At 41.4% G+C, this 287870-nt stretch overlaps 4 protein-coding genes across 11 annotated transcripts; 2 read left to right on the plus strand and 2 right to left on the minus strand.

Annotated features, from left to right (window-relative positions):
* Positions 1-46617: 46617 nt before the first annotated feature.
* On the minus strand, positions 46618-72043 carry BRMS1L (BRMS1 like transcriptional repressor). Its single transcript, XM_049825536.1, has 10 exons — positions 71848-72043; positions 64549-64639; positions 61385-61512; positions 57993-58072; positions 55241-55337; positions 54735-54818; positions 52477-52541; positions 50977-51016; positions 49976-50102; positions 46618-48231 (listed from the first exon to the last, which is right to left on the minus strand). The coding sequence occupies exons 1-10, from the start codon at positions 71981-71983 to the stop codon at positions 48108-48110; spliced, it is 972 nt and encodes a 323-aa protein (XP_049681493.1). The 5' UTR covers positions 71984-72043; the 3' UTR covers positions 46618-48107.
* Positions 72044-80764: 8721 nt separating this feature from the next.
* RALGAPA1 (Ral GTPase activating protein catalytic subunit alpha 1) lies at positions 80765-215094 on the plus strand. Of its 8 annotated transcripts, none has more exons than XM_049825464.1 (42): positions 80765-81123; positions 93529-93639; positions 94168-94217; positions 95719-95776; positions 96440-96483; positions 97425-97602; positions 99324-99439; positions 101702-101840; positions 107168-107376; positions 107754-107993; positions 110257-110448; positions 110938-111075; positions 113144-113292; positions 114649-114778; positions 115388-115625; positions 118618-118779; positions 123168-123308; positions 129576-131144; positions 133060-133184; positions 135376-135592; positions 136738-136914; positions 140360-140512; positions 142044-142237; positions 142363-142461; positions 142574-142729; positions 144213-144341; positions 145272-145397; positions 146633-146691; positions 150215-150323; positions 157479-157589; positions 158595-158663; positions 160480-160614; positions 161343-161526; positions 168535-169399; positions 170909-170980; positions 171941-172064; positions 173697-173852; positions 182281-182439; positions 184319-184446; positions 206062-206186; positions 213025-213139; positions 214716-215094. In XM_049825464.1, the coding sequence occupies exons 1-42, from the start codon at positions 81018-81020 to the stop codon at positions 214810-214812; spliced, it is 7854 nt and encodes a 2617-aa protein (XP_049681421.1). In that variant the 5' UTR covers positions 80765-81017; the 3' UTR covers positions 214813-215094. The 8 variants fall into 8 exon arrangements, with proteins under 8 accessions (XP_049681421.1, XP_049681424.1, XP_049681422.1 ...); XM_049825467.1 differs by having other exon boundaries at positions 129576-129743; XM_049825465.1 differs by lacking the exon at positions 213025-213139 and having other exon boundaries at positions 133042-133184.
* Positions 215095-218329: 3235 nt separating this feature from the next.
* INSM2 (INSM transcriptional repressor 2) lies at positions 218330-219917 on the minus strand. The gene is made up of 2 exons (XM_049825478.1): positions 219765-219917; positions 218330-219725 (listed from the first exon to the last, which is right to left on the minus strand). The coding sequence occupies exons 1-2, from the start codon at positions 219915-219917 to the stop codon at positions 218406-218408; spliced, it is 1473 nt and encodes a 490-aa protein (XP_049681435.1). The 3' UTR covers positions 218330-218405.
* Positions 219918-262606: 42689 nt separating this feature from the next.
* NFKBIA (NFKB inhibitor alpha) lies at positions 262607-266426 on the plus strand. Its single transcript, XM_049825484.1, has 6 exons — positions 262607-262975; positions 263364-263472; positions 263988-264198; positions 264692-264780; positions 264898-265158; positions 265688-266426. Exons 1-6 carry the CDS (start codon positions 262752-262754, stop codon positions 265733-265735), a joined length of 942 nt encoding a protein of 313 aa, XP_049681441.1. The 5' UTR covers positions 262607-262751; the 3' UTR covers positions 265736-266426.
* Positions 266427-287870: the final 21444 nt, after the last annotated feature.

Raw genomic sequence — 287870 nt, forward strand, 5'->3', positions numbered from 1 at the left:
ACCAACTCCATTTCTGGAGTCCAAAGCAAACTTGCAGAGATAACAGTCACCAAGAAGACAGGTTTCTTTTACAGCATTCTCAAATTTTTCTGAGGAAACTTTTTCTCCACAACATTATATTCATACCCATTTTCTTTGTTAAAATAATTTCCAAATTGTATTATCAACCTTAAATACAAACGCATTTACAAATACGGCCAAGGTTTACTACCTGCATTTTAACAGCAAGAAGAAACAAAGCCTGTGGCTCTCTGATTTTTTATTCAAAATTCAGAATAACAGCAGGAACTGAATCCTGCTCTTTTCACCCAATATTTTCTCGCCACTAGCCCACAGAAATCAAACCTACACTGATACTGGGTCATCCAGACCACAGGCTAGGAATTTTCTGTTTTGAGTATTTCTACTTCAGCATAAATGCAAATCCCTTTTCTATTCTGATTTCATCAAACTGTCATTCCAGGAGTTCAAGAAGTGAGTTCAGAACATTTCTGCAAATAACTACTTGGTTCCAGCAGCTGCAAATATACATCAAATGTAATCAGAAAGCAATTGCCAGTGACCACAATGTATCAAGCATGCCAGAGCAGATGAGAACTTAAATACGAAAGTTCAAGAGGGTAATTTGGAAATCTAATCCTTACTGATACCTGCATTCAATTTGCATCTCAATTTTTGACACAAACTCCTCAAAGCACCTAACTGTGGACACCGAAGCACATGCAACAGTACCTGAGCCCTGCTCAGGGACAAAGCGAAAGGGTTCTTAAAGTCTGCCAAGTCCCAAAGGTTGGGATGTTGATACTGTGCTCAAGACAGTGCTTCTCTTACACCACAGGCTTACAACCCAACAGGACCGTTCAGCCCATTGCCATTGTGCAATATATCCAGCACTGTATATATCCACCTCCACACAGTATTTCCAGCCGGCCCGACTTGACACACCAGACACGCTACTCTTGCAGCTGGAGCCTGCCCGGACACCTCTCAGAGCCAAGCACAGCACATGCATCATCACATGAAGCCAGTGCCAAGTTTAACATCGCCAGACCTTTTGTGCTGGAAACAAGTGGCAGCACAAGTCCCAGCTCCATTAGGAAGCTGCCAGAGTAGCAGGGTGCCCGTTTAAACAGGCTCGTTCATTCTTCAGCTTTCAGAAGTAAATATTCCAGGTAATACAATAGTACCTGTCTATAAATTTTAAATAAATAGGAGAACACTTGATTCTTGACAGTTCATCTCAACATTTCAGTTGCTGATGGCAACATTAAGAGCCACCCTTTCCATTTTCTGTCATTACTCCCATCTCACAAGCTCTAAGGGTTTGATTCTGCCTCAAATATTTAGGGCTTTTTTTGCACAATACTCTCAACTAGCAGAGCAAATTTAAACTATAACTTGCTCATCTTTGCAATCAGGACAATCTCATTTACTCTCCTCAGAAAAGGGGGGAGGAAAACTCCACTAACATTTTGCAGACCTTACATCTGCCAATCCCAGAGTTGCAGTTTTGTTCACGTTGAGCCTTGACAGAGAACAAATCACTGTGTGGTGGTGTGCTCCCCCCCGCCCCCCCCAAATCTGACCTGTATTTCTCATAACCCTGCTCAAGTGATGACCACCAGTGGTGGTCATAATGGATGCATCTGGTTGTGATGGCTGCACCCAGCTCAAAGTGGATTCGGGGGAAGACAGATAACAACACAATAGACTAGGGCTAATTTGAGCAATGTGCCCACCTAACAACAGTGCCAGTCAACGTCTGACTCAAGCCAAATTTGAAAGAAGCTAACATCTGTAGTCAGTATGCAATTATGGTTACGAGGCAATTCTCTTACTCCATAAATAGTGGACAGCCCAGGGCCCATTGAGGTCTCTGCACAGCAGCTGCCTGCACACCAGGATCTCCCCTTGAGTAGGGACACCTCCCAAGGTTACTCGTCGAGGCTGAGATTCCTTGACACATGCTAAAGTGATTAATAGCATGCTAAACTCTGAAATCTTAGCTAAGTGATATAAAGGACTGATTGCACATATGTAATCCTTTAGCTATAAACCGTTGACCAAGTCTGGGACTAGGAGCAGATCCAGCTGCACCTAGACTCCTCTCTGAGAAGGAGTTCAGAGAGCAAGGGGGTCCTTTCTGAACCTCGTGACTCAACGGGAGGGTCTCCCTGACAGTTTTGTCTGACCCTGTCCTCTATGCAGTAAATATCAAGTGAACCTTGCCATCGAATCTTGTTAAACCACTGTCGCATTTACCATGAAACTTTGTTAAATCGCTGTTTTATATCAATAAACATATTGCTACTTCTCTCTTACAAGTGAAGTGCGTCACTCCATCTGCGACAGTCATTGTCATATTAGCTTTGCAGACCTATGAAGACACCCACATTCTCCGACCAGGCTGTTTTCTGTTCCCACAGAAACCACATATTTAGTGGGGGCAGCCCTTGAAATGAATGGAAAGACTGTCTCCGCATTCATACAGTAATAAAGGACGACAACCACCTGCATTACTGTTCTTCTGGTACTATTTTATAAACACAAAGATATTGAAAACACTGAACCATTCCTTCCTTCCCTATTTTTGCTTCACTAAAGCAAGACGGTAGAGAAACTGGATTAGCATCCCTCGCTAGATTGTGGAGATCTCTCTCTCTCATTTGTCCTTAACCCACACTGTACTTATTGGTTTGAGTCTCAAGCTGTATGTTCTCTTTTATTCCTTAATCTTAGCAACATTGAAAATATTTGTGTACTATTAGATATATGATAAATGTCTAAAAAGAATCATTTGATGGAAGGTTTTGATTGGATTATTACTGAAAGATTAGTGATTCTGAAGTGCTGAGTTACATGACGTTTAATCATGCAGCCCCAATGAACCTGGTTCACTTTTATACTGAGAATAGACTGGCAGAAAGGATAGCAGAATCAGAGCTTACATATTTAGTACTGAATAAACCATATTTTCTATGCTGTTTTCCATAAAAACAGACATGCTAGATCAAACTAAAAGATTTTTCTCAGCCAGTGGCCTGCAGCTGATGTTTAGAAAAAAGAACATATGAAAGAGGAAAAGTAGAGCAGTAGTTTCCAGTTACTCCTGTTTAAAATCATCCATCTCATGTTTAATAGCTCTTCACAGTCTTTCCTTTATAAAATTGTTTAATCACTTTTGGAACTTTTTTGTAATTTTGGCATCCCATGAAAATGAATCTCAAAATGTAATATTGTTACGCAGGAAAGGGCTTTCTTTTGTTTGTTTTATACCTACTGCCTAATAGTTTCCTTGGGTACCCTGCAGTGAGTAATCATTCCCTATTCAGTTTCTTCATGTCATTCATAATTTTATATTCCTCTATCACACCCGCCTTTTGTTGTCTCTTTGCCAAGCTGAAGAGTGCTGGTACAGTTATATCTCACACAGAAGCTGTTCCATACCTCTGACTTTCCCCTCTGCTCTTCTCCCTGCCCTTTCTAGGTCTATATCCTTCCATAGTTCCATGAAGCATTCACTGTGTGCCCATCTCATCAATACATGCATAATCAAGCTTTCTGTTTCTTTTTTTAATTCTTTTTCCAATACTTCCTTATATTCTGTTTGTCTTTTGATGGCTGCTGAGAAGTGGACTGATGTCTTTAAGGAATTAATCAGAAAAGCTTCAAGATCTTCTTTGCTAATTTAGACTCCACCACTGTAAGCTTCATCATTAAAACTGGTTTTTCCTCAGGAGGATTACTTTGCATTAATTTGGTCTTTTCTCACCCAGCCACTCAACACACGGTAAAATCCTTCCACAACCCTTTACAGTAAGCTTTGGCTATCTTAAGTAATTTCATATCAGCCAAAAATTGTTTCTTCATTCACTCCCTTTTCTAGATCTGTGAGCAATATGTTGAATAGCAGACAGTTACATTTATTCCCCTGCTAAATCTTTTGGAAAAAGGTTATCTATCCTATTCTTCACCCCCACCCCCACCCCCACCCCTTTTCTTTAATGCATTGCTAAGTCAGGAATAAGCTTATTCCATATCCTGTATCCATTAATTTTTGTTAGCCTTTGGTGAGACACCTATTAAATATCTAAGTTATGCCGATCCTTCTCCATTAAAACGCACTAAAACACCATGGCATAGTAATTCTGGTCTTTATGATGATTTCAGCCAATCCGCTCACTATAGAGTCCAGACACACTAATGAACTTCAGCCTCACAACCTACAGGTTCTTTAAAAATCTTGGCTTCACAACTATCACTTTCCGCTCCTCAGGTACCAGGGCTGATGAAAGTCATAGTTACCCATCACAGGGAGTAGTTCAGCACTTTCGTTTTGATTTCTGCTACAGTTGTTAGATGAACCAATTTATTTCTGTTGGTTTGTTACTATACACATATCAATTTGTTCTAAACCTTTTTCATGACAGCTAAGTCAAAGGTCGTTAGTTAGTTCTCCATACAGAAAGGCTCCAGTATGAAAAAACCCCACCTCTCTTTTTGCTCTCTCTTAGTAAACAACAATTGAAATAACTCATTTAAGGGTGGTTTTTTTGCTAAAATCGTATCTTTCTTGAATGTTTCTTTTACACTTTATCAGAACTAGAGAGTCAGGCTTTCTACTTTTGCATTTTAAATGCTGTTATTACTTGTGCTAATGCTTTTAGCAAGTCAAGGCTCAACAACATTTTGGCCTGTTTCATAACAGTTTTACATTATCTTGCCAAGGTTTTCTTTTTTCTCATTTGGATAGAAGTTCCACAATGGAAGATGTCTCTGGTAGCTTTAAACAGTTTCTTGCAAGGATTTTACCCTTTGGGCTGCCTCTCTTAATTTCTTTTAAGAAAGGTTCTTCACTTGTATGTACTTTCTTGTTGTAACTTATGTTAAGGTGGGGAGATGGGCAAGAAGTTGTGTTTTTTCTGCCTTCAGTGATATTGAATTTGAGGAGGCTGTGGCCAGTATTACTGGGAAGATCATCATTATGAGTTTAGAAAAGGATTGCAAGGATAAAATGAATTTTATTAATTTTATTTTCATTATGAGTTTCTAAGAATCTGTTGCTGGATTAAAATAACAGACTTAAGAATTGTAACAACTGATGGATATATGTACTGTATGGCATGTAGTTAACATAAAAATCTAATTTAAAAAGCTGCCAGTAAATAAGAAGGTGGAATAAAACATATGTTGTCTTGGATTATTTGTGAAATAGTATATTGTGATCATCTTAATCTATTACGCCAGGCTTTTCGTTGCTGTTGTTTTAAAAAATGATTAGTTCGTGAATATGACTAAGCCTGCCTTTTTCATGAAATTTTAGAACATTTCACCTGGGCTAAAGATTAGACATTGCATTTTATCATTCAACATGAATATACAAAATCTTGCAAGGAAAAGAGATCCTTGTTATCATTTCAGCAATCTCTGTTTTCCAGATTATTGAAATGAAAAAAAAAGAGCAAAGAGTTCATTGTTATTTGCACCACTAAAGAGGAAAAAGCAAAAAAAAAAAAAAAAAAAAGGCAGTTTTCTAGTTAAGAGCTTAAAAGAAATTCTCTCTAAACCAGCAAAAATTTCTGTATGTTACCATTGATGTGAGTGACCTCACAGAAATTATTTCAATCTGTCAGCAATTTGTTTTCATTTTTTGCACATAGTGTGAAAAATTCAATACTTTCTTGTCAGAAATACCTTTGCATTCTCATTTTTAAGTGTATCAAAGGGCAAAATAACCAAAAATGAATTACCAAACTAATGTTTCTTCTCTGCGACAGTAATTGCCACATTGTACTGGCCATAATGATATTCAATGGAAGTTTATTTTTGGTTGATCATACCAAATTTTTATTCATATAAAGTGCTAAACAATATCAATCTTCTCTGTTCACGTTTTACCACTGACTGTGGCAGACGCCAAGTTATTTGAAAACACCACCCCATGCATGAGCACAATAAAAGTTGGGTTTGGTAGATTTGGAGCAAAACAAAGGCTATAGACAAAAAGTAATTCAAAATCAGTGTTTTAACAAGACGTGTTTCAATTCAGTGTGATTTTTTAGAAGAGGGTCAAATGTTTAAAAAATCTCAATTTTATATAAATATTGACTTGTGGTTTTTGACATTTCAAGTTACTGAAAGTTGCTGCAACAAAAGTCAATGTCAGCAAATGACTTAGCTCGGGATAAACAGAGTCTTCACGTTGCCTGGATCACAATTAAATTGTTTCAGGATATGGCTAGTGCTTTACAATTTTTTCTCTATTTCTTTTGTCACCCACAACCTTTTTTACCCCCAGCTCAGTGGCCTCCCCCCAAAATAAGAACAGAATGAAGACAAGCATTGTTCATTTTACGCAGAGATAAATTCACTAAGGCCACCCCAGCACAGTGAGAAATAGTGGTGGGAAAAGAGGTTCATGTAAGTAAACGTGTACCGAGTAGTCTAAAAAAACTGTGCCATGAAGCAAATTTTGAACAAAATTCAAGGATGAACAAAGGTAACTAAAGACTTTGTTCGGGGCTCTTACTTTCTTAAGTGAGTATGAAACTAGGAACAATTTCCAGGACCGCATAAAATTTAAATGATAGGAAATGAAGAATGGCAGCACTGCTGCCAAGAGGAATTTTCTATACTGTAATTACATGGATTGCAACCAAAGCCCCCTTCTATGCACTTCACACTGGAAAAGCAATATTTTTCTTTCAAATACACTTAAAAAATAATAAAATATTGCACACAACCACCTCATGCAAGAACTCTAGAGAAATGAAATTTAGACAACCTAAGGTATAGGCAAGCATCCACAAATCTATGCACAGACAACACTGAAAATAATTTCAACTACACATAAATAGATTTTTGCAACAAACTTTTAATAAAAGAAAACAAAACTATTTTCTCTTTTTTCCTCTGCCCTTTTCAAAATTAATACATTTTTTTCTCCTTTCCTCTACACCTTGCCCTGTTGATTTTTTTTCCTGCCATTTTTAGATTCTTTTTCTTCTTCCTCTATTTCCATGCGTGTTCTTTTATTTATCTACCTGACTTCCCTCCTCTCTCTATCCCCTCTTGATTTATTTCTTTGCATTCAAGTAGCTGCGCTGCCTGGGACATAGCCTCTGTCTAAACCAATCTCGGCTAGTTTACACCCATTGCTTTCCTAAGGGGGTACTCAGGGCATAAATGCTTTTTTCCCTGCCATCTCAGTGTCCATTATGTCCAAGCACAGTCTTGTCACAGTGTGATCCAAAGAAGAATAGAAAGCTTATTGGTTTAGGGATCTTTACACCTGTTTGCAGTTTGGAGAAAACAGTAGGAATTTTACTGTGCTAGCTTTTTTCTTCCCTGGTTTTGCATTTGTTTTGTTCAGTAGCATGTTGTTAAACAATAAAATAAAACTGAGTGTCTTTTTTCTCCAAGTGATGCTTCTTATCTCCTCCTCCCACCTCTGCCATGCTGGACCACTCATCCATAACAGAGGTACTTGTCATGCACAGCAACCAGGGAGATGGGGGGCTGTGAAGGAAGAGTGGAAACCCTATTTATCTTGCAAACCCTTTTTTACAATTTCACCACTGAACTTTGTTTGTGATTTCATGGAATTAATGGAGAGATTTATAAAAAGATGTCCTCTGGTGAATATTAAGCCACAATAACATCAGTGAAGTGCTTGAAAACACAGTCCTCCGAGTACTTGGCACAAATACAGACCCAGGTCCCGGTTGAGACAGAAGCCAGATAAGTTCTCCAGGTATCACACAATCGCCTGCACATCTTTTCTTGCCAACATCATGAGGTTTTCAAGGACAACATGCTGCCCTAGTACTCTTGCATGTAATTAACTCACAGTGTAATCAATGGGATGTGTAGCTGAGGAGCTCTGAAGAGATTTTGTCTGGCTATGAAACATTAGAATGAAAGTTTCTGTTGCTGAATATACATCTATTCACAGAACCTAACAGGTGTTTGCTGCATTTTCTGCCATTTAAATATGTTTAATCTTCAATTATATTAAAACCTATTGATGAGGAGACAAAGTTCTTTTAACAGACTGCTAGCAAGGCATTCATGAAGCCTTCTCAATCATATTCTGCCAATTCTTTTACCAAGAGGTTTTTTGCAAAAAAAAAATAAAATCTGCCTTAGCTTGTGACAAGTCCTGTATCCCAGAAATACTTGGGAAATTCTGGATTTGCCTACATTTAGGCAAAAATGTTTCTCTTGGCCAAAAAGGAGAAAAAAAATCCCTGGATCAAGAAACACATTAAAATGTACTCTTTTAGGAGGCTAAAATTACTAGAATAGTACAGTTGCCAGTTTATATAGTTTTTAATTAAAATTTTTAAGAAGAATGAATGAAATTCCTGAAAGAAAAAATTGAATGAAATTCCTGTAAGCAAGAGATTTCTTTTTCAGAAATGTTTTAATGAATAACAATGAATTCTGCTGGGAATCATTTCCTTATTGTCATTTAATACTAAATTGAGCCATCCAATGCATCCATAAAAATAGAATAATTGGCCCATTTATTTGTTAATAGAATTGTAACCTTCATAAGCATCAAAGTCATACCTGAATCCTAAACAGAAAATGCCATAACAAGATTGGTTGTTAGACACTTGGGGGATAAGTGTGGATACCCTCCTTGAACAGATTTCTTCCTTTTTTATGCCTGTTTCTTGGTTGAAGTGTTAGATTGCCACTGATTCCCTTTTTGATGGCTTTTTGTGGCCAGGCAGGTTCTCTCTTCGTTCTTCTCTGCACATTTGACCAGCCTGTTTAGACTGTAATCTCCTTGCCATTAGGAGTTAAGGCAATGCTATGCCCTGCGTGGCCTTTTTAACCTGTTATTTATAGAGCAGCAAATAAGGTGCTTTACTAATTGATTAAGTAATCACAGTAAGTTTCTTTTTAGAGCTCTTGTTATGTTGTCAAAGCAGTTTTATTTTTCTGTATGTTGATATAATGGGGTTTTGCAGTTATTTTGGAATGCTTTTGGTAAAGACATTGCAGAAAACAACCCCACCACATTTACCTTTGCAATACACATCCATACACATTCGCCACATTTCATGTTATGCCTCATTGTTCCACCTAGCCTTAATGTCAAATATGGTCTATTTGCAGATTTGAGTTTCAGTATTTTTGGCTACTCTGCTACTTGCTACGGCATGTTTTCTGTGTAGGGATTTTCAAGTGGAGCCATGTGCCGTGACAAAGAAGCAGTAACCATCCTCTGTTCAGATGCAGTCTGGCACAAAAAAAAGATAAGCATTTCATGCTTCCTACAGAGACCTTAATTCTGGATTTATTTTGTGTTTCATGTTTAAAATGAAAATTATTAGGCCTTGAAAGCAGAAGCTACCCATGGAAAGTGGCAACACAACTTCCAATACACTAATAAAATGCTTATGAAAAAAATCTTCAATTTCTTTAGAGTATTATTACCTGTATGCCAGCAGATTTATATGGCTATGTGTTTACTGTGTCCAACCGGACAAGAAAGCAATGGTGTACCTCAAAGTCCAGCTGGAGGGAGGAAGAAAGTTGCCCCGACCATGAGTGCCAGGGTACACACAGCCCTGCTACGCCGGGGAGGAGGCAGCTGCTCCGCGCGCTGCTTGAAGAGGGGGCTCAGTACTAAATGAGGGAGCATGAGGAATAAGACAAAGGTAAACCGTATAGCATCCTATAAGGGCCTTCGACAGCAGGCTACTAAAAAACAGGAGAGGGATCCACAGGCTAAGAAGCACTGTTGGAACATGCAAAACTGGCTCGCTCAGTAGCAGCAAGGAATGGTTTGATGAACGTTAACCACTTTTCCCACAAAGAGAGTCGCAAAAGCAATTTGTGCAGCAATTGCCAATACAAGAGAGGATCAATTAGACCACGTCAATGATTACAGGTAGTTTGTTTTGTCTTTTCCTAGTGTTCAGGCACACAGACAGTGGGACCAGAGCAGTGACCATTCTCAGTGTTAAAAAGACCTTGTGTTGACAGGCAGGCCAGAAAAAAAGGAGACAGCAAGTGAAAAAGATGTATCTCCTCTACAAGCAGACACAAAAAAAGCATGGGCAACTTCAGTTACAGTTACAATGGAACGATAGAAGGTCAACACAAAAACATTCTCGTTATCCCCAGAGAAAAATCAAAATAACAGATCATTGTTAATGTGCGCTAGACAGACATCTGCCCGAAACAAAATTGAATTTTGACAGCATAGCCAAAACAGGCTAATTTTGACATTTATAGCAAGGAATTATTCTTTGGGGGGAACTTAAATTTGCTGTCCAAAAACCAAACGGCCCTAACGTGGCATGGTGGGATTAAATAACTACAGGTTTGCTCAAAGTGGCAAAGAGAACGTGAAATGGTTGCTCTTTGTCTGAGCATGCTCATCACCTCAAGGACTGGAAAAAAGAATCGTTATGAAATTGCATTAGAAAGGGTATTAAAATACCCTTAACAATTGGCATGGGATCATGTTGCTAACTATTTGTGGCAGTAGTACTGTACAATTTCACTGATCAGAATAATATCATCCTAAGAACTGCAGATTTTAATTTCCCCCCCAACCCTGTCAGTGTTATTTTGCCTTTCCTCTTTCCCTCATCTTGCAGGGTAATGCTGTCACATAACAGTATTGCTGAATAGGGTTGGATAGGAGGTACCTCTCTTCATTTACAAAAACTTCAATAGCGTAGATGAAGGGCATCTGTGATAGAAAATGGTGAGATATTTCTTTGGAAAAACACATCTTTCAGAAATTTTATGACGGCCTGAGATGTCCATACTGAAACAAATTTGTTGGCTGAATATTTCCAAAATTATTAAATGTGGATATATCCTTTTTCCATTCCAGTTTGCCTTATAGCAGGTCTCTTACACCAGCCAGAGTTCTGCAGGGAGACAGAGAACTGAATTTTGCTCATGTTATCTTTTTCCTGTGGATACTCATAAATGAACCAAAAACCCAGTCAGTGACCAGAGTCAGTAAACGTCAAAACTGTAGGAAACAAAAGTCAATGAGATTTCAGACGAGGCGCCTGTTCTGGAGAAGAGGGCTGTTTAGCAGCAGTTGACTAATGCATGATCTAAGCAGCACCACTCATTGTTCTGATGACTACATTGCTAGTGTAACAACTGAAGCCAGTAAGGAGAACCTTGCCTTTCGAAACCTCACCTGAAAAGCTTAACACGATTGCTCATCACACTAAGCTACAAGTCTTCAAGAATAACTTCAGCCCACCTGTGTCCAAGGCTGTGAACGAGCCATGAGTCTTCCCAAGCGCAGGCTTTCAGTGCCAACGTGTGACACACTGCAGAACTACCAGGCAGAATAAAGAGGATTTTGAGCAATGGCCATGACCAGCAGCTCTGCAGTGGCACAGATGTGAAAGGGGACTTATCTCGCCAAAGTAACAAGCTCTCCCCCAAAGCGTTACTTTTATGGCAAGCCCAAGGGCAATACACACCACATTTAAAGGTTATAAAATGGCTCAAGGCATTTCTCAGGATTCTCTGGGATGAGATCTCATCCTCTTGCTGTACCTCAAAATGCAGGAAATTGACTGGATTGGAATGAGAAGAATAACAATTCATTGGTTTTCTAATGGTGTGGAGCAATGTTGTTCTACAGTCTTGCTTCATACTTGTACAGCTCAGTAGAGACAAAGATGTAACTATAAGCAAAGTGTATCCCCAAAGCAAATGAAACTTATGATCTGAAGGAAGTGTATTTCCCAGCTTTGAAGCCAAGCTAAAGGACTGACACACGAGGGGGGTTTAACACCACTACCTATTCACATTGCTTCCTACATCACATTTACAGTTACCCGGTGAAGATTTGCCAGTATAACTGACAGTCATCTATCATGATGTTATCATTTCAAATAGAATAAATCCAAGTGCAGAGATACACAGCAAATTATTCCAAAGAGTACATTAAATAAGATTATCATAGATACATGTTTCTCTACTTTTCAAATGCAGTGCTTTATGAGTAATAAATTTTTTTTTCTAAAGCAAAGGTATTTTTTAAAACAGTTTTTTAGTAAACAAGACCACAGCCAGGAAATGGACTTGTAGTCCTCTCTGGATTTAATCTGAATTCAAATACAGTAACAAATAACATGCATTTTTAAAAAGAACCATACTGCTGTTCTTATGCCTCACAGTTAATTCATTAATTAAGACATTTTCACAAAAAAATACCAAGTACCAGGAAGTGGAGTAGGGCACAGAAGAAAATGAGATTGAGCTTTATTTTCATTATAATCTCTATACAGCTAAAGGAATATACGAATTTGTTGAGGCTGAGAATCTTTCCTTTTCTGAAGAACAATTTCCATCTCAATTTTTTTTAAATTCAAGTATAGTCTAGAAAATGGGTGGGTTTCCAACATTATATTTTCATTATTTTAATTCAGATAGCAAGCATCTACTGTTTTTTCAGGTCAGATAGTTATTTAAGATGACTATTTCTTTTATATATATATACACATTTTAAGAAATTGCATGCTGTCGACTTCTGCTGTTGATTTCTATTCCCCTTTCTGTAAGCTGATAAATGCAAAAAGTGTATATCTGCTTGGTGACATTCCCAATATATAAATGCATACTTTCAGCAAAGGCATGACCTTTCCCAACATTTTTTTTTTTTTTTTGGTTTGCATTTAACAAAATAACTGCAAATGTCAGGTATTAGAAGGGTTGAAACAACCTTTTCTATTTTGTTGTCTTTAGAACCCCATCTTTTATTCATGACTTCTCTCTTGGTGCTGGAAGGGAGGCTGTGTTGCTATAGCAATGCCCTGCATATCCTTCTGGATAGCTTACAGTTTCACTTTTTTTAAACAACAAAGAGCCATTGATACTACATGTTGCCAAAGGTTACAAAAGTTGAATTCTAAAATGGAAATATTTCTTCTATAAGACTGCATAGGATATATGCCAAAGCTTCAAGTAAACATACGGCCCTTTTGTGAATACAGATGAACCTAGTGTAATACTGTTTGGCTTCAATATATTATTCAGAAGAAAAGTATTTAAGATATACTCATTATCTACTGTTTTCAAGATATAAATATTCAAATATGTACAACCTACTCTTACACCTTTCTGACCTGCGGTAGAAATAAAACCTTTCTACAATTTAACAGTTCTGGATAATAAAATGCAATCTCGTATTCCAATTGTGATTTAATGGTAAATACACTCCCAATGTCAGGGAACAGTCATCTTATAGAAGCTTCCCTGTCCACAATGGATATTAAATATAGTTGAGTGTCCTTCAAGACTTCTCAAGTATGGTTTTTGTTCCTACCCTAATTGATTTCTCTTCTGTCAGATTTGAGTCCCACAGATAGATGTTTACATAGCACAAATTCAATAACAGTTCAACAAGTTAAATCAAATAAAGAGTTAGATGGAAAAATTTAGGGTTAGAGTCATAAAAAAGAAATTGATACTGGTGATTCAGCAGGCAGCATCAAATGACTCAGAACAGATCAAAGAGGATAACATGGGCAGAACATCTCCCATCACTACTACAGAGCAGTCAATCAGAGAGGAAATCCAGACTTTTCCACCCTCAAAGTGCAACACAAGTGGAAGAACTATCTCTTGTGCTGGATTTACGGGAGATACTCGCTCCCTCGCTCCCACTGTGCTGACAGGAGGACCAAAGCCCTTTCAGGAGGTGTTTCAGTGGGGTAATTCAGTTTCCTGTGTAATCCTTCTGGCACCACTGCCTGGCAGCCACAAGGGCCAGGTTCAATCCCTAAATCCCTAAAACACTTAAAACAAGCCCGCCTCGCTCTCCTTTCCGCAGAAACTTGGCACACGAAGGTCACCGCTCGACAGATAGCAGCGGTGCCACGTGGAGCCCTTCCTGTGCCTTGCAGGCTCACCCCAGCCCGCTCCTCCCTCCTGGCTGTACTGACGCAAGTCTGCTGGAGCCGGGCAGGAGGTGAGCTCCAGAAAATAGCTGTTCTTCCGCTCAGAAACTCTTCTTCAGTTTCCAGATCCCACTAGATTTACAAACCCATGAGCAGTTGCTAAAACGACTGCAGTGGCAGAGTGCAACTGAGGAAACAAGGGAATATTCATCAAACACCATCCTGACCTGGACCATTTGGGTTCTGGACGATCCATCTCCACTGTCAAGCAGAGAGTGGGACATGCTGGCTTAAACAGACTTTGTTTAACTGGAAAAGAAGGAAAAGAAAAGCCATACACCAACCATTCACAACAGGCAACACCACCACCCCGGCAGAGTACTTAGCAATTTTCCCGACCCTGTTCTCCTCCAGGTGCTCCTGAGCCCGTGCTCCTCCTGAGGACCTGGTCTGCTGGACCTGGTCCTTCTGCCGAGGATGTGGTCTGCTGGTGCTGGTGCTGCTCTGCCACCCCATCTTTCACGGCAGTCCTGCGCAGCACAGTGAGGCAGAGATGTGCCAAATCCACCCAGGGTCTTTGTCCCAAAGGAGCTTTGGCACCTCACTTCTTTTTTTTCTTCCCCAAACCCTGAACTGCAGAATTTGAGTATGGTGGCTCCCTTGTCCCAGGAAACAGCTAGGCTGCTTGAGCTTTTCCCAACTTAATTACAACAGTTCTGTTCTCCCCAGTTTTACAGCTTTATTTTAAAGCTCGGAAACTCTCCTTGGAAACTTAAGAAGCTGTTGAGAGGCACAGGTTGTATTGGCCCAGCCTACCAGCCCATTTCAGCCATCACTTTCCAAAGGAGGCTCACAAAGAGACAGGAGAGCTCTGAACGTGAGAAGCACTCATCTTTGTCCTTCTTTACACCCCCAGTCAGGCACATGAGGAAATATTACCACAAACAAAAGACTAGAGTGAAGATAAATCTTGCCACAACATCAACTCACATTCTCCAAACAACCACGGAACATTTTGTGAAAAAAAATACACTAACTTTCTTTTCTCGCGTGATAACAGTGCCACAAAGCTTGCTAGAAGTTCCTTGCTGGACATCTGCAAGGATGCTGTGTGTGAGCCTGTCGCCTGCACCGCCCCCCCCCCCAGCCTAAAATGGTCCATAGAAAGAGTCTGTAGGCTACAACTTCATTGTCTATAAGAAACGAGGAGAGACAAGAGGGCAAACCCTGTTGCTCTCCCCCAGCCAGCTCCGTGCCACTGCTCGCACCCGTGCAGCACTAGTGAGTGTGGCAGGAACTGTCAGCATGGAGATGGCAGAAGCCAGAATCCAGGCTGTCTGTAAATCCTGTTTACCTTTACAGCATTTAATGTCACGGCCCTATTCTGAAGGATTCTGTCTCGCTGCAGGGGGAGATGACGTATGCGATACTGCTGGGCCAGCAGTGCTGTACTCAGCCATGCTGCACGTAGGTGTGCTGTTGCGGTAGGACCAAGGACACCCAAGCAAAATTCTCCTTATGCCTCCTTTTGGAAGCTCATCTTGAGTCCGTGGCGGAGCCCAGATTTTGGCTGTATGTTCGTTGTGACTGATTAGTAACTTTGAATTCAGACCTGATGCAAAGGCACTCTTACCTCTCCACTGAAACATGAAGCACCAGTTCTTTCTATACCCCTCTAACTGGTTTAGCACGCCTTTCCTAGAGCTCAAAGCTGTGGGCACCCTGGGCTTACATTTTGCTGATGGTTTCCTCTATCAGATGCCCCTTGCAGGAGTCCTATTGGGTACCAGGGCTTCCAGCAGGATCCATTGCATTGGCTTCTCAGCAGGAGACATGGCAGCATGGCAGGAAAGGCAACCAACCCCCTGTTTAAAATAAAGCTCTCAGTCTGATACAAGGCATGCAGTATTAAATACGTACCAAGGCAGCTGCCCCAAACTATCTTATGCAGCTTTTAATGACTTGCACCTCCCAAGCCTGGGCCAAGCTGTGACCATGAGCCGGAGACAAGCTGGAACCCAAACTAGCCAGGTTAGCAAAGTCTTAGGTTTGAAAAATCTTGCAACTATCACACTTACGTGACTGAATCTTTTATGCTCATTTTCTGGGGCTCTCCCTGCTGGCAGGCTGCCTATTAAAACCAGCATTCGTGGATTACACAAAACAGCAGTTTGAGGTGATCAGGAAATTTTGGTTATTGCATTTGTTTGCAAAAATAATTACCTTTAATGGCTGGGGTTTTTTAGGTTTGGTGGTTTGGGGGGGGGGGGTTAGGTTTGGGGTTTTTTTTTAGTTTTTCCACATGTGGAAAACCTGTGTCATGCTTTGGTCAAAGACCAGAAGGAATGACTCATTGCCTTTTCTTTGCCTTTTCCTTTCTATTGTATTTTCTGTAGCATAAGAATATAACAGGTGCAGTGCCCAGGTCTGAACGAATCTTGTGGTTTTGCTCTCATGGTTTTAGTTTCTACTAAGGATATATGAAAAAGAAAAAGAAAAGGAAAAAGAAAAAGAAAAGGAAAAAGAAAAAGAAAAAGAAAAAGAAAAAGAGGGTTATTGTTCTTTGCTTTCTCTTTGTTTCATTTCAAGAGGTACGCTGCAAAAGCAAGTGAAAATAGAGATCACTTTTGTTCTGGCATTTCCTTTCTACTTTAACCAAGATTACTAATTTTGGTTTACCCTGCTTGCTCTCATTTCCACTGTGACTGAACCTGGCATCATAAACTCTTTCCCAGAAGAGATATCTACCTACCCGCCATGAATTACCTGCAATACTGATTGCTGCCTGTCGCTCCCAGGTTCTCATCTGCCTGTTCCTCTTCCCAGACCCTCTCTAGCCCTATTTTCATGCTTCCCTCACACTGCTAGTCTAGCTTTTGACCCCTTGAACATCCTTCTTCTCTTCTCTGACATGTTCTACAAACATCTTCTTCACCATATGTCTGCTCTCACAATGCTAAGTCCCCTTTCAACATGCTCTTAAAGATGAAGTCCTGGTTTATAACCATAGACCATAGGTGTTAAAATTACTCCTGGATAAAACCAGTTCTATACTCAAGATTGGTTCTGAGCAACAAAGAGATGCCGTGGTCTAGATTTAGAAAAGCCTTGTTTCTATCGTGTTTGTCCCCATTTCATGATTATATTTAAACATAGGATTTCATGTTGCAAATTCTAAGTAAACCTATAGGCAGGCATTGGACCTCCCTCTGAAACAAAGATCAGTGCTTATTGTAAGACAAAAACTGCAGGATGATGGAGCTGAAGTTAAGATGTAAGCAGCGATGACTTGGGGAAAAACCATTACAGGGCTGAATTGTAACCATTCTAAAAATCAGTCTTTATAAACCCCTGGAAAATCAGGGTAAGTCACACTTGAAATAAATCCAAATATATGAAGATATCTAGGGGATCGTTATATGCTTGTTTGGTTTGGTGGGGGGGGGGGGTTTCCATGTTCAAGGTCCTTACATACTGGCCTGGAATAACACGAGCTAATAATCATGAGATTCTGATTAGGCAAATATGGTTGTTGAGGCCAAGTTAAGAGACCTGCAGCTGTTCCATGGAGCTATATTGAAGCTTATAGTTTTAGCATAGCCTTTAGAGAATTTGTTCTTAAAAGTATAATAATAGGTCCTATAGCAGATCATGAGAAAGTGAAAATTTCCACAGCTGAAAAAGCGCTCTTAGATCATGGGGGCTTCTAGCGCTTGTACTCCCAGATAAAATCCTCTTTTAAGCACACTTCATTTTTTATGTTTTCTTGACCTCACAACAGAAGGGATATTCTTACAGTCATTCACAGCAAAAGAAAAGATACAAAAGCTTTTTACATGACCCAATTTTTAATTATTTTCAAATTAATTTTCATATTGAAATGCAATTTTTTTTAAAAGAAAAGAATAATTCTGAGCCATCACATCTTCTGAAGAAAATCTCTGTAGGTTTCATATAGTAGAGGAACTTTTCCTCTTGCACAACACAGAACTCCATGTGCAGTATAGTACAGCACAGCATATTAAATGGTTATGCCAAAGACACATATTCTAGACAATTTCTTCTGTGCTTCATACAAAAATCATAGGATAGGCATAATTCTAGGCAGCAATATTCAACAGCTGAGATGTATGTGCAAATATTTAAATACATTGGTATTGGGCAATTTCCAACATCCAAGTGATAAAACTTGGAAAGAGTTTCACAACTGATGTGAAAGATTACTTAGAAGAACTTATTATGGACTAGTGGGATGCGATGATGTGTCCAGGAAGCCAGGGAGGAGGATGGTGCAGATGTTTAAAGAGAAAGATTTCTCTACTGAAAATAACACATTTGAAGAATAAGTATGGGGATTTGGGCATTTCTGAGACATGCGGTACTGACTAGCAGAAGGGCTAAGTATTACACAGATGCTATTTTAGCTAGTGGCACTAATAGTCTCTCCGTCTATTTTCCCATTATGCATTGTAAATTAACCCCTTTAATGTTGTTTGAGCTTGCAGAAATGATGGACATGAAAATTAAGGCCTCAATCATGTCACAGTGTTCTCCTAAATTAGATGCTGTTCCCAAAGTTTAATAAAATGCTCTGGAAAGAATTATTGTCTTCCATTTGTTCACAATGATGGTGTCTTACACCTCTCTCTTGTCTTTCTCACTTTCTGACAACAGCAGTTAATAAGCTGTGTGCCCTTTGCAAACTTATGAAAGCCATCAAGGCTTTCCAACATCCCAAGGGCTTTCACAGCATCTCTCTGGGTCTAGAAATGATGAATCAAGTTTCAGCATTTTCTCTTCCATTTTCTTTGGATTATTTTTTTTTAATATAGTTTAGACCACACCACAGTTGCTAGTAAGACTAAGCAAACAGTTGGTTCAGTATCAGTTTGAAAAATTAAGCCTCTATTTGTATACCTATCACTTGGTACTTTGTATGTAAGCTTTGGATTAAAGCCAACACTTCAGAACGTTCCAAAAACCTGAGAAGGAGACCATGGTAGTGCTGCAGCACTAACGAGGACAGTCGCACTCAGGGGTCAGCTTCTCCCTATGTGATTTAGAGCACAACTTTAGACCTAAGATTGATCTGTTTCACAAAAGCAGTCCCTTAAAGAAGTCCCCAATGCACTCATGTGATGCTCTGGTCATTCCAGCTGGAGCCACCTTGCTTCATATTAAAAAATGTAAAATAAAAAATTCAATATCCAAGATCAGGGACTGAAACACAGGTCTCTCAGAACTGTGATTGAACTGCTAATCTCTCTCTTCTGTGCCCACTAAGTATTTAAAATAGTTTGTAACACGCACAAAATATCAAGATCAAGCAGGGCACAGATTTCTACTCTAAAACGCATATTTTTGACCTGCTTGTTAAGTATTCTACGGGGATGCAGGAGACCTGGGTTGCAACCTCTTTCCTGACTCAAACAACATGAAGATCTGAATGTTGGTTTATACATTTCTGGTGGGAGTCTTGGTTACTGACTGCAAATAGATTCAGGATTTTTCTCCTTGTTCTTCCTGTAAATGTTCCCCAACACCTTAAAATTTGTATTCAACCAAAACCAATTCATCAAATTCCACTGGAATTTGAGAAGTTTTTCCTTTCTCTTGAAACTTTCTCCTGAAAAAACTATCCTATTGGGCATATGAATTCTCAATCAAATTAAAGAGGGCACTCACGGGTGTTCATTTCCAGCTTTGAGAGCCACAACTAATAACTGAAGAAACATCTGCTAGCTACAAAGAGAGTGCTGTTTACTACTTTATAGCAGGATGTTTTACCATAGAACCTATTGAAGGATGAAGGGAATTTCTCTTCTTTACTCTCCTGTCTTTTTCAGTTATAGCACACATGTTTGAAGACAGTTAACCCCCAAAAAATCTTACTTAAATTAACCCCTGGATTCTTCCTTATTCATTGCACAGTTGTAGATTACTCATAACACCATAGGAACAAATATATGCTGGGAATCCCATAGACCTATTTGATTCTAACTAGGTTTATGGAGTGTCAAGCAGATAAGCTGCCTCTCTGGGATTCCAGCAATGTGTGCAGAAGAGATCCCATAACACCCAATACAGAAACCACTTGGCAAGAAGCAAAAAAAGAGCATCCATTCTAAACGACTGATTTTCCATGTGTCAGGACGCTTTACAGGATGAAAACAATCTGGCAGGAATCTGGCAGGGGGAAAATGACCAGAACCATTTTTGATCAAGGTATTTTTATCAAATTTTATACCAGAGGGTAACCACAGGAGACAAGAGCATAACAGAAGAATTAAACTGCTATCGCTGAGCATGCATAAAACTGGTAATGTTTGCAAAGTCACAAGATTTTAGGTAACATAGTCCTATAATCAGTGTATAAAAATAAATGCAAGGTACTTATTGTAGGAAGCCTGATGAAATCAAACCCAAGTTTTCTGAAGACTTAGCAGTAGAAGTAATTATTCTTCTAAGGTGATGTGTGAAGTTGAAGTGGCTGTTACATCCAGGCACAGGAGGTGGTAGTGTGCTGCCCCCCAGAGACTGCATTGATTGCTTCTCTTAGCACTCTCTTTTTTTAATATTAGCAGCAAAATCTTGTGTCCTTGCTTTGCCCTAGGCCCAAGCAGCTCTGATCTAGTTAGCTCTGAGCTGTTGTAGGCTTCAGTAGCCATGTGAGGGAAACTAATCATTTTCTTAACTCCTGCAGCTGAAATCAGATTCTAAAGGCAATAGGTAGGTGCCGTGCCTTATGATTTTTGTCATTGTGTATCTGAAGTTTCAAAGTTATCTGCAGTCATAAAAATAAATTTGGATATTTACTGTTTGCTCATACAGAATCACATGTCCCCATGTACTGCTGCTTTGTGTTTGCATTTAAGAAAATCACATGGTAGATCTGACCACATCTTATCTTACCTGCTTAGTGGCCATCAAAACGTACCAAGGTGAGGAAGGCTTCCCACTCATTCTTCCAAAGCCTCTCCAGCTGCCTGAGTTCTTGTTTGGCCTGGAAAAAGCAGTAAAATATCACAACCGAAATGGCACCAAAAGGTATACAAAGTCATGGATGATTGTATGATATAGGAAACAGTTTTGTCATTAAAAAAATAGGCCTAGGAAGTAAGACCTCTGGGCTCACACACTTACAGCTGACTCGCTGGCTCAGGCGTGCCTGCCGTTCTACATATATTTGGTTTTTCATTAGAGCTCTCGAACCTTCCCTGAGCAAATCAGTCTCAAGTATCTCCTCCTTCCTGGTCCTCTCTTTTACCTGTCTCCCTCTCTTTCTTTATTTTGGTCCCCTTTTTCACCTCATCTTTTTAACAAACCTGAGCATTCCCAAAGGACTTGTTTCTCCTTCATGTCTTTTCTTCATAGAATTCTCTCCTCATATTGTTGATTTCAACTGTATGTTTCATAATCCTGAAGCCACAGTCTATTCAAAATTAATAAAGTGTGGAGCTGAGATACCCACAGTATTTTTCAACTAATTCCTGCTGCTTTAGCGTCCTCTCCCCACCTCTACATCCACATACGTCCTGTTTTCTCGCTGAGGTCTCGGTCCACTTTGTCTTTATTGATTTTTTGGTAAAAACACAAAACTAAACAAAAAAACTTGGTAGAGAATATGTGCTGTAAGGTATTATAATGTCAAGGAAAGAAAATTACTCATTTCTCTTCTGTTCTTCATCTTCAATCAAAACGGAAATTTGTTATTTACAAGAAGCTGAGAGCTTGTCATATTGTCTTCTGCTGCAAAAAACTCACACACATCTTGAAGACAGGAGAAGTGATCTAGAAAAAGCAGGGTTAAATCTGTGGGAGATTGATTACAAAGCAAGTACACATCTGGTTAACAGATAGCTCACGCCCAAGGGTTTTTCCTGAAGCAAGTGGGGAATGAGGTGCGGGCAATGTACCAAAAATTCACACCTGCACGGTTTCCCCTAGCTGCAGGGACATTTAGCACCCATAGAAATTTTTGAGGGATATTTTCATGAGGTTGAAAGCAAAGACGCACACAGATAAAGAGCAGAGGTGTATCCCTATCAGTTCATCAAATGAGCAAATTTGACAACGGAGCTCACAACACCTACTTGGTACTTGGGGTTCAGGTTGTTTCTCACAGCTCTTCTGTTAATCTTCATGGAAACCCATAATCTCTTCCCCAAAGGACTTCACAGGGAGAGCACACAAAGATGCAAGGACAGGGGTAGTCTTGCATACTAACCCTCTTCAAAGCTAACCAACCACTTTCAAGCCACTGATCCAATTCGGACCATATTAGCTGTAGCTGAGTAAAGAGCTCGGAGCTAACGACTCCCCCTGGCCTTTCTTCCTTAACTGGGAGAAGGAAAGCTCTCACTACCTGCCATCCAACTGACTTAGCGGAGTGGTGTTGATGATTGCAGATGGCAGCTGTTAGCTCCAGCAGCCGGGAGTTAGAAGCAAAACAAAAAAAATGAAAGAAATATTTTGTGATCGCTGGCAAAACGCAATGAAAATCCTCTTTCGACAGAGAGAGCGAAGCGACACAGCATCTGCCACTTCCCATCTTCAATTCACCAGATCTTTGGTCAATGTTTGAAAGAGATTGTTACCTTCATCAAAATAATAGGCACAAATAGTCAGATGAGAGAAGTTTAGCTCGGCACTTAACTCACTCGGCTGCCGCTGACGTTTCACGTGCACAGAGGTGTGTCTGCGCTATTTAGGCCGACGATATACAGGAGGGTTATACGCATGTTTATAAGCAATCTGCAGCGACAATTATGGCGCTTGCAGGCTTAAGGGGAGCGCACGTCCCGCCGTGAGCAGAGCAAGAGCTCAGCCACGTCGCCAGAGCCGCAGCGCCGACGCGCTCCCGACGCCCAGGTGATGGGCGCGGGGCAGCCCCGGCAGGGCCGGAGCAGGGCTCCCATGGCGGTAGGCGTCCCCTTTTCAGCGGAGTAATCAACCAGGCCTGACTGGTCACTGTCTGCCTTTGTCCGGCGGTGACCTACACGTTGCGCTGAGGGACATCTTTGTCTCGCTTGTCTTTGGTCACCGAGTTCATGGAGCTCAATGGGCCGCGGCTGGCAGTCCATTAACGGGGCTTCTCAGCTCAGCCCCGGGCCACCCAGGAGCCCTGCTGCATGTTCTCACTGAATGGCTTCACTGGTGGCCCATTCAAATGCGGTAATGTCAGAAAAAAGAGTTGAATGGAGGAGCCTATGTACACCATTGCTCAGGCGAAGTGACTGCAGCCTCCGACAAAGCCTCCCCTGTGGTGATGTTAAGCAGAGTTATCAATAGTGCTGAGGCAGAGCAAGAACTAATGCTCCAATCATGTCATCAACAGGTGGCACAGATGCAGCCACTTCAATACAGAAATCACGGGGCAACATTTCCTGGTAATTCTATCCTCTTTCCAGCGCTAACGTACAGAAAAATGTGCAGATGTCATGTGGCTCTCTTGTAGTGTGTCAGACCCCTTGAGCTGAGCTCCAAAGGACTTTTTTGTTTCCTGTTTCTTTTACTATTCACGCCAACTGTAGGCAATGTTAAAGTCTCGTTTTTGCGTGAAGCAGGAAACTTAGTTTTTAAGGTACACATAAATAATTTCCTTTACTTTTTTCTGAGCTGCTGAATGGGCCCTGCAAGCAAGAAAGGGAACTGTTTCAGTATTCACAACAGTACAGGACCCATCATTACGCCATTTCCTTAATTCTTAGAGGGCACATTAAGTTATTTTGATTTAGTTCAAAAAATGAAATTAAATCAAAATATCGTTGAGCTCACAACCACTATGAACACAAACGTCTTTTCTGCTCTCTTGAGTACAATGTTCACCTCTAACGTTTTGCAGAAAAAACAGGGCACAATGAAAACAGGGCTCCTAACAATCCTGAATGCAACATCTATACAAAGTGAGTTTGCAAAGAACTGCCACAGTTTCTGCTCTAATTAACAACTCATAACTTTGGCAATGGATTTCTATTGCTGTGCTCATAGTAGGTGGTAAATGTGCAGCAGAAGGGAAGTAACCATCTCCACAAAGCCCGTTACTTCTCAACGAGACAGACACCTTCCTCTGTTAGGCCTGAGGACTTGCATTCATTTTCAAATCGTTCATGTGAGACAGAAGGGCAGAAAACAAAAACCACTAAAGAAAATTCCCCTGCCGGGGGAAATTCCAGCACTTAAGGAGGCTGAGCTAGGACTCCTTCCGAAAGTGATTCCCACAGTTACAGGCAATCAGTCAGGACAGACCACTGGTCATGGACACAGGCTACTCACCAGAAAGCTTTTCCTCAGCTCTACAACTAACCTGAAACCAAAAAACATGACTGCTGAGTCACACAAAGAGACAGAAGAAACCACACCAATGTTCTAGGTCTTTATGCTACAGGGAATTGGTTAAATACACTTCCCAGATGAGTTTAGGAAGAGAATTGAGCACTGCACTACAAAGGCAAGAGGAAAAATTTCCTGGCAGTCCAAACTGGGGGAAAAAATTCCTCTCATTTGGACTTCGGCTCTTGTTTGAATCCCCCGCTTCCCAGCAGGGGACACCTTCCGCTTAATATAGGCAGGAGAGAAACTGGGCCAGAAACATGAACTAGGCAATAGCCAGTCCTGCACAAGCAACAGAATGAACATTCCTCCACTTCAATGCAAAGAAAATCCACTGTAATGGCAGAACTGATAAAGAGAGCTAAGATTAATGAGATACAGGTGGTTTTTTCCCATTGGCATCACGTGGACTTGTACATGGATTTACTGTCAGAAGGCATTGGGGTTTTTTCCAAGCTGCTGTAACTTTTTAAAAAAACCATTACTGTGAATACAGAATTCATGATGTCAAAACAAACACTGAACTAAGATTTTAGTTCACTTGTTTGTTTAATGGTCTGCATATGATTTGCTTTATTTATTGATGGGTTCTTCACTCATACATAATTAACCTATTCCAAATTCAGACTGATAATATAAAAAATTATGATACAGAGTGATAACATTTTCAAATAATCATTAAATCAACCTGGCTGTGGGATATGTGATTACTTCTTAAAAGCAATAGGACAGCTCCATTGAAAAAAGAGGTTTTGCTTTAAATCCTATAAAAATACAGAGAAATTACTGTAAGATACAAATGAGTCCTTTATTGCCATCTATCCACTTACATCAGGATTTCCATGACCCTTTCCATGAAATCTTATGCATGTTTGTCTTTCTCTGAGCTTTTGAAAGACGGAACAAAATGCAACCAATATCCTGATAAAATAAATGTTTTCTCCAGTACCTAATCGTTTACTAATTATTACTACTTGTTTTCCACTTCACAATCAGCATACAAAAGTCCCAGAAAATTTAACAGCAATTTTGTCTAAGAAGAGGTCTAACCTGCAGACCTGAGGAACCCTTTAAGCTGTGTTCATCTTCCTTATGCATTTTGTAGTAATTTTCATTACAGTTGGGATATGTCAGAGATTTGCTGTTCAGAAATAAAATATGGGGGTTTTTTCATGTTTTCACTTTAAATGCTGCTATACAATTTCAAAAGGATATCCTAAGAGATTCTACCAGAATAACACCAGGAGAAACTTTTTCAAACTAGTTTGCCCCAAGGAAAACTGCTTTTACTTAGTGTAGAATCACCTGCTCTTCATTATTTCCCCCTTCTTTTACTCTGTATGCCTATGACCATAAAGGCTCAGCAGATCTCTGTGGACCTTTAAATCGTGAAGCGGGAAAGAAACTCCTGCTGCTTTGTACGACTTAGTCTTCAATACCTTTATAAATGTGCACAAACCCACAAACTGCAATAATTTCACAGCTGGCCTTCACCTTCCACCTCTCCAGTTCTCCACTTCTAAAAGCTGCTCTTTCGCATTGCTGCCCCACACGGCCGGCAGACCGAGGAACGTGCTGCCTCTCCCAGAGGAATGAGCCATAGGCTTCAGTACCCAGCTGGCACAGATGGCTCGTTTTACACAACTTTTGGTCTTAAAGTACCTGCTAAAGTGTTTTATAGGATAACATTTATATTCAGATTTTTTTTTTTTCAATCTTCCTAAAAATCACAACTAATAGCTCTTACTTGCTTTTCAAAACATTAGGATTTACAATGCTAATTGCTTCTGTTTCACCCAGGTCTTCTCACAATGTTGTCTAGAAACAGAACATAGAGTGACTGAAAGGTCATATGTGTAAGGCCTCACCTCTACAAACATGCTTAACATACCTGCCTGTTTACACTCAGAGGACTAATTCATTTAACTAAAGCAGGCTTTCGCTAAAACGATTTTTTTCTTACACATTTTAATATATTCAAATATAGAAGAGGATTGTTTTCTGAAATACTGGTCGGTACAGTGAAGAGATGGGGAAAAAAAGATCAAGATTTCTTTCTCTCTATTCTAATTGAAAAGCAAAGGATAGCTGTATTTAAAGTATTACAGCTGGCTTAAAAATGACTCCATTTCAAACGGGAAGTAGCAGCTTCAGTTCTCCATAGTGTGATATTTATCACCGTGTAATAAAAAGTTCTGTGCTTTACAAATTCTATAATAGGTAGGTCAACCACTTAATATCATGTCATTCCTATAATCATACACAGCACTTGAGCTTTACATAGATCTCAGACGTTGTCACTTCAAAGGAGATTAGAACAAAAGCACTAAGAGAAAGGTTCTCTAATGCAAATGGGCTTCTTTTTAAAGAGGTGTTTTTAAAAGCCTGCATATCACATTAAGAAAGTTGCATTATGGCTACCTGAATTAGACGCCTCTACAATTGTCTGATAATTTAAAAATTAAACTCAAAGAGGTTGCTCATATGTTGAAAATGACAACTACTATCCCCACTAAAACAACCTATATTAGAACATTTGCAGTGACAGATATAATTTCCATTTGGCTGTATTTGCAGGCGGTCAGCATGCCGTAAGGATTCACGGCTAGCCCACATGTTACAGGTGCTGAACGAGACAATAACCCCTGTCCCAGCATTTGATAACGCAACAATCCTGTTTTACTACAATGTCTGCATTCGATGGAAAAAAAAACCCAAACCCCAAACCACCAAACAAACAAACAAACAAACCCAAACCCAACTGTAAAACAATTGTATCCCACTTCACAGTGTCTCGAACATGGAAGTTTTTGGCATTGCGGGATACGGCCCTGCTGCAGACTGAGAGGGAGTTGCAGTTGTCCCATCAGCGCAGGCCAGGGCAGCTTTCCACTCAAATCAGGGCTGAGCACATTCTTGACCATTCCGTAATGCAAAGTCAAGAACAACAACAAAAAAAAAAACTGTTGCAAAAGAACGCCTATGGATAACTTGTAGGAAAAACATATCTGGATTTCTGTCATTCACAAAAAATACTTAAGAAAATGTGCACACCTTTAAATGGTCACAAACCTCTGTGGGAAAGATGTGATGACCAGAGGGGTGTGGTGTTAGCTTTTCCACCTTGCTTGGCAAGGATGTCCTTTTTTGCCACCTCACTCTCCATCCGCACCAAGCGGGAGCACAGATGTGTTCCCATCTCCTCTCTTCTTGCAGAGTGCAGCAGTAGCCTCTCTGCTTTTAAGGGCAAGGAATTTGAATCAAACCTCCCTTTTGCCCTAGCCACTTGACAATATAGGACAGAAAAAGCAGAGAGAACAGGATTTTGAGTACTAGCCAAAATACTGAGATATTCTCATGAAACCTGTCCTGGTTTCAGCTGGGATAGAGTTAACTGTCTACCTAGTAGCTGGTACGGTGCTATGTTTTGAGTTCAGTATGTGAAGAATGTTGATAACACACTGATGTTTTCAGTTGTTGCTCAGTAGTGTTTAGACTAAAGTCAAGGATTTTTCAGCTTCTCATGCCCAGCCAGGGCACAAGAAGTTGGCACAGGACACAGCCAGGGCACCTGACCCAAACTGGCCAACAGGGTATTCCATACCATGGGAAGTCCCATCCAGTATAGGAACTGGGGAGTGGGGGGGCAGGGAATCGCCGCTCGGGGACTGGCGGGGTGTTGGTCGGTGGGTGGTGAGCAATTGCCCTGCGCATCATTTGTACATTCCAATCCTTTTATTACTGCTGTTGTCATTTTATTAGTGTTATCATTATCATTATTAGTTTCTTCTTTTCTGTTCTATTAAACCGTTCTTATCTCAACCCAGGAGTTTTACTTCTTTTTTCCTGATTTTCTCCCCCATCCCACTGGATGGGGGCAGTGAGTGAGCGGCTGCGTGGTGCTTAGTTGCTGGCTGGGGTTAAACCACGACAAACCATAAAAATACTGGACTGAAATAGATTTCAAGAGATCATCTAGGTCAGCAGGGTGCATTAAGGAAGAAATCTCTCTGCTGAAAATACTAATGGTGGGCAGTTAATGCTACTACCATTCCAGCTCTGCAACTTCTCATCAGAGTATTTGGCTGTCATTCACTCTTTCCACCTCCCTGTCCACCCTTTAAATCACACATGGTTTCTGTCTGTCACTCAGCAAAAAAACAGACTAACTCATGTCTTGGGACGTGGCACCGGCTTCAAATACACTTTCCCCCTGTGATGTGTTCTGATGGGTTTTGGAGATGCCATTGCTCAAGGAATTTCTTTTTCCTGTGAGTCCCTCACAGAAGAGGAAGGTTAATTTAAAGAGTAGTTGTTCTTGCTATGCCCATTGAAATTGCATTTGTGATATCCAAATGGATTTTTTTCAAGCAGTGCACTGGATTGACAGGAAAGCAGCTGCTCTGCAGCAAACAAGAGTGAAAATTAATAGGAGACCAAGGCAAAAGAAAGACTGTTGGTTTTGCTCACCCCCATCAAATTGTTGGGATTTAGAAGCTCACCCTTTGATCTCTCCCAGACTAATTACTGCTCTGGGTTTGACTGTTCAGTACATTAGTTGCCCTTCATAGAAAAATGCAGCTACTGTAATACAAATCAGTAATGAAAATTTAAATGAAAACACAGCATCCAATAAAAAAACATAGCAAAAGTCATCCAGCAGAATACCTGTGTCACACAACTTTTTCAAGTGTTTTGTAGCTGAGCAACAGCACGTGCACTGGCTGTTAAAATGAAACGGGTATAAAAAGGAAAAGCATGTGTCTAAGAGCAAGAGATCAACACATACAGAGCTTTATGATGCATATGTTGTAGGATTAGTTGATTTAAATATGTTTCTTAAATCTTACCATATTATAGTAAGCACAGTATATTGCAAGAGCTCTAAGAACTGCACTGGTTTTAATTTCATAAGCTCATAGCAGTTTAAGATGAAAGACATGTTAACTGTAAACAAGTGCATCAGCTCACATAACAATCAAAGATGATTTTTCTGTAAGTACATAATACTGCTCAAAGCTTTAGAGCATACAGCTATAATGAGACCAATGAAGTATCTCTTTGTAAAGAGAAAGCAAATAGAAAATATTCCCATGACACAAAAGGCAGATAAAAACATTCCTTCCTGAAAAAGTCTCATTTCCAGCCCTGGCAGATTTTATGGTTTCCAGCATTGGCTCCAAGAGTCAACTGGGCATTGGGGCTCCACATCGTCCCACTTCTCAGCACTCAGTCCCTGGGCAAGGGTGAAGCCCAGAGTTAATTTCTTGTCTGCTGGAAAACAAGCGGAATTTTCAGACATTGTCACCTTCAGGGCCCACCTTCCTGCAAAGACAACAGATGTCTTCAAAATTGGATGTTAATAAGGAGGATCAGACAGACAAGCCATTCTATTGCTCAGTCTGACAGTCCAAGTTTACTTCAAAAAAATATATACATACATAGGCACATTTGCAACATTTGACTCCTTTTTTCAGTAAGGATAATTCTTATCCAACAAAAAGGAAACACTGCTGCTACTCAGTAGCTCATTAAATTTGTCATCATTCCATCTGTTTACAGATCTTATTTGGGGAAAGAACACTCTTTTCTAAACACGCATCTGTTAATATTCTATGAAGTATCTGTTAATATTATCACACTGTTTAAAAAACTAATGGGTTTTTAAAAATGTGCATTGCATCTATTTTAGCATAGGGATGACGTGATATTTTCTTTCTTCATATTTTCCAGTAGGAAATTGCCACAGACTGCTGTTCTAAGCTATAAATTACCAATATAACTGTTATGTATGTGGATTTGTTCTACGATACGTTGGTCTACTGCACCCAGGAGTGGTATATGCTACTCATAGAACACGTGGCCTTTGCTGAGAACAGATGATGAGCAAATTTCCGATATGGCTGCATATAAACTATATATTGAGCTTGAATAGGTAGGGCAAGGCGGGGAGTAGGGGCTATGTTAAAACTGCTTTAAGGCAAGAAAGAAAAAAAAAAAAAGTTGAGACCAACAGGACGTACCTCAACATCCCTCACCACGTCGCGTTGCAGTGTGTCGTTCAGCACGTGTTGGGAGCAGCCCCTCTCGTAGCCTGTGAGTCTAGAGCCAGGCAAGGACTGCCACGACCAGCGGGGGGTCTGGCTCAGCGTTACCTCCTTCACCCAGACCTGCGATGTGCGAGCGGGTGGCGTCCTGTGTCCCAAGCAGCCTGGTACAACCGTGGCACGTTTAGCCGGGATTCAGCCGAGAGCGGCCTGCCACCAGCAGGCTCCCGCGCTCCTGCCGCAGGCAATAGCCAGGGCAGAGCTCCGCCGCCCCGCTGGAGCTGGGCACCATGCCCTTCCACCTCTGTCACGGCACCCACGAGCACGCCCGCGCCAAATTCAGACGGCGGCATAAAGCTCGTCCTTCGCGGGGCCTGTAACTCAAGGCGGGGTCACGTCCCTGAGCAAAGGCTCATCTGACCGACCAGGAGACTGCCACGCACGTGAGGTAGGGATGCCGAGGGGAACAGAAACACCCGACTGCAGGGCGACACGTGCTCAGGCTACAGGCGGATGCGCGCCCGTGGCACCATGCAGCCAAAGCAGCATGAGGTACCTGTGGGAAGACACCTCAGCTTTTGCTACGGGGTCACCAAGAAACATCCAAACTTGCGTTCCTACAGACGAGTACATCCTGCATCAAGCGAGGCTGCTTATAAAATAGGTTCAAAAATAATACACTAAACTGTTATGCAGTCACGGACAAAACACTGCGTTTCTTGAAATAAGATTATTTCTGAGCTGTCATAAATCTGAGCAGATAAGGAGTTTAGGGGGGTCAGTTACATGCACTGGATTATAGCGCAGTAGGTTTGCAGTCTCCCTTTGGAGAGACCAGTGTCTATTTGTACATACTTGTGCGGTTACATGTGTGTATAAATACACATATGTGTGGGCGTGTTGTAATCTTAGTGCAAATTATGCTGGAACGTTAGACTCGTGCTTCCCTAATATAGTTTTGCCATAATATTATTTTTGGCCTGTCTTCAACAGGGAGATGTGAACCTGAGTTTATAAAGTATTTTGAAGCAGAAAATGCCTACTTGGCTAACAACACTTGAGGCTTTTATTTTTGTAGCAGTTGGATATAACGGATTATATGCGTTCTACGTTAGGCCCACAGTTTTCCTAATGAATACAAAAAGTGTTCCCTCTGTCTTGCAAAGAGCAACCCTGCAAGATTTTTTATTTTTATCAGCATGGAGCAAAACTCAAACTTTCCACACTGCAGCCGAGAGCAGGGGCGGGGGGAAGAACCTTTGGAAACAGAAACTAGATTTTTATTTGGTGATTGATGCTGTTTCCCATAAAACTGTCTTAACAACCATATAAAATAGTTCAGAATGCTTTTCTGTGGGATACAATCAATTACACAGACTAGAAGATTTTGGTTAATGCTTGTGCTTGTACTTTTTAATCTTTATTGTATCAGTAAGACTTGTTTTACATTTCAAATCTAATCAGAGGGAAGCATTCATAAATGACAGTGCAGCACATAAATCAGAATGGGACAATGAGAGTACTCAATATTTTTGCACCTTTTTTTCTGTAAGGCTTCTGCAGCCCTTTCTTCTCAGAATAATAGAAATCCTTGGATTTAATAGTTAACTTATATAATTAGCATATATTCCTTTTCTGTGCAAGTTGTATGGAGAAAACTAGAGGCCAACATGACCCTGAAAACACAGAAATATATCTGGTGAGGATGTCTGACAAAGGGACTTAAGCAAGAAAAAAATATTTAATTTTATTTTACCTTTTAGCAGCTTTACTGTTAATTTAAGCATATCAAAGACTTAAAAACCAACCAACCAAAAACCACTTTCTAGCAAGATACCTTGTTCCATTCTCAGAAGAGACAGACAGAAAGAGGAGAAACTGCTGTAGGGTGAAATTTTAGGTCTTTCAGGAAATGTCATAAGATGAGCAACAACATGTAATACTGCATCTTTATCCTCTGAAGACTCGATTTTGAAAAGCATTTTAACTGATATAACGTTACAAGCCCATTGCATGACTATTAAAGGCACAAATAAAAAGATCACTGGATGAGATAGTTTCAACTAGACTGCAGTTTTAGTTCACAAGAGTTGGAACAGATATTTTAGGACGAGATAAGTAGTTGCCAGTTCTAGTATTATCTACAGCTACTCTGAGGCAGGACTATGAACGATTGCGTCTCCAGATTTAACACACATAATGTTTGGTTTTCTGGAACAACAGAAGCATAACTGCAAAGGCATTAATGCCTTTGTGTGTGCATGCCTGAGCATCCGTCCTTTCTCTTTATTAATATTTTATTTTTAGAACTTCAAACCATTATTTTTAAAGTTAATTATTACCAAGCTACCTGTGAATACCTTTTTTTTTTTAATAATTGTGCACTTTTTATTAATAATTGAAAGAAGACCTGAACCAACTGACCAAGAGAGGAATAAAGGAGATATCAACAATAGCATAATGCAAACTGGCATAGAACTACAAACATCTTTTGTTCTTTAACAGCTTGGTTCTCATGAATATCCAGTGATTTCTGGGCAGATTTTCAAAAATACCTCAGTGCCTAGAACTCATTTTTCCAAACCTATGGTACTTAGCGCTAAATCTTAAGAAAAACCTACTTATTGAAATTTCAGCTAAAGCCAGGGTCTCATGCAATGAGAACCCAAGTGGAAAAAAACCCCAAACAAAACAAACCAACAAGCCAAAACAAACCCACAGGGAGAAGTTAGAAAGTGCCACTTAAGCTGGCTTTAACTGGCAACATCACTATCTTGTGTTAGGACACACATAATTCAAGGAAGAGGAGTAGCAGAGGGAAATGGAGATATACATCAAAGAACACTACAATTATTTATTTCTCTGCTTTACCTTCATGCACTGCATTGATACACACGTTCTTTAAGTGTACTTGAGATGACACCTACAGCCACACTGGGTATCAGATCTCAGTAGCCAGGCTGAAATCGGCAATTGGCAACTGTGGAGGGCCAAGACCAAAAGATGAAGAAGCTTGAACAGCATTCCAAAAAGGTGTTGCTTGCTTTTTTAAAATTTAGTACTCAAAAACATTTGTTAAGAATAAACAAGTGTATTTCTCCAGTGTTAGGAAAAAGAAAAGCCTGCTATACCATAAAACAATTTGTGTAGACAAGAATCATTACACCTCAAAAGTAATCTTTTCAACTTTTACTAAAACGCAAAGGTAACTTCTTTTTGGTGTGTCTTTTTCAGCTGTGGTTCTCAAAATATAACGTGCTTTTTATACTTAAGACAAAAATACAGAGGATTAGTTCACAGTTTCTTTTTATAAAGATCCAGGAAAATGTGATGACATTGTAGTGGAGCAAATCTTACACACCAATGCCTTTATTATCATTCCCTCCCATTCACATTTGAAGCTGCCTTTAAAACAGGGCTGTTACACTATGCTGAGCATCTGAGGATTTACAAACAAATGCTAGTAAACATTTATCTCTTATATATAGCAACAATACAGTAAAGAGATTGCACACTCTTTCGCTGGTCAAGTATTTTTTGGCATCGTCTGCAGCTGCAAGGGAATTGCACAATGAGAATATCAGATTTTCTTACATTAACCAAATAACCAAGTATCCATTTATGCTCAAAATACCAGAAGTCCACATACACATTTATTCCAAAACTCACAAAATTTGCATTTCTGGGTCAGAGGACATGAATATTAACAAATTAATGGCAGATAAAAGCTACTAGAAGTGAGTATTCACTGCACACAAATTAAGATTGAAAAATAAATAGTTTTAAAAGGAAAATATGCAAATGCTAATGTACCAATTGCACTTGTATTTTCACTTTTAATTCAATAATTTTGTTTATTCAAGGGAATCTGCTGTGAAACTTCCATCGTTCCACAAAATCAAGAACCTTGCAGAGGAATTCAACCCAACTTACTACGCAGCTCTTAAAAGCGCGCACTCGTGGCTGCCTCCGAAGTCCTTAGCCAAGGACCACAAAGCTTGGATGCCTCAGGCTATCCTTTGAGGCACATTTAAGCAGGCACTGAGCACAAAAGAGTTCACTTCCCATTTCTTTCACTGTACCAGCCCCAGCATTCACAAGCCCCAGTGGCCAACTGCGAGGAGGATTTGATTTAACTGAGTAATAAATCAGAGAAGGACATGCGGTCCTTCAGTCACTGCGCTGCAGAAGAACTCTGCAGTCCTCTACGTGCTGATACCCAAACCTGAATTCACATGTTCACATTGTGCACATTTTACAGCTAGCCACATCACTCCTCATTTTCTGTTCGCATATGTAAAACTAGCAAATATTTTTGTTTTAAATCACAGACCACTAAGAAAAAAACTCCCATAGCTTTCCCAAACAGATCTTATGAAAAACATTAAAAGACAAATTATATATTACACGAAGTCAACAGCAATTTCAAATGATGCTATAGCTCACACCTGTACCTACCAGTATGGAGGGAATATTATCAATCACACAACAAAGAGTAGCTTTAGCACTACAGCAGTACAGAAGTTCTAAATATAAGATCGGACAGATGGCAGGTAATTCTCTGTCTTCTCCAAACACCAAAAGCCAGATTCTCCAGCACCTGCACACCCACACAAGCAGATTTTAAACCTCTGCAGTCCTACTTCCAGGTCAGGAAGGCCTTCCAGGAATGCAAAAGTTCATCCACAGGTTTCTCAGGTACAGAACCAGGCCTCCTATTTTGAGAGTACCTAAAGTGTACAGAGATAAAACATCAATAAACTTTCTGACAGCATAAAAAAATAGAAGCTAATGATCTGGAATTTAATAGCAGGCATACAGAGCAACTAGAGTAGTACTCTTCTTTTCTCTGTACATTTACCCTCTGCAAGTCATACCAGCAACACAGACCGGTATCATTGGGTTTTATGTTTCTCCCTCAAAATTAGCGTGTCATTGCTCTGCACCAAGAGGTCCTGGTTTGTTATGATCCCAGTAAGAAAGGCATTCAGACTCTCTGAAGTATCACTTAAAATGTCATTTAGTGGAGTTAATACTATAAAAAAGCAGAGGGTAGTAGAAATGATTTTACATCTCTTCAGATGCTGGGAGTCCTGAGCTGCACAGCATCAGATGGGTCTCTAATCAGTGCACAGCATGCTGCGTGGATCCCTACCCCATTTGGGACTTTAAAGCTTTTATGGGATTTTCTTAAAACAATTCTTTTCATTTCTACTGTCAACCAAAAAGGACGTTCACAGGAAACTTGTCATATTTTCAGATAAAGACAAGGATGCGGGAGTGGTGTAACCACTGGTACTGAACGGGAGCTGCCTGCAGGCTCCATCATTACATTTCACTGGCAACATTTATCCTGTGGCCAAGGCATAGGTGCAGCTCAGCACATGCCTGAAAGCAAAGCTGTAAAGGCAATATATAAGCTGCTAAATAAGTGCAGTGCAGGCCTCCAGCTTCTCAGGTTAATGGTGATGTGGCTCGCCACCTCCTCAGTGCAAAGCTGTCTGTCTCCTGGCTGGGATCACCGGAGCCACGGAGCACGCCTGCTAGCGTTCCTGATGTACACGGTAACTCCCTGTCACTTGGCCGAGCTGCAAATCCTTATATCCTGTTTATTTTTCTGCTTTACTGAAGAATTTCTATTACATATATTTAAACTTGTTGCACCAACCATAAAAATTAAGTTCCTGAAGATGTCATTATACATAGAAAACTCTCAAATATGTCCATAACACTGTTCATGCAACTATGTTAGATTACTTCCTAGCAGTTTAAAAAAGAAATTACATATTCTATGGTAACCCAAGAAAACAAATATGAACAGCCGGCAGCAGTATGAGTATTTGGGATTAAATTTACAATTAACACATAAAGCATTATAATACTTATGGCTGAAGATGCAAAAGAAACAAAACCCTATTCCTGGCGTTGGTTTACTTGCTCGCTATTTTGATATTAGATACATGTACCCAGCTTATTTTTCTAAAGAAATGAGACTTATTCAACCATACCACCTGTTTGTCGATCAGTCCTTTCACTCTAACAGCTTCTGAACTTCATCAGCTTTAATTACTTCTGACAAGGCAGTGAGAGGTTTCAGAGAAAGCACTTCGCTACACAGTGTGTGAGAACGACTTACATTGCTGTTCCCTATGGAGGGAGGCAGAGGAGACCTGAAGGCTGACGTTTAAGGTCATTCTTCCTCCTCTTCCACCAGCTACGACGCCTTCTGCCTCTTGTCTTTAAAGCATCAGGAGTGCTTCTGCTGCCCAGTCCTGGCTGGGGAGTTGTAACCTCGGAACCAGGAAAGCGGCTGCCCACCCAGGCTGGAATCACTCATTCCAAGGGAGGGACACCAAATCCCAAAAGCTGGTGATGCTGAAAATCTTTCCAAATTATTATCACCAAATGTGATTGCTAACAACAGCCTGGTTAGGTATGTTTCCAAAGTTAAAACTGGAGATAATGAGATTAGCCTAATATTAGGTATCAGGAGATAACCTTTGCTGTGATGGCCTCCTTCATAAAATAAAATACGGGTGGGATATGGTTAGTCTCCTGTAAGAAAAATCTTACTTGTATTATAAAATACAATAATAAAGCAACCCACATCCTGAATCCTACATGGCCAGGAAAACATTTTTATTCTATATTATTCCAAACAATACTGGGCTATTTATACCCCAGGAAGAGAAAAAACACCACCAAAAAAAACCAGCAACAACAAAACAAACAAACAAAAACCCACAAAGAGCAAGCATTACTTAAAATGAGAAATGGCTTTCTCCAAGTTGCGCATGAAATTTTTATGATAGAGCCCAATTCAGATGAAGCCTGATTAAAAATGGTTCATTTGTAGGCAAGTTGGAATTGGCTGACTACTGCCTAATCATTAGGAATATTTATATGCATCTCAAACTATTTAAAAGGGAAACACTGGAAGAAAGAATGAAAAAAAAAAACCAACAACAAAAAACAAACAAACAACCCCCCACACACGTTTCAGCCCAAAAATCTTTCCTTTGCTTTCTATTTAGAGATTTAATGAATACTCCAGTCATACAAGCAGCAAGACCACACTATCAGAGAGTGAAAGAACCTGGACAACTACACGAATTCAAGTAACCATGTTTTGCAATGAATAGTACATTTTATCACAGCATCTCACAACTTTTTCCACAGGTGCTGAGTTTTAGGCTGCTCAGGACAAGTGCATTCTTGAAACAGAAATGATATACTTACAAAACTGATTTGTGATTTGATTCCTGCTGTTAAAATGGTAAAATATTAAAATGGTCAGCTGTTACATACCATGCACAGACTTTGCCTCACTCAAGTTACTCATGCAGTTCAATCCAATAACCATTCCAGCAAAATCGTCCTTGTATGATTAAAAACTGGATCCCACTTCAGTCTTACATGCAAAATAACTTGTTTATTGTGTTGGGCTCAAAATCCATTCTGTGTAATATAACTGGCTATTTTTGTTAGTTCTAGGGTTCCCACAACCAAATCATCCAATAAACCGTTGTTGAACACGGTAAACCTCACGGCTTCCACCGAGGAAGTGCTATTTTACAAGTGGGGACAGACACGCACAGAGATTAAGAACCAAACTCTCAGTGGTATTTAGGAGCCAAGTGGCAAAGCCTTGCAGGATTTTGAGGAGAGAGCAAGCACACGGATAGAATCATCACCTGCAGGTGGCTACAACATCCCCGATTCAAACACGCATCCACGGCTGGACAAGTACTGAAGGCATGAAGCTGCATATCCCAGACCTGCAGGCAATGTTATCAGCACCAAATCTCAGGGACTGGCACTTTGACAGCTTGTTGAAGTTGTTGCATATGTCATCATTAATGCTTACTGGACACGTGTTAGTACGCAGTTACCACTACCATGTAGGTCTTTTGCATACTGAACAATTGCTTTTGCCACTAGACAGCACCCTATGCTTTCTGCAGCCTGCCTCCAGCTTCCAGAAAGGCTGGTAGCAGAGGTAAGAAACAAGCAGTATGGGGTAAGGAAGAAAACAAACAAACACACAAACACACACACACACACACCCCAACCCCCACACCATTTCAGGGGTTGGGCTTGCACTAAATTTCTCATTTCTAGGGCACCATCAGTCTTCAGGCAACTTAGCGAGGCAGCGGCTCTGCTGTAATTACCCAGCGAGCCTGAGAACAGATTCAGCTGCGTAACTGCTGCTCTGGGTCCTGCCCACAAGAGGCTCGAAATAAGCTGTGACAGCACAGGACCTTCAACTCTGGTCGCCCAAGGTTTTGGGCATGCGTCTCGGGCACTTTGGTATCTTTCACATCCAGCCACTATCTCACTTCGATTAATACTTAGCACTGTATTTCCTGGTACAAACCCCTCCTTGCCTCATGATGGAGTCAGTGTGAGCATTCAGGTGAAGAAATGGGGTGTGCTATAATATCCTATGGTCTTCCTTAATATTTAAGAATACATATAAGTAGCACTATATAGCTTCTTTTAAAAGATTAAACTTTTATACTCTTTGCCACATCTTTTACTCTCTCAATGAAATCTGAAAACATATACCTTTCCAGCCCCTACCTTCTTGAAGACTGTCCTTTATTTTTTCTCCAAATGATGGTTATGACAAGATTTTCTTCTTTTTAATGTATTTGAAGGTTGTGTACTGGACATTTAGAATTAAAATACTCAACCACCATTAGATCTTGTCTTGAGGCTCAGTAAAACTAAGTAAAGGCAAGTTGACATGTTATCTCAGTATTTACTCTAACAAAGCTTGGGGAAAAGAAAGACATCAAAGTTATGGCTGCCCTCCATGCTTTCATCTCACAGCAAGGTAGGTTCAAATAATAAAGCACAAATGGTTTACCATAACCTTATTTCTTATAGTCAAGGACCTGATAGCAGAAGAATGATTCTGTAGGCATATCTCTTAAATAAAGAACAAACTATGTATTTTACCAGTGGCAACTGAAGTTCAGTTATTTTGGAGACAGCCCACCAGATAATTCGTCCACACTAGAAGGAAACCTGTAATTCCTTATCAGCAAGAGGTAAACTATTCTTAACTTTTGTGTGTCTAAGATTTTCTCCATGATACATTCTTCTCCGTTGTCACAAAGATGCGATGGTTTGCATTTCTGCTATTTGGGAGTTGCAAAGGCTGAAAACACCAGCCCTGAAGATTACCTTATTTGCTAATTACATCACACCCAAGGCATCCACCTCAGTTCACATCGGTCCCTCCAAGCCCAGCATTCTTCTACTTCTGGCACATTTCCCTCATCTACAACATACACACACAAACAAGACCAGACAGTGGAGGAGACCTGCAGCAGCTGCCCAGCAGTACTGCTGCTCAGGACACAGCAAGACTAGCTGGAGGACACAGCTACACCCTGTGGCCTTTCCCAGTTTCTTTTTTCCCCTCTCAGCCACCACGGCACAGCTCTGCTGGTCATCACACAGTTTTGCGGCCGTCATAGGAGCTACACCAACTGCTCTGGAGTGACACGTTGGCCACCAAATAAATGCCCTGACTGCAACACTCTAGCTGTCACCTCGCACCGAAACGATCAAGACCTGAGTTGCAAACTGAAGAACAATTTTTATGAGCATTTTACCAAGGTAAGCAAGGTTGGAAATGATTTGGCCGGTCAAAAGAAAGTCGGGAAGCAAGAGAAGAGTGAATTGTCTCAGCCTTTTGGAAGCTGTAGATGGTTTAAGGGTCAAGTAATTTGTAATAACATTAGTAGGTATAAGAACAATGGTGTAGTGCTAGCCACAGAAAATTGGGAATTTGGTATTTCACAGACCCTGAACACACAGTGTTGGAGCATAGCATAGGAGCATGATGTTAATCGTTTAAAAGGAGAGGTAAATTGCGACAGTTTTGCATCATTGTGAGATAACACGAAATTCCTAGTGATGATACTGAAATACATTGCTTGTGGTGAAGTATTTCTCCTTACCTGTGAGCAGGGTGTTGTATTAGCCCAGGGCACTGCAGTCTTACAACAAAGAGAGAAAGCAGTGGCCACCAGATGATGCATTATAGGCATTTGAACTAATTCAGTTGGAAGAGGTGGGGTACTGAAAGCAAGAATCAAGGAATTTGCAGGAATGTCTTAGGAAGCCTTAAAACAAATATCCCAAAGCAGCCAAGCAAGGAGACAGGACAAGCAATCCATTACTGGAATCCACAGCAGACCAGAGGACTCAGACATCCAATAAGATCTTTTTTTCTGAGTGTTTTAGTGAGTTTTACAACTCCAGTTGTCTTGTTTCTCTATTCTCACTGGACCTACTATCTTTAGCTGGAATATATTCTCCACAATGCTGTCATTTCACCTCTTGATGAATGACAAAGATCTCTTAACATACATGCACCATTGGAGATGCAATTCTCTCAGCTCTATAATCTAAGCAAAGACTTCATATACCTTGGTGATGGTCTCATTTCAGTATTTTTTGTTTTGCAGGTGTTATTTCTCAGGAAAATGTCACTGTCTTCCATAAAAGACAAGCATGGACACCACACAAAAGAGCCGAGTTGAAAATCCCATTTAGGTTCAGGAAAAAAAAAAACAGTGCAAAATGTTTTATTAGACATAGAGGTAAGTTTTATAGGCAGTATTAATTAAACATATTTTCACTTCAGAGTCTTCAAATGCCTATAAAGAAGCTTCTATAATATTGCAAACCAGAAACTTGTTTCTTAATAATTAACCAAAGTTTTTACTAAAACACACATAAATTATACCTGTCCAAGTGGTTTTCTGGATCATCTCCACTCCACTTTTGGGTGACTCTCCCCTCACTTTTAAACATTTTTGCTAAATTCATGGGGGTTTATTACATTTTAGTTTGCAGTGATATTACCGATCTTTCCAGTTCAGTGAAATTTTGGGTCTTGACTGTAAAATGTATGTTTATTTCATGTATTTATTACTATCTAAAAAAAACTGAAAACATTTTTTTAAAAAACAAAAGCCAGTGTAGCAGTTACAGTAGGCTTACTTCGTAGCTATGAAAGACTCCAGGCAACTGTGCCTGATGAAAAAAAGTAAGATTTTGCCTTCAGAAGTCTTACCAGTGGCAGATATCATAAAATATGGAGGACTTAAATGTGTTTAAACACCCTCACCTCCTCCCTGAAAAAAAGAAAAGGGGGAAATCAATACACTTTTTCAGTTTTTTTCTTTGTTTGTTTAAAGATACTTATACTGATAGGGTTGGTTACTGGGACTATTGCTTAATATGCTTTAGAAATCAGTTTAAATATAGCCAAACACAACAGGACCTGAGGTCAAACACACCTGCAGTTGAAGCAACTGGTTGCTGGAAGAACAAAAGGCAGGCAGGCAGATCTGAAATTAATTCCTATCCCAGAAAATTCCAAGAAGTCAGTATTTTTCTCCTCCTCCCTCCTTTTTTTCCTCTATTTCCCTTTTGGTCTTGAGTGAGCAGATACACTGGACACACTTTGCCTTTGCAGCAGAGCTGGCTCTCTGTGTCCCCTTTTGATGGTTCCTACTGTTTATTTCCACCGAGAGGTGCAGAGCCCTGGGAATAGGTGTGCTAAATCAAGGCAGGCAATGAGGTCATCAGGATGGTAAGAAAGGATAAGACAGATTCATTCCACATAGAAGCCTGGCAAGCAAGTGCAGATGTACCACATAAAGTACTTTCAACGTAAACGTTGTCTGCATAGGGTAGATTCTAATATTTTAGCCATGTTTTGTCATAATCACCTGAACTTGAAATCATACATTGAACTGAGTGCAGGATTTCTTTTAACCTTCCTTCCTTCCCTTCACTCTGACCAATAAAGATAAGAATCACATATCATCATTCTCTACTTTTTTTTTTTTTTTTTTTTTTTCGGGGGGGGGGGGGGGGCGTGGGAGTCGTGGTGGTGTAAAATACAAAGCCAACCAGTTTCCATCCACCTCCCATGACCACACATTGACACGTGCTAAATAAGAGATCCTTCCATGGAAATGTGCCTCCTCGATTTACAAACAGCAGAATGTGGTCACCTTCAGAGTTAAGCTAACAAAGAGAAGTAACAATCACTGCTACATTTCTGAACTTTAAACTGGGAATTTTTATCATACAAGGAAGCAAGAGAAAAGGCTGAGAATTCGAGTTAAACTTTAAAAGTAACCAGCATTTCATGAGAAACCTCAAAGTGCCCTCTTCTGGCAGCTGGCACTAACTGCTAGCTCGTCTGAAATGCATCCTAAACCCGCCGCACTTTCTCTCCAATTAAAGGAAAGTTCTTTTGGTACACAGTTTGTGTTATGAATTGTCTTTATTGGCTATAAAGCAAGGGTATGAAACTGTTAATATACTTTTATAGAATAAGAAACATTGAAGTGATCTGTTAAAAGTTAAAGCAAGTGTAATTACACAGTTCAAACTCATAAAAAGATGGGTTTATCCCCAAAAAGTGTGTACTTAAGATTTGTACTAATGTCATCACAGTATTACTATCACATAATATTAACATTATTAATTTGCAACAGTATTGATGCAAATCCTCACTGCATTATTTATTGCTTATTATTGTTGACATTCCTTTTTATAGATTCACAGTTGGAAACAAAACGTTTTTGGTTTTAGTTAACCAAGCACAAAAAATGCAGGAGGTGAAAATTACATTAGAAAAATAAACCTGAACCCTGAACCCTCTGTTTATTTTTCGGTTTGGTGCTGCAATATAAAACACTCATTCATTGTCCAACCTTTCCTAAGTACTTTCATCAGTGTAAGAGTTGTAATATATTTCATTTTGTTTAATTACATATTTTGTTTCTATAGCAACTAGAAAGCACCTAATCCATTTCTATTCCTTCCTAAGCCTTTACATAGCAATTTTCTTTCACGATATAGTAGCAAAAGATAATCCCTCTTTAGAACTCCGGGTGCTATCTGTTCTTTCCAAATATCCCTTAATTAGTATGCATTAGGATTAAAATCAGTTGTAGTAGTGCTCCAACTAAAAGAAACCGAGTAAAAAAACCTAACAGGATCTAGACAGAAAATTCTAAAACTACCATTAAGTAACTACAGCATAAATTGACTGCCACCTGCAGGCTTTCAGCAACATGGGTCTCCAGAGCACAGAAGCCAGGGTACCCGCACCACGAACCCCATGGCCCTGGAGGGAAGGCAAATTTTATATTCCTGCGTGTGCCAACAGATTCAGATTGGTTTTGCTTATAGGAAAAGGACGCGCCACTAACGTTGCCCAGTTCAAAGAAATAATGCGGCTTATTTTCATTTGTGTTGCCCTATTCCAGCTTGCTTCTATTAGTGGAGACAGTGGTAATGTCTGAAGATGTTCCTGCTGAAATGACATGCTAAAAAAGGGTACAAGTTCTACTGCTGCTAATGACCTCTGAAACACTGGGTGCTTTCTGTTATTGTTCAAAGAAATTACTATCATAAAAAACATAACCCAGCTCTTTAAAAAAAATCTAGCAAGTCAGATCTTACAACAAAGACAATGTCTGTAGTTAAAACATCTGAAAACGCTGTTACAGAGTTTACTAAAATTTACTGCTTTAATAAATGGCCTGAGTCCTAAACATCTATATTCTTTCATACACAAAAACCATACCGAAAGAGTAACATTGACACTTTTAAAGCTTGGGAATGCCAAATACGAAGTTCACCTACAAAGCTTTTGTTTTTTTGAACCCGTTGCCATGTGAAACAATCCTTCCTTACAAAATCATGGAGTATTTTTTCCTGTCAGAAATTGGCTCTGTCAGGGCCTAGGGTAACTAGGGCTAAGTTACTCATCTGACTTTTTTTTTTTAAAATGCTGGTGTTTAACACACACTTCATGTGCTCCATTTATACCTCCAATCTTTATTCCAGAGTAGGAATTTCTTCAACACTGCATTCAGCACCGCACCTAACGTCAGGTCCTCTGCCTGCTAGCCAATCTCTCAGCTCAGTTTCAGCACTCAAACTCCATATACAATGTCTGGGAAAGTTAGATTTCTAAAAAATGAGGTCTACAGGAGCCAGCACAGCACATCACTTTCCGGCTTTCCAGTCTGACAGTTCCAGAAAAACCAGAAATGAGTCTTAAACATCGGAAGTCATATTTGTTCCATCAAGACCAGATTTTCCATATAGAGAAATAAAAGCATACACAATGCCATGCAAGTACAGCTAGGCTGGCATTTCCAGGAAATATCAGGCTTACCGAATACATGCTGTGCTTTTGATTAAATCGTAGACTGCAAATCCCATGCTGATTTACTGCAGATGTACCGTGCAGCTGACCTACACATATGCTGCCGAGACACTGAAGTATTTCCAGACACCGGGCAGTTGCCGTGCTGCCTGGAAGTACGCATCACCCAGAGCGTCCCGACTGTCACACCTCTCCGGTACCTTAGGTACCAGAGGTAAAATATTGGCCACTTGGTCTTAATTCCAATGGTAACCAGGCCCCCGATCTAGAAGGGCCTTGTAAAAAACTTCCTCAGGAACAATCAAGCGCCCTTAGAACAGAGCTTACTTGGCCGCTTGTAAAAGGGTGCTCGGACAGGGCTGTCATATGCAGAGACAGAAGAAAGCATGTCCCATTTAGCTACCACAAGGAACAGCAAAAGGCTCCAACAAACCTGGTATGGATAAAAGCACTGAAGATTCTAGCTATTTAAATGCAAGGTCTATTGAACACATTTTGTCCCTACCGCTTTACCTTATCCTCAAAAAAAGCATCTCTGCCCACAGTAATAATTGAAGAATTTCTCCAGGACACTAGGAGCAGTATTAGTACTTCTCTCTTTTGGTAAAAGCCCAAACCTATTTTTTTCTTTCCACTTCAAAGAAAAAAAAAAACAGCAAAACTAAACAAAAACCCCCACCCAGAACAAATTGAACCTCTTGGTGGAAGAGTGTAGGTTTTCAAAATAAGTGAAAATTTTAGTACTTGGTAGTCACTTGCCACTTGATGGGGGTGGTGAGCTAGTTATGCAGGCCTCAGCCTACAAATCTAAAACAAGACGTTCCATAAATAGCCAATTTTTATAGTTTTAAAGCAAACACAGTGCAAGAAAGTGCCAAAACCCAAGTGTATTTAGAAATTTTAAGAGCTGCTTGTTACAAGGTACCTAAGCTAAATTCCACATGATACTTACGCATTAAGCGTTGTCAGGTTAAATCAATTGCATTTCAACTAAATATACCAGATACTTCATTATGAGAAAGATGAACAGATCAGCTTGCTCTGTGTGACTGGCAAAAAACAAACTGCATCTCCTCTGAAACATAACTATTGATATAGAAGCCTTTTCTACATATGTACAGAAAGTTATTTTTGTCACTCAATGCCTGTTCTTCATTTACTTCCCTTTTCACATATTGTATCTCAGGGAATAAATGGTATGCTCAACATCTTTTTCCTTTCAGCACTTTACAGATCTTAATCCTATTTGTAGGTTAAAACAATCCTACCGAGGCTTGAAAAGCTTTACTGTAGCAGTGTAAAAGATAAAACAGATGGACAACAGGCTAAAAACTTCTGTACTTCAAAGGACTGAAATCTGTTGAAGACACCTCTTACATTTTATGATGGAACAAGCAATGCATTAACTGTTCAAATATTAAAAAGTTATATAGCATGTACCAAACATAATTTGTCTAGGCATGAAACAACTAACCAATTATAAAAAAAGACCAACCTCATACCTTTCCAATCATATACACAGAAGTAATTACATGTAAAATGGAAAGCCATAGCTCGGTTTCTTGGACTTCTAGTAATGGAACAGGTAGATCCCAGCTGTTCGATCATTAACACATATTGCTGTGCTTATTACCTGTCACGTTGATTTGAATGATGTTTATTCTGAATAAAGAAGCCACACTCACCAAGTATCAGTCCAAACTGCAGGGCCGTAGAAAGCAAAGTTCTGCACCCAAGGAGATCAGATCAGAAACAGCTTTAGAAATAATCAATTGCAGCTAGAGGGGTTCAGAACAGGGGAGAGGAAAGAGGAAATGGGTGAATTATGGAAACAGTTTAGGGTCCCCAGCATGCCCTAAATACAAATGATTTCAAGCACGTCAATAGCTAAGAGGTTCTTAACAGTGCTTACATTGGATTTATAAACAGCACAGAATAGTGCTTCCATGAAATATTAAAGAAAAAAATTGTAAAACAAACAAAATATATACATACAAACTCTCAAAATTCAGAAGAAAGTGCAAGTCAAAGGTCTTCAAGAAGATTTAGGCCTTCTGAATACTTAGATAGATTTCCCTTTAGCATTTGGTATATCAGCAATTCCAACAAGACCAGAAATCCAAAGAGCAAAACAATATAAAAGATGTCCACTACCACAGATCGTTTATTTATATACCAAGTTAAAAAATACAAATATTTTCTTACAAAAAGTTTATCAAACAACTGTATACATACAGTTCATATTGTTAAAAGCCAACATGTCAATTGATACTTTTATGTACATTTGATTAATAATGTCATACAATTGTAGAAAAGCATCACTCAGAAGAAACTGATTTGGCATTTGGAAAGTAGTTACCACCCTGCACTAGAAGAGACAATTAATACAGGAATAAAACATTTATATGTTACAATAAAAATACTTATTTGCTGTGATCTTTTAAAGCAAATGGATGCTTTCTTTCTCCAAGAAGTATCATTGTAAGTGGAGATTAAAGTGCACATAACCAACGCATTAACAATTCTTCAGCAATCCCATCTATCATTCTAGATGTTCCAAGCACATCACAGTAACATCAAGGATTTAGGACTTTTCTCCGTGGCTTAAACAGTAAGATTTAAGAGAAATTCAGCTTTCTAAGCTGGATGAAATAATTCTGGTGTACAAGAAGTAGGGTACAGAAATTTGGAAAACAGCGTTTGATGAAAAAGTCAGTGTAAATTTTCCCAGATATATGATTCCTGGGAAAATATTTTCTCTTTGAAAAAAAAGATTCATAGTATTTCATACAACTGTGGACCAAACAAGCGGAGCATGCAACAGTATTTACATAACCATCCCCGCAGTCATTCTTTTTGGGCTACATATAACACAGTTTGGAGCAACACTGTCTACTTGCTGGCAATCTGGGGGAAGAAGGAAAATCTACTTTATGCATAAATTTTGCTGGCAATCTGGGGAACAAGAAAAAAAAAATCACCAACAATTTGTTTACTATAGAATAGGGTCCTAAACTAGAAAAGTGCTCCTCAAAATATTGGCTTTGTCTCATTACAAGCAATATAATAAACCATACAAAATATAACACAGTCAGTACTAGCAGAGCTGTCAAGGGCAATAATTTTAATAAATCGGTCCACTTTGGATAAAAGAATGCTTATGCATGTTACAATCTATTCAAAAGCAACAGCTGAACAGCCTAAATTTACATCCACAAAAGAAGCATGACATGCTCACTGAAAATGAAGTGAGTTGCTGGTAACTATGGTTATCATTTTTATCACACCAACTTGTCACCAATGGAAAAAAATATCATCCCCCCCTCTCATTTTACAAATACCAGAAGTTCTGAGCCATTATACTTGAAGAGCATACTTCATATCTTAGGCACTGGACCCAATTTAGAGGTAAAATGTCTGTCAACTTGATTTAACATCCTCAGGTTTCTGAAGGCCATCCATATGACATTTACATACAGCACTACAAATACACATCAGATACTGCTGTAAATTTATAAGGAATACAAAACACTATTAAATACAACTTTCACTCCATGGCACATCAAGCATGGCAATACCACTTCTTTCATATCTGGTTAGCAACAGTCAGTTGTGGTTATGCTTTATTGAATATTTTCCTTTCTGTAGCTGAGAAATATACAGCTTGGACTTGCTTCCATCCGGTCTTTTAAACCAAACTTCATCATGGTTGATTGTTGTAATTATGGCACTACAGAAAATGAGGGAAGAAAGGTCAGGGGAAGAAAAACAACAAGAATTTAGAAACCTCATAAGCTAATAAATAACCTCAAAACTGCAGCTGTATTTCCATACAGTAAATGAAAATATGCATTAGTTGTAAATGCTAGGCCCAAAAGATACTGGCTCCATTGTAAGGATAGTTTTAACAGAATTCTTTGGTAACTCCATGTGTGCCTAGTGAAGGTATTGAATTTTTCAGCCATCTATCTATTTTCTTCTCCTATGAGAAAACCCTCAACATGTACAAATATTTTAATTGTTTAAAAGAACAACAGTCACCCATAGGAAACACAACAACAGACTACCCATGGTAAAAACCAGATCTGTTAGAAAACATACCCAGAAATTACTTTGAATACAATGTATTTAGAAAAAAGTTAAACAGTTTCAAGCCCAAGATTTAAAGCAGAAAAAGTATTCAACTGTTAGTCATTATACCAAGACCATAGGAAATAAAGTCAAAGACTGATTTACTGAATCACTCTTACATGAACCCTGCTTTTATGCTCCTTGTGGTAAACCTTAACACAAATAGTGAAAACAACCCCCTCCCCATACCCCCTAGGAAAAAAAAAAAAAAATCAAGTAGAACTGATGACAAAAAAAGGCTCAAACCCAGAGATTAAAACAGTTAATGGAAGAAAGATCTATCACATACTGACTGTGACAAAACTCCCTCCAGGGAACTCTTCAGCCTTAAAAGTCGCTGAAATATTGAAAAGCTGGGAAGTTCCACTGTATGCTTGCGCTGTTAAGCATCAGCTTTTGGCTTTTGTCAGACACTGGATACCAAGATCTTTTTTTGGCCCGGTATAATTGCTCTGTTCCGTTAAACTAATTCAGATTTTTTTAAATTCCAGAAAGAATATATAGTTTACTAAAATACGTTCCTGTGTCAGCCCTGAATAAACACCAAAATCACCAAAATCTGTTCCCCTTCACCATACACAGGGAAGAAAAGAAATAGCCAGTTTTCCGGTAAACTACTACTATATCAAGTTAAAGTTATTTTTCCTGGGTAGCTGTGCATATTCAATCAACACTGCACTTAGACTGATTTGCCCCATTCGGTAAGAGTAAGATATAAATTTGATTTTAAATATTGTTTTAAATATACCCATCTTTTAGAATTTACAAATATTATCCATACAGAGAAAATACATTTAGATAGCTTAAACATTCAACCAAATTTGCACTGTAATATTTAGACCATTCTCAGGTAGAACCTTTGTTACGAAAAGGAAATACTGTAAAGAAAGTTCCAACTCTTTTCTTTCAGAGCATTAATCAACTGAAAACAAAGCTCATCTTTAATGGTATAAAGCGTTTTTCCATAATAAAGTATTTTTGGATGGGCCAACAGATCAAAATCTCAAAGCAAAAAAAAATCCCAAGATACTACAAAAAAAAACAAACAAAAAACCCCCAAAAACCAACTTACTCGAAGGCTATTCAGAAACTAGTAAGAGCTTAAATTGTTAGTGAGATCCTAACTTGACAAACACCTCATTACCTTCAGTGAAGTCCAACCTTTACTAGCCTCTCTCAGAACTCCAGCACTCAACCTTCTTTGATAATGCCTGTCTCCCAAGGTGAACTACCCATGTTCCTGAAGTGGCAGTATTTCTAAATAAGCCTTATTCTTCAATGCCATCATCCCATCTAATGCTTAACATGAATGTACAGAGCTGCATAAACTGAGTTATCTTTACCTTGTAGGACATTCATCTTTCTTATCAATGCATATCGTCTGTCCACGTCCATACCACTCTCCATCATAATAGAGTCTTCCTTCTTCAGATCTAGCACTATGTAGATGCTTTTCTATTTTGACAGGTGCTAAAATGATCAATAAAATCATTTAACATTGACTCGGCAGAAGTCAGATGTTTAAATACATTTTCATCAAGTTATTTACATAGAATACACTTTTTTTTCCATTATCAAAAGTAACCTCTCTCTTAATAATTTCAAGAATGCAAGAAAATTGGAAGCAAGATACCTTTTTATTTCCAGTCAGATAAATTAAAAGTTATATTTCCATTTGTTGATAGAAGCTATCTTCCCCACAACCTTCATATCTGTGGTATGAGTTTTCACAAATCAACTAATGCAATATAGGGAAGACTTCAAATGGCAGAACCTGAAACCTCTTCATCAGCTCATTACCACAACATACAGGTAGTAATACACTGCTAAAGAAATACACCACCTGCTTGCCTCCACTCCCTTTTCCTCCTTGCTCACCACCTCCAAGTATTTGATTTTACCTAGCATTAATATGCTTCTCACCTCGGTGCCAAGTATCAATTACCATTCCTTTCCCATAGCTCTACTTTTCGAGGGTTGTTGCTTGCAGTGAATGTGAGCATTGTTTAGAATGCACACCTAAGGTCCAGATGGTCTCAGCTTCCTGCCTCATCTTGTGTAAACACCGGCATAGCTTGCTAATATTAATTGATGTAACCACTTTTAGAAGTTTAAGGTTTTGTTGATAATTTTCTAGATTTCATGTGTCAACACAATCATCAGCAATCAAGCTACAAGTATCAGCACCTGAGAGAGGGTAAAGATAAAAGCCACATCTTCCAGCTACCTCACCCCACCTTCCATCACTATACCAGGGATAAAATAAATATGATCTGCCTAGATAGAGTTTGCATCGTTGCACACAGCAAGTTCTGTCTTGTGAAGCCAAACAATGTTTACTTACGTTCTGGCTTTACTCTGTGTGGCCCCAGTGTAGCCATTGCCTTGAAACACAAAAGAAAATGAAGTTAGTCAGCAAGCATAGTCTTTTTTCCTTAACTGCTGGATTTAATGGTGAAGTTATGTGCCCTGTAGCTCAGGATACTTGTTTTCACATGCAAAAATCACAATCAGAACAAATCTAAAATAAAAGTCTATTCAACAGTGACTTGGTAACCAAATAAAACAGCATTTTGAGGGTGGAAAAATCACCTTCTTTAGTAAGTTTTGACTTCAAATAACTCAGGAGGTTTTCTAAATTAAATCCTCAAATTTGCCATTACGTAATTCCATCAAGAAAATACAAAATTACATTAATTCATTCTGAAAAACAAAATGCTATATGAACAACCTACTCTTTTGATTTATATGTTATAAGCTCACAAATTTTATCTCAAGCAAACTCTAGATTACACATAGTATTAAGGTAGGTTTAAAAAAACTCTAAGAGTTTTTTGGGGTTGGTTGGTTGCTTGCTTGCTTTTTGGTTTTTTAAATTATTTCCAGAAAAGGCAAAATCCCCAGTAGATTCTAGGTTTGTTGCTATTGCTTAAAATCATGTTACACTACAGGAAAGAAATTGAGGGAAAGCTATTTTGTGTCTGTTCCTCTGACCTGATAGGAAGAGAAAAGTCAGACAAGTTTTCACACAGACATCACATTTTACTCCTTGTTTAGGAAATACGTACAAGTATAAAAGCAGGATGGAAACTGACTCAAAGCCATTTCCCACCCAGTTTCTGAATTCACCTCAGTAGTTTGCTATTCCATAAGCTAGGAAGCAGTAGGGTACTAGCAGAAATTTTCTGACTGCAGGTGGAAGGCAAGGGTAGCGTTTCATTACAGCAAGTTACTTCAATGATATGACAAAAGGCACTCTGCACTTAAAAGCTGGATTTATTTTTTCAAATACTTCAACTGGTCAAACAAATTTTTCTTCCTGAAAACCCTGATTGTCTTATAACCGGGGAAAACCACAGCATTTGACTTTATACCAAAAAAAAAAAAAGTATAAGAGAGGTCAAAGCATAGAAATCTTCATAAAATAAACTATTTACTATGTGAAAACATACCATATGATATATATTTAAAAAAGTCTTAATTTAAAACAAAATCCTATCAAAATATTCTATCATAGTTTCTACCCAATTATGCTAGACTCTGAGAAAGCAGACCCTCTTGACACAGGCTTTAGGCTCACTTTATCATGGAAAATGATGGACTACCCATTTTAGAGATAACCTCTTTCACCACTTTATTGGATTCCTCTGCATGATTTGGGTAGAATCAGAAAAAGTATAAATAACATAGCTTGAACTGGAATGATTAGCTGACTACTAAAGAAATAAAAATCTATTTAGAGTTTTGATCATGTAAGAAACACATTTACATATTTTTAAGATGCAGAAGGATTAGACAAGAACCCAAACCCCACAGCCACTGGCATTCAATCCTTTCATCTTACCTTCCTTATTGTTGTCCAGTCTTCAAGTATATCAAGGTCTTGTAACATATAAACTATATAGGGGCGTGAAAAGTTAGGGAAAACTCTTTTAAACAGCAATAATAAAAATACTTTAATGTCTGTAGCAAGATATTAATAGCTCTGTTCTGCCCATCTTTCACAGAAAGAACACCTACATGAAGTGAAAGCTCAGCAAAGATAAATGCATCTTTGAATTATGCAACCTAGAAGTACACTTTAAAAATTATTAAAGGGAGGTAAGTAATAGTATGTAGATATTCAGACTACTGGAGCTCAAGAGGAGGATAAGATAAACAATTGTGATACAACCATTCTATCCCATTCTATTTGAAATACTACAAATTACAATTAAAGTTCACTGCAATTTCAATATACCACTGCAAATCAGCATCTACACTAGTATCAGCTTTAATAAAATCATTATTTTTACAGTATTCTGCATGATATTTCTTTGACAGAAGAGTGTAGACAGCACCACATCTCTGAATATCAAATATCCAAAGACCAGGAAGTAGAAAGGCAAAGCCTCTTCCTTGAACTATCAACTGTAAAGTAAAAATTGTGTATTAGAACAATACGTGAACTTCAAAACAAAACTCCACATAGCACAGCTATTCCATTTCAACAGCCTTCAGTTTTTACTTTGTTTCTCCCCATTTCAACTCTGAAAAACAAGTTTAGAAAAAGGTGCTATGAATGTTTAAAAACTAAATGTCCTAAAATGGGATATGAGAGCTTTAAATTACATTCCATTTGAAATTTTAAGAATCTTTAGCCATTTTCAAATTTGTTTTCCTCTAAATAGCAAAGAATTACAAATCAAAAGCCATGTAAAATTTCTACATATTTGCTTTACACAGATGTGTACAAACTGACAAATTCACAACTATTTTAAAATCGTAAGCAAAAAGAGCAAATTAATTTACTTCACAACTGAAAGTATTTTCAGCCTTATGAATTGCCTGAAATTGCTGGGGTTTTAGACCTAATACTATATTAGTATTTTCTGTTTGGAATGTATTTTAAAATGTCAAGGTAGCTCATAATTCACAGAATCTGATGCTATTTATATGGACAACCTGAAGACAGGGATGACTGAGAGCTATAGAAAATACACTTTCACACAACCTGGCACTGAAATTACTAAAAGGAGTTAAGAAAACTAATGAAGCCAGTTGTACCTGCATTGTTAATACCACTTGGCTTTTAAGCACTAGTTAAAAAACTTCTCTACTAAACGGAATTTATGACACATCCTAATGGAAAAAGAGTCATTATTAGGACAAATCAGCCATCTGGAGTGTGTTCCAGTAAAAAGCATCCTGAAGAAGGGTGTCCCAATGATGACAGTTTTTTCCAGAAACTTCTTCCTTCCCACCTTCTCCTAACGTTATAAAACCTTGTGGAAGTAGCTGAATTTTTTGCAGCAGCTTACCAATAAAAAATGGCCTTTATAACGTATCACGTCAATACTTAGAAGTTGGTCTCTTTTAGGTAGTCTGCATGATTCTGGCAACTTCTAAGCCGTCACATCTCTATCCTATAAAAATCTTAGACTGGGGGTAGGAGTAGAGAGAACACTCAGTTTGCAAAGGCATCTCCTTCTTACTCTGGAGAAAGAGGATACCGTCTCTTAGGTGTTATACAAGTTTCAGCTGCACAGCATGCTTGTCAACAGCTATGAAGAAGTCATCAACGCAAAATTCTTCAATACTATACTCGCTCTACAGGAACCCCAAATTCACAAACACCCACCCCCCCCCCCTCCTCCTCCCACAACCATCTCAGTTCTTGGAATTTTAAACTTTTAATCAAAGAGGGTTCTAAAGTCAATGGAATTGTTAAGAAGTAATAAATTGAGGTAAAGATGTCCCAGTAGGAAAAGCAAAGCTGTACAGGAGAAGTTACACAAGTCAAGTTATACTTTGCAAACATAATACCTAACTTCTATCTGCTTTTGCCTTAAAGCTGTATTTTTTTAAGAGTTAGAAAAAGCAACTTTTAGAAATATTCTCTATATGAAACTAGTAGTTAGATAAGAGAATCTTAATTTCAATTTTCATAATGGGATGTGTCAACATGGTTTCTCTAATCTGAATTAGAATAACATCAGCCATGCAAAAATCAATTTTGAGAATGCATTGTCACTCCAACTTTTATTAATGACATATTTAATAAGACTAGCTATAAAACAGTAAACACTACTAGAAAGAACAATGATTTCAGTAAAAGGATATCTGATACAACAACAGGTTTCTTCTTATCTGGACTAAATGGATCCTTCCTTTTCTTCCTGGACTGTAGCTCATCATTCCACAATTCTGAAAAGACATAATAAGAATATGCTACGAAACAGAAACATTTACATGTTTAGCTCTTTTTACAGCAGAAAACATTGTCCAAAAATGAAAAATAACACACTTTCTGGTGAGATGCTGTTTCTGAACAGAATGAAGGTGTTACATGATTATGTAGTCATAGATTAACACCCTCAAAACACAGAAGTGACGCTGAGAATTACTGGAGCAAAGTTCGTTTTAAGCTTAAATTCAACCCCCAACCCAAAGTCTACAGCTGAATAGCATTCTACTGGATAACCTGAAACTCGCTAGACATGTATGTCTACAGTCAACTAATCAGTAGCTACCAGAAGATTAAAAAAAAAAAAAGATTAAAAAAAAACAACAAAAAAAGCAACACTAAACAAACAAAAAACACCCAACAACTTTGAATTTCCATCCACCTGAGGTAATGTCAATGCTATGCCTGTCTTCTTCAAGTCTTCTAATCTTCTCTTCTAGTTCACTTTGTACAGTATCATACAACAGAAGCTTTTCACTCTAAAAAGGCAAGAAATTCCACATTTTTAACATTACTAAGTTCTATCATCTAAATATATATGACAACAATTTAAAGCCTCAGTGGAAAGAAGGTAAGAGTACCTTTAGGAGAAAATTTTTCAGAAGCCATAAAGCGTATGACATTTCCCCCATCCACTTTCATAGCATGAGATCCTAACTCCTTAAAGACAGCACACTCACTTGGTGTAAGTGTAAATATAGTTATCAAATATCAGTACCAAGAATAAGTAAGTATATAAAAGCATGCAGCTAGATCTCCAGAATAACTGTTTGTATTTTGACACAAATACAACATTTTCCTTTTGGATAGCAAAGATTTATTCACGGTGAATAACAAAAGTAGTGACCTCTATGTCATCTTTCATTACAAATCAGAAAAACTAATGTTTTCATGGAAAGCTTTTTATTAAGCTGCCTCCAATATTAATAAGCCTGCAGTAATTTATAGAGAATTATCATCTATTACCACAGTATTTATAATTGTCTCTTTTCATAGATCTGAAAAATACCTTCCCACAGAAAAATTTATGGAGCATATAAAATAATCTAGATAGTTGTGAAAGCAAAATTGTCTACCTTAAAGCTGTGAGAAACACTTTTTCTAAAGCAGTGCTTTAGAAGAGTTAGCCAGTTCATCCTATTAAAAGGCAATTTCTGATCCAAATAGATTCACATAATGCCTTCAATGTTAGATGTATCATTACCACTTTTTATGTACAAACAAAACCACACTCTGACGTGAACTTGCTACAGCATTTTGTGCAGTCTACACTTTCTTCCATCTCTAAGTGTTTCAGAACGAGAAAATCAACTTTGTAGTAAACCACTCTCAACTACAGTCCACCACATAGGACTGATACCAAAATTACATAGTGTCTATATAGATCAGTTACCCTTTTAAAGGCAGCATCAAAAAACACTAACCTCTCTAAACCAGTAACTTGGAATTAAGCTGAGTTCCAGCCTCAAGGAAATAAATTTACTGTTCTTTCATAAGCTTGCACATTTCCCAAAACACAAATAGGAAATACAGCCGATTATTACATTTTAAAGTTAATTTTCATTGAGCAACTTCTTTAACAACTCTGGAAAACAGAGGGCTTGGACTTACTCACTGAAAAAACAGCTTAAGCAGCAAAAGTCGCTGCATCTAGCTATTTGCTACCATGTCTCTGCCAGAAGCTGCAGTCCCTAGAGCCAAGTCAGCAGATGTCTGTATCTCAACTGCTCCTGCCCATAGCATAGCATACTAACAGAAACTTACCTTTACTAATGTTTGAACTAGTAAGCTGGAGTGAAGCAAAACAGTTGAGGAACAAAGAACCCGGTTCTACTAAATGGCTGTCATGTTTACCATTCCCTTCAAGTTACAAAGTATTTAAATTCCGAAGACCTCCTTTCATATATTTTTCAACCCCCAATTATAAAAAAAATTCCCAGTAGAATTAAAAAGATGGAAGCCTCTTACATATACCGAAATGTCAAATGAGTGTTATCTGTTCTGAGACCATTTTAAAGTTAAATAGTCTTTGTGTTTAGACATCTGTTTTGCTTCAAGCACTTGGTGACAAATAAGGTGTGAAAAGCTGTTACAGGCATCAGAGCCATTCTTGCTGAATGGTTATATTCCAGTGGACCACTGATTCTACAAGCAGCAATGCTGACTTTAAAGAGCTTTTCCCCCAAGAGACCCTTATTGGATGGTGAATATTTGAATTCTGAAGGTTTCACAGTAGAAACATAATAGTAAAACAAGGGACAAGGACCACCTTAAGAGAAATAATGTATAGCCAAAGCAAATCATTCAATCATGGATGAGACATCCTGCAAGTTCTACAGGATTCTGTCCAAACTCAGGAATATTCACAGGAGCAAAGACAGTCAGTAATGAGTGGTCCTTCATTACACCTTGTTCTTTCCCAAGGCATCAAGAAAATGGCAATTTTTTTAGAAGTACACGTGCATATTCTTGCTTTACTGGTATAATAGGAGCCACAGACTTCAGGAATGTAGTGAACCACTCAGAAGAAAACACCTTTAAGCAACTGTAACGGGGGCCTGAGGAGTACTATGATGCAAACCTCAGGATATAAGCAGCTATGTTACAGCATTGGACATACATGTACTTGAGCATTTGTATTATGGTATCTAGTAGTTAAACACATAATCAGGAATGTTTATGTTCAAGGAGAGAAATATAGTCTTCCTGTAACTGCTCTTGAAATGGCAACTCTATCACTGGCTGTCCAAGCCATCTTAAAAAGACATTATTATTACTATTATTATTGTTGTTGTTGTTAAAATGTAAGGTGTTTTGTACTAAAATTATGTCAGATATTTTAGTTACTGTCCTTTGTAATCTTTTTATAACAAAGGTAAAAAAAATCATGTGGGAATAAGAACCTCTTAATGAAATATAAGAAACCTTAGCTACACTTATCTGTAAAGCCAAACTAATATAAAGCTAATTTTTATATATTTTGAATAACCTCTTACATGAGCTTAAATATCACAAGGCAATTGCATTCAAATAGCAAATAATAGCAATAACAAAAACATGCACTGCACTTGGAAACCATGACACACAGTAAAGTTAGATGAGATAAGCTATCGATGTAAAATAGCTGGCACAACCTCACAGTGCTGTCGAGAGGCTTGAATTTCACATTCATACTTGTTCTTCACAGACTCCAAGCAAAGCTCTCTATAGATACCTGTAATCAGACAAATTACAGCAATATTACTTTCCTTAGTATATCTGATTTCAGAATTCTCTTTTAAGACTGCCTGCAAGTCCCAAAACATGTACATACTGGAAAGTGCAGATATATTATATTGGGCATGTACAGTGGCTGGCTGCTTTACAGAGTAAAAATAAGAACAAGTAATATCTTAATTCGGAAGAGTTGAGGAAAAAATAAATGCTATTTTAACTTTTTCCCCTATCAGTCAACAAATTACACCAGCAGTAAGGCTAACTTTACAAAATAGGTCTATTTCATATTTCTGATCAAATTATCCTGGATATCCTCAGTTTTCAAAACCATGAAGTACTAATAGCCTCTTCTATTTTCTAATTAGAGTTGTAAATAATGTTTTAGGGTTTTTAAACAGCTAGAAAACCAAATGAAAGAATAAGCTTTTACAAATTAATATTTGGAATAAGGCTTACTTTATAATGCATGACCTTAATAAATCACCTCAACTAACAAGACTGTTCCATTCTTAGAAATAGCTACCTTGCGATACAAAAGATACTGCTTCTGAGCATTAGAAGCATTTCTTATATCTTTCTGAAAATGTGTCTACTAAACAGACAGCTGAAAAAATCTGAAAGGTATCTGAAACATAGTATGTGGCAAGTACAGATAGAACTTCATTTAATATATTCAATGAATTCAACACAAAATATTTAAATTGTTCCAGATTACCATCTTGAGGAGTTAAGTTTGCACACATGCTGGTGCTGCCTAGCAACTGAAGAACTCCCCAAAACAACTTCCCTTAGAATTCAGTTGACTATAAATTAATACAGTACAAGGAGGAACAATACTGCCACGGGCAATTCCTCTGAAAAACAAACCACAAAATATTATGTCAATCATCTTTCTGCTGTGAAGTCACTTTTGATCTAGAACTCAAAATGTTCTTCTTACATCAGTATGTTAAGCTGGCTTTTTTTTTTTTTTTTTTTTTGTAATATTTATGGCTGGCTGGCATATCTAGGTCTACCAATTTATAATCACTGCTTATTTGCCTGAAATTGAGCAGTACTGGTGTGAATAATTCTAGAAGAAACAGTTGTATTCCTGACTTGCTGAAATAGTCAAGATCCACATTTTGTGTGAATAGTGCTCAGTGCCTTAGAAAGCAGAGGAACACAAGTTTCTTTTCTACCCCAGATGCAATTATATCCACAGTTTAGCTAAACATAGTTTAGCTCTTTCTTTTTTCACCCCTTCCTCCCCTCTCTCAGGTAGAAGTAGGTGGTTAGGGGTTACCTGCTGGAGCTCAAGCCCTGCTACTACCCACTTCTGTCAAGGCTCTCAAACAGTAAGAGCAAATAAGCCTGTTCTGCAGTTTCTTGCTGTCGTGGTTTAACCCCAGCCGGCAATTAAGCACCACACAGCCACTCACTCACTCCCCCTGCAGTGGAATGAGGGAAGAGAATTGCGGGGGGGGAATCCAGTAAAACTCATGGGTTGAGATAAGAAAGGTTTAATAAGACAGAAAAGGAAGGGGAAATAATAATAATAATAAAATATACAAAACAGGTGATGCACAATACACCTGCTGACCAATGCCCAGCCAATCCCTGAGCTGCTGTGTCCCCCAGCCAACTTCCCTAGTTTATATAATGGGCATGATGTCATATGGTATGGAATACCCCTTCGGAACATTTGGGTCAGCTGTCCTTGCTGTGTCCCCTCCCAGCTTTTTGTGCACTCCCAGTCTCTGCTGGCAGGTCAATATGAGAAGTTGAAAAGTCCTTGACTTATTATAAACATGCTTAACAACAACTAAAACATCAGTGTGTTATAAACATTATTCTCATCCTAAATCCAAAACACAGCACTATACCAGCCACTAGGAAGAAAATTAACTTTATTCTGGCCAAAACCAGGATACTTGCTTTCTCTGGAATAATTTTATCAGATCTCTTTCAGTTGAGGAAAAAAGGAAAAATGAAAAAAAAAAACCACCAACCCTCAACTTCAAGGAAACTTTTTAATTTTCACCCTGGGCTCTTTTTACGTTGGAACATGGATCTTCAATTCTGCTGAAGACAAATCGGGAGAGCCTGTAATATTCTGCCTGTCCATACCCACCTACATGAAAGCACTTACAGCCAGCCACATTTAAAACTTAAAATCAGAAGCCTGGATTAAGGTTGCTTTTATATCAAACCTTCTGCAAATTCATCTGCAAACCTTCTGTGAAACCCAAGTGGGCTACTTAGGACTAGTCAAGTAAATTTGAGTTAAGATCTTAAACCACAGAAATTCTGGTTCACCAGCTGAGGAAAAGCTTTATGGAGAAGACCAGGAGGGAGTGAAATGCAACAGACCAAAAGATTTCAAATTTTCTTCGTAGCCTGAAGTCAAAAGTACCAATGACAACATATTGAGTAGTACTGAAGTAGCACTAGTATTACAAAAAGTATAAGCAGGCTTGCCATTTTCTAGTTTGCCTGCACCATGCTTCTGCTAAATTTCTTAGAAAAGACATTAGCATAGCTTCTCTGGCTGGAGAGATCATGACTATCTGCCTTTTGGCTCTCTGACAGCCTGTGTTAGGTAACCCCTAAACACCTGAATTACTCCTAAATGAACTGAGCTATAACATGAAAAGAACTTACAATAGGGAAGTACAGAACTTTGTCTTCCTGTAATACCACCATTCCATATGACTGTACAGTTGTATCCCAGAAGAAAATAAAAGTTCTTGTCTGCTTCTTCCATGAGCATAAAAGACTATCTAAGCATTAGTTTTAATAATTAAAATGCAGCTTAGATGATAAAGCTGCTAAGGACAAGAGTTGTCCTCCTTCCCCAGATGAAACCAGAGGATGGGAGCAGAGGAGTAGAAGAGACACAGACTAGAAGAGCAGAAAAAACATGATCATCTAAGATGATCCGGCAAGAACTTCATGACATAGCACCTACGTATCTCTTCATTTCAACACTGACCAGTGCGCAGACTTGATCCCAAATCTTCTAATAAAAATTATTACTGTTTTTAATTCAGTAATTTTGTGCTTACTAGACACAGACAGACAGCCATTAAATGAAACATTAAAAAGACATATTTTTAGTGTCATGTTATTGGGCAACTTGTGCAAAGAGGTAAGTAACCTATTCATTTTTACTTGAAAAATATTTTACATTTAAAACTATGCCATAGTATTTCTAACTTTAAAACACACTCCTTCAACAATTCCAAAGCAAAAAAAAAAAAAAGACTGACCTTAAAATGCATAGCAAGTTTATACTGTTGAAACAGCAATACTCATTTTACATGCCTACCTGCCACCTTGGTTCGGATTTGCATATTTTCTTGTAAAGCTGCCAATGGTTCTAAATATTCAGGTGCTTTTCCAGCTATGACCTCTTGTAGTTTTGCATCCACTTGGCTTAATCTTTCTTTGTAAAGTCTTAAAATAATAGAAATTAAAAAATATGTATTTTATTTAAAAGCAAACACAAATTAGAATATTTTTAAAAGAACTATTCTGCATCTCTCTGTTAATGTTATGGAACACACACTGAAGCAAAGTTAAGATTTGTTACCATTTGAATTTTCCAATACATATTTTCTTTTTGAACAATATTCCTCACGTCTACTAAGCGTTTCTGAAAAACACATGCAGACAATCAGAAGTGTAAAAAGTAGAGATAAAGTGAAATGTATCTCCATCTCTAAGGAAGAAGAAAAAAAATCACAGAGCTGTTAATAGGATTGAGACAGAGTAGGAGGTGAATCAACATGGAAGAGGACAGGAAAGGGTGCTACAATACATAATAACAATATGGTTACATCATGGGAGAGAAAGACATTTTGTGGATAGAAACACCCATTCACTTTCGTGTTCACATATCTGCTCCCACCCTACCATAACCCATGGAAAAAGAGAGGCAGGCTCATTTAATCTCCTGTGAAAATCCACATATTACATACTATCACAAATATCAAGGGATGATTTATAATTGACATCTTCCATTCCTGCCAAAAGGAAGTGTATTTAAAATATTTTTACCTAGAATTCATTCCTTCTGTAAAAGCTAATATTTACTGGCAGACAATGAAGAAATCTGCTTGCATTTTGAAGAATTTAATGTAATATCAATTACAAGTATTTAAATTACAATAAAGCTCCGCTCTTTGTGACTGATAACTTAAATATAGTGTTCAATGGTAGAATCATCAATATAAACAGTTCTTCCCGTTCTCATTTTTTACCTTGCACCCCACAATCAAAAGCTGTAGAATTAAGGCAAATGTACGAACCCTGTTGTATGTTCTAAGAACACATCAGATATTATCTGTTTACACAGATATATCTTTGTTATATGGGTTTATACAGATATAACAGATGTCTTTGGGACAGGGACGCTGCTTTTTTACTTGTTGAAAGTGCGTAGGTTAAGTAATGAATTAGACAGCAGAAAGTTCATATATACTGATACACCAAGACCTCCTTGAGAAATACTTCCCGTTCATCTGCCACCAGCCTGCTCATCATTTTACTTTGATGACAACTCCATAGTTCAAGCACGTACACCTACCTAGCAATAGTCAGTGATCACTCCCCTCCCTCTTACCAGCAAACTGTTAAGAGTATGATACACGCAATCTGTCCTGCGGTCAACTGACATAGCCTGCAGCTGATCGAAACACAATTTGCTGGGCTCAATCCTTGATGAGCATGCTACGCACACAATGGTTAACACAGCCCTACAGCAGAATTATTTATCTAGAATATAAGCACAGGTGCACAGCACACGTGACTGGGTGGGTCACTAGCATTCGACTACACAGCACCAAGTTCCAGCTCCATCAGAGCAAGCACTTAGGGACTGGGTGCTGCCAGCACTTGGTACCACGCAGCAGCTGATGGACTAAAACTGTTTATCCAGTACTTCCAAACAGCGATTTGCCTAAAACGGGTAACTGCTATCAACCACTGTAAACCCTACTTATCTCATTGCATCCAGTTTCCCTGAAGAGGAGGCAGACGCAATCACTTCATCATCTTTGCTACTGGTTGTGACTAAACATCCCATTGTTTATGCATCTTTTTCTTCTTTCCCAACTTTATCACCCCCCTACTCACTCATCCTTCTTCCATCATTCTAATGCTTCTCCCAGTATTCCCACTATCATAGTTCTTCCACCCCTACAAACATCCCAATCTCTCAACTAACCAGTGCCTACACAGTGCCTTCCTCCTCATATAACACAGCCTTACCACCTCCCAAACACCATTCACAATCCCTAAATCCACCAAAATACTTGCTTCCTTCCTCCCAAGACCACCCTCCTTCATATTCACTCCTTAACGGTTCGTTTCCAGAAACTGTTTTCAGTCATCCAAGCTGTCCAACAGATGGACGAATAGGACTGAACTCAAAAGCTGGCAGTTTTCCAAATGCCAAACCTGTTGGTACCGACTGGCTCCAATACTCATCAGTTGGCTCTATTTCCCAGGTTGCGCCATGCTCAGCCCAAAGAAGACAGCAGGACAAACAGTCTTCTCTAGACACTGCAGCAAGAAATTGCTTGTTGGGCAATTCTTTCCAGACCCTATTAGAAGAACTCACAGCATCTGTTCAGCAAAGCAAATTGTCTCAGTTCTGCAGTAGAAAAAACTATCTCACAATATAAACAGGCATCTGAACTGTAATGACACCTGACTAGATTTTCAATTAAAATACATGCCCAAGAATAGACAAGGTCTCCTCAAAGTTTCACTTGTCAGGTAGCTGATCAAGTTAGTTGACAGATTACCACCTATTTAAATTGGAACAGATGCATCTAGCTTGTCTGGGCATGTGAAAAAAGCCAACTTAAAATACATACAAAAGACTGGCTCTAATACAGATGAGATTCACTTCTGAGTAACTGTGGCTATTAATTTTCTTTCCTATTTACTAGCTCTTTACTGCTGATATGCATATTATGGCAAACTACAGAGAGCTAACAGTATTTTCATTTTTTTAGTATTGGCAACTGTTTTGCAGTAACCACAAGAAACTTTCGTTGGTACCAACTATAAAAGCTGCTGTGATACCCTGCAAAAAAACACCCTAATTTCTTACTTAGCAAAGACAGTGCTTGAGTCTGTCCTACATATATAAAAGGATGAGAAAGATCTTGAATAACTAAATAAATCCACAAATTTCCCTAAAATCAGAATTCCTTGGTTCTGCTAAGGATTTTGATGCAATAGACCCACACTAGACCTTCACTGCAACAACACTTCAAAACCTTTCTTATAGCAAAACAGAGAATAAATAAATAAATAAAGGTATTCTGGAGCAACTGCCTGCAAATACTTTCAGAACTCCCAATCCTTATTCTTCTCCAAAAGTAGCATCCACATATATGAAAGACAAGAAACACCAGTTGCACGCAATATTCTCACAGAATGGATCCTCAAATGAGGCACTTAAAACATTAAAATACTTACTGATCTTTAAGGTCTGTAAATTGCTTTTCAAGATTGGACATTTCATCTAAACACTCCATTCTTCTTCTTTCACAGTCCTCATCATCCATTTCTAAGAATAAACAAAAAGGTAATTTATTTTGAGCAATGTAATGTATAACCAAATAAACTGGATATTTTGTTTCCAATTAATTAGAAGCAAGCCTGAATTTTAGCCATTATATTACAGCAGAATATGAGAAATCATTTGCCATATAAACTACAAAGTAAGAAACTTAGATCTAATTCTAGAAGAAATGCAATTTTTCTTCCTCAAAACAAGAAACAACATCACTGTATGAGTTCGAGTGGTTAAATTTCATGACTGATAATACAAAGTGTACCTCAGAATGTGTGAAACAGAGAAACTAAACACTGGATACCACAGAAGATAAAAGGCACCATTAAGCATGAAGAGTTATTAGCCACCACTGAAAATTCAAGTTTATCCCGAGTTAGTATGAGCAAAAGTAATCCCTGCAAGGCCAGCACAGTTCAATGTTACATTTGTCATATAAAATAATGTGCATCAAGAAAAAAAAGTAACACTTCGTTTTGAAAACAGGTTTCATCCTGTTCAATTGGGAGAGTTCTCTGAAGCTGAAATATTAATGTAGAAGTATCTGTTCATCTTAATGACTGCATTTCTAATGAAACACTTCTTAACCTGCAAAGTCTAGAATTCTGCAGAAACTTGATCTCATATGCTTTAATTTAATTACTCTTGCTGCATAAAACTCTTTCCACAGTTTTTGTTTCAATTTATATTGCTGATTTTTTTTCTTAATTTACCTAGTGCACATAACTGTAAAGTATAATAAATACCCACTTTTTGACCAAAAATTTTACCATTTGCCATAGAGAAATCTGATGTTACTAAACATCACTTGTCACCTCCACTGCCTTTTCTTAAGAGTAGGAAACAGAAAAACTATGCTATAAAATTCTTGACTCTCTCCCACCTTTCCCAGAAGAAAAAGGCAGCTTTGTTAAGCCATATTCAGAAGTTAGAGATGTCTTGAAACTGCTTAATAGCAGCAGTATCTCCAGGAATTAGCTCTCTACAGTTATGGTACAACCGACCAATTACCAGCCAGTAGAAGACATGCAGAAGGGATGGCCACGCAGTCAGGAACTGGCACTGAACTGGTACAAAGAAGCCAAGTGTTTGAGAAGCGGCTGCCCTAAGGAGGTCATATCCATCTAAGCAGTTACTCCGTCAAGAAAAATCCTAACTCCTGACAGAAAGGCAAAGTAGGATCCTGAACCAAGCAGAGACAGCCTGAACTCACTCTTCTAGACCATAAACAATCCTCAGCCTTTTGCTTCTTCCTCACTCGCATTTTTCCAACAGACACAGTTAACTGCTCTATGCCATCTCCTACACAAAGTACAGAAAGGAGCACGCAAGTCTTCATCCTTACTGTTGCAAGAATATGGCAATTTGCAAAGGTGATGAGATGAAAGGAGTAGCTTCAGGGCCAGCACAGCTACTTTAGAGGATCTGATTAACTCAGATCTTCCGCTCAGACTTCTCAACATATGAAGTTTTCTGCACATGCCTTCTTCCTGAAATTATTACAAGCTTTTAAGACTAAAAACTACATTAGCCCTCTCTGCCTGGATATGAAAACTAGCAGGCAGTGGAGCAGTATTAATCTGTATTACAACAGTACCTACGAGTCCAAATCAGAGACCTACTGCAGTTTGTCATGCTACAGTTAGTACAAGCAAAAAAGAGTATGTAGAAAGTTTTAAAACATGATACAACCTGAAGTATTCGAAAGCAGAATGAGAAAATTTAAAGACAGAACTTCAAAAAAATACACTGAATGCTTAGCACACTGGGGAGGGTGGGGGAAAAGAGTATCAGGCCATTAAGAGATACTATTTTATTTTAAAATACTGTTCTCAAACGTAAGGCAGATCCTGAATCCCAGAATAAGGCTGAAAATCAGATTAAACAGCAGAGTTTTATTTGGCTGTCCGATGTAATACTCAAGCCAAAATTGATTAGGCAACTTTCAACTTGGCCAGATTTAAGGAATGTGGCAGTCAAATTACTTGAAGAGTTGTCTAAAGCATTTATGTGCTATAAAAATAAAGCTTCTTTAAAATTTGAAGGCACCTCCCTGTGAAGCCAGACAGGAACAAGCACTGGCATACTGATAGCTCTCCCGCTTCATTCCCAAATTCAAATACATGTTTCAGATGTGTTCAGCTACACTTTTGGTTCTAAGTATGTCTTAGTAAGGAATTAAGTCAGAAGCTTTTCCTTAAATTAACATGTATTTTATTGTTTGTGTAAATTTAGGGACTACAAATCAAAGAAAACAGATTAGAACTGTAACCTTGGCTGAGGATCAGTGTAACATCCAGTGTTGGAGGGGAAGGGGACTGCATCTTAAATTTTAAACTTGTGTTGCAAGGAAACTATAATGCATTGGTATTGGAGGACAGAGCTGACTCTCTTGTAGATACTGAAATAACACATAGCTCTCTCCAATTTCCCCTCAGCTATGTATACACTCAAAAGTCTTTGACCTTCTGCCTAGAAGTCCACATTCTACCCGTCATGCATACTGAATGGCAATTCACATGCTAAGTCACTCTTCAATTGTTTTACCTTTATTCTGCCTCCAGTAAGATTCATAAAAGAATGAAGATTTTCAGAGTCCTGAAATATCTTTAATTCCCCAGTTATGAAACTTCTTCCCTGTGGCCTTAAACAACATACAGATTGGGGAATATGCAGTACTGAAAGAGTAAGAGGTTTTAGGATCAGATCTCATGGCTTTCCAGACAAAAATTTACATCACTGGAGGTAGAAGAGTCCTCATTTCATATTCAAACACTTACTAATGGGCTTATCCTGTCTCAACACTTCAGATTTCCCATAAAGTTTTGTAGTGGACAAAGTATTTAGGGTATTTTTAAACACTTTCAAAATCACAGTCATTCTTTTCCTACTGTATTCAAGCAGTCCAACTCAGTAACTAGGGCAGCCCAGTTTAAAGACAAAAAACCCCATAGTACTTAAAATGTAACAGTGCCTAAAATAGCTTTTTTTAATAAGCTGTGGCCTATATAAAGCTCTCTAAAAAATGGCCAAATTCTCATCTGGGATGGTGAGCATAACTTGTGGCTTTTTTATTCATCTCCAATATGCTATCCTATATCCTGGTCAATAAAAAACCCAATACTAAATACAAAGCAGCAAGAGAAATTGGATAGAAACAGTGCCAGCTCTCAAGGGCAAGTTATGCTTCTTCTAACTTCACCTTCTGTATTCTCAGGCACCTACTGGGGAAAAAAAAAAAAAAGAAGGCTGAATGCAAGTAAAGCAAATGACAGATTTAACAAAAAAAATCCTTTCCTTCAAAATCTTCTTTTTTTATTATTACTATTTTTAATTAAGACTTATTTCTTGTGGTGCTAATCATCTTATGTCTGTAGGAGCAATATGCTTCCATGGAGTACATTCATATTTGTCAAGACACTGAGACAAGCATGTAACTTCCTGTAATCATCTCTTTTTAAGTGCTCCCTTAAAAGCATTTCCTCTGTGGAATGCAATAGAAATTATCTGGAGAGCTTCTTGTATTGTTTTTAAGAAACATTCACAGACTACATTCACTTAAAACACAATTCCTCCTTCCTCCCCTCTAATCCCAGAAGAAACCAAGACAAGGGCAAGACAACACAATTGCTTGCCTTCAAGAAAAATCAACCAAAGTGTCTTTGAGGACATGTAAACTTCAAAGTTTTCTTTAAAAATATCAATTAGCACAACTACAAATGGGAGCAAAGGCAAATTTTGAAAAAGAGCAAACTTCAAAGCTGGAACTAACAGAGACATTTCTCTCTTCGCCAGTCAGGGAGTTGGAGGAGAGAAATAGTTAAGTTTATATCTGTTATACCAAGCTCCCTTCATCACACAGAAAATTACATTTCTTTAGACATAACGATTAGCTAGAATAAAAGATGAAGAAAGGGCATTCCCAGACAGCACCTAGCTACAATACAAAATTGAAGGGTAAGATGGGCTAAGTAAGCAGTGGTTATTGCTGCAGTGCTGCCCCTGGACCTAGTAAAGGAATCCTCCACAACCCTGTGCCTCACCCACCTACTGCCCAATAAGCTTTTATGTTCCTCCTTTGCACTCTCTCTCTTTTCCCCTGAAAGATGTAACACAGTATATCTGTATATCAGAACTTCTTGAAAAGCCGCCTCCGTGAATTTCTTATCCAAAATACAGTATTCCCTTTTTAGTCCATGTACAATTCTGATAATAAAAAAATTGAAGCATGCTTTCATAAGTCACATCTGAAAGGAACAGAGCAGGTTGCTGTGCAAACAAGGACATAATCAGATATGCTCTTCCAACTTAAAACATAATTACCTCCAGCTGCTTGTCCTGGTACCCTCACTCAAGTTCACCTTTTTTCCAGCATAACCACCAGCATACACAGATGCTGCCTAGTTTAGGTTTGATCAAAACAACACAAGACAGTTTAAGCACATTTTTCTGGCCTTATTTTTCAATGGAATCACTTTGAGAGAACAAGGGTAAGGAAAGACTGATCAGCCTTACTCGGCAGCAGATCTGTAATTCTTATCAATATACTCTCCAACTACAACAGGCCAACTGTTTATAAAAGCTGTGCACACATTCAAGTTTCAGTACAGCATAGCTTTGAAGCCAGTCCCGTGACCGGTCCAGCTTATCAGCACTGGGTCAGTTTGCAACAGTTTTGGTGAACACAAACCTAGTTATTTTCCTGTCGAGTTAAACCCAAAGCTTCATCCCACATACTTGCCAAATGTATTCCAAAATCTGTAGTGAACACAAGGGTTTGAAACAATGACTTGTCCTTCAGGCAGCTTCCAACCAAACATATTCAATTCAGGCTATATAATCTGAAATAAACCCTAACTACTTTGGAGATGTAGGGGCCTCAGCACTACCTACTCTATTCTAGAATAAGAGCTACTTATTCTCTATTCTTGTTTTGCTAAATCAGTTGCTAATACAGACAAAAATAAAATCACTATGTTTATAACAATTTTGCTGACTCTTTCAAGCCCATACCTGGATGTGGTCCACAGTTCACTGATTGAAGAGATCTCCTGTGTAGCATTGCATTAGACAAGAGAAGCAAGGTCTTCCCTCAGATGAGGGAACAGCCCAGAAGTAAAGAACTCCCTGCTCCAGGAGACTTCTTGTCTAAACCCGTACAAATCAATAGTCCCAAATTCACAACAATGTGTAGGTGTCCAGTTAACTGATTTAAGTTGGAGGTGTTCACATATTCTCACAAAATTGCAATTTATGACTTCTGCTGCTATTGAACTGCAGTTATCTGACCACTGGTTTACACAGTCCCCAGTGCCTCCCATTTACATACCAGATTCTTCGCTGAGATGTTTTCACTACCTACTTCTTTAATGGGTTGTTCTTCTGATGGCTTAGCATACAAAGGCCCATCAAGCATCGAAGGCAGTGCAAGAAAGGGGACAGGAAAGCACAGCATAACAGGAGCAGTGGGTAAGGACTAGAGGCAGAACAGTGGCAGCCAGCAATCCTATCCAGGCGGACAGCCACGGACCAGCAGCCTAACTTGTAAAATGGGGTTCAATCAGCAATACTTGCCAGCTCAAAGGCATGGGGGACAAGAAGGGGAAAAAGGAAAAAAAAAATAAACCAAAACACAGGAAGCTCTGTATAAACCATGGGCAGATTACCCGGATTTATGGATTAACCAAGGCCTTTACTGGGGGATCAACTCTGGTGCAGACTTAGTATTAAGTCAGATCAGGGTCTAAGGGAGTGACTATACTCTCTCCCAGTATGGCAGCCACACTCTCCCAGCACCACTAGAGTCTTCACTCTACTTTTGCAGAGTCAGCTTGGCTGTCTCTGTACCACACCTGTGGGGCTCCAGGAACTTGCTAGCCCATGCACAGCCCCGACAAGGGCAAGCTCCACGAGCCCACGTAGAACCACCATAGGAGGGCTTTCCCCAAACTGCATCAGTCAGTGTGAATATAAAAGCCATAGGATTTAACATTCAAGATCTCCCAGATCTTTTAACAACAAAAATGAAGAATTAACTGTACATTGAGGACTTTAAGACACACAGATAAAACAATCAGAAGCCAACATATGTAAAAATATAATTTGACAGCTGCCTAATTTGTCAAGTTCATGGCATTCCAAACCTTCCACTGTGCCAAGCCCAGCACTTGTGCCACAAGTCAATGTGCTAGTACAAGCATGGGACAGGATCCCAGCAGACCACTCTAAATCACTTAAGATGCCAGAAACACACATCAGGACCACAACTAGCACCGAACACAGCTACTGTTTTTTCAGCTAGCCCTTCTAGTGACAAAGATCCTGCTTATGGAGCTTACTTACTTATGGGCCCCAGTGATTCCAAAGCAGCAACGTACGAATCTGATGATCAGTACGTTTGCCAGTAAGTGACCATTTTATAATTTATCCCTTGTAATTACAAGTGAAGTTTGAGCAGATAATAACCTTCTTCTAACACAGAGGAAATTAGGCATTGAAAAAGTAATCCTTTAAAGCTGGTTTCACCTATTAATATCACTCAAAATCTACAGTCCAGAGGAAGCTATGAAAAAAAGGAACGGACCCTCAACAGAGCAGAGGTTGAAATGCTTTGCAAAGGAGGCCAATGGTACCCAGAGGGCTTCCAATACCCCCTCAAAGACAGGCCTCAAAACAGCTAACTGACACTCACGACTTTGCGTATGAGGAAATACGTACGTGTATACGTATGTACACACATGTATGCCTGTATTTCGTGTGCATGCATGCACACGTATGTATGTACGTATGTACGCCAAGCCTTTAAGTGCAGACCTTAGCGAGCACCCCCCGCCCTGCAGGCCATGCACTCAAGCCCAGCAGGGCACAAACCACAACCCGCGGAGCGGAGCGGCCCGTCCAGCCAAGCCCGGGTGCCAGCCGGCTCCAGAGCCGGCGCCTAGGGCCGAAGGGGGGTTTCCGTGCCCATGCGCCCCACCAACCACGTCCCTCCCCGCCGGCCCGAAGAGGAGCCGCGGGACCGGAGCACGGGCTGCGCCGGGCCGGGCCGGGCCGGGGGGGCGGGGTCACGGAGGGGGTGGGCACCGGCAGCCACCGGAGCCGGGGGGCGGGACCGGTCTCTCCCCCGGGGCAGCGCGCCGGGCGCCGAGGCAACGGCCGCGGCGCTTCCCTCAGAGGCGCTGCCCTGCGGGCGGCCGCGGTACCTGAGCTGTCCCCCTCCTCGGACACGGACGAGCTCTCGGTCTCCTCCTCCTCTGAGCTGCTGCCCTCGTTCTCCCCGTAGTCCACCTCCATCTCATCGTGGTTGTTCTCCTTCTTCTCCCGGGAATGGACCGGCATCGTCCCCGCCGCCGCCGCCGAGCCCCGGGACAGCCCTTCCCGCCGCCGCTCCGCCGCTGCCGCCGGCCCCTCCGCTCCGCTGCGCTCCGCCCCGCCTCTCCCCGCCTGCGCAGCCTACCCCGCCCGGCGCCGTCCGCGCCCTCCCATTGGCCGAGCCCCGCCGGCACGTCGCGTTAGCCCGCGCGCGGGGCATCCTGGGACTTGTCGTCCGCCGGGAGCGGCGCGGAGGGAGGAGGAGGCGCGGCTCCGCGGCCGTGGGGGGGGCCAGGCGGGGAGCGAGGGCCTCCCGCGCCCCTTTCCCCGTCCCGGGGCACTCGCGGGACTGCTCGCCACTGAGAAGCTCTATCGCGGTCAGGCGGAGTTAAGAGCGCTTCGCACCTGCCCGCGCCTCCCGCAGGTGGCCGGGCGGGGGAGCGGGCCTGCGGGTTCGAGGGTTGCCGCGCCCACGCTGCTGCCCAGGAGCTCTGCATCCCGGCAAGGCGTCCCTCGAGGCTCGGCACCTCCCTCTTGCCGCGACTGAGGGCTCCAGAGGACAGAGGTCCCTGTGAATAGCGACCTCCCCACCAGAACCTGTTCCTTCCCCAGTTTCACGTTCTGCGATAGGCTTTAAATTAAATCAGACTTGACTTGGTCCCCTGAAGCTGACAGCAACCACTGAGAGCAGACGTGAAAAGGGACTAAATGGATGCGCTGCAATTTGTGCAGGGTTGGGATAGGGGTTTTTGCCTTTGAGTATCGGTACTTCTCTGTTCATTCACCGATTGCCGTTAATTGTGCTCCGTAAGATGTACTGAATACAAATGATGCTTACTGTAGCAAGCTGTCCCAACTGTCCCCTTGCTATGAGGGACTGATTAGCTGCACTTCAGGACATATGCATGCAAGGAAAAGTCCAGCAGGGATCGTCAGGAGTCACGAAATAGGCTTGCCTGCAGGTAAGCAAGGGCACTACCTTTGGGGCAAAGGTGAGCCTGCTGGTACAGCACAGGCTCGCTTCTGAAGTCTGGGCCAGGTGAAGGAGCAGTAGAGAAGCACCGTGTGTCTCAGCAACGCAATGCACTGCTCCAGTGAAGTTAAGGTTCTATTTGTGTGGCAGCAGCAGTTCTTCATTTCGAGAGATCCAGAGTTAGTCACTCCCCGCAGTCTGGAAAGATGTTATGCAGGTTATATTGCGAGGCAGTTAGTAACTTCTGAGCTTCCCTGTGGACTTCTGTGGCAAGAGCTGCCCACCTCGCCTGCAATAACCACCGCTGTACCTCAGTCACTTCTTTTCTCCCACATCTCTCTATATCCAAAGCAACTGATTTCCCTGTATGTTCACCAAGAGGAGCGTATGTAGGTATACCACCTCTTCTCCATAATCACAAAGAGAGAAATATTAGAGAAAATTAACACCCTCCCATGCTTTGCTGTGCAAACTCCTTCCCTTCTCTTTCTGTCGTCTCTGGCTTTGTAGCCAGCTGGGGACCCAGCAGAACCAGGCATGCTTTCTCCACACCCGTGGCAGTTTTTACAATTTTAAGTATATGACAGGAAACACCCAGGATTTCTAAAAGAACTGCAGCGCACGCAGGAACGAGTCCTTCCCTAGCTCCGCAGCAGCGGGCAGGTGCCGTTGCCGAAGACACGTTCCTTTCTCCTGCCTCCGCGTCCCCCAAGCGCTCTATCGGGCCGCTCCCCGGGGTCTCCGCTCCCCGCGGGCCCCGCTCCCAGCACCGCACGGCGATGCCGGGGTAAGGCGGGCCGCCGGCCGAGGCGGCGGCGCATGCTCCGTGCCCGGCGCATGCTCCGTGCCGGCGGGCGGGCGCGGGGCCGTGAGCGCCGCCAGGGGGCGGCGGGAGCGCGCGGGGCCCTGCCCGAGGGGGCTGGGCCGGGGCGGCCGTAACGTCCCCGGTTAGTCAACGGAGCGACGGCAACCGGCCGCCTCCTCGGGTTTTTCCCTGTTTAGAAACGACTTGCGGGATCCCAAAATCCGGCCGGGTGCCGGTTCATATAGTTTTAAAAACTTAGAGACCGTTGCCACGAGGCTGTTTTTTAAGCCGGTGTTCCTTTGAGCTACGGCGGCAAAAGTGTTAGGAGTGCTGTCCGGTACTCGGCTGAAAGGAGTTGGGAGAAGGCCTGAAACAAGAGCAGGAGACGTGCCCAGAGAAAACCAGCAAATTTCCCAAACTGGGTCTCAGATCTCTCTTAAGAGATCCGCAGGGCTTTGACAAAAAGAAACCAGAAATAAAAAAGGTCTTAACAGTCTCGCATTCAGGTATTGTGTTTTGGACTAGCAAGGTAAAAAGACTAGAAATCAAATGTTCCGGACTAGAAAAAAAACTACTGGAAACAGTTGCAGGGAGAGGAATGACGGGAAACCAGGAAACCTTTGGCCTGATTGTAATTTCCCATCCAAACAGTTGGAACTAGGTCTAGGGGAGCTAAAAATAAGCCCCAGAAGGAAATCCAAGTTCCCATAGCACAGTGGAAATTAGCAACCAGGATGGGGAATTGAGCCAGGGGTTGTTTTTTTTTTGTAATACATAATTTTACAGGCTGCTTCTATTCTGTTTCTAGCCAGGAGAGGGGCAGATTACCTAGCTAAAGCAATACAAGTATCTACTGTCTTGAGAAAAAAAAACCCAAAAGGCCCTAGTTGAAGTTAACCTGACTTTCCAAACGGAGTACTAGAAAAGCTAAGAGAAAAGGGTATTTCCAGGAGCTATATATGGTGGCACAGTGCTAGTGGCAGTTTATCATTTGTTCCCAGAATCATAAAGTTAATTAATCAGATCACCTATAAGCCCTTAACATAAAAAGTAGCAACACCTATCTTAATCAGCTAGCTAGGGCCAGGTGTGTGCTAGAAGGAGGGGGGAAGGAAGAAATTCTGGCTGGCTTACTAGAGGACTTGCAAAGATTTGTGTCTTACTGTGTGTCTATACCAGTTAGGAATCCAGTCAGCTACCAGAGGACCAGTCTGGAGATTGACCATTTTATCAAGATAAGTGAAAGGAAACATTAGGTGCCTACAAAGCTATGATTTTTTTCTGGATCATGACATATACCCTCCATCAGAGTAAAATAGCTGTTAAGAGGAAGGTGATTGTCATTATCCTCATGAGCTCAGCTCTGCATTTAATGGGGAAGTGGGGATTAACAGCTGGTATGTGGTATTTTTTAACAATTAGAAAGAAGCATAGTCCATTAACAGGGACAGTTGGCAACAATGTAAAATTCAAAACTGGCAATTCTGTTGAAAGCTGGTACTGAAAAAAATTTGGATGTGATAACAATCATTATAAATAAAATGCTGGCCAGCACAGGCCAGCACAGCCCTTGACAGATGGTGAAATCTCCTTTCCCAGTTTGGGAGAGGGATGTCTGAAGATGGGAACTCACATACGTGAAAAGAAAAAGCTTGGAAGTGCAGGCATCATCTTCCTAGGACTTAATCTGGGCACTCTAAACCAATAATCTGAAGCTGGCTATTGAATCAAATCTGTGAAACACACAGGAAAGTGGAACCTGGCACAAGCGTGGTGGCTGTTAGACCAGACATCTTCAGAAAAAGCTAGGAAGCAGAATTGTAATTTTACAGCTAATTTGTTGAATGGAGACAGTGAGTGGAAACATGTGTCACTCTAGAATCTGAAAAGCAGTTACTAGCTTCCTGATTATCAACCTGATTGCCAGCTTTTGTTGCAGTGAGTAACTGCATAATAATTGAGTATTTCTGACAAGAAGATTGTAAAGAGAGAAGCCAAAGATATATAATGTGAGTCAGTATGATACAGGTATAGATGAAACCTTCAAGGAGAAGCAGGGATGAAAGAGCTTTCACTGTGCTTGATCCAACATAGTGCACTACATCTTAATGAGTTTGAAATATCTTCTCATTAGGAGTTTCTCCCAGTTCAAAGATGTAGTTTGTCTTGGACTGGTCATCACAAGTTTGACTGTGGGGGGTGAGGTCCTCCAAAGGGGACAAGACATCAACATACTAGCCAGGTCTATCAGTATGTGTCATTAACAATGAAAGAAGAGTCCTGAGAGAAATTTATCTGGAACATATATGCAAGGTTTTAGTCAGTTCTTGGGTCTCACCTGTAGTATGGGTTAAGAAAGAATTGGTAGCACTGGGGCATTTGTGAACCCTGGCAAACAAAATTGTCACTTGAAATAATTTTTATCCAGTATCACAAAGAAGTTATACACTGGGTGGTCTATCAAATTAAATCTGATTCTTCACCCTCAATTTCAAAGTGCAATATTAGGAGGTGAGTCACAAGAACACCGAAAAGACTATTTTCCCTGCAGGACAAGGTCAGCAGCAAGTTAAAGTAGCAGTCTCGGTGTGCAAGTTGCTAGCTATGGTTGAAGGCTATTGGATTGTATTCCTCCATCAACTCGTATATTATGTAGGCAAGATATTCTGGTATATGCTGCAAATGGTGTAAAGTAAGCTTAAAACTACTAATCAAAATAAACTCAAAGAGATATGACTTATTTCTAAAAGACCCTGCTTACTCCTGCAGGTGAGATAAGGGGAGAGATCGGGGCAAAATATCTCCTTTGATAAAAAAGGAAATAATCTGTGCAAAATTGACTCTCCCCGAGAGGCTGGCAGACACGCAGAGTTTCTGCAGGGCTTTTCTCTTCTGGAAGTTCTTTTGTGGGTTTGTTAATGTTGCAAAACTATTTCATAAGTTGAGGAAGAAAAAGAAAACATCTGAGTGGTTGAGAGTGTTTGAGCACTTTTGGTTAAAAAAAAAGTTGCTGTAACTGCCACTGTATCAGTGTATTCACATTTCAAAACCTCTTTCGTATCAGATATGGAGTGTTAGCGCTTACATTTGAATTCAAATATTGTTGAGTTGGAGGTGACTTTGCACAGCAAAAGTCTAAATTCTCTGGCACTGCTGGACAGGAATTAGTAATGGTTATGTCGGTTGAAAATAACTTTCATGTGTATGAAATTTTCTTGTCATGATGGGCTGTATATCCCTTCTGTTCTTTGAGCATGGCTGACATAGTCCTAGCGCGTTAAGAAAACAGAGCTTAGGTAAGGATTGTTGGGTTGGTTTTGGTTTGGGTTTTTTTTCACTTGCACTCTCCCTGCTACTTTGGAAGCCATTGTCTAATTTAGAGGTAATTTTACAGGAGAGCACAAGTGTTAAAGATACCAAGTTTCTGCGTGTTTTGTGAAACAGTATCTGGAACAAAGAAGCCCTATTAATGTCCCATAGAGGGAAACATGTAACTTAGATTTTACCCTTCCAAGGGACGGCAGTCAGCTCGCCAACCTGTGTACACATAGTTAAGAATTAGCTGCACTCGGGCCTCTTGCCCATCTCAAATAGGTAGGGGAGGACTAAGCAAAGGAAGGTTTATGGTTATGGAAGGAGGTGATTCATGGCATTCAGTGGCTAGAGTACAAATTCAGAGGAATTCTGGCTTCATTAATTCTGTAGCTCATGAAAAAATTTATTCAAGCTTGGGATCTTTGGTGGTTGGAAAGGCTGCAGTGTTCTGACTTTGTATCAGATGCTCACAGAAAGGTACTAATGCCGATATACTGCTTAACAAAAAAAGCAATAAAGCAAGAATTGGTTGCTCAGGAGAGTATATGCTCATGAAGAGCTCTTTGCCTTAATTACAGAAGCATATAGATTCCAGATTTCATCTGTGAGATACGGGGTTGTGCAAATGAAATGGGAATTTGTGCTTTTTTGCACAGGAACAGGATTTTGTCAAAGGAACAGCTAGCTGTTCCATTATTCTCATATTAGAAACAACTTCCAGTATCCTCATATTTGACAGCGTAGATCAAAGTGGCTGATATCTCCAGTATCAATATGTTACCCTAGAGTACTAAACTGTGCAGAACCCTGGTTTTGACTATCCAAACCTTAAATATCTACGTTTGGGGGTCTTTTTCTCAAATTAAATAGTTGCTAATTAAGTTGACTAAAAATTTGTTACTCAGGATGTTTCCCAAAGAGCAATACAGTGGCACAGGCAAAGCCATATATACCCAGAGGATTACAACACACCATCCTAATGCCCAGGGTGCAATTTAGAGAGGCTTCTTTCTCAAAAGCAAGACAACCTCCATAGGAAGGAAACTATGGAGCTTAGTAGAGAAAAATAGAAATAGGAGTACTTAGAGAAAAGCCTCAGAGGGATCAGCTGTTGAGCTAAATAGGAAGATAGGAGCAGCAGTGGAACGCTTCTTAAAAATTCTTTTAAATTTATTGTTGACTCTTGAAGGATCATGTGGGCAAATAGCTCTTCAGTGGAATATAAGCATCCACCCCTGAGGGATCAGGTTTAAGACTCATGCTAGCTATCTGAAAGAAGGGAAATACTCAGTGAAATTCTGAGTAATTTTAACTCACTTTTAATCATGGACTTTAATGTTGTGTAAATATTAGTAAAGCAGGAGTTCCAGAAACTTGGATTTCTGGGGGTAGATGCAGGAATCCAAAACATAATCTATCCATTTGAAATGTGAACTGCTGAAGCAGGCTAGAACTGAAGGGCTTGCGCTCTCTTTGATATATCAAAAAAAAATACTCATGTTTTTCGAAGTACTTGGCAACAGCTGAATTCTTTGGAAATCATAAATCCTAGGTGAATTGTGAGAAGTTAATTGATGGTATGAATGCGACCCAGTTGCCCCCACTACTTTGAGTGCCCTATGGGGCCCTGTAGAGAGAGTTAAAAGAAGGGGGGAAAAGTTCTGCAGCACTTAAATGTCTACACTACTCCGTTAAAGGTTGAGTTAAACTTAATTATGGGGGTCCCCTCACAGGGGACAAAAACATTTGAAAAGTTCTTTCTTTAAAGTGGAAACGCAAAGAATTGGGTACAGCAATAGCCACCTGGAATGCAGCAGAACCTAACCCCTCCCTAACTAATCCTGCTATTTCCTAACCTAGTACTCTATGTGTAATCAAAGGCATCGAAGTCACATGCTTCAAAGTCAAGCCTTTGCAAGATCATGGCTTTTGCTGTGCATGGAACATGCCCTTCCTGCCCGGTGTGCTCTGTATGAGGAGGTTCTCCGTAGAAGCCATTATTAGCTTGGTTAGCACCACTCCCTCCTGTCATTTAATATTTTGGTGACCTCTTACTCTGGTTATTATTTTTAAGCTCTGTCTTGAGTTAAAGACCTAAAAATTATCAGAAAAGCAAGCAAATTCTTGAAAGAAGAGATATTTTTTAGAGATCGTCGAAGTATAAAACTGTGCTTAGAATTAATGAAATTTAGAAAACAAAGTACATAAATCAGTGTATCATTGTCGGATCTTAGAGAACTAAAATGTACTGAGTTATGGTAAAATAAATTATTGTAATACTAGCTATTACCTATCATTGCTACTATTCAGATCTCATTTACGGAGATGGTAGAATATGAGATGCTTTGGGGCAGACCACATAGGTAGGCAGATGACACAGACTCCCTCACTGATGCCCTGCTGACTAAGTCCCACTGCCCTTATGCTTGTAATATTAACTGTTATTGGTTATGCGTTTAAATACTCAGGTTACGTTGTTTATGTAACAGGTATGTAAATGTTGACAACTCTTACAATTTTATAACAAGTCTCAAATGTTGCCAATATTAAAAACTCCAGCTGCTCTAATCAGAGCCTTAGCTCAGGGAACTAGTTTTCCTCAAAGCAAAACTGAGCACCAGGGACTATTTAAAAACGTCCAAGCAAAGAAACACCGGAAATCATGAATCTTAAGTGATACAACAGCAGATGTCTATTGAAAAGTCCAAGAATTCTCTCTTCCATAAATTTCACGATTGTAAACCGATGTCAGGCTTTTAGGAGAAACTTTGGGCCTTTTCAGTGTTACTAATTCGGCCCTCAGCAGCAGAGTTTCTGCGGCCCCTCGTACGCTTCCCCAGCTGTCGTTGCGGGCCTCGCTGGCGAGGTTGCGCGTGGGACTGGGACGCTTGCGGTCTCTTGAGCCCACTTCGGCCTTCGCTGCAGGAGCAACGTGGGCACGAGCGTCCGACGGAGCGCGGAAGAAATGAGGACGCGCCTGACCGTCGCGCTGGACCCAGCCATGCCTGATGGTTCAGTCTCGATGCCAGCGCTGCCGTCGAAGGCGTAGGCAGCAAAACCGGGAAGAAGCGACTCTGGGCAAGAGCTCGGGGTGAGGAGTTGCGGCACTTTGAGGACCGGTGTGGAAAGAGGAACTACGAGACACATCGCTGCCGGTTGCACAACTGAGGCTTGAGTAAAGGTTTGGAGTCACCGCCTTGGTGAACACGGTCCCCGCCTGCATTTTATTTCCTTATTCCCCACGGGATTCCCCCCTTACCTCACTACACTTCAGCGCCTCTATCTCGCCAGAAGTAGCCGTATAATGGGGGATAACTTTACATTCTACTCTTAAACAGCTGAAGTACAGTTTCCGGCACCGGTTGCTGTCGCCGAGTTGCGCGGAGGATCCTGCGGCGAGCCCTAATTGTCCCGCTCCGGTGCCTGCTCTCCATCCTCTGGCAAGCACACCCGTGACAGCCCCGGGCAGAAGCAGCTGCCCACCGCCGCGCCGCCTCTCCCAGCCTCGAGACCGACCGACCGACCTGGCGGGCGGGTGGCTGCCCCCGGCGGGGGGCGGGGGCCGGGGGGCGGGGGGCGGGGGCGGAGCCCCGCCCGCCCGCCGCGGCTCGGAGGTGCGCCGGGGAGCGCCGGCCGTGACGTCACGGCGCGGTTGCCATAGGGACGCCTGGGGTCGCACCTGACGGCTGTCGTGAAGCAGCGGGAGGAGAGCGGGGGAAGGAGGAAGGGGGAGTCGAGTCTAGGCCCGGCCCGGCCCGGCCCGGCCGCCCCCCGGCCCCGCGGGGAGTTGGCTCCGTGCCGCGCCCCTCCACCCCCGCCGCATCGGAGTCGGAGTCGGAGGCAGGAGGAGGAGGCGGGGGCGGTGCTGCCGCTGGCGCTGGCTATGTAGGGGCCCCGGAGCGGGCGGATCCGGAGGCCGCTGTCCGCCTCTGGAGCGCGGCGGCGGGGCCGGGCCCGGGCCCGGCGGGATGTTCTCCAAGAAGCCGCACGGGGACGTGCGGAAATCCACGCAGAAGGTGCTGGACACCCGCAAGGACCCGCTGACCCGCCTCAAGCACCTGCGCGTCCTCATCGGTGAGGCGGCCGGGAGGGAGCGAGCGGGTCAGAGGGGGGCTACGGCCCCGAGTCCCGGCGTAGGAAGAAGCGGGAGCTGCGAGGGGCCGGCCGGGCGCCAGGGCGGGAGGCGGGCTCGGGGCTCTGCTCCGGCGAGAGACCCCACCCGGCCCAGCCTCGCCGGGGCACGGCGGCCGGCGGGAGGGCCCCGCGCCCGGCGCCGCGGGGCCGGCGGCGGCGAGGCTTCAGCTGCGTGCCGGGGGCCGCTGGACCCGGCGGGGGATGCTTCGCTCCCCGCTGCTGTACGGAGGCACGTACGCTTCCACCGCATCTGAAGGTGGAATTCGTTTGGCAACTGTGGAGGGAGGCGAAAAGCTGGTGTGCTTCCCCCGTGAATTCTTCTCTAGAGCTTCGTAAATGCTGCTAAGTCGGTACGCTTGAATAAGAGAGGCTGGTGAGTGCTAGTGGTGCCTGTCACTCCCTAGTCCATTTCCCATAAATGCTTACAGTAAACGTTTGTGTATGTTTTCAAGGTAAGAGCTACAACAAGAAGTGCTCACTAGAGTAGATGTAGAGGAGCGTTCATACAGCTAGTCTGGAAACACTTTTGGTTCGCCACTTGGTCGAGGAGGGAACATAAGCACTTAAGTACCGCTGCAGTTCCATGCGAACAGCTGTTTAACCTGACCAATGAATTAGAAATTGTGATTGTATGGAATAATTGCCTAATGAAAAAACAGTGGGGAAAAAAACCAGAGTTAACCATCCCAAAATATCTTTTGGTTGCATGTGTCTGTAAAAATCTAAGTCATTGTCATTAAGCTGTCCTTGAGAAAAGAAGTTTGCACTGGAGCGTCTCTTGGGCCCTTCAGTTCTGTAAATGTATGCGTTGCTTCTGACAGTTTATCAACATGTGAGCAGGGCTAGGTCAAGGGCAACTGCATTCTGTATTTAGTGCAGAGTACAGAATGGATTATTTTGGCTTCTGCCCACAGTCTGGAGGTATTTAACTACCTTGTCCTTGGCCTCCAAAGCTGGATTCTTTCAAAGGAAAGCGGTTATTGTTCCCTGTTTTCTTTTGTATTGGTGTTTGAAGTAACAGGTGTTCCTCTATGGCAGCATCTGCTGCCGCATGACTTATTTTCTGCAACATAATAATTATTTAGACTTTTGAAATAGAGAATAGTTGGGTAGCTAGCTATCCAAGACAATTCAGTAGTTAGATGTATCTTCTTGCCTCACTCAGCATGTTGCCACTCTTCTTAACTAGCTGTACTTGAGCCAGTTGTGGCTTGTTTTATGTTGATTTATACTTATTTTTAGCTACTTCATCAGTTGAAGCTTAAAAGGAAAGAGGACTATAATTAGGTTTCCTAGTTAAAGTATGTTGAATATTTCTACTTTTGCTTTAGTCTGCAAAGCAATCTGTGTGATTTTGATTTGTTCTACATTTGATGTTTCTGTTTCTGGTCTTTTATTTACAAGATTTTCCTTTAGCTTTGTTAATACTTGGATGCATTCTGTAGGATGCAAGCCATGAGCTTTATGTCAAGTAGACATTCTTATCTAATCTGAGGTTTCTGCTTACTGGCTGTAGGACAGACTAAATCTGCTGGGGCATGTTTTTGTGTGACGGCCATCCCCCCCCGCCCCGTATATCTCAGCCAGTGAAGCACAGCTCCCACATATCTTTTCTCCAAATTTGGGCAAATACAGTGTGTGACTGTGAGTAGGGAAAGGTGTAACAGTGCTCTTCAGCTTATCTGTCTTAGATGCATCTACAAGGTTTTGTCATTATGCAGATATTCTTAGATGCACAAGGTACAAAACCAAGGTCTTTTTGGGGGGCAGGGGAGTAGGATATTTCTCTACATATTCCCACTGTAGTGCAAGAGCAGTATATAGCAGACTATTTGAAGTCTGCCTTCTGCTGTGATCACCTCCTTGCCTTATTCCTTAAATTTGTCTGCACCCTAAACTGGCTTTCAAAGCATAAGCTCTATGCCCTTTCTTCTCCAATTGTTTCTTTGACTAGTCTGCAGGACCAGATTAAAAAAAAATAATGTGCCCACGTAAGATAGACTGCTACCTGAGGTGGCTTTGCATGGACACACCATCCTGCAGCTTGTAGTGCTGTGGTTTCCTGTTTGATCTTTTTTCTTCCGTGACAACTCCCCCACCATAATAATGGGCATGTTTCCATGTGCTCAGGGGAGCCAACCTAGCTATTCCCAACAGACTGTCCAAGGGGATAAGGGAGGAAATCTCACTTCAGCTCTCTTCAGCATCTTTATGAATGAAAAATTATTTCTCTGGTTTATTGCTCTTAGCCTCTGCATATTGGAGACTAAAATACTATCCAGAAGAGAATTCTCTGCTGTTTCACGTCCAGGAGAAAAAGAGAATTTTCTCTTGTTTTTAAACTTAAAATCCTTTCAGTAGACCTGCAAGGTGTATTGAACCAGAGTTAATTTTTTAATTTATTTTTTTTTTGCTGTACTTTTTAGTCTTTGGTTCAGCAATGATAAACTGAAGCCTTGGATTCATGGTTAAGACTTGAGGGGAGGAAAGGGAGTACGAGTTCATCTTCCCTCTATTTTTTCAAGACATCCAAAGCAACAGTTCTCCAGTAAACTAAAACAACAGAATAGTCATGAAGGGAGGCAGAGTGCTTGTGAATTATAGACTGCTGGTTGTCTGTTAACTAAAGAGGAGAAATCTAAAAAAATTCATTATGGTAAAAGATTGACAGTTGGATACTGCAAGGCAATGGTGCAAGTTGGGCATCATCTAAAAATATTTAAGATAATTTAATATGATTGTTAGTAAAAACCACAAGAGACTGAACAATTTCAGAGAACCTAATATGAAACTGAGTGGACAGCACAGAGGCAAATCACGTTTATTTTTAACAAAGTAGTGTTCTTTAGATGGAATTATTTAAATGCCTTTTACAAGGTAACTTGATAGGAGTGAGTTGTATCATTTCAGGAAAAAGTATCTTGTCATTGGTGACAACTCAGTTTAAATTTAGTAAAAAATGCAAATTAGTCTGCATAAAGAATACAGAAAATTTTGTGTCTTTGTAAAACAGTGGTGTACTATTATACCAAATATCACTGCAGCTTTAGTAGTCTTATTGCTGTAGTCAGTGTATAGAAAAGATTTAGAGATGGGAGCAACTCGGATGAGAGTAAAACTTTAATGTGAAAAGATGTTGAAAGCTTTGGAATCCCTTTCTATAGGGGTAGATCATGAAAAATACGCAACATATATGCAAAAGACTAGGGAAAAAAGTCTATTAAGGCCTACCAAATTTGAAGATACAGTAAAAGATTTTTGGCTTGGAAAGCTCCTGAGTGCTAGACTAACTCAGTTATAGGCATACCAGGGGAAATGCATTTGTATTTTTTTGCTGAAACTCTTTTGTAGGTAACTGCCACTTCACTCCAGTCTCCTGTATCTGGCTGGTTCTCTGCTCTGCTTCGGTATTGCTCTCCTGAGCCTTTTTTGTAATTCAGGAACCAAGGAAAATTCAGTGAAATTCGGGTGACTAATTCAGAATTGATTAAATTATTTGTTAAAGTAAATATCGTCTGTGACCAGTTTACGCGTGTCACAGGCATAAGGTTTTTTTAATAGAGGTTAAAGCCTTTTGGAAATCTCCAAGTACTAATAATTATTGCTAAGAAATGCTAAGAAAAATTTTAAAGAGTTTGAAGTCTCATATCCTGGAACATACCAGTCTGTGGGTGAAGGTAATCTGCCTTTCATTGTTTTCCTGCTGCAGTATTTTTCTTGAAACAGCTGGAACTATCCGCTTTAAGAGATGTGATTCTTTTGAGGTGTTACTAGTTTCTTCCTGTAGGGAAGTGTTCATCGTGCACCCCCACTCCCCCCAGCTTCCCCTCCCCCCCTTTTTTAGTTCTGGGAAGTACCTTCAAGTCTCGTACAGTTCCCTAATGCTATCTTGGTCCGTATGTGACTTTTTATCAAACTGTTCTTCTGTCTTCTTACTAAACGCGGGAAAGGCTGTAACAGTTTTGTTTACTGTGAGCTACTGCAGTGGTTAGAGCGTTATCATCCTTGAGCTGGAACGTGGAATGGGATTCCCTTGCGGTCTGTATGGCAGTGGCTCAGCCTTGTCAGAAGCAAGGCCCTGCTATAAGGAAGGCTGCCAGCTGCAGTTAGTGCAGGTGTGATCACTGAGACTCTTCTAGCAGATGGAAATGGAGGAACATAGTGTGCCTTATGGAATTAGATATTGCCTGCAGAATGAAGCCTGTGATTTTTCCAGAAAAGTATGTATTTTTAGCAGTCCCCAGTGATTTAGCAGCTGTTTGCAATTTTTAGGATGATTAAGAGGAAATAACGTGGAAATAATATTGCATTGTTCTTATAATCCGTGTTGCGCTGTTTAATCAGACTTCAACATCAAACTAAAATTTTATGGTTTTAAATGGTAGTTCATAAATTTTCTTCTAGTAATCCTTCAAGCACCAAATCAAGTTTGGTTTGTCCTTTTGTTAAAACAGTGCTTTGAGAACTCTGTAAATAATTAAGGCAGCTAGATATGTGACCCTTTCATAGCATCATACCTCAACAATATTGACTTCTTGTTTTATTCTAGTTTTGATATCACATATGTTGCTGCTACCTGTTGAATTTGTAGTTTCAGGCAGAATTTGTAAATATATGTATTTAAAAAAAAAAAAGGAAAGCTAAAACCCTTAAATACTTAATGATTTCTGGATAATCTTACAGTGTGCAAGCAAGTCAAATGAATATACTTGGTTTAAGATTTGCTTTTAGGGCTGAATTCTTAAAAAAAATTTTCTTTTCTTTTTTCCTTCTTCATTTTTTTGGTAGAGTAGGAGTTACAGGCCTGTAATCTGTTAATCCAGATAAAAGGAAAAAGGAATACATTATTTCCCATAAATTATTTTATTTGCATCTGATATCTTAAAAATACATTGTTTGTATCTCTGGAACCATGGAGAGAATGCTTGTAAAATGTAACACTAAAAGAACAGAGTATTTGAAGTGTGGAGTGGTATTTTATTATTTTGTTTTGTTCGTGGTTGATTAGTGCTCGTCATCTCATGTAAGCAATCTTTGAAAGGGAAAAGTCAAGCTATACCAAACAGAATGAAACAGGCTGCATTGGACATCCATTCTGATATATTGTTTAATATTAAACAATATACTTAAACAGAGATTGCATTTGTCTAAAGGGATTTTAATTTAAGAAATCTATTTCACTGGCAGTCAGCCCTAATGCTTCAGCTGGATGGCATTCCTTGGTGTTGCACATCATCAACATCACTCATTACAATATCACTTATATACTATAAAAAATGATAAATGTTTTATGGTTGTTAAAGTGAGAGGTGAGTGAGAAGCTACAGCAAAACTAGCTGCCTGGAATTTTCTTTGGAGATAACTGTTCCAGAAGTTTCTGTGGATGTGCAAAGCTGTGTTATTTTTGGCAAGAGCTGTAGATTTTTGTTTTGTTTTGTTTTCCGGTAATTCTAACTGCAGAGGACATGTCACCACTTTAATTCATGGATTTGGCTGTGGGTTGAGTGCAGTTTAAGAAATTAGACTTGACGTTCTGTCAGTCTTGACTTAACCCTGAACCCATTCTGTTCTGTTTTGGCCAGGAGAAAAGGGGGAAGAATTGCTTTGCTTTAGGATTTTGGCTAATGTTACACTCGACTTGCAGAGAGCACCAGTGGCCAGTGCTGCTGGCTTGGAAGGGTAAGGGATGGAGTTGGATCAAAGCCCCAGGCTAGACGAAGAGGTGGCTCTGACGCTTGGATCAGGAGGAAAGGTCTGTGTGGGTTTATGGGTTTAGCTTGTGGCAGTCAGAATGAAAATAAGTGCATTACTACAGAAGTGTTTGAAGTTACTTAAATAAAAGCTTAAGTTCTGGAACATGGGTGAATTGTTACAGAAGCATTTCTTAAAAGTTTAGTGGTGTTAACTCTCCTGGAGTCTGCAAGCAACCTGAAGGAATTAGCTTGGAGACCTGTCAACTGCTTCTGCTCATTCCTATAGAGCGCTGGTGTTAAAATTTGTAACAGTTTGTATGTAGATGATGTTCATTAGTGTTGTTAACCTGCTTATTCATTTGTGGGTTTTGTTTTGGTTTTTTCCTTGTATGTTTGTATCTAAAAGATGGTGGTGGTCAGGAGTTCAGACTTGTCTGATGCAAAATATAAGTCCATTAAAAGATTTCTTGAAGTGTGTTCCTTTTTCAGTACCAAAAACATCAAGAGTATTTTCTTTGAAAAAATCACATTTTAAAAAAAAAGATTGAATTGTTTTTGTTAAGTAGCTGTTAGTGATCTGAAACAGTAAGGGCTAACCTGAAGCCCTTGTTTAATAGATTTGCATTTGTAGCTCACTGTTTGAAATGTTGTGGTTTACTATCGGGTCTCTTTCACTTTGACAGTCTGTTAACTATGCCAGAGCCACCAGTTAGTTCCGGAGGTTTTCCACTTAACCTTTCTAAATGACATGCTTTTCTATTCGAGAGACTGTCAGTATGTAACTGAACTTCTGTACTGTTTTGCTGTAAAGCAGCCATTAAATTTTTCAGCTTGGAGAATTAAGAATGAGTAAGTTCTATTGGCTATTTTGATTGTATGCTAACTGAAATTGAGGATGCTTAGAAACCTCTTGCTTTCTAATGACATCAGTTTGTTATGAGAATTGATACTGAAATACTTCAGTGTATAGCAGGCCTCTGCTTTACAGAAATAGAAGTCTGGCTGTCTTCCAGGTCATTGTTTGCTGCAGTTGTCACTGCTATTTTATTTTTGGGTAAGGATGAGGGAAAGTGACTTAAAAGCCAGTAAGTCTAGGAATGAGACATGATAATGTTTTTGTTATACTATGTGCTGTAACAATTTTATGTGTAAACATACTATTAAAGTCTGAAATGCTTAAAATTCAATGTAAAACCACAACTTAATTTGTAATGATGTAGACTATTCTGTTAAATATTACAGTAAATTTCTGCGATGCTTTGTGTGAACTCTTCAGAAAAGTGAATATATATATATCTTAAGATCTGTGTGGTGGTTTTTGTTTTAGTTTTCAGTATTTTGATTGTTTACCTCTAAAGTTCTGTCCTGTGCAGAAAGTATTTTATAATATTTTAATTTCATACAGCAGGCAATCATCTAAATAGTATAGATGCATTTCCCTTTGCTAACTCAAATAATTTATAAATATGTAATAGATGTTGTGGATTAGTTTATAATAATTTATAGGGTAATATGTAGAAAACAAAAGAGATAGGGAGGGTAAATTGTGTATAATGTAAATTAAAGTCCACTGAGATCCCTTTGCTACAGAGGATTGGCGTGTTGTACATGCAAACTTGTAAGCTTTGCAGAATCTGGCTCAGGTGATCCCTTACAAGTTTAAATATACAGTAAAAATCTGTGTTGCCTTTTCTGGTCCATGTTTTACATCTGACAAAGTCGCTTTTTAAGCTCTCTGAGGTGGTACTCCTGCGTTGTAATTCTTAAGTATGATATGCTATTCAAATAGTATCCTTCTAATGTGTAATATTAAAGGGTTACATTTTTATTGAAATACTTTTGTGGCTGCATATTATTCCTGGTTAAAAAGAATGTGTTGCTAATTGAAACATTGGAGCAAATGGGATTTATTGCAGAAGATTTGCTCTGCCACAGAACTCTGTGTGAGAGTAAATTTTGGCTGAGAATTTTCCCTTCCTAAAATGATCACTGTGGGCACTTAAGTTTTTAATATCTTACTGAGATACTTGAAAAGGATGTAACCTTTCAGAAAATTTTAAAAAATTAATCTTCAAAATAGTTGGCCATTTGAAAATACATTAAAATAAGTTCCTAAGAAAAGAGTTGGACACTTGAAAATATAGGAAAGTAAGTTCCTAAAAGTACAGTCACATGTAAGCACAGAATTTAGTAGGAGAGGTGGAGGGGGTTTTGTTTCGATTGTTGGTTTGTGTTTTTTCTTTAGTCCTTCTTTGCTACAGCTCTAGTCTGTAGGGTTGGGGAATAGTAGAACTTCCAGTTTTCAGTGGGTTTATTGGAAATATGAATTCCAGTTGATCTGGAACTTGAATGCTCTCGTCGTGAGGGTCATACAAATAGCTTAGATAACTAGCTTTCCATTTTTAGTCCAGTTCTGTTTGATGCATCAAAATAGAACAGAAATCGTAAGCTGAATGCAACTTCTAAAACTTAAACCAAAAAAGGTAACTTACCTTCTTAATGCTGAATCTAGAAAATACTAAAGCTACTTTTAGAAAAATTTTGAGAGGAAGAAAAGGACAGAGAAGCTGTATGTTGCCTCTGTGCTTAAATGTAACTTTCTCCTTTAAAAAAAAAAAAAAACAAAAACCAAAAAAAACCCCCCAAAGCACCACTGAACGCACGGATTTAATGCAAAGATCAGATTTGTACCAATTTTTAGGTTACAGAAAATTAAGGAAAAATCAGCAAAGATCCATGGTTTTTGCTCTTGTGAAGCATGAAGAGAACTATTTTCTTGACAAACAGCTTCTATAAATGATGCTGGAAATCTGGATTTAGTGTACCGGAACTATGCTTTGTACAGTAGAAGCTTTAGTTTTTACATTGTTGGAATACAGTAATGTCCCATTTTTCCCTCTCCCATTCTGAGAAACTTCTAACTACTTTATATGGTGCCAGATCTATTTCTGAGTCCTTCCCTCCTCCCAATGTGGGCATAAGTACCAAGAACACAAAGAATACATTCGTCTGTGTTAGTACATGAATCTGTGGCAGAAGAATATGAAATTCTTTTGTTTAAAAATAAATAAATAAATAAATGCACTGTAAGTTAGGGAGGAAAGCCTGTTTCTGTGTAATCCCACTTCATGTAAAAACAAGGCTACGTCTCTCTTAAAAAGGCAAAAAAGATTAAGTAGCCAAGCAGACAAGCAACTTCCTGCAAATTCCCAGTTCAAGGCTGCATGAAAAGGACACACATATGGTCCTTGCAGAGGAAATTATTTTTACCTCTGTGTGCAGCGTTCATGATACTTTGGGAGAGCATAGAGAAAGTGACCTAGTGTTGGAGAAAATGGTTTAAGATGACAGAATTGGAGAGCTGTATCTTCAGTTGATCACAAGGATAAAGGTGAACTGAATGTTTTAGAGACATTTTCATTAGGGAAAAAATATCAGTTCCTTAATGAAGAAAGCTGTAACAGCAGCGTATAGCTGGAAGTTTTACTGTTAAAGTAATCGGGAAGAGCAATAGTGTCTCCATGCATGTATTAGTCGTGTGGATTGTGCTCAGTATAGAGGTAGCTGTGAAATGGAATGATGTATGCAGCTGGCCAGACTAGATGATTTCCAGATCAAACTCTTCTGAGGTCTACATTATTATCTCCATGCTATATCTGTTCCCCCCCCTGCTTCTTGCCATAATTCTTGGTCAGGGTATATGCATAATGAGTTCCAAACTTCTTGACCAATGCAAGGTTCCAAATTTCTGGACCAACAGCTTACTGAATCACTATTGGTGTCCCTTGATGATAAGCAGATGCTCTCTTTTGCTCTAGATGGCAAACCTATCAGATGCACAAGTGTGTTTTCCCTCCCTTAGAGGGAATGCTGGTTTTCAGCATTAACAGAAATAGTGTGAGTTTTTAAATAAGTAGTATTTTTCAGGTAATGCCAGGACAAAATTCCCATTAAATAAAATGTTATATTTTTATTTTCTTCCATCTGAAGTGATAGAATTTATTGTAAGAGTTCAGTTGTTAACTGGTTTGAATTCCAAAAACCTGCTTTTGATTTTCCTACCAAGTGTGATCTTAGTAAGAAATCAGGGTGAAATGCATTTGCTAGAAAAGGTACATCGAGGAATTTTTTACTTTCATCCTACTGTTCAAAGCTATAGCTGTATTCTGAAGGTATGCTTTTAGTGTTAGTTGGGTGTTATTGGTTATAATACAGGTTTACTAGTGCTTCTCTGAGTCTTTCTGAGGTGATTGGCACCACATTGTTCTTAAATAAATAAAAAAAAAAAGGGGGGGTGGGGGGGAGACCATCCTCTGAAATTCCTGCACCTCCCTGCCCACCCCCACCCCACCCCCACCCCCCAAACTCTGGGAAGGCAGAATGCCTTAACACAGTGCTAGTTGTATGTATGCAAGTGTCACACAGTAATTATGTGGTGAAATGAGGATCGCTGTTCGGCTGATTATGTGGGCAAGCCTTTTGTTTGTTGCCTGAAGCCTGTAGGAATAGTGTCTCCAAAAACTGCAAACTGTTGTGTTAAGATTGAGTCTTTAAAGAGTACATTTGGTTTGGGTTTTTTATTTGTCTGCTTCATAGTTGACCCATGTCTGGGGAAAGAATGAGGGCCTGTTTCAGGAAACGAAACATTTAATGTGCCTGCAAAAATGCAGCATTCCTGCGTGTTGATTGGCAGAGACCTGTTTAACTGCTTCCAATCCCTTCAGTGTTTGGAACTAGTATTTTCTGCTCTTTCACATCAGATGAACCATTCTACTGCTTTCTACATGCAGTTCTCCTACAGCAGTTAAATATATGGACTACAAGATTTTCTGCACCCTCCTTTCTCTGGAAAGTCTTAAACTTTTCTTTCTTTTTCCCTTCAATCCTCCTATCTCAAAACACTTTTGATTTGCTTCCTGCTCTATTTTCTTGTCCATAGTCTAGAACTCACTTAGGGTTCTGCCCCATGAGTGGAAGTGGTTATAATGGTTGTGCCTATGCTCCAGTCATAGCTCTGCTTCTTGTGCACTTGCCCTGACCACCTGAAAATCATGGTCTAGTTTGTTTAAAGTGGAATTGTTTTTTGTTGTCCTTTAATATTTCACATTCTAAACTCTAGCAGTTCAGCTGCTGATCTGTAAGTGGTGTAGAGGTTTCTACAAAACTGGAAGTTTGGTGATCTTGTAGATGGTCAGGCATATGCTTGCTACTCTGGACCACTAAGTTTATTGCTAGCTTTAGGAGTTGATATTAGCTGTTAATATAGCACTGTCTTCTCCAAGAGCACTCTGGCTCCACTACACTGAGTATGCAAGACATTGGCAGAATGATGTGGTACTGTAAAAATTGAACACGTATTGGAAACCTTTATAGCAATATTTGTGATAAAACCAAGTTGATGGTCCTCTAAATCTACATAATAAAATAGAATTGAAAATATGCCATGCTTTTGGCTATCCTTTCAGTAGATTGTTTCTGTGCTTTATACTCCACCAGTTGTATCTCCAGTCATGTGAGATGATGAAGATTGATGTCGTTCTAAAAAGGGTTAAAAAAACATGATCCAATAAAGAATTAGAGGGGGACTTAAAAGATATATCTACAGTGAAAGATAATGCCTCAGTGTATAGAGCAGGTGAAGGTTATGAAGGTTTCATTTGCCTTGCCTTTCTTCATGTTTTTTTTTATTTTGTTTCACATCAGTATTCTGGAAGGGGACAGTTTTGCCTTTTAAAGTACTGTCTCCCTGTTCCTCTGTGCTTCCATACTATTGTTCTGTCCACCTAGTTTCTCTAGTCTTATATAGTTAAATAACAGGACAGGGAGTATCTTTTGATTCAGTGTGTACTAAGGCTTGAAAGAACTGACTGTTTAAAACTATCAATTTAAAATTAATCTAGATAAATCATCATGTATTTCTTTAACTGAAGATTTGCACAAAACCATCTAGGGTGTTGTGGAAAGAGTCTAGACACCTTCCTGGGGTACACAAGAAAGCACATCTCTCTACGCTTAAGGTGATGTTTCTACCTCAGGGTATCCCTGCGGTCCTAGCTTCTGATCTCCTGAGACCACACAATCGAAGGAGCACAGAGGGGACTGGGCGAGGCTGGAAGGTAAAGTGTGTGTTGGAGCTTGGAGGGAGTAAGGAGGCAGCAGTGGGAATCCAGTGCTGCTGTTTCCTTCCTCCCAACCTGTTTCTCTGCAGAGCAGAGGTGGTCATCACTTATCATCCTTCTCCCACTTTCTTAAGTAAGCTTAGTTGTGTCTAGTAATTAGTTGGGGGCAGGGGTGGTCTTTCTGCTGTAGAGTTTGGGCAGCGTCATTAGCTTTATTCCTATTAAACTAACAATTAAAACAACATTCATCTGTACAGTGCTAGTCCTGATGGAATTCTGGTTCATGACTGGGGTTTGTAGGCATTAGTGTCATGCAAACAATGAGTGTAAGACACTGCTTCCTGTTTTAAAATTCACTAGGCACTTATGGCATGCCATCCTTAGCTTCAGCTTAAAAGAATAAAAACTTTAAGAACTTCTTTACCCATAATATTTTTTTAAAGTATCTTCAGTTCTTACTACTGGATAATGGTGTGCAGTGATTGACTGAGTATTTGAAAGAAATAAAAACAATGTTCTGTTCTGTTTTTCAGAAAATGCAGAATCAATTGATCTCAAACAGTTTTTCGACCTACATTTCTCACATATATATTATGTGTTCTTTGAAAACTTTGTGACTATTGAAGTAGGTCTTAAACAGAAAGGTAAGTATTTCAAATAGAACACTTTTTGTCTTGATGCTTGTGGTTCTGCTATAAAATAAAGCAGGGTGTTATAAATAACTCTCTTGTCACAACTGGCAACAATACCTGTGCAGAAATATGTGTGAGCAGTAACTTTGCAAATAAAGGCAGGGCAATTAGAGGTGCATGCAGTGGAGGTGGGCAAGGAGCATTTATTCTCTGACTGGTTTTGCCCTTTTGCAAAGTGAGGATTCTTATGGTGTTATACTTTTTGTGTTCTGCAGAATTATTCTAAGTTTTGTTTAACAAGACGTTGTATATTTTAATCTCTACCAGCTGTTGATGCCATAATAGAAAGTTATACAAACTGTAACTGTTATAAACCATGACTATAAAATACACTTTTTTTTTATTTGCAGAAGAAATTCAAAATTATGGTTGTAGAAATGCATGGTTTTGTTTTACACATCTAAGGATCTTTGTCAGTGTTCTTTACATTTTATTTTGATAATGAAAGTGTATCTTCTATTTATTTCTAATTGCATCTAGGTCACAAGTCTCAGAGGGAAGAATTAGATTCTATTCTTTTTATTTTTGAGGTAAGATAACTTGAGTATTCCTGTATGAGTTTTTTTGCTTTGAATTAAGTCCTGTTAAATAGTAACAGTACAGCTATTCTACAGTTGCCTGGAAATATGCTTTACATTTAACTGCATCCCTTTTTCATTTTGCTTAGAGTTGAATATATGTGCTTTGTGTGAGAAGAAAAAGAATTTGACTTGCAGTTTTGCAGGAAGATGTCTTAACTGGAAAAACAGATAGTTCATTGCTTTTCGGTGGTAGTCTTTCCCCCCCTCTTCCAATGTATTATACATTTTGAAATTCTTATAAAGGTGATCTCTGATTAGTCATGATCTTTTTCACCTTTTGATTGCATGTTATCTCTGATTTTTCTCATAATAGATTACTACTGCAGAATTAGTTTTTATAGATCCCTTTTATTTTTTAAAAGAGTTATTATTTGAAAATAGCATTTCACAGTATGCTTACCAAAAGCATATCTTGACTTAATTAAGATGAGTTAGAAACTAATTTAATGAAATCGGAACATTTCTGAGCAGAGACTATAGTTTAGAAATAGCTTAGAATGTGAAGTTTTTGTCTTTCCTTTTTGATGGAGGCTTCTAATTATAGGACAAGGATTGTGGTTTTTAAAAATATGTAAAATGGAAAGCTGATGAATGCTTATCACATGGTTGAATACAAATTCAAGATGATTTTTTTTTTAAGGTATGTTGGTGCTTAGAAGTGTGGGGTTAGCTGTTACAAGGATAGTGAATCTGAAGAGAGCTAGTTCATTTGTTCACTAGTTCCTACATAAAGGGGTGTTAGGTGACCTGTGCTTTGGAAGCAGTTGCACAGGCTGCTGGAGGGCCATGGCCAGGAATTCATTTGGGAAATCGGGTTACTTACACATTGCTACTGCCTCTAGCATAAACATTGAAGTGGTACATAATAGATTTTTTAACTCCCTCTGTCACTAACTGTGGTCACTAACTTCAGATGATCATCTGAAGATGATCATCCTCCAATCTAGCTGGAGAGGTGTTAGACCATTATTGCCCCAGGTCTTCGTTGTTTTGCTGTAGCTCATTACCCCTCTGTTGAGAAGGCTGAAACAAATGCTTGCTGGTGCCGCAGAAGCAAGTTGACAGCTGAGCGTCCTAGCTTAAGGCACCTTAGAGGTGGAATAACCTAATACAACTTGTCGTGAACCAGAGCAACTGAGACAGATACTCATCCCATTCCACTCCCTATGCTATAAGCAGCAATATCCAGCAGGGAGGCAGTGGAGCCAGATAAACTGCAGTAACATCTGAAGTCTCCAATGCAGGACTTGCCAGACAGTCTGTCAGACCTTTTGGGTTTCTTAGCTTTAGGAGTGGGATTATCTTGAAAGAGCAGTAATGCTTCCAAGGAAAGCAGTATGGAAATTTTATAAGTTAACCCTTCAGCTTCTGATGTGTGGCCTTGAAAGTGCTCTTTGGTCTTCTGAGAGCAATATCTGCAACATAGATCCTTGGGTTCTGTTTTTCGTAGAAAATTTTGCAACTCCTTCCAGAAAGGATCCATCAGAGATGGCAATTTCACAGTATTGGTAAGTTGATTTTTTTTTTCTTTTTTAAACCTTATTTTTTATTAGTAGCTGTTAGTAGTTTGTGCTACTCATTTCCTTAACCTTTAAGTGTCGTAACAGGGATTATAGTCTTGAAACTCTTGCAAGCTAGGGGAAGGAAAAAAAAAACACAACAAAAAAACCACCAAAAAACCCACCAGTGTAATGAATGCTCTTCTAGATAAAGTTAAATCTGGGAATCTGGAAATAGGACAGTGGCTGAGAGAGAACAAGGGCAGGTGGAAAGTTGCTTTGTAATTTATATTTTTTTCCCTAATTTTTTCTCCCTTAGTAATAAATTTCAAAATTGGGGTGAGGTATGTATTTGTAAATGGGGAATGCTGGTATTATGCCCATTAATGACTTGAGAATCATTTACTTTTAATGTACACATAACAAAAAGTCCTTGTGGAAAGATGTTATGGAGCATGAGGAAGCTATGAAAGGTGATCTTTGGTTTTTTTTCCTTCTGGCATTGAGAGAGTTGCCTGAGGACATCAAGTTCACCAAGATTAAATTGGAGATTGCCAAGGACTTGTTTAAAAGTTACTATCAAGTCTGACCGAGAACTCTGACATCTTACTTTTAACAAAGAAATAACAAACAAACAAACAAATGCATGGGGTTTTTTCTTCTTCTTTTCAGGTTTGATTTTAAAGAAGCTTCTTCATACTGGAAATTCATTAAAGGTATTGGAAAAAGTTGCATGCTACTTTTGTGTAGAATACTTAAAAATACAAATAAGAACAAAAGGGTGAATTTTTATGGTAAAAGCACAGGAATGAGAACCAGATCATGACTTGTGTGTCATGAAAGAATGACTTCACATCATGAGCTTTATCTCGGTAGAACTACTCACAGTAGTAATGTGTTTATATAGAGTAGCCAAGTTAAGAATGTCTGCAAATGGTTTGCACTAAAGCAGCAGTAAGACTTAACTATCCATTGTTAAGGGCAAGGAGACTGTTTGGGGGGCTCAGGCTGTGGTTTTGGGGCTCAGCTGTCTTAGAAGTGGAAGATTACCTATGCCAAAGAGACCTGTTGGTGGGTAGTCTAATAATGGTTGACCGTGGGACTAAAGCCACCCAAGTGTAACAAGTAGTTTTGGTACTGGAGCAACCAACCATGCCACTCCCCTGTAAACCACCTGCAGGCTTGCCTGGTGCTGAAATTCTCCAGTGTGAGCGCCATGAGTGGACTGCTCTAGGACTCCATCACCTTTCTTGAAGAAGGAATAGAAGAGGGTAGAACGGGTCCTTCTGCTCCAAAAAGCTCACTCTGTTGTTATAACTCATGAACACATTTAGAAATTTTACGATGTCTTTGTGTTTTGTGAAAAATTCTTGCAGTGCTGTAGTCAAACAAGTGACTAGATGTGTTGGTTTTCTTCCTCTTCTTTCAAAAACCCTGTGTAAGGGATTCTGTAAGGCAAACAGCAGTGAAGGTGCCAGGGTTGTCCTTGCATTTCAGCAGGAGCAGCAGATGTGTTAGCTTGGCTCTGGTGATTGCTGGTGGTCATACTGTGTCTGTTCTTGTCTTTTTCTACCACTCCCCTTCTGCCTCCAGGACAAATGGAAATGCTTTTTTATGTTCTGGGACAAGTTAACTTGTTCTGTTTTTTACCTTTAAGATACGGCGAGAGGGTGTGCGTCTCTTTCTTTTGTGGTTGCAAGCACTTCAGAATAACTGTAGTAAAGAACAATTATGGATGTTTTCTTGCTTGATTCCTGGATTTTCATCACCACAGTCTGAATGTGGCCCTCGAACACTAGATAATCTCATTAACCCTCCACTTAATGTTCAAGAAAGTAAGTAGTTTTTAATATTACTCAATTCTCTCTATAATTCAATTCTCAGCACAGAAAAGACAAGTTGAAGTAACAAAGCAGTAACATACATATGTACCCAGGGAGCTTATGGAGCTGTTAATGGGTTTCTTGGCAGTTTATCAGGTCTTCTTGCAATAGTAACTTTGTCTTTTTTTGTTGTTTTTCAGGGTGGGTTGTTTTTTGTTTTGTTTTGTGTTTTTTTAGGAAGTATGGCTATAGCAGCTTAACACATAGTGGGTGAAAATAAACTGACCAATTTTATGTAATTCTTAAGATTTACAAGCAGATGCTGCATCTGCTGCAAACTTGCACAGGTGGGTTCTGCTTGTTTTGAACATTTGCACTGGCTTTGGCCATAGTCTTAAGGAGCAAGCTATGCAAAGCAGTTTCTGGTATGGCTTTCAAGAGAATAGTGGTTGTTAGGGCAATACGTAAAGCCAAATGGTTGCTCTTCCTGCTGTGCTTGTGTTTGACCAGGCAATTGAAGCTGTGGTATTCTTGAGGTTTGGAGTCTTCCAAAAGAATTGGACCTTGTAAATTGCAAAACCTGAGGTCAGAAAGGTCTGCATCAGTGGAAGGGCTTGAGCATTCTGAGATAAGCTTTTTATACTTTCTAGATTTTTTTTTTTAATGTGAAGATCATTATCTTGACGCTAATCAATAGAGTGAGGATGATTTTTCTCTTAAGATGTTTCTTATGACAGTTTTTCCTTTGACTACTTACTCTAGCAGTAAGTATCAGATACTGCTTACTTTGGGGAGCCTCTTGCCTCCTAACTAAATTTATTCTTGTTAATGGGAATTTAAGCTTATTTATTAATGAATTGCAATTGGATGGGGTCATAAGGGCAAACTGTGCATTCACATAAATGTGAATAAGAAGATAACCACTTTTTCATCTGAACATTAAGTGCTGTTGCCTCTTTTCCACCTCCACCCAATGTTTTAGAGCTGACACAAACATTGCTTGTAGAAGCAAGCAGTGTCTCCTTGACTGGTAATTAAATTTATTGAAACTTAGCAGATGAATTTTGTGGCAGTATAGCTCTGCAGATAAAAGTTTACTACATACTTTAAGCCTTGGTTTGGAGTTATCTTGTGTTATAGCTCTAGAGCAGGAAAGGAGGAACAAATCTAGAGGGGATATAGACAGCATAGAAAAGCAGAGTGAAATGAGAACATCTAACTACAGGAACAAAAGAAAAACAAACTCTGAATTAGCTTCACTGTAGAGGCAAAGGAAGGATAAAGCTTGTAAAACTTAACACAAATGTAACTGATCAACTGCTAAATGAAGAAAATCATGAGAGATGTAAATAAAATTTTGCATTTGTGCAACACAAGTTACACTATTGTTTGCATAAATTCCAGAATAAATGGATTACACCTTTTGGAAAAATTGGGTCTTGGCAGGTGAGAATCCCAAGGTGTATAGGGAGAACTTAGTTATTATCTGTAGTGTTTTTATATATGTAAGAAATTAGTTCTGAGGTGGTTTATTACCTAAAATATCCTATTTTTCATTAATCTGTGGGTCGATTGTTTTGCCTGTAACTGTCTCATCTTACCCCAGTGCATTTCTACTTTGATAACTTGGTAGATATTTATGCATGGGAAGAAATGTCTAAATGTTAGTGTATTTCTTCTTCCTTTTTTTTCTCTTTTTTTTTTTTTTTTTTTTTTTTTTTTTTTTGAAATAGCTCAAGTGACTATAGAAGAGATCACTCCACTTGTTCCTCCACAATCAGGAGATAAAGGACAAGAAGATTTAACAAGCTATTTCTTAGAAGCACTTTTGAAATACATAGTAATTCAGGTATGTTCAATAGTTTTCAAGCAAACAAATATGAAACTACTAACACCTGTTTCTTCATTACAAGAAGACATGTACTAGTAGCACTGGAAAATATATATGAAAATGTTTTAAACGTTCCTTCCCCTCGCCCCTCCCTCAAGTGTCCTTCGTAAAAAGTGAATTCTCCTAGAAAATCTTCACTTGCCTTCTGTGTGAAGATTCATAGGTCTGTTAACAGGGTCTTGCATCAGATTGCAGCATGGAGAAAAAACAAGACTTGTCTGTCACTTTCAGCAATGCTAATTCCAGCTCCCTTCCCGTTTTCATCTCCCCCTCTCTGCCCTGTTGTTTTCAACCAGCAGAAGGATCAACTGGGCTCGCTCTTATTATGTGGGTTTTGGAGTGGTCGGGGACTTTGATTTTCAAACTAAGGGGAAACGTCTAACTGAAGGCATTGGATTTTTGTGATACAGGCTTTTAACAAGTCCCAAACTTTTGCTGGCCTTTTTTTCTAGGTTTGTACTCAGGCTAGCTGACAAAACCAAACAAACCATTGAGTCTGACATCCTATTTCTGTAAGACTGGGACTGCCAGTGTCTGTGCTTAGGGTCATATTTTTCCTCCAGCTATCTTTCTGGAATTTCTGCTGTTGCCGTAGATTAACCATACAGCCTTTCGATTCTTTAATGGAAACACTGAGCTACTGGAAAGCCCTGGTTAGTAGAAATGCTCCATGGTGTTTAGAGCATGATACAGGGATTATGGCTTTCTAGCAAGAGCTTGTGGGTTTGGTTTTTTGGGGGGTTGGCTTTTTTTGGGGGGGGGGGGGGGGGGGTTGTCCCCTTCCCCCCCCCCCCCCATCAACAAGATATTTACCACACAGATCTTGCAGGGATGGTGCTGTGACTCCTGTTGATGTCTTAACTGTACTTTCTGGGACTTGTAAGCCCAGGTGTAATATAGTACACTGCACAGAGAAAATTTGGGATTACTGCTACAGCTAAGCAAGTGAACCTCTTCAAAAGACAAGCAAGACTGGGAAACAGTACATATTTGGAATACTTACGATCTGACAAAGGTTATGAGTTGAGTTCTGCTTAACAGTAGCTGCACTGCTGAGATTACACTTGTTTGGGGGCATTGCTCTGTGAACACAAGGTGATAAGATCTTGCAGATCCCAAGCTACCTAAAAGGCAGATAATGGAGCTGAACTGTGCACAGAAGATGAAGACTTGAATGAGTGTCTAGTCCACGGTGTGCAGTTCAGGTGCACACTATGTCCATCCCTTTGTACTTTGACACTTCCATGATCTCAGCCAGTACTTGAAAAGCCTAGGACAGGGCATGGCAAGAGCTCCTATGAAAAACCGTGGCCTAGCTATTATACTTTATGTAATTGATTTGCTGGCCAGTTAGCACATGCTGCTTCTGAGCCTGCTGTGCTGTCATATGCCCAGTGAACTGCTTGACTACGTAACGTGCTGTAGGTGTTCCAGGGTACTGCCTTCTGGGTTAGACTTGTCCAGCAGAACCCGTTTGGGTATCTATCCCTAAGTTTTTCTTCACACTTTTGCAGGTTGTGCTAGAGAAGATGGACAGTGCACAAATGTGGCCAATGTTAAACTGAAACATTTAATGGCTTCCCTTTATCTATCTTACTCTGTGAACTTGCGGTGCTGGAATAATTTGCAACCTCATTTTGTTGCCCCCAGCATCTCCCATGTTGAATAGAGGTCACCATACTTGTGACTTGTAGGGTAAGCTTAATGATGACTGTTCACTTTGAATAAAAATACCCCTTACATTCTTGAAGACAGCTGCCCTCCCTGTAATGAACTGAAAGTATTACATTTAAATTTAGGTAAGTTATTGAAACAGGTATCATAGAACTTGTTCACTATGTGAATGCTAAAGTCTTGCTGAAGTCTCTTTAGAGGCAGTGATAATTTCAAGCTGAATAGTTACTTCTTTGATACTAAGTTCTGCCAAAGAACTTCATGTCACTAATTTCTGTATTAGTCACCCATTCTATTGAATTACATTGAGGAGATACATATGTATGTATGTATGTGTATTCTATTCTAAAGGCCCATTGCCCTGAAAGTAGATAGTCTTTGTTTCATTGACATTTCCTGGTCAGTTTCTGTTCCATCTTTCTACAAGTGTTTATTAAAATGTGTGTGGTTTTGTTCCAAAGAAATAACTTATAAAGAAGACATTTCATCAGTCATGTTTCTTTTCTACTTCTAGATGTTTACTTTATCCAACTTCTTTTTTTTAAGGTTAAGAGTTTAGAATGGAAGAACAAGGAAAACCAGGAAAAGGGATTTTCATTTTTATTCTCAAATTTTAAGAAATACTACTTACCTTCTATTTTCCCAAACATCTGTAAGGAAACCAGCTTGTATAACCCTATACTTGGTAAGTGTTAATACAGCTGATGAAATCATTACATTTTCTGTAATAGATAGTGTAGCAAAGCAGGTTTTTTGCTTGACTTGTGTTTCCCATAAGGAACATTCTCCAAAAGTATTTCTTATGAAAGAACATGTTATGGTTCCTGTTCATGGTTTTCAGTTCTCTGTTTGTGGAGGCATCTGATCCTTTCATTAGAGTCAACCTGATGCAGGTAAACTAAATGTTCCTGTAAAACAGTTCTTTAATGTGACCTCTGTTGATTTAAGTTGTGCTCTGAAGAGAAACTACAGCTGCTGAGATAAAAGGTATTCGTGTGCTGTTCTTTGGGGGATGTTGGCTTTATCTGTACAGAATCATAATGTTTGGATCATATGGTGCTTGCTCATAGTTCAGAGAGGGCAAAGTTAGTTACGGGTTTGTGTCAACTATGTTTTGTCAAGAGCTTGCAGTAGGAAGAGGAAGCTAGGGTTTAACACAATCTTTAAAGCTGATGGTTCTAGAATATGTCTTCCCATATAGAGAGCAGAATTTTAGGTGTTTGATAAGCAAACCTAACTAAAGTTTTTCTCGGAGGTTTTTAGCCTATTCTAAACTAGAATGTTGTCTTGATTTTGCTAGCTCAGGTTTGCACACACCCATGCACACGTTGGTTGTAAACCGACAAGAGTTCAAGACTCTAATTTGCAAAGCAATACCACATACACAGGCTTTAAGCTGCCATTTCTTTACTTGAATAATATGGAAACCTTACAGCTTCTCTTACCTATTGATGCAGCATCTCACAAGGATTAGTAGTGATCTCCAGACACAATTTCATATTCTAAATTCAAGCTGTCGGGGAAGTTTGTTGACAAGGTCTTAGTTTCTGCCAGTCCATGTACATGTATTTGGATTGTGACTTTCTTCCAAGATGGATATTTCAAAACCATGTTCTCCTGGGAAAGACAAACAGTGGACTTTCTCATCTGGGGGGAAGAAACAGTATAAATCCAGCTGTGAACAACAGTAAAACAAGAGTTGTGTGAAGATACTGAAGAGGTTCACTGATAAAATAGCTACAAGAGGGATGGTAGGCAATGCTGAGAAAGCAAACCTACTGCTGCTTGACGTCCTCAAACAAGAAATGTGGGAGCAGTATATTCTCTTTCTGTGAAGATCTTGATTGTGTCTTCCCATAGAAGTGTTACTGTAGTCCTCTTTTTTTTCTGTGAACCATAAACAAGAAAATTCCAAGGCCTTAGTAAAGAAGAGGACAATGGGGAACAAGAAGAAGAAATAGGCACAGATCTCCAAAACTACTGTCAGTGCCTTAAACAGTGCAAAGTCAGCAACAATTACAAGGATTTTGGGAAGGGGAAGAATACAGTATTGAAAGTAATAGAAACACTGGTAAGTAGAATAGTCTTTTCTCCTCTAAGAAGTTCTTCTCTGGCTTGTATCTTTCCACCTTAGTTGAAAACAATCCTGTGCCTGTTCTGAACAAAATTGACAGCATTTAGGCAGAAAAAAGGGCAAACTTGGGAACTGAGCCTGCTGCTAAAAACAGTTCTTATGCTACTGGTGTAATGTTTAATTTAGGAGAAGTCATGAGGTATAAATCAAAACAGTAGGTTTAGTAAGCAAGCATTGGTACAGGGCTTTACTAGAGACAGTATATTGGATTGAGATTTTTTTTTCTTTCTGTTAACTAGATTTTCAGATAAGTGTATTGGTTACAGTAACAAGTGCTGAGCATTCCAGTTACAAGAAGCTGATACCGTGCTTCCTCCAAATTCTGGCTCGAGTATTACAGGCTTAGAAGAGCAATACAGGCCTAGAAGAGCCCATGAGATTCTTCTGTTTTGTTTTGAATGCTTTTTAACACCTGTTTAGATTTGGTAAGATAGTCTTTAGAAACTGTTTAGTAAGATCTACAGATATGGCAGTAAGATTCCAGGGGCGTTGTTTCTTCAATCATAGTAACGTGCCTTTCTGTGCCATTTCCAAGCCATTTAGATGGGCAGCTTGATTTACAGGGAAACAATAGAGTGGGTGTCCTACAGCTCTCTGCAGCTCTTCATTCCTTCTGAACCCTTTATTGCCTTAAGTTAAGCATGGTTAAAACTACAAGAGTCCACCATTATAAATGTGGTTTTGCTAGCCTTTTAATTTTCTACCCTGTATATGTCTTCCACCACCTCAGCTTCCTGGCCTTTTTGGCACCAGCTTACATCAAGTCCCCAGAGGGGCAAGGCCAGCGGGTGGGGAAAGCCCAAAACAAAACAGAAAGGAAAATGGAAAGCTGGGGGAAGGGAGTATTTCCTCTTGGGCTATTTGAGTCAATCTAATAAGCTTCTGTTTTGCTTTGGTTTTACATCAGTGTCCTCATCTGGAGCCTTGACACCTATTTCCAAGATGGACAGAAATATGAAAATACAAGAAATGACTGAAGGAAGATACGTTTGAGAAGCAGCTGCAGCACATAATACAGTTGAGAGGGAATAGAGAGAGAAAATGTTTTGAGAGGATATAATGAAACTACAGAAGGAGACAGTGTGCTGCAAGGACATGTTTACTACATGTCCACAGGATGTCTTGTCCTTTTGAAAATACTGTTAGTATTGCAGTCTTCATGCCCTGCTGAATGCTAATCGATAGCAGAGAGAACTGATTTTTGCATCTTTAAATACTGTGCTACCAGGCATTTGCTTCCTTTTTTTTGCTGATTGTGCTGTTATACATGCTTCTGTTTAAGATATATTAATTTTTAATTTTCCTACTAACCTGCTGCTTTCCACAGAATGAAAACAATGTACTGGTTTTTATTTGTAGTAAATAAACTCTTTGTAAGCTTTTTAAAAAGTATTCTGTGCATTTGTTACTTACTCTAGGTGGATGGTATACAAGACTCATGTAGTTTTTTCCTCTAAAAATAATGCTTCCATTAAAAATAGTGGATGTGACTTTAAAGTCTGTTCTGGAAACGTTCCTCAATTTAGCAGCACCATGACGAGTTTATCACTACTTTTATATGTGGCTGTTGAAATGACACTGAGATACACCAACTTGGATATCCTCAGTGCTGATGCTGGGTGTTGTGTTGTGTATTTGTAATGAAGGTAACCTTTACAGCAGTCTGGCAGGTAGGCTGTATTCACTTCAAATGCCTAAAAGTCTATGTGGCTGTCATAAGTTAATTGCCTAGATAGTAGCTGATTATTTCTTTGCTGCTGTCCAGATTTGTTCTTTCTGAATTATGATACCATAACCTCATAGAAGTTATGCTGGATCCCTTAAAACAACTCTTGACCTTGCATTAGGAAGATATAGTCAGGAAACAACTTTATGTTCTTCAGCATGACTACTTTGTATCTTTTTTGACTCCCCACCTTTAGTATCTTTGAACTACCTTCTGGCCCATAAAACCATGGAATATTATCTCTTACTTATGTACCACAAGCTATAGAAGAGTTGAGTCAGTGCTGAAATACCATCTCTGTCCAATCTATCACTCTTCATATTTGGATAGGACCATCATTTCCCTTGCTGCCTCCTTTTTGGGTTTTCTTGTTGGTTTTTTTTTTTTTTGCGAGGCTTTTTTGTGTGTGTGGAAAACCATGATACTGAAACACCAGCAGCAGGATGTGTTCTGACAGCACGTATCATAATCAGTCCTCAGATGAATTTTCATCTACTTTTTGTATTGGAGCTGATCTCATACTTGCCCTTCTAGAACTAGGAATAGAGTTTGCACACCACTCCCAGAGAAACGTCATTCACACCTGAAAGTTTTGTAGCTGCTTCAGATTGATGATTGGTATTGCAGAACAATTGGTATTGTTCTGCACCCTGTCTTGGGTTGTGGAATGCAGAAATGACATTTTGCAGTGTTGAGTTGGCTGATAAGTGGCTGGAGTTGAACTGTGCTGTTGATTTTTGTCCCTGTAGAAATGTGCATTATGCACAATTTAAAAACTGTCTGTGTCAGTTCATACCCCACCCCCAACTCCATCTTTAATATTTTTACTGCACATGTCATTTCCATCCACATTGAGTGGACTGTCACTTTTTTTTTTGTGAGGTAGATTCAGTAATACTGGTGACACTGTCAGCATCTTTGTCACTAGCACAGTAGAGAACCAGAAGAGCTGAACAGTTCTAAGCAATCATGTAGAACATGGGATGGAGAAAATGGAATTGTAGGCTATAGACCCCAGATAATCACAGTTCCTGCTAGCTGGCATGCCACTGGGTGTCATTCATTGCATTCCCTTCAAGCCAGTACAGAAGCTTGCCACAAAATCATCTTTCAGCTAAGTCATGGGAAGATGCATGTGCCCTTGCTCTGGTAGCAAAGTCCAGCAAAAGTTGCTAGTGCACATGTGGCATTACATGAAGCTGTGAAACTCATGTGGCTTTGAAGCAGGATTTCTCTGTTCTATTAATCTTTCACCTGTTAGAGGGCCAGAAGTGGCTGTGTTTATTGCAGCTGCTGTTAGAATACAGTTTAGAATTGAAGCTCTCCCATTGTAGCCATGATTAGAGATTGGGATCTGTGTCAGTAAAGAACTCTGACCCTTATCACTAATTATTTTCCTTTATTGTGGATTGCTGTAGACAAACACAAAGATCTTTCTAGGGATGCATTAGGAAATGTGATCCCTTGCATCTAAACTGCACCTGCTTTTCACAGTAGGTTTGGTAGTAGGGGATAAGTGACATATAGGACTCTTAAAAAGCTGTAAAAGGGTATGAGTTACATAAATTGTTGCTTAGTAACAACTATAAACACTTCTTAATATTGAAGAAATTTGACAATATCTTAATTCTATATGAAAAATAGTTTTCTTGTATAGGCCATATTCTACTCTAGTTAACAGTTATTTTGATACTTAGAACTCCTTTGTAGTTTTCAATGAGTGTGTGAAGTAGTGAGTTTGCTGAAGTCTATCTTTAAATATTGAGTATAGCGTGTAGCTTAAAGCTGAAAACAATTACAAGAAATGTGTTTACTTGTTTAGAAAAGAAATGCAAGCAAGGATGTAAGGCTATAGAAATCACTTTCAGATAAAAAATTAAAGATTTTGCATAACAGAAACAAGTTGTCTGTTGGACTGACAATATTGTCTCCCTCCAGGAGAAATTTACAGCCTTTTGATGTTTTATAGTCTAGTCTTGAAATTTTCTCTGTCACATCCATTTTGGCACATCTTGGGATGAGTTTTGCAACAGTGAATATGAAAAAACAGCACCTCTGAAAGTTCATGTGCATTGGTTATGGTTTTAGGATGTCTTTCTTATATAGAGCTTTCCCTCTGCACATATTTTTAAGATGATGTGTTTCCTTACAGATATACCACAAATGAGACCAAAGCCACACTATGTAATGGTTAAGAAAGATGCTGAAACCAATGAGGCAATATATTGCACAAAGGAACCTTTTATTAAGGCTCGTGTTATTGTCATTCGATGGTTGGTGTCTTTCTGGCTTGAGCCAAAACCTCATACAGGACCTCATATTCCTGGGATGGAAGGTGAAAATGTGCCAAAGAATATTCAGGTAAAACCAAATAGAGAAAAAAGTGTTTGTTTTCACGTTTTTCTCTTAATTGTTATGTCAGTAGTGTGTACTCCTCTGATAATTACAACTAATGAAGAACTTTAAAAATGAAATTTGTAAACAATTTTCTACTTATGAATTCACTTTAGAAGGACTCACTATGATTATTTTTTTTTCAAATTCTGCTATTTTGTTTTTAATCAAATAGACATAAGAAGCCTTGAAATGCGATGAATCCTATTTTGTTTCGGTTTGGGGTGTTTTTTTTCCTGAATTCTTAGTACTGTTTAAGTTATACAGCAGTATAATTTAAAATTGTACTGTTCAACTGTTGTACTAAAAATGAGCTATGGACTATTCTTTAATTTTTGTTTCAGAGAGCAGCTGCTAGCATGGTTTCAAGGGAGGACAGCAAAAATGACAGTACTGATAAGCAGGATAAAAATGCAGAGCCAGAACAATCTCATTCTAATACAAGTACTCTAACAGAGAGAGAACCAAGTTCTTCCAGCCTCTGCAGTATTGATGAAGAGCATTTAACCGATATTGAAATTGTCCGGAAAGTCTTTTCTTCTAAAAGAAGCAATGTTAATTTTCTAACTGAGATTTTTCGACAGGTAAAGAACCCTCTTTAGAATGCAAGAATCTTGATTATTTTATTGTAAATGATGATTATGTCATAGTTTTCTTTCAAGAGCATTTGCTAAGCAGAAGATTATATAAATGTACAGGTTTTTTTCTGTCATCTTGCCTTTAAGGTTTAAGAATTGAAAAGTTAACACTCTCTGAAATATTTTCTGTGTAGAATATCCCTGGTTCCTGATTTTTCTAACTTTATTTCTTTAATAACCAGTTCGACAACATTTAACTTAGACTTTACAGTTCCCCATAGGCAGGAATGTTTGATCTTTTCATACATCAACCCTGTACCTATTAGAGCTCACAACCAAGCATATTAATATAAGCCTCCTATGGGAGTCTGCAGCTGTTAAAGAGCTGTTTTAGGAGCAAATGTCCTTACCTTGATATTGTTCATCAGAAGAGTGTGACAGATGGCTATGGAAGGTAACAACTTCTGCTTCCGACTTCACTGCAACCAGAAATGTTAGCTGAGCATACTCAAAATAGTATTTCTGAACTGGAAACTATTAAACAAATTAAAACTGAGAACAAATGCCAGAATATGGAGTCTTTATTTATAAGGTGAAAATACATAATTTTGAGTTCAATGTGGGAGAACAGAACAAGATAGACTTTCTTTATGCCCCATGCTATAGATCAAAAGATGAAGAGATTTTTCTGAATAATAGTAAAGAAAAAATATACTAACTTTCAATTGAAGTGCATGGCACTAATTGCTTTAAACAGCAGAAAACAAAACATTTTAAAACTGCAGTATATCTGGATGAAATGGATATTTTTAAATAAGGCAAATAAATGTCAGAAGCTTATCCACATACAATGTGTTGAAGAGCTTGGTCACATTGCTGAAGGAGATAATGGAGTTACTTGAATTCAGCTGCCACTCAGGAGTTTACGGAGTCTGAGACATTGAATGTAGAGTCTAAATTATTGATGCTCTATTTAGAAACTACTCCTCCTCCTCCCCCCCCCCCCCCCCCCCCCAAAGGGACAGCAAAGGTAAGGTAATTGTCTTTGTTCTTTTCACAAGGCACTCCGTGATTTATGTAGATTATTTGGCTTTCATGTGTGGTTATGAGATCTCATTTAGGTCATTGTTTAGCCAGAAGTTTTCAGTGTAAGTTCATTTCTAATATGCCAGAAGTTTTTAATATTTCTAAAACATTAGGGCTAAGTTATTCCCGTCAGGAGGAAATTTAAGTTGTACTGAATGGTGGGAATATTGTAGAAAAAAAGTTTTATGCACTTTAGGCTCCAGGGTACAAAAAATGTATACGGCCTTGCAGAGGACTGTTAGACTTGATGAGTGATCATGTGTGACTGATGAACTTGTCAGTTGAATTCTGTAATACATAGAAAAATTCTTTTGGTGTGATGCTGGTATGAAATGTCTATGTCCAGAGAGAGAAGGTACCACTTGTGTCAAGTGGGCCCTCCTTAACGACATGGGCAATGAGTTTTCAACATTCATACCATGGGGTCCATAAAGTTATGTTTTAGTGTAGTTTATTTGTTCTTTTTTTAATACAATTAGGGCATCATGGTCTTTGGTAAATGTATTTATAGTTAGTTAAAATCTGACTAATGTTGAAAGTTTCTGATCTGTGACTAGTTGTTACCAGCACAGCAGATAGAGAAAACCCCCGGAAGAGGGCAGTGATCAGCCATCGTACTGACTCAAATGCACGCTTTTTTGAAACTAATTCTGAAGGCTTTTCAGGTAGTCATTTGTTTTAAGGATACTGTTTTGTAAAAACTCATTTAGCTAAAAATATGATACGTGGCTACCAGTAATGTGTGTCACTTAAATTTTTCTTAGTCATTTAGAACTGATTTAACTCTACTCTTCCAAATCCTCTGAATGGAACATGTTGTAATAGAAACTTCTGCTCATTTGTTTTATGTATTTTTGATGAGTGTTTGGGTCTTAATTTCAGCAGATTAGGTGTTGAGTAGATATGCACGTATGGACTCTCATATCTTTCTTTTTGGCAGTGAATTTTTCCAAGTACTTCCTTGACAAGTTCTCTTGTTAAAACTTTTTTTTTCATGTTTTGAGTTTACAGATGAAGAAAATGAGCAAACATTTAGGTTTAGGAGTAATTTATTTGTTAGGATCCTACAGTGGCTGTATTTCCACCAGCACCACCTTATCCCTTAGAACCTGTACATTATAGAGTCCAACTTGATTTCAGGTTTTGTAACTGGTTTTTTGTTTGTTTCTTTTTCTACTCACAGGCATTTCTGTTGCCGATATGTGAAGCAGCTGCCATGAGGAAAGTGGTAAAGGTGTATCAGGAATGGATTCAGCAAGAAGACAAGCCTTTATTTATGAAAGAACCTGAAGAAATAATGCAGTGCACAACTGTAGATTGTGATCAAAACGTTGCTGACCACAATTCATCAGAGAAAGCAAAAGAAAGAGAAGAGGTAAAATATTGTTCGTTAATTGTGCATCTTTTTGATATGCTAGTAGACAGAGAAGTGGCCTCCTCGACAAATTATATGTGGTTTAATTTGATGTCAGAGCATCTGTTCGGGAAAATCAATGATAATTAAACAGTGCATTAATGGGCTACCAATTTGATCCATTATCTGTAGATTTTCAACGTGGTTGGTTCAATTTAAAACTTCATACAGTTCTATGAACTATTCTCAAGATGTGGATTATACAGCATGCTAACCTTCAGCAGTGTAAAAATTATATATAAATAAAAGGATGAGGAAAACCGGTAGTTATTTCATCCAGATACTTTAAAATAATCGCTACAAACTTCTTAAAATGTAGTTTTGTCTTTAAGATGCATCTTAAACATCTGTCTACCATTGTTTAATATATACTATATCTTTTTTCTTTTAATATAAAACCAAAATACCTGTCTACAAATCTATGGGATTTTAAGAAAAAATATTTTTCAGGAAAAAGGGATGAACTCCAGTCATGTTAGAAATTCAAACTGGGCAAGAAATGGCTGTTACGAAGACACTTTGCATAAAATGTCCGAAATTGATACTGAAGAGCAAAATGTACGAGCTGGAGTACAGTCAGTATTGCAGGTATGAAATAGACTTGATATCTAATTTTCATTCTAATAATAATGCTCTTGTTACCGGCACATAAAGAGTGGAATATAATGTAATACTCCTGCAAGGGAATCCCATGGTCCTTCAAAGCATCTCTGAATTTTTAAAATTATTTTAGATTTTAAAAGTTTGATGATAAATAGTGTTAGAATAATGGCAGTGGTTCACTATATCTTTATTGACCTTAAGTAGGACAACGTATATACAAGTGTTGGATAACACAGTAAAAAAATCTTTTAATTTTGCATTAGGACATGTATTCTGCTCTTCATCATATAACAGAAAAAATAAATCTCATTTGAGTGCCATGTCTTCAAATTATTCTAATTAAGTGTTTAATGAGAATGCTTAGAAGCTTTTTTTTCTTTTAAGCTATTAGTCACCACAAACAAAACATCATTACCTGCGGTTTTCCTAATCTCAATAATAAGGTGTACTGGGATATTTTCTCATCTTTATCTGAATTACAGATTAGATGAGTATATAAGCTTTTCAAAATTTTGATCAGACACAACAACACTGTACTTCAGTGATATCCTTGAGGAATGGAGACTTGCAGAAGTTCCCTAACAGAAGTTTTCTGTTTCTGGGAAATTTGGCAGGGTAGAATTTGTGTTAATTTCAAATATTCAGCAAAATGCTTCACTGAAGTTGAGGATATAGAAAATCAAGTGTGTATAACTTGAGGGTCTTTGAAACGCTCTTACAGTCATATAAAATGTGTGTATTTTATGTATAATATGTGCATGAACATACACATATGTGTGTATATGACTCTAGCCTCCATAATACTCTTTTATCCATAAGAAAACTGATTCTGAACAAAATAAAACAGACGTGCATTTGCCACTCCACTGTGTGTGCTTTTACCATGGGTGACCACGCTAATTAGAACTCACTATTTTTACCACAGCTTGAATGATTTCCTGAATAGGGTTTCCTGTTGTGGTGTACACTGTTATATATAGAAATAAACTTTGTAGTGGAAATCAGTTTTAAATTCACATATGTTACAATAATTTCAGCTTCATAATCTCTGCATACAATGACTAGAATATGAACCATTTCTGAGAAATGAAATGGTGAAGTACTTTTTCTATTTGCAATGTATACTAAGTTTTAAACATCTGAGAATGTCTGGGAGATTGTTCATGTTGAAGTTTTTTTTTAGACGAAGGTTCATTTGACGCATTTAATTTTTGTATAGACTTATTTCTAGGCACTTAGAGTGGGGTAGGCTCATTAGTTGAGGCTAGTGAATGTAAAGCTACATACTAATAGTTTTTAATTACTAAAATCCAAAGTTCTCAGTAGAGGGAAATTACAACTGTAGAACCAATGATTTCCTGTACATGTGGATTAAGGAAGAGAGGTTAAAAATAATTGGAAATCTAGGGCTCACTGTGATTCAAATACTTCTCAAACTTACGCAAAAATATAACAACACTTTAGTAGTAGCTCCTGTAACTCCTACAGTGTCCTTGCCTACTTTTTTTTCATCATTTTTGTTCTGAAAGCCCTAATTCACTGTCCACTGAAGTCAACCACTTTGGAGAAGTGTTTCCTACTTTTGGTAAGCCTTGCTGATCACAGTGGGATGAATGCTTTAGTCTCCCAGAACATAATACAGGCCTCGTCATGCTGAAGCACACACTGTGTATCAGGACTATTTCAGGTAGTTTAGCATATATTATACTAGTCAGTTCCTGGTTTACAGGTGGAACTTTTGTCCAGTGGACTTCTTTACTGGGACATTTTTGTCCATCATATTAAAATAATTGTATAGAGTAGTTTATTGTACCATCTGTCTATGAGAGCAAAAATACACAAATATGTTTTGTAGAAAAAAATGGGAAAACATCAGTTTTGTTGTTGTTTTATCATCATGTCAAGCTGACTTATATTTAAATATATACTTCTGAGTGCATACGCAGCATTTTCTGTTAATCATAGATTTTTCTCTTCCTGGTTACTATTAATTGAACTGCTGAAAATGTCAAAGTGCTTCAAGCTCATAACATCCAATCTTTTCTACTTACAGGTTTTTATAATAAATTCTTCAAATATATTCTTTCTTGAACCTGCAAATGAAATTAAAGCTCTGCTGGATGAACACACTGATATGTGTAAACGCATTCTTAATATCTACCGTCACATGGTAGTCCAAGTGACTATGGACAAGAAGACATGGTAAAATGCTAATGCTTTTATCTTAGATTATTAGTTCACAAGATAAATGTGAAAACTTACTTGGTAGTAAATCCAGTAGAGTAGTATTGACTATGTGAATCAGTTGCTCTAAATCAGTAAATGCATGGACTTTAACATCACAGGCAATTTACCACAGGGGAAGAGGTTGTCTGCTCTGTTAAAGCCAGTAGTAAGCACCTAGTTAGTTTGAGGTAGTTTAGCCCTCAGTGAAAAAAGAAGCAAGCTAGGTTGTACAGACTACTGTTAAGGAGCTACTGATGACTTTTTTCCAGGGCATTTTGCTTATGTGTCAAAGTGCTAAAATATGAAGAGAGCCATGAAGCTTCACAGCCTTATTTAAAAATAAACAAAAAATCCTCAGATAAGCATGGATAACTATTATACAGACATGGGTTGCTCTTGATCTGTAATTGTGTACAGGAGTCCATGTACTGTTTAACTGTTTTGTTCCTTTGCAGTGCTTAAGGTGCCTAGCAGGTACAGGGGAACCCACTTTCAAATTAATTTCTATTATTTCCCCCTATCCTTTAAATAGCTGTCTCTAATGATATAGTATATTGTTTGCCACCATTTTACATTACAAGGAAGCAGTAGCAAGGGGATTTCCTTTAAATAGCTGTCTCTAATGATGCAGTATATTGCCACCATTCTTCATTGCAAGGAAGCAGTAGCAAGGGGATTTCAAATGGCTGATGTACTCCATTTTAACTTCACTTGTATTCAATCTGTCACTAATATTTCTTGAACTCTGGGTAAGTAGAGCTGACATTACATGTCATGTGAAGCTTGTCTCCTCTTGTGAGGAAATAAAGAGTCAGTTCAAGGCTAGCCGCTGGGAAACTTGGTAGTAATAACAGCAAACAGATACCACTAGATCAGTATTTTCTTCCCAGTTTCACATCCCTGTAAAGAAGTGACTCTAGACCGTGATGGCAAAGATGGCACAACACAAAATAATTGATGAGGTATGTTAATCATAATGTAACATTGCCAAAACCTGTCATTCATAACAAAAAAAATCCCGAAACCAAAAAGTAAAGGCTCACATTGGATATATAATTAAAACTTTGCCTGTAATTTCAGGCCATTGAAGGTGATAGCACTTGAATGACCTGGCAGAAGATGTTACAGGGTGACAGGGATTCCTGACTCTCAAGTGTGAAAAGAAGATTGGAGTAATTTCATTTGCAATAACCAAGTTAGGCTGCTTGTAATTACTATGTCCTGTTTGGAATTTGTTTGAGCAAAACAAGCTTGGTTATTATCTTTAGAAGTATCCTGGTATATATAGAAGTATAATAAAATGGTAACTGTAAGTTTAATATTGTTTTGCAGGGAACAGATGCTACTTGTGCTGCTCAGGGTTACTGAATCTGTGCTGAAAATACCACCCCAAACTTTCCTGCAGTATCAAGGCAGAAAAAACTCCACTTTAGCTGGAAGACTTGCAGGACCTCTTTTCCAGGCAATTAAAGATAAATTCACTTTAATTCAGCTTAATTTTGACTAAGAGATTAGATGCAACAACCACTGTTGGTTTGTCATCTTAAATCATTGATCATGTTACCCAGATAACATTGAAGGGTGTGGGTTAAAGAAATGGCTACATTTGTTACGTTCTGTCCTTATATTTAATGACACTGTGACAATGGGTTTTGGGGTGCTATGAAATTAAAAAATTGCTGTCCCTTAGTTGAGTTGGGATAACTGGCAATGTGTGCAGTTTTAGTCTGCTTCCATTGCAAAATTAGGTCAGGTCAGCACAAAATCTTCCATGCCATCCATTCCTAACCAACTGATTTGTTTTGTGTTTTGGTTTTTGTTTTTGTTTTTGTTTTTTTAATTCCTTGCAGTAAGCTGTAGCATATCCTTTCAAAGTTTATAGTTGCAGAGTGCTGTTGTGGCTTCTCTGTAAATAGGATCTGTAAAGTAAAAGTCTCTGTACTGGTGATGAAAAGAGTGTCAGGACTATGCAGAAATTTCTGTGGCAGTTAGAAGCTTCCTTTTAAGCAGTAACATTTGAATGTTGTCATCTTAGGTTCAGAACCCAACTTTTCTCACTTTATTCTTTTAGACTCTTATAGTAGCTTGGATCAAAGCGAATCTAAATGTGTACATCTCTCGAGAACTTTGGGATGACTTGCTGTCTGTAATGTCATCACTGACATATTGGGAAGAGCTTGCCACTGAATGGTCACTGACAATGGAGACACTAACTAAAGTACTAGCTAGAAACTTGTATAGCCTGGACCTCAGTGACTTGCCATTGGATAAATTGAGTGAGCAGAAGCAGAAAAAACACAAAGGCAAAGGTAAGACAACACTGTATAACACATAATTTGAATTTGGGATGGGGTAATGAGATGTTTGGCACAGCATAATTTTGGTCTAGCCTTTTTAGTATACCTAATTAGGCCTCTCTATCACCTGAAATAACCCAGTTTCTTTCAGATAAGATTGATTTTTAGAACCACCACAAAACCCTCACGTTAAGATTAAGTCCTGCAAATAGGCACATATGCAATGTAGTTCTTAAAGGTGTGTTGAATTTAACCTAAAATGTTATACTGTAGTGGGTTATGCCTTTCTCCTTTTATCAAAGCAATTAAATAGTTGAGTCCCAATCATAACTTCTTGAAAGTAACAATGATTATACGTCTGGTAAAAAATAGCTAGCTAGCAAGTGGCTATTGCAAGCACAATTGGAATATTGATCCTGAAATCCAATGAATGTTGTTTAAAGATGAAATGTAAGGTGAACATAGTTTTGTTTGGGTACTAATTCATCACTAAGCCATGGTGAAGACAGGTTTTGTCAAAATGACCTTGTTGGACTACTTAAGAGAAAGGATACCTTTAATAATCTATGTGAATGGTACCAGTTTTTAAACTGATTCCTAAACAATGCAGGAAATACTCTGTAGGACATAATATGGGGAGAGGAGGTGGCTACTTGCTTATAATGGTACAGTTCTGGAATGGGTAAGGGACAGGAAGTCTGTCCTCCTGGATGGAGGGCTGGATTGAGAGTTGCAAAACCAGGATTCCCTTCCCAGATCAGAGACTGACTTTCTGCATGTGACCATGAGCAATCATTTCTGTCTTTGTTTCCACTTCTGTAAAACATGGGTAACGATATTGCTCTGCTTTAAAAAGTGCTTTGAGATCTAATAGAAGCAGGATTATATTTAGGGTGAGTAATAAAGATGGAAAAAAAAGTATAATTTTTAGTCTACTGTTTATTTTTCTGTATTCTGATTGATGTGGTTCTCCAGTCAAACCTGAGGGAAGGTACTTCCTACTAATATCTTACGGCTTGTCAGTGAGAAGTAATATATGTGGATTCCCTGTCTTAAAGAGGATGTCCCTGTAGACTATTTTTGCTAAAAACATTTCACATGCTTCCAAATTTCTCATCTTGAGCAAAAGCATTATTCACGCTTTAGTTCTTCTGGTGTGTGACAGCTGGACAAAAATACATTTCTCTGTAGTTGACCCTGAGAGGTTGTTCAGACCTGTTTTTGTTTTCCTATACTATATATCTTCTTTTTCTTGTGGTTTAGAAAAAAAGAAAAAAAAAAGAGAGAGAAGTCTGATGTCAGATAAGAATGTGTATAGTTATTTGAATATAGGCTTAAAAACCATTCTGAATCATCTGTATCACCCATACAGAGCCACATGAGAAGAGTTCGTGTTAGCCTTCAGTAATAGAGTTCCAGAGAAAGCCTCTGTTGTTATATGTGAGTTGCAGAGTTAAATCCAGCTTTGGAAGAAATAAATACCATACAAATTATGCCAATTTCTTTGGCCCTGTTCATTAGCTAATAATAATGAACATGTTGTACTAGTGCTCACTTTCCAAGAAGATGCCCTTTTAATGATTGTAATTGTTTATCAAGTATAATTTTTGTTTACATGAGTTCAATTGAGAGCAGGCCTGAGGAGAAGGACTTGGGGGTGTTGGTTCACGAGAAGCTCAACGTGACCCGGCAATGTGCGTTTGCAGCCCAGAAAGCCAACTGTATCCTGGGCCACATCAAAAGAAGCGTGACCAGCAGGTTAAGGGAGGTGATTCTGCCCCTCTGCTCTGCTCTCGTGAGACCCCACCTGGAGTGCTGTGTTCAGCTCTGGGGCCCCCAACATAAGAAGGACATGGGCCTGTTGGAGCAAGTCCAGAGGAGGGCCACAAAGATGATCAGCAGGCTAGAACACCTCTCCTATGAAGACAAGCTGAGAGAGTTGGGGTTGTTCAGCCTGGAGCAGAGAAGGCTCCGGGGAGATCTTAGAGCAGCCTTTCAGTACCTAAGGGGGGCCTTCAAGAAAGCTGGAGAGGGACCTTTTTACAAGGTGATAGGACAAAGGGTAATGGCTTTAAACTGGAAGAGGGTAGATTTAGATTAGATGTAAGGAAGAAGTTCTTCACTGTGAGGGTGGGGAGGCACTGTAACGGGTTGCCCAGAGAGGCTGTGGATGCCCCATCCCTGGAATGTTCAAGGCCGGGTTGGATGGGGCTTTGAGCAACCTGGTCTAGTGGAAGGTGTCCCTACCCATGGCGGGGGTGGGGGGGTGGAACTACATGATCTTTAATGTCCCTTCCAACCCAAACTATTCAATGATTCGATGTGGATAAGAAAATACATTGCAAATAGTCTTTAGTTCACTTTTTTTTTTTTAGAGAGTTGGTTTTGATAGCTTCTCATATGAGCTTTACTTCAATATAAATGTCAAATCTGAATTTGGTCCATCTTTTCTTAATTTTAGTATAGTATTTTTTTGTGAATTTCTAAAGAGCCTTGTTCTCTGAGCCCATCATCCCATTTTTTTTGCTTTTGCATTTTGTATTAAAATATTTTGTCATCTTTATTTCATGTTCCTCAAATGTCAGGGATTATTTGGGAAAAAACCCGCAATATTAGTAGTCTGTAATGTATCATTTTGTGTGTCTTCTCTAACAGGAACAGACAAATGAAAAATTTCTCTAGTTACATTATTTTATGAGGCTACAACCTTTGTAAACCCAATTTCCTTGTGGTTTTGCACTTGATCCATCAGGAAAAAAAAGCACAATAGTTTAATAACACCAACACTTCTGAAAAAGTTTGAGTATCCCTCAGTGTTAATGTTGGCTGTGAGTAGGCTTATATATTTAAAAACCAGTAATGAGCTGTTTAGCTTTTGAAATCATGCTTGCTTTGGTAACATAATTTATTCTATCCAGCTTTAAAACTCTTGGAAAGAGCAGAGCTACAAATATCTGATGATACCAGAATAGAAGTGAATAGATTTGCAATTCTATTTTTGCAGGAGTTGGGCATGAATTCCCAAAATCTTCCGTTGATAAGTCCTTTTCTAGAGGCTGGAGCCGTGATCAGCCTGGACAAGCACCAATGAGACAGCGCAGTGCTACAACCACTGGGTCTCCAGGAACAGAAAAGGCAAGAAGCATAGTACGGCAGAAAACAGTTGGTACGTATCTGTAAAAGCTAATATAAGTGACATTTGAGAAAGGGTAAGGAATTAATAACTGACTTTTTTAGCAATGTGGATAACTTCTCTCCACAAAGTATATTATCTATAATAATGGGTTAAATGTGTAAATTATGCAGCCTTATGCGCTTAGAGAGTAGCTGAATAGCTTGTGGTTACTAGAATCACAGTTACTGCAAGTAAGTTTGATCACATGCCTAAGCTGAGTTGGAAAAATAATACTGTTCTGTGTATATGAAAGATAAAAAATTGGGAATGGTTTGAGCAATGGTATGGATAGGTGGGTAATAGAAGGCTTTTAAAGTGTGTGTTTTCATAAATTGTGCAAAAAAATAGGCTGAGTATTTTCCAGCTGTGCAAAGAAAAGTGTGACAAATACGTATATGTCTGCATAGTTTATAAAATGTGTTGTCTGAATCTTGCATTAATGAGAGATTGGCACAGGTTTATGCAGTTCTCCATTTCTGAAGTCATCGATTTCTCAACTTCATTACTTGCACTTCCTGTGTTAGAAATGAGTGATGCTAAACAGTGCTTTAGGTGGATCACTCAAAAGAAGACTCATTTATGTTTGTATGATTTGCTTAGAATATCTTAACATGAACTGGACTACAAATTTCTTTACTCTTGTTGTCTCATCTTGATGATCTCAGTGCTATTCCTTATGTGAAGGAAAATTAAGCTGGTTTTACGTTTCATTTAAAAGAAGAAACTTTTAAGGATTATCTCTTGCTATTTTACTATCTCTGTAGTAGTAGTGGCTTCAGGCATTGTGTGGTGTTGCTTCACTGATACTTATTGGAAGCAGGTACATTCTGACAGTTTTAGAAACTGGGGATGCGTATTGGCAGTTGAATGTAAAATTGTGTTTCAGAAATTAACATTTTCTTTCTTTTAAAAAAAAATTTTTTTTGGAAATTAATTTGCAATTTTTTTTAAGTTGCAGAGGTTATTTAGCCAAAGGTTTTACTTGAATATTCTTCAAAATTGTCCATTTAAAAAAATTGTTTTCTTATAAGGCTGTTGGGGGCGTGAGAGAGTTAATTGTTCTATAAGCAGTACGAACACGTGAGAAAATAAAGTCACTACTCCAAAATTTCCTGTCTTTTTCATGCATTCAAATGCTACACAGCTTTTTCCTGTATCTCATGCTTGACAGCACTTGACTAAAGTTTTTCTTATGCATCACAGATACTTTATATGTAATTTCTACTTCTCTGTAGATAGTCTGCGATTAACTGTTGCGGTGTTTTTGTTTTGAATCTTAATTATCTTAACAAGGTAAAGCTTATGTTAAAATTTCTCCTTCCCAAATTGTTAATATTTCAGATATTCTGTCAGAAGCTTATGTTGTTCGGTCAATTTATTAATGGTTTTGTTTTGCTGCTATTTGAAAAATGGCTATTTATATGATGTTAGCCCTAAAATGACTGAAATTTATCCTAATCAAGCTATATATTGACCTGGTTAGCAGCAAACTAATCTGATTTTAGTTTCACTGTACTTCAGCTTCCATGGTTTTGTTCCTTTCCTCCAATTATCTTACATATTTGATATTAATAAGCCAAGTTTGTATTACTGTCACCACTTAAAATTTCAGCTCCATTCATAGTGTAGAACACCATCTGTGGACAAGCATCACAGCATTAGTAGGGTGATTTTAAAAGATGAAAAGCCCAAAAGGAGTTGCCAGAGCCAGAATCCCAAACTGTTCAGTTTTTTAAAATACTAATGAAGAATATATTACAAAAGCTTATGTCTTAACTGTCTGCAAACAGTTGCTTGTTATTGTCTCTCAGGTCTGCTAAGAGAGCTGTTGGGATGCTTCTTAATCTGTGCCAGTTAACACAAGGTCACATAATAAAAAAAACTGGTTTATAGTCACAACAAGTAAAATTTTCTATAGAACATTTTGCTGCTCAGATCTTCTCTTTCAGTTTAACATTAGCTCCACAAACTAAGTCTGGAACTGAGTCAGACCTCAGATATGTTGCATGATATCTGATATGTAGTGTATTTCCTTTGACTGTGAGTAATATACTCTTTATATCTGAGTAGGGGGGATGTGCATGTTGAATATTTTATGGTAAGAAAAAGCTGGGTTTCTTCTTCATCTGTTTTGTGTTGTACACATTTTGTGTACATTTGTGCACCTCTGTTCTTGAGCCATCCTCATGCCAGCACACATTTATTGCTGCACCAAATTTGTGTGTTATGTGTGTGTTACTCAAATAAAAATCACAGCTTTTCTGATATGCAGTGTGTACATTTTTAGCCTGAACTTATGTAAAGTAATTTTTGGAAAAGGGCCTTCAAACTTGATATGCATATGGGTTGAAAAATCTTCTGTAGGGCTAGGTACAGAATTTGTGACTTAGGCAGCAGATTCTAGTCCTACAAAAAATAAAGAATTTAGTAACCTATTGTTCTGCTTTTGTCTATAGACAGCAGTGGAAGGTTATAAACTGTTAAATAACTAGTCTACATTCTGGTATTAATTAAGTCTGTATCTACTTAACTACTTCAATGAATGTGACAGATTTTATTTAAAATAAGTATTCACTGAGATCACATTTTCCTTTTACAGGATCTCAAAGCTAATTTTGCTTTCAATAATAATACACTACAATTTTTCCTTAAAAAGTTTCCATAAAATTTCCACCTTCCAAATTTTAAATGGGTTCTGCCCCCCCCCCTTGCTAGTATCAATGTAACATGGTGGAAGAGATCCAGTCAAATTACAAGAGACGCTTTATGTTAAGATTTATAGTCAACACAGTATCTGATCTCAAAAGCTTGCTTTATTTAGAATTGTAGTATCATTTAGGTTGGAAAAGACCCTTAAGATTTACTACATAGCTTGTTATTTTTTCTCTTGCCTACATTAATTTTAAGATGCACAATGATGAATGTAATGCATCGATCACTGTATCCTGAATCTTATTATTATATCTCTTACAGACATGTTAAAGCCTTACACATAATTGCCCCCTTTTTTTTTTTTTTTTTAAATTTGTTTCTGTCTTATAAACTAAGTTTAACAGAGAATGGCTTCAGTCTTAAAATGTCTGTCTTTCTGAATTGTTTTTTCAAACTGGTGTTAAGACTCCACTTAAGTTGTGCTGCATTTGTCAAATGTGTTTTCGGCTCTATGTACATTGACCTATTCAAGTTATCTGCATGTTGCTGTTAGGGACAATTTAACCTGATTTAGAAGTGTGATGTGCTCAACTTTCACTGCACTCCATTTATGTACTTCTGATTCCCATACAGATCAGGAGCACTAAGATTCTAAGTCTATATTCCATGTTGTTTTGAAAATATACGCAGAAAAGATCAAAGACATATTAAATATTGTACTGACAATATTTATGTAAGATGCACTGAAGTTTCCTTAAAAGAAGTTTATCAGCAACTATTTTAAAACAAGTTACCAAATTTGCAACAGTTTGAAAAGGAAACTGCTTGAAACAATGAACATTACTTTTTGAAGAACTTCAAGTGTGCTTTGAGAGTGAATGCAGTATCAGTTCCTGCTATGTCTTAACTCTGACAAAGGAAAACAGATGTCATAAAGATTAATTTTAAATCTGTTAGAAAAGCTGCAGATATAACCTTGATCCTGATGCCACAATTCTCATGTAAGTTTTCCATTCCGTAGGACTGTTGGCAGGATGTGAAATACGAAAAGGTAAATTAGGATCAGTTTAGCAAGATTTATCCAGTATTGATTAAAAGCCAGACCCTATGGTTAAGAGACAGTTTAATGCTTTTTGTTGTCAAACCATTTCACTTCAGTCACTTCATTTTTAATTTGGAACTATAACAAGTTGTATTGCGAATTTCTCCACGCAGAACTGGTCATTTTTTCCTTATGCTTTTGAATCTCTTTTGGAGAATCATAAATTCAAGAGTATGGGTATATGTAAAATTCAGAGATGGTTTTTCAGGAGTAAACCAAAGGAAACTAGAAAAATGCAAATGTAGTGTAAGTTGCTTTTTCTGTTAAAAAATTTCAAGTTCTGAGTGCTTGTGGAGTGACTTTGATTTTTCAACCCCTGATGCAGTGGGAAAAAAAGTCTTAATCGGTTTCTTGATTTTGAATGCAAAATCTCTGTAATCGTCATAATAAAGGCATTGTTGCTGCTTTACATAAAAGTTAAAAACTCAAAATGTCTTATGTGTCCACTGATTTTTTTCTTTCTTACAGCTCTGCCAATATCTGCCGTGCTGAAATGTTTTAATTTTTGAATTTTCTTCCTTTTTATCTTTGTTTTCTCTGTTGCTGCTTTTTTCTGTGACACAAGCCTTTCATTATAGTCACTCTTCTTTTTTCCTTCCCCACTTCTTTCTTTTCCTTTTTAAAGCCATGAGAAGCCGATCCATTGGTGAATGTGCTCTGCCATCGGCCTATATACGCAGTGCTAAAAGTGCTCCTGTTCTGATCCATACTTCCAAACCCTTCTTGCCTGATATTGTTCTCACTCCCCTTTCTGATGAGCTTTCAGGTAGTGCCACCTCTGCTAATTTCTGCACCCCCTTTATCACTTTTTTAAACCTTCTGCTTTCAAATTCCGCTAAATCATTAAATTTTTCAAAGTAAAAGTACTTGGGGGATGGGGGGAGAGGGGAAGAGATTAAGAATGAATATTTTTGAGCTATGTAAAATACCATGCTATTTTGCAATTCATTCTGGAACTGTTAGAAGTTAGTGCTGTGCCAATGTTTACTATCATAAAAGTGAAAATTGGAGAAATCTCTTGCTTTTTCAATTTATTGGTAAACAGTAATATAGCATCTGTATACCAGAGAGTACAATTAATCTAAAGTTTTTATTTGTGATGAGTGCGGGAGGGAAAGGAAAAACTTAATTTTACTTTGATTTGCCATTTACATCTTTCTATGTAAATGTTTTAATTCAGTGTCATGAATGATAATGTTATACTTTAGCTCCCATGAAAGAAGAATGTCTGAAGGATATGGTATCATATAATATGTTTTACAGTATACCTGTTTTTCATTAATATATAAAAACATTTACAAATCTATAAAGTTTGGAATTCTGAGGTGCTGTGTTTTGGTGGTATTTTCCAAATGATCCATTTTTTTACAGAGTTGTAGCTTTCCTCAACATCATGTTTGGTCCAGCAGGGTGGTTGGCTAGAAGTTTGACAGTAGCTTTCTTTGGATAATTTTCTTTGAACAAATAGGTTCAGTGATTAGAATTAGCACATATTTTAAAAATGCATGCATGAAAGTTTACAAATAATGGGTTTATTTCTTTTTCCTGCGTTCCACCTATTACATAGGTGTAAATTAGTGGTGTGTTAAGGCTGACAATCACATTATGCCTTTGTCTCCCTGAGTGGAAAAAAAAAAAGTACAGCAGGAGGACTGTATATAGAGTCAAAACTATGTATAAATATAAGGACTTAATGGCAAAATTTCTCTAAGGAAGATACGGTTTTTTTGGGAGTGGGGTTTTTTTCTGTCTCTCCTGCCTGCCTTTGTTACTCAAGAAGTATCAAGAACTGTATTTTCATAATTGTATTTTGTTATGTGTCCAAAATTAAGTTGTCTTGTTGTGAAACAGAAACTTGGTGCCTTAGTATTCAATCTGAAGACATAAATAGAGAGTCAGGGAACTTCAAGGAACCCACTCTAGAGAGACCAGATTTTCACAGTAAAAAATTATAAAGTATTTTAACGCAAATCTTGACACCACAAATAAAGAATAATAAAATACAAATTATATGTAGTAAATTACTAAATGTGTAAGTGCAAAGGATATCTCTTCTGAGATATAAATTATTAGAACACAGAAGATAGGTTTTTCATGTATCATTCCTATAAAAAACCCTATTAGGAAATATGTCTTACCTGGCCATAACATTGTTGGAAATAGTCAATTCTTAATGAAGATCTTAAAAGCACCTGCAGAAGGGAATGAGCTTTCATATCGAAGTATTATTTTGTCATATAGTCACTGATACTTAATTATCCTGTCCTAAAGAAGGCAAAAGTGCTTTTGCAGTCAATTTTATCATCCGTGTTTCTGAAAAGTCCTGGCTTGCATCTTACTTCTAACGTGTCCCAAACCTGATGGTTCTCTTGCTCTTATCCTTTCTGCTGATACTCATCTGATAGAAAAACTGCACGACCAATGTAGTCCTTAAAAGTGAAATAATTTTACAGACCTTTGCATTTCTAACATAGAAAGTCCTAGGCACTTCCTGGATTTGGTGTCTTCTCAAACAGATGGGTGTTGAAGCAGCTTCACAATTGTGCCCAAGAATCTTGAATATTGACAGAAGACTAAAAAGTTCTAGTGAAGGAAGCAAGCTGTTACAGTGTTGATGGGGAAGTAGCAGAGTAAAGGAAAAACTATCCACTGGATCAGAGAGCACTTTGCTCTTTTAATTTTCTGATTTTTTTTTTTTTAATTGCACTCTCTCTCTTCCTTTTTTTTTTTTTTTTTTAAAAATATGGAGCTTTATACTTTTCCTTGCCTTTTCTTCTTACAGTAAATATATTTGTATCCGAAAGCCTTCTGTGTCTAGATATACAGCATGTAATTTGGAAAGTAATCAAATTGTTTCTATCATAAGCATGCTTTAGGTAATGAATGATGTTTAGCTAGCTGTGACAGCCCTTCCTCTTATTTCATGATTATATGAATGTCCATTATCCAAACTGACTTTCAGATCCAACATAACTTGAAGGAGAGGATATTTCAAATGAATAGGGTGCCCTAATGTTAAGTTTTCTGAAGTAGTATTCAGGTCCTTTTTAGCTGTGAAACTCCTCATTGAAAGATTGACTCACTGAACACTGGGGAATCTTGACAGGTAGTCCAAAAGAAAGCATTTATGGGAAACCTTTACCTTATGTATAGTACAGTATATAAATTTTCAAGAGTAAGGCAGAACGCCCCACTATAATTAGTTATTTATTGAGACATGATGTTTCTGCTTGAAGATCAGTCAGTAGGTTAACAAAACTTATTGGAAAAGCTCAATATTGACATCTTGTCATCTAGCCTCGTAGAGGATGCTTTTCTTGAGACTGTAATTCCTTCATGTAGTTTCTAAGTTATGCTATATTTCGGTGTGCAGAATATTTGCAACTTTTCAAATAGGATCCAGAAAGTGGAAGTGGAGATTTATGCTTTAACGTATTTACTTAGGAAAGTGATTTGGTATAGTGCAGTTGTTGCAAATCTGCAATATTTCAAAGAGCCTTTCTTTTAACCTGTTAGAATCATAGGAAATCCAGTCTTGCACGTTTACAGGATAACTAGCAAAATAACCATTCATTCCTGGAAAGTGTTGAGCATATTCAAGTACAAGACCACTCATGAAAAAAAGTGTCGGTGAGATGTAGGCAAGATTCCTAGAAGCAATGGACCACAACAGCAGACTAATGAATTGCAGATGGGAGACTTCCTTGTCCACTGGGACTAAAAGAATCAAAGGAAATATTAACATGAAAGGGAGATGTGTATTAGCCCTTTACAACCTTGCTTCCTAATCAGTAAGTAATCATTAAGATGAAATATAAAGAAATCATAATTGTAATGTCAGTATGGCTGTAATTATTCTTTAATACCTGAAACTCACACAATGAGTGTGTTCTTATAAAAGAATTGAAATGAAAGCTGAGAAGCAAAACGTTATTTTTTTTCCTCCACTTTCTGAACTAACTTTCCATGATGAAATATAATCCTGTCTCAACATTACATGGGAATCTTCTACTTGCACTCATTCTGCCTTGCCAGAATGTGTCTCTCCATGAGCTTGTATTTTAGCTTACCTATCTCCACACTTGATGCTGAAAAACCTCCTTTCTGCCTTTTAGCAGAAAAAGGAGAGGTAAGGTTGATTTAAGGAAAGTTGTGATTGGGTGAGATTGGCTAGAGCTACCAATTTCAATCTCTTCCTCACTGTAACATACTAGGAACCAGGCCAGCATTTCTTCTAAGTACGTGCTGTGTGTTAGATACACAGCCTTCTGGCGCACAATTGCAATGTAGTTAATGAAAACTCCTTAGGAATTGATGCTGTCCCAGTTTGACTGTATACCTGTGTGCAAAGGTGAGCCCTGGTTGTGAAGGAGCTGTTTCTTTGGGTTTTTAAACATTGTCTGTATTTTTAGTGCTGATATTTCAATAGCAGTATACTTGTCGTTTCCTTAATTTCTTCCTCTGTTCTACAAAAAAGAAATCTCTATTGGCACAAGCACTACATGTTTGTTTGAAAATGTTTGTGTACTTGTATGTGCTAGTCATGCATACATGAGCACCTAAAACTAATACTGGATCAACATTGAAATAAATCTAGCTGAATTTATTTCAATCTGTGGAGCTGCTTGGCATGCATTTGGAGTTCTCCAGTAATTTTTAACATCCTAGAAAATCATTATCACTGCATGCATGCACGGTGTGCAATCCTTAGGCGGCTGCTTTAGGTAAGCTTGAGTTTATAAAAGGTATGAAAGATGCATATTGAGGGCTCAAGATGAGATCGGTGTATCATAGTTACATACATAACACTGTCATACATATTTCTGACTGAGTCCTATGGTCCTTTCTTTGCAGCTGTAAGAAATAGCTTTGAGGCTATATAAGCATAGCCTGTGTTAATCTCTGCCTAAGTCAATAGAGAGTTTGAAATAACAGCTCCAACTAGAGAGAGACACCATTCATTTCAGAAGGTGTTAATTCATGTCGTTAGGAATAAGCTGAACAAGAACAATAATGAGAAATTTGTTGCTTATCAAAGCTGAAGAGAGAGGAAAGGGACAATAAATTCTGCCTTACATGGTGATTTTCAGTTCATGTTTATTTTCTGAAATAGCTTGGATGTCTACTCTCTTTTTCCAATACAGACACCTCTATTTCCTGTCTAATAGCTTCTTTACAGTTAGTAAACTTTGTATCAGGCCAAACTTTAGCTTTCAAATTTTAACTTCTCTGAAAAATTGAGCATGGAAATACCACTTTTCATCATTTTCCAACACATACTTTTAGTTAAGTACAGATGTATCTCTTGCCTCCAGTTTATATACTTTGCTCAGAAGGAAAATATGAGAAAATTCAGCTCCAGCTCTAACATTCTCAGAAAAGTGAGCACTTTAAAACAGGTTTTTAAGGTGACTTCAGATTATCATTATTAAATATTACTGAAATAGGTATAGAGATCCATGAAGTAATAATATGAAATATTTTTAAATTCATTCAACGTAATTTCTTTATTTTGGCAGTAACACATCAGATTTAGGGGAGGGAAAGGGGCTTAAATTTTGTGCTGATTTTAAGTAAATTCACCATTGCAGTTCTGAAGATAAACCCTCCAGATAGAACAACAAGGTAAGTCTGTTTATTGTGGCAAATAACTCTTGGTGTTAAGCTCTTTATTGTTATTCCTGACTTTAAAAACATATCTACAACTTTTTAAGTGGTAGGTAGTAAAAAATAAATCTGGGGAATAAAGGATTCTATCAAAAAGAAACCAACAGAAAATTGAGAAGTCTGTTACTTACCTTACTGTTCAAGTGTCTATAAAAAGACTGCAAGGGATAGCATGAATTCTTGCGATTAGTTGAATTGTCTGTAAGAGAGACTTAGTCTTGCCTACACTGGTGATTTGATAGTATGTAGTGTTCGTATAACCAACATATCAGGAAATCTGAAGAGGAGTGTGAAGCTCCTTTATTGTGGTGTATGATGTGAAGTGAGCTGAAGATACTTCCGTACAATTCCTAGGTGATCCATGTTGGAACTGCAGCTTTCATTACAGTTAACTATGATTTGTACTGATGCTAACATATTAGCAGTCTTCAGAGAGACAAAGAATCACTAATTTAAATGGTCACAACAAATGTTCTGGTCGTTTCATAAACAGAAGTGGTTTTACTCTAATGTTAACTGTTTTGAGGTTGCAGGGTGTTTTTCAGTAGCAGAGTCCTTAATTTGGTAATTCTCATAAATGTCACATTTGCTTGAGTAAAACTGGAAGAAGAAGAGAGGGAGGTAAGCCTCCATTAAGTATTTAGTTTCACATTTTGAAGATGAGAGATAAAACATCCTTTTAGGGAAAAAGGGTATATCTTTATCCATTACGTATAGTCATCTTTTCTGTACAGGGCCAGCTCTTCCCTGTCATTTAAAAGCTTTAGTCTTTGGGTATACACTGTATTACATATACCGTAATAGTCATATTGCATGATAGTATTCTTTCTGATATTTCAGTAATTTATGTATATTCATACATGTTATGAAAAAGCAATAGTTTGCCACTTCAATAGACAATTCTAATTTCCCAGAAAGCTTACTGGTTCTCTTTGGAGTTGTGCATTTTTCTGAAGATGTAAATTCCTTGAAGGGTACTACTGTGAAACCAATTTGTATTCCAGGTAACCATTTCCTGAACAAGGTAGCTGGAATAATATTGGTTGAATTATTGAACTTATTGGCACAGCCCTAGCTTTAACTGTATTTCCAAACGTTCCATGGTCTCACTGTTTGTTCTCATGCATGTTAACATTTAAAACTGTGTTCTGATGGTCTAACTCATTTATATTACATTCTGTACTGGATATTATGTGCGTGTGTTTTTAACACTCTAGTACTGGAAAAAGTATTTTTGTTGTACTTAAGAAAAGAAGGCTCTGGACTTTCCTGGCTCTTAAAGTCACGTAATTAGGATGTAGTGGTAAATAAATATTGTCTCTGTATGTAAATTTTAGTGCATGTTACATATACTTTTTTCCTACAGACATTGATGATGCTCAAATTCTTCCACGTCCACCTCGAGTCAGACATTTTTCACAGAGTGAGGATGCTCCAAGTGAAGTTTTTGGTGCATTAAATGAGGAACAGCCACTGCCACGAAGCAGCAGCACCTCTGACATCCTGGAACCATTCGCAGTTGAACGAGCCAAAGGTGCAGTTCCTGTCATTGACAGTTCATCCCATCATGCTCCAAGCTTACAGAGTTCCACTGAGACCTCTTCAATGCATAAATCCACTGAAAGCCATATCACTGATACAAATAGCAGAGAGTCCTCCTTGGAAGTTGGGGATAGTATTTATGACCATCTTTGTCATTTAATAGGGCCGGTAGAATTTGCAAACACAGCCTTTGAACAAAGCCAATATGTTGACCTTGAAGGTGAAGATGATCTCCTTTCCTCTCTGAGAGAATATCTTAAAGAAAAAGAAGAACTTTGCGGTAACTTTGAGATAGATAAATGTGAGGCTTCTGCTCACGAAGTTGATACATCAGTAAATAGGAATGATAGATTACCGCTGGATGGATTAGAAAATAGAGATCAGACTGGTCAATGCACGAATAGCATCATTGTTACAGAAAGAGCCAGTAACGCAGAGCTGCACCTAGAACAAAACCAAAGTGGCTTTATAAGTAATATTGCACCTACTCAAGTAGACATTTTTACAAGAAATCAAGCACTCGATAAAGCCAGGCAGTTAAATATTGATCAACAATATGAAAGCGTGTTTGATCATGGGTCAAGTAGTCCTAGCAGCAAAGAAGGGAAGAGATACCTGTACAGGCAAGCAGCCACTGAAGCCGATGTAGATGTAGTTGTGGAAGCAGCGGTAGCTGAAAAGCATAAAAGTGCCCAGTTAAATGAAAAAGTAACCAACTCACGTGTTATGCATGCAAAGAAAATTCTTCCTAAAGCACAAGTTAACCCTCAAATGCCTCACATCACAGGCACAAGCAAACTGTCACCAACTAAAAGGAGTATATCTGAAACTGTAACTCATAGGGCCAAAATCATGAAAATAACGACTAAAAAAAGAAATAGTGTTCATGTTACTTTTAGGCCATCTACAGAATCGGTTCAGTTTTACAACCCTCTTGAGAGCAAAGAGGCCGCTTGGAAAGCAAGACTTCGTAAACTTGGTGGCTTCAGTAGTAGCAGTAGTAGTAGCAGCAACAGCAGTACCAGTGCAAGCACCAGCTCATCATCTGTCACAGAGCTGGTTAGACCTGGAATATATAGACCTCTAGATGCGATCAATGCTGCTTCAGCGGGCAGCAAGCAAATTAAGGAATCTACAGAAACTCAAGCAGCCATGTTGCAAAAAGAAGGTATTGCAGTTAATCAGTTCCATAATCGTAGTGCCTTTAGAGCATCAGGTCAGGAGTCAGCACAACAGCAGGGCTCCCTGGGTGGTGTTTATAAAACTGTTGTACATGCTCTTTCGAAGCCGAAGGCAAATGTTTCCCCACAGAGGCAGAACAGAATGCCAGCAGAGGCTCCACTGAGGGATCTGTACAGTCATGTAATGGGCTATTTTGGAAGGAAAGCTGCAGGTGAGCACTAACAGTGTGCAGAGCGCAAAAGGAGAAAGGCAGCACCAGTTTGGCTTAATGCAACTGAAGCAAGCTCTGATAGCAATCAAAAGGCTTTGGGATGATCACTGCTTTCCCTGTTTGGTTATGCATGCGCCTACAGCCAGCTGATTTTTCTCCCAGCATAAGTTACTTTTACGTACTTTAAATTACTAATTTCCCTTTTCAAGATATTTAGTTGAACCTCTTTGCTGCTGAAGACCATCAGGTTAGGGAAGAGGAAGAGACAGTAAATGACCTAATAAAGGATTAAGCCTTGAGAGTTTTGAATTTTCATCCACCATGCAGAGCCTTAAAATTCAGCCTACTGAATGATTGGCATATGTATATTTTATCAGAATGTGCTATTCCACTCCGAGCGTAGCTTGCTTGTCAGAATCGCCTGGCTCTTGACCAGCTAGGTTAAGCCAATTGTATTTCTGGTTCATTTAGTGTGTTTTCTTCTTCCTCCTCCTCCTCCTCTTCCTCCTTTTCCTCCTCCAAAACAAAAAAGCCCCTCAAATTTACATTTGGAGGTCAGTTTAGATAACTCTTAAAAAATGGTCTGGAACAGAAATCTATTACTGGAATGATTTCATTATGACAGTTCTCTGTGAGTCTAATCATAAGGTTTTGTTTGAGTCTTTTTCAAAACACGCTGTAGGCCTTTCTGTATTCATTCATCAAAATGGATGCAGTTACATCTTTGCAACATCTTTCATTGCTTTCTTTTTTCTTGGAATCATGGATGTTCATGAAGGTCTCATGATAGTCTTTCTCCTGCTAACTATGAGACCTCTATGGACTGATCAAAAAAGAAGGCTGTCACCCTAATATCCATTGTCTCAGTTCACGTAGTCTTAAATGAACAATAAATTAACTTTCAGCAGTAATGTAGGTTTTCTTTTTTCCCATTGTTATGCTGGCATGATTAACAGAGGGTTCTGTAATGCATCCTGCATCGAGATGTTAATGCCACCTGAGGGCAGTCTTTGTAAGCACAGCACTTTGAGAGCGTGACTGTCATGGGTCTCAAGCCATTTGCTGCTCTGCAGAATCTAGACTTCTGAAAAAGAGATATTTAGAAAGCGCTAATTTTAGAAGTACCTTTTGTTTGAAATCTGTAGCATTTAACAGAGCCTCGTGATTAGTATGAACTACACTGTGATCTCATGAGAGATGACACTGAGAGAAAAATTCTTACAGAGAAAACATGAACTGGAATAACTTGAAGACTTTAAAGGTGAAGATCATGAAGTCAGGTGTAACAGCCACAGTCAAATATGAACAGTATAGTTATATCAAAAATATAACACTGATAAATGAGTGAACTTAATTAATTGTTCATAACCATTGAGCATCCAGAGTTTGACTTTTCATTCCATGTACTAGCATGTTATTTTATTACATAACATTTTCTTCGCACTATTTATACTAACTGTATACAGTGCCACATTGACATTTGTCATTAGTACATACTACAGCCTAGTTTACTTTTTCCACTACATTGCTCTTCATTAGCAATGCAATGAAGAAGGACCCTGTAGGAATCATACAAAATTTTTAGGATTTATTACTTACTTGTCGTGATATGGAGGAAGAATATATGCTGTATCCTGAAAGCAAGCATTAACAACTTTGAGTAGTGCTTACCTATAAGCTTCTTGCTCTTAAAGGTGGTACTGGAAATCGACTAACCCCTGCTTAGTGGGAAGAAGAAGCCGTACTAATTCTTAAAGTAGAATCTGCTTTAAAAGAGGGAAATTTTTAAAATGCATGTTTGGCCATTTTGATTTTTTTATTTCTGTTAATTAGCAGGTTTTTTCATTTGTTACCTTCTGTTTTGAAAACGTCTTGATGTGTTCTTTACTATATACAGTTGTTCATTTGCTTTTAGCTAATAGAGAGGACATGAGTCAAAAACTGCACCCTATTGATAGTGATATTGGCAGTAGCAATACAAATGTTCCTGACCTCATGGATGAATTTATAGCTGAGAGACTCCGCAGTGGTAGTGCACTGGTAAGCCTTTAAAATTCCTACGTTTCAATATATAAGTCTGCACATATGCGTGAACTTGTCAATGACATTACAAATCAGTTCACTAAAATGTATTTATTTCTCTGGATTTCATGAATCGGGAAGAATTAAGAATATCTATTATTTCTTGCCTTTGACATAGATTCATGCCATTTTATGGCATTTATGTTTTCATATCTAATAAGTCTTCATTGCGGAAGCAATGCAGAAGTTACTGTCAGATGAACAGTCTTGTTGCATTAAACGGCCTTAATTTCAGCTGTAAAGATCTTTGTACACAGACACTTTCAGAATAATAGTTTATATGTAAATTTGCAGTCCTCAGTGTGGCATGTAGTAGGTGCTGTGCTGTAGTATGGTACTATTCTCTACAGGTATAGTCAGTGCCAACAGGCTACGAAACGACACTAGTGTATGTTTTTCCTTCATTTTTTTATTTCACTTAGAAGCATTGAATAATTTCTTGTAAATAGTTCTCTGCTAGTTGAACCAACTTTTCATGTGCTTTCTTCCCACACTTTTCCAGAAGTGTCATGTTGTTTGAAATGTCATAATGAGACATTTTAATCAATTTTAACTGAAGAATTTCTGGTTACTGTTGAATGCTTACAGAATGAGACAACTGATTTGAAGAGATAAGGGGAAATATAAAAAAAAAGTTGCAAATGAAGAACAGAATGGATAACAATTTAAATGTAGTGTTTCAAAATTGTTCTTTTTTCTGCTTAGAATTTTTTAAGATCTTTTTTTTAAGAAGATCATTTTAAGACATGCTCCTGTAGAAGGTTGTCAACAAGTGATTTAGTTGTTGCTAATAAGGGGCAGAAGAAGATTCTTTGAAGTGATTAGAAAAATTTTGTTTATTTCTCATCATCTTTTATAAATGGCAAGAGAGGACCTATAGAGTTTGTCCAAATGTATGCTTTATGCTTTTTTTCTCTTTTGTATTGAACTCATGTTTGTGAAACTTGTTGGTGCAAAGTGTTCTTGTTAGTAAGTCTTGAGTTACCAGACAAAAATGCTAACTTGAAGTCTATTAAAAAAAAAGTTAACCTAGTGTGCAAATTAATAAAATAGAAATCATCGCAGGTGACGACAGAAGAAGAGAAAAAGAGAGGGAATACATAGATGGGCAAGAATATTGATTATTAATAATTCAGACAAGAGAATTGATACTTTTCTTAGGTAGCAAAAAATAGCCAAGATAAGTTTGAATAAGTATTTTGAAACTGCTTCTGCTTTTGGAATCTAGCACACAAAAATAGATATGCTTTCTTAAAACAGAGTACCAACTTAAGTTTAGTTCTAGGTTGTTATATCTATTGTATGCTAAAACGTTGTATCATGAAAAGCTTGTCAGTCTGCGTAGTAAAAGGATAGAGAAGTGACTGGGCCTAGTGTAAAGGGAAGTCATGTTCAGTCTCATAATGCATAAAGATTTCAAGCCATTTCATAAAATGGCTTTTATACTTTTATCTGTCTTCCCTCTCAAGAAAACAGTCCTATCTGTGGAAAAAAAATGGCTTAAAGAAAGACTCCAAATAGAACACCACCTTAGTTACATGAGCAAATCTATATGCCTTATTTCTGCTATATACTGTCTTTGGTGTCCAAGTCAATACCAAGGCTTTCACTTAATCGTAAGAAAATTAATGCATGAATTAGTAAGTTCATTTGCTTGTAGTGTACATAAAATTTTTGCTTGTAGCATGGTAGCCTGTAGGCCAGAAAACACAAATTTCCTTGACATTTTTTTCTGCTTGTGTCTGGAACCAAGGTTAACGAGTTTTCTTTAGTAATTCAGACATAATCTGGAGATAACGTACTTTTTGTACTTTTTGTGCTGTCTTTCTCTCTCAAGTCTTACCTAATGCATTTGTGGCACATGCTAGTCTGAATCCTAGCCTTTTAAGGTATGTGCCCAAAAAGTCATTGTGCAAATAAAATTTGTATTTATGAAATTCTGTGACTGCATGAATTCCTCACTTACTGCTGCCTGTCTGGGGTTTTGGAAAGCCTTGGCTATGTATGTAGTATGATGGCAATTTCTGGTTTAGGTACTTGTGAACTATTTTGTTATATTCTGGTCTTTGCAAACGTGGGATTGCTTTTTCCATTTTATGTACATAAGCCACCAGGTTTGTAAGCTGATTTATGTCTCTTCAATATTTAGAATGTGACAAGAAGAGGAAGCAGTCCTGGCAGCCTGGAAGTTCCTAAAGACCTTCCTGATATATTGAACAAACAGAACCAAATGCGTCCTATAGATGACCCAGGCGTGCCTTCCGAATGGACTTCACCTGCCAGCGCAGGCAGCAGTGACCTCATCAGTTCAGACAGCCATTCAGACTCTTTCAGTGCCTTCCAGTATGATGGCCGCAAATTTGAAAGCAAGTATATTTTTCCAAAAGTAATAGCATTTTTGATTGATTGTACATTTCCCTTTTTTTTTTTTTTTTTTTCTCTTTTTGGTAAAGTTGTATGCCAGCAGTTTTCTGTAAAGTGAGCTTATTTTGATTTCCCATTGAAATCATTAGCAAGTTAATGGACCAAGCAGAGTTCTTGAGAGAGGCTATTGTGTTTATAGTACACTAAACAAAACAGCACTGGAGTACTACTGTGCAAAAAGCAGAACAACAGTGAACAGAAGTTAGAAAGCAATATTGTCTTCTCCCTGGAGTGTATCCGTCTGTTTTGTATAAAATATAAAAATGAAAGGTTACTTATTTCGGAAGTTGTTTTAGTTCTTTTGAAAATATTTAGGTAAAGCTTAAAGAAAGGCTTCTGATATTTTTACAGTGGTCTTTGTGTAGCTATAGATTAGTCGACATACTAAATGTAATATCATGGTAAAATTAGTGTGTTTGGTAAAATTAATATGCTTTGTCTAATAACATAATGCTTTTCATTCATTTCATTTATCCATTCCCACTCTTGTTCAACAGAAGGGGTCATTATGTTTGCTAGGAATTATGACTTCATGTATTATGTAAGAGAGAAATAATGTTTATATGGTAGAATTTATTGAAGAACTTGCAAATTTTAGATATGTAGATGTTACGCAACTATGTGATGGTATTGAAAACAACATTTCAGTGTGATGCTTTTTCTTTAGTGTTGTAAAAGCTGTTTGTTAGAATATCATTTGCCATAATATTTTTAGTTTGAAGTTAGTGCTTTAACAACGAGCTTGGATATTTCTTCCAGCTTGCAAATAAATTCCTTAATGTATGTTTCCATTATTTTTACTTTCATCTCATGTAGGTGCACTTACAACAACTAAACAGAATACAAGACATGCAATAGGAATGCCTTCTCCAGAAGTACAGTCACAGTTTTGTGACAGAAATGAGAATATTCATAATAGTCAATTACTTTCTGCTGTTACATTTTATGTAAATTTTGCAACTGTGTGTTAGTAGCATAGGAGATGTACGTACAAGTTTTCCATGGAGGATTTTGGAGGTCCTGAGCTTTTGATTTTTATTAGTGGTATTTTTAGATTGTAAGTTAATACATTGCTTTCCTCATACAGATTTCAGCTTTGGTACTGAGGCAGGGACACCAGCTTCCACTGACGTTGATGCAATTTCAGGACAGCAACAGAGCGCCGAGGAGCAAGAAGTGGCCAGTCTAACTACGCTCCACATAGATTCAGAAACAAGTAGTCTCAATCAGCAACCATTGTCTGCTGAAGCTGCAACTATTACTGGTAAAGTAAAAAAAAAAAAAAAAAAATTTTTTTTTAAAAAAAGGGGGCATTTATTTCAGAAATTTTCCACCCATCCTGAAGAATCCAGCTTCTGCAATGAATCTATACTCTATATAAGATGATTCTTGGATTTCAATTATTTTTTGATTGCTATTGAAAAGTAGTGTGTGAAATAACATGAATGGAAAACCTTCGTCTGACTTAGTTACCCATATGATCCTTGGCTTGGTGCTAATCTATTTTAAACCCTTCATGAGAAAAATCTATACAATTACCAGTGAGAAAACTCTTATCCCATAATGTATGCTAGGTTTCTTACAAGTGTCCTTCTATTACTAGTAGTCAAATAGCTAATTTTCAGGAAGAGTTTTTTTCCTCGGAAGGCTTTGACAGTGCACTTTCAAACCAGTGTATCACACTGAAGCATCATGGGATTCTTTTATATACATCCATTGTAACCTCTCTCTATATTGTCTGTTGTGTAACTGGGAGCTTTTAATATGCAAAATGTTAGTTACTGTGCCATGTAAGATCAGTTTCATTTGTGTAACTTCAGAGTTCTTTTTGTTTAGTACCTTCCCTGTTGTTTTCATGAAAAAGTAAGCCTGCTAAGGAAGCAGTGTTTCACAGCCTCAGTTGATGAGCTTGAGGTTCCACCAGTTTACTTTGCAACTGTTTCTTGAGAGGGAAGATAACAATTCAGTTAGCAACCACCAAGTGATGCAGTTAATCCAAATTGAATGGCCTCCTTTCTGAAAGAGAAAATATTCCTCTCTGAGGAGCATTTGGAAGAATGGTCTCTTGCCAGATTTTGTAAATGAGAAGTAAAGACGTCCATATTCTTTTTCACACTCCTTGTTCCACGACTGTTATGCGCTACCATTCCTGTTACAACCCTGGGAGCAAGTACCTGTTTATCTGTGAAAACTTATACCTACATTCAATGTCTTGTTCTCTGTAAGAAATCAAACTCTGCAATTTCAGAGATATTGAAAGACATCTTTACTTCCCCTGCCACAATTTTCACTTTCTAAAATTGCCTTTCTGCTGAAAGAAGCATGTATGAGCTTTCTTGGACATTGTTGTTCAGCTTGTTCAACAATGTTCAGCTTGACTTTTGTTCTCTTTGTTTTTACCTTTGCAGTGTGCTCGTTGAAAGTCCCCACAGAAAATCTGTTCTTTTTCTGTTTGCATGTTTTTATATGTTAATAATTTCATTACTGTTGTGATATTTTTGTCCAAGTTTGCACTGTAATTGAATTGCTAAGATTACAATTAATGACTGAGTTGTCCATTGAGAGATTCTGTGGCTGTCTTTTCTTGTTGTTTGGACCACTGTTTTAGAGAGGCAGTTTTTGTGTGTCACATGCATTTAGCTGGGTTTCCTGAGGAAGCAAGACTTGTGCAATTACACTGTCTGTCTCTGTGTGACTGTTCCATGCCTCCAACAGCGTTGGAGCCCATTGTCTAATTTCTGCTAAATTGTAATAGAAGAAAACAGAAGGACACTATTTTTTGAAGTTTTATGGAAGATAGGCAGCTCTCTAGTGAAAATTGCATGTATGTAGAGTCCCATGACAGGGAGGCTGCAACGTGAATTCACTGTATTAGATACCAGCAAATCCATGCAGAAACTCAACCTCAAAACATGCTCGTAAAAAATGAGTTTTCAGTGGTTCTGCTGCTTAGAAGACTACTTTTTTGTAAATAGTTTTGCTATGAAGGTTTTTGGGAGGCAGATTTCTTGGCATGTAGGCATTATTTCATATTCTTAGCAAATGATTGAGTCTACTATTGATTTCTGTTTACTAGTCCTAGAACAAGTTGAACCCATAGTAATCTCAGTCAAATTTGGATCCATATATGCTGGAGTATCTTTTAGTGCTTCTTAGAAGACTCCAGTAGTTCAGCAATTTTTCCATTATTATTTCAGTCCATTCTCTTTTATCATATGAAGGTCTGTTTCCCTCCCCTGCCCGCTCTTTCTCTCCATGTCATTCCCTTTCCTTTCCTCTCTATCCCACCTCCCTTGCTTTCTCTCTTCCCCATCACTCTTTCTCACTCTTTCTCTTGATCTGCTCTCATCCATCCCCACTTAATGAGCAGAATGGAAGAGAAGTAGGAAAGTATTTCTTTGAACAGCTTTTAAGTGTAGTTTACATTATCTTTGTTAGCATGTGGAAAACAAGTGGTCAGTGGCGAGAGGAGAGTATCGTTACCTGTTGCCGTTAAACAGTAGTCTGTGCGTGAAGCAGTAGTGTCCATCTCTCCTGCACAGGGGTGTTAATTTAAATTGATGGTAAAAGCTTCATTGGCTTTGCCATTTAAATGAGATGGGGACCTTTGCAGTTTAACAATGTAATTAAGTTTGTTTACCACAATTTCTGTTCTGATAACACTGACATTTTCTGTCAAGTTATTTAAATTTGTTGCTTTACAAGAAAGAACACTTCGCAGCCAATAATTTCAGAAAACTACTATTTTAAAAGACTCAGTTTTTCACTGCTGTCCCTAAAGTTCAGTTTATCTCCAATACTGAACTTCACAAATCATTATAGTATTTTTGGGTCCCAGTTACATTTATCTAAGAGTTAAAATTAATATGTTTGAATTCTTCCATTGTAATATGTGCTGATGTGTAGGGAAGTATGTGGTGAATATCTGTTTTCTTTTTTTCTGCCATCTGACTGTTCTGACCAAACTCAGCTTTTTATAATGATCATTAGGCAAATTCAGGAAGTGGAACTAAGGTAGTGCAGAAGAAAAGTACAAGTACCTGCTCCCTCTCCACAGATCTCTTGGTAGAGGAGAACAAATAGTTGCCTGGACAGGATGCTGCTCAGTGGTGATCATGGAAAAAATGCCTTTGCAGCACTGTCATTCAAACACTTGTATTTTCCTGTCTTAGAGGAAATAACATTCCTCTAACTTTACAGAACTTTCCCTCCATATGGATTTTCACAGCTCAATTGGCAGATAAACATAAAAAATTGTCCATTACTGGTTTGAGCTTTTATTTATAAATAAACATGTATGCATCCATAAACCTTGAAGAGCACTTGTTCCAGGAAAATTTCTGCTTGAATGCTTTGCTGGAGAGAAATTTAGGTGAGGGAATGTGGAGAGAAATTTGACTGGTTCAGAACACTGAAAGTGCTGCAGAACAAACACATTTAAAATTATCTGGACCTAAAATAGAGCTCTGTTAATCCATTTACCTATCTGATTTTGATGTTCATCACTCGGCTTTCCTGCATGTAATTAGTTTTCTTTCACAGCACCATTTACAGGGACATGTGCTTACAGGTTTTTTATCTTTTTTTTGCCCAGATTTGATATATAGAAGTAGTTCAGTTTTCTTTTAATGCTATGTTTAGACAACATTTCAGTAGCTCAAGAAAATAGAAAAGGCTTTTAAGGTAACTGTTAAAAATTGCATTTGCAGGGTCTGAAAGTGCTTCTCCAATCCAATCTGCTCTTGGATCCCGATCACAGACACCCTCTCCTGCCACTCTTCATGCAGATCATATTGAGCAGAAGGATCTGCAGCTGGATGAGAAGCTCCACCACTCTGTTTTACAGACGCCAGATGACCTAGGCAATATCTGGAATAGAAAATATAAACTATTTCTTTCTTTCTTTCCAATGCCATATAGTGAAGTAGCTAGTGTCACATTAGTTGTAGACAATCCTGTACAAGGCTATTTCATCTGCACTTTTAAAAATATTTAATTATGGTGATTTAAAAGCAAACAAAAACCTTTTGCATTTTATCTTGCATTTCATTGGAACTGTTAGCAGTGGATTAATAGTCCACACATTTATAATTGTTCTTTTTGATGCTTAGAGTCATGGCAGCTTAATCTAGTATGTGGCCCTGCCATGGACTGTTTTATCATTGATGTAAAAATAATAAGACGCAATTTTAAAGTAATGTTATAATTTTTCCTTGGAAGTTTGATTCTTTTCCTTTCCATATTTAAACAAATTTATAATTTCTTCAGCTATCTTAGCTATTGAATTCTAGGATACATTCACTTTGTAAATAAGAAGTTCCCATTTCTCCCTTATTTGGTCTCATGGAAACAGAAGAGTGTCTGATGTATATTTGAGACTCTTTAAGTGGCCTACTGATAGACAGAAATATCATCATTTTGCTTTGTACTTTGAACTTTACAACCTAGAAACCATTAGTGTCTCTACCACAGTGGTCCAGATCTTCAAAAGAAGAGGCTATATGATTAGGCTGAATTCAGATTTAATTTTGATTTTGTATGCCTGTGGGACCTGCGAGATTTTCAGAAGATGTCAGCAAATTCTGGTGCTGAGGTGTTTTGAAAATCTGTCTGAAGGGGCAGAAAGGAGATTCTGGATGCCTACTGCTTTAAAACTGTGGCTTGTTAGCTAGTTTAGTGTGGCTGTTTAGCTAAGTAAGTAAGAGCCAAGTAGACCGTAGCCTTCATAATCTATTGAAGTTTTCTTTGTATGGACAAACTAGATTAATCACCTTCCACCTAAAAAACAATGTTCATTCGTATAACGCTGATGTGTAGAGAGAGCTAGGTGAGAGTTAGACTGTGGTGCTAGGTTACTGAATGTTGCCTCTCCACTCATACAAATTTACAGCTTAAAGAACAGTAACCTGAGACAAGTTTATTCTCACCTTTCTCTTCAATTTGCAATGAAATACATTCCTAGTAGATTCTAAGGAAAATAGTCTTTCTGTTTTGTTGGGAAAAATGTAAAGTTGAAATGTAATTTTACTTGAAAGCAGGCAAGTGGAGTTCTGGAGATACATTGACTCCAAAGAGTGTAAGACAGCACTTACAAAAAGAGGGGCCTTACTAGGTCCATCAGATCCTTATTAGGGCTCCAGTTGTGACCTTAAATGTTATTTATGGAAAGAATATAAGAAAGAGGACAATTCTTCCTCTACAGAGTTTGGTAATAGACATATAGTTAAACATATCCAGCGTTGAGGTGGCTGAATGGGTAAGAAATATCTTACTCTGAAAGCCTGATCTTTTTTTTCCTTTTGGTTTTAAGAAAACTATGTATGTAATAGTTACATCAGAACTTTTCTTTTTCTGGAGAGGTAGGTCTCACTATACTTTTTTATTCCATTACAGAAACTAGTGAATTCCCCTCAGAATGTTGCAGCGTGATGGCTGGGGGAACGCTTACAGGATGGCATGCAGATGTTGCTACTGTGATGTGGAGGCGAATGCTAGGAATTTTGGGAGATGTCAACAGCATCATGGATCCAGAGATTCATGCCCAGGTTTTTGATTACCTCTGTGAACTATGGCAGAATCTGGCCAAGGTAAAAGAGCTGAACCTCTTCTCCAACCTGACCTGATAGGGCAGGATTTTCAGAAGGAAAAAACCACCACCTTAATATATTTCCCTTAAATGTTTATCTTTTTGGTTTGTTTTTAATAATTGCAGATAAGAGACAATCTTGGTATTTCAACAGATAACCTAACTTCACCATCTCCACCAGTTTTAATTCCACCACTGAGAATCCTAACACCATGGCTGTTCAAGGTAAATTTGAGCACTGAGCAGTGAAACAGAAATAAGAGCTCATGTAGGTGTAGAATAGTGTTTAATGTAATTTTTTAATTTATTAATAATAAATATCATTCTGAAACTGTAGGCAACAATGCTGACTGATAAATACAAACAAGGAAAGCTACATGCTTATAAACTCATTTGTAAGACAATGAAGCGAAGACAAGATGTTTCTCCAAACAGGGATTTTCTAACTCATTTCTACAATATAATGCACTGTGGACTTCTTCATGTTGATCAAGTAAGTTTAATTATGAAATTCAGGTTAATATAAATAGTATAACTAAAAAGAAAATTGTTTTATCAAAAATATTGAATGGATTTTCAGATGACTAATTTAACTTTGTCTTTGAAAATAGTTACGTGATTGATACTTTTTCTAAACTTTGATGAATGGCCCTCATGTTCTTGGTTGTAATCAGAAGTGCTTTTTTTGTAGTCCATTTCAAGCAAACACCAGGGCAGAAAAGGTACTCTTTCATTTTTCTACTGATTGTATGTTACAGATTGAAGCACGCAAGAAAAGAAAGAGAAGGAAGCAGATCTCTCTACGGTCTACTGTTCTTACTTGTTCCCAGATGCAGTAGTTTAGCTAGAGGGAAAGTAAATTGTGCTCACTACATTGGAGTAGTTTATTTCTACACCAAGTATAGGGACTAGCAAACCGAGACATACTGAGTATATCTATAATCACTGGGACTAGATCTTCTTCATAGGTTTTAATATGAGCGAGTCTGAAAATATTGTATGGCTTAAACACCCTTTTTAAAGCCTTCCATCAGAAGTGTGAAAAAGTTGGGTTTGTGAACTTTTTTGAGGAGCAGTTAGAGGCACAGGGAGATCAAAGGTTCAAACAATCCTGTTTTCATTAACTGGGCAAAATAGAAATAGTCCAAAATTATTTCACAGATGGCTATGCATAGGACAGATGGACAGTTTTTGTCGTCTAACAACCAGTTTACAATGCTTTTCTTGCTGGATTGCAAATCTTCTTATAACATACTGCCATTTAGTTGGCTATTGCTATTATTGGAGAATTATTCAAAGGAGGAAAAGGATTATTTTTTTGCCTATCTGTGAACTTGGGATGTTTTTTAATAGTTAAAACATTTTATACTTTTTCCAATACTTTTGAAGAAATTGCATCACGTTACATTAATTTAGAAAACTGCCTAAGTCTACAAGAATGCAGTATGCTGTGTTGAATAATTGTATACCAGAAATTTTATAAACCACTGGATTATAATTCTTTCTTTATATTTTGATTCCATATATGTAAGAGGCTAACACCTTTTTTTAAAGTTATAGTCAGGTGATTCTTGTTGGAGAGGATTTAAGTGTGTTGTTAAGAAGGTATGATAGCTCATATTGTCACTATATCTCTTCTGTACATATTTAAATGAATGGTTAATCATTTATAGAACTCTTAAAAGTGAAATGTAAATGATTATAAGATGCGACCTGGTACCAACCTCATACAATAGTGTCTAAGGGTAAATTGATCTATAAAGTATACCACAGTTTACTTCTATTAATATGAGTATACTTAAGGAATTTATCTTTTTATGCTACTCTTTGCTCAGTAACGAGTGTCTTAATTGCCACAATGAATTTGCTTTCTTGCTTTTTTACTTTCTACCTTTGGTAAATGCCTGCCTTTTTTTCATTCATTGGTCATCTTGTTGATACTCTTCTTTTCCTTTTTTCCCTTTTCCTCCTGCAAGGATATTGTCAATACAATCATCAAGCACTGCTCTCCTCAGTTCTTTTCACTTGGTTTGCCTGGTGCCACCATGCTTATTATGGATTTCATTGTAGCAGCAGGAAGAGTGGCTGCGTCTTCTTTCCTCAATGTAAGTGTTCATCAGTTCATTCTCATTTATGTGCAAGGGGTATGAGAGATAACTGAGCAGTATTTTTCCTTGACTAAGGTGTTAACTTGTCCCCAGTAGTCAATGTAATTGTTAGCAAGTACAGATGTTGTGAGTGGTTTATTCTAGAACACTACTCGTGCAAGTCCTCTACAGAAAATATGTAAAGAATGCAAAAATTTCTGTTGAGCAGAGAATCTTGTTTTACTTCGGAGCTCTCAGAATTGTGACTGCGCTTTAAAATAAATGTCCATTTTGACTGTACCTTCATTTTAAAAGTATATTTATTCCTCTGTATCTCTGCTATGCAATGACTTTGATCAGGTTTGAGAACTCGAATCTGCTACTGTTTGCACTATTTTAGATGTATTTCTGATACTCTCACCCAGGCAACTTCAGCCTTATATAGTAATACCAATATGATTACCTAGGTGCTGTTGGCCTTGCATGACTGTACTTTCTCAAAGCTCAATACTCCCCTCCAATTGTCTGTGAGTTTTGACTGTTTCTCACATCATTCCCCCTTTAACCAACTATGAAATCCAGCTTCGCTCAAGGTACTATCTGAAACCTCTGTCAGCTTCTTACACTGTTAGCTGTAGTGTCCAGCAATGCCTCATGTAGTTTTCCACATCCCGTTCAACTAGGTGAACCGAAGACCTGAGCCTAGTTAGCAGCTCGGTCACTTGTCTGTAGTCCTAACAATTCCTGTACTTCCTTTTGACCATCTGGGGTGTGCATGAGTAGCAATCCCTGGGGCTGTGGTCATGGTTTGCTTCTCTACAAAATTTACAGGAGAAGGGAAATAGCTGTGTAGACGTTCAGCCATTGTTTTCTTTATAGGCAGCTAGAAACATCAGCTTCCCAATTGCAGTAAGAATATATATTTCTCTTCACCTTTTTTTCTTTTAGGCACCAAGAGTTGAAGCACAAGTTCTTTTAGGATCCCTAGTCTGTTTTCCCAATTTATATCATGAACTACCAGCTCTTCACCCAAACATTCCTGACATTGCTGTGTCTCAGTTTACGGATGTTAAGGTAGGAATTTTAAGAATATTTGGATGGTATTCAGCTACCAAGTATATGTTTAATATGGTGTTATTCTAGGAAATATTAACTAAAATTTTAAGAGTCTAAAATTTTTCAGAAATCATTTAAAATAGATGATAAGGCTTAAGATCCCATAAAATCTTGTCAAACTTTACCTTGTTAAACATACTTTATAATTGCTGTTAACTTAATAATAAAGTGTTTTCATATGTTTGTAAAAGAAAATTATGTGTTATCTCATCTTTTCAAGCCTACTCGCAGTATGGCTCTTTGGAGTCTCACAGATTTAATCATCTGAGAAGGAGAAGATTGAGAGGTTCAAGATACATAATTTATTGGGAATTCACAACTGGTGAAATCTGCCTGTGTTCCTAGGAGCTTTAGAAAACCTCTGTACATCCATATGTTCTTTTTAGACAAAGAGCAAAGATTAATGGAGACCTTACCCTCTCTATCGTAACACAGATTTGGGTAGTGTGCCAGTATACTGAAACTGGGCAGAGCTCTGTTTGTGTGATTAATTGCTGTATGCATGTCAGGTGTGATTACTATGTCTAAGAAAGGCTCCCCACAAGTTTTCAAACTGTTTCAATTTAGAGAGAGATGATGGCTCGGAAACTGCTTTACACCTTGCTCCCTTTTGGGGACTGATTTTGAACTCCTTCTTTCTCATTTTTATTGCATAAATGGCTGTTTACTTGAGCTTTGTGGAGAGCAACCTACAGCTTTAGGGCATTTCACTGCAGTTGAGTCAGAATTCTTCTTGACATCCTTCTTAAGGCACTGTAGTCACTTGTTCTGCAACTATTTCCAAAGACTTTTTAAATGAATATAGTTTGGGAAGAGCAAAAATGGCTTGTTTAAACCTCAAGGTAATAGAAACTTTCTGTAATACCCTTCAGGGCTATTCACAGAAGCTAGCTTCAGGGACGCTCCCCCCACCTTGATATTTTATGGAAATGTATTGGCAAGAATTGGATAAATGGTTAATCAGCCAACATTAGGACAGTAATCTGTGGTATATTCTTGGGGTAGCACAATAATGAGAATCTGGGGCAGACTAGAAGCTTGGAGCAGTGGTAAGCAAACAGTTCATCTGACCACAAACCTAGAGACTCAGCTAAGCAACATACCTGTGTGTACTATAAAAAATCCTAATTTTCTACACACTTCATGTCATGGAGTTATTGGTAAACCAGTGAATATTTTCCTCTTTGTTTTAGGAACTCATAATCAAAACTGTGTTAAGTTCAGCAAGAGAGGAGCCATCTGGTCCTGCACGGTAGGTCATCAAATAGCTTCTAAATGAAGATTCTTTTCTATATTATACTGTTTTGAGTTGGATATATTGAAGAGGTTAAAGTAAAAGTTTGTATGTGTTTTGTTCATAGTTTTCTTTACAACTATCAAAACTGTGGTCTACCATGTGAATGTGAAATTGTTTGTAAATAAAGATAATAACAGAACAGATGTTTTTTGTCAGACCAAATGTTGGTCTAGCCCAGTATCCCTTCTCTGATAGTGGTTGACAGAAAAGCGTGTTAATATTGGTAAGAATATAAGCTGTATGCTCTCCCGGCCTACCCTGGTGTTAGGCTCAGGGATTTTCTGTACTAGAGAGGCATTTTTGAGTTTGATTTAAGGACAAGATCGCTTACGAGGGAGGTATGGTTATTTTTATTAGACCACATGATTTAATTAGAAAAACAGAAATAATCCAAGCTACATGAGCCTTTCTTTATGGTATGGAAAAGAAGCAGAAGATACTGAGTGAAGCATTAAACTGGGAATGATTGCTCTGATGCTTAAACTTAGGCATCTTCATTAAATAGAGAACTTAAAAGAAGATGATAGTTAGCAGTTTTCTGTTTCTTAATTTGCTTAGGATTTTTTTCCTCCTTCCCTGTCCCTTGAGGCTTTCAGTTAGAAGGTCTTGTGTATGGGACTGGAATAAGAATCTGTAATGCCTACCAAGGAAGAGCACACTTATGTGCCTTGTCTGTACATGCTCAGCTAATAAATGTTACTTAACAAATGCAAGATGGTAGAACCAAGGCCTGAAAAATGTTATTGGAAAGATAGGTTCAATGAACCTTAAAACGTTTTGCTGGAAAACAAAGAGCAGTTTTCATCACCCTACTTACCTGTTCTTCTTGAGCTGATAATCTCTCTCAACACAGGGGAAGGAAGGAATGTTCTGAGATAATTTTCATTTCATTTTTCATGTTCTTTTATGAAACTGAGTTCCAAAAAGCACAACATTCTCCACTTTGCTTTTGAAAAAGGTGATTTAAATTCATTTGGTTCAGAATATTATTACTGATCCTGTGGCACTGAAGAACACAGTATTAGCATCTTCAGTTCTGGCAGTGTGGCTGGGAAGAGGAAGGGAACATCCTGCATGTCTCCATATCCTCTGTGGCTGTGAGCTTGTGCATGTAGGAGCACAGGCACATGTGCATGCCCAGCCTTTCAGAAAGCTGAGTTATGCTGCACCCAAAATACAAAGTTGGACCACTGTGTGTAATAACATTAAATGAAGATTAAAAAGGAGTACATTCCCAGTGTCTCTTTGGGTTGCCTGTGTCCCTCTCCTCCTTCTGGGAGAGAGATGGGTATGTCTTCGTTGTGGGGATAATGATGTTTCCACAGCTCCTGACGCCTGACTGCCTCACTCCTTGGCGGTAGTTTATCCACTGTCTCTTTTGGGAATAACCTCTGATACCATCTGCTTCACAGCAGTATGGAGTTCACCTGGATGCTATCAGAGGTCGTATTCAGGATGGGCATTGTGATTTTGCCATGTCAGCTCAGCCACTGATAGAGGCTTATTTGTCTGTGCAGTTTCCTAAGAAAAAACTTAGGTTTCTTGGAACTTAGGTACATAGCTTTATATCTCCAGCAAGTCTGAGTGCTGTTATTATTATCCAAGCTATAAATCGGTATTCCTTATCTCTTCCACAGAGGCTCGATGTTTTGCATTGCGTTACATACTTGACCCAGCTGAGCTTCAGGGAAGTCAGTTATCTGAAATACGTTCTACTCTCAGACCTCCATCTATACAGATTAATAACTGCATTAATCAAATTCCTCTCCTGCTGCTTTCAGTCTGAAAAAGAAGTGATAGGTTAATGAACTCTGTGTTCTCTTCTCCTGAATAATGATAGCGAAACCAGTGTTCTTAGTAGAAACCTCACAAACTCATGAATAGTTTTCACATCAGTAGGTCATCAGGTGTGGAATGGATCTCAACAGCATGAAGAAAACTTAAAATTGTAACATGGACTTAGAGCTGTCTACTCTTCTATATACTAAAGGTTTATTTTCTGAGTCAGCTTACACAAACTGTGTTCATTGTTAAATCCATGCCATTTTCTTTCTTTCTTTCCTTCAAAAAGGATTGAAACACATACTGTGGAAATAACAGAAGTGTAGATTGGGAAGGGACCAGGAGCACTTCTGTAAGCTCCCCCTCCTCCAAGGCTGGAGTATGTCTAAAGCATTCCTGGCAGTAGATTGCTTAAACGGTCCTGAAAAATTTCTCCAAGAAGAAAGTTACAAAAATCTTAGACTGTTCCAATACTTATCTTATTTTTTTCAGTCAGGTTGTTTTTATGACCAGTATATAGGAGAAATCTTTTTCTGCTGGAAACTAAACTCTTCAGTGACTTACTGCACATCAGAAGATTTCTTATGATTTCCTTCCTCAATTGTGATCTTGACCCAGTAGACCCTTCAACTTTTCCTCCATGTGTAATATTTCCCAAAGTGTGTATATTATTTTTGTCACTTTTTTTTCTAGACTCTCTCAAGCTTGTCTTTATTCTTAAATTGTATTAATCAGGATGTAATGAAAGCAGTCTTGCAATTGAGATTTCAACAACAATGCACAAAACAGGGTGGTTTGACATCTTATTTACGCTATCATGTAGAATTTTTGCTACTTGTTAGCAGTTTCATGATTCTGTGTAGCCTTAAAATCCTTTTTTCTACAGCACAGGCTTCATAACCACTTCTGTTTCTGTTTTTATTCTAGCATATGATTTTTCCTTCCCAGATGTAATGCTTTGCAGTTCCCATGAGCAGCTTTCATCTTGTCAATTTTGGACTGCTCACCAATTTCATCCAGAGGATTTTTGAATTCTGAAGTTGTTTCCAATATATTTGCAGCCTGTGTTCTTGAAGATAATTACTAATGATTCAGAGATTGCTTAAGCTAGCTCCTTAACATTTCTGAACAAATTTCATCCATCTCTGCTGATTTGAATGCATCTATCTAAATATTCTTTACCTTTACACTTTTCCATTTCCTGATTTTAAATGAAGAAACAACAAAATTTGAAGTATTTAATCACAATATGTACGCTGTCTCTATCATTCATGTACCCCTCCTCTATTCATCCTTGTTTACTGGCAATCTAAAAAAAGGTAAATATCTATGAATGAATAACATTCCCCTCTCTTGTCTCTGTGTCCCAGAAGCTCTAGACAAATATAAGCAAAATCTCACTTAGGGAGGAGGAACCTCACACCACAATTTTTACTTTGTCAGGAGTTCTTGATGTCTTTTGGATTTTTCAGTTGCTCAGAAGGGTGCTTCCTCTGTCCTTTCCTATGCCTTCATCAGGGTACTTGGGATTTCTTTCTCATTTTTAAATGTTATAGCATTATAAGGTTTTTGTGTAGTTCTTTTTGAAATATTAAAAACATTTATTAGATTTTAGCAAGACATACCATGTATCATAAAAATTGCACATTCTTATAGCATGTTTCTCAAGAACTTATCCTCCAACATTGTTTTGCAGATGTGTTGCTCTTTGCAGCCTTGGTATTTGGATCTGTGAGGAGCTAGTTCATGAATCACATCATCCTCAGATCAAGGAAGCATTGAATGTGATTTGTGTTTCTTTAAAGGTGAGAGACTAACACTTTTACAAAGTATGTTGCCTTTACATGTAAAGATACTTTACCTTTTCAAAGTCATGGTCACGTTTTAGCATCCTCATTTCACAGTCTCATTTTCAATCCTTACAAAAGACTGAATTCAGTTTAATTGGTGGATCTCTGAACTCTGTCAAAAGACTTCTTTACCCTTCTTTAAGTTTGGAGGAAATGATGTGCTGGGAAATAAGATAGTGGATTGCTATCTTAATATATGTCATTAGCCACTTCACTCTAACCTCCACCCTTTGGAGCATAATAGTTTGTCCATCATCCCAACTTTCATAAATAATCCTTGCAATTCAGGTCCCAGCAAAACCACTACTGGCTTTGCCCAGCTTTGCCCAGCTATACCCCTTCCCACATCCTGGACCCAAGCTTCCAGCAGGATTTTCCACATCTGACTGTAATTAGATCTAGGAGCCTGTGGTGGATTAACCTTGTGTAAGGGCCAAACTCCCACCCAGCCACTTACTCGCTCCCCCTCCTCAACAAGACGGGGAGAAAACAGGATGAAAAATCTTGTGGGTCAAGATGAAGACAGGGAGAATGCTTACCAGCTACCATCATGGGCAAAACAGATTTGACTTGGGGAAATTTAATTTAATTTTAATTAAGATAATTTGGGCAATGAGAAAGTCAAAATTTAAAATGCCGCCTTTCCCTGCCCTCCCCTTTTCCCAGGCTCAACTTCACTCCTTTGTTCCCAACTCTGCTGTCTCCTGCTGCCCTCTCCCAAGTAATGCACCGGGGATGGGGAGCGGGGAGTTGTGGTCAGTCCGTAACAGTTTGTCTGCCACTCCTTCCTCCCTGTGCCAGTATGGGTCCTCCCACTAGCTGCAGTCCTTCAGGATAAGTCTGCTCCAATGTGGGCTGTCTGTGGACTGCAGTTCCTTCAGGAAATCTCCAGTGCTGCAGTGTGGGGTATTCCACAGCTGCAGTGTCGATATCTCCTCCAGCATGGTCTTTTCCAAGGCTGCAGGGGGATCTCTGCTCCAGCACCTGGAGCACCTTCTCCCCGTCCTCCTCCTTTGGCTTTCACGTTTGCCACCTGTTTATTGTTCCTTCCCGCTTCCCCCCCTTCTCTGCCTGTGTGGCATTTTTGCCCTTTCTTAAATATGTTCTCATGAAGGTGCCACAGACTTGGCACATGGGCTCAGCTGCATTCTTTGGTGGGTCTCTTGCAGAGCTGGCCGGAACCTCCTGTGTCCGGCATGGGGCAGCCCCTAACCTCTTCTCACAGAGGCCCCCCTGTAGCCTCTCCACTACAAAACCTTGCCATGTACGGCCAGTACAGATCCATACAAAGACACTGGAGTACAGAAACATCGGAGTCTTTCCTTCTCCAGCATTTGTGTCTCCTGTCTAGACTAGACAAGGATGCCGAGGGAAGTCACATTCCTCACTAATTGGCATCCTGGGTTCCCCAGCTCTGATTAATAGTACTCTTAAAGCCTCCATGGTGCATTCTCCTGAAACATTGCAAAAAGGAAAGGCCAGGGTAGAGAGGTGACTGGAAGGGATCCCAGTTTTGTGAGCCATCTGCCATCATATGCAAAAAGCCTGTCCCAAGCCAAATTGCTGCCTTGTACGCTTTGGCTACCAGACTGAGCAGAGCATCTAGTGTAAGAGGGGGACAGGGAAGAAAGTGGGAAGGTGATAATTGCAAAGGACAAGCAGAAGTTTCCCAAAGCTTCTCGTACTTCTTGCTCACCTGCCCTCTTCTTCCCTCCACCATCCAGATCCCATTATCCCCATGTCCTCATTACATTCTGTGCCTGTTCTCTTCTGAGTTTGAGAGCCATTGCACTATGCAGTATTGCTTCTCAGCTCCGGTCAGATATTTAGATAGAGATGTAGAGTACTTATGCCGCATGCATGGAAGCACTGGAGGCTGTTTGATTTCCTGTGGCAAAGTGCTTTTCTCCCTCATTCCAGGACATGTCATTCAGGCCAGTACCTCTTAGAAAAAATCTGCATCCAAAGACAGGTCCAAGAGTTGGCATCAAAGTCTATGTGAATAAACTACCTGTTGAAAGAGAATAATGAGACCTCTAATTTTGGTGAGAAGTAAAGAGCACCTGTTTTTGTGGCTATCATTAAATGTATTTCCCATTTTTTATGAAGCATGCTGCAACACTGGGTAATTTTACAATTTTTCAGAGAGATTTAACTTTTCCATTTTAATGGGTGTTGTGGGTTGGGCCTGGCTAGCAGCAGGAGTGGGGAGAACATAGGAAGAACAGCAGTGGGCCCCTTTCCGCAGAGGCCACACCTGCAGCCCCCTGCTACCAAAACCTTCCCAACTACACTCAATACAATGGTTCTGAAACTAATTTGTAAGATAAAACTTTACAGTCTCTGATAATCGCCATACAGTTCTGTATAACTACTTTATACTAGGTTCTTGAAATCTAGGATGATTTACTGTTTTGGTATTTGCTGTTTTAATTGAATCTGTTAAACATAGCTAGTATGCACAGTGATTCTCACCTGGAAATGCAGCTTGCTCAGATACAGCTAGTTCATTGTGGTGCAATGCTTATAAGATGCTTCTGAATAGAAGAGATTTTCTGACATTTGTCTGCCTTTCCTTTTGTGAATGACAGTGTTCACTATTCTGAAACTAGTCTCACTGTTTTGAACTCTGGTCACAAGATTTTGTATTGGTGGTAGTATATCAACAGTATATTCCTTTCTTCATCTCTGTTAAAAAGCTGCACTTTTTTGGCTTTTTTTTTTCCGTGATGAGTGTTTTTGTTTTCCTACTTTTTTCAGATCTTTTTCATATTTGTTCATATCTTATGCAATGATTATTAAAAAACATATTATTTTCTAGCATTATGCAAACTTGCATATTTATGAACAATATCTTCAACTTTTTAAATATTTCCCAATTTATTTTCAGAACCTTTCTACATGCTCTTTGTTTGGATGAAAATTCAATGAATAGTCTAGTCTTTCTGTATATACATGTTGATAAAAATCAGGGTGTACACCTATTATATATGGCTTGTGTCAGATGTTGGGGACTAACTTTTCAGCAGTGGGAATCTGAAAAGCATCTTAGCGAATCACATCCTGTGAAGCAGGATTTGGGTCTGTCTAAAATGGGTAGCTGCAGGGCTTTTAGTATTAGACTCTAAATTGCAATTTCCTGTTTTGCAAAATCACATTCATCCTTTGCAGCTTCACTAATACTCTCTTCCAGGGTTCTCCCCTTGCTTTTTAATATCCCTTAAATAGTACATTTTATCGAGTTCCTGCAGAGGTTTGGTATTAGGTAAATTATGTTGTTTTTATCTTACTTCTGCAATCTATCAAAGTTTGAACTATTTTTAATCCTGACATTCACTCTGATTTCTCTTACTTTTCTTTGACGTATTTATTAAACCAATTATTTGTATCTCATTTATATTAAACGTAAATTACTTCTTGAATGAAAAGACAAAGATCTTTATATTTCTACTTTGCTTTGTGTTGGCAAAAGTGTCCAGAGCATGTTGGCTTTTCTCCTATTCTGAGCAGTGGTATACATTCACAATCGAGTTTAATCATGAAATGAAAAGTTCATAAATATATCATGGGAGAAACAAATGGGCTCTAATTTGTTACCTAAGCAATCTCCTGGCTTCCCAGTAGTCGGAGATTTGAACTCCCAGAATGGATTATTTTCTTATTTTCAGGAGAAATGAATCAATAGGGAGCTATAGTCCTAGTCCAACTTACTGATAAGTACAATTGAGCAAATAACATTGACTAGGAATGTTAGCAACAATTACATGCCTATTTCTGAAATACAGAAGTGTACTCAGAACTGCCATCCAGCTCTGAATATAGCTAGCACTTCTCCCAGCAGTGTGGTGATACTGCTATATCTGCGTTAACCTCTGCTGAAGTCTGAGCACAAAGGATCCTAACCAGCCATCCAGACCCCCGCTCCTCTCAAAAATGCTGCAGATACATCACAAAAATGTGTTGTGCAGGCTTAGATGCGTGAGTGCTAAACATAGGTTATTTGCAAGTACAGACAAGGTTAAACTACTGATGTAACATCCAGAAAGCAAAGGATCTTTGCAAAGATGAAAAGTATGGTAAGACTACCCTTCTGAGAAAACCCTGAGAGTTAGGTACCAGGCAAAGTGCTGGTTCATTGAAAGTTGTTGTTTGTTTGTTTGTTTTTTCCATTGAGTAACTTTTTAAAAAATGATGTCTGCAGTTACGCTACTAAATATAAAATCATATAGAAGTAGTGAATTCTTACGCTTTGTAACACACAGGATTTTCCAGAGATAGAAAATGATGGGTGAGGTGTTTGTAGCCTTGCACAGCCGCCTTTGTGCCACCTCTGAAGGTTCTTGGACAAGAAGTCAGAACAAAGCAGCTGACTTGAGAGGGGTGAATTGTTTTGCTGTTCAGCATAAATCCAGTGTTTCTGCTAGGGTTTAGGAAAATGTCCTTCCAGGACACACAGCTTTATAACTGTCTGTTCTAAAGTATCAGTGCATTTATTTGAAATGTGATATATTGACCCTGCTGGGACAGATTTCAGGAGTAGATGAAGGGTTTGATCCCTTTGGGCCAATCCTCATATTCTTGATTTAAAAACTTCCTAATCAGTGCTCTTCCCGTGAATAAGACTTGAAAATCTGAGTGCGCAAGATCTGAACTTTATTTGTATTCATTACTTTATACCCTTCAGCCTTTCTGCTAAATTTAGGTCTCCACTGACTTTTGTACCCTGTCTTAAATTAAAAAGAAAAGTAAAAAACTCTCTTCAACCAGACAACAGACAGAGGTTAAATAATTTGTATAAACCATTTTAGATTTTCATGATCCTCTTAAATTAAAAAAATTTTAAAAAATTAAAAATAAAACACCTCCCTGGTTTTAAGTAGTAAACAGCTGATTATTCAGACACTCTGAAAAGTTTCCAGACCTTTTTCTCAGGTAATTTTTTCTTAAATTCAGTAATCTGGATGTTCCTTATTAAGTGGCTCTGGTTTGTCCACCCCTTTTGTCCTTTCCAGTGACTTTGGGGTTTTCCTGCAAGCTTGTAAGGATGTTTCCAGCAATCTAGATTTGATCTCAAGTTCTGTAATCAAATTGTTATGCTTTCAATTTCATTTAATTTTTTTGGTTGTCAGTCGAGCTTGAACATTAGAATCTGTACCCTGCTTACTGTGCTCTTACAGTGTACTTTCACAGCATGGAGAGAGGCTGTCTCACAAGGGATAAAAAATACTGGTGTTCTTGTCATAAGCTCTGGGAAGACTTGCAGGTGTAAGATGCCTGCCACATTTTAGTTAAAAGCCGACAATAACATGAAACTGTGTCCACTGAGAAACAAGGAAAGTCAGAACAAGAATTAACTGCCCTGTGTACTCTGGTTTCTGTCTCTGTGGCTGGCTTTGTAAGAGCCTCTCATAGTCCTTCTTTATGCTTACATAGATAACACAAAAAAAATGTTAATTAAAGCTTTGTACTCCATACTTTTTCTTATGCTTCTACCTTTTCTTTTCAAGACCTTAAATGTAAAAAAAAGCTCTGCTTTGATAAGCTGGCCCAGGGCAAAGTTTTTTTCAAGTGTATTTTCCACCTTCAAATTTTTGCCAAAAATTTTATTCTGAAATCCTTACTTTTCTGCTCAGGCTTCATTGCCCAGGCATTTCAGCTTTCTTAAAGCTTTTTTTTTTTTTTTTTAGGTTTGTGAGATGTACCCTGCCCTGAAAGATTACTAGAACTGGATTGATTAAGAAACAGTCTAAGAAGCCAAGAAATTAAATCTAAGTATTTTGGCAACATAACTACCCTTTTCTGAGTTCAGAGGTAGACACTTAGCCACCTTGCAGCACACACCTGTGACAGCTTCACTGCTAAGTAAAGTGAAGTTAAAATGTGAAAACTACTTTTCTATTCTTTTAATAATGCAGGAATTCTGATGTCACTCATCTTCATTGGAAAAGCAGAATAGGATTTGTCCTGATTAGAGCATCAATTAGCTAATTGTTTTCTGAGTGATTTCAGGTTCATCAGATTTATGGTTTGGAAAAGTTGTTTTCAGTAAAGAGTAATTCTTGAATAAGAGTTCAAGAGTAATTTCTTGAATAAGAGTGTATTTCAAATCCTTCTCCTGGGGCTGCTGCATGTTATTTTTTCTTCTGTGTGGTTTGTGCTGCCTTCTGAAGTCTGTAGTTTTGCTGTGCTGGTAACCATTTTGCTCAGATTCGCATTAAGCGCAGCTTTGTCGGATTTTCATGTCCTAGATGAATAAAATTCACTTTGTGCTTGTTGTTTGGAGCACAGCATAATGTTTTAAGGCAAGTGCAACAAAAGAAGAAGCCTCAGTTACATGTCCTGCGCATTAATAATTGAAGGAAACATATCACTGTCTCTTCATTTCTTTGTTTTCCCACTTAGGAGCATACGGCAGCATGTGCATCCACTCCCAAGGCTGGGGACTAATTGTACATTTTTGCCTTGACCAACACAGTAACTTAAATATTTTAGTAACTGTTGAAGGCAGGCTCCAGTGCAGCAACGTTCTCCTGCCTTTAAAAGAAAACAGAGAAAAGAGGAATTAAGCACAGAAGCCGAGGTGCATTCATTTCCATTCAGACAAGTGCTGTACACAGCAGTCACTGACAAATAGAGATCAGTTAGTCTCACTATTAGTACTATGTCTGGCATTTTGGATACACAGCAGTTCACCTGCCTTGGTTCTCAACAAAGACCTCTGATTTCAGAATGAGATCCTTGGTTTTTTGCAGTGATGCATTAACATTCATAAGCATTAAGGTAACAAGAAAACGAATTCATTCTTTCTGGCTTCATGATACTGTACTAACTGGTCTGAAATTAGTTAGGAGACTCCTCTCCCCTTTCCCTCATTCCATGCAACTCCCTAATTGTCTGTCCCAGACCTTTGATGTTAGCTGCTAACATTTGATTATGACTATAAACTAATTCCTTTTAAATTTTGTAAAATTTAATTTGGTTCCTCCAATAAATAGGTACACAATGACCTATATGCATAAAACCATCACCGAAATTCCTGACCACCTTACCACCTAACGTACTGTTACGTGAAATGTAGTCATTGTTACTGTGCTGTGTTCTCTTTTCTAGTTTCCCAATAAAACAGTAGCCCAAGTTGCCTGCAGTATGCTGAACATGCTGATACACTATGTACATAGACTTCAAGTCTATCAAGCTGATTCACCTTTAAGAATTATTCAAGTAAGTAATTTTTAAAAATTTGAAAATTTTAATTCTGTTAAATGTAACAGTAAAATGTATTTCACTGAAATTAAAATACCAGAATATTGACAAGTATGTTTCATAAAATGTTACGTTAGTAGAAACGTAATCTTGCTGATCATTAATTGTGTGGGTTCACATTGCACTTACTTGCTGACTCCAATATTAACATGTAAAATGGCTATGTTAGGCTTATTTTTTCTCCAGTAGAGCTATGTCATTGTTTACATGAGAATATTGTCCATAAAATGCAAATTTTTTAATATTAAATATCTTCAAATATGTTTATTGAAGTTTAGTGAGAAAGTGATTATTTAAAGTACATATCTACAATTGTATTTTGCATATTCATATTCAAAATACTTTGCATTAAAGTGTTTCAGTATTAATCAAAAATAATTATTTTGAATACACTTTAAATAATGAGGAAGTAGAGTATGGCCTCTGTGAGGCTGAACCACAGAGAAAAGATAGAGGTCTCCCAGGTAACTGGAAAGGGAATCATGTGGAAGGTTCTTAAGAGGTATAGCAAGTATTTCTCTGCTCCTCTGCAGTCATATCGTGGATTAAGTAGAGGCAGGGTGTTTACAAATTCTAGTAGTTCTAAGAAATAATGGAGCTCAAATAGCCCCATACACAAACACGTCAGGCTCTTTCCTGCACCCTGCCAAGTGTCTTGAATTAAGTTCTCTTCACTCCTGAATATTTGGAGTAGCTGTGTAATTTCATTGTCCCTAATGCACCTACGTCAGTCAAGCTGAACATAGTCCTTCGATGTCTTCCACAAAATTCAATTAAAAGGATTTTACTTTAAAAAAAAAAAAAAAAAAAAGTGGTAAGGAATACTGTAGTTTGTCTCAAAATAACTCTAATAGAATTTAACCATGAATCTAGTATTGTGTCACATTTACCTGCTTAAAAACTTATTTTAAACTTAAATATTTAAATAGCATTTTTAAAGAAACTATGCTATATTTTCCCCAGATTCTGATAGCAACTATTACCCATCTGCTACCCAGTACAGAAGCTTCCTCTTATGAACAGGACAAAAGGGTAAATATTTTTCATTTCTTTTTAATGTGTCAGTTTAATTTAAAAGGTGTGTGACATAGCATTGTTATAGAATTTAAGCTGTGCCTTAAAGTAGGGATGCGGCTTTTTAAGTGTAATACAGCATAGTCTTCTCAGAATTCCACCAGTATTCTTTATACAAGTTAATTTCTGTCGTTTTTGTAGGAAAAAAATGCATTTACAATTAATTGAGATTGACTGTTTTCAATATTTAGAAAGTCGTCTTCTTCCTTATCCTCAGTGTACTTACAAGCAATAATGTAGACTTTTCATACTTGTCTTACAGTGAAAATATATTCTCAACTTGTAGAGAATACCTTTCAGATTATTTACAAGATCATGATTTTTTGTACTTTGTATTGTAAATACATTCTTGAGCAAGATAGCCCGTAACCTTCAGATGAATTTGATTGTTGTCATCCTTCAAAACAATTGCAATCTTTTTGTATTTTCAGTGGGCCTGGGTCCTCTACCTAAGACGGGCTCCTTCACCTGATACTCACAGTAGTACTTTCTACCTCCTGAAAGCTGTCTCTCTTCTGAATTATTTGGCCTTTCTCTAGGACTGTGGGGCTCAATGGTCATTTAAGCTTGGGCACTTTGGTGCAGTTTGTCACTGGCAGCTCTGTCGTTCTGGGCTACCCATTCCCACGGGAGCTGGCATTCGTCTGTTGCTCATTTTGGCTTTCAGAGCTCCGTTTTGCCTTTCCTCTCTGCTTGCAAGGAGGCAGGGGTGGTTGTATACTACAGCGGTATGCCAAGCTAGCCACCTTTCTACCTGAGATGCTTCCCATAAATCACTAAGTTTCCCCGTGAACTAATGCTGATCATTCTACATCAAATATCATACAAAAAATTGCCTTACCTAGTTCGACAAACTTAGTCCTAATGGGTTTCTTAAAAATTGGTTTCATATAAAAATACTCAGAGCCCTTCATCATTAGGTTTATCATACGATGCCTCAGAGAGACAAAGTTGTAATGTTTTTTGTGAAATGAGCGTGATGTTTGTATGTTATTTATTAGTAAATTAGTTAAGTGGATTTTCTTTGAAAGACTTTTATTTAACTTGGGAAATATTTTAGAGAATCTTGCAGCTATTTATCTGAATTGTTTCCTCTGCCACAGCTAAGTTTTAAAAAATAAAAATAATTATTTGAAGCCAGTAAGTTATTAATAATTTGGTGTGTATGTGTGTCTTAATCTAATTCTGTTCTACAGTCTTTAAAAACATCCCCTAGAGGGTGTTGATTCTTTTGCTGACTGAGTAGCCTACAATACAGGAGGCAGTTGGATTTCTTTCAGATGGTACCTGATGCTACATAGTATTATTGACATGTTGTGAAGGAAATTCTGTGTTATTTACAAAGCACTAAATGCAGCTGAAATAGTTCAGTTTTGTGTAATCCTTGATACGTTTACAGTGACACTTATGTGCAGAATAGTGCATCAGCCTTAATTTGTACCTGTGTAATCTGTCATTTTAAAAAACAGCGCCCTACACATCAATTTTGGAAAATCGTGGGTATCCTCTTAGGCACGATATCTGCTCACAGACTGACCGTGGTGAGAAATTGCTGTATGGATGGTCTTTGTTAAATACCTCAGTAGCCAAAGTTTTTACTGATGCCGTAGGTTTTGAACATAGAGTGGCTTTTAAACAACTGTGACCTGCCGTTACTGCAGAAGGTTGACTCTACTGAATTGAGAAAAGTAAAACAGAGAAGTAAAATACAGTGATAAATGTGAAGTAGCAGGTGCTGGTTTAATTGATTTGTAATTGAAAGTGTTTGTTCCAGTTGGTGGTTTCTTTACTTCTGTGCTTATTGGATTGGATAATGGCCTTGCCATTAAAGACCTTGCTGCAGCCTCTTCACACTACAGGAGCAGAAAATGATAAGACTGAAAGATCTGTTCTTAATTGTATATATAAGGTACCTGTTTCTTTATTCACTAAATGAGAATTTCTATGCATGGAGGTAGTGTCAGTTTTCATGGAAATGAAGACAGCAAGTTTTATGTAAGCTGACCTCCATTCTACTGCTGAAATGTGGAGTGCTATCTTAGTTCTTGTACATTCTGCTGTAACTGCTTGTTCTTTGGTATAATTGGAATTGTTGATTTTGTTTTACATTTTGTGATGTTTAACCAAGTTCCTTTTTGTATATTATAATGATAGCAGATGTTTGTGTTGCAGAAGACCAGCTATATGTTTAAGATAGGAGGATGTAGCTTTATATACCAAGCAATTTTATTTAGCAATAAGTGAAGTAAAAAGCACCAAGTTGTAATTACTGTCTTTAGGGACACAGAACAAAGATAGGTATTTTTTTGCAAGGGAAGGGGATTAAAACCTCCAGCAGCTTAGACCTAGCATACATAATTAAAGAAGACAGGAGATCTAAGAATAAAGGTAGTTTAGTGATTTGTTTTAAGTTTTGTTTCTTGTTTCTTCATTGTTAAATTCCACTTCAGTGTAGATGCTGTTTGCAGACCAGGGTTTGTTTCTGTAAACATTAAGCATATAAAATTTTCCAACATTTTGTCCTGCCTACCTGGTTCTAACAAATAAATTTAAAAATTTAAATAAAAATAAACTTCATTTCTTACAAAACTATCAAGTAGAAATTTCAGTAGTTAATGTCATCTGGTTTTGTTCTAGGTTCTGCATGGATGTGTCTACGGGTCTCAGTGTTTTAGCAACCCTAAATATTTTCCTCTAAGCCTTTCTGATTTGGCATGTGTGGATTACGATCCTTTTATGCATTTAGAAAGCTTGAAGGAACCAGAACCACTGCATTCTCCAGACTCGGAGAGGTCTTCTAAACTTCAGCCAGTCACTGAAGGTTTGTCAAATGGCCTAAATATATTTTCTTTCAAAAAAGATTTTATCTTGGTTTCCAGTATTGAAGTGTTGGTCTAAAGCGTGTTTTAAATTATACGTAGACACTAGGTAAGAACCATTAATATGGAATGAGCTAACATAATTTTAAGCAATTATTGTTCGATTAACTGAAATAAGTATCTTCTGAACAACATGAAGATTGATGTGATATGGATTCTTCTGTGCTCTGTGTATCAGCAAAAAACGTTAAGTACTGCAACATGGATAAATGTTGCTTTTCATTTTACTTTCAGTAAATTAATTTATCTTTTCCTTAATTTTGCTCCTTTTTCTAAGAATATTTTGGATTTTTTTCCTATATGAGCTTGCAATATTAAGGCTCTCTGAATTTTTTTTTAACCTATCATAATTTGTTGTCAATCTGCTTACACTGTTTAAAACACAGAGTTACCTAAAAAGAGAGAAATTTTCTGTCATCTGCTCAGAACCTTAAGAGACCCAGGAATGAACATTTTCTTCAGAACTTGAAAATAAAAATAAAGAAACAAGAAACTAGGCTATAGAGGAGCAGCGTGTATTATGCAGTGTATCTAGTAAATATCAAATGGCTACATTGAGAAGAAAATTGAAAAAGATGAGATTAATACTGATACCAGAAACTCCGTGTAGTGCTATTCTCCCTCCATATTAAGTTGTTCCGTTTAGGCTTCCTTAAAGGTATTAAGAACCAGATAAATGCAGAAGCTCTTTGTAGCAGCTGTGTGCTAACAGCAGGTGATTTTGTGGTCTGTAGTGACTACGTGCTGTTTTTTATGTAGAGAAAATGGCTAATCATTGTGCCCTTGTCTAAGGCATGCTTCATCATCCTCAAGTACTTTTTTGGCCAAAGAATTCTAAACATAGAGCTGTCCCCTAATAAGCTCAGTATTGGATTGAACAAGTCTGATTTGAGAACTATTGGCAGGAGGAGCTGTAATTATTAAATTTACTGAAGAATGAAGCAAGGTACTATAGTTGGCTTTTTGTCAAATGGCTGTGGTATTATTAGTAAAAAGTAATCATCTGGTGGGTCAGAATGAAAGAGGCTTCGAAGGATTCATTCTGTCCTAATTACAGTCTCACCTACACATATTATGTAAAGCTAATATTTAAAGCATTTGCCAAAATTAACTTCCACTGCATGTTCATTACAGTGTAGTGTATTGTAGTAGCTTTTTATGCCTGGCATCTTTTGTATTCTGTAATAATCTGTAATTATGGGTTAGCAGCAAATGCCGTGTGGCTTGTTTAATCTGACAATCTGAAAAGACAACCCTGAATAGATTTCTCTTTGAATGAATGTAGTTGCACAAAGCCTTAGCATCGATATCTTCATTTTGCATTTCCGTATGTGATCTGTTCTTTTATGATTTCTTGTTAAATTTCTAAATAAAAGTAATTTCAGATGTTCCTTTTATCTCTCCAGATGAATTAAGGAAGCCCCATATGTTTTTAAAGTTTCAGGGCTCTGGAATTGTAAGTCAGATCGTGAAATTTAATTGGCAAACTACAGCATTATAATGCAACTGTGGTCTTGCAACCTTGGCACTTCTAGTCCACATTACCAGGCAGAGAATAAAATTGGCAGTGCTTAACCGATCGCACAGCATCTGTTCTCCCTGGCATTGTTGGAGGAGTGAGAGGAGTAAACTTAGTGGATAACAAGTCTGGGACTCGATCAAGACAAGGGGTCAATTAGTACAAGCTAGCTGCAGGGCAGTATGCCAATGGGTCACCCTCTTTTTAGTAGAGTAAAAGTGTTATCATGGTATCTTTTATGAAGGAATGGAAATAGGCAGGACAGCAGTTGTAGGGAAATCAGCAAAGTTCTACAAAGACAGGATGGGGTTTGCTAGACTCTCCTTAGGTCACAAGCAAAGCTGAAAGTACTGAAACGCCAGAATTCTTAAGACAGGCTGCTTTTGATCAGTTTAATAGATGTGATTGAGATAACCATGTTATGCCTCCTCCCATTGTTCAAGGTCAGATCCATCACAAGTTTTATGGACACTTGGCCGCAGTATGATGTGGTGTGAGACTATGAAGATACACGACTTTCAGTGATACAGCTGCGTAGTGGGGACAGGATCTTTTGAGAGGCTGGAGCAAGCCCTGCAATAAAGATTTGTTAAATCCTCTGGAAACAGGCTATTTGGGGAGAGAAGAGGATTATTCCCCTCTCTGTTTCTGTAACTTTCCAAGTGCTATCTCTCACAAGGAATCTGTTATACCTAGGATTATCTGTGAAATTGTCTTTGTCCTCCTTTCTGTAGGTTGCAGGTAAAGTGGTAGATTGCAGTATAAGATACACAAAGAATAATTTTGAAATTGTTAAGTATATTAAAATGTTATCTTTAAAACAGAATGAACTTTTAGCAGCTGACAATAAAGACATCAGTGGGAAGCTTCTCTTGCATCATCAGAACTTGCAGACAGCAAGTCTGTGGTGCTTTCATACATCTAAGGACACACAGGGCTCACCTACATGAAGGCTGATGAACTGTTCCTCTAGCTAGTATCGACAACAGCTTCCTCTAGCTACAGTACAGGCGTACAAGTGCTGCCTGTGCTAATTAACTGCACCTAACTAGCCCGGATTCGGTGTCACACTGACAGAGGCATGCTTTCTCCAAGGATAGTATAGCATTATAGCCATTCACTGTATGGTTTAGATGTGCAAAAGCTAACTTGGGCTGCATTGTGCCAGGATCTGGTTACCTGCTTCTGGCCTTTTACTTGTCATTACAGGACCATAAACATATGTGAGGGAGAACTAAAATGGAACCTCTCCTTCAGAGCTTTTTTCTTGTTTATATTAAATGATGCAGACATTTAGGAAAAAGTAAAACTGAGGGGGTTTTGTGACCCTTGTATTAACAGGGAAGCTGGTTACATGAAAATATGTAGCATTAAACAAGAAGTGCTATACATCTTCCAATATTAATAGCAAAATCAGACTATTGAACAGTCTAGTCATAAGGAAATAATATTTTGTGGGATTTTTTTGTGCAATTATGGGCAAAAACATTTTGAAACCTGTTTTTCTTAGATCACAAATCTGTTAGAGATGGTTGTGATTGGAAGGTAGTAGTTACGTTGCATAGATACAGTGGTCTACCAATTATTCATTTCATGGATTTCCCCTATTTGTCGTATTTATCCAAACATATTTTAAACTCTTTTGCATAGATCGATCATTTTTCCTAATGTATTTCAATTTCTGAAAAAAAAAGTTTCCCCCCATCTGATGTTTAGTCTTAGCTTTTATTTAAAAAACAGAAATATAAAGCACTTTTCTTTTAAGGCTTTGCTGTTTGCCATTTTACTGAAAGGAGACAAAAAGTACACTTTTAAAAAAAATACTTTATACATGGTGCATCCAGATTAGCACAGTTTGGTTTTGTACGGAATATTCTAGAGGTGGGTTTTCTGTAACCGCATCTCTCTACACCTGAAGCTTAAAATTAGACAGGAGTGAGACTTCCTTAAGCTAATGTAAAATAAGAAGTAGCTAAGCTGAACTGAACTCTCTTAGGGTCCCTCTAAATGTAATGGAGAAAGAGAAGAGTTTCCAGAGAGTGATTCATCCCATTCTCCAGTTTGGGCTTCTAACTAAGATGAATCAGTCTGTACAGGTGCATCATTCTTTAAGTAGCTAAAAGGATGTGGAGAGTTAAATTCCACCCTCAGTCATTACTTTTTTCTCCTGCTACATAACTGTAGTTGTTTAGAAGCTGTTCAGCCAAAGTTGAATTAAAGAATTAACAACGCATCTTAAGGAAATTCAGGAATCCTCCATTCGTGCCACTGATACAAATAAGTGGTGATGGACCTTCAGCCTTTCCACAAAAGAGGTAATTTCAGGGACTGAGACAAATAGCCAATATGACATGCTTCTAGTAAATTACCGAATGATCATGTACACCTGTAAATTGCATTTCCCAAGCAAAAGACTGTACCATTGTAAAGAGAGCAGAGATGTGTTCACTCAGGAAGACAAGTTGGCAAAGCAGCCAGCTAGACTGCTTTAATATGTAATGGTATGACTTAGTTTGTAGAATTTGTTGTAAAGCTGTGATGGCTTGCATTATTGCATATTTCGATCTGCCCTCCAGAAATGAAGAGCATGGTTTAGATACTCATTTTAACTGTTCTAATATATTGAATGTCTGGTTGTTCCTCATTGAGGAGATGTGCTTCTGGGAACAAATTATTAATATGTATCCTTTAAGTCATTAATTTAATTTAAAATTATCACATTTTCAAAAAACATATTGGGTTTGGAAAGTTGGGGTTTTGGGGTTTGGGGTTTTTTTTTTGGTAAGTGAAACCATCACCAAAATCTGATTTGTTGTGTGGCAATAATGTCTCAAGATTGCTTTATTTTATTTTGACATAACAGGTTACATCTTACATTTTACTTTTAAGTATGCTTCTCTTAATACTTCTGATATAAGTTTTCTGTGTCATTTTTAGATCAACAGTACTGTATTCTGAGAGAAGTCTCAGTGAGAAGTACTGTTCTCATTTTATAAAAGAGGCAATAACGGATTTATATCCCAATTATTTTTATTTTTTATTTTAATTCAGGACCAAAATTTTCAGAGAAAGACTGTGGTAGGACTGGGAATGGACCTTGCAAATTTAAATTTGATGTTCCACTCTTTGTATCACTGTATCACCTTTCTTTTCCATATCTCCCTTAGGGTCCTAAGGGAGTAAATCTACGCACAGACACAGTACAGCCATGGTCAGGTCTGAGATCTTTAGGGTTTGCCACAAGACAGTAATAGTAACAACTTCCATGCTAACAGGTCCCTCTCATTTCTTCAGGTTTTTCAGCAGAACTTAACTGAAGGCATTAACCTACGCAGTGTGAGACTTCAGGCAGATGGGAAGCTCACATGTCTTTGCTCCTAGGAAACCGAGAAGAATATTACCTTACTTATCTGTGCAGTGCCAAGTGCTAAACACTTGGCATAAATATCCTGACAAAGATGAGCCAGCCTCTGCATTGTCCAGGTGCTGGTTAGTACTGCACTGATAAATTATTCTCCAAGCATCCAACTTATTTTCTCTTTGTCTTGTATAAATTTGCTTACAGTTCCTTCTTGTATTTCAGCAGATGGCACTATAACTTAATTTCTTTGTATGCTATCAATATCTGGACATTTAATTCAGCTTCACTGAATGTTTTTGTGTTTGTAAATTTTAAAACTTAAGAAGATTATAGATAATAAAAACATAATATCTAAATTTTTATATTGGTTTTCAAGGTGTTAATTCATTAAAATAATTGAGTTTATCAGAGTTTTGGAATAGTGTAAAAATTAAGTTGATTTTGCCAACTATTAACTGGATGAAATATTTCCCTTTTTGTGGTTCAGATCTAGTGCTCCCTAAAGGTAGAGAAGAGCCAGAGTCCTAAATGTCTCTTACATGTTTCACCCAAGGTTTGGGGGGGGGGGGGGGGACGACGACACGGGACGGGACAACAAATATATATTAATTGTTTATTTTTGCTGATGCAGAATGCATCCAGTGTTTCAGAAACTAAAGATCTGTCATGACAGTCAGTATGCATTATGAATTTGCCATTATTCTTCCAGTTAAACCAATTAAGACACCTTAAACTGCAAACAGAAATTTGTTTATTAAGCATAAGTTTTTATTGTGTATAAATACACCACATAAAGGGAAATGAATTAATTCTACCATACTTACACGTCCAAGAGGTTACATTTTCTCAGTAAATACTGAATGAAAAAGTAACGTGGTTCAGAACATTTTAGTTTGATGGATTTTTGGTGAGAAAGAAGGTGGGAAGTGTTTGCAGCAGTTTTCAATGTTTGATATACTTTAACATACACGATGTAATCCTGAGGAATACAGTCTTGCTTTATCTTCCCCTTGTAAGTCCCAAATTCAGGGCATCCAGTCCTGTTATAAGAGAGGGGCTGCAGGAATATGTGCTTTGCCATATTGATCCTGTTTTCTCTTCTACCTATGATCTTCTGCAGTGTAATGCTTTTGTGTATGGGTTCTTCAGTGGGTACCCTCAGCCCATTGAGGGTTGTCTTGCCTGACAGAATTGCTTTGACCAGCTCAGTACTTCATGGGTAATGTAGAGTGGATTTGATAGAAGAATCCAATAACAATCAAGTATTGAGTCAGCAGCGTGTGGTATAAACGTTAAGAAACACCTCTTGTGAATTCAGATAATGTTGCTTGCAAGTGGAAGGTATGTACCAAAGAAGGAGGAGGCAAAAGCATATTGAAATACCAGTACCTCTCACAAGATGAATGTCATGTAAGATAGGCACAGTTAACTTCTCTTTCTCCCTCCAAGTTTTTCCAGACTGAAACTTCTTAAAATGCAGTAGGAACATGAGATATGCTTTTTGAAAACTTTGCTACTGTTAGATTGTGTTCAGTATAGATAGCCTGGTCTTTGATTTGGTACTTTAAAATCATCCAGTATTATTCTCAACCTAACCTGCAGCTGTATGCTCCCCAGGGAAATTAAGACGGATTAGAGCTTTTGTGCATCTATGTTCCTTTGTTTTTCACAATGTAATGATGTGTATAAATATAAAAATCCATTGCAGTTGGAAATGGACTTCTTACAACACAATTATGATCTCTACTTCATCAGCAATTTAAGATTTATTTTCACTAGATTAAGAAACTGTGTATTTTAGAGGAACCATGCTGATTACAAAACTATATGGTAGGCTGTAAAACAGTGAAGATGCTTCTTTAACTATCTTACGATTTTTCATGCTATTTATATATGAGACCAGCGTTCGTCAAAATACATATTTTGCATTACTGAGTTGGCTGTATCCTAACCTTGCAGTGCCCATCCTCTGTTTAATGCTCACAAGGAAGAGGAGACCAAAAGAAATACGTAAATCTCAGTGTTGTTTTCTGAACTCTTCTTTTAAAACCTGTGTTCTTCCTCTTGCAGTGAAAACTCACATGCAACAAGGATTAATTTCTGTTGCTGCTCGTACTGTGATAACACATCTAGTCAACCACTTAGGCCACTATCCTATGAGCGGAGGTCCTGCTATGCTAACCAGTCAAGTGTGTGAAAACAATGACAATCCATACAGTGAAAGTCCTGAACTTTCTCCTGAACTTTTTGAGAACCCAAACCTTCAATTCTTTGTGTTAAACAATACTTCCCTGGTGTCTTGCATACAAATCCAAGCAGAAAATGACATGCCTGGGGGAGGACTGTCTGCTGGACTTGCATCTGCTAATTCAAATGTTAGAATTATAGTGCGAGATCTATCTGGCAAATACTCGTGGGATTCGGCCATTTTGTATGGACCTTCATCTTTATGTGGATCTTCACAACAAACATCTTTTGCACTTTCATTATCTCAACAAGATAAAACAGAAGATGCTCTTTCATCTTTTGAGTATGTGGAGGATGTATCTGCAAGGGATGGAATTACACTCCAAGTAAAAAGGAAATTTAGAGACACTGTACCAACATGGGATACCATTAGGGATGAAGAAGATGCCCTTGATGAGCTCCTGCAGTATTTAGGTGTTACAAGCCCTGAATGCTTACAGAGAACTGGTGTCTCGCTCAACATTCCTGCTCCTCAACCAGTCTGCATCTCAGAGAAGCAGGAGAACGATGTCATCAATGCAATTCTGAAACAGCACACAGAAGAGAGGGAGTTTGTTGAAAAGCATTTCAATGATTTAAATATGAGGGCTATGGAGCAGGATGAGCCAACCTCACAAAAGCCCCAGTCAGCATTTTACTACTGCAGATTACTTCTCAGTATACTGGGAATGAATTCTTGGGATAAAAGGTAAGTAGAAAAGGCTCACAATTTAAGAACTTTCTTTTAAGGAATTGTGCTATTCTTACCGTATAATAATAGTTGATCATAGAGTGGGTTAAGCCAAAAATACTCCACACCAGCCAACCAAAGAAGAGAGGGGATGTGCAACTATGGGGAAAATGGCAGTTTTCTTCTGCATTTCAACCTGTCATTTAGAGAGACAGAAAGGAGGAACCTGTTGCCTTTATTGCTATTTATATTCTTTCTTTAGAACAGTGTTGGAAGGTGAATTGCAAGAGTGATATCTTTTCTAATAATCCTTTCACCACCTGTACTAAGGGGTACTACCATGGATAAAGAAGGCATCTTTTTTGCTTTCTTTGCTTCCCATGTATGTTCCTGCAAAAAATCATTACCTTTCTATCCCAGAATGAGACTCTGAAAGTGTCATATTCTCAGCTATTGTGATGCTGGACAGTGTCCTGCTGCTTTGCCTGCTAAGAGCATGCTTGCATGCAGCCTCAAAGCATTGCATCTGTGTTGGCTAACGAGAAAGATGTGTCCTCTACTATTTATTTCAACATTGGCAATGTTTGGGTATTGTTTAGAACAACAGGAGACAAGCCACTTTCAGTTACAAAAGTAATGTCTATGTTTACACTATTATTTTTGTGGGGGTGTATTAGGTGTATGTCTGCATGTACATGTGGGTATGTACAAATTTTAGCATCCTAGAATTTAAGGGTCTTCCTGAAATCTTCTTTTGCCATAGCTATCAAATTGGGTACTAGAAATATTTTCTTACTGTGAAGGGAAACAGATATCCTGTAAAACAAAAATAATCGGTGTCACTGAGATATCACTGGAATCCCACAAAATTTTAGTGTTCTCACCCTTCTTATTTGGGTCTTTAATTCCTCAAGGAAGTCTGGTTTTGAACGGTACTGCTCTTAAATTCATTCCACTTTGTTTTGTGGGAAACATCTTAAGCGCAGTTTAAAAGAAATGAAAAGTGCCTTTCTTGTTCTAACATATTGTTTTGGTTTTTGTTTAAATTGTTACAGCTGGCTGGGTGACTAGTGACCTATGTTCTGCTCTCCTCTGCAATTCAGAACAGCAAAAGCTCTGTGTTTAATGCGCTAGCTTCCTAGGGCACTGGATTATGAGAGCATTTTTTGTCACTAAGCACATACATTTTGGCCTAGTAAAGTGTGCAGGTTATATGTGCATCAAAGGCAGTTCTGTCTGTTCTTCTGTAGAGAAAAGATTGATTTCAGTTGGATCCAAGAGGTTGATAGAAGAAAGTGGAAAGAAGTAAAGGTTGTTCTCAGGGCCATAATGGATATAGAAGATTTCCTGGAGTAAAAAAGTTGCTTGTATATTTTTTAAAAGATACCTTAATATTTTATATACGACAGAACTGTTGAAAGGCAAAAGCATTTGTTGACTGTTCTTGAATGGACCTGGAAATGTTCTGTACCATTCTGTATCTATCAGTGAACAGGTGATAAGAGAGTTACAAATTTCTCTATTTAGAAGGAGCTTTCATCTCCTGAAGAAAAATGAGAAGTTACTTCGAGAACTCCGAAATTTGGACTCAAGACAATGGTAAATTCTTTTAATGGCCGCCTACTTATTTGTTTTAAGTGTGCTTGTACTTAAATGGCTCTAATTTCAATGGATATGAGATTTGAACTATTTTTTTTCAAGTGTTTTATAAATTATTCATGCATTTTGCACTGTATTGTAGTTACTGGTGTTATATTGAAGTTACATTGGTGTTACTTGTAGAGTGAAACTACAAATAGAATACCATGAGACGCAAGAAACTCCAAAATAACTTAAAATTATGAACATTTGTATGTATAACATGAAATAGTTTTAAAACTTTGATATATCAAAGTTTTGATAAAGATATTTGATAAATCACATTTTAGCTTCAGCTAATTGTTTATATGTTTTCCAGTAGTGTTAGTTGAAGAGATGAAATTCTAGTTGGAGTTGCAGCACAGAATTAAGAACTTTGAATTGTTTTTGTAGAAGTTGAAATAAAATCCAGCGGAGGCTTTAGAAGTGTGAGAAACCACTTTCAGTTGCTCCCGTGTCTATTTAACAGCAAGCTGTGAACAGAAGACATTCGTATAGTACCTAAAGATTCTTCATTCAATTGCATAAGCTGCATTTGCCGCAGCATTCACAAGGCACTGTTGTTAATGGGCAGTACAGTGTCGATAATGCTTGTGTTAAACAGGTTTTGCTCGTTTCAGAAGGCCACCTATTCTATTAGCAATTGGTACTGCCAGCACCATCCTAAATCTTAGAAGTGATGAAAGGGGTAAATACTGTTCATGTATAGCAAAGCTTTAGGCTCTAGAGAAGACCAGACTAGAAAAGACAGGACGGGAATATGAAAATAGAGAAGGTATTCAAAGGGAAGCCATATAGTTGTACTTACTTTCACTGTCTTTTTCAATGTTTTAAAAGCCATGTTCTGTGTGTACTGTTTGCATATTTTGATTTCCTATTAGTAAAGGCACTGTCGTGCAGTGACCATCCTCTGTTTTACAGCCGAGAGACACACAAGATTGCAGTGTTTTATGTTGCTGAGGGACAAGAAGATAAACACTCCATTCTTACAAATACTGGAGGAAGTCAAGCCTATGAGGATTTTGTAGCTGGTCTTGGCTGGGAGGTATTTATTAAAACATTTCTATCCTAAGTTTGGTTACACAGAAAATTACAGATCCCTCTAAATATTATAAGTCTTTGGCTCTTTAGCATTACTCACAGGTACTAAAATACACTGGTTTGCAAGTAGGATGCAGACAAGAATTCTGGTTTAATTTCATTAGCAATACTAGCTATTTAATTTTACGCTCTTTCAATTTAAGAAAGTTTGTGCAGGCAGAGATGATTCTTTAATGTGCAGTCCTTCACTTGGCTTTCATGGACTGATTAGGACACATCTTAATTTCCTTGTAAGCCTGTAAAGCGGTAAGTCCATTGAAGTTTGAGCTTTGCTCAGACTTGGGAACCCAAAAAGTACAAATGAGCAGCTTCTCTCATGCTCCCTTCTTCCTGCCTTCCACTGCAGGCATGTATGTGTTCACACACTCCATGTCTCTTCAAGCAGTCAGAAATACCATGATGTACCCCATTATCAATATGGGCCTGCAGCTCTTTAGTCACTAGTTGGATACTTTACGAGGATTTCCTTTTTTGCATCCTTTCTTTTTGACCGCACAAGATTAAATTCCATTGTAAAGTTGTAACTCAGCACTGTCGCACAGAAGTACAGGAATTGTTCCTGCTGCTGGATGTGGCTGCGTAAGAAACTGCAGGTTTTCTGTTCCTCTTGCAACTTGCATTCATCAGGAATGTCCATGTGAGTGTCCGTCTTATTTGATAATGGCTCTGACTTTTCCACAGGAACAGAGGAAAACTGCTAGAAGTCTGCTGTCACAAACATAGATGCTTGTTTACCACATTCCTGATTCTTAAGGAGGAAAAAAAAAAAAATCACATTAGTGTTTTCAAATATCCTTCTTTAGTGGGTTAATTCTCTTAGCCTTTATTAGCTAGATTAAAGAGATGATAATTTGGATTAATATTCCATGATGAGACATCTAGTATTTTAACCTCTTAACATTAAATTCTGGATCCTTTAACAGAACAGCAAAAATACCCCATGTGGGCAGAGATTAAATATATTCACATCTGAGATATAGCTTTCTTTTAGGCACTATGGTAAAACTGAAATAGCACATTAGGCATGCTTATTTATTTCAGTGCCAAACTATTTCCCATAGAACTAAGACTTACAAACTTATTTACGAATTATCATTTAGTTTCCTGTGATTTTTTTCATATTCACAGAATGAAAATTTCTCAAAAAGATATATGGTAGGTAACAAGACAATTTAAAAGTGTCTGGCTCCCACACAGGGTTTCTTCAGCGCTCAGGTCAAGGCTGATATAGCATCACAGAATTTTAAAAAATTCAAAAAGCACATGTAAGTGACTACAGTCAACTGATCAGGGAATAATGCAGTATATATTCATTCACACAACCTTTCCTTTTCTCTATGTCATCTTTCCAGCAGCATCTGTGGTGACCATGGAATATGGAATGCCACTGCACTTGATTTCCAGTCTAGTCAGCCAGTCTGAGCTCTTTTAGAAAGGCATAACTGTACTGTTGTGAAAAGGATCTTCACTTTTAAAAATTCAATTGAAAGTGCATTTTAAAATGTAAAGAATGTATTTATCACCTGATAATTTTTTTTTTTTTTTTCTCGTAACACTTTCTGGGCTTTATTTCTAGGTAAATCTCACAAACCATTGTGGCTTTATGGGAGGACTGCAAAAAAACAAAAGCACTGGATTGACCACTCCATATTTTGCTACCTCGACAGTAGAAGTAATGTTCCATGTCTCAACAAGAATGCCTTCTGATTCAGATGACTCTTTAACAAAAAAGGTAGGTGTTTCTGAATAACAGAGTTTATTTTGGTAATAAACCCAGAGAAATTAGAGTCAAAGAAAATCCAGTAACTTTTTCTAAAAAAACCCATAAAATATCATAACACCTTTACCTGCTAATAGTTGGTATTTTACTGAAGTAGGTTAAGCCATATAAATTATTCTCTACCAATTTCTACTTTTGCCATACTGGTGATTTTTGCCATCATTGCAGCTGTTGGCAGGATCACATGTGTACTGGTGAAAAATGCAGGGGGATAATGGTTTGTGTAGAAGTAAAAGCATTAAATCTGAATGATGTTGTAGTACTTTGAGACTTTAAATGTCAATTAATAAATATGTGGTGAGTACTTTCTAAGATGACTTTTTATTCACTTCAGAGTCATTTGCTGGCTATTAACATAATTTTCCCTTTAAAAAAAGTTAAAAATATAAAGAATTTTGACAATGTTTATTGTATATAAGGTGTTTTGTCTTGGAGCAGGCACAGATGCTCAACGGTGATGTGATCTGTCATAGCCACATTAAGAAAAAAATGGTTTGCTGTATTGGTATTTTTTTCTTTAGAATTTAATAAATTCCACATTAACGATAATAAGTTACAGTCTTGAACATGTGTCTTATTATAAATGAACAATTGGCTATCATTAGACTGTCCCCTGTCCTGCGTACATACATCTTCAGATGTGTTAATCCATTCAGTAGACACGTTAATGAGCACTGGTTGAAGTGTAATATTGGAGGAACTGAAGCTGGTTGACCTCAGCATGGAGTTTAATACTTGTAATTAAATTAGACAGTAGACAGTTAGTAAAGAGAGAAATAGCCATGCCTCTGGCAAGCTTCAATTATTAATGACTTTTTTGTTCTTTGTGTTCAACTTGAAGAAAAAAATATTATTGTTATTATTATAGACTGACTGTGAGTTCTGACTTCTCACTGTTGCATCTTAGGTTGGTTTGCTTGCTGTTTTGTTTTGCTTTCTTTTCTTTTTAAATTAAGAAATGTTTTTTCTTGTATGCCTATGGTGCTGGGTCCTTTCTGTTCTTTATTTCCTGAAGTAGAGCCAGAGTAACACTTATGTTGTTAGTGGTTTAATAGCAAAAATAACTAATTTTAAAAGAAGATTGTTGCTGCTGTTCTAGCGTAGAACACTAGAATACCTAGTGTGTATATTTTTTTTTTCCAAGTTGATTGGCTTTTGTATTTTTTAAACAGAAACTTGGTTTTATAAAACACGGCTTGTAATTATCCTTACATTGTTTGTTTATAATCTGTTTGAATTGGAGCATTAAAAAGTGTTGACAAGGGGGAAGATGGGTCACAGTAAAAATGAATTAATAATTTGTAAATACCATGGACTTCAGCAGAACACATAGGCAAGATCTCACGTCTGTTTCCAGGAGCACCCTGAACCTACATATAGCTGTTCCTGCCAGGCAAGGTTCAGTGCTGGTCCAGGCCTCCTGTGATTTAGCTTGTGAAAATAGTGTCAGCTGGACTTTTTAACAACTCCAGCTTGCCGCAAGCCTGTTTCTCTCCTCCTTTGCCCACAATCTCACTCATCAGTAATTTGGAATATTTGAGGTCTGTATGGATATGTAGAGTGTATCGAAAGATTGGGATTATACTTGTAGTTCAGCTACTGATGGGCTGTTTAATCAAGCTACTTTATTTTTGTGTGACTTATTTTCCTGTTCTTCCTCAGTGTGTGGTTTTTGTTCTTCTTTTTAAGCCCAGTTTCCCCCATGAATGGAGGCTTGTGAGCCTGCTTTTTTGTCTCTCCTCCCTTCCCTAACACCTTTTTGGCCCGTTTCAATCAAATTTAATAGAGAGATGTTTCAAAGGTGTTAATTTCATGTATATTTAATGAAGATAGGCTGAAGAAAGGAGACAGAGTGAGAGAGACTCTCCGTGCTCCTACTCAGCAGGTAATGACTGCATGGGAAGAAGCATTAGACATCAAGGAACGAGCACCAGAGAAAGATGCTATGAAAGTCATCCCAAACTTGAGAAAAGCATCAACTGAAGTTTTCATCTTGGGAGAAACCAGCAAGTGGTATCAGGAGACATAAGTAGGAAAACAGGCTTAATTCTTTTGCTAGTTCTGCAACTACTCCTGCTGCTTAGACTGAATACATCAGCAAAAGGAATGCGTTTTATGAGATGCTGTCCAGCTCGTACACACTATAGCGGACCACAAAATCATTTAAGAGCCGTGTGTGTGCTAACAGTTGTAATTGTTCTGAGTGCATGTACTGTTCATGACCTCCAGAGAAACTTGAGTTTTGAGCTTCTCTACAAGTCTTTCATGTGCTTTCTTTGTCTGTTTCATTCAATGGGAGACAAACAAGCAAACTTGCAGTAGTTGGCTTAGAACTGCTGCTGGTTTTTATATTGTAAATGTGCCTAGAGGTGCATGATAGGTTCATCTTATAAATGGAAATTAAATTAAATTAAAACAAAACTTCTTCCTGCCAGTCGAGCCACTGCAAAATCAAGATTCTGCTGTTTCAGAGGCTAAGCCAATTTTAAACTTATTTTCCATCAGTCTTACAGAGTAGTAAATAAAACTTTTAAGTGCCTTGGATACCTCTAAAGCATTTGTTTCTGAAGACATCAACAACAGCAAGAAAAGACATGAATTCAGGGAGAACAGGTGAAAATCTTCTGAATGTGTAAAGAAACTTAACGCTGAAATGCATATATAAAATAGGTATTTAATTTGCAAATAGTAAATTAAAGATTTAATGCTCATAATGCAATCCATTTTGTTTTTCTTAAAATTAAAGGTTAGAGTAAAAACTATTTACACTACCTTACAAGAACAAATTTGCAAAGGCAATATCGTGATTAAATGAAACTGGTGAAGGCTCTCAGTTCAGAGAGTGAGAAAGCTTATGTGTGTGCCCCTACAGTTTATCACCTATCTAGCTCCTCCTTCCTTAGCCTGATAAAGGACTGAAGGCATTGTAGGTGAGAATATTATACACAAGATATGTAAATAAAAACTAGTAATGTTGTTAATGATTGGAATACTAATTCATTTTGGGCTTTGGGTGTATTACATGATTCTAGATTATGTGTGACATCGTCATAACCACATAAAAGATAGCTCCCAGTATTTATAGCTAAGTTTTTTTATTGTAGTATTGGCATGTATTGGGAACTCGAAGGTTTATATATGTAAATTATCAGCACAATATTTTTTTGGAGTTACAATTAAATACATGTCACTTAAAAAAAACCCAACTAAACAAACACACCATAGTTCTTGAAACAAAGTTTTGTGAAAAATTCAACTAGAGGGTACATATGCTGTAGACAGCAGTGCTGCTTACATTTAATGGGCAAAAGTAGCTGCATTATGCCATTACTTCAGATGTTTCTGCTCCTTCTGTTCTTTTTATAATGAACACTTTCATTTTTTAAGAAGAAAGAAGTTGGGGCTAGCTGTTGTATCATAAGAAAATATAATAGCCTTTTTTCTCCCTCCTTTAGGTAAGTGGGTATTAGAAATTATAGTAATTTTGGCAAGAGTTCAAGGGTTAATGCAACAGATAAATAAAAGGAATTTTCTGTAAATTGAGCCCTGCATTATTTCACTTGTCTTGCCTTTCCAAACCTAACTCATTTAATTTTAAAAAGTAAATACTTAAATTCTTCCTGACAGTGTGCTTTGCTTTTACTATCGTTTATTACTTCAATTATACTTGGTATCACTTAGAACAATCTGCCATTTGGAAATTTCAGTATAGCCTGCAGCTTAGTATTAAGTCTGGCTGCTATTGTAACATGTACAGCATATGACACTAATGTATCAAAATTAGATTTGATCATCCCTCCTGGTTATATTTATTTCACGTTTCTTTTGTATTCAGTTAACATAAATGTATTAGGAGAGCTGACACATGATGATGGCTATAGAGTAAGAATATTTTAAAGTATTTTGAGTTAAATTTGAAATTTCAGGTAACCTAACAGTCGGTCATTTTTATATATTTGTTTTAATGGAGTAGAGTTTCAAAGGAAGCCTAAAAAAATCTGTTTGTGTCTGACATCTCCTCAGGGCTGTCTTCCCGACAGCTCAGGTTTAAAATGGCTAAAACAGAGCTCTTAATCTCTTTCTCATTGCCACCTTTCTGGATCACCACGGATAACATGACCATTGTGCCTGTCACTTGTGCCCATAGCCTGAAATCATCTTTAATTTGGTCCACTTTCTGGATTCTTACATTCAGTCTGTGCTTAAGACTCTGTTCTTTTTTTCTGTGTAACGCTTCTTGCAACATAGCCTTTCCATACACATAGTTAAAATTTATCAACTATATCCTAAACTGTTGTTCTGATTGCTGAACCTTCCTTTCACTGGCCTTGACACTTTCATTCTTGGAGAATGCTGCTATAAAAGACATTTTTCTAATCTTTAATGCCTTTTTACAGTTCCTTCGCATTTGTCCATCTCCATTTTGTGTCTTGCCTTATGCTTAGATAATAAACTCTCTAAAGCAGTTTGATCTGCATTTAGGCAGTATTTAGCATTTTAGGATATTGGTGTGTAACCTAGAGTTCCAGGTGTTTCAGCTATAGTGTATTACTGGTTACGTGAAGTATAACATTATTTTAGAGATTTTTATTATTTATATTACTGATCTGCCTTACGTCTGCAATAGGGATTTGCACTTTGTTTTGCTTGCTGTGATGTATGCACGTGCAAAGTTGTAAATTTAGGACAAGGTCAGGAAATAAGTGTGAAGATGTAGTGGCTTACACAAGTGGTGGTAAGTTTTGAGTAACTATTGACGCAGATTTCAGTCTTGGCACCTGCACATTCTGTGTGCACCAAATTTGATTCTGTTAGATGACATTGGGACCGCACCTTCTTCTTGGGAAACCATGTTGCTGTCTATTCTTTAGGTTTCAGTGAGCAGAGGTGGTTGTAGCTCAGTATCTTAGTCCCACTTGTGTGCAAGACACTGAATTCTGGGATGCTTCCAATTCAATACAAAGACATAAAGAATCCAGATTAAAGTTGAAAGAGGTCAGGCTCTGGCTCTCCTGTGGTGTAATAATTACAGTGAATGATGTATTCTCCAAATGTTTGCTGTGCTTGCAGGAGAGCTTTGTCATGGAGCACTGCTCAATTTCAAGCTCCTTCAATAAGGAACGGAAAAATGAAGAAGAAAAACTTAATTTCTTCTTTCTAAAAAGTTTATACAAAACCTAGCAGACCTTGGAAAGCTTTTCAAGGCAATTTCAGGTATTGGATCTCTTCCATGAATCAAGTGTTGATGAGTCAAGTTACCAGCATTCAAGCTTTCTCATAAGCTTTGCTTGCTGACCAAGGTGAGGACATCCAAAAGAAGCAATAAGGAGCACTACGTTAGTGTCAGAGCTTCTTCTGATCTACTCTTGAAAAAGGAACAGAATGACTTATCCAGAACTTAATTATTCTCCAAACATAAAGATTAAATCAGCAACACCCAGTCTTGTTTACTTGTCTATTATTTTTGTCAGTCTTCCACCTCCTGTAAAGGAAACGAAGCATTGATCATATTTTTGATCTTGAGTACCTTACATCTTGTTATAAACCACCATTCACAGCTCATACCATCATCCACCTACCTGCACGAACTGATTTTGACTCTCAATCCATTATATGTCACAGAGATGCCATTCTGCACTTTACTCAAACTGGATCTTTGCCAAATCATTCTTGGTAGTAATCACGAGATGAATACACCTGACAGGACTTGAAACTCCTTGAAATAATCTGATTCATTTTCCTTTTCCTCTGATGAAGTTAGTGCTTTTAGCCTGGAATGTATCCTTACACCTCGATGAGGGTTATAAAGCAAACTTTGAAATTGGAGAGAAAAGTCACCACTAATGGCTTCAGTACACTTGGCATCCAAAAATACGTGTCCCTTGTCAGTAGTCCTCCTCCTGAAATAACCACACAATACACTTGTATCACACCAAAATCTGTGTCATTCTGATGTGAAAACGTGCATCAGTAGTGATGCTCCGTCTGGGTAGCTTTCACAGAAGTGCAGGAGCTGATGTCCTGTCTGATTATTCCAGGTATCAGTAGCAGGTGCACAGGGGCAACCTTTGATAAATGAAATTCAGAGGCAGTGATGCCCTCAAGAAGCTGCACCATCTAAACTCTCTCTGTTTGGGATTTTAAAGCCATTTATTTGGCATGTTCAGTCACCATCCCTTTTTTCTAACAGTGTATGAGTTTGTCGTCTTTGAGTCCAAAGATGGTAAATAAAGAAGGATTAATTCTTCTAGTAAATAGTTCAATATTGCTGAATTAGGAACGGCACAGTGCAGCGAAGGGTGTATCGGTCCTAGTTCTGCTTTTTGGCAGTCAGTTCAATGAGTTCAGTCAGTGCACCAGATGTCTCTCCCTCAATCTAGGATCATGCAGTTTTTTCACGTTCCACAAGATTTCATATCTAAACTGATTTGCCTCTTGTTTTCTCTTTGGTTAGGCAGCGTCATCCTCCCTGAGCTCTTCGCTTGCTTCTAAGTCCGAGCCCGTCAGGCCCTCATACCCTTCTGTCATTGTCATATTTCAGCAGATAGTTTGTCACTTCACCGAGGAAGGTAGGAGAGGTTCAGGCCCTCGGAACAATTCCACAGTTAGTTGTCTTTTACAACGTTCGTCATTGTTCAGTGTCGTCCAAGATTTACTGCAGCTGGTGTTTGCATGTTGCACATCATTCGGGTTGCTGCCTGGTTTTGTTCTAATCTAGTCAAATAAAACTCAGCATAGTGAATGTTGTTATAACCAATTCTTTTGTTGGGCTGGGTTTACAGTTGGCACAGGAGCATCCCTAGCTAAGTGTTGTCCAGAATAATTGAGCCATCTACAAAAGAGGCAAGAAGTGCTCACTTCAAAGGAACTGCAGTCATTGTAGATTAGATGTATGTATGATCTGGTCCAGGCAAAACAAATGACTTGTTGAGCATCAGACAAGATGTAGGGTATTGATGCCATCTGTCCTTTGTCCAGTCCAACACTGAAGAAAATCCTTTTCTTATAGAAATGCAACCAATGTTTTTCAGTCTGATGCAATTTAAAGCTAGCAGAGAACAGCAGAGGCAGCTTCTCCCCCCCCCCCCCCCCCCTTTTTTTTTTTACTTTCTAAAGTCTGCTGCTGGCAACAGGTATAAGCCTTCAGATAAGATGAAAGTAGCATTCCAGGAGGTTTTGTAATATAAACAAGTGAATACTTGCGATGAAATTTCTCTGATGACTGTGTATATGTTTTGCTTTTATTTAAAGTGCAGTTATGTTCTGAAAATGAGTACAGAAAATTGTTGCCTTTTTATATACAATAACTTCTTGTAAGTGCTCAGATTAGTATCTGCATGTTACCTGTTAACAGCAGTTCACCATGCTGTCCTTTGAATAACATCAAGGCAATTGTTTGACAAATTCTACCTACCTAAAGCTGTGCAAACAAACTGAAAACTGTGGGTGAAGGCAATTGTCAGCTGTAACTGGTGATGCACAAGGAGGAAAAAAATGAGATTCCAGCTTGAATTTTCAGAAATCACCCTTACTGGAAAGAAACTCACTTTTAATAATCTGAATGTATTTGATCACTATATGTAAAGCCTCTCTCCATGATGTTAACGCTTGTTTATCAGATGGTAATGTTTAGCAGAAGGAACATTTTGGAGCTTCAGTGCAGATAACGCCAAAGTGTTCAAGATATTCCTTAATCTGGTTGTATGATTACAACTGAGGATACAGCAGGGATTTTGAGGAACCCGTCTGGCCATTCTGAGCCAAATCAGGAGCCATTTGGAGCTTTTAGGGGGTTGGGTGTTATTTTTACGAAGTTATACAGGTTTCATGGGAAATGAGCATTTAGTTTAGTTAATCTGGGGGCTATGGAAAATGCAGTAGCTATTCTACTTTAATAGCTTTTTGTTTGTAGTAGCAAGTTTAGAATTTGGCTAGAATGATGAGGTTAAAGACTGCTCAGATATGTAGCTTTTAAACAGATGTTCATTCATATACTTTAAAATTTCGTATAGAATTTAATAATTTGCTGCCTGTTGGTGATGGTAATCTTGAAAGCATTTTAGTAAATCAGATTGAATCACTCTGCATTCGTGAGATAATAGCAACAAAATTTTAGCTTTCAGTAGAAAACAGATATTGACATATCTGTTAATTTAAATAGACGTTGGTACCAATGTATAAAAATCTATAGCACAAACCAATACTGTGAACTAATACTGTCATTGAAATTGTGAGAGAACTATAGTGTAATTTGGTTATTTTATTCATTTTTCTTCATTTCTTTTTAGTGGGTTTGTCCTTTTGGAATACGAGCATTTAGTATAGCTGTATGGCTATAGAATATATTTAAACTGATGGGTTTTTATCCCTGCTTTTCCAGCTGAGACATTTAGGAAATGATGAAGTACACATTGTCTGGTCAGAGCATACTCGAGATTATAGAAGAGGAATAATTCCAACAGAATTTGGTGATGTTCTTATAGTTATCTATCCCATGAAAAACCATATGTTCAGTATCCAGATCATGAAAAAGCCTGAGGTAAGGGGTTTTTTTAATTTTGCATTTCCTTTGTATGTTTAATATGAACTGCATTTTGTTTAGGATCTGAGGTTTTGGTATAATAAGTTGATCCAACAAGGCAATGTGTCTTTAACATTGACAGTTGCAGTGGTGGTAGGAGGAAGAGGAAGAGCTCCATGAGCACAATGCATAGTAAAATCAGTAACTTGAAATTGTAAAGGCCTGACCCTGTCAAGCATATCTGCTAACATCATAAACTGGGAACAAAGCTAGAATATTCTGTGTAATCATTTAAATATTAAGGTAAACTTGGCAAATTTTTTTAATCAAATTTGTTATGTGACTCTGGTAGTTGAATAATAGCCTGCTCCAGCTTTCTTCATCCATGTCATATTCCCCTTTCTTCTTCTCAAAGCTAGTTTTCACTTTCTCCTTGACTCCACGCAAGAATTTGGAGATTAATTCAGCAAAGTAAGACCATTCAGCTCGTAGGCATACGAACACAGACTCTTACTAATGACCGTTCCTCAAATGTGTGTGCTGTCCCTGTTCTTAAAACAGTGGTTTAGGGTAGCAAACACTGACTAAGTAAAAGTAGTCATGAGTGTTTGTACTGCATAATTTCTGCATGTGATGTCACTTGCCATGAATGTCTATATTTTAAATACTAAATTTTTTTCTAGAAGCACTAATACTAACAAATGAGGTATGACAGAAATCTGATTCCCTCTATACAATGACTGCCTCTATCTGATGATAGGCATGAAATGATACCCAGTACGTGGTCTTGTTATTACTGGGTTACTTATGTTTTTAATTAATAAGTATATTCTTTCTTTTACTACTTTAAGTACAGAGAGTTGTATTATTGGGAATGTGCAGGTTAAGAAGGAAAAAGAAAACTGCTGAGAGCAGGGATTGTTGTTAGTCCGACAAGAGGTTCGTGTATGTGAAAAAAGAAGAGCCTTCCATCAGATTTCAGTATTCTCAAAACTACATTAAATGACTGATGGCAAAAATAATACAGGGACCTAAAATTCTTTTGCAGCATTGGTTCCATCTTAGCAGGAAGAATAATTTAGTGTACACTCTGCTCCCTTTGCTGACCTGATGCACAAACTTTGCTCTTCACATGCTTTAATTTCTTTTTCTTTTTAATTGCAAAATGATGATTGATTAGAGAAAAATGTAATGCCAAAACATAAGAGCCATCTGTTCTGTAAACCTTTGGGCTGCTACCTATACTAAACATCAAGGTTTTCTATTGATCTCATAAATAAGGCTTTACACTTAAGGCTCAAAGAGGCCAAACTTTCACCACAGATTCCTCCAGTAAAGTGCTTACAATCCATTTGTACAGATATCATAGAAAGGAAGAAGAACAGATAGAAGAAGAAAAGAAAATGGAAAGAGAGGTTCGGTCCACCAGTAATTGTATGACAGTTGCACGTTGAGTTGGTTCTTATAGACATGTTATATCTAAAGCCATGATAAAAATTATTTTTAAATTTGAGTAATTATTCCTTTTGCTTACTACCACCTACAATATTGTCATCTAGCCTTTCAACCTCATAAACATCATGTGCATGACTGTTCCTAGGATTTTGGCAGCAAATGTTGGCAATAAGCTTTGATGAGACATAGTATTCAAATGGTTGCTTAATTTTCTTCAAATGCTGTGTTATCAGTTACCAAGGTATCAAGCAGTTATATGGCTGTATATTTCTACAAGAGAAAAAGTCTGTCATGGAGCACAATAACTGGTCTGATTATCTAGCAATGAGGAGGGGAAAAAAAAAAAAAAGAGATATATTTGAGTGCTCTATTGTTAATGTTGATTGCTAATAGTTATAGCTAAGATCTTGCTTTATGTTGAATTTCTTAATTTTTTATTCAGGTTCCATTTTTTGGTCCTCTCTTTGATGGTGCTATTGTGAATGGAAAAATTCTTCCTATTATGGTTCGTGCAACAGCTATAAATGCAAGCCGTGCATTGAAATCATTAATCCCATTATACCAAAACTTGTATCCTTTCACTCAAATGGTTTCCAAGGCATATACATTCCCTTACAGTTCTACAGATATGATCTTCGTGTTTTCTGTCATCTTATATTTTTGTCAGATTAATACTGGAATTTTTTTTTTTTTTTTAATGGTGATGGTGCCTTTAGGAAACTTAAACCCATAGAATAGTATTCAGGTGAAGACCAGCTTTTTTTAGTTAAGTGAAGAATAGATTCGGTGCTGAAAAATTGCCTGTTTCTAATGTTTTATAACATGTACTTACCACTTTTTGTTAACAAAATTATTTTAATGACCATTTAGTGAGTAGACTTTCTAAAATAGCAATGTCATGGTGTTAATACTGTCTTTCCTTAAAGACAGTAAGTATTTATGCAGTATTAATCTAGTTCCAAGAAGGATATGAATGCTGCTTTCCTTCAAGATGAGAAATTTGTTACATTTTTGTCATACAGATTTTGTTATTCAGTTCAGAATACAAAGTTGTTGTCAAAATGATGTTAGTGTCTTTGTAAAGATGTCAGAAAAGATTATCTCTTTTTTTGTTTTTGTTGGAACTGAAATTGTAGTTTTCTGAAAGGGTTGCTCTTGGAAGAATAGATTTACCAACGAGAAATTAAAAAATATAAGGTAAGTCAGTCACTTATACCTCTCCCCTTCTTAAGATTGAGTTTTGTTATATACCTGTTAGTTAAATCAACAAGAACATACTAATTTTTAATTTCATAAATTGAAAGGTAAGTTTAAATTTTGATCAAAAGAAATTCTGTGCTTAATTGCCACCCAAGCTGTAGATGTTTGTATTTCACATGTGATAGATTGTTGCTAAAAGACTGGGGTTTTTTCTAAGGCTGACTGTTAATACTTAAGAGTTTTGGATTAGATATGATGAAGTGGATTTACAGATGAATGATGGATGTTGTTTGATGTGATCACATTAAATGACGTTTGTGCCATTTCTGTAGACGACAGATGTTGATTCATTGTATTTTTATGTTTGGAAAGGTCCGATCTTTTTGTCATTACTCAAGTGGCTTAATCAAAGGATTTTAAATGTATTATCATCATTATACTATGAAAAGTGATGGCTTATAGCATTATATTGATGTATAGTGATGAGCAATTGGAAAACAATTTACTTTAAAACAGGAAACTTTTGGTACTAAAAAAACCCACAAACTTGTATGTTTAAACTTCTTTACAGAATATGGAGGTTGTAATAAATTCCTTGGACATAGCTTGCCAGCTCAATGTCTAGGAATTGGCCAGTTCTTAAGAGCTGTATATTGTACATTCACTTTTGAGTTCTCCAAATTGTACTTTTTATATGCATCAAAGCACTGCATGTCACTTATGACACAGCGTGGCCTCCATTAAAATGTTGATATTTGTCTCCTAATATGGTTATTGTGATAACTGGAAAGCATTACGTATATTTAATATGAGATACTATTGGTTGATGGGTTTCATATCATTACTTGGTAGGCTTATGAAGCACCAGTTGATTGAGCACTGATGTTAAAGGGTGGCTTTAAGTAGTTGGTGGAATTCTTCTTCCACCTGGCTTGGAGTACGTTATAATCAGTGTTTTGTGTAATACTTTAAAAATTAAAATGGGGGTGTGGGCAGTTCTTTAAAAGCTGTTTGCTTGGCGTGAAATTAGAAAAATCTCTACAAACTTCCCTGGCTTGAATTAGGTTACGGTGGAGTCAGTTGTGTCAGTGGAGAGCAGCAAAAAAATGTTAAACTTCAAAGTTTGCCTAGCTCTCAGTGGTTTAAGTAACTCTTGATTAAAAAGGTCACAGACATGCTCTTGTTGTTCAACCGACAGCCAGATTTGAGGTCAACAAGGAATTCCCCTCGTACAAGAATGGCAAAGACTGGTGGCCGTTTCCTGTAACATGGACATGGTCTGTTAACTAGGAATATTTGGAAATTGAATCTAATTATGTTCCTGCAGTAGCGGGGAATTGAAGACGTCAAGGATTGTCTTTAGTGTCTCCCGCGTTTTTCCTCTGACATATTTTAGCTATGGCTGTAGCAGTTCACTATTGGCTTTTAAGTTTGTTGTGGACTGAAGGGCATGGGGGCAGGAGTATTTTGTGGTCTGTGGTTAAATAGCTTTTCTGGAGACCCTGCCAGACTTGATGTCTTTTGTGGAAGACGGGACTTATTGATCAAGGTAGTCTTTCCCTGTGTTAGAGTGTTGCTGGAGCAAAGAAAAAGAGGGCTCAAAGTGGTAAAAACACTACATTCAAAGAGGGAAGAAAAAAGGAACAGAAAAGCTATTTTTAGAAGGTACACCAAAAGCAGAGACCCAGCTGGAAAAGTGAAGCTGATAATCAAGGCTTCCCACATGTCCAGGACTGTAATGGTGTCAGTGAAAGAGAATTCTGAAGTGATCTGCTCGAAATTAATCTTTGTTTACTTATTTGGGAGTATCTCATATACTGGAGCAGTGTTGGTTTATTAGGAACTTTGATGATGCTTAGTAGAAATTTGGTTGGATGTGGATCTTGAGGGAACAAGAATACTTGAGACTTCTGTCAACCAGAACACATTTCAAGCCCTACACTTCTGTATTAGCTCTCCTTTTACTGCAGTAGGCCAGCAGAAACACTTAATTTCAAAGCCAGCATCAGTGTAAGGATGTCTCTGTGCCTGCAGGTGTGCGGTTCGTTTCACTGTGCTGTGTGTAATACTTGGTGGGCACCTTTTGACTCAGTGTGGAGTTGATGATATTATACGTAGGTCTGCGCTTACCTATTTTTGAGGACTATTTACAACGTTGCATTGTGGATCTTTGTGGTGATGGATCACAGTGAACTCTTAATTAAACTGGGATTGTGTTGATTTGCTTGTGTATGGGATGTGAAGAAAGTGGCACTGAGTTTGGCCCTCCTACTTCCAAGGAGGGCTTATCTGAACTCTGAGTTAGTGCATTTTCTAAGTGCAGACCTGACTGAAAAAATCAGCTGTCATTTGTAATCAGCAGGGATATTCAGTCCTCTTCATGTAACTTGATTGCAACTTTTCCCTTATTGCGCTAGTCTGTTAATCACAATGTGGCAATGGGTAGTACGTGTGAATAGTATAATAATGGTTGCATGGATACAGGAAATTCTGCTCATCTCCCTTTTATAGTCTGCCCCGACTTTAGGCACGTATTGTACCGTCTGAAGTAGCTTTCTGAGCTTGACATATTCTGTCAATCACATTCCTCTTTCTGACATCATTTTGACGCTTCTGATAGCAAACTTAGATAGCAAAACACTTTTAAGATTTGATTTTGTTAATGATTTTTAAAGGTTTCATCTGCTCTGTGTTTTTATTCTTTGCTCAGAATACTATAATGATATGTTTCCGTACTGTAGTATTTTAAGATGAAAAATTAACTAAATTTATCAGCAAACATCAGTCACACATGGCAGGTATCCTGCTTTAACTTGATGCTTGACATATTCATTGCTGCAGCTGCGTGAAGAGAATATTGCCATTTTGGGTGGAGTTTCTGCATTGATTTGTGGAATTTGCTTTAGTTTCCCCTTCAAGGATTCTGTAGTCCCTCACTATCTTTTGGTGGCCTGGCTTTCTCGTAACAGCAGCCCCTTACCAATGGGCAGCATACGTGCGCACAGTAGCAGGTGACACAGACAAAATACTTGTACTCTGTTGCTAATGAAGCAGCAGTACCCCCTTCTCTATCTCATAGCTGATGTGTTTCTTCTTCTCATTGCATTTGTCCTTGTCTTAAGAAGTACATGCTTATCTCCTGAATACACTCCAGCTGCATGTATGCTAGGAAGACTTCTTAAGACTCATAACTGCAGGTGTAATAACGGGACTGAATGTTGAGAACAATTGTTTTCACTATGATGTAGAATAAGGAAGCCAATACTTATGGCATTGTTAAATACTCTTTATTTACTAATTTGCATTGAGATTCTTGATAGGAATAGTTTTATTAGGAATAGTTGCATCTCAGAACAAGCGCTTTGTCACATTCTGAATTCAGAATCTACCTTGTGTAGGAAATAGATCGATACTAAATATTTTGAAGAACAGAAAGAGTGGCTTGATATAAAATGTTACTCAAACTTCCTGGATAAACAACAGATGTTAGCCAAATGCCAAGAGGTACACCAAGACAATGTTCTTTCCTTGGTGTAGAAGGCACCTCCAGTTGTTAAAATTATTGCAACAAAACAGAAAAAATAGTAGAAACCTTGTGGGAGTGAAATTCCAATTGTGAAACAACTAATGTTACTTCTTGCACATTGTCCACAAATTTTGGAGTGTTAACAACTGTTCCAAACTATCTGCACATCAGATAGTGCAACTCAGACACCATGCTTTCTGCCTTACGTAGTATTCCACTCCCAAAGGATGCTACCTAATATGTAGCTAGACACACAGTGAGAAAACCTATTTAGCATCTTTTAAACCTGAAATTTGTTGAAATTTTAGAATACCTGGAATATAGATGGCTGTTTTATCCATAATCATCACAGCATAATTTTCAGTTCTTTATAATAATCTATGAGGTCTTTGACCTAATGCCAAGAATTTCTTTTTTGGGATTTCTTTTTTTTTGGTCATATGAAACAGATCAATTTAAATAGCAAAAATATAATGTTGGTTTAATTATTCTGTCTACAAAATATTATAAAATAAATCTTAATCTAAAAGATTGGCTAAGTTAATCTTTTTTTATCAAAACTGGAAAATTTACATCCCCCTATCTTGTTTTGACATTGTATTCCTAAGCAGTTGGTACTTGATGTATTGTAGCTAACCTTTTTAGACAGCTGTCTTCCAGAGAAGGGAAGATATTAACTCCATATGGTATCTGACAAGACAGTAAATTCTTTATGGATAAAATAATGTATTTGAGTGGTTTGTTAAAAGTTTCCTCTGTATTAAAACCTCATAGCTCAGAAGACGCTTTCTTGCTTGATGTGATACACAACTGCCCCAAGAAAGGGTTTTATTGGAACTGGTAGTGTTGCTGTTTGTTGTGCCTGCTTGACCATCATTGTCTGCTACAAGATAGAATTGCAGACATTGGAAAGCTTATCTTTAGAAAGAAAGCGCTCATTATTAATGACATCTAGTGAGCAAAGAGTATTATTCTTCAGATTCTCTGGCCATATTTGTCTCATTTAATTAAGAATATTTGTTTGATTTACATTTTCAAACTGGAATTTGTGAATATTTTGGAGATTTCTCACTAATACAGAAACTTAGAAGTTAAAGCTGGAAAGCACTGATTTTGACAATGCCCGTTTCATTTCCTCTAAGTCCAATAATTTTTTTATCTTATAGATGCATGAGCATCTGTAAGAAAAAAAATGTATACAGTGATACTGCATCAATGATAACCCTGTATCAAATGGAAAAGGCATAAGGGGCACCCTCTCTCTCCTTAAATATATATTATGAATTCATTTTTCACAGTGCCACTGATTAATTTTGGTATAGTGAAAGGAATAATCCATGCCATTATAATTGCTCTTATAATATGTTCTGGATTAGAAATTTTTTTGCCAAGATTCTCAGCAAACTTTGCTACATTTCTGGCAATACAATTTTGACATGGGATATTTAATGCAGTTTTAACATACCTGTTACTGATTTTTCTGTCATCGCAAGTGAGAAGAAACAGACATTAAAAATAATGATTGGTACACTTTTTAGATACTACTCTATATGCTTTACAACAAATAATTGAAAATTTCAGGATTTCAGTGAATACTTATCCCTTCCCTGAATCATACCATTATAGCCTTATCTGATATGCGTTCAAGTGAGAGCCATGATGAGTTCATCATATGACCCCTGCTGTTTTTTCCAGAAGAAAATAGAGTTATTTCTGAAGTCTGTTTTACTGTTTAGCAACGGAAATTGTTTTCCAAGTTCAAGCAAGAATCATAAGATAGAGAATATGATGTTCAGTCTTTCCTGTACTTTGACTTGCTCAGTTTTGCTGTTCTCCCAAATCCTAGTTCTGCTGACAACTCACTTGATCTTTTAATAATTCAAAGTGTGATTAATTATATGCCTGCATATAATGGTATAACATGAAACACTGAAGACCTCCAAGGCATAAGTATCTGATTGTTTTAATGGACTGTTGAGGTATTTAAGTTTCAAGGAATCGTGTAACAGTTTCTCTGTGCATTACAAGAAGACTTAAATAGAAGAGGAAAGTTTATATCTCTGTATAGAGTCACGCACGTGTGTCTGTGTGTCTACTTGTAGGTATGCAATGACAGTAATAGCTATTTTTATTATCTCTGTAGGACTTTTCCCCTGAACTAACACATCCAATTAATGTTTTTTCCTCTGATGTCACAAGTACATTTGAACAATAAGAGACTGTTGTAAGGAAAATTCCAGGAGAAATACCAGGAAGATTTGGTTTCTTGTAAACCAGGGATGGCTAAAGTACTCAGAACAGCAAACCACTAATTAAAAAAAAAAAAAAAAAAAAAGAAAAGAAAAATGCACGGTACTTAAACAACTGTTGCATTTAAAAATGTTCATACTCCAGATTAGTATTTTAATATGTTATAAGGAAAATTGGTACAGTTTGAAATATCTCACGTAAAGGAATTGTATACATGATGGCAATGTGGTGTAATAGAATCATCTAAAGTAACTTTTGTATGGATAACATCCCACTGAAGTTTGCCCAATTAAAAAAAGGCCAAATGAAAAAACAGCTAAGATTCCAAAGCATAAATTGTGCTATTTATGTTCGTTAAGTATGGTTTGAAATCCTGTCTTAGGGACATCTTACCTAACTATATATCTCATGCTGCTCAGTAAATGAGGAGAGTATTGATTGGCATATGCTGTTTAAATCGATCACCTTGACAGCCAGAATTACAGTAATCTGTCAGTATTAATGACTGTCTTTCAAGCCTTGATACCTCTCCTTCGCTTGTCTGGTCTTGCCTCACTCCTGTTTGAAGTGCATTTTCTTGCAACCTCTGGTTTTGTCAGGGTGGGTATTTTTGTAAGGTTTTTTTGTCCCCTGAGTCCAATTTATTGGCTTGATCATGCAATTAGAGTTAAAATGCAACACCAGGGAGCAAAAGTAGGCAGTGTTCTGAGTAACAATTGGACCTCAGGGGTAGTGCAAGCCTGTTCTCAGCCATCGTTTATTAGTTACCTGTTGAAAGAATAGGATTGTTTTGCAATGAATAATTCCAAAGCATTGCTTTAAATGCCTTTGATTTTATCCACTAGAGACAACTGATTGAACCAACATTTGTGATAGGTTTTTAAACTCTTGCCTTAGTGTTTGTCATACAGACACTTCAGACAACTGCTGGAGAAATACTTGCAGATGTGTGTACCAAGCTGCTGTTTTTACTGCATGTTCATGTAGACATGCACATCATTTCAGTTGGTTTTTATGCATTTTTAATATGAGGAATAAATCAAGTGTGAGGCTTGAAAGCTATGTTGTAATGTAGTATATTTTCAAGTATATAGTCTGTGAGGTTTTTTACAAAACACACGTACGTACTTTTCTTTAGCAGCACTTCTGGATTTGTACGTGTTCAGATAAACATATTTTCTTCAGTAATTGCCCTGCTTCTAATTCCACAGAACCTGCCTTCTCTACCCCTGGTAGCTCTTCTGTCTCTAGCTCTTCTTATGGGCTGTCTGCAGATATGAACTAGGATGCTGGGAGCACCTGTTAAAGAGGTCTAGTGTAAGCACATGGGTTTAAGGGTAATGATGTTATCATCACAAGATATCTATAACTTGTCTTTTAATTGGTAGCACAGCTTTATTTATTAGTTACTCTTCCCTAATGAAAAGCGTAAGACTCTTGAAAGTGGTAAAAAAGCAAAATATCAAATCAGACAAAACTGATTGACTCTAGTAATACCATTTTCTACTAATAATTGCACTTATAAAGAGCTGAGTGCTCTGTTAATGTTGTAGACAATTATGGGGGAGACTCAAATCTGCTGTTAAGAAAAATATATTCTAGGTTCTTTTACTTCTACATTCTTTCATAAATCGAGTTTACCCATCTGAAGAGGGGGGTATTGGTTCTACTGATTTCTGTATAAAATATGGGCAGGCTTATGCTGGTGGCATTCTGTTTTAGAATAAAAGGATGTCAGTGGGCTACCCTGAAAAGCAGTGCAGTACTTTATCAGTCTCCTAGAACTTCTGAATTTGGATCTGTCAGTACAGATCGCTTGAGGGAGGGGAGTTCTTTGTTACTGCATCTTTTTAAGGTAGGAAATTTTTGTATGTTGTAAGCTGGAATTTAGTAGAGCAATCACTCTTTCATTATAAAATGTGTTTTAGTTGTGTATAGATCCCTCTTTTAAACAAATATTTGCAGGGAGAAGGCTGGGAGTCCTTAAACTGCAATGGAAAAGATAAACTAGTTCAATCTTACACAGAGTTGATTGCTTTGTACATAACACAAAATGACAGGTTTTTTGTTAATACCTACTTAACCTTATTAATTAATTAAACATTTTGGATAACAAAAGCCCTTTGTTAAAATGTTAAGACTCTTGTCCCCTTAAGGTGTTAAAATTCATACAGATTTCTTTGATAGCTCTCAGAAGTATGTGAATAAAAGCAGGGAAGATTAAACAATTTTTCCTGACATTTCTAAGACTTAAAGAAAGAAATGTTTTTGAACTACTTAAGCCCTATTTTTATGTCACAAAAGACAGCACTGTTTATTGATTTGATCCTTTTCTAGTCATAAATTCACCTCTGATAACAGATAAGTGACTTGCAAGCAACTTGAAAGATTTGTATGTTAAGACACTAAAAGCTGTGTATATATAAAGAATAAGTATATACCATTGTGTATGGTTTATTCTGATATTTAAATTGGTGGGAAATGTGGGAGATTGTTTGTAACAAGCAAAACTGACAAACAGTAATGTCTGTGAGACAGAATGATGTTTTCGGGTGAGTTGAATAAGATATTGGCAAACTGTTTCTGCATCATTCTGCATATGGTAATCAAGACAGTTGGGACATGCTTTCCAGTGCCAACAGAGGGATTAGAAGATGATAGGTACCAAAAAAAAAAAAAAAAAAAAAAAACCAACCACAAATTAATAGAAACTAGCACAGTGGTTGTCTTTGTTCTCCTACAGGTCTGTATTTCAGTAACTGAAAAAAGAGGTTATATATAATACCTGTCAGTATGTGGAAACATCTAGCTGGAGATGGACTATAATTCATGTAACAATATTCACAAATTAAACAGGTCAAAATTATAACAAAAAAGGAGGTGGGTGTGTGTGTATATAGTTTATTCTGTATGTGCCACATACTTAATAGAAAAATGGAATAAACTAACATAAAGAAAGGATTAAAAGTTAGTATTACAGTAATTGGAATTACCATATGGTAGTCCGAAGGACATGAGTCCTAATCATAGCCTGACCAATCAAATTAATCTCAATATACTTTCTAGACATTAAAGAAAATAGTTTAATTGCTGATTAACTGCACCTGAATAGATCTGTTGATCACAAATATATCTATCTCCTGAATGCTTCTCCTCCCAAACATAGAAGAATGCAAGCTATTAGAAAATCTTTTAATTTCTGCTTGCCAAACCCTAGTTACCATCCATCTGTTCTTGCCAATTGTGGAAAAAGGTCAGTTTTCAGCAAAGCCATGCATTTCACAGAAGGTATGTGAAGTGAAATTTCACAGGGGACATGATGGATCCTGATTCTTAGTGATAAACCTTTGGGGCCAGCAGGGTTGGCATATGGTTCAGCATGATATGAAGGCTTGGGTTCCCTGGCTTCACTTCTTTGGCGTGGAACTGATAAAACCTGGCTCTTAAGTATTGTTTCGCTGGACACCAATCATGGGCAGCAGGAACTGCCCGTTTAACTCTCTGTGGGAAGGAAGCCCAGGCTGTGTTCACAATAGTACCATTGTAGTGCCGCAAACTGCTCTCAACAGCTTGACAGCACTAGGGAGGAGGGCGAAGGGGCTGCTTTACTAATTGCCCTTCAAAATAAAGAAAGAGGGAAGTAATTGAAAATTAATACTTGTTTTCTTCATTTAAATAGAAGCAGCCCGTCTTCAAGTTTTAAAAATCATTTTTAGAATCGACTTTACTGCCCTCTGAAGAGACTTCTAAGTAGATTACCTCATACCGGTACTGCAGCAACCCAGAGTAAAGAAAAAACATGCTCTTCAACTATGAAAGAAAAAAAGAAAGGTAGACGTAAAGTTTATTAAAGTACAGATTGGAATTAATGATGAAATTTCTCATGCGAGAAGTTTTCCTTGTTACTGTGTAGTGTGGAATTGCAAATTAATACATGTCTTTATGTGCAGTCTTTTTGCTGGACAGTATTTAATGTTAATATAAGTTCATATTTGTGTAATTTTACAGTTTGTAGCGATGTCTTCATGAAAGGCATTTTCCTTACTGTTTCTCTCGTCAATAAATATGCCCATATATGCAGAGAGAAAGTATTTAAGATAGAAATTTAAACATTTGAATGTGTGAAGAGTGGGCTTGAGCATTCATGCAGATACCAGAGAGCAAAGAGCCAGTTTTGCTTCTGTATTTTCACACTCGTCGGCCTTAATTACTTGAGTTAAAACTGCCGTAACGCTGAGCGTCAGGGTGGGGATAAATCCCTCTCCCAAAACCAGGGGTTAGCATGTGGGGCTGCAGTTCCCCCCGGCCTATACTGTTCCACATTGTTTGTGGGCTGAAGCGATGACTGCAACACCTTTAAGGTCTCCGGTTGGCACGTGTGGTGCGGCACCCCTCATAAACTTCGGTCCCTGGGCCCGTTGGCCCCCGCCGCCTCCTGCAGACCCGCCGCGGCCAGGTGAGCGGCTGCCCGCGAGCTGTTCTCTCTGCCGGCAGGAGCATCGCTCCAGAGAGGGCCCGAAGCGGCGGCAGCTGTAACGGGCTTCAAAACAATTAGCACAGCGTACCGTGTAGGGTCATCGATTCCCGTCTCGGATACGTTAGTGAGACAGATCCTCCCTGGAAGTTGGAGTAGGAATTCTGCCCGCGTAAGGGCTGCGGCACCGCTTGCTTCGCTGTTTCGTGTTCACCTCTGTAGCCTGTTACTAAAACATGGAGGAGTGGGGTATTTGTAAACACTGTCACTGGTCGTCTAACCACACAGCCAGTAAGGTTAAGGAGAGGTCTGTTACGGTGTTGAGGTATTCTTCCTTCCAATACTGCTAGCCGTTTGATCTTACTGTCTTTTTAATTTATGCTAAAATGCAGTTCAGGGTTTGTAAAACCAACGATACACAATACATGGCACCGAAACTGAGACTTTCTACTGTATGTTTGTGTTAATATGCTCCTGCTATATTTCAAACAGATAATTCATTGAATGCCCATTCTTCCTCTTACTGCAGAGTAGATTATATTTAAGTCAAGATTAATGGGTAGATTCTGATGTTAAAACCCAGTCTCTGAGCCTGTCGTTCCCTAGAGGCATATAGTGCATTAGTTTAAGCCAATATGCTGCTTATCATAGATACTATGACACTGTCTTAAATGACAGTTTACTGTACTTTGTTACTGCTTACTCTGGTAATAAAATCACTATATTGTGTTCTTGATAATTACAATATTAAATAGAAACTTAATTGGATTACTGCACGTTTAGATACAGATAGTTCTTAAGTAATTGTCCACTGTAAAATTTCTGATACTCATTTTTTCTCTCCTGAGGTGTGTCTGTCAGTGTCTAAGCTTAATGCTTAGTTCAGTCACCTTAGCTGAAAAGGTGCTGAAAAGAGCTCTGCAGTGGGATGTTTTGGTGCAAAGGAGTATCTTTTATCATATCGTTTTTCACTTGAACCTTGCTGTTTTTAAAATCCTTCCATAAGATGCTTTCATTTGCCAAAGTCCTTTAAAATAAAATAACTTCTGGGTTCTACAGAGCTGAAGAATTCAAAAAGTATTGTTAATTCAGATTTTTTTCCCTTAACTTTGAAATAGCTAGAAGTCTGAGCATCAGTTTTTTCATTTTTGCTGCCTAAGCAGATGATCAGAATTAGAATTCATTCAGTTCAGTAAGTATATGTTTGTATATGGTTACACAACTTCTTTCTATAGCTGGCTTTTATATAGTTTAATTCTGGAGAATACTTATACTAAAATTAAAATTTATGTTAAGTCCATTACACTTGCACTTTGATTCTACATAGCTTTAGAAGTGCCTTTTGTAAAGGAGCTTGGTGCAGAGTGGTTACATTTTTCATTTCATAATTGAGTGTTTTAAGTGGTTAAGCATAGTCCAAATTTTATCCAATTCCAGCTTGTGTTAATGGTGCTACACTCACACTGCCTTAGCACCTGTTATGGATTTTGAGTCATCTGGCAGCCCGTGGGACTTAGATAAAGAAGTACCAGGTGTCCTGCCTGTCTCTTAATTGAGACGCAATGTAAACAATATAGACTTGGCAATATGGTTATAGGAATGGATTAAAGCCCAGCTTTGTCTGCACTGATGAATCACAGCTTTTTCTTCCTAGATGATGTTATAAACCACTGAAGAATTTAGTTAGCTGTAAGATCTGATGGAACAACATGAAAATAAACAATATATTAAGGATTTTCCTAGAAGGACAGTGTTGCAGAATGTTAAATGTATTGGGTTTTCCAATGAAAATGTAAGCATCGGTTACAATTTCTTGCAGTAATTTAGCAATTCTGAAAGTGCTCACATTGCAAAAAATGAAGATTCTTATATAAATTCAGATAAAGTCAATGCCTTTCAATATATACTGTGGTGGTAAACTAGGCAGAAAGCAATAACATTGACTTGGAAATGCTCGGTGGCTGTGACTTTATCAAGCTTGTGCTAACCTTGCAGGACTTTTAACCATTTAACCATAGGGTAGATATACTGAAAGTAATCTCCTTTAGCTGTACGATTAGTACTCTTAAAGAAATAGGCCTCTAAATGGCAAAAGTATGTGTTGTTATAATTTCCCCAATAACTTTTAATTTATCACAGATTTATTCAACTTTTCAGTAGTGTAAAAAAATGAAAAGTAATTTTCTTTATATTCATTTAAAGATTGATGCAACTATATGCTTTGGAAACAAATTGCAAGATCTGGAATGATGGGGTTAATTTGTATGGATTTACCTATTGTATATTCCCTTACTCATGGAGAAATATACCTCAGAAATTGCCTCAGAAATACCTTCTGCAGCTACAACTTGTGTTGAAAAAGATTTTTATTAAAGATGCTTGATATTACATTTTATGTTTGCTTAAATTCCACAGGCTTAGCCTGTTACTTATTTTTCATATTTATTTTCATTTTTTAATGATATCTATATTAATTAGTAGACTGTCACATATACATTACTTTCTAAAATCAGTGATTTGGGACAATTAACACTGCATCCATTCTGCAGTTTGAAAATGTTTTCACAAAATGCAACATAAAAGTTTACTTCTAAAATAAAACTTTGATTCCTCTGAGTTTTATGTTCCGTTTTTATGAGTAAGAAAATATATTGTTACATTTTACTGCAAAAGTGCTGTCACTAGTATTGAAAATATTGTTTCAGTAGAGAAAAAAATCACCTTAGAAGACTATAAAATTTTTAATTCTTTCACCTGTTTAGTAGTGTCAAGCATAGTAATTTTTTTTTTCTTCTCTTTCACCTAAATAACTTGCATCAGATATGAGGAGAATGAACTGAATTCTGCTTCATGAATCATCAGTGTTGTGGCTAAGTTCCAATTGCATATGCAGAAGCTGCTTTCATTTACAGAATAGCTGTGTAAACAGATGCACAGAACAAAATATTTATATGCCGTTTTCAATATTGGCAGTGTTTAAGAAACAGAAAAGAACCCAGGCTGACTTTGAGATATCAAGTTGAATTAAGTAAACAGAAGTTGCAGCTGGAAAAAAAAGATCTCTTTATTTGTATACTGGGCAAACTAGATGTGGAAGGCACAGAAATGCAGTAAATAGGGAGCACCGTGATGCCACTTCTGCAGAGTCACTTTTCAGAATATAAGAGAACTTTAACTGTTCCTCTCAGTGTGGCCAGATGATACTGATCACCCACCTACATACAAAGCGCAGCTAGTTGCAGGGCTTCCAACACTGGATCAATAGCAGCCCGACTTACCGTCCTTAATTCTAAGAGCCAACAAAGAGTACAAATTGCTGTGACTCAGTATGAGTTCAGCTGCTTTGACAACCACTGCACAATCTCTTCTTTCAGAGTGAGATTTCCCAGAAAAAACTTCCATTTCTGTGATGTGTGGGGTTTGTCCTGTCTTCCTTTAGAAGGAAGTCAAATTCTGCTATGGCTAACTTTTTCCTTTCAGCTTCCGTAAAACCTTGGTCCTAGCCTGTATTTGTTATGTTTTTACAGGAGGCAGTCCTCGTTTCACATTTTGATGTCGGGAATTGTAGTTTACTAGGAAAAATCTGCCCAATAAAATTGATGCTTTCATCATACCTCAAACTGTAGCAGTTAATTCTTTGGGGTTTGCACACCTTTTCAGGCCAGAGAGCAGGAAACTTAAAATGTCCTACCAACATATGCCATTCACTGTGCCTCAAGTTTGTTTGTTTCCTTTGGTCTTTAATATCCTGGGAGCATTTTTGTATGTTGACAATACTACAAATTTGGGGTTTTTTTCTGGAAAAGAAGAGGCGTGCTTCTAAATTTGCTGGGGGGGCAAATGTAGTAAACAAGAGGGTGCCATTTTACGTAGCTTTTCTTAAAATATTGTTAATGCCATTTATATAAATAGTGTATACATGCAATTAATAAACCTCTTGCAGGGTCCATTGATCTTACAAGCAAGTATCTCTGGGTGGAGGATTTTCATTTTTCCAGTTAAGGATGGAGCAGTGCTTTGGTTTCTGCTTGTCTAAATTATTTTCCAAATGCCTGGCTGACAAAGTCATACACTCCACAATCATATCAATATATATTGACTTCTTAGATGATTTTGCTAACAGCTGGAACTGCCAGGGATGCAGCTGTACATGTATTTCTGACAGTAGTTTACAATTTAACCTGAAAAAGTCCATCTTGCTATTTAGAAATGTGTTCTCTGGCTTTTTTTCTAAGAGGTATTTCTAGGCAATCATCAAAACCTCCTCTTTTGCCTAGCACTGGAATCAAAGAATCTCAGGTACTACATACCGTCAGTATTGTGATCACATATTCCAATATACAGTTATATTGTGATATACTACATCAGCATGCACCTATATATAAATACATAAGCATCAGAAGGGAAGATTTATGAATAAAGCTTTCATGGAAGTGTCTTACTTCAATTTTTGTTCAGTTTTTCTGAATGAGAGGCACAGTGATGGAAAAAAAATGAGTGAAAAGCCCACATTTTTACTCCCTTTCACAAAGGGAGTCCTTTTGTTATAATTCTGACATTTCTTCTTTTCCTGAAAAGGAAAAAAAAAGTTGTATTATCAGTCTACTGCACTTGACCAGCCCATTGGTAGGGGTGTAGGAATGCCTGAAGCATTGTTGAGTTTGCAACTTGGAACTTCATAGTTCTAGGGTATTTCCTGAACTGTAGTGATCTTGATGCATTTTAAATCGTCCAGACGTCATCTTGAAGTCATCTACTAAAATGGAAGCTGAGGCATAACATTTTGTTGTGGTATTTGAAGTGATAAATACTTTCTTTTGACTTTTGGAAAAATACGGTTTCTGCCATTGATGACTTTAGGTACTTCACAAATGCATTCCTTTTAAATTTTGTTGAACAAATGAAATGTTGATCTAACGTTACAATTATTTCCATCACCGTTTTAGTGTATTAATGAACCGTGCATCTCTTCAGCCCTTTTTAAAGTTTCTGTCACTGAGTAGGTTCCCCTGCATAATCCTTCCCTCCAGAAGCTGCTGAGGAAATCTGTCTTACAAAGCATTTTCTGGTTTGTTTTTTTTTCCAAAAGTCTTGAGAGCATTTAGGCATACAACTACTCTGTTGATCTGACCCAAGGTCCTCCCGACTGGCCTTATAGGTGCCTGAGTCCAAAATATAGGTGCTAAGAATCTCCACGCAGCAAATGCCTAGCCTTGGATAGCTCTGAAGTTCACCGGTATCTAAAGCTTTCAGTGCCACCCTTCCCTGGGGATCTGCCCGCAGCAGCACACACTAGAGCTGCCTAGGTCCTTGCCGTATCCTGAACAGCCAAATGCCCAGGTCATGCCTCTCTTTATCCAATGAGTAGGTAGGTATTTCTTTGCTCATCTGACCTGCGAGGCAGCCATGCTAAGAGTTTTGAAGGTCTACTCACTGGATTAGAGCCCATACAAACACAACAGGAGATAACTCCGTAGTTATATCAATCAGCCAGGAAATGAGAGAGCAGTTTCCAATTTTGAGGCCCCATCTCCTGCCTCTTACAAGACTGTTCTAACCATTGGGACTTCTGTTCATTGCTGAAATTGCTCTTTGTTTCATAAAATAAGATCTCCTCTGAATCACAGGGGAAGTACGTGCTCATCAGTGTAGCCTAATGGTTATGGTACTTTCCTGGGAGGGGAGAGTCCCTGGATCCCAGTCCCTGCTCAGGAAGCGTTTGTTATCAAATGGTCTTCGGAGCAGGCACAAGGATTTCTTCTCCAGCCCTTTTGTGAATCTAGCACTTAGTTAGATTCCAGAATTGTGAAGTGCCGTATCCTTAATTAAGGTCTTGGAAATCTTACTCAATGTTGAAACTGCTTTTTCTTCATTTTTTTTCTCTGCCTCAAATTAATGACGTTTTAGGATTAGTATTCCCTGGATGATTGTAACATAGTAATCATGCATCCGCTGTATTCTTGAACTGCAAAATACTAGATAGATTTATTGTAAAGCATTTTATGCGAGCAGGAGAGCTGTTTTACTTGCATTACTGTGGCACATATATATCCTTAGCATAGACCACAGTCTCATTATACTGAGATGGAGTACAGCACGAGACACATGTTGTTTGTCCCCCCAGAAGTAAAAAAGCCAAATATAAAACTGAAGGCAATAAATTAAGGCAGATAAAAAATTCAGGGAAATGTGAGCACAAATAGTTATGTGACCTACACAGCAACGGACTTAAGTCTTCCAAGGTGTTTTCCTTGTTTCTTTTTCGATAAGCATCGTAGCAAAGGGGAGAGTTTGAAGGCGGATTGTTTTGTGGACACTTACGGAGACCTGGTCCTAGGCATGAGAAGCCACATGGGAAAAATGTGCTAAAGTACCTGTCCAAAAATGTCAAGGTAAGTGAGAGTGACTGTCTGCGTTAACTGACTGGAGGCAAGAGCAATTTTGATAAAATTGATCAAATCAGTATGGACTATAAAGTTAAAATAAGTAGCCTGCATTTGCACTAGGGAGTGGCAGACTGATGGTGAAATCTGCACAGAATGCCCCATCTAAGCAGTACGTTCAGAAAGTGGGCTCTGCAATGCTCCAAGTAGATACAAGGAGGAGTAAAAATCCATTTGTTGAGGCCAGAGAAAAGGACATGGCAGTAACTGAGATGTAAAGTAAGACCCTACATAATTCATTCATGTAGACGGCTAGAAAAAGTTTTAGCTTAGATTATGCAAAAAGAATCTGCAAGATGTAGATGTGTTCTGCCATAGGAATCTAAAACGAACTTGAGTTAAAAAAGAAAGTGATACAATCAAGAGTGATGGAGAGCTATTAGGTGAAGACATGAGATGTTGTTTTTCAGCCAGATTAAGCGTAAGTAGGTGATCTGACAGCCAGGATTTTGGTGCTTGTTCCCAAATGCAAATCAACAGGTCTAAAAAAACCTGCATGTTTACAGTAATAATGGAAAGTACAGTATTTTCAGTATTAATAGAAATAATTGCAGATTTAGAGAATAAGTAAAATGGATTGTAATGCAAATTACATTTTAGCTGGAGTGACTACAACCTGAGTGACCACAACCTGAGTGACCTATAAAGGTACGATTCCTGATTTTTTTCTCGTACTGATTGTATTTTTTCAGAACCATATCGTATGAAAAAGTATAATGAAGTCATTAGGGGTTTTTTGTTATGCTTTTTGCAGATTATATATCTGCAAGTTTTTAGCTGACAAATTTGAGTGAGTGCCTGTATAATTAATGTATATCTTACCTTTTTAACCTTTCGCTTTTGTTCTAGTTAGCACCTTCTTCAGAAGCAGAAAGCTCACAACGCTGTTGGTTTAAGTGTTTAGTCACTCTCTGTGCCAGTCTTTCTCTGCTGGTTTCTCCGTGCATCCTTCCCATTCCATCTTAATTGCTGATGCCAGTGGCAACATCCACTCACAGTAAGAATACCGCTTGCATTGCCCTGTTATTACTTGCCATTGAGTTTGTATGTGCCACTCAATTTGTAGGTGCTAATAACTCTTCCCTAGAGAGACATGTTTTAAAGAAATAAATGTCTAGCCTATTAGGAGTAATGTAGAAATTAACTACCATAGGCTTATGGTCACTCTTGCAGATAGTTGCATTCAGGTACAGCATAGAACTGTATTATCTCAGCCACAAAAGCATACAAATTTTGAGTTTTAAAATACTAGAATGTTCTCAAAGTGTAAGTGAATAGAAGATAAAAGTACCCCAATCTCAGCTACTCAGGCTTTGGTACAGAAAAGGAGTTCTTCAGAGGAGAGAGTGTCATTTCCCAGTGCAGAATACGGCAAGTTTTGGACTTGGGCGTTCGCAGCAGATTTTTGTTTTGTTTTTTAAGCGGGGTTCTGTTTTTAACAAGCTGCAGCTGGTTTTGTGGATTGTTAGGACGAGTGGCAACCTGGCTAGCTGAATTACTTTTCTCTGGGTGTACTAAGTGTGCATTTGAATTAGACTTCTAGAACTGATACAGGCATGTCCTCTCCACTGTGTAATGAAAACATCATTATTCTCCTCAGCATCTGTGTCAAGACTACTTTATTTGGTTAGGAGACAGGTACCTAGATTGGAGAATGGGAATGTCCTTGTCACATTCAAAGCAGTAACTTTCCTTCATTTTTGCCTTATTTGTGTATAAGCTTCGGATAGAATAGGATAAACTAAAAGGTTTCCTTTAGAGACCTCTGAAAGTAGAGCATTTTAAAAGCAGGTAGGTGTCTCCACCCTACTTTTTCATGAAACATTTTACCCATTCAAGCAGACTTTTAAAAACAGCTTGTTTTGATAGCAGCCTGTTCTCCTGTGGGCCTTCAGCCTTTGCTTCCTGGCAGCACCTTTGGTGCGAAAAGAGAGTGATCAATTGGGAGACTATCAGTGCCAGCATGCATAGAGTGATAAGTTAACACACCACTGGGAATTTCTAGGGCCCACCAAGATACTTCACTTCTAATGTGCTAACAAGCTCATTTTTCTACCTCTTGCCTCTTCAGTTATTTTTTTTTCTCAGAAGAGCTTAGAAGTTGAGTGCATCAGGCATAATGAAAAGCTCTGTAGGAGGGAGAAGCAATAACCCCATTTTTCCCTTTTCAGCCAAATAGAAAATTAGTTTCTGGTAATACACAAAGGCCAGTATTTTTTGTGCAAGGGGCACTGCTGTGAATCAAAGAACTCTATTAACTGCAGAAAATTCAGCAGCTGTGAATCTCCCCCAATGAAAAAAGTGCTTTTCAACAAGTTGTGAGATACGTAGTATTATTTAGACTTCAACCATCAGTTTCATCCTCTACCACTTATACATAGCCTCTTAAAAACTCTGCTATACTACCCTCCTCTGTTAAGGCTCAATACTGTGTTTATCCCCCAACCTAAGAACCGTTACAATGGGAGATTTTTATATTTTCTCTTGTCCTAGTGCTTCTATCATAGCTTCTCCAGACTGAGACTTCTGCTGAGGTTCAGCTTGCTCAGGATCCAGAAACAATGTGGAACGCAGATTTTGGAGGGAAAATTGTTTCCCAGTTGCGCTATGTAACCAAGTTGCGATCTAACGAAATATGATGAAGATCATTTTATTCACTAGAAGTTCTTTTCAGATAATACATTCTCTATACATTTTTTCATATTTAGATATACTGCAAAATCTACTGTAAATATTTTATGGAAAGCAACTGGAAAAGGGCTTTGTAGGAAAAGTTCTGTAATTGTTGAAGTATAGTTTTATAAGCTAAGATGAAGGGTATTGTTTCCAGCTTTAACTTGGGGCTGAGAATTTTATTGCTTATCGTAACTGAAAATAATATTGTTATTTATTTTAAAAGTTAGCACTTGCTATTAAAAACACTTATCACTTGAAATGCAGTTTTTATGTTTGGAATGCTAAAAGATGCATTCAAGATGAATATTATCCCCGTTTCACAGGTGGTGAAATTGAGTCAGAAAGATAGTTTCCTCACTGTCCCTGTTCCCCCCCCCCCCCCCCGAAAAGAGCAGCAAACCTGAAATCAGAACCAAGAACCTTCAAGAAACTGATTCGGAGTGCATTCCTCCACAGCATGCAGATTTGTTTGGGTTTGGTTTGGTGGTTTTTGGTTGGTTTTTTTTAGGTAAACAGAACTGTGTAAGGAAAAAATGATCTCTCTACAAGTAAAACATGAAAAAAAGAGTGTGCACAAGCGTAAATGCCAGGGAGAATTTCTGATCGCTTTACGGTTCTATAACATAACTGGAGAAGGTCTCCCTCATTCAACATATTGAGTCCAGCTGGAGGACTTTGAAAGTTGTGAGAGAAAAGGTTAACTGATTTCTCAGTTCAGGAACTATACGACACGAAGTCAGCATGGTAGTTTTTCTTGATAATTGTATGTTGCTGCCTGCTGCTCTACATTTTGACAGCCTTTTCCATAGTTGCTTTCATGAACAGCAGAAATAGTCTCTCTTTTTCTCGCTCTCTCTGTGCTAACAGCACAATCAGGCCTGCTGGAACAAGAAGCCTGGAGAGGGTTCTTCAAAAGCAACAACACTTCAAGATACCAGTTTCTTGTCAATAATATCAGAGAGGGAGAACACAGGGAAAAGGAAGAAGCACAGTATTTTGCTGTCAGTGCCCTGCCGACACCCTGTTAGCCAGTATTTAAGGGTCCTGCGGATTCTTTACAAATATTCTTGCTTGTTTTAACAGCATAATTGACGAGGTGTTTTTCCCAATACTGAAATTTCACTATGTATTTATCTTAACTCTGTGTGTGTGTGTGTGTGTGTGTGTTTTTAGGGATTATGAAAGCAGTTTGTTATGGAAAAGTGCAAAATCATTTCTTTTGTTAATGCTAAGGTTATTTTTCATGTTATACCTCTTAAAAATTGTAAAGTTTTTATATTTAGTTGTGACCAGAGTACAGGCAAATCAGTTAGCTAAAAGAGAGTATTTATGTTGCTGTTGTTTGAAAAAAAAAATTCAGAAAGTTTTGCATCAGACATGAAAAAAAAGATAGTTGAACCATAAGGTTTACATGAATCATGTTTAATCTTATAGTTAATATTACTTCAGTGTATCAGATAATATAGTTATGTAAAGAATTAAAAATAAGTGTGTGTACAGTCACTGAAATACATCATATGTATTTGACAAAAACAAGAGTTCTGAATTACTAGGCACTGATATTTAGCAGTTACAGTACATGATATAAGTTCATCCTTAATTCTTGGCTAAACCAGTTATGAGGAGAGAGCACGATACCTGCAAACAATTGTTCAACATCACCTAGAGCCTACAACATTTGAGGATTTTGCTGCTCAGGTTTTCTGTCCAGCACCTTACCACCATTTGCCCTCAGAGACAGGTAAGACGTACAGTAAAGAACTGTTTTTATACAATCTTACTTGAAATGCAGTATCCTTACTTATAAAAACTAAAAAATCAGACCTTTGCACATCATTAAGAGTTACCATTAATTGGAGAGACTATATGTACATATTGGAGAACCCGGGCAAAGTTGCCTTTAAATCTTTATTCTGTTGCCTGACATCATGAGCCAGTGCCTGGCGTTAAGATTTGGAAAGCTGCTTTTAATACAGCAACCAGCCACTGTATTTTTACAGTGAATTTTATCATGTTCCCCCGTATAAAATCTCCATGGAAGCCCTGGTACTCCTTATCTAGGCTAGTTCAGGTAGATACATTCTTTAATCTTAGTACATCTTCCTCATAAGAAAGTTGTTTAAGGCTCATTACATCTTTAGAATGTAAATTTTTAAATTGGAAAACTGAGAGCCTTGCAGTGAGCAGTTTTGTTTCCAGGTTATTAGCTGCAAAGTTGGTTTTAAGGTAATTTTTGCTCTCCAGTAAAATACCTGTTTTATAAGAGGATACTGCATTTTCAGTTACTAATGAGAAAATCGGTAAAAGAAAATGAGTAACTCAAGGCCTTCCTGTTCTGAAATTTCTTGAACTCCTTATGATTATTTCATTATTTTATTTCCCCTCTTTTTAGATCATTAAATATCAGTTCTGTTTATCTGAAGGTAAGACAAAGTGTCCAAAAAACCCCTTTGTTCCTCTTACTTTTACTAGAGCACTAAGCTTGTAACCAAATTGTATGCAAACTTTCCTTGTTGCCCTTGTTCACACTAAAAAGAATTTCACACTGATTGAGAAATTACCACTACATCTTCTTAAAGTTTTAGTCTTTTACTAACCTCAGGTCTGCATGAAGCACTAACACTGGTTCTGGGATTAAGGTAACTAATGATAGAGACAGCTGTTGAATGAGTAACAATTTATTGTGTTGACCTTTGTTTCTCAGCATGAACAAGTAGTACTGGATGGCAGTGGTGTGTTTTGTACCCTGTACTGTCTTTCATTGATGTTGTAAGACATTCTGCAGTGATAACATAGGAGAGAAGGAGAAGAAGAATGTGTAACACTTGAAATTCCTTGTTGAGAAACCTTTATTTAATGACTAAAAAACTCCAAAAGCTTCTGTGGAAAAGCTGTAAATCAAAAAAAAATAAATTTTATAAGAATAATTTGGCAAGTTGTTATCTCAAAATTTATTTCTAAATTGCAAAAATATGCAGAAATAAACTCTGAAATTATAGAATAGTTGTGATAGGGCTGCAGAAAGAATGACAGAGAGGTTAAAACATAGGGACTCCTTCGCTTGAAAATATAAACCGTAAGTAGAAGCGAGGTGCAGTTTCAAGGTATAATAAGTGGTATAGTTATGCTAGTGCAAATAGTCAAGACCAAAGGGAAACAAAATTAAAAGTAACTTAAAACTAATTAAATCAGTATTAAAAAAAAAAGTAATATAATTTAATGTATGAAAACATTTGAATAGGAAAAATCTGTAACTAGAAACATTAAAAACAATAACCAGGGATACCAGTCCTTGCCACATTTCCTACCTAATGCACTCATCAAGTATTCAACACCAGACACTTTTGTATGGGTAGTGTATATTCTATATTCTAGTGCACTCGTATCAGTTCTGCACTCGTATCACTTTTGGAAATTTCATTCCAGGCTAAATTCTTCTGCCCTCGTCCTCCAGTTCATTCTTTTGGGGTGAAACAAAGCTGCTTCTCTGTACTAGTTTGGTGCTCTACAGTGGCAATTCCTGTATTCCTTTAAAACTTGTCCTAGCCATAGTTGGTATTCTCTGACATGATCTGGAAGAAGATGATGATTTTTAGAAACTTGATTTTAGATTTAGCCTTTCTATCAAATATAATAATTTTCTGCAGGAACCTCATTAATAGGAGGTGATGTATTTCACATCTGCATGTATGCGTGTGTGTGTTTACGTACTATGAAACACCATGTCCTGTCCCGAGGGCCACATTCTTCTCGACCTTGCGCTGTGCAGTGGAACCGACCAACACGTCGGTGTCGGGAGCAGTCAGGAGCTTCCTAGGATGGACATGCATCAGAGACAAACGACCTGTCCCCAGACCTGCCTGATTCTGAGCTTTCATTTCAGCCCAGGGACGCTGGCGATGCTCTGGCAGTCCTGCTCGCCTGGGGGCTCCTGGGACTCTGGCACTCAGCTCCAGGACGGAGTGCCTGGAGTGCTACCACAGCATCTGCCTCCAAGCTGACTCTGGAGGGCACAAATTCTAAAGCCTGAGGCAGGTATAAATTAACGCTGCAGTCATCTGCCGGAAAGGTTACGCCAGGGCTTGGGGTTAGCCTGGAAACCGCTGGTTTCCAGTTCTAGCAAAGGCAGACCTGTGAGCGAGGTCGCTACGGATGACCCAGAACTTTGACGGACTGTGATCCCAAGGAAGAGCCCATCAGAGGTGCTGTTAAAAAAAATAGATACCCCTAAGTTTCCAGTGTCCCTACAACAGGCAGATTTCATGAAAAAATAGATACAGAGCTCTGAATTGTGCCAGGATTGCACATAGGAGTGGCACTAGGAATCCACACACGTTCATCGCCCCTAAGATGACTCGGACAAAACCTTGCAGGCTCCCGGCCAAACGTGCCCATGTCATCTGAAAATTTCTGACCAGCTTCTAAAAATACACGACAGGTTTTTTTTAAAATACAAAATCTTTCATTTATGTCTGTTTTCTTTAATGAAAAATAATTGACCAGAAGAGACTAGGAAAAAAAATCCACATTTTAGATATTATAGACTTGATTCTTTAATTGGATCGTGATTAATTTTTCTAAAATATTAGATACGATTTCCTCTTCTAAGAAAGATCTGTAGAAACTGTGAAGCTGCTCCAGCCCATCACCAGGAGTTGTAATTTTGTTGTTGTTATTGTGATCCCATTGGCTGGTTTCAGCATGCCTTTTTTTTCATTTGAGCTATGATAATCGGAGCAAATAGAGAACATGCCATTCGGTAACAAACTCTGTTTCCTCAGATGGACGTATTTTATCAAAGGCTCAGCCCTCAGCAAAAGCCATTTCCTTCCTTAGAGTGGTTGCTCTTCAATACAGTGTGATTGTGGCTGCCGCTGATTTATCTAGATACTTAGTTTACCCTGTCAAAATATCTGACAAGTCCACGTTCCCGTGTTTAGGAACCTGACTAGCGTAGTGGGTGTGTACATTTTAAAAAATTGAGATTTACCTGCACTTAATCACAGAATATAATTCAGTTGCCTCTGTGTTTTTTACTTTGTGCTGACTCTGTTAAATAGAGTAACTGCAGATACTCTGTTAAATAGAGTAAGTCCTCCTATACAGCTATTGAGTAAACCAGATTTCTGTGACATCAGAATAGATTGAGGGAACTGTCAATGGTAAGCTTAATGATATTGAAGGGCTTATTGACCCCATGATGCTAAGATTCTGAGCTTTAAAATGTACTGATGTCTTGGGTTTCGTTTTTCTCTATCTTCTTTTTTCCCTCTCCCTACTAAAAATAGTACCTCAGTACAGGAAACCTTATAAAGAAGGGGCCTGTCTACATTAGTTGTAGTATTTTCCTTGTGATAAAAGCATCAGACTTTTTGATCCCAACGATCATTCCTGTATTTTTCAAGCTTGTCTTCAGAACAATTCTGCTGCCCCGCTCCCAAAGTAAGTGGGGATACCATCGGACAGGCAGGGAAGCAGGGGAACATAGAGGTCACGATACTTCAGCCTTGCACAAGAAAAACTCAAATTCAGCAGCCTGCATCTTAATCTCTTCTGCTGCTTGCTTGCTGTGTAACTCTGAACTGAGAGTCTTTCGGGCCCTGTATTACCCCTTCACAGATGAGAATGATGGTGCTTTTCTCACTGTAGAAGGGTCTAAGTGATTGGAAGTGAAGCTGAAATACAGAAATGAGGACTGTACGTCTGGCAGGGCTGGGAAGAGTTTCTCATTATCCCTTTTCCAGGCCAAACTTAGGAAGATTTTTTTTTTTTCCATTCCAAATCAGAGAAAAACCTCAAAACTTACTGAAATTTTCCAAAAATTTCATATTGCAACGACTGAAGCTGAACCTTATGCGTTTCTGAACTATCCTCCTTAAAAGTCAACCACCTGGGTGATAATAAGCTAAGGATCCTCAGCACTTTGAGGCAGTAAATTCAGTGTGGACTTCTAGAAGCCCAAACGGATCAACTTTCTACATTTAATGAAATGGGTCCGCTGAAAAAAAGAGTATGATTGTCCAACTAAAAAGCATCCTGGGCATACGCACAAGGGGACAAAATTAAATTTTAATCCTGACATTTCCTAGTTTTTGAATGTTTGACTTTATGAACTCATTGTCTTGTGACAACATTTGCCTTGTGTAATTCCTTCCATTTTTGTTTTAAGGCATAGGGCAAAAGAGAAATTCTGTAACACTGATTAACAGCCACGTGATTCATGAGCAAAACTGCAACCTCTAGATCCACCACCACCTCCTGCAGACTGGGATAGGGCAATACTAGGTAGTAAGGTAGTAAGCTGTCTTAACTTCTGCCTGAATCTCCACTAGTGGAAAAGACTGGGAATTTTGCCACTGGATTTCACAGGTAATAGTTGACAGAGAGGAACAGGTTTACCCAACACTCGTTTCCAGCCGGCTTCTGAAGAGCATTCTTCAGTGGACACGGGCTCTGCTGCTCTTTTGCCATAAGCTTAATCTTTTTTGCTGTGTTCTTTCTCATGTCTGGCTCTTAGTTCTTTCTGTCCTACCCAGTTCCAGTCTTCCAGATCTTTAGACCATCTCTTCCTCGCTTTCTCGTCTTGCTTTGCAGCTGCTTTTGCAGTCTTCTCTCTGCATCCGCTTCCTGCTTCCTTTCCTCATTTCCCAAAATTAGTGAGAGGCTTAATTGACTTGACTCTAGCAAGGTTCTGCTGAGCATGACGGGCAACTTGGCTGGATTTGGACTGGAATTTCTAAGAGTGGCAAAGGGCACAAGCTGTACAAAAATGATTTGCCCTCTTCCCTGGGAGGTTGGGGGGGGGGGGGGAGGGGACTGACATATCTTAAAAAATGATCAAAATGTACCAACATACACAAAGTATCAGAGATGGCACTCAGGAAAATGTTGATCCACGAGGTGTGATAAAGCCAGAAGCACTGAGAATAGTCTTACCATGCAGCACTCTGTCTTAACATCAGCACCCTGTCAGGCTTCTGCTCGGTGAATTTTTCACCTCTTTGAAAGTCAGAACTGATGCGCGAGATGAGTCATGGCAGTGCGTGCGTTAACGATACCTCCGGATTCCTCCACCTCACCTCACTTCTAACTCAGTCAGTCTGTAGGTAGGATTCCAGTGTGTAGTTAGGATTCCATGTGACATGTAAATAGTTAATTTCCGAGTCAAATAACCAACACACTATTAGTAGAAGATCCTAAAATTTTCCAATGGAGTGTGAAAATGTCACATTTCAACTTTGTTGATCCACCTCCTTGTTCAGAAGCAATTGAAACAGCTTTACCTTATGGCCCCAAAATATCATAGCTCATCGGGCTATGGTATTTGTCACTTGTCAAGGCCTAAGAGATGAAAAATATGGATTACTTCCTGACATTTTTCAACTTCTGAAAAATGCTAACACATCTATTTTGTTTATTTTATACGACTTTCTGATTCTAGGTCAATTATCAATAAAGCTGCCTTATTTAACCCTATTTTTATATTTTGGATAACTAAATATTTCATTCCATAGAGAGATAAAGATAGTAACATTTTACACTGAAGATTTTAAAACTGTGAAGGGGAACAAAACCTGAAGAATTTCTATATACCACATTTAATATCCACATGTGTGTATGTGCGTATGTATGTATATATAGATATATATGCTTATCTAAAATCCAAAGAAATTTAGTTACTACTCAGTCTGTTGATTGCTGTCAGACTTTGAATATATTTTAAGTGCCATTATTCTTCACTCTTCTGGTGTGATATGTTCAGATGTGAAAATCACGTTACATGACTTCTGTTCTTCAATAGCTCTAAGTCAGTTTCTTTAAAAAATGGGATTACATGTGAATCTGTGCTTCTGTCTGCAGGAATCGGAAACAAAATTCTAAGATATGACCGGAATAATACCTTAATTGAAATAACGGGGGGGGGAGGGGGGGGGGCTGTTAAGGTTTTCTTGAGACAAGCCGTGATAAAATGTCACACTAAGGTTTGACCCTTTGATGCAGACTAACTAGCTTAAATACTCTGGTTTTTTCTTCTTTACGTGATTTCAGGAGTCTCATGTTGAGACTGGCTATAATTTTAGCACACTTAATACTGTGAAACAGCTGGGGAGCAGAAGCCATATATCGAGTTGCCATTTGTTTTTCTTTCTCGATTGTGTGTATGTGTGTGAGTATTAAACTGTTTTCACAGACTTTAAGCAAGCATTTCAGACAATGTTTAGGATGTATCTCAGTTGCTATGAATAAGGTTGCTGGATCTGGATAATGTCATAGAATTCTTTTCTTTCTCTCTCTCTTCCTTTTTTTCTTGTAATGCTTAGTTGGTAAGTATGACGCCGGATTTCAGAGCTGTTGCTTCATTGCACATAACTAACTCATCACTCTCTTTAACCTGTAGCATGAGCAGCAATTGCATAATGAAATTCGAAATTCCTTTTTCTGTGCTCATCTGTTAATACCCTTCAATCTCTGCGGTTCGTGTCTCATATCTCACACCTGTTATCTTTTATCTTTTCTCCTCCCCCTTCCTCACTTCTTTCCACTCCTCCTTCCTCATCACTTCTTCATTCTCAACAAAGAAAGAAATGCTGTGATATTTCTTCTCCTTCCAAAACCTCCACTAGAAAGCATTGGCCACATCAAGGTAAAGGGCAAAGGCTTGAAACGGAAGGTCTTTCACGCTAGCTGTGAATGGTATGCTGTGCAAAACAACAACGGTTATTTTCTATTCTCTAACTTCCACCATTTGAAATGCTTTAATTCCTTGTAAAATTAGAACAAGATAGAATTTCAGAGAATGAGAGTGCATGTTTCCCTGCGTGCCTTTTTCTGCAAGGCACAGTGAGTCAGGCATTATCATGCTTTTCCAGATTGTTTGGCAATGAAGTACCTAGTTCATGAACAGAATTACTGTCACCAGCTGGGGAACAAATAACAGCCCTTTCTCCTCCCAGTCACTTTGATGGGTCGTGTCAGTTTGAGAAAGATAGAAAGTACCGTGCCATCCCTCTGGAGCAGGCAGGTGCTGGACCAGGCAAGGAGGACAGCCAGGGCACTAAATCCCAGAATTTTATGACAATATGTTTTAAATGTACTCTTAGACTTCTTACCTGATGACCTCATTTGATTTTAGAGGAGCCTTTCAACATAAATCATGATCAGTTTTGAATGGTTTTTGCACCCCTTAATACATGAAACGTATACTGAGGGAGAGAGATCTTCAGTTCTGATTACTGCATTATTATTTTAAAGAATTAGCAGTAATAGCATGATGGGGAAGAAATAGCAAGCGATTTCTAGCTTACTGAAGTCAGCAGGGGTTTCCCCATTGACTTCTGCAGGACTAAGCTTCTGTCCGTAATTTATAGGAGTCAGAAGCGATCAGTAGCGACTGAGGTAGCCGAGTTCAATCAGGCTGTCAGTCTGTGTAAATGGCTAATTAAAATGCACTTCAGTTTTGTGGATGTGAGTTCATAGTGTTAATTTCCTGTACACGGGAAGGAGAATGTAATTTTGATTTTGTATTCTCTCCTTTTCCTTTTGTGTCTCTATGGAAGAAGATTTGGAGACGGGCTGTTTGTAAGGGAGAGCCTTGTCCTCTTGCAGTGAGGACTGGGGGCCCACGGGAGCGTAGCTCTGGGCACCGGGCTCATGAACCACATACCGTTACCTCAAATTCATCTTGTTCCTTTTACAAAGAAACATTAACATATAGTGCATCCAGTTAGTATGATCTGTTCAAGCTTCTGCCTTGTGGGCCCTGTAGGAATTTGCCTTTTGAAGTTGCGATGGGAGATGACGTTTTGCTCTCCCAGTCGGCCCCCGATTCACTCCACCTCTTCAGCTGCATCCCTAGAGCTCCCTTCATGCGCAATGAGCTGTTAACCTTCGTGTTCTCCTTAAAGACTGGATTCTTCTGGGTTGTGATTTGAACAACAACTCCCCATCCCTGCGAGGGAACTGGAGGTGTTTGTTCTCCCGGTTAGCGGGAGAACATCGCCCACTTCAGTGCTGCCTCGGTTGCCCAGAGCGAGGGGGTTCTGCAGTCCCGTAGCTCAGTTGGTTTCTGGCATCGCCTTTTCTCTAGAGGTGGATTTGCGGCAGTGGCTAACTCCACGTGCAGTACCATCACCCACAGCTGGTAAAGGGCTAGGAGATGCCGTGGGAGTGACAGCAGCACTGAAATTCCTCTCTGCCCCTTGTGCGTAGATCCCGCGCCGCGAGTGCGGAAGGCGGCACTGACCCGTCTGGTTCTTGCTGTCCTCTGCAGGCTTCTGCCCAGAGACGCAGCCGGGAGAACCTCCAGCAGCAGCAACAGCACAGGTGGATGGAACAGACTTAGCCTCTCCAATGTCTCCTCGGACTAGCAAGAGCCGCATGTCCATGAAACTGCGCCGCTCCTCTGGCTCGGCCAACAAGTCCTAAGTGGCGAGATGCCTGCAGCTTTCTAGTGAACAGCAATCGGCCACCCTTCCCACAGCAACTCACCGCTTTCTGTTAAAGGATAATGTCTCTAATGTGCGTGTACCGGTCCCCTGCCTACCCCTTTTCTGTATGTTTATTTTAAACAGTGACACTGGAATTTTACTTTAATATTTTAGCTTTTGGGTTTTTTATCAAACTCCAGGCTGCCTTTTTTTTTTTTCTTTTTTTTTTTTTTTGGGGGGGGTGGGGGGGTGGGGGGGTGGTCTTTTTTTTTTTTTTTTTTTTTGGCAGTGCAGTTTGTCCTCTGCACCTTTTACCTTCCTGGATGATTACAGTATCTTAACAGTAGTCCTTTTTAACTCTGGTTGATCTTGAGTCATATATGGAATTGAAGACTGCAGTTTGATTACACTATATTTATTGTGCCCCATTGCAATTTTCTCTGTAACAAAGAAAGAAATTATGTACAATTTGAAAATGAATGTACAATTTTAAATTGAAGTTGCATTTGTAAAGTCTTTGTCAGATGTCACAATGTTAATGCACAGGATGTGTACAGATTATTTATGTTAAGAATAAAGTAGTTCAACGGCCTTTCAAGCATTACAGAGTCCAAACGAAATAACCTGCTCGTAGCACCAACTCTTTCTTCACAGAGCAACGTATCATTTCATAACTGTGCAGGTGATGCCATAATCTATGCCAGAAAACAAAATCACTGTGCTGAAATTCTACTTATGCTTGGCTTCCAAATATTTTTATAATGTTTGCTTTTCCAAGTGGTATCAATAGTAAATGCCATTGAGTTTTCATGGTTTTCAGCCTTTATCACTGGGCTGCTGGATCTAGATGTATATTCTTGTTTCTTACATTAAAAAGAGAAAGGAAAAAAAAAAAAAAAAAAAAAAAAGCACTTCCCTGAAAGAAATCCATTGCTCTGATGATATGTACTAGGGAAGAAAAGGGAACATGCTCCAGGAGCCTGGCCTGAAATGCTGACGATTCCAACGCTGTGAGTGCAGATTAGTACACGTGTTCCACCCACCCAGAGACATTTTCCTACAGAAGATGAAATGCTCACATTTTGAGTCTGGCAAACAACAAAATGCTGTTAACAAAATGTAGCATGACATCGGTACTAACTGCATGTGTAAATATATCATATGGGCAACAATAAAAAGATAGATTATGTATTGTCATTCATGTAGTATCTACAAATTTGTAATGGTTGAAGAGAAGACATGCTATTTAATAATACAATAAAATTATTCTTACCACCTTTTGTATATTAGTCATTCACCTCAGTGATTAGATTCTTACTCCAATTTATAGAAGAATAGCATATTATGCGTGGAGCAGTTAAGTGCGATACACGGCTTAGTTTTCATTTGTATGAAAAAGTACACACGAGTTCCTAGGAGCTTTTTCCCAACCCATCGCAAGAACGCCGTACAGAAAACTTCTCCCCAGATCTAGTAAATACAACACGCGTAGCTCCGCAGGTAGCGCAAAGCGCAGGACGTTCCCTCCTGCAGGCTGGCTGTTTGCGTGCTAACTGTAGGAGCAGTTAATAATCGTCAGGTTTCTGTGGTCCAGAGCCCTTCGTCTTTGACTGCACAAGTGAAGAAAGGAGAGCGATGATTTAAAAAAAACACAGTGACCTTCTCCGTTGTCACCGTGAGGAGGGAGAACTCATTTAATTGCATAAAAGGGGCATTTTTACCTAAGTCTCCGTTACCAACAAATGATGGAAAAATGCACAACTTAAAATAACGTGCTTTATTTCTGGCATATGAGAATAGCGAGCTGCGAGTTTAGCCGTCTGCGTCGGACAGCAAATCTTGGCCGCTTTAGGTTATATTGTATTAATTCATTTGTCCAGGTCCCGGAACTAAAACGAAAAAGTCCGTGAAGCACATTTTAAAAAAAAAAGCACTTATCGCTTGCTTTCAGCCTTTGGGCGTGATACACATGAATCTTTCTGTTGTTGTGTGTAACAAAGTCTAAAACTACATAACTGATTGCTTTAGGGGATGCTAATCCAAAGATTGAAATATTTTGCATGCTGATTTGAGACAGTTAGCACGAAGACTAGGGCTGCTGGGATCAACTCGGTTCTTCAGAAGTCACCAGCTGACCCTCTTTGCCCTGCTGAATTCAAGAAAGGCATGAGCTTTGTTCTAAATCCTGTCTTGAATTTGCTTGCCCTTATTTTTGGCCTCATCTGCTATCCCATTTAGACACAAGCACTCCTGCCTGGGGAAATTAATTAAATAAACAAATAATTACCGGCTGAAATGTCAGTAGCTGGTAAATCTGACGGTATTTCAAAGCACTTGGCCAGACCGCCGTTCAAGCCAGGGAATACACGCTGCGGGTTGCTTTGCTAAAGGTAGGTCTCGTTAGGGAGAAGGAAAGCAGCCCGTCGTCTGCGCTTTAGCGACATACCCAAAGACTGTTTCACGTTCTAGTTTCAGCTGGTCACAAGACTCGAAGGAGCTCACATCAACAGCACAGCTCGCGGGGGAGAGGGGTCAGAGGCCACCCAAAAAGGCCGGCTGCGGACAGGGACCCTCTGCCTGCCCGCGACGCGGGGTCTGGCAGGGCCGCACGCTGCCCGGCCTGGCGAGACCCAACTGCGCTTCTCGCTATTGTCCGTGCCGCACTAACAAGCCACTAACGGAGCGGAGCGGGTTTTGAAACGGGCAGCTGCCGGAGACGCGCGTTTTGCCTACCGCCCGGTCGCCGGGCTACAGAAACACGGAGCAAGCGGGAGATGCGTACTTAGCTATAGAAGATCAACACCCGGTATTTTAATTAAGCGGACAGCACGATTAATTTTCCATACGTTTTTGCTAGCTATCATATGACTCGACACTGACCTAATATGAACATTTACCTTCTCGACTATCTTAGTACAGAGTACAGCAAACAAAACACCTCACGAGAACTTAAGTGTTGAAGCTGGGGGGGGGCTAAGGCTATCAAAACAAGGTCACTAGATCAGGCTCCCTTTCTCACGAAAAATAATTCCTCTCTTTAAATATCGTATATACAGCTGTACTTCTATCCGAGAGTAGCTACGGAAGATGTACTTTCGGTGGGCCGACTCCCGCCCCGGCGCTGCCCGCGTCCCGGCAGATGCCGGCGGGGCCCGGCTCCAGGCTGTGCCGCCGCCAGCCTGGGGCCGTAACCCACCCACCCCCCCGCCCCTCCGGCCGCCCCCCCGGCCGCCGACGGGCAGCGCCGCGCCTGTCTCCCTCCGGCGCGGGGCTCGGCACGGGCCCGCGGCGGCGGCGACGGTCCCGCCCGTCGGCTGAACCTTCCGCCGGGCCGGGCCGGGGACGAGCGTCGCAACCCACCGGCCGGGGAGGCGGCGGGGGCCGGGGCGGGGCGGGGAGGGGGGAATCCGCGGGAGGCTCCTCCGCCGGCGTAGCCGTGGGTGCCGCGACTTTCCATAGGAATTACAGCGCGGACGGGACTCGCTCGGCTCGCCCGGGCTCCCGGAGCAATCCCATCGGGGGCGGCCGCGGGCCTAGCAGCCCGGCCGGACGGGCACCTGGAGCAGCAGGACCTGCCTGCTCTCCGGCGGGTGGCACTTGCTGGCGTGCCGCGCCAGCCCGGGCGCGCTGAAGAAGGTGGCGGGGCAGTGCTTGCAGGGGAAGCCCTGCCGCTCGCCGCCCGCCGCGCCGCCCTCGGGGGGCCCGGCCGACGGCGGCGGCGGCGGCGGCGGCGGCGGCGGCGGCGGCAGCAGCAGCTCCTCCCGCACGGCGTGCCACAGCCGGTGCTTGTCCCTGATGTCCGCCGAGGGGAAGCGGGCGCCGCAGAGGTGGCAGGCGAAGGCGAGCTGCCCGCGCTCCGGCGGGCCGTAGGCGGCGGGCCGCGCCGCCCCGTGGGTGCCCAGGTGCTTGCGGAGGTAGGCCTGCCGCCGGAACCGCTTCTGGCAGCAGGGGCAGGCGAACGCCTCCCCGCCGGGGCCGCCCGCGGGGCCGGGAGCGGGGCCGGGGCCGGGGCCGGGGGGGGCCGGGGCGCCGCCGGCGCTGTCCGCGCCGCCGCGGTGCTGACGGGGCGGCGGCGGCTGGGGCGGGGGCGCGGCGGGGCCGCGGGGCCGCCGCTCGGGGCTGTTCTCCTTGCCCGGCGGGGCGGCGGCGGCGGCGGCGGCGGCGGCAGAGGAGCCGTCGGCGCTGGGGCCGGGCCGCGGCTTGTGCCAGCGGCGGTGCGAGGCCAGGTTGGCGGGGCAGCTGAAGATCTTGTGGCACTCGGGGCAGCGGTACTCGACGCGCACGATGCGGGAGCAGCGGTGCTGGGCCAGCGCCAGCGGGTCCGCGTACTGCTCCTTGCACAGCTGGCAGATGAACTCGCCCAGCGGCGTGCGCCCCGCCGGCGGCCCCGGCCCCGGCCCCGGTCGGCCCTCGGGCCCCTCCTCCTTGATGCGCAGCCCCAGCACGGGCGAGGTGGTCACCTCGTCGGCGAAGCTGAGCTTCCGCGTGGCCTTGGCCTTCTTGGCCGGCGCCTTGGCCCGCGACGGCCGCTTCAGCGCGGGCACCGGCGGCGGCGGCGGCGGCGGCGGGGCGGGCAGCGGCGTGCGGGGCTGCAGCAGCAGTTTCTCGGCCGGCGGGAAGGAGGCGGCCAGGGGGAAGGACTCGGCGGAGGCGGGGGAGCTGAGGCACCGCTCGAAGAGAGCCGCCCGCGGCCCCGCGGCGCTGCAGGGCCCGGCCGCCCCCCAGGCGGCCGGCCCCTCCGGCGGGGCGAGCCCGGGGCCGCCGCAGCCGCCGCCGCCGCCGCCGCCGCCGCCGGGGGGGGGCCACGTCGCGGGGCAAGCGGCGGCGGCGGCGGCGGCGCCCTCCTCCTCCTCCTCCTCCTCCTCGCCCTCCTCCTCCTCCTCCTCCTCCGCCCCCTGCCTGGCGGCGGGGCTGCCCCCGGCCGCGGGCGGCTGGGGCGGCGGCGGGGCGGGCGGCGGGTCCCGGTCCGGGTCCCGCTCCCGCGGGCGCGCCCGGTAGGAGCCGCCGGGGCGCCGGCTGCGCTTGACGAGGAAGCCGCGCGGCATGGCGGGGCGGGGCGGCGGGAGCGCGGCGGCACCGGCCCGCCCGGCCTTTATACCCCCGGCGCCCGCTCCCGCCCGGGCGTCATCCTCCCTCCGGCGGCGGCGGCCAATGAGGAGTTGGGGTCGGCGCGGGCGGCGGGGGGAGGCGGCGGCGGCGGGCGGGCCGGGCCGGGCCGGGCCGGGCCGGGCAGGGCAGGGGCTCCCCGCCGGCGGGGCGGGCGCGCTCGGGCTGCGGCGGCGGGCGGCGTGTCCCCGGCAGCGCACCCCGCGGCGCGGAAAACGGCGGGCCTGAGCGAGGTGTGGGAGCGGGAGCGTGGGTCCGCGGCGGGAGAGGCGACGGGCCGGGGCAGGGTACCGGCAGTAGCGTCTGCCGCGGGCGTTTGTGTCGGCAGCCGGGCCTCCGGCGCTGAGCGCCGGGCCGGCCTGCGTGGCTGTCCTCTGGAGGGGGCGGGAGCTGGGGGCCCGCTCCGTCCTCCGGCACCGCCGCTTCAGGAGTTCTCCCCCACGCAGCCAGAAAGACGCTGCGCTGAGGTGAGCTCCCAGTGCGAGGGCAGAATTGCCACCGCCGCTCGGAGCGCTGAATCGCCGAGCTGCGGAACGGCGGCGGCTGGGGCCCCCCCCGGCACTTTCACCCGCGGGCGGGCAGCCCGGGGGAGGCAAGACCGAGCTGCGGTGCAACAAGCCGCAAAAGCGCCGCAGGCTGCCCCACGCACCGCGCCCCGATGCAGCTCCCGGCCCGCCTGGGGGACCGTGAGCCTAGCGGCAGCCTGCGCGTCCCCGAAGCGAGGCGGCGGTCGCCTTTGGCAAAGCGCTGAGCGCCGTTTCAGGAGCCCCGTTGTCTTTCGGCGGGGGACGGGGCGCGCCTGCAGCCCCTCCGGCCCCGCCGCGCGTTCCCAGCGCCTCCCGTTTGATCACTCGTTTTTTTCCACCCGAGCCCGGTTTGGGAGGCAGGACGGCGCTCTCCTGCCCGGAGGCCGACTGCTCGCAGTCTACACAAGATGGCGTGCCGTTGAAAATGAACACGCTAAAGCCCTACTCCATCCCTTGCCCAGGGACGGACGTCCCTTGCCACGGTAGCGCGGTCGGACTCGCCGTGTTGGGAGCAGCCCCTAGCAGGAGAAATTAGAGGGCACCGGGAGAAAGGGAGAACCGGCCCCTCTAGATCGAGGGGCTTCCCAGAAGTGGCAAGAAAGATTTGAAGCCTTCGTGCAAGAACAGAACTTGCCCCGCCTGCTCCAAATGCTCAGCCACTTGTCTGTGTAAGTACTCTGGTTATATTTGCTTAGCGAAGTCTCAGTCATGTTTTATATTGCTCTCCTCTCCCATTTTTCTCCGTTCTCACGGTTGCGCCGAATTTTAGATGAGATTATAGGCTGCGGGCTAGAGCTCACCCTTTGTTCGTACAAACGGCTGTAATTGGGACCGACGAGCCGTGCTGCAGCCCAGTTGGGTCACTCCGCTGACTGGCTGCACGATTTTTGCCTAACGTTTGGGGTGACCTTTGTAACTGGGACTTCCCAGCTACGTTTCTCTCTGAATAACCGGATCTCTTGTTACAGATCCACTGTTTTGTACTGCTCCTTCAAGCGATATGTAGATAGTTCTTTCGGTTTCCCCTTGAAGGCAACGTTCCCAGTATTGTTTCATTCACTTTTGTCGAGGTGCGAAAGCAGTCAGTGGTGGGAATGCCCAGCTCAGCTTCTGTCCTAAGGGCAGAGGAACCCAACGACGCCTTTTCCTACGCAGGTGCAGCGGGAGGTGAAGTGCCAGCTGGAAAGCAGGTGCACTGAGTGCATTTACTGAGACTCCAAACATTTTTCCAGTAAAAGCTGCAGGCTGGAGTTGCGTTAGGGAGTTTCCTCAGGCCCTCACTGTCCTGGGTCTGGGATGGCCCAGGGGTCACGGGAAGACTGGGGGGAGGTAGCTTAGAGTCTCCCTTCCTGAAGTCGCAGAGGTGGAATTGCTGTGCCACCTCCCCACCCGCTGCTCCTTCTGCTGCACTTCTCAGCTCTCCCCGGTGATTTGGTGAGTTCGTCTGCCCCACGCTCCACAGCGCGCTCGCTGTGCAGCCTTCCTGTAGCCCTCTCCGCTTGCCTCCAGGTTATTATCAGTTTCTGAGGTGGGACCCAAAACTGTAGAACCCATCATCCCATCATAGGTCTTGCTCTAGCATGTGCCAGTGCCCACGGATCTGTAACAAAAACACGGGCAAAATTATCTTGGGATTGAAATTGTTGCAGCCACCTTGCGATTCATTTGTCTCAATAACCATATTGTTTTCTCTAGGCTGCCCCTGCTCCGGTGCTGGCTCCCAGTGCCCTGGCTCCCACTCACAGGGTGATTGTAGATTATTTCTCCTCCCTCCCCACATTCACAAGTGAGTTCAGCCCTGGTGACTGGCATTATACCCGGCTCTCGCAGCTTCTGAGCTTTCCAGACGGTTACATGGGTTTGTCTTCTCGCTTTCGGCTTTCACTCCGTCGCAAAATTTTATAATTAGGAAATTCAGATAATTTATAAGGATATTTAACAATTTTGCGCAAACACACACACCCAAATCCTGGCGAAATTTGCTGGATTTTTTTCCCCACTGACTTATTAAATTCTGTTAGTCCCATCACGTAGCTGAGAGCGCAGCTCTTAAGCCCATCTGCACATCGTACAGCAGGGGAACTTCATTTCGGGTTGAGGCTTTCCTAAGCAAGAAACTGAACGATGCCATTGCTCCTGACCATGTGCTGCATTCCCTACAGTCTGATAAAATCAGGTTAGACTTGATGAAACATACTGGCTGCTCATGTATGAGAGTCATCCTTAGATGAACTTAGATTGACCAAAGGGTTAATCCCACGGTAAATAGGAAATCAAACTTGTAGCGGAAAAATGCGGTAGTTGGTGAGCAGAAAGGACACGGGCACTCCTGGGGAACCGGTAGGGAGGGTTGAGAACAAGAGGACACAGTTCCTCCTCCTTACGTCCTCAGACCGTTCCCTCCTTTCTGGTTGGAGTTGAATGCTGGTATGTGTAGGGAATGGAAACGAGAGTGGTATGGTGCTGCTCGGCCTCCCTCTTGGCAGAAGCTTCCCGTTTCACGTGAAGGGACTTCTACCCTTGTCCGTAACTGTGCTGCTAAAATAAGCCTGGGAGACCCATTCAAGCCTTATCAAGATGCAGCAGTCGGACTCAATGATGGCTGGATCAACCTCTTGAGGACCGTCCAAAGTGAGGACGGGCTTCAGGTTCCTGCAGATACTTTCCCCTGTTGGAGCAGAGAGCTCCCGGTGCCTTCTGGAGGATGCTCCATCCGATTGCCTGGCGGGCTCCAGAGCACGGCACCGGCAGCTCCCCATCCAGGTCCTCCTCCCTCCCAACGCCCAGGCACCGCCTGCGGACCGTGATCTCTGGCTGCGAGGTAGGAATCCCATGGCTCCGAGCCCCAGCCGCGTCTCCAGCAGAGCCTGCGGGCCAGCGCTGCCTCCTTGCCTGACACCTGGGAGCCTGCGCGGCCGCTGGAGGGGAGGTGTAATGTGGTCCCCAAACAAAACGTCGTTAAGCGAACGGGCAGCTGCATTTGATGTTCCTGAACAGTCTTGGGGCATAAACAGCAAGAGGAATGTATGAGAGCAATCTGGGCTGGGAGGGAAAAGGTCTCGGGTGAGGTCTGGTTCTCAGAGAAAAGCCTAAAAACTCTTCTGGGGGCTGAGGGGGCAGAAGGAAAAAGAGAAATGCCTTTGGCCACTTAATAAAAGGAAAAATAACCGCAACTTTAAAAAATAGGAGTTAAAAATAAAATAGAAAAGAACTATAAGCAAAGGATTAAAGAACATTTCTCTCCTTCATGTTTCCCCTCCCCACCACAAAAAAAATTGTTGTGGTCAAGTTTTTTATATTTCAGAATTTCAAATAAAGTTGACTTTTAAATCTTCCCCCCGACATCTGGTTTGTAATTAAAGGAGCAGTAAATAGGAGGGAGACAGAAGCCGCCTCAGAAGCCTGTCCTTGATACATGACTCTCCAGCAATATAGCTAGATGAGCGATACCACCCCCAGGCTCCGGCACTTACGCAAACAAAATCCAGGCTGGTTTTGGTGACAGCACAAGCCGTTTCGTCTTCCCCTTGGAAGGAGGCTGCCAATTATCTTGCTGTGGTTGGGGATTTGATGCTGGTGACAGACATTGGAGGAAATATCTGCATTGTGAGGATATGGATTGTCTAATATCACTGACCTTGCTGGTACCTTAATTGTGTTTTGTTTTACCTGAGGACAGTCAGCCTCAAGGGGAAAACGAGGCTAACAGCTGCTGTGTTTTCTTCATTGCTCAAATATTAACAAAATCCTTGCTCTAAGAGAAGGTAGGAAACACTCTTCTGTGAAGGTACTCGGGCCAGAGGGATTTGAAGGGATTTTAAGACACTACGAAAACATTCAGCCTTCCTCTTTTTTGTAAATGAAGTGATGCTGTTGGTGTTGCCACGCTGCCATCACTAAGGTGATATTGGGAGGACAGTGACGCTGCAGCTACTCCCCAAGTGAGCAGCAGCAGCGTAAGGGCCAAACGAGCGCTCCCGCCTATTGGCTTTTCCCCACCTCCGTCTGCATTAGCCCATCGCGGGGACACCAGGTCTTCTCCAGGGAGCAGCCCGACATTCCCAAACTCATACAAGTCATCCAAGAGCCTCGATGAGACCGTTATGACTTTTGTTATTTCATTACAGATTTCAGCTGGTTTCAGCTCGTACCCCACAGGCGGAAGCCATTTGCCATGACAAATTTGCCTGTAATGGAGTTCTTTATTGATCTCGCCATGTCATAAATAGGAAGCTTTGGCTTCCTTTGGCATGAGATACTCAGCAGTCTGTTTCCTACAAACATCATTATATGTTGTAATTCACTGAAAAAGATACTCCTTGTACAGAAAGGTCATGGTTATTAATTATATGAATAGCAATAGTGGCTTTCAGCGAGGCCGAGTCCCAGCTGCGCTCCTGCAGATGTACATGCAGATAGGTGGACAGTTCTGCATGCAAAGAGAGCAACAACCGAAGACACGAGAAGATGAGAGAGCAGGAGGATGGGAGAAGTGAAGCTCCTGAGTCGTGCCTGTGCTGCATGCTGGGCTAGGCAGCTCTGTGCCTGCCTCCAGTAGAGTCCGGGCAGGACAGAGAAACCTGTGGTTTGCTTAATTTCACTCAAATCTTCTCAGTCTAGGAGGTTTTTGGAAAGTGGAGAGCGGAGAGCAGGACCAGGTGAATCACAGCCACAAAATGCTTTATTATGGCCACGCTTTGTCCTGCTCTTCTCGTGCTGGTGCTGGAGCATGTCTGACCCCGTGGGGATGCAGTGCAGGGAGCCAAGCCTTTAAGGAAATATTTACCTTTTTCTTCTCCCCCCCCACCCCCCCTCCCGAATTTTTTCATGCTGCTGTGGCAAGGCCAGCTTCCTCCATAAAATTCCTCTGGCTCGGAGGGGCAACAAGCAGTTCCCCCAGGGCTGTTGCCCAAGACATTTCTCACATCCCCACTCCACAGTACCCTGTCTACTTCTCCCTCCATTTTCTTCAGGTCCCACCAAATTCCTAGTTCCCTTTCCTGCCCGAGCTGCAGGTAGCTCCTTCCAGAAGGACGTTACTGCAGCTTTGTTTGCCTATGCAAAGGAACGGCAGGAATTATTGAGGAATAAGGTGCAGGTACATACCGGCCACTGCAAAGCAGATGGCAGCATAGGAGCCATCATCATTAGCAACAGTTGCAAAGGGGCAGATGGAGCACGGGAAACCCTGACGAGGAAAAACAGTGGCAGGGAACGGGAGAAGGAGAACAAACCAACACAGAAGGCTGGCTACAAACAACTGGGCAGGGCAGCACCCTAAAAAACAAGTGGGAAAACTGCAAAATCCATGAAATAAGCCGCATCTGAGCTCGGTGACTGCATCTCACAAAAGCAACGAGGAGGGTGACGGCTCCCAAAAGGAAATGGCGGTTCATCTTCATGCAGGGAATAGGAAGGAGGAGGACAAAGAACAGGCAGCGCTGAGCCAGAGACCTGCTGCCCTTTTCCAAAAGTGCACCTCTGGCTTCTAAGGGCAGTCACCCTGCTCGTCCCCAACGGAGACCTGGCAAACGCCCATCGTGCATGAAGCTTCAGAGGTGGGAGGCTGCAGCCCTGGCTCTGGGCAAGTGCCTCAGGCTGGAGGCTCGGCCCTTTATTTGGCGGGTCAACACCCGCTAGCAACCGGGGGGGCAACGACAAAACGCTGCGCTGGCTGACGAGGTCGGAGAAGGGAAGATGCGGCAGTGCCTCCGGATGATCTGCAGCCAAAGCTCCTCTCCAGCTGCGCCCGCCTCCCCGGGAGCCAGCGCCTGCCCCAGAGGGCGAGGGCAGGGGCGGCTGGAGGGGGTCTCCAGCAGAGCCCGAGGGGAAGAGCAGCACCACGCCGAAATCATTACGTTTTGCAGACCAAAAAATCAAGCGTGAATCTCATTGTTTTGAAAGTATTTTTTCCGGTTAGGACTTAGCTCTGTTTACTCCGAAGTCAGACAAAACACAGGGGACTCAAAACCAGCATCGGGCGTTAAGTACTGCAAACATAAGTGATCCCTGGCAGTTGCCTTACAGGATTCTCCAAATAATACCTCTGTTTTCCTTCTTTTGTGACATTTGATTAAAGTCTCGCTATCCTGACTATCTCACTATTTAAAGTGCTTGGAGGCGAGGCCCCAATTTCACTTCCCCTCCCACATTCACTGACTCCATCCTCCTCCTCTTCCTCCAGATATGTTTTGCTATAAATTACTGGCACTGTTTCTGTTGATAGTCAACATAATCAAACATTTGTAAGCATGCTGTCTCTTCAATCTGTTCAGTTGATGCACTTTACCTGATCTTTCATTAAAGTAATCAAAACACTTGCTGTGCCGCGTCTAATGAATGTTGCATGTATGATTAAGTACTTTCATTCATATTGCAAGTTTGATTTAATGTAATCTGCCTTTCAGACAGCCATTAGCCTAGCTCCTGCGTGAATTCGATTAATTGGCTGAATTCTTCCAGATGTCCATTAAGTATTACAGGAATTTCTATGTAAAAACAGCAGGGACCGTCTAGCGGAGGAGCAAACAATGATATGTTATATTGCTGCCATGACTTACAAAAAGCTGGATTCATTTTCATTAATAAAACATCTGTACTCCTGCACAGCTATGCATCAAGATGCATTTATTTTATATGTTTATTTCTCTTATGACTATAAATAGACAGTTAAACAGAAGCACAGTATGTTCAGTTGGAAGATACACAAGCAGAACTGTATCAGAAATGAAAACAGCAATATAGAATAGTGTAGTTAGGACTTAAAATAAGCATTGAGCATTGTAGCAAGCAAGGCAGTGACTCCTATAGCTGTGTGGTATTTCTTAGCATAAAGGCTTTTTTTTCTTTGGACAGTTACGAATCTGCAAAATGGTCGGCTCTTGCGTTGAAATGGCCCGTGCCCAATTTATGTTTACGAGGCTCGTCGCACCTTTTAAGTGGGAGCAAGTATGCAGTTTGGCATTTTTAAATGGTGTGGGGTAAAGAGAAAAATTGCCATTAAAATAAACAAGTCTGATAAAGTTTTTCTTAAAATTCTCAGAATGGGGATTTTCTTCTTCCTTTTTTCCATAAAGTTGCGCTTCAGAAAGTAGGTTTCAGTGCCTGCTGTGCCCAGCCCGTGCAGGGGATCGTGGTGGTTTGGGGAACGGGGAGGGCACCTCCACACGCAGATGTAGCTCCCTTAACTTTCTACCCACCTTCCTAGAGCCAAGAGGCCCTTTCAGAGGACCATGTGAGATCGCAGGGCCTCCTTGCCCCTTCCGTCCCCTCTCCTCCCACCTCAAATACCCTTCTCATCCTCGGGGAACGAGCACGGGGCCAGGAACCCCAGTGGGCAGACTGGAGAAGCCTGGCGGGAGTTTGGCGCTGACCCTGCGGCCCTGAACTCGGCACAGCTTCATTTTCCCGAATGCGCCACAGGTTTCCTCAAAGCCAGCGAGCTGTAGGGCTAGACCTAATGCTTCGTCTGTAGCAGTGTGCTGTGCTGAGTCAGAGGCAGAGGAAGGCAGCGGAGCCGCAGCAGTTGAGCGGCGTTCCAGCTTTTCCCGGTGATGCTCAGGCAGGCGGCTCCGGCTCCCCCGGGGGAAACAGCCAAATCAAGCTCTTCCCTCTCCTCCCCGGCTCAGCCTTTCCTTACTGCTGCTCAGCCTTAAAAGTGTGTTTGGTCCTTGAAATACCACTCCCATGCTGGGGAAATTATTGCCGCTTTCCACCGTGTCAGGATTTTACTGACACACACACACACCCCCCCCCCCCGCCCCGTCCAAATTAGCAGGAGCTGGTACAAGCCGGTTCATTTTCAAAGGCTGTTTAATAGATTCTCGACTTACAGGAGACATCTAGCAGAATATTGTTTGGCAAAACTTGGGCCCTACAACAAAAGGAATTGGGATTTGCTAAACTGTAACTCCTGTTTTCTTCCAACAGCTCACACCGTCACAACGCTGGCTAACAGCTTGCTTGTTTATTTACACGTTCTCTTTTGATTTCACTTCTTTCTCTATTTATTGCTTTTGTTGCTGTGTTGTCTATTATCCCCCATAGCAAGCATACCCATAAAAATCCAGTATTTTTATATTCTCTATATTCTGCTATGAAAAACACTTGAAGATAAATCTTCTACCGTAGCTGTGCTGTGATTCCTTGCTCCAGTACCCACGTAACCTCGTAAAAGTATGGCCCTGTCAAACCTAAATCTTTACACCAAGCCATTGCAACGGTCTCGTAGCAATGACAGGGGAAAGCAAAACACAGACAGTTGATCGACGCCCTTGGTCTCTGTTACAGCGCGATTTTCTTAGCAGGGAGGGCAGTAGGTGGACTGGAGAAGGGCAGCGGCTGCAGGAGTGAGGGCCGAGCAGGAGGTGAGGCAGACTTTCCTCGGCGTGCCGCAGCAGCCTCGGCAGCAGCATTGGGAGAAACGCTTCACCCCTTTCGAACGCATCAGAAATCTGACTCTCAATGCAATGAAAACAGTTCTTACAGGTTTTTGCACAGAGGAAAATGGTGTAAATATAATGTATAGGTGACCAATCTAAAACCGAAACGCAGCAAAGCAAACCGAGCCTTTGCTAGTTTCCAGTGCTGTGTGTTTTTCAAGGCAAATGCGGAAAAGTCACATCTTCTTTTGAAGCCCGAGAGACTGAAAAATTAAATAAGGGGGCTTTGTTATTGATGTTTTTCTAATACAAATGTTTTGAAATCCCTGCCTTTCATGTGTCTCTTACAAATAAGCAGAAATGTGTGATGAATCATCTTCGCTTTTAATTCCTTTAATAGATTCTTATCTCACCCACTAACGTCTAAACAGTTTTTGTTTCTGTAACAATCCCTTCCTCAGTGGTAAATATTACTCTCAGACAACATCTTTTTTGGAGGTTCATTATGTTCATTCTGTGGCTGAGACTCATTATACTCAGTTATTTATTTAAAAGAACAAAATGACAGCAAATGCCCGCATTTATCATGTCTCCCTTTACACATTTATAGAATATATTTTAGCGAGAAGGCCCAGCCACTCTCACGGTTTTGAAGAAACCCGCTGGCCCTCCTTCCTAGCCGTCCCTCCCCGAGAAAGGAATACTTAAAGGCGATAGTAGAGTCTAACCTCGCTTGCTAAATGAGACTCTGCTGACACTAATGGGAGATTTGGCAAAGACAGGAAAATAATTTATGAACTATTTGATTTTTTTCAATTACAAAATAAAAAACTTTGGGAATTATTATGAAGAAAGAAGCAAATGAAAATGCCACTCTAAGGCATGCTGAAATGATATATGTGGAACCAGCCCAAGAAATAATTTGGATACCTAAGGACAGGTTTGAATCTTCCTGAACTACCAGAGTGTCACCCATCTCTCTGAAGAGCTTGCCAAAAAAAATGGCACAATCTTTCCACAGGAAAAAAATCCTCAGCCCTTTAAACTAGCATTTCACTAATCCGACATTCATAGAGTGGCTTCTGTTCATGTTACTCCCACCTCCCAAACCGAACTCCAAGTCCTACAGTGGCACCCACTTCTGTTCGTACCCAACTACAGCTGGCCCTCAAAAGAGAGGTGCTAACTGGCCCCCAATCATAGCAAAAGGTTATTGAGATACCTATATAGATTATAATCAGCATAATTATAAAAACGGAGAGCGGCTTGCCCACAGGGAGCTGTAAAATACATTTTTAACTAGGCCATTGATACAATAGAGACAAGATGAAAAACAAGAGAGGAGGGCAAAGGTTCAGCTGTGTGGCCATTCTGGGAACTGACTGAAAAACAAGAACAAAGCTATTCAGAGCAGGTCGTTAAAGAAAAAAATATCTAAACCAAGTCTAAAAGATAGGAAATAGAAATATGACATGGTAGCTTACAAAGCGGAGGTCAAAAAGACATTGGTAATTAATGATGAAAAGATAAAGAACCAAGCACTTAATTTCAAAGAAATAGTGGGGGAAGGCATAATGGTACTGCGAGCAGGAAAAAAGATTTTGCAGAAGTAAATGAAAATGAATAAGATCTCAATAAGGGGGAAAATGGATAATTGAAAAAGTAGAAGAACTGTAAATTGCTGTAGCCAATTTTCCTCTGATATTGTTCCACATCCAGTTTTTGTGCATGGAAAATACAGGTGAAAATATCTGCTGTGTCTGAAAGTTTAAAGACTACTTTCTGAAATGCAGACCAATGGATTTTACTTCTGTTTCATCGAGATGCCTACTGGAAGGAAAGGGGTAGGAAGCACAAGCCCAGAAAAATGGAGAATAGCAGATGTTTTGAAACAGCAGATCCAACCTTGTTAGCATCTTCCCATGTTTTCTTTTTTGTTTTCTGAGCCTCAGCTTCAGATAAGCAAAGCCAGATAATGCAGAGTGTAAAACAGCAGTGGACAGCCTAGACCCATACAGCCTCAGTTATCCTCTGGAGTTGTAGCAAAAGGAGTACATCTCAAGTGAAAAAAAAAAAAAAAAAAAAAAAAAAAAAGAAGATGGGGGTGGACATATGGCTTTCCCGCAGTCACTGGTGCAGGAGATTGTCCCAGCACCTTCACCAGAAAAAGATGAGGAAGAGTGAATAATGTATATTACAGAATTGTTTCAGTTTATTTCCCAGTTAAGCCCCTTTTACTTTTCTCCAAGAACTGTGTGAGAAGACTTCTTTACAAAAACCCTGGTTCTGTTAAGTGGCATCTTAAGCAGGTCACATTTTTCAGAATAATCAAACCTAACCTGGGCCTCTCTTGGTTGAGTCCCCTGATGCTGGTGAGTAGATCCCCGGTGCACAGGATGGCAGAGCCCTGCACCGAGGCACACAGGGCGGTGGAAAATTTATCTGCTCTTTGGAAGAAGCTGCCTCACTGGAGGTTTGATGTATTATGTAGTAACACACAGGCCCTTCCACCAGACAGTGACTGCTCCAGCCCCATCAGAAGGATTAATAACCACATCACCCCAGTACTGCAGAGCCAGCTCAGATGCTGTAATTCCCAGGGGCTGGACCGCAACACTGAACTTTTACATGAAGAAGTAATCTGAGGTGCCATGGACTGAAAAATACAGCAAGGCTCTTCTGGGAGAAGGTTGGTGACAGATCCACCTGGTACAGCTGTGAGTCTCGGGCACTGAAGGAGGACATATGTGGTGTGTAAAGGTGACCTGGTTTAGCAGAAAAGACACAGTGCCATCTCTCAAATACTGGTTTTCAGTAGCACATCTGTGTGTGGAACCAGGACAAGAAAGAGAGTCCATGATATTCTGCATCTCAATGGGACCTGGCAAAACTAACAGTATATGTCCTGCCATCTCCAGAAACCAAGCAAAAGAAATCCTAACAGCTGTAGGTGTTGAGTGAAGGCGTAAAGCCCTTAAACACCATAAGTCACCCCGGGTGCAACCCCCTCCGGATGCTGAGCCGTAATGCCTGTGCACCCAGCGCTCGCAGAGGCTTAATCCCTTTCAACAACGGGATGAGCTGAGAGCTGTATCCTTTCAGGATTTACATAACACCCCAGTGCACATGTCTTTCAGGAGAATAAGAGCTGCTTTGTATGTCCTGAATTCGCATTTTCACCGCCATTCAGTTTATACCCACGTCTCTCTCCCCAGCAGGAAAACCTGAATTACCAACATTGCCCTCAGCCCACCAGCACGCTGGGTTATGAGCTTCACAGCTGGCTCAGCTCAGCAGAAAGCACTTCTGCACCACGTCGTGGGTGCGACCCTTGCCCCAACACACACTGCATCTCCTCGTGGCTACTTCCCTGCGACCCTGCCAAACGCATGCAGATTTTGTGTCCTCTAAAGATACTGCAGCGGGAACGCATAAGAGGATGCTTGAGTTGGAGGCAGTTGCGTGGGGAAGGGCAACGGCTGACTGGTATCTCTTGTGAAAAGCAAGCCAAGGGATACTGGTGTGAGCCAGGGACACAAACTTCTTTAACTTTGCCTCATCCTTTATTGGCCTTTTTATATGAATTCTTCTGTTGTACCCTTACCTTAAGGGTGATCGCTACTGTGGAGCTCCACACTTGTCCTTCATTGCTACAGAGCTACAGTAAGCCATATTTATGTCAGTAGGGATATTGCATCCACTGGAATGAAGTTTGCTTTGAAACAAAACTGTTTTCTGGTGAAGTTCTTAGTTTCTTTGAAAGGGAGAAGCAAGCCTGACATCAGCTTTCCTCACTTTAATTACAGTAAGTGTTTTCTTTGTGCCAGCAATCTCTCGTGGATGCAACAATCAATTCTCAGGACAAGGATAGGCAACCAACCAACAGATCTGAACTGAAAAAAGACAAAAGAGGTATGAAATAGAGAAAAAAAACCTACAATGAAAATTAGCCCAACCTCTGGTTGACAGTTGATGTTCTTGCATCTTCCTTTTCCCATCAACTGTGTTTCCTCATTCTTCTCTTACAAGCCCAATAGCTGCTTCATCTGCAAACTGCCAGATTCACAGAGCTCCCTTGGCACTTCTTCAGCAGCACAAGGCACTTGTGTCTAGCTGCAAAGACTTTCTTTTATTTTGCCAGGGACACATTCCAGCATTATTAACTGTGGGGTTTTCAACGTAAGTTTTAAACTCACGACACTTTTCCAAATCTACGGCAGCAACACTGGAAAGTTCACACACATGCAGATCACCCCCTAGCCCCCTTCTTGGGAGAGCAGGGCTGTAATAAGTAAGTGAGGAAGAAACTTGGAAATGTAACAATGTGCAAATCAGACTGGACATTATTAAAGTCTGTCCCAAAAAATGTAATTATTCTGCCTTCTCCATTTGTTTTTACAATGTGCATTATAATCCTATTCCTTACAGCACAGCATACAAAAACCTGTAAGAATTACAGATATTAAAAAGTGGCTTGTTTTCTTTCCCTGCCTGATTCAGTAACTATTCAAGCTATTAGCTCTACTTCTGTGAAGGATGCTGAAAATACAAATTTGGCATTTGCATGCTAAATACCTGATGCTACAATGACCCAAGTTCCCTAAATCTGTCACCAGAGGCATTGCATAAAACTAATTCAACCAGCAAAGGAAGAGTGCAGGCACACCGTTAGCAGCTAGACTTGGATGTTTACGGCTTTTATGCAAACCTGGTAAATGGGGTAGAGTCAAAATCAGCATTATTGTAATCTTACAGGAAAACACGAAATGGCCTCATCTCACTTAACTGCTGCCTCAGTTGAATGACCATCTGTGCCTGGGGACACGCCTATGCTAGAAAAGTGATTATTTATTTTCCGTCCCTTGTCCAGTTACAAGTTTCACCCCGGAGTCCTGCAAACACCTGGAGTACTGCAACCATGCACCGGCCAAGTACCTGCTGCTGGCCAACACTTCAGAATAGGCAAGACCTGAGGAAGTCAGAGGCCCGGTGTCTCCAAGCCCTTCTCCTGACCACCGAGCAGGTAGAGACTCAGTCGGTCAGAGAAGAAGTGCCTTCCAGCCCTGTCCCACCTTCAGCCTCGCTGCTGGAAGTCAGTGGGCCCAAGGGGGTGTCCTCCCAGTGCTTTACCTCAGCAGCTCAAATACATGCCTACTTCTTCACTCAGGGACTTTGGTGCGCTTAAAATTGAGGGAAAATCCTCCACGGATATTTTTGTAGAGGAAAACGGGGCAGAGCGTTAGCTCGCTCAATTTAACCAGAGTGAGAGCCAGAGCCAGACCAGAGGTTTATTCAGCACCAGACCCGCACAGCACCCTTGGTGGCACAGGCTGCGGCCTGTGCGTGGTGCCCAAGGGGGCACGGCTGGCGCCCACCCCAGCCCTCCGGCTCTTCAGGACAACAAGCCACCCATGGAGCAGCGAGGGGGATAAAAAGGGAAAAATTGAATGACTATTCATGTTCCAGCTTCAGGAGGGTTAGGGGTGTACTTAGACACCTCAGAAATACTGTGGCTAAAACACGCTTAGAGTAGATACATGCTAGAGCATAGCTGGAGGGGACACATGCAGAGATATACGGAGCTCAGGACAGAAACACAGCCAGTAAATGAAAACAAAGATGATCGTACAATGATTCTGCTTATCATGTCAAAATACTGTCATAGAAAAATCAACCCAAAAGAAGACAGATATTATTTGTCCCCATCATCTCCCCGTCCCCCCCCCCCAAAAAAAGGGAAATGTTGGCTGTCTATCAGTATCTTTCAGATTTAGATTTTTTTTTGGAGGGAGGTTCAGCAAACCAAAACACAAACAAAGAGAAATTTTCATTTGATTGGTGATCCAGTTTTATGTCCCATAATACTTTCCATCAACCTTAAAGTAAAAAAAAATTGCCTATAAAATAAGAGCTGCTGGGATTGCTAGGAAGAATTTTGTGACAGGTAACTTCCTGCTAATAGCCCCTTATACACAATGTTGTGGAAGAGAAAGAGGTAAGAAAACACTGCTATAAGCACTATGGCCATTTAATCCTTAACATGGGAATGTATTTCTGCTCTTTTTCCCTCCCTAGATTCATTTTATGTTCCCATCAGAAGGTTAATTGTGTTAACAGGAGTTACGGCCACAGGGGAAAGATGTGATTGAATGCTGAGTGCAGTTTTAGCTGATAACCTCTGAGTGAGTGAAAGGGCACAAAAAGGGGTTGATCTCCTCTAAAGGGGTTGTCAGTCATTCAAGAAAAAATGCAGCTGTGGGAGAAACAGCCTTATCTCCCAGGACACGAAGAAGAGAAGCTATCAAAATAATCTTGAAGCTACACTCATCCCGGGCTCCGTGTCTGTGCCTGTGGCTCTGACAGCGGAGTTAAATGTGAGTGAGTGGCTTTTTTGTGTGCATGAACAAGCAGACCCTGACTTGATGCACATTCTTGAAGACCAATTAGATTGCATGAAAATGTGTAATTAGCAACAATAGACTCCAAATCATTATGCCTCTAAAAAGCAGGCATGAAATCTTGACATCTTTTAGCTCGATGGCACAACTCCTGTTTGCTGAATTGGGGACATGATTGCATGCCAAGGTCTTAGGTAAGACTAGCAGTGAAATCTTTCCCATATATTTAAACTTAACCAAAAATGCCTATAGAGGGTCTGCATGAAAAACAAGGACTTGCCTCTCCATTGATCATTTCGGCCCATGTCTGAACTCACCCTGAAAAATTACATAGGACTTATGGTAAGTAGCTTGGAGAAGAAAGGTTGGGGGTTTTCTGAGATTAAATATTTCTGTAAACTGCAGTTGATGAGAGCAGGTATTTGTGGAAATGTCTGCACCCACAGAGGAGGGACAAAGGACCAAGGTACATTTCAGTGCTAGAATACGAGCGGTGAAGTTTGCGTCTGGTTTATCTCAAAGGTACACTGCAAACTCCAGAAACAGAAAGCCTTCTCCCCCCTTGCACTCCAGGACTACCTTAGAAACATCTTGGGAGCACTCCAGAAATAGTTTTAGGTGTTGTTACCAGCTCCATCGCAGTTATCCTTCTCTACCTTGTCAATGGAAAGGATGCTAAACCTCCAGAAAGAGAGACCCTTCCTGTTCAGACTCTGGTTCTGCTGCCTTTACAATGCAGATCCTTTTCTCACACATAGAGCTAAAAACACAGATGCTTGTCCAGTTACAGCCATAATATAACAATGCAGTCTTGCAAGAAAAAAAAACAAGTAGATGGAAAAACACATGTTTAGACTTCTGCTTTAAAACACCCTAATATAAACCTGGCTTTCTTTTTCCCCAAAGCTTCTCAGTGCAAAAAAGTTCTGTAATACTAACATCAACAGTACAACTTGAACAAAACAACTAAAATGCTTATTGACTTGGTAGCAGGGAAAGCCAGTTTGAAATATTTGATCCTAACACCAGCTAAGCAAGTATGTGTAAAGTGTAAAGCCTGCACTTGTTGATTTCTGAGATAAAAATCAATAAAACTGTCCATAACCTATAACTCTTTGGTTTACCTCTCCATAGAGATCAAAAGAGAGTAATTAGATTTCTGCCTGACTAGCGGGGGTAGAAAACTGTTTCATTTTGGATCAAAACCTTCCCAGTGGATTACACCTTCTATCCACTGCCTATCAACACTTAACAATTGCTTCTGTATTTGACTGACAGAACTACCAGAATGTTGCTATCTAATTTTCAGTGTAGTTGATACAGAGGTTTGAAGCTTTATTCTAGTGTCAGATTTTAAAATTAATTCTTCTCACTTTGTATTTTACATTTTTACTCTGCCTGGTGTTTTGTAACAGCCAGCCTTGCTAATGTGATAAATAATTAAAAAACAAAATGACAATACCCATCCAACCTCTAATTTACAACAAGCAAAAAAAAAACCTTAATCTATTATTGATGATCCAGCCTTTGGATTCAGATATCACTCTAAACAAGCAGTTGTCTGCCTTGGATTGTCATTGCATTTCATATTCAAATGAGGTTGATGCTGTTGCATATATTTTCATCTGATGACATTTTAATATCACCAGATGCTATTGCCTGCCTAGGAGATAACTGCTTCAAATACAGCCTCCTTCCCCCTCTAAGCACAGTGATATTAAGGGACTGGCAGAAAGCAGGTCATGTTTTAAAATAACAGTTTTATAACACTCGCTACTATCACTGTATTCTCACATTTTAACAGTCCTGCAGTCTTTCTGTAATAATGGCTTTTTAAAGAGAAATGTCACTCTGCATTTTGATCTTCCTTAACTCAGCAGCTTTTTGAACAGGCTGAGAGCATGAAATATCAAATAACAAATAGCGCTCGCAACAACTTCACATGCTAGATAGAGATTAATCTATCGGAAAATATGTGACAGCTTAAGTTCAAGTTCCATGTAATGAGCTGTGTTGATGGACAGATGCAATAAATTCACGTCCTGATGCAGAGGACTTTGTCAGATGAAGTCCAGATCACAGCCACCTGCAGTCTCCCAGCACCTCCTGCTCTACTCAGAGCAAGCATTTGGGGACATTTTGCTTACTTACTTGCTTACAGGAGTAACAAACCTTCCCATTCTCACAGCTCTGAGCATTTAAAAAATAAAAACTAACCTCATTTTTAAAAAATAACTAGAATTTTCAGTATTTGAACTTGGCCACAATGTATATTTGTGCAATAGTATTACATGAGATTTGAGCTTACCTTAAGTGTATGCATTTAGACTGAAACTCCCCATGAGCTGGAACATTTTGCATTGCATCTTGGACAGGATAAAGCACCCTAACCTCTAAAAAGGAATGTATGACTACTGGTTATTGTTTTGGCTACCTGCGGTTCCCCTGCCCTCGCACAGTGCCTGCTTAGAGACAGATGTGTGCAGTCGTGGAGGGCTTTATCTCTGTGGCACTGTCCTGACACCAAGAAAACCTTCAAATGGTGGCAGAAGGCTGGAGTTAAGGGGTGTGTGTTCTTCCCCTCTTCTCCCAGTGACCACTACAGGGAAATCTAGAAAACTTCCATGTTAACAGGCTGGTCAAGTACAGTCCACCCAGGCTGCAGGTCCCCTCTGTCCTCTACAAAGGGAATTGAGGAGGGTGGTGGAGGCAACCAGATGGTCCAGGATACCCTACGATTTTCCAAAGCTGCCGTACCCTGGTCCTGGGCATGCCCCAAGACCTTCTAGTTTTGGATGATGAAATCCTTCCTTGCTTGACCACAGCAGTCCAGAAGAGCAAGTGTGCCATTAGAGTTCATCAGACCAGAGCCCCAAGCTTCAGACATGAACCTACATTGCCTGACAGCCTGGCATTGTGCTGCACGAGCTCACTTTCAGAAGCAAGATGGACATTTTCTTTTCTCTGAAAGACAGACAAGCTAGAGCACAGACGCATGCCAACATGGATGTACTACTACACTTCAGCTCATTCACATGGTCCCAGTGTAGGCAAGGGTTTTGGCACTGCACTCCCCATTGTGGGATTAATAGATCCGGGACAGCTCCAGCATCTCTGTTTAGGGAGCTCTTTCCACTGGGAAAGTTTTGGGTGTTTCCACGGGGACAGTTTGGATGCGTTCTCTCTGCCATGCCTGAAATGGGGACACGTCAGTGCTCACCCCCCGCCAAAGGCAGAAAAAGGGCTATGCTCTGTGCTTGGTGATAATTGTGTTCAGCGTGCCCACAAGTAACATCACCAAGCAGCAGGGAAATGCTCTACTTTTGTAAACTCATATACAAGATGGGAGAATTTGCCCTACTTCCCCATTTGCTTTGTCCCTGCCTAGACTCGCATCTGATCTCCAAATCCCGACAGCTTTTTCGCTGCAGAGCCCAGCCACCACAACGGCTGTTGTACATGCCGAAGTGCTGGTTCATACACCTGAGCAGTGGATTCTGGTAGCTTCAAACAGCAATGTGATTGTCTGTGAAATGTGGCAGTAAATATTTTAAACTTAAATATACACTACTGAGAGCCATTTTTTTAACCTCAGCACTATCAACTCCTTTCCCACACTCTTCTCCATTTTAAATCAGATTCAACTGTGTCTGTGGTTTTATTCTTCCTCTAGTGAAACATCTCTCTATCCAATATTTATCCTTCATCAGTTTCCATTAAATCCTGCTCACATGCATTAGCATTAAACCAGAGACAGTAGAGATTTTCTATGCTATATCCACTCAAGAGTTACATAGGTAGAAACAACTTTATGCTCAGGCCCCCAGCACAACTTCCAAGTGGCAAAGCTGGTTTAACTAGCCCCACCCTTCTTCGATGCAATTTACTGGTTCCACCCATTGAATTGATAAAACTACACACATAAAAGTGCCCTAAATTGCACCAGTAAAAAACTGACATAAATCCTCAAAAAAAATTAGTATTTTTAGAGAGTTACTGCATTGCCTTAAATAGTTGCATTGTCAGAATGGCTCTGGTGGTTAAACTGAATGAGGAACTCTTCAGCTACATTCACCACTCAAGAAATCATTGCACAAAACAAACCTGCATTTTGCTGAGATGTAGATGTGCCAGAGGGATCCATTCCTCAACTGCACCTAAAAAACAAATCTTGATTCTGACCTTTTGGAGGACATCAAATAGACACCCGGGGATGGGGGAAAGGCAAAGCACTTGTCCTCATGCCTAGTTCTAAGCAGCGGCTTACATGCTTTGCTGAATTGGGACTAGTGACTTAATTGTGAAATTATTTGTATTTTGTCCTATGGGAGAGTCAATCATTTTATTAGGTAATCTTAGCACCTAAGGAGGTCAGTTGAATTTTAAGTGGCATCATCTTAGCATGAAGCCATTGTTCACCTGACATCTCTGGAAAGGTGTTTGGGCACTTTATGTTCTCTCCATTGATTCCAATTTTCCCAGTGAGAGGTCTGTTCTGGTCTCCATCACTGCCCCCTGTTCCTCCCCCGCCTTGTTCTTCTTTCTGCTCTGGGAAGGAGGAAGGTTTCTGTCTTTGTTAAAGTTACACCAGTCAAGAAGTACTCCCTTGACATGTAACAGGCTGAAAAATAACAGACTTTGAAGAGTTAGCAATTGCACCTTGTTCTATGGCACGCCTTGCTCTCCACTCTCCCTTTGGACAGCAGGTGACTGTGTGATAGATACATACAGTTCCTCTTCCGTGGGCACCCAGGGTTGTATGGCTGTACAGCCTTGCAGGCATAGGAATTGCACACAAGCTATTTCCAGGCAGGCAGTGTTCTTAGACCTTTCTCTATAGATGCCAATTAGGAGATTAGCGTCTTTTCTCTCCCCGTCTTTGCTATTAAGTAGTCACACAAAATCTGAGCTGACAAATTGCTCTCTCTATGGTGTGGGACAAAGACAGACAATAGATCAACATCATTTACTATACTCAAATCTTATTAATCACAGATTAATGAGAACATATCGGGGGGGGGGGGGGGGGGGGGGGGGAGAAATTACCAGAATGTGGGCATATTGGCTTGCTAGTCATGTAACATCTGCTGTAGCTTTACCTTTAGTGTCATGTCATCTTTTATCACATTGAAATAATGTTTGCTCCATAAACATAATTAAGATAATGGGTCCTTCCTTTAACAATTACTGAGGTACAGTAGGATTATATTTCTTAGCCATTTGGTTTTTTAAAAATCTCTCTTAACTACCTTCTGAATGTTTCTATTAGTCATTATGTGATTAACAAAGAGGTATTTATAGGCATTAATAGGAACTTGTTATTATCTTTATTATTAATTATAATTTTATTCATTACTTCTCTGACAAATTACACGTGCAGAAGTAAAACTAGAGTTCATGTGTTAGTTTTTAAGCTTAAAGAATTCTTTCTTTTTTTGGGAGTAACTATAACTAATTTTTCATCAATTCACATTACAACAGTGTTGGAACACGATGTTTGCTTTGATAGAGGTGCACTTTTCTAACTGTCTCGTTAAAATAAATCTATAGCTGAATTGCATATCAATTTGTTCCCCCATTTTCTCTTCTGCCATTGCCATTGGAAAGGAACATTGTTCAGGTCAGCAGCCTAGCACGTGTATTGTCTCCGTGCATTTAACCGCCTACCCTGGCTCCAATCTCCTTTTTTAATTAATTCCCCCATTTGCCTTTAAGACCTGAAATTTCAGGTTCTGGGTTTAAGTAATTAGTATTCTTCGCAAGGCCTCCTAATGCCATTATCCTCAATACGGGGGAAGCTGCTCCGCGGATAAATAGCAAAGCAATTACAGCTATAATCAGCCGACAAATAAAGAGGGACTGCAGTCTGCACGCGGGACCGTGTATCTTAAGCAATTAATTGGCCCTTGCTCTTCACGTCCCCAGTACTCGCTGGTCTCTGCTGGAGAGCGGCCGTGATTAGGGCGGGGGCCGGGCCGGGATTAGCCGCCACCGCCGCGCTGTCTCTACCAGGCGTTTCAGCACCGCGGGGCGGGACAGCTCCGCCGGGCGCTGCCCGGGCTGCAGCCGCGCCCCGGCCCCGGCCCCGCCCTCGGCCCCGCCCTCGGCCCCGGCCCCGCCCTCGGCCCCCCCCTCGGCCCCGGCCGCGGCCCCGCCGCGCTTCCCCCGGTTTCCCCTCGTGTCCCCGACCAGGGCCCCCCCCCCCCCGCTCTTGTTATTTCCCCTCCGTTAATCAGAGGTCTGGAGAGCGGGGCAGGCCCCGACGGGCGGGCCCGCCATCCCGCTGGATGTCTCGTCTCTGAGTGCCTCAGTGCCGTTTAAATCCGGTCCTTAATCCCACCGCACCCCGGAAAGGAGCTGGCCGCCGCCGTGCCGGTTTACCGCTCATCACGCAGCCCACCGGTGTCAGTTTCCCCTGGCAGGTAGCACAGCCCGCGCCCGAGCGCCCAGCACCTCCTGGAGAGCTGAGGACAACGCGCAGCCACGTTCACAGCTGCCATCGCAGGGAGCAGGGAAACACGTAAGGTGGCCAGTGGGCAATGTTAAGGCTGCTACATCTTAATTTCCAGCCTTCCTTAGGTTGGGGCACTCTCCACTCTTTCTGTAGAGGTGAGGTCACTGTTCTCGAGTTACTTAAATACTCACAGAGAAGGGGGAAGCGGGAGATCAACTCTGTTGCTCGGTGGCTAAGACAACCAGAGGAAAACCTAGCCATCTGTTCCAGTTTCTGCTCCAGGAATGGCTCACACTTCTTCGTCCAAAAGTTGTTCTACCTAGTACCTTATAGCAGGGCTGCCTGCAGGAATATTTTGCCCAGACCACAAGGAATCTAGCACGAAATCCAGTATTTATTATCCCACCTCTGAGGAAACAAGTTCAGCACAGTGGCCTGGTTCTGCCTGAGATGATGGCATGCAGAGACAGAGAGGGTGCGCTGCATCTTCTTCACCAGGCCTCAGTGAGATTAGTGGATCTCAGTAAATTGGGAAGTCCTCCTTTTTAGCCCTTGGCTCGGGCGGTTAACTGGAGGCATGCAGAGACAGATCTGAATCCTCCCAAACAGAGGGTCTGCTGCTATCACACCTACATCCCGCAAGATTGATCTGTTCATTCAACTACCAGATATAAGACCAGCGATAAGGCTGCCAGAGCTCTTTGTATCTGGGAAAAGCGAAGGAAAAAAAAGAAAGCGATTCCACTGGTGTTAAATGTGATATATGCCTTGAGGGTTTCAGCACACACTGAGTACGTGGTGGCAGATTCCCCCTCCAGTGGGGAAAGTCCTGCTGAGGCCACAGGCTCTGACAGGGGAAAGCTTAGACATGCAGCTGCTATGCTCTGGCAAGACCGAGGTCCTTCAAGGCATGGCCAGAAAGAAATCTTCAGGTATGTGGGACTTTAGTGTCCACAACAGAGGCACCTTCAAAGTAGGGTGACTTTGAGTAGCAGCTACGCAAAGTGGTCTTGAGAATTAGATTTGGATGTAGGTACCTCATTTCTGCCTAAATTCTGCATCCTTTTGTGGCTTTGGTCTGTCAAATGGGGATATATAGCCTTTCCAAGTGACTGTGAGGATAAAAGTATTCATGGTTTTGAAGTAATGGTGCTAAAATTCTGGTAATGGGGAGCCAGAGATAGCTGAGGGCTGCTTACTCACACTATGCTTCCTTTCTCAATAACTAATAGCATGTCTAGGCTTTGATGTTGATGGGTAGGCAGAAGAGTGGTCTTGATTAAAAGCATTAATTTACCTCTCTCAGATAACAGATTCATATACACAGGTCTAAATCAGGAGTAACTCCATCAAAATAAACAGCCGTTGGGTAAAACAGGTGTAAGAGAGAAGAGAACAGAACAGAACCAGACCCTGCATCTAGCAGGTATATGACAAGGTAAATGGGTGAACACAAGGAAAGTGAATTACTGTTATTGTGTGTGCACGTTACATTCAGTACCATTAAAATCTAATGCTACAAAGGAAATACCTTTTCAAGCTTGCAAAGTATATGCAATAGGGGCTGTCAAAAACTCATCAGAACCTGTGAATTTTTCCTTTGTATATGTTGCAGCATTCATTGCAGCATTGATGTAAATCAGGAGTACCTTCATTGGCAGAAAAATGGCAGGATAAAAAAATCAGGTCTGTTAGCTCTAAGGAAATTAACTGAGACCCTTTGACTCAAGAAAACCTTTAGAAAATTTGAATTACATCTTAAATGAACATTTAATTTCATAATTTGTCACCTTAGATAATAATGTTAAGAGATCTATGCTGGTACAAACCCTTGCGTTAATTACAGTAAAAGCCATCAAATTAAATTCAATTTCTGGAATCAATAGCATTTCTCTAAGTACCATCCCTAATGACGGCCATACCTTTCATTTGGAGTTTTATTAATGCATATGTTATATCTGTCACCTTCTTCAGTTGCGAGCAAACTCACTGTATGTTAATTCACACCTGATAACAATCGTTTTTCTTGTACTTACCTTCTAAACCTGATGATAGGATGTGTCAACACCTCTAGGGTTTTTTGTTTTGTTTGGGGACTTTGTGCAAGTTTTGTTCTTTCTATTTTAAATTTGCTGCTAAATGACAGTTTCCAGTGTTTTTAATTATAAGAACGGACAATAAAAACAGAGTGAAAAACTTCACTCTCTTTGCTGCAGTCTCCACTGTAACCTCTAGACATGTTGGGACAAAATATGAGCAGATAATCTTTTAGAAGATTTTCTTTTAGAAATATCTCTTCTCACTTTAAAAAGAGGTTCTCTCATGCTTCCACACAGATAAATGATGCCAATAGTTATCGACACACACTTCCCCCCTCCTAATAATCTGCTTACATTAAGTATAGACCCAGTACTTGGGAAAATTCCCCATCGTGCCAGCCTTCCTGTTTATCGCATGTTTTCACGCTGTGTATCACAGTCAAAGCATCACCTCCTTCGACAGACACTCTCATGACAAACTGCCAGGACACGCGAAAGATTGCTGTGAGTGCATAACACCTCATGCTAATTTCCAGCACGTTTCATCTCCGCAGTCTTGCCTCCCTCTACCCACCACACCATCAATGAAGTTCTCCAAAGCAACATAACTTTAATTACATTTTAACTTCATCACAGAGGGAAGCGATATCTTCATTAACTGTTGGGAGGCAATTTTCAGGTCAAGTTGCAGGTGTCTTTTTTCATGGCGACTGGTTTTTTCAGGCAAGGCACAACTACGGCAATGTATTAGAAAAAGACACTCTTTTCCTTAGCTCTCAGTCATCCTTTAATAGGTTATGAAACCAGTTAGGGTTTTGTTGTTTGGGGTTTTTTTATAAAAAAGCACCTTTCATGTGACAATAACTGACTCTAGGAACATAAGGTCCAGATGTCCCTCCTCATGTCACCGAATGTTAGGCCACTTAAAAAATAGGTGTGTAATCTAAATCAGTTGGCTAAATGCCTTCCACATTCAGTGGAGAGACAGACACCTTCAGGGGCAACTCACCATAGCCTAAACCAGACCTCCTGGACAGCCTTTTTGGTCTCCCTGTGGCCCAGTTGGGACCACAGGCAACTCGGTCTAGGCATGAAAAACCCACATTTAACCTCCGTGTTTTGCTCCGCATCCAGGGTGTCCCAAAGGAAATCCCCCTTAGTTTTACTGCAGACCAAGAAGCTGTACAGGCCCGAGTGACATTTGGCATTCGTAACCCACCCCTGAACCCAAACCTCACCCCAAAGACCAGCAGTGCTACTGGTGAGGGAAGACTCCCCAGGCAGAAGAGAGGGAGATGGGGAAAGCTGATAAATAACAAAAAAATGTCACGTTCGAGGCAGGAAGGTAACTATTAAGGTAAGTGGAAGTGTCACCAGACTCAAACAAGGAACTCAAAATATTATGAGAGATGACAGGAACAAAGAACCTTTGTTGGCTCGTGAAAAGTTGGGGGTTAAGGGAGCAGAATCCACTTTCAGGTGCCAAAGGCTGCCAGGAAATCTGCCCACCAGGCTGGAGAGGTCCTGGGCAGAGGGACTACCTGTCGCTGCTTAATTTTGCAGCATTAGACACCACAAACAGTGCTTGTACGTCAGAGGACAGATCGTCTTTACTACCAGTTGCTATCTGCTCAGATTTATCAGGCTGGCAACGTGACAAGCTACCTGTATACACATTATCTGATCACAACAGCAGAATGATTATACCAAAACATCCAATTTTGCAAGAATGGCCTATACGTGTACTTGCACGTAGAGCATTAGATAGTATTTTGGCTATCAGCACTGTCACCATCAAAACACTTGCTCTCGTGTTATTTTTACATTAAAGTACCTAACTATAAATGACTGCATGGACACTCTATAAACAAAGATACACCCTTCAAAATATGTACTTATATCTACTGTGAGTTAATCCTGTTTCCTGTGAAAAAGAAATTTAGAATTGGGCTCTGAAGTAGAAATGTGACTAGATAGTAAGTGGAGCTGTCAGCCATGCAGAGCTTTGGCTGACCAGAGGTGTGGTGGGGACAAACATTTCTGCAACCGAGCACCAGGTGCCCTCAGCACCCAGAAACGAGGAGCTGTCTCTGCCCTCTGTTGAAAAATGTGGTTTCACTCAAGACACGCAGCCCCGCACCGGCAGGCTCTCCGGAGCAGGGTCTCACGGCCCTGGGCAGCCATCCTCGGTGGTCACCAGCAGCTCCTCTCCCTGCCCACAAGCTCCTGCAGGCAGAAGCGGGCAGGACTCCGCCAGCTACCCTCTCCCTCACCCTGTCCTCCTCGTTCGACTCCAGTCACCCTCCGCTCTGTGAGCTGAACAAGGGAGGGACCCGATGTTAAAAACAGAGTATTACTGTGTGAAGTAAGTCTATTTCCTAGTACACACAGGAGGGCATCAGACTGGGAATTTTCAACAAGTCACAATCCTAAGATTACAAGCCCCCTTATTTTGACGTTGTCTTCCCTCTAATGCAACCTTAATGATGCTACTTTCATTACTTTATTATCTGGTTAATTTTTTTGCCTTCTGATACAACTAGAATCACCGCCAAAGACTCGTTCACAAAAAACTTGGGATTTTGTAACACGCCACCAAGAAGGCAGCACAGAAAGGCCTGTGTAGCTTTATAAATATATGTTATATTTTATAAACATATTTTTATAAAAATACCCTGTTTGCTTGCTGAAAGCCCATCTAGCCTAGTATTTTGTCTCCTACGGTGACCAAAAGCAGGTGCTTGGGGAAAAGTATAGGAACAGAAAGGCATAAAGTGGTATTTCCTCTGAATATCCTTGCAACTGCCAGCAGTCTTTGGCTCAGGCAATTTCTGAGTGGTGGCTTTGTTTTTAATAGATTTAATAGGTTGGCTTTTCCATCTATTCACTTTTGACCTCTTGTAAACATTCAGCATCCTCAGGAGACTGTGAAAGACGATGAAGGAAAGGGACTGCTCACCTGGGGAGAGGGGTTGTCCAGGGCTTCAGGCCACGTTCCAGCAAGAGCTTGTCTTTCCCATGAAATAGCCACCGGGTAGCCGTGAGCAGGGACCAGAGCTGACACCACCTCTTCTTCCTAAATGTTTTCCCAGTTGCTCTTTTTTCCACAACAAAAGAAATTTTGAAAAGTCTACACGAAGCAGCACCACGCCAAAGGTGAGGCATGGGAGACCCACCGGCCTGGGTGCTCCCAAAACACAGCGGGAGGAAGGGATGCAATCCAGGTCCCCAGTGCATTAACCACTGACCTGGTGAAAAAAGAGAGCAGAGGTGGTTTCCAAAGAAAGCACCAGCTGCCCCTGGTGTCCCAAGCCCGCTCCAGCAAGGCTCTGCAGAATAATGGGTTGATGATCCTGGAGAACCTTGGGTCTGCATGGGGGCTGAAGCATCGGACTCTCAGCAGTGGAAGTCCTTTGCCACATGGAAGTGTGGCATTCACAGACCTCAGGCTGGGCTCAGACAGCCGCTGAGAGACAGATCTCATTGTCACAGCTTTGAACCGAAGCGTCTGAGTTCTGCCCGAGTCCCAGGCTTGCATCCCTCCTAGAGCTGGATGCATGTCAGCCTGCCATTGCTCTGCCATTCCCGGAGATGCTGGTGCTTTGCCTAAGTAAAAGCCAATTAAGAACCTTTAAAGCTGTTCCTACATGACTTGATATAATAACAATAATATTTAAAAGATATAACATTAATGAACACTAATTAATCAATATTCTTTATTTTAACTATCAACAGTACTACTTCAACACACTAATAACATTTTAAAGTACCCATAATAGCTTTTTCATTTTAAGAGCAATAATCAGAAGAATCACCTGCTTCCCCCGTCAGATGTCAAGGAACAAACCAATGTTTCCTTTCCTCATCAGAAGACCCACATAATCTTTTCACATATTCATCTGCCCAAATCAATGAAGTATGCCACATAGTCTCCCCAAATCTGAGGTCTTTCTGAAGGGGAAGAGGAAAAACAGATACGAAGAAGGATGCACCATACTTAGGGAGCTTTACTGGGGAGAGCTTTTGAAAATCCTTGCAAAAATGCCATTTTCAAGACGGCATATACGCATGAAAATCAAAAGGAGGGTTTGCAATTCAGCAGTCAGTGCAGCTTGTGGGTTACGAAGCTGGAGCTGCACCAAGACACTGCTGAGAAGAGTGCTTTTTTTTTTCTTCACAGTAGCTAGTATGGGGCTATGTTTTGGATTTGTGCTGGAAGCAGTGTTGATAACACAGGGATGTTTTTGTTGTTGTTGAGCCGTGCTTACCGGTAGCCAAGGCCTTTTCTGCTCCTCACCCCACCCCGCCAGCGAGCAGGCTGGGGGTGCACAAGGAGTTGGGAGGGGACACAGCCGGGACAGCTGACCCCGGCTGACCCAAGGGGTATTCCAGACCACGTGGCGTCATGCTCAAGCAAGGAGGAAGAAGAAGGAAGGGGGGGACACACGTTTGGAGTGATGGCGTTTGTCTTCCCAAGTGACCGTTATGCGTGACGGAGCCCTGCTTTCCTGGAGATGGCTGAACACCTGCCTGCCCACGGGAAGTAGGGAATGAATTCCTTGTTTTGCTTTGCCTATTAAACTGTCTTTATCTCAACCCATGGGTTTTCTCACTTTTAGTCCTCTGATTCTCTTCCCCATCCCACTGGGGGAGGGAGGGAGGGAGCGGCTGCGTGGTGCTTAGTTGCCAGCTGGGGTTAAACCACAACAAGCAGGAAACTACACGGAGGAAGCAAGGACAAGGGCAGCAGTAGAGAATCTAAGTGACTTTGCCAGCAAGAGGGTCCCAAGATGGTCAAATGTGGATCAGCAAGAGGTGGCATTCCCTCAAGCCCTGCCCTGCCCACAGTCTTGCTTGTCTCAGAAGAGACTGTGCAGTCAGGCTGAGCAAGGGGAGAGGTTTGCTCTGAAATACAGTGACACAATGGCACAAGGCAACGATTTAACGCAAACAGCCCTAGAGCCAGAGGTCTGCAGGTCCTGCTCCTTGCTCCTCCCACGTCTCTAATGAGGTTAATGGTGCACAGGATGGGTTACAAACACCTGCATCGGGCTTTCTAGCATTCACAGTCAATAGGCAGGGAGGAGCAGGTGTGTAACGATGCTTGCCCAGAGTAACTCCAAATTGCTCAGGAAGGTGGGGTGTAGGGTAGCCCGTCCTCGGGCAGGACACTCTGCAGGCAGGGCCCCCCCCACCTCTGGGCTCAAGCCAGGGTGCTCCGTACTGCACCGAGCTCTGGCCATTAGAGATCTCTGCAATACACGCGTTGGTGGCATTTACCTCAGGTCTAAGAGGAGCTGCAGGATTTAGCTACCGGCTTTCAACTGCCGTGAGACGTGGGATGGTTTTCAAAGGGTGTGAAAATCCCCTGACCCAGAACATCTCTAGAAAGCTTGAAGGCCCTGCAAGTAGCTGTGGAGAAGGAGCTTACTCGAAGGCTCACGTAGTGGCTAGAGAACACCTTTGGCTCTTGTTTACGAGGAACTTCTTGTCCGTACTTGGTATTTTACCCCAGTTCTGATACGTTTACGACTTTGTTCCCTGGAGATTTAAAGTACTCACCGATTCTCCTCGGTTTCTGTCTGTCGCTTGTAACGCTAGGTACCAGCAAACGGGCGGGAGAGCCACGCAGCCTGACGCGGGCTTCCCCAGAGATGCGTCCGGTGACCGCACCGCCTCGACGCCTCAGCATCCCAGCTCGTCCTGACCCCGACGCCCCGCAACGGGCTTTTCGAACGCGGCGCCCAGCGCCGGCAGGCTCGGGCTGCCGCCCAACGGTGCCGTCGTCGAAAACCGGGACGCGGCAGCGCCCGGTGGCTCCCACGCGTGCGAGGAAGACTCGGGACGCCCCTTGGCGGTCAACAACGCGGTAAAGCCGCCGCCGCTCGGGCGGGGAGGCACACCGCCACCGCCGCGGGTCGCTCACCGGAGGCGAGACGCGTTTAGCGAGCTCAGAAGCCCCGCCGCTCCCGCAAAGCGCGGCCCCGGCCTCCCGGCGGGGGCGCTTCGGGTTTCCGCCGGGCGCAGGCACCGCTAGAGGGAAACCCCGCACCACCCTCGGCACCTCCCCGGGGGCTGCCGCCGGGAGGCGCCGCGACAGCGCCGGGGGTCGGGCTCCTCCCGGTGGGGCGCCGGGGCTGGGGGGGCTGCCGGCAGCGGCACCCTTCCCCTTCTTCCCTCTCCCCTTCCCCTTCTTCCCTCTCCCCTTCCCCTTCTTCCCTCTCCCCTTCTTCCCCTTCTTCCCTCTCCCCTTCTCCCCCCACACCGGCACGGCGTGGGGAGCCGGGCGGAGGGTGCCGCACCAAACGTGCCACAGGAGCAAACGGGGAAGGACGAGGGCGAAGTAAGGATAAAATAGAAGAAGAATTGTCGTTTAAAATGAAGCCCTAATAAGCTGAGGAGCGACGGCTGGGAGGGGTGCTGAAGTCTCTGAGGGTACACCGGCACTCCTCTCTCTCAGACCAGTGGGCGCAGATCTTCATTTTAATGTAACTATTTGCCAGAAACAGCTTCCTCCTCGTTCTCTTCATCCTGACCGGTACGGAAATCTCCCCTGCCGGCTGGAAACCCTTCACCCCTTTAGCTCCTAAAAAGACGGTACTCTTCCAAACTGCTGCTGAAGTGTTTGTTACTGACAAGATCGCTATCAAAGGACAGAGCAACGACACAAAAGTTTATGAGCAGTAGCATCAGCGTTGTAACATACTACGCTTAGCTTCTACAGTAGACGTTTCCTCCCCCAGTTTTCGTCTTTGAAGAAAACAATCCCCAGTTCTTTACCTTCTCCATAAGTGATCTGGTAAAGGGAGTGAAAAGCACAGCAGCAAAGGCTGCAGCTGATAGAGAATTACTCAGAAAAGATTAAACTACAGCTGAGAAGTGCGAAATATTTCATAATGTGATGTAGCAGAGCAGTAAGAAGTCAGATTTTGCATTAAATTCCACATTAACAAACGCACTACACAGCACCTGAGGGGGAAAAGCTATTTGTACATGACGCGGGTTTTAAATTAACTGTTTTTACGAGGAAACAAATCTCAGAGCCACGGTGGATACTTGAGATCAGGGACCCATGGCGGGCAAAACAGCAGAAAGAATTATCAGAATGAATAGGAAGAAATACACAAAAAAGCAGAAAACATCATTTTACCTTTCTATAAATCCTTCTTAAGTACAATTTGCACCCTGTATCAAAGAGATAGCCGGAAAAAGTAGGTTCTGTAAAAGGTGACCAGGTATGGAAAGGCTCTCATATGAGAAAAAACTAACCAAGGTAGAAGCAGGGCTAGCTGAAGCTTGGAAAGGAGACAGCAGAGGGTGGTAACAGCTCAGTCACATCACAGGTGGCCTAAAAAGGTGAAGAACAAATCTCATTCCCTGTTTCGCATAACGGAAGTATTCCTTTTTCTCAATTAAAACAGCACTTAGTAGTTTTAAAACAAACACCAGGAAGTTTTGGTGGAGTTTTCTTTTCAGTACATGCATAGTTAAATCTCATTGTCACACGATATTGTGGAGACCAAAGATGTGGAGAGGCCCACCAAGGGATTAGCTAAATTCACTGCAGCTAAACCCACAAGTAGGTGCCAAACACAGGTGCATGGGAAGCTCCTAAAGCTCTGAAAGCAGAGGAGCGGGGAAAAGCCCAGGAGCAGGGCCGTTACATATTTATCTGCTTATATTTTTTCTTCCCTAGGTGTCTCCAGTTAGCCAGTGTCAGAGAGAGACTGCTGGACTACATGACCTGGCATGGCATAGCCAACTGGGAAAGCTGGATCACAGCAAGGCTGTGATTTTCTGAAGTTCCTATGAAACTTAGGTTGGAGCTGGGAAGTGACTTCACACCTACAAAGCATCATATCAGGGATACAGCAACATGTAACCGCAGGGGCAGTTTCCCTGCACAAATGCGTGCCAGAGTTTCACTTGCTGGTCTGAAAATGTACCAGGCAGTGAAAGCGATGAGCAGTGGAAAGACACTAGACAGCTATAATTATCTAAATGCCTTCCTATTAACCATGTGAGAAACTAAATCCTCACAATCACATTCGTTAGTAAATGCTAATGACAAACTAACTACATGAAGTTTCATTTGATTAGGTAGAAGAATTCTACTCCAATATGATTATGTTACACAGAATGACCTAAAAAAAAAATAAACCCAGCCTGCCTCAGAGAGCAAATGAATGTTAATACTAGCAGACAGGCAGAGAAGCCCTGTCCTTGCGGTACAAGGGCTGCTCCTGCTGCCCCCATGTGCTACCAACAGCATAGCCAGGCTCCCTCAGCTGATGGCAAATGTTCCCACCTCAGTGGGGCAGCTCCTGCCCCCGCTGCCAGACCTGCTGCAGACGTCGAGCGCAAGCGGGACCGAGCCGGTCCTGCTGCGGCACGTCGCGGTGATTCACTGCGTCTTAGCCCCATTTAGAAAACCCTGCAATGTCATAGTGAGAACAGATAGTGGGCAGCGGGAGAAATTCACCTTGTTGATGCCTGCGCTGTTTTTCACCCGAGGGGAACAACGCGGTTCAATGGATGGGGCATCAGCGTGAGAGGCGTGAGCGCAGCCTGACGGCCGCTGACCTCAGAGGCGCCGGGTTTTCGCCATCCCTGGCACCCCGTGTTGTGAAAGTGCGTCACCGGTCCCTACGCCAGATGCGCTCGCTCCTTCCTGCGTTTGCAGAGCATGAGGAGAGCTGAACATAACAATTTCTACAGAGATGTGAAAATACCACGGCAGACATCAGTTTTCAGGGCAAGCTGCCGCCTTCGTACCATTGCCGATTCCTTTCTTGAAATACTGATAAAACCCAAGCTTTCCTGAATTCATCTCTCCAGAGCACCCACAGATATCGGCTAAGATGAGCAGGTCTGTTGGCAGCAGGGATGGAGGAGCTCACCGCACCTTTGCAGGAAGACTGAGGGCAATTCCAGCACCGACCTGAATCCCACTGGATCTGTAACATCCATCATTTCTAGATATGCAGGTACTGTGGTGGCCAGCACGATGCCAGTGTCCAGACGAAACAAAACAACATCCATACGTAATAAAATGGACCATGTATCACAGCCCATCCAGAGCACAAAGCACTTCAGAGAAGATCTGTGTGCCTCCAGACCCGAGGTACCACAGTGATGAGGACGTGAGGAGAGACTAAAAGCCGGTGCCAGAGGGTCCATTTCCAACATGAATTAAAGAGTGTGACTTGTTCTTGGCTGAAACTGTAATCGTCGTTTTTAAGCATGAGTTCCCTCCATACCCCTTTATTCTCAGGCAGATGATGTGTATTTCTGGTGCTTGTGTGATTTTGCCCAGTCGTCCAGTTTAGGAGATTCAGAGCCCTGTGAGACCCTTCGGGCAAGGAGGCAGAAAGGAGAACGTAGCCTCTCCTGAGAGGCCACACCATGTTTCTGTGCAGGCACAAGTCCCCCCGAAGCCCATGAAAGCTGCTGCCTGCCCAGTCGAAGGGCCCCTAGACGTCATCGCACTGCTCTTCTTCTGCTCCCCAGCCTGACTGGTGGACACTGTGTGTGCTGTTGGCAGCCTGGAGACAACACGTGCACAGAGGCCACAGGGCAGGCAGGTGCCCAAGCACCCAGCTGCTCCGCAGCCCCATCCTGTCATAACACTGCAGGTGAATTCTTTATACATAATCAAATAAACTAGAACGTTATTAGATTTGAATTAGCATTCACTAACACAATTGATTGTGTGGATTTAGTCATCTAAATGGTCAATGCTAGGACATTTGGATAATTATTACTGTTTAGTGATATTTCTTCAGCTAATTGTTTTTATTGAATGACTCACTTTGATGATGCAGCTGAAACTAGTGTGCAGCTGGGCTCCCAAGGACAGGCTTTTATCTGCCCAATCCACTTCCCAGAGGCTCCATCCTTCCTGTAAGACAGCACATTTGGGTGCCTCCAGATGGTCCTTGGGAAAGGAACCATTTGGGAACTGTTCCTGCCTCTGCCAACGCATGCTTGATCATACGTGGGATGATTTCTTACAGCAGCTCACCCCAACAGGGTTAAAAAAACCTGAGCTAAACTAAGCTGAAGTGGGGTTTTTCCAAACTCCGCTTGAGCGGGTGCCACCTGTGAGGGCAGCAGTGCAACAACCCACGTAAGCTGAGATATTTCCTCCTCCACCCTCTTAAGCACACCCCACCCTCGCCCCCATGAGCAAAGACCTCGCTTACGCTGCCCTCCTGCCCCCTCTTCCACAGAGGGGCTCAGCCTGGGTTTGGGGGAGTGGGGCAGCGGGGCTGAGCCCCAGCCCCGCAGGAGTGCCTGCATACGTGGGAGGGCTCGTGCAGTGGTCACGCTCTGGGCATCTGCCCACAGGCGTCCCTCACCGCATGCGGAGGGACATAGGTAACGTTCTGCCTGCACAGCACCACGCCAATATAGAGAGCTCAGAGCTGATGTTAAAGTTTTCCCACCTGGAGCTGACTCGAATAGCCCAAAGGAGCAGTACCTGCTGCTCCAGCAGCAAGAGTGTACCCACGCCTGCTTCCTTGTGATCAACAGCTTCCTCCAGCTACGAGGTCTCCCTGGACCACTGTTGTGCTCCCCAGGACTGGCAGCATGAATCCAATGTTTATCAGAGACCTCTAGATGACAGCATGAATCCAATGTTTATCAGAGACCTCTAGATGAGGCAGCTGAGGGAAGGTACTAAGGGATACAGGGGCGTGACTAGGTCTCATATAGTCACGCTGTGCCTGAAACTGGGTGATCTGGCCCGGTTTTCCTCCTACTATATGTTGTCATTTGAGATCAGCTAAGCCAAACATACGGAAGGAGTCACAGAAACCTGCAGGTAGCTCCCAACCGACAGGGGAGCAGGGGGGACTGCACCCCCAGCCCAGAGAGCTGGGAGCTGTCGCTTAGCCTCACGCAGGAGGGCTCAACCTCCTCCGTGGTCACACAGCCTGGGAGACCTTGACACTGCTTGCTAGGAAGGGTGGGGAAGGGGATCTCATGCACACAATCCACAGGTGCCCTTTTGCTCTTCATTACTCACACACAGCTGATTGCTCACACACATCCCACATGTCTTAAAGAAGTGCAAGACTACATGGGCACACAGCTTTGCCAAGCAGCACCAGGAGGCTCTCCCGGGCAGAGGTCAGAGCACAGAAGTGCCAGTGGGACGGACAGACACACCGAGTGACACCACCACAACAGGAACAGCAGAAACTGTGGGGGTGTGAGGACTCTCCTTAGAAGGGATGATACGAATATAATGTGATGGACAGGGCGTTGCTGTATGTATACATAGAGGGCGAGACACAAGTTAATGGTACAGCCAGCTGAGTCCTGCAAGGGGTCAGTTCCTGTAGGCTCCTGGGAGACGAGGATACTTTGACCGTGATGTCTTCTACCTCCCAGGTCTGCAGGGGCAAAGAACTGCCAGCTGGTGAGGATACAGAAGGTAGCTGTGGTGGCCATAGCGGGATGCCGGGCTTTGGGAGGCAGGGGATAGAGCCGAAAAAAAGGGTTCGAGTCTGTGGATGCAGGCGGAAGAAGAGTTAAATAGTGTGACTGTCAAACATTTGTTTCAAAGAGGGACCAATATGGCTTCTCTGCAGTGCTCTGGGGAAAATCACCCCCTCCCATCTCGCTTCCCTCGCTGGCTTTCCCACAAATGTGTTTCAGAGCCTCCATGAAAACTCCTGTCGCAAGCATAAAACCAAACCCGTGGCCCTAAGTCTGTGTTGCCAGAGGTCAGGGTTTTCCCAAGCAAGTTATATTTTTCCCTGCTCAGAAATTTGGTCTGGGAAGAACTCCAGGGTTACCTTTTCCCTATTTGTCCAGGGTTCCCAGACATCTAGGGAAGGCTGGCACCGCGTGCCTTCGGGGCTATGCTGCGCGCAGGCCCTCCAACATATCACCATGGCACGCACACAGGAGAGGGAGTTTGCAGAAGAACTGAATTTACTGCCTGTGCACAAACTGTCCGTCCAAGAAAGGCACGAGCTTATCCCAGAGAAATATTTCTGTCTGGGAAACACCACAGCCATAAGTTAGTAAACAATGCCCACGAAATGTGAAGAAATCAGAGCCCAGAAAGGCACACACCAAGCAGGAAATCATCCCAGGAACGGATGCAGCCTTGGAGAGAGATAAATTTAAACTCCGTCCAGGCTGGAAAATCTGCATGCTCGCTCCATCTGCTCCCCCTTCCTCCCCAGTGCAGCTCCAGTAATGAATCACTGACCCCGGCACCCTCTGAAAGACGCACCGTTGCTTCCAGTTCCCGTTTACTGTGTGCAGCTTGGGTACCGCAGGATGGGCAGGAAAGGCCACCCTCCGACCGCTGGCCCAGGCGGCAGAGGTGAAACAGCCCTGCAGGGCGGCACTGCTTGTCCCCTGGCTCCCACAAGTCGTGGTGGCCCCAAACTCGCTGTCAGCCTTCACCTGCTCCGGGCAGGAGTGGTCGTGCTCAGAGTAAGCAGTTGGCTGCATGAAAATAAATAGGAATAAAAGGGAACGAGAGCTGTGCGAGGAAATGAGGGTTTTATTATAACCTGGTCTGGAGAACCTGTGTCCTGGGAGTGCAGGCGATACCCAGAGCATGCAGAGCATGGGATGTTTGGAGTTTGGAAGAATCTGCACTTAACACCCCTGACTTTAGCCTCTCTCAGTCTGTAAATCAGAGGTCACCTAACACCCCTATAAATGCAGCCTAGCTTTTTGCTGTCCCTTGGAGCTCTTCTCCCAGCTTCTTCTCTGCTCTTCTGCAGAGAATAACTGAGCTACCCCAGGCGCTACTGCAGCCCTGCTCCCATCAACAGCCATTTGTACAGGTGGAGGAAGGATGGGCTGGACCAGTACGTGGCACCAGAAGCACACCCAGCCCTGGGCATTGCTGTACACACTCCCCGCTGGCACAGCCAGTGCTCCAGCTCCAAGCACAGCCCGCAACCACTCCAGAAAAAAATGAGGTTAAAACCTTAGGAACCTCCCAAGCAGCGCCCCGGAGCACCGTGATGGGTGTTTCGCACTGAACGTTTAAAGCCAAGTCCCCCTTAGCACCACTGCCTCAGCAGCAGCTGCCGCTGACACCCGTTGTCAGTCTCAGGCAATTTGTGGGTGGCAAATCGGGGTTACCCCTCCCAGAGCCATGCGGTCTGCTGGGTGTCCGGGCTCCAAAGGACTGTCAGCAGGAGAAGGAGCAGAGAGCCTGCCCTCCTCCAAAGAGGGTGTGCACAGGAGAACCGACCTGGAGCCAGTCCCTCAGCTGGCAGTCCCAGGGCTTTTTCAGGAAGCACCCAGCCCAAAGTTCATCTTCTGTTGGTTTGGGTTTTTTTCTCTGTCAGGGTCATGCTCTTAGTATTGTCTAGTATTTCCTGCTTCCTCCCCTGGCAGCTCCCCTGCTAGCTCAGGCACACAGCTACAGCACTCAGTGCGCTAGCCCCTGTGTTTGCCACATCCGTCCCCAGGGAAATCCCTGGGCCCACACGCAGTTCAGCTTCTAATTAAGGCTTGCTGTGTGCCTGTCTACGGCGGTGGGCTCCCGCTGCTCATGGAGAAGCAGCGTACTGGCTTTCTGTGTTTATCCAGGATGATTTGCACCCACCAGCTTTAAGCACGAGGGCTGCACAGGAGCACAAGGAGGCTCAGAGCAAACTATGGGCTGAAACAGATGGTTCTCACTGCCCCTGCGCAGCCTCCTGCTCGGACAGCCCAGCGTAACTCAGTTCAGGTCTTTAGTTTCCTCAAAATATCATCTAATACCCCAGGGAAATTTGCATCCAGCTCCAGTTTGACCTTTTCGCTCCGTAATCCAAATGGAAGGGAAAGCAGCTCCCTCCTCTGCTTGGCCCCATTGGCTGCCCACGCTCACCCTCTGCCAGGCAGAGCTCTTCCTCCCGAATTCTCACTGGGTCAGTTTTCTGCACAGTCCCACCGTGCCGTTCTCTCCACCTTTGCAAGATTCCTACTTGCTGGGAAGAAGTAGAGACTGTAACATTACCAAATGTCACAGCTGCCTGCAGGGGGAAAGTCCCTTTTTAATTATTAGCGTGCTCCCAGTTCATATTTTTCCTGTCAGGTGCTTCCACTCTGTCTGCAACCACAGAGGGGGCTGTACTGGCAGGGAGCAACCTTATTCATATTGCTCAAGGGAAAGTTGTACAACGAGCTCAAGAGACCCGCCTCTGCTTCTCTTTTCTTCCCCCAGCCCAAGTCTCTTCTTTCCTACACAGAACACATGTGGCAGCAAGCTTTGCTGCATCAGGCAGCCAGCATCAGCTTAAAGCTTTGCAAGCAACATGCTTTAACAAAACTTCCACACGAGAAATGGGAATGACACCAGAAAAAACTTGTCTTCCAAGTGATAGCTGATTTCAAATGACTTGACCTATATTTACCCTTAAGGCATAACAATAAAAGCAGTTTAAATTGATATAGTACACCTCATCCCTAAGGATCCCCAGAAATGCAAGCAATTGATATATAAACAGCCCGCAGTTCATGCAGAGCAATGCAGATCTTTCCAGGGACGCAATACGTCAGTTTAAGAGATGCCAAAAATAAGCTGCAGTCTAAAAATAAAAACAGACACTAGTGTAGCCAGCCAGAAATCTAGGTCCATTAGACTCTGGCCAGGATATCCTAGTTAACTCCATTTCTGTATCTGTGGGACATGGGTAGGATTTTAAATGCCCTAATTCGGACCTTGGCTTTACGTGCCAAGAATTACCCCCCGCACTGTTTGCTTGGCTATGATGTCAGTTCAAATAAGGTGGAGAAATGCTTCCTACTGCGTCCACCACACCGCTTTTTGGAGTATGTGACTGGCCCATAATGGCCTCCGATGAAAAAGTTTGAGGAGGAAGGGATACAGGCCGCATGGCACGTGTAACACCATCACCCCTCATCCCAGCTGACAAAAATGGACTGCGCTTAACTTCTTCCTTCTTCTCATTTGGCCATTTTTTTAAAGCTTTCAAATTAGTAACAGTCATTATTAGAAAGCAGGAGGGAAACACGGTTTCCTTGTTTACCACTGGACTAATTGTTTGGAGCTGCCTGCTTCTTATCTCTACAGCAGCTGTAAATGGGAGCCTGAGATAGGCGGATTTTAATCGCAAAATGTTTATCAGAATGACAACGTTAAGTGTTCCCTGGCTTCCATCGCACTAGCAAAGTCCATAGACTTCTGGAGCAATAAACTGGAGTCCTATTCCAAAGGGGTATCTGCATGTGCACATACACATGCAGAGAGTAGGTTTACTTTTACTGATTTGCTTTGCTTTTGGTTTTAACAGCCCGGACCAAGATCCTGCTGAATGTTGTGAACTACATTTCCCGGACGTTTACTGAGCGCCATGCATAGTCCTTGAGATTAAATGGGAGGAAACAGTTAATAGGTATCTGCAGCAGCAATCACAAAAGGATGAAGTTGAGGGACCAACTCTGGTAAATCAACAGCACCACAGCGACAGCACTAGGCCACTAGACGGTTCTCATGATTAGTGTGGCAATCAGGAAATTACAGTTTAATGTGTTTGCTGGAGGCAGCAGCACGAGAATCTTTCATGTACTTTAAAAACTGATTAAAACCCTACTGCCCCTTTTCAGTATTCAGGCACGCAAGGCTGCTTGTCGGAGCCCTGCCAGCTGCTTTCTGCAAGGTAGAATAAAAACAAACATCTCATCCCTGCAGCCCCACAGCCCTGCCAATTGAGTGCTCGGGGCACCTGGAGTGGAGGAGGCTTTTGCAAAATCTAGCCCTTAGGTATCAGGTGCAAAACCACCTCTTGAGGTTACAGCCTTTTACGCTGTTGAAGTGACTTTTAGGTAGTCCCTTGGTCTTGAAGTGCCTGCGGGACCAGGCAGGGGAGACTGCTAACATAATCCCAGATAAAAAAATGCAGAGAACGTTAACACCCTCTCAGGCTGATGAGCATAAAAAACACTCCTGTGAAATTAATAGCAGACACAGCAGAGGTATTAAACCAGAATACACAAGAAGACAAAGAGGGGTCAGTTTGGCACAGATGACTGCAGCATTCATAAAGTTTTGCTCCTGTTTCAGCAGAGCTAACCCCTGTCCCTGGATAGGTAGGCTGCTCTGTACCCTGGGGGCAAGTCTGAGCCTCCCAGAACTGCAACACCCACGTGAGTGGCCACGTAGGAAACCAAGAGTTGTGATAGGGTCCACCCTATATCCAAAAACCGTATTTCCAAAAGCTGAGTTTGTTTCTTTCTATTCTCTTCCTCTTGCGGACCATGTAGAAAATTGTATAGAAGAACTGCTAGAATGTGTTCATTTTCAAAAAAAAGGACAGTACGTCAGTAGCACAAAAGCAGCATCAATGACCTTCACCACTGTTTCAAAACCTCTGCTTTATACCATCTTCTATATGCTGTCCCTTTAGGCAAATATTGTGCGACAACCCTGTTAGCTGCAAGGAGTTACAGAGAAGACAGTGGCTTTATTTGTTTTAACGTTAATGAGGGTTCCACTTGCCCCCGCATCCGCGGCTGGCTGCTGCTGTACGTGTGGATCAGGGTTTAGGGCTGAATCCCTTCTCAATCCAGGCTTCTGGGTGCCTAATACCCAGGGGTGCTGGCCCATGTCTGGGCCCCCCCACGACGCCTGGGGCCAGGCTGCGGAGCCGCTGTGGGGTGGCAGCATCTCCCTGGGGCAGGAAGTGGGCTGGCCTCAGCGCGACTTTCCATCCAGAAAACATTTTCCATCTCCTTTCCGCCACCTACAACTGGCTGCAGTACCGCCGAGTTAAAAAGCACACAAAATAAAAGCACCTCGCATGCCTCCAAAAAGAGGTTTCTGCTGGCAAGTGCTTGCTAAAAATAGCCCTGCGTTTGCCTGTGAGAGCAGCTGGAGGTCACTTACAGAAGGAGGCAAAGAACTCGCTTTGCTGAACTCTGTTTCCAGCCACTACAGCGAGGACGGGAAGTTTTGAAGTGTAATTTCCGCATGGTTCTAGCAAAACTCCGACCGGAGGCAGCGTGGTCCTGGCTGGGCCTGATTCCCCTGCTAGTCAGAGCAGGAGCTTGCTTTCCAACTCCCATTCTCCCTCTTTTGCAGGGAAGCGGGTAGGAGGAGACTCATTTGTTAATTAAATTTCCCCTGCCAATTTACATTAAAAAGAGGAAACCGTTTCAAGAAGCTCGCAAAACTTTCATAACCCTTAACCTATAAAAGAAGGAGTTGTATGGCTTTTTTCTAAACCTGCCCAAAAGCACCACCGGGTTGTCCCAGGCCAAGTGATGAATAATAAAGTTCAGGAATGGCACAGCTGGGCTGAAAATCGGGAACATCTGCTCATAGAAAGTCAGGCATTCACCCTCTCCTCTGGCTCCCCCTTTCATCTTCGGATTTTCTCATAAGTTCTTGTTCAAAAGGATGCCATCCCATGGGAAAATGACAAAAGGGGAAAAAGTGCAGACACTGTTACTCAGCGAGGCCAGCAATAGTTGCAAGAGAAGAAAAATTCTTCATGGGAATCCCCCACATCTAAGAAGTAGACGCAAAAATTCACCAGGGAAAAATTCAGCGCTGTCAGCCCCGCAGACAATGCCTTTTATCCATGTGGGAGCCTACATTTATCCAGTTTTCATTACCCGCGGATGGCACGACAGCAGTAAAAAGGAGCAGAGAAGAATCATTAGGCATGGCCAGAGAAAGTAAGAATAATGGCAGAAGATGTAATTTCTTCTTAAAAAGGTTAGCTCCGTTATGGACATGTACCTTTTAAAAGAGGCCTGTTTACTCCTGGACCAGAACTGGCTGTACAGGAGCGGTGCAGAATTCTCCTGCTCATTCCCCATCCCACTGCGCTGAAACAGAGTGAAAACTTCCACAGCAGAGACGTGAAGCCCTCTAAACGCTGAGGCAGCACCTGCACGCTTGCAGGTGCTGTGACAGCGCAACACCAGTCCCACGCAATACTCTCTCCAAAAAGCGGTACCCCACCCCAAGCAACAGCAGGGCAGACGCGCCGTGTGCCGACGCAGTTGCAGCCTCCGCATCGCCCTGGGTGGTGTTTGGTTCCCTCAACTTTTAACGCGACCTGGCTACCCCGGGATGGCTACGAAGCCTGGCTCCTCGTCAAAGGAGCGCCGGTCAACGACTCCTCGGGGAGCCCCCCTCAGCAGCCCTCAAAACGACGCCTCAAAAAGGGATCTGCCGTGGCGCAGCCGAGGGCCGCGGAGGACAGCCGTCGCGCTACGCCGCGCCTCGCGTGGGGGGGGGTGGGGGGCTTCTGTGAGCGTGACGACCACCACTTTGTGTGCTTACAGCCTGCCCCTCCGGCCCAGACACCCGCAGCCCCTCTTACCAAAAAGAGCGAGCTGGTGGAAAGTCGGGGCCCCGGGGAGGCGGGGTGCAACCCCCGGCCAGCAGCGCCCGCCAAGGGCGGGTGGTCCCCGGCGTGCGAGGACCCCTGCAGCGCGCAAGGGGACCCTGGGGCGAAGAGCCCCGCGGGGCGCAAGAGGACCCCCACGGCCTGCAATGGGACCCCGCAGGGGTGCGGACGGACGCTGCCCTGCCCGGGGCCGGGGCGCCGGGAGCCCCGGGACCGAGCAGGGCAGGGAAAGCCCCCCCCGGGAAAGCCGGCGGGGGGGCAGCCGCCCGGGGCGCGGCAGGGAAGTACCGACGGGGACGCCGGGGAGGCGAGTACTTCCCCCCCCTGACGTGGAAAAACGCCAAGTCCCCTCCCGGGCCGGGCCGAGCTCGGCTCGGCTCTCCCCTCCCCTCCCCTCCTCTCCCGGGGCGGCGGAGGGGCGGGAAGGGGCCGGCCCGCGCCGGTCCGCCCTCCCTGCCACCGCCGGCGGCGCCGAGCAGGACCAGACCCGTCGGTCGGGCTTTGAGTGGCTGGAAATTCCCGTCCTCGGCGGCTCCTCCCCCGCAGAAATCCCCTCGCCCGGGTGTATATGCGAAGCGCCGCCGCCGCAGCCGCTCAGTCGCAGCGAGCCGGAGCCCCGCCGCTATGATCAGCGCCCGCCGCCTCGTCGAGCCGCCGGTTATGGAGGGCTACGAGCAAGCGAAGAAAGAGCGTCCGGGCGGCTTCCCGCTCGACGACCGCCACGACAGCGGCCTGGACTCCATGAAGGAGGAGGAGTACCGGCAGCTGGTGCAGGAGCTGGAGGGCATACGCCTGCAGCCCCGCGAGCCGCCCGCCTGGGCGCAGCAGCTGACGGAGGACGGAGACACGTAAGCGGGGGCCGGGGGTCGGGGGTCGGAGGCCGGGGGTCGGGGGTCGGGGGCCGGAGGCCGGGGGTCGGGGGTCGGGGGCCGGACACGGCCGCGGCGGGGGGCCGGGGCAGGCTGAGGACGGGACAGGATGTGCTGCCGGCGGGGAGGCGCCGGGCTGGGCCGCGGCGCGGCGCGGCGGGGAGGGCGGAAAGTCCCTGGAGGGGCGCCAGGGAGAGGCGGCTCCCGCGGGCGCGGAAAGCCCCGGCCGCCGAAAGCCCCGGCTTGCGACACCCGCGCGTGACCCGGGCCCGGGCCCGCCTCGCCCCGGGGGGGGGGGGGGGTCGCGTGGGGGTTCTAACGCCCGTCGTTCCATTTTCGTTGTTTGTTTCCCCTCCCCCCTCCGCAGTTTTCTCCACTTGGCGATTATTCACGAGGAAAAAGCCCTGAGCCTGGAGGTGATCCGGCAGGCGGCCGGGGACCGCGCTTTCCTGAACTTCCAGAACAACCTCGGCCAGGTACTTTCGCCTCTGCAGCCCCGAATCCGGGTCGGCCCCCGCCACCCCCCACAGGAGCCCTCTGGGGAATTCCCACCCAGGAAAGTCCTTTTCAAAAATTTTTGTAATTGATGGAATCAATTAAGTCAAGCCTACTTAGATCGAAGCCTGCATTCAGGAAAGTCCCCAGCTGGCTCCAGCCAGCCTCAGTACAACGCTTCCTCTCCCCCCGAGAGTGGCATTTAACACCCGCATTTTTCAAATATGATGCAATGGGTTGCATGCCTCTTTACTGGGATGTTAATTGTAGCCTTCATATGGGTTGACTCTTCGGTGTCCGGAGAGCCCTAAGTTCATCGCTGCCGGACTAAAGGGCAACTATACAACGTGCTGGGACGCATAAAGACCTGAGTTTAGGGGGTGTGTTTTTAATTGGGGGCACAAATCACCGAGCGGTCAAGGGGTCTGTTTGTCTAGATGTTGCTGCCAAGTTTGCAGAGTAACTTACGGGTCTGTGTTTTCTCTTCTGCCTGCAGACTCCTCTTCACTTGGCGGTCATCACCGATCAGCCTGAAATTGCCGAGCATCTTCTGAAGGCCGGATGCGACCTGGAACTCAGGGACTTCCGAGGAAACACCCCCCTGCATATTGCCTGCCAGCAGGGCTCCCTCAGGAGCGTCAGCGTCCTCACGCAGTACTGCCAGCCGCACCACCTCCTCGCCGTCCTGCAGGCAACCAACTACAACGGTATGGGCACGCTGCTGTACGTTGATGTCGGTGTGCTGTACTGAGGGCAGGGTTGATGTCCCGTAGAGCTCAAAGATCGCTAGGGGGCTGGAGAAGGATCATTATGCCCATTTGAGAGTTGAGGAGCCCAAAGCACACAGCAGTGTCTGGCTTCTTTAAAATGTCACTGCCTCGTAGGCCTCCTTACTGTTGATTATTGGCTCTCGCAGCTTTGAATTTTGCATTTTTAGTGAGTACTTTTGCAGTGCTCCTTTTTTTTGGTTACAGTTAGTTGCAGTCAAACACTGGAATAAAGCCTCCAAGAAATCTTTCCAAAATCCAGCCCTGTTATTCATACTTACTGGAAGCTGGAAAGCTCTTCTGGAAAACACCCCTTTTGTCATGGAAGAAGCGCATACTTAGATACCATCCTGTCCTGTCATCTTGACTTTAGCTGAATGATAGGGCATTAGGTTAGACTTACACAAATTTTCCCTTCATTTGTGTTTTGCAGGACATACATGTCTCCATTTGGCGTCTATTCAAGGATACCTGGCTATTGTCGAATACTTGCTGTCCTTGGGAGCAGATGTAAATGCTCAGGTATGTAATGTATGCTGTGAATCTGACTGAGCAGGGCTGCGTAGTACTAAGAATCAACAGGTCTGGCACTGGCTGTGGCTCTCCTAACGTCCCAAACCTTCTGTTATTTTCATGCAGGAGCCATGCAATGGCAGAACGGCACTACATTTGGCTGTCGACCTGCAGAATTCAGACCTGGTGTCGCTTCTGGTGAAACATGGGGCGGACGTGAACAAAGTGACCTACCAGGGCTATTCCCCCTATCAGCTCACATGGGGAAGAGACAACTCCAGCATACAGGAACAGCTGAAGCAGCTGACCACAGCCGACCTGCAGATGTTGCCAGAAAGTGAGGACGAGGAGAGCAGTGAATCGGAGCCTGAATTCACAGAGGATGAAGTAAGTAGCTATTTGCACCTTTTCAAGAGAAGGGGAAAATCTTGCCCTTTGTAGGTTTTTCTTTTTTGGTGATGCTGCTCTGATGACACGCTCCAGTGACCTCTTACCTGCATAACAGACGTAACAGACATTTATAAATAGCCCATAAAGTAAGGTTACGTGATCAACCATCAGCAAGATGGCAGTTGGGGCGAGCAGATAAATAGAATAAATTTAAGAATAAAATGTAAAAAATAACATGAGGGAACGGAGGTTAGCTTCATGCAACACAGTTGTCTGAACACCGTTCTGTTGCTGACACCTACAGAACCTTGTGAGATAAAATTCAAGTTAATGGGTGGTTTTCTCCTCCCCAGCATTTGTTTTTCTAATGTTCTCAGTGCTGCTAAATGGCAAACGAAACCACCTCGGTGTAGAAATTGTATATGCTGCTGAAGTCAGGGCATGCAGAATTTGGCAGTTATCCCAGAGTGGATACGATACTCCCAGTAAGAGTTTTGCATTAACAGCCTTTTGTTTTTTCTTGCAGCTTATATACGATGACTGCCTTATTGGAGGACGACAGCTGGCATTTTAAAGCAGAGCTATCTGTGAAAAGAAGTGACTGTGTACATATGTATAGAAAAAGGACTGACTTTCTTCATTTGAAAAGAAAGTCGCAATGCGAAGGGAAAAACCAGGAGGGAAATACTACACTGCCCAGCAAGGAGCACGTAATTGTAACAGGACGGTTCCAGGTTCTGGCCTGTGTTTAAATACAGGAGTGGGATGTGTAACATCAGTAGAGATCTGTGATTGTTCACACCACCTGATAAAAAGTCACATAGCCAATCTTCTCAGCCCTACAAAGGTAACAGACTACACATCCAACCTGCTGGTTACAGAGAGCTATCTTCTGGCGTTAAGTACCACGAGGAATGGGTGTTGCCTCGTGGCAAGGCGGGCTCATACCAACCCCTCCATCTTCTCGGAGACTGCGTGTTAATCTGTGTTGGGCTGGTGGTGCTCCCTGGCCTTACTGACCAGCCTCAGCTGCTCTTGGTGGGGTGTCCCAGGTGGGGGAGTCACACCAAGGGACTGGTGACCTCCTGACTGTTCGAAGAAAGTAGCAATAATGTTAACTGTGGGCATTGGAAACTGTGTGTTTCACACCATGTGTGTCATAATTGCTACACTTTTTAGCAATTGTATATTGTGTAAATACTGTACATTTTTTTGTTTATAATTATTTTGGTACATGTGAGATATGTATTTATTAAAAAAAGATTTACTGTACCTGGTCTGTGTAATGGTTCGTTGCCCACCTTGTCATCCTGAGATACGTGGGAATCCACCTGGTTTGCTTTTTAAGAAACATTTAACACCTAGTAGACCGATAGGGTCACAGGCTCCGGGGTTTTAGGTGGTTTACCTCGGCAGCAGTCGGACGTCTAAGCAGCTCACAGCTCTCGCAGCCCTTCTGCTGCAGCTAATTTTGGAAGCAGACGTAGGCGTCGTTTCCTGCGCCCGTTGCGGCAGGCGGGTCGGGGGGCTGGTATTCCCCCTCCGTCACACAAGCACCAGGCCGCCCGGCTGCTAGAGAGGGGTTTTGAGGCCACCTGTGGCAGCACCCACCCGCCCGCCCTCTTGGCACCTTTCGTTCCACCTCCAGTACACGGGGGCAGATCTTGCTGGGACTTGCCGGCGGAGGCTGGAGGCTTGCAGTGCAGCCCCACACCCGCTCGCCCTCTCGTTTATCACCCGGCTTGGCTCCGGTTTGAACTCGGACACCTTCGGATTTTCCAAAGGGGTTTTCCAGGGGAAGAAGGAGCACACGCCCAGGAACACGTGCTGCTGCCCTCTGCCCCTGAAATTCAGGCGCGGGGCCTCCCCCCTTCCCGGCTGCAGGAGCTACAGCTCTCCTTGTCCAACTCACAGCGGTGAAGGATGTGGCTTTAAACCTGCTCCAGTTATTCCTGTGTGTTTCTCTCCAGCATTCAGACAGACAGAATCACTTTGCTCAAATCTGCACCTGCACCTGATTATCTGTTGGCAGCCTGCTGCAGTGCAGGACTAATTTTAGCCAGCGATTTTAGCCCGGCGTGGGACCACGTAAAGGATGGGTTGCGTGAAGGGTGGCCGTGCCTCATTCCTTCTGTGCCATAACCCCCTGGACGGAGTTGGGGTGCAGCAGAGCTGCTGACGCAGGACTGAGCTCTGCCGAGAGTGTTGGCCAGGGGACTTCTGTGCTGCTGGCACCTGGCCCAGCTCAGGCCACTGGAGAAGGCCATGGCTCCCTGTTGTACAGGAACACCCATTCCCTTTTCTGCCCTGCTCTTCCTGAGGGGTTCCTGACACATGACCTGCTCTAAGGAGGGCTCTCTGGTATGAGGAAGAGTACCACAGCTGGCTGGATACTTCCTAATTTGCATGGGAGCCAAAGGCCATTGTGGAAAGGATTATATGAATTTGTCATCCTGAGTCATTTTTATTTCCCTTCCACTCTCGTTGCATGAGCATAGCCCAGGTGTATGCACTGAAACTTCCTTCTGGCAGACAGGGCCATGCCTGCATTGCAAACCTGCAAAGTTTTCCAGGCGTGGGGCTGGGTGAGAATCTGCCAAACCCTTCTTCTTCTTCTTGGGCACTCACCCTGCACTCCAAATGACCACTAAATCTGAGCTGGGGATGGGGACTGGGCGGTTTATCCACCTGCTGCTACAGGTTTTTTGCCAGCAAAGAATCCTGAGTGACTTTCAGCCTTGCTTGACTAAACACGATGTCGCCAGGGGTGGGAGTAGGTAGAAAAGGCAATGTTCCTCTCATTGGCTACACTTCAGTTTCCCCCCCCTCTGCAAAAAACGGGAGCTGGAAGTGCTGTCAAGGTCCTGCAGAGGCATGCACCAGCTATAGGTATCAGTGTTCTGGAAGTGCTTGGGTACACGGCTGGACCGGGTATGCAAATATTTAAATAGATAACATCTGAATGCAAATACTTCTTATTCGAAGGCCAGGGGGAGGGAGGAAAGTGCACTTACCAGCAGTACCAGGTTGGTCGAGTAGTTTTGGTCGCAGCAGTACGTTTTCTGCTGCCCATTGCAACATTTAGACAAACAGTATCTTGGGAAGGTGCTGCTACAATCTTGCAAGAACTCTATAATGACTTAATAAATGAAGCAAATGCTTTACTGTACAAGCAAGTTTTGCAGTTAAACAAATCATTGCCCAGGTACCGCATGCTGGTTTTGCTACTGTTTTTCCTCTACCAGCCATGCAAAAGTAACCAAGTATCATATGCAGAGGAACCACAGGTAAAGCAGGTAGGATGGAGATTAATGTAAGAGTATGTGTTTGTTAGCAAAATAGGTTAGGACATGTTGTGTATTTTTGCATTGCTAATGTGGGGCCATTCAGTGCAGAGCTTTGCCTGTTCACCTGATGATACAAGAAGATTGTCCGCTGTAGGTCACACCCCACACCCCCAGTTTCAAACACCCTTAACTGCTGTGTGTCCACCCTGTCTCTGGCTTTTCCACACCTATGTTTTTAGAAAGACCTTCTGAGAGTGGTTTTGGCAATAACCTGCCTTCATGCTACCTTCTTGGCACTGTGGCAGATATGTTGCATGGTCCCATTTGTAGGACTCAGAGCAAGAACTCCTTATGCATTTATTCTGCCAGCATCACTTTTTCCTTATTCAGCCACCACAGCTGCTATTAGCAGAGTGCACTAGCTTGCTCTTGCTTGTCCTCCTGCCGGTGCTTCCCTGCACCGGGCCAGGGTTCAAAATTCTCTCTCAGCACCTTTGCCACCTGCCCTGGGTGGCTCAGCAAGCTTCAAGAGCAGCCACGCTGCTGCAGATCAAGGTCCTGTGAAGTTCTGTCTTAATTTCCTCTCTCCATTAGCCTCCTTCCTTTCCTCAGCTCGTACCATGCCTGTCCCCTCCACTCTTACTGCCCTCAGCACCTATATCTGCCTCTGCCTGCTCTTTTCTCCCTTCCAGGGTGAGCACCTTTCTGCAGGTCCCCCGTCCCTCTTTTCCTGCAACACCAGCTCACCATGAACTCATTCACTCATCATGACATTGCACAGCATGAGGCTGCATTTTTGTTTCTAGCCTTTCCCCACTGCCCGTGCTTGTAAATTTCTTTGATAATCCCACAGGGATATTCCCGTATTTCCTTATATTGCTCACAAAGAGCTGAACTCCCCATTTCCTCCCACACCCTCCTCTTCCTCCTCGCGCTCCAGCTCCCTGCAGGCCTCCCTTGCCCCACCACAACCCAGGGGCCACCTTCAGTCCCTGCTCTCCTGCCTTTCAGCTCACTCAGCATCAGCCCCGGACTTCTCAAGACCCTTATGGTGGTGACAGATAAAATGCAGGCTGCCAGGGTGGCAATGGTGGGGAGCAGAGCCCAGGGCCTTGATTTTCCCCCAGTAAAGTGGGAACCTTTTTCTTCCATTCACTGCAGCTTTGGAAACTGTTAAAAGCAAGGTCCAAAGGCAGCCCTGCACCTGGGGACACGCACGAGGAGGGTCCATCCTCCCACTCACTCCGGCGCCAGCCTGACCTTTGCAGTCCTGAGCAAAAACCTTTCACCGCCCTCCTTGCCTGCTTGCTCTGCCGCTCTCGGGTTTTGGTGCAGCGTGCTCCTCTCACGCAGCTTGGGCTGTGTGGGCTGTTTGACACACAGCCGTGGGTCTCTCAGCTCCCTCAGCAGAGAGAGGTGGGACGGGCAGTGCCAGGAGCTGCCTGCCCGCCTGCCTGCTGCTGATGGGCTTGGACATCACGAGGGGCCACAGTCCTAACTCGGAGGCCTTAACTCTTGCTGTCCTCCTCCTCCTCCTTCAGCCTTTTGACGTTAGGAAGGGGCTCCCTATTGACTGCTCAGCATTTTGCACACCAAGATGAACTACAGGGCCAGACAGGGGCCAACGGACAGTGTTTATCAACCGTGCGCCCTGCATCCAGCTGGTGGGCACATCTACCTGCCTGCCCCAGCAGGACTCGAGGCACCAGAAGGCAGTGAGGCCACCGGGACCCTTAATCCATCCCCAAAAGTGGCAGCCTCACTGCTGCTGGCTTTGCCCCACAGCTTCAGTTCAGGTCTGGATGAGCAAGATGGTTGAGTGAGGAAAGGAAAATGTGGAACCAGCAACAAAACCTGAGGAAAGATACTGTGATATCCGAGGAGGAGGACGAGCATCATTTGTGACCGGTTTTAATGGAAAATCTTCGACGATGGTGGACTCTGGTCTGGCCAGGGGCCCAGCACAGATCATTTTTCTGCAGAAGCTGAGCTGTGGAAATAATTAAGCATCTGGTTGTTCCTAGAAGAAAGAATTGCAGAACAGAGTGCAGGGATGGCAGGGAGGATTCTCTCCCTGGGTGAAAGCCTGCCCTCACTTCAGGGGGGTGGAGGATGGGCTTTTTCCAGCATCGCTGTGCTCCCAGCACTGTGCTTTGCTGGAGAACGAGAGCTGCGTGGGATCCAGAGGGAGCAGGAAAGTCCTGGCCCCTCACACCAGCCAGGACAGCACATGGTCCCGGGATGGCTGCTGCACAGCCTCTCCCTGTCTCCAGCAAGCGCCTGTCACAGCTCTGGCACCTCTCACCTCCGCGTCCCTTCAGACAGCTCTCTGAAGCATTAACATCAGGGCCAAAAGGCTCCCTTTAAATGCTGACAGGCCATAATGTAAGAAGCCGCCAGAGGGGTTGAAACAGAGACTCCCCCCAATACCCTGGAGGTTTGGCTGCCCTCCCTCCCCTTGCTCCGGCACTCAGATTTTCCCAGGACCGTCTCCTCGTCCAATTTTCCAAACAGGACTTTCCAGCCGCTGTCAGAAGAGAGCTGGGGTTTTCCCCACTCACTCCCTTCTGCACTTTTACCCCTTTACAGCAGCCATGAGCTATGGCACCGGGCTCCATCGCCTCTCCAGCAGCGGGAGTGCAGCCTCCTGCCTGCCCATCGGCAGCCCCAGGGGCTTCCCTGCTCCAAAGAAACAGGCCTGCACCCCTTTAATTTAAATCCTTTTCCCATTCACAGTTTTAGCTAATTTAGATTCATTTTCCTGTACATCTTTCAAGGGAAGCTCTTCATCCCTCCAGCTGAAAGCAAAATACAAGCAAATGTGTGCAAAGCCCTGCAAGAAAGAGCTTTAAAACACAACTATTTTTAACATGCACACGCCCCGTGAAGGGCACACGGCTATAGTTACAGTGCAACACTTAACTCAGTTAATTATTACCCCTGAATTTCAGTAGCTTGGAGGAGGGAGTTTCCCAAGGCCCTACAGAAGACCTCTGTGAGCGCTGCCGCTCCACTGCAGTAATGCTCCTTGTTTGCACCGGGGAGTGCCCAGGGGTCGAGCGAGATGCAGCCCCCCCCCCCCCCCCCCCGCCCCAGGAGCACTGGCCGGTGTTAAAGGAGAGCCCGCAGTGTTCGCTCCTGTGGCATGGGAGGACCCGTGTGGTGTTTTTCCTCTCTGTGTGGAAAAAGGACATGCCACGTCTCAGTCAAAGTTCTGTGTGTGCGCTAGGCTGAGAAGGACTGAGAGTCGGTAAGGATGGCTGCCCGGCCTGTGCGGCACGCAGAACGAAAAGACTCTCTTCTTTCAGTTTTTTTCTAGGTGGATGGGTTTCCATTCCAGCGTGCGTCAAGGCTGATGTTTCTGGATTTCATCTAAAAACTTAGATCTGACTCCTGGCAGCAGCTTCTCCAAGATGTTTTGTCCCAGCAAACAAACAAACAAGCCCTCGCCCAAGCTGCATGGAAGCTCCTTACCTGGGCCTGTGCCAAGCATGGCTTGGGGAAAACCCTCCTGAGGAGGGGGATTCACACCACCCACTCGCCCCCGAGCACACTTGACCTTCACCTCCTCTTAAACAGCCCACTACAGCTGTAGTAAAACATGCAACATCGTCTGTTCTTCCACCCCAGACCTCTCCGTGTTCCCGTCCTTGCAGCCGTGACCCCCAGCAGCAGGAGCAGGCTGAAATGCGTGGGGCCGAGCTGTTGGACCACCCCACCACGGCGAGGGAAAGCTCACAAACTGCCATGTCTCCTGCCTTGACAATCACCCTCGTGGGACAGAGCTCAAACATGTAGAAACTGAAATAATTAGGTGGAAAAGGGGTTAGCCAGCAGCAGTGCGGGAGGCTGGCAGGCTTTGCTCGCGGTCGGCCAGGTTTAAACAGGTGATCAAACAGCACGAGGGCATGTTCAACAACTGTGAAACGGCAAGGAGGCAGAGAGGAAAATGGCAGCAGTGCGACCGGGGTGCGAAAGCTAGGTGAGACACCGCCGGCAGCAGACACGGGTCCAGCAGGTCCCCCAGGTCGGTGGTGGTCTCGTCCCCTTCACAGCCCAGCAGTAGCACTTTTCACACAGAAATGCTTAAGCTTCCCCCGTGGCATCCTCCCCTCTGGCTCTGTCCCAGGGGGAGGGAGGTGAGCTGGTCCAGGAGAGGCTGGGACTTCTGCCCCGGATTGCCTTCTGCCCCTGCGTGATGGCACATAAAGCCAGTTTCCTTTCTGCACACAGCTGGCTTCCCTCTGTGAGCCGCTCCTGCATCTGAGGGACTTGTGGAGTAAGGAACCAATAAATCTTCCTTTCCTTTTTCAGAGAAGTCCGGGCAAAGCGGGAAAGGGAAACCGCGCAGGTTACTCGGCAGTTGGCTTCCTTCCATGAGCAGTTCCAGGTGCACGGCAGCATGACCAAACCTTCCTAGGTGTGGTGCTCTGGGAAGCTTCTTCCTAAGAAAAGCTATGCTGAGGGGCAGAAGACAAGAGGACCGAGCTGCACCCATGCATTGCACAAAATTAGAGAAGAGCATCTCAGTAGAGCACATGGCAGCTCTGTGCCACAAGTGGAACCACAGACATTTCTCGCAAAGACTGGTGAGTGCCAATATCTCCAAATTTTCTGCTGCAAATTGAAGAACAAGTGGAATAACTCAAAATAGCCATTTTTTTTTCCATTTTGCAAAGGAAATGTTTTGCTCTGCTTTGTTTGTTAGAAACAATGTATTGTTTAAAAAAATCGTATGATTAAAAGAATATTGAGAACTTCCCAACTAAAACAGATTACTTTTGGAGACTCAGAAAACAAGAATGTATTTCGTTTTTTCGTACTCATTGGAAACTTCAGGTGTTTGTTTTCTCACTCACCTGAAAAATTTGTTCTCCTAAGCTTTTGTGGTTGCAACATAACAGAATTTCCTCTCCCACTCTTCTCCTGAGTCATGTGAACTGGGCATACCTTGCCATGTCATCTCTGAAAAGCCAACCCCCAAATTTGCATCCATCTGCCATCTATATTGTATCTATTAAACTCCTCATGCTTGCATAGGAGCAAGTCTTCAATTAGCCTTACAGCTAGCAGCCTTCCATCAGGTCTGCTTGGCTGCCTCTTGCCATCACAGCATCCACCTCCCTCACAGAGGTACATCCCTTTGCCTCTACCCATTGACTCCATCTTTTGGCTGCTCTAAATACACCAAGAAGAAAACTCAGCTCACGGGAGGTGGTATTTTCAAAATTAATCCCGAGAGCACTCTTGTGCTCAAAGTTTTGGGGCTGCAAATCAGTCCGTGGCAAGTGTATGACTTAGCCCATGTCTCGAGACTGATTCAACCCAAGGCGTGAAGCCAACGCACATGACCCAGGGAGTGTTAGGTATTTCCCACGCAGATGCTTTCATTCAGCAATAAAGCAAACGCAGCTCGGTGTGTCCTCTTCCTGGAGGCAAGTCCCTTGCGTTATAAGCACGTTCGTCATGAAATGCCACTGCACATGGCTTCTCAACATCACCATAAGAAAAATGTTATCTTTGCAGCTGTTCTGCTTCACTGAGTTTACAGCTGGGCCCTTGAATGCTGTCAATAGAAATCGCGTGTTCCTTGTAAGCACAGGCTAAAGACAGCTCCATGGAGCCTTATTAATCATTTTGCTTAATGGCACATGAAATATCATCTTCACCTCCAGTCTCCAGAGCATCTGAGTCCTGTCTCTGAGAAGAGCAAAGAAATCATTTGGGAGTAGCCTCCCTTTAGGCATCCCACCCAAGGTGGGGTGCACAGGCGAATGCTGTGTTGGTGAAGATGCTGCTGCTGTGCAGAGTGCTGGCACGGCACAAGTGATCCTGTGTCCCTTCCCCCGCGTCTGCCCGCTGGCACCGCAGGGAGACTGAGAGCTTTTGGCCCAGGCTGGATACGACCCTGGCCCAGAGCAGAGGTGAAGAAGGATGCAGCACTGCTGGGCCCCATCGCAAGGGGCCTTTTTAAGGGTGAACTAAAAGGCAGGTGTGCCCTAATGATAGGGCGGACTTTTTATCACCACTTAGCCCAAAGAGCAGCGCTGTGACACATGCAAAGCGGTTGCTGTTTGCTCCTGGTGGCAGCTTGGTCCCCGTCCGGGGCCAGCCGTCAGGCACAAGTGCTCCCGACATCAGAGGTCGTGGTCGGAGCAGGAGATGTCCCTCTCCCTGCAGCACTTCAGTGCCTGGCACCCCAAGCCCTATCCTGTTAGCTGTCGGGGACCTGCTTCAGCAAACCACAGGAGGAAGTCAAAGACAAGATGTGTGAGATCATTGAAGCATGCAGAGCAGGGTCCGGCTTAACCTCATCATCCATCTGCCCCCTGGCCTGTGGCAATCCAGAGTTCAGGACATAACTCACCAACAGTGGATGTAAACAGTCATGACAATCAGAACAAAGCACTCTCCAAAATGAGAGCAAGCACTGCAAATGTCACCCTTTAGAGAGTTAAAGCAGAGAGGCATCATGTGCTTTCAACCTCCACTGAATGGAGCAGGAACTCACCACCTCTGAACTGAGCCTCCAGGAGCTCTTCAGAAAGGAAAGTGCAAGCTGGCACAGAGTGACTGAGCTGCTTTGCATGGGATTTCATTTTACCTCTTTTTTGTGAAGCAGTGGTGAGAAAAAGAGGCAGTGATGGTAAATGCAAATATCTGCGAGACATCAAGGCCTCAGCAGGGAACCTGCTCAGCTCTGTGGTCCCTGAGCACAGGGATAAGGGAGCTGCATGGGTTTGACTTATGATCGACAGCGATCTTGCTGCAATGACTGACCACTCTCGTGGCTGGGAAGTAAGTCCCTTTATCCCATCAACAAGAGTTGGGGGTTTTTTTGGCTCCTACTCAGACATGATCGAAATACATACTGAAGATCTGCTCTTAAAAGTGAGAGCTCAACACGGACAGCTGCCTTTGGCATTACAAGAAATGCAGAGGAAAGAGGAAATTATTTGAACCGTGTGCATGCAGCATGAGTTGCATCAAGCTGCAGATAGGATGATTCTTCTCAGATGCAGTGCAGCAGCTACATCAGTGTTACTGCTCTTACTGCTGACAGCTAAATTATTTCTTGCACAGCTGTAATCGCACAGCTGTATTCACACACCTAATGAACTTGCTTCTGCATAAGTCCGGAGCATCTCCTTTTTGCTGTCAACCTGTTGGGCCCTCTGTCCCTGCACAGCACCTCACAGATCTCATGTGCAGTGTCAGATATGCCGCTGGCATGATTTTAAGAGTCCCCAGGAGGGGCCTCCGCGAGAGCTGTGTGCTTCCAGCATGTGCCAACTGGGGCTGCAGCTGTCCCGGGAGAAAACCTCCCAGCGAGAAGCCAGGACAGAACTGGCTGATCAATACCAAAGGAATGAGGGAGAGGGAAGGAAATGTTTTTGCTAGCAAACAGCCAGCAATTTAAATTAGAAATTGCAATAACAGCAGTGAGCCCGAACGAATGTGGTATTAGCCTCTCAAAATACTTGTAGTATGAATGCTGTAAGTCCCTAGTGGGGAAAACTGAGGTACAGATAGCGATTTATGCTGCAGCATAGGAGGGCTCAGACTGCTCCTTAACAGCACCGAGGATAATCAGAAAGTAAAACGTCACACCTCTCCTTAAAAGCACCTTCTGGTAACAACAGTGGCACGGGCTGGCAAAGGCCGGGGCTGGCTCCATCTCTGCTGCTCACCGTGTGTGTGACTGGGGCAAAGCCACTGCCACCCCGTGCAGCTCGGCTGCTCCTCGCCCGGGCAGGCTACACGTGCACCTTAGGGCACCCCAAACCAGCAGAGGCAAAATGCTGCCGTAGGACATGGAGTCAGCCCGCGCTGGGCTTGTGGCCCGCAGCATCTCTGCCTCAGCTTTGAGCTGTAAGCTCCCCAGGGCAGGGACTGCTTTTAAACAGGTGTTTGCGGAGCTGCCTTGAGAGTATGTGCTACCAGTCCCCTCCTCCATGGAGCTGCAAGGAATATGAACCAGTAAAACCAGCACCTACGATGTTAAAGCAGTTGGTGCTTCCAGCTGCAAATGTACCCGCTTTGATGTCTGCTGGGACAGCCAAGATTTGGACTGTCCCCTGTGCACCGGGCCTCCCTCGGTTTAGGCTCTACTAAATTAGCAGACTTCTGTCAGCGATGTGCAATAAGGTAAGGTAAAAGGCTGTGGACTCCAGTAACCAGAGCTATGTGGAAATTCAGGAGGATTTCTTGCTGGGCAGGGGCCCTGCCATGCCAGCGGGTTTCACCTTTGCTCAGCCCTGCTGGCAGGCACTCTATGCAAATGCCCTTCTCTAAGCTTTCACACACGGGACTTTCAAAAGGTTTGCGCTCTTCAGAAAAGAATTTATAGGATCAGATTTTCCTATGGCCCCTCAAGTCACTTTATTAATCACTGGGACCATTCTCAAACATCTTTCAACATTGAGAAATTCCACTTAATCACAGCCTGCTGTGCTACCACCTTCTCAGCATCAGATGGAGAAAGAAATGATGCAGTGAGGACCTTAGTCACACTAACGCTGCTTCAAGGCTGAGCTGGGGAATGGGACGTGAATCATCTTTGCCTTTTCTTTCTTTTAAAGGAAATAGAGAAGACAACTGCTGCTCTGAGAGTAAAATGCATAGAGCAGCAACAGGTCTTCCCGTTTCCTTCCCATCTTGGGTCCCTGCTGCGTGCTTCTTCCCTGCACTTAGCTGCATCTGCTAAAAAGGCCCGTTTCTCTTTCAAGCTACTCCTGGGAGATTTGTTTACCGCATCTCAGCAAGTGCAGAGCCACGCAGAGCTGTTTTCCAGGACCGGCTGACAGAGTGAATTGCAAGATATTTTCCAAACAAGCCACTTCCTCCTTACAGAGGACTTTTCTGTGTGTACAGATGCATAAGGGCAGCAGGATGTGGTGCTGGGAGATAAAAGACCTGCTCCTTGGAAAGGCATAAACATGACAATGATAGGCATTACATTGCCTCACTTTTACAAGCCTGCCTGCTTGCCGGAGTCCGCTGAGCACGTCCAGTGCCCAGGACAGGGAGCAAGGAGCTGCCTACTCAAGCAAAGGGGAATGCCACGGCCCAGAGGTGCACCTCCAGCCTCAGGCTGGCCAGTGCGGCGGGGAGAAGGTGGTGAGTCAGGATCAGAGGTCATGGCGGAGCTGTGCTGTGAAGTGCTCTCCGTGGCCTCTCCTTTCCCCCCCGCTCCGATCTGAGGCACGCAGAAAGGAGCACACCCCAGATAGCACATGGCTCTGCAGACTGTCCCTTTCCTGTAGCCAGATAACTGAGCGAGGCTTGCTCCGAGGCACTGTTATACTGGGTAGCAGAAACCCCCTCTGCATAGAAGGAGAGAGGGCAGAGGAAAACAGCTGGAGTATTTTGCCCCCTCTCTCTTCTACTGGAAAATGCATAACAACAACTCCCATGGGTGCAGCCCCTCAGGAGAGGAAGAGATGTCTTGCTAGAAGAATCCAGCACTTTTTATCTGGACATGCTTTGAGCAAGGATTAGGTAATACTCAGCTTAAGAGCCCGGAGCTGAACTCCACGCTAACGCTCCCTCCACCGCCTCAGCCTGCTCCTGCCCAACTAAATGCTAAGATCTTCCGGGGCAGGCCGCCCAGCGCGTCAGCCGTGGCTCCCTGCCAAAGCAACCAGGAGCTGCGGCCCTTGCCTCCGCCGCTGGCAGCCGGGCAGGCTGCGGGGCCTGCCTCTGCAAGCTGTCCGAAAGGGCCAGGTCGGAGCAGTAGGCTTGGGCTCTGCAGTGAGGAAAAGCATGCAACTTGTTGCAAGCCGGCTAGGTCATGGTTTGCTGCAAAAAAAACCCCAGTGCATTGCTAGGGAGAAATCCCAGCAAGCTGCTTGGGTAGGCAGGGGTTGCCCTATTTCTGTTTGGGGTTTCCTGGCCTGAAATAAAGGCGCCTGCGCTGAGAGAAGCCGCGTACGTGCGGTAAGCTCGGCAGGTTGCACGCGTGGGATCTCCGCTCACAAGGGGACGACTGGCGCAGTACAGCCAGCGTACTTCAGCTGCACTTGTGCAATTGAGAGTCCAGGATTTCCAAACACTCAGGTGACTGGTCACAGCTGCTGTTTTGCTGGGGTTGCTCCATGTCAGCCGGCCAAGGTCCTCAGCTTTGCCTCAAACAAAACTTCCAAGGGTGAAACGTGAGCATGTCCAGGGAGGCTGCGGGTATGGAGTAACTGGTCTGTGCTCAGCAATCTCCTCCAGGGAGAAGGTCAGAGGAATCCTCCCCTGCAGATCACTTGCCAAGGATGGAGCTGTGCACTGCCCTGCTGGCCCCCTCCACGTGCCGACGCACACATGCCGTCAGGCTGTTAGCGTTCCTAGCTGCTCTGAGCCCTGGTTTGGACAGAAACTTGCCACTAATTCAGCAGCAAGGGCTGCACATGGAGTAGCTTGTCATTAATTTTGGTACAGCTTGCTTTTCTGTTGCCATGAGTTTGCAGCCATCCAAACTCAAGTGACATGTAAAGCTGGGAATCCCCCGGCCCCCAAACCCTTCTATCACCCAAATAAAGTCACCTCCCTAAACCACAGGCCATCAACCTAGTTCCAGCTCTTGGCAGGACGCCTGTAGGGACACACTCCAGCCCCATAGTAATGCCAGTGCTGGGAGACAGGCACCCACCCAGGCTGCAGAGCTACCTACAAGGAGACAGAGCTTCCAGGGTTTGCTTTTGCTGTTTTGATCTCAGTGCTCTCCCTCTTTCTCCCAGCCCCCTACCACTCTGGAGCTGCCAGCTGTGGCCAGTCCTGGCTTCTGACAGCCAGCACTCCGGTCACACAAGCTACTGTGCAAAGTAGGTTTCTCAACTCACTCAACCCTTGTGTTTTGTTTGGTTGGATTTAGCAGCTTGAAGGGGATAAACAAGTCTGTTCCTAGAAGCTTTGCTGCAGGAGCTGGCAACCTCTATTGGCCACCAGAGACAACTCTGCAGGAAGGTGGTGCCAGAAGTTACACGAGCAGGGAAGCCCCTGGCAGGCGATTTTGCAACAACATCCTCGGCATTCAGGATGTCGTGACAGCTTCCAAGGTTGCTCTTCTCCGTCAGCCCCAGCATGTCTCTCTGGCAGGCGCTGCAGTAGCTGCACATGCTTGCTGAGCGCTTGCACAACATGAGTATCAAAGCTGTGCTTAGGGCAATCTGAGCTCATGATTTCTTATACTGCAAAACAGAAGCCTCATCCTCGGAGTTGAGCAAACCTATAATTTATGCCGGGGATGGTCAGCCTTGGGCGCACGCGGAGCCTCTGAGGGAGCTGCTCACGTTGCTCGCCCCACTGCAATTTATTTGCTAGCCAGGCTATTTCAAGCTGTGTCAGGGGCACTGGGTTACATGAAGAAAACAGCTCGTTGAGCAACAGGCTGTGTTTGACACTTCATAAGGCCACCACATCACCAACCCAGAGGTCCTTCCAGTCTGGTGTGTTGTCTTCAGCCATGACCAGTGCTGGAAACACTGGGGTATAACCTTGCCATCGCTTGAGCTCCTTGACAACTGGCAGTGAACAACTGTGCAGGGAGATGCTTCTGCCTGTGTTGGTGACTATCTTAACTACCCAGCAGCAGGAGAACTAAAAGCAGTATAATCCAATCCCAGCTGGAGCTTAGGCTGCAGGGCCTACAAAAGTGTAATCTGAAGTGCCACAGAAATACAGTAGCTATTACACCCCAGCTTCAGGAAAAACTACTTGTTCTCCAGTAGCCTAGTGGAAATCAGCACTTGGGCACAGATCCCAGAAAAGATTTAAGACCCTAAATGAGGGTGCTGGTAGGCTGTGAAAGCCTGTATCCAAACCCGCCATCTGGAAAGCCTGTGTTCAGCAGCTCCTTACCTCCTGCAGTATGTACAACTCATGAGTGCCTTCTCTCTGCTTGGTTTGGAAGTCTCTGAGCAGCCAGGGGGCTGCGTGGGTGCATGCCTCACCCGAGGACCCTTCGATGGACATGGCATGCACCCTCCTGGGAGGAAGGACTGCTAGATCTTCCCTCCCTCCCAGACGAGCAACCTAATCCCACACTCTTGCACTGACTCTATGCCACTGCCCTGAATCCCTGGCATTAGGGAAAGAATGGAGACAGCGTGTCCCCTCTTCTCGCTCGCTCTCCTGCCGGGGAGATGGGCTTATCTTCCGTGGTGATGTGCCCAGTTGCCCTCGGGCTGAGAAGCAAAAAACCCATTTCTCTGGTGGGTGCCCTAGCTGGAAGTTTATTATGTTCACCTGAGAGACTGTTGCCTTCCACATATTGCAGGGGGGAAAGAGAAAGGCTGTGAAAGGGTGGTGGTGCTCGCACCAGACCCTAGGAAACAGCCAGCCCCAGCTGAGTCAAGAGTCTGGGTGTTAAGAGAAGCAGATCTTCAGGCAGAACCTGTGCTCAGTGTTTCCGGCTGACTAGCGGCTCCATTTAGCACAGGTCTGTTTTGTTGGTTTTGGCCCCTCGGGGAGAAGCTCAACACCAGGACAGGACTTGCTTTAGCCCCAGCTTTGCTGCTGGAAAAGCTGATGACCCTGGTCCGCCTGGCCACTGCGGTACCTGCATTGAGGCTGGCAGAGAGCATTGCATGAGCTTTCCTCTAGTTCAGTTCAGACAGAACCAGCCAGGGTGGCTTAGACGGGTTTAAATTAACCTATATAATTTTGCCCAAAGTAAACACAGGGAACTGCACTCTAATTACTCCACCAGCCATCTGAGGGGGAGCAACCTCCAGTGGGAGGGGCAGGTGAGAGCAGGGAGACTGAAAACCTCTTCCAGAGCTGGGTCTGGAGGAAGAAAAGTCCTTGTGGCCCAATGCGTGCAGGAAACTCTTCCTAGAAATTCACCAAATTACTAGGGTGGGCAGCAGCAACCTCCCTTCCTCGCAGCAGGCAAAGAGGCTTTCGGTGAGCCCGGAGGAACAGAGAGGTGAAGTTTTGCACTTGCTGTATAAAGAGACGGAGAGGCTCCTGAAGGCTTATCATGGGAATGAGCAGGAGAAGCCAGCAGGAGTGCCTACAAACGCCTGGAAGCACAGAGCAGGTCAGAGGTAGGAGAGGGCCCCCCTCAAGGGAGCTGCCAAGGCCAGGAGGACACCAGTGAAATGGGCATTGGACGTGCTGGGAGGTGGGGCTGCCATGAGAAACTGCCAGGGAAAATGGCAACTTGCACAACCAAGTGTCTGCCCTGTTGAAACGGAGAAAACAGAGAAAATTAGAAGAGTCTGCTGGCTCTCAGTGCTTGACTGTGGCAACCGGCAGCATCAACCTCCAGCCCCTGCAGCCCCCAGGGCCACCATGCGTCAGGGAGGAGAGGAGACGAGTGGCTATGGCTGTCCCGGTACGCAGGTGTTGCCTCTGCTCACATACAAGGGCTCACCTTGAAAACGGGCCACCAGGTAGATGGGCGCTGAGCTCCAGGGCTGGCCGTCAGCCAGAGGAGCTGGAGCCCTTCTCAGCCCGCAGGGAGGCTCAGGTGGGGCACTGGAAAGGATGCCAGCTGCTCGATGGAAATGCAATCAGTTCAACCCGCTGCTCTCACCTTGGGAAATTCCAGGTTCCTTCCACAAACGAAAAGTTCCTTTTGCAAACTTGTTTTGGTGGGGTTCCTGCCTACACCCAGGCTGTACAAACAAAACCAGCGCTGAAAGTAAAAGTATCTGTACTGTGCTATATGCAGGACTCCCTTTGCTTCTTGTGTTAATCGTGGTGTGATGGCCACCCCTCAGTAACATGCTCAATTAAATCTGACCCCTTTGAACATCTGCAGTGTGAGCAGCACGTGCTACCACATGCGTGGGTCCTCTGAGAGATGATGGCTGACATTTCCCAAATCACCTGCTGACAGATAGGTGTCTTGGTGACTCAGCTCTCATGACCTGCCACCGCTCATCGAGGAGGGTTTTGCTATTTCCACTCTAATTAGCTAAGCCAGCAAGACACGTGTTTGAGCGGATCTTTCTTCTCTGCTTCATGGACGCTTTATGTCGTAGCTGAGCTGTCAGTGCCCTTCTTTCTTCCATTTCCTTAGAAGGCAGAGAGCTACAGGGTGGATTTGCCTTGAAGTCACTGTAACTGGTGACGTGCTGCACTGAGCACAGGCGCTGCAAAAGAGCTGTGAAAGGAAAGATCCAAACCCTGAAATGGGAGATGATCCCACTTTGGAAGAGCAAAAAGCAGATGCCAGCGTGGAATTGCCTTGGGGCAGCCAGACGAACCCTGGTTTGAAGGGTAACTATATGATGTTACCTGCAACATCTGTGAGAACCTAGGAAAACTTCTCAGCAAGGGTCAGGGTTGAGGGCAGAAACACAGAAACTTGCAGAAACTCTGAGCGATGAGAGAAGGCAATTGTCAGGCAACCGAAGCAGATCAGGGCAGAGAGATACATACGGAGACATTGCCTGAAATTACTGTCCTCAAAGCAAAATTACCCCTGGATCAAGGCGATGCAATTTCTAGCTGGGTGTACTGGATTTCAGTGCAAATGGGTGTGCCACGCAGATGATTTTTTTTTTTTTTTTTTTAGTGTTTTTGCTCAGAAAGCAGAGTGTTTCCTGTGGTAACTTGCAAAGGCGAACTCCTGTTCTTGGGTTTGGAAGGAAGATGCTTTTCCATGCCCGCCAGGGAGAGTCCCTGACAGGACATGCTGGGGAGAAGGCAGGGCTTTCTGGTGGGCTTGGGAGCAGCCGGGAGGATTGTCTTTCTGTCCTCCCATTCTTTTCTTATTTTAGGGGTGCCCGGCTGCTGCAGGAGCAGGGGGAGAGGCTGCTGTCATGGCTCCCGTGGAAGGCTGTGGCGGTGGAGCTGTGCCAGCGCCGGCGCCGAGCCACCCGTTTGGCCTGGACTGTGGTTTTCCGGGGAATCACCCAGACCAAAGCAAAGAGGGCACACACCTGACGAGTCTTATTAAAGTGTTTCTCAGTTCCCTAACGCAGGCAGGCAGTGCCCTCCACGGCTCTCAGGCCCACGCCGGGCCCACGGTGCCCAGCCGGGCCAGGGGTGCTCCCGTGGCCCACCGTGCGGAGGTGTCCCCAGGCAGGCGGGGGAAAGTCCCGCACAGCACAATAAGGTGCCTTATGCCACTTTCTGGCTAATACCCCTTTCCCTAGGGTTCTTGTCACCCCACTTTCGTTGTGGTTCAGGTGGAAAACACTGTCAGGGCCTGATTTCCACTGGGTATATGGGCTCAGAGGGCCAAAAGCTGGTCGGAAGGTCAGTGACGATCAGTTGTATTCCCCATCCTAGTCCCATTTAACCCCCCTGTAGCACTCTGCTGCTCTGAAGCACTGCAGAAGCAGAGGTTTTGGTCACAAGCTGAGACGCCTTCTCCTAATCCAAGTGTCACTTAGGGTCTCCCCCACTCCTGCTGATCATTTGCCTGGAGGAGGAAATGCTTGAGGGTGTTTCCAGCAAGCCTGCAGGACTGGGGTGGAAAACACACACATCTAAAAGTCAGATTGGTTAGTTAGGAAAAAGGATGAAAACCAAGCCCATGGGACCTGTGGAATGGACACGCTGCAGTCCTTATGTGAAAAAAAAAAGCATATTCCTCCCATTTTTTCAGCCAGCTTTGCCTCGCAGCTGAACACAGCAAGAGACCCACATGGTGACAGAACATCTCCCTGGGCACATTTTCCCTCCTTTCCTTTTTCCATGGCTTTGTGTTTGGTTGTTTGTCTTTTTTTTTTTTCTTCTGCTTGGTCGTATGTGGCAACGGCTGCTTTAGGAGGAAAGCATTGCTCTGGCCTCAGCATCCACTGGTTCAGCTTACTCAGCTTCTCCTCAGGGGGATTTCTAGAGGAAGGTGATCGGCACTGAGGCTAAACCAGCTTCCCTTCAGCAGCCAGTAAATAATCCCTGACCTCCAGAAGACGAGCAAATGCACTTCACCAGGGTGAACTATTTCACATAGTGCATGGTCATGCCTGGTCCCTGTCCTGCTGACAGCAGGGTAAGGAGAATGAAGGCTTGTGGTTTGATGTGTTCATAGCCCCTAATTCTCCAGACCCTGTAGCTGACTAATCGGGCTTGAAGGATTTGAAGGGATTTTCCTCTTTGTGAAAAATATATTTCTACTAAAGTTAAAAACTCTGTTAGTGCCGGTTGTACAGCACCTCTTCTCCTCTGCTTGCACACCAAGTCTGTTTTCCCTTGCTCCTACTCTGCTTAAAATCAGGAACGTTTTGGCCCCCAAAAGTTAGAAAGTTTGTGGGGTTTAAAAGCTGCCTGTGCCCCGAGGCACTGTCTATTCTCCTGACAAAGTGATTGAGGATAAAAGGAGGAGGGGAGTCTGCAGAGACTGTCCTGAACGGAGCAGCACCGAGGGCTCACCCTGGCTGGGACGCTGGCGTGCTCTCGCCTCCCCTTGCTCAGAGGACACCGTGTAGTTGTGTAATGACAAAGCCACTGCGTTTTAGGAAGAAGAAAAGAGGAAGGAAACTGTGCAAGACAGGGTTTTCCCGGACTGTGACACTGCCTTTATACATGGTACTTTTGAATGGAGGAGAAGTCTGGGAACAGGGAAACCAAGAGGGGGTTTTGGTACATTTACTTCTCCTTGCTGAGCCAGTAACTCAGATCCCAGTAGAAGCTGTGGCAGTTTCCCCACCCCAGGCAGCCCACGGCAATCACCTGGCAGGCCCACACGGACCAGGCGGGACCCCGTAAGCAGCGAGATACACACAAATTATGCACAAATTACCTCCTGCTTCATTTACTTGTGGACTTGCTGACAGTACAAAACGCTGCTGGCAGGGCTAGGACTGACGAGTGACCCTGGGGAGGGTGGGACTGACCCACGAGCTCCATCCACACCCACGCCCTGCCAGCCTGCAGCCGCTCCCCAGCAGCGAGCATCGCACCCACCAGTCGAGCATCGCACCCACCAGTCCTTCCCAGCATCTCCCGTCCCGCTGTGCCGCAGGGCGGCGGGGATGGTTGAGTGCCCTCCCATCCCAGGTCCCCGTGGGGTGGTGGGAGCGTGTCACACTCCGTGGCACGGCGGGGAGGGGAGTGCGGGGTGGGGTGTGTACGTGCCTGGGCACAGATAAGCTGTGCTGTCCCCACGCAGCCTGCGACACCTTGCCTCTCACACCCTCTGACTTTAATTTGTCTTCTAATTTGGTCCTAGCTGGCCTTTTTACAAAAAGCTTGTGGAAGAGGCCAACACCCAAATTTGAGCACTCATCTTAGATGCAGGAGCTAACCCAGCAGGGAATTTTGCTGTGAAGCCATTATCTGCATTGTAGTATTTCAAGCACAGTTAGGTTTGACCTACAGCCCCTAGGTGGAAAGATGTCACTGCCCATCTGACCACAAGAGATAAAAGCATAGAGCAGACCGCTCTAGTCTTAGCAGACGAAACCCCATTATTCAGTTTGAAAAAAAAAAAAAAAAAAAAAAAAGAAAAACCACATTGGCCCAGCTGCAAAGGCCATGGTATCTCTCTGCACTGAGCAGATACCGTTTTGGCTTAGCTGCAGGAAATTCAAAGGTACCAGGAGAGAAAATCTCCAGAGAGGAAAGGACTCTGAAGAGGCCGTGCGCATTCATACAGGTTTCTACTTTATTTACAGGACCTACAATCAAGTTCGGTCCTGGGCTTGTTGCATATTTGGCCGTAGTGCTGCAGTGCAATTACCGAGCGTGGGAATTCCCTCCAGGGTGGAGCCCTGTAGCTGTAGGTGTGGTATCAACAAAAACAAGCACAGGTTTTCACTGCTTCTTTCAGGTTGGGCCTCAGAGTGGCTGGTGGTGGGGAAAATAGCCTTGAAATTTTTCTGCTGTTTACAGTCAGTAGGAGAGTAATTAACTGCTAAATGTATGGAAGTTGGAGGGGACAGGACTAGGACAAGCACCGATTTGACAAATTTCAAACTATCCTTATCCGGGTATTGTATAACTTACTTCCTGCAGAACTTGTCATTTTTGTCTCCAAAAAAGAACAGTGATCCCTTCTGTCAGATCAAAAAGTATGCCTGTGACCTCAGCATAAGAGCATTTTAAGGTTTTAAAGACATTTGAAAACAAGAGCAGTTTATAGAAGTTGGTTGATTGGCATGAGACTGCTCTCTAAACATGTTAAAAACGGTTGGAATAATCATAACATGATTAAGAAGAGGAAGGAACGAAGGGCGGCAATATTTCTCACTGTTAGCAGTGGCAGAGGGCTCCTCCGAAGCCACCCGAGGTGTAAGGCTGTAGCTGCACGGGAGCTAGCTAACTCCCGTGCCCGGCAGAGCTGCCTGCAGCCGGGTAAGCCGGCAGCGCTCAAAGCCTGGTGGAGACACGTCCGCCCTGTTGCTATCATTGGCGAGACTGCACCATGCGAGGATATTTTTAATCAAAATTTTAAAGCACAGATCCAGCTGAAACAAGCCAAGCAGGTTCTGCCGCAACTATATTTAATCACTGTTCTGAATCCTCTCCCAGAGCTCGTGGCACAAGGCTCGCAAGAGCGTGGTGGTGCTTGGGCTGGTTTCCTCTCTAGCTCAGCTACCCTCACATGACCCTGCTTCCCGAGGACAACGCTGTTTTCTTTCCCAGCTCTAAAAATCAACGGATGTGCAAAACTGAGTGCCCAGGTTTTGTTCACAGTTATTGCAAATACTCAAGTTGTGTTAAATGCGTATCTTTCAGCAGAGGTGTACTTTAAGATTTTTGCTTTATTTTATTTACTTATTTTAAACCAACCTTCCGAAGGCAAATCAGAGGCAGGACATTACGGGAGAGCAGGCAACAACATAGCCAGCACAGCTAACCTGCCTCAGCAGCTCCACGGTATTTGTCAAGAGCAGAGGGAGGGAGCTCGAGCTTTTCACCAGCAGGAACAGTTCCAGGCAGTAACCGCAGCTCTTAAATCCAGCCCTTACAACCACCCGTTTTACGCAAAACCAAGAGACTCACACACATAAAGAGTTTCACAAGCTTTGTAGGGCTGTGAATGGGTGAGGAACCTGCAGAGCGGGCTGAAGTGCCGTCTGGAGGGCTGTACTTTTACCGCTGGAGAGTGCCACGAGCTAGCGATGTGCATGAAGTTGGCAAAGAGCAATTGTTTATTCTCCTAGGTAACAATCCATCTCAAAACGGTTTAAAATACCAACACAAGATAGCCATGGCAACCCACAGTATGTGGCACAACCAAATCGAGGGGTGTGCTCCTTGCAGTCTGACAGGATGATAAAACATCAGCCTGTGCTAAACTGGGTCCTAGCCTCCCTGTTTCCACAAGATCTTTTCGTCTCCCGTCTACAAGCACTGGAGCTCACGCGACTGTGTGGTGAGACAGTGAGCTGAACCAGACGAAAGTCCATCCTGCAGTGAAGAAGGGACGGGTACTGGCCCCGATGGACTCCCTGAACTGGGTCAGCCTGTGACCGCTTGGTCGCCATTGCTGGCACAAGGGATGGCATGGGACCACGCAGTGACTGAAGG

Source organism: Accipiter gentilis, chromosome 22 (assembly GCF_929443795.1).
Source record: "Accipiter gentilis chromosome 22, bAccGen1.1, whole genome shotgun sequence".
NCBI lineage: Eukaryota > Metazoa > Chordata > Aves > Accipitriformes > Accipitridae > Astur > Astur gentilis.

Excerpts from the sequence above, each read along its gene's own strand:
- BRMS1L (XM_049825536.1), bottom strand. The coding sequence starts at position 71,983 with ATGCCGGTCCATTCCCGGGAGAAGAAGGAGAACAACCACGATGAGATG. Across the intron at positions 50,103-50,976 it reads ACACAGAGTAAAGCCAGAAC|CACCTGTCAAAATAGAAAAG; the intron begins GTAAGTAAACAT and ends TGATCATTTTAG. Across the intron at positions 48,232-49,975 it reads AAAGATGAATGTCCTACAAG|TGCCATAATTACAACAATCA; the intron begins GTAAAGATAACT and ends CATTTTCTGTAG.
- INSM2 (XM_049825478.1), bottom strand. The coding sequence starts at position 219,917 with ATGCCGCGCGGCTTCCTCGTCAAGCGCAGCCGGCGCCCCGGCGGCTCC. Across the intron at positions 219,726-219,764 it reads GCCCCGCCGCCAGGCAGGGG|GAGGAGGAGGAGGGCGCCGC; the intron begins GCGGAGGAGGAG and ends GAGGAGGAGGAG.
- NFKBIA (XM_049825484.1), top strand. The coding sequence starts at position 262,752 with ATGATCAGCGCCCGCCGCCTCGTCGAGCCGCCGGTTATGGAGGGCTAC. Across the intron at positions 263,473-263,987 it reads TCCAGAACAACCTCGGCCAG|ACTCCTCTTCACTTGGCGGT; the intron begins GTACTTTCGCCT and ends TTCTGCCTGCAG. Across the intron at positions 264,781-264,897 it reads GAGCAGATGTAAATGCTCAG|GAGCCATGCAATGGCAGAAC; the intron begins GTATGTAATGTA and ends ATTTTCATGCAG.
- RALGAPA1 (XM_049825464.1), top strand. The coding sequence starts at position 81,018 with ATGTTCTCCAAGAAGCCGCACGGGGACGTGCGGAAATCCACGCAGAAG. Across the intron at positions 145,398-146,632 it reads CTCAGTTTACGGATGTTAAG|GAACTCATAATCAAAACTGT; the intron begins GTAGGAATTTTA and ends TCTTTGTTTTAG. Across the intron at positions 150,324-157,478 it reads TGATTTGTGTTTCTTTAAAG|TTTCCCAATAAAACAGTAGC; the intron begins GTGAGAGACTAA and ends TCTCTTTTCTAG.